Source organism: Conger conger, chromosome 8, assembly GCF_963514075.1.
Source record: "Conger conger chromosome 8, fConCon1.1, whole genome shotgun sequence".
NCBI lineage: Eukaryota > Metazoa > Chordata > Actinopteri > Anguilliformes > Congridae > Conger > Conger conger.
The window spans coordinates 10639285-10907251 of NC_083767.1; the positions used below are offsets into that span (position 1 = coordinate 10639285).

A 267967-nucleotide genomic window follows, 5' to 3' on the forward strand; every position below is an offset into this window, starting at 1 on the left:
TTCTGATGATGTCTAATGGCATTAACAGTCTTATTGGGGCCATTGACTTCCTGCTTTCATTGTAAACTAAAGCTGTCCTTATCAGTGTAAGAAGGAAAGACTATCATCACATTCTCCTCTGATTTGTTTTCCCGTGTAATGCAAGGGAAATATGAAAGCAGTCAACCTGAATGCTCCTTGCATAATGGCATAAATATGTATATAAAATGTATATTGTAGTGGTGCATTTTAAATACCATTTTAAAAATTATATTTGGCAGGGTCTATTTTTCTTTCAAATTATTATTAGTTTTTAAAATAGCATATATTACCAACCTTTCTTGCATAAGTGACAAAACTATAAGACTGTGCAGAAAAAAAGGCAGTTTCACAACTTAAAACTGGGTTAATTAATGCATATACAATTTCTGAGGTTTGAGGGTAACTGGAGGGCAGGCGTTTCATATCTCAAGAATATGTCCTTATTCGAGTACGAGATACTATCTGGGAATATTAATGTTTGTTTCCACATGATTACACACACTGGAGGCCTAACCATTGCGTGGTTCTCAAACATTTCTGTTATCTATGAACAACACTCAGGTAAAGAGTTCAGTGCAATGCCCCAGGCCAGGGCTGTTGTGGGTGTTTGTGGAGATGTGCGTTCAAAAAGGGGGGGAGCGTGTCCAAAAAGGCATGATTACGCGGAACTGCAATAATTAAACTGCGTCGAAGCATTAATTGGATTATGCGGAGGTAGAAAACTTGAGAATAACTAAGGACACTTGATTTGGCTGCACATGCTTTCAAGTGATTCTTATTACAGCGCCATCTCCCAGTGAGAGATAAGTGCCCAGAGTACTCTGGGAGAAGACTGTAATTGCGTTTTGGATCATGAATCACTTATTAAAAATGCATACAAAACAAATAGTATGGGATGAATGTGCCTTTTGTTGATTTTACGCACATCTCAGCATTCCACAGCCTAAAGCAAAGCTCCACAGTGTTAAGTCAACACACTCTTTTTGTACCGTCTTTCCAGTTATTGCATCACTACCAGCTCCGACATTGAGTTACGTTTCTACAATGCTTGACCTCAGCGTCAAATTCTTGCCTTGAACTCTAGATTTTCTGATAATAGGTGTGTCACAATTATTGCATGCATAGAAGGTCACATGATATTGTATTTACTTATGCGTTTATTTGTGATATAGCCTGTTTACATCTGTGCATTGAATCGTAGTAAGACACTGTGTCCACTAGAGTGCGACAAAGATCCACATTCGTGACAGTAAGGTTACACCGGGGTACACTGACATCTACAGGAAATCAACAGCCTGTACTTCACTCTTTTCATGGTCAGGACACATTGTCAATACACACATTTTCTTCGTTAGAAATTAGATATGGTATAAAACAATTGAGAAAAATGTTAGACATTTCTTGCATATTCATTTTTCAAATGCATAACTTATAGTACATATCAGGAATATATTCTAGTCTAAAATTGTCTTGCATCACCCAGGTGGATGTTAATGTGATTAGCATTGTTGAAACAATATGTATGCATGAAAATGATAAAAGGTGAAAGGCAAAGCAATAGGTTTGAACACAGAAGTCAATTTTTTTTCTTTGAGTTGACCCAACCAAGCTTCAGTCTCTTACCTCGTACTTCTTTTTCTGACTATATTTGGAATGTTCAATCGTTTTCATCTTTAGTCATTGTTACTGTGGTTATTGTTGCTTGGAAACCTACACTATCCCGGAGCTAACAGAGCTGAGGTCTGCTGGTTCCATACTGGCAGGCTGAAATAGAGCGCATGGCATCAGACGTAGTATTGGCACAACTGCACAATAACAATACTACAGATACAATCCAATGAAAGGATGAGACATAATTAAACACCTCTTTCTTTGTCTAATATCGACTATATCCTGTCGGCGCTCCAGTGTTCAATGTAATCTAATCGTGCTGTCACAATCTGTCTCCCACATTTTACTTATACGGATATACGGATACGGATTTGGGCGACCGCCAAAAATGCAAACATCGCACATCAGATCACAGAACGTGGAGGAAAAAGTGCGGCAAAAATCTTGCTGCACGCTCTGCTAAAAGGAATTATCGACATAGCGCAGCAGTTAGTTTTTGAAAGAGGATGAAAGCGCTTGAGTTTTTTAAACTTGAGTGGAACATGCGAATCCACAAGCAATTACTCAAAATGCGCACTGTGCTGCCACTTGGGAAAAAAAGAGGCCAAGTACTGTTTTATAGAGCTGCAAGCACATTACTTGATGGTACATTCTGCTGTCTCCCATTATGACAGGCTACAAGGGCTGGGATACTTCTTCAGGAACAACGACTTCAAAAGAAACTAGAGCATTGTTTTTTTCATTTCCATTAAAAATCAATTTCTCGGGGCGAGCAGGGAAAACTGCTCCTATAGCTCTCGTTCTCAATGCATAATCCACAGTCTGAATGGAACAGAGCCAGTGGTTTATATGCTGCCTGCAGTCAGTATATTTCAGCGGTCAGTAAAGAGTACCTCTTCAGCACAGTGGCTCAACAGACTCTACAGAGAAAAGCGCCACCTAGTGGGGGATATGCAGGCAGGCAGGAGTTCTCTCGAGTTGAATTTGGACACTGCAACAATGGTGTTGTCCAACAAATACAGTACGGCAGAAATTCCAGATTTAGATTTAGAATAGAATAGAAGATTTAATGTTTGTATTTAATTGATAGGACTATCAAGTATAATAGTATGGGACTACAGAACACTTCTGTGTTCTATAGTAAACTATTCAATGCAAAAAAAGGGAATTCACAAGGGACTGGTGTGAATATCGAGGCTATAGCTTGAAATAGAAGAAATATTTTGCCTAAAATAGTAATAAAATGACCTACATAGTCAGACAGTCAGAGATGATTCATTATAATATTGTATTGGTGGAATACTGCCAACATTTACAGCTGATAAATTGACTGATGACAACCAGCAAATACACTTAAGTCCATTTTAATCACTGCAGTCTGAGTGAAACTGTCTGGAAAGGTAAGAGGAGTGCTTCCACTTGTCTCTAGTCTTGGCCCCAGCAGAAGTGTTTGGAACTGAATTCTGTGCCAGGACTACAAAGGCTTAGCGTGTTCACTGCTAAGAGTATCGGTCCAACCTCTGAAAGCTGTTTAAAGAGCTAACATCTGGCACAGCCTGTGTCGTTCTTAAGGAAAATGAGGGTGACTTAGTTTATACTGGTGATCTAATGGACGCTTGGCAGCTGTGCATACTGAACCTGCCAACCTCAGCAAAAACAGAGATGAGAATCTCACTAATTATTTTGTCGTAATTGTGTGCCGTTCTACAGGCAGTCAATTAAATATGCGCACCTGATCTTTTGCCTGACTTTGCGCCGAACTTTGGTAAGAACTTTCATAACACTGACAGCAGGGTATCTCAGGGAGGGTGAGTTGGGTCTAGTGTAGGTGTAGCTACCGAAAAGTGCCATGTTTTGACATAATGACATGAAATTCTGTACTTTGGACCCCCAAACGAGTGCAACAGCAAATGCAAATGAAGTTTCTTTTAATAAAAAAAAAAAAAAAAAAAAAAGCCATTGCCATGAGGATGTCCTCCAACCCTGGAGCTTATCCCAGCATGCAGTGGGTGACAGGCAGGAACAAACCGTGGAACTGGTCAGTAAGCCATTGCAAGGCAGACATACCATTCACTCACACATTCAGACCAATGGGCAATTCTGAGTCTCCAATTAGCCTAACCTGCGTGTATTTGTACTGTGGGAAGAAACCGGAGTACCTGGAGGAAATGCTGCAGAGGAAGAGTGGGAACTTTGGGGAAAGGGGAGTGGGAACGTTGGGTTTATTTCTGCGGGAAACCCTTTCCAATGTTTCCCACAGAAATAACTACTGTGGCAGAAGTCCCAGTCCTTATAAGCAGTTAATGTTGTATCATGTGGCTTATTTAAACAGCAATTCAGATTTTATGCAGTCATGAAAAAAGGCCCAAACATGGTAAAAAGGCCTAGAAAATATAAGAATGGGACCCATTTTGTGTGTACATTCTCTACTATCCTCCGTGTATTATCAAGGCAAATCCCATGTAAATCCCATCTCAATGTTTTATTCTAAGCAGCCTGGCTGACTGCAGTGGAGAGGATGATTGGCATATTACTCAGATGTCACATCTACCAAATGTCAGAATTTATAGTTAGAGTTCAGTCTTAAAGCCTCAGTCATCAGCTCCCATCAGTTATGCATGCATATAACGGAGCAGTATCAAACTGAAAGGATCTGTTTAAGCCTCATGCAGGAGTAGGTTTTTTCAGCTGATTAGTAACAGTGAAGATCTGACTCGTCTCACACAGGCAGTTCACTTCCAGCTGACTGAAACAAAATAAAAAATGCTATTTTTAAACCCATTACAAATAAGCAAATAAGGTTGCCTTCCCTCAACAGCATGTATTCCCCTCAGCTTGTGATGCTTCAGACTATCAGTTATCAACAGAAATGACCTGCTTGGAACCACTGCGGGGTGGGGTGGAACTGGGGTGGGAGGAAAAAGAAAATGTCTCGATTTTATGTTCTGGCTGGCGTCACGTTAAAATCATCCTCTGGATTCCTGGCTAAAAACCGCACCACTGGCTCAAGCACAGAGCTTGTTTATTGTATCTGTCCACAGCACATAATTAATCAGGGATTACAGAGTGGCCACTGTGGTCACAGCAATCCTCTTAATTCCTCACATTTCTCAGTTCATCACGTCCGGAGACGCACTGGGAATCACTCTGCACACTGAAAATGAGATTAAAATAAACTAAACTTTTAAACGTATTCCATACCTCACATGTGCGGAGATGTGCAAGGCTCTTTTAGATAAGTTCAAAGTCTCAGAGAATGGCAACTGGGAAAACAATGTTCTCATCTAATAAATGAGTACAGTACTGGCATCTAGAGTAATGGGACAAGTTCATTTTACTGTGTCATCCCTCATACTAAATACATAACAGATGGAGATGAGGTGTCAGCCAAGTCCAAAAAAGACAAATCAACCTGACGTTCATTATGTATGATATATCAAATGACACTTGAGAATTAAATTATGATTAAATGAAAACTGCACATATTATGAAGTTTTAATATAGGCCATATAATTGCTATATAACCAAGAAAAGAAAAAAATGACCTACAAAGGCCACACTGCTTGTTGAACCTATGAAGTTTCAATAAATAGCTCTGTTCAATTTCTTGCTCTATTTGAATCCTCTACCGTTACAAACCTTTACAAACTCTTCATGTTTCTTTTATAATGTATATAAATCCTTTATACAAATTGAGGTGTTATTTGCGGAAAAAGTTAATCCCCTAAAAATGCGGTCACAGGTTATAGCAATCGATATTTGAATAGCATCTATTTTCCTTCCCATAATGATAATCTCAGTGCAGTAAACATTTCAGCGAGCTGAAGATCTATTTCCAGACATCCAGATGCAGTTCTCCCTCTAAGTTTTCCGCCTGGAGAGAAAGCCAGACACTGTTTATACAATGCTAATCATCTGGATATATTTAGAATTTCATGGCATACATTATAAGTATGATAGATACATTGTTTGGAGAGGGATGATAACCCTTTTGTTTGAGGGAGGCAGGAATTTGGCTTGGTCTGTGAAAGTGAAATATTCCCTTCATATGCCTGAATAACCATCCCTATATAATTCCGGACACTAACCTGATTAAATAAGAAAACATGTTCAATTGTGCTGTCATTATTATTTTTCTACAGCAAATGTTTTTCTTAATTTGATCAGAAGAAAATGTATCAACGAATGTGCTGGCAATGTCATTTAGAATTAAAATTCACAACCAAACACACATCAGAATAATTATCACCAGGCATTTCTGATTGGCACAGAAATGTGGCACTTGTTCTTAGTGACTTTGACACTGCAAAAAGGTTTCATAATATCACATAAAACCTCTAAAATAAGTTACATTCTTCTTTATATTTTACATGTAATTAACATTGTATTTAATGTGCTCAGTTACTACAGGCACCATATGACTTATTGGGGGGGTGACATGGCTCAGGCAGTAAGAGCAGTCGTCTGGCAGTCAGAGGGTTGCCGGTTCGATCCCCTGCCTGGGCTGTGTCGAAGTGTCCTTGAGCAAGACACCTAACCCCCAAATGCTCCTGATGAGCTGGTCGGCGCCTTGCATGGCAGCCAATCGCCGTCGGTGTGTGAGTGTGTGTATGAATGGGTGAATGAGAAGCATCAATTGTACAGCACTTTGGATAAAGGTGCTATATAAATGCCAACCATTTACTCACTACATACCTGAGATTATTTCTTGACTAACCCATGGTCATCTTTGTTACCATATTGTACATTGTACACACCAGGGCCTAAATTAATTTTGTTATTGGCACAGAGATTGTTTATTTTATATAATTTTAAAAAATGTGTTTATATTCCCATTTGCTTGTTGTCTTACTTATGTTTAATCTAAATATTTTTACATTTCAAAGCTCTTTAGGGAGTCCCTAACCATTATTCAGAGTTGGCAGCAATGTCTTTAACCAAGTCCATTGATGGCCTTCCACTGGTAGAGATACCGCACGATGAGCAATACATTATCTCCAGATCCTCCTCCAGGCCACTCCACCCACGGCTGTTCGGTTTCCCAGCTATCACGGGCCGATGTTTGGAATAATTTAACCCCGGTGCACCCGTTCCCCTCTGAAACGCTCAGACCAGTAGAAAGTTAGAAGAGAAATAGGCGCTGAAGTTACGTGGTAGTCCAGAGAAGGTTACACAACAGTAACAACAACGTCTCTGTTCAATATGTGACAGACTCCAGCTGTCTTGCCTGGCCCAGACTCATGGAAGGAGATTCCATTTACAAGCAAGACTATCTTAAGATGAAACGCTAACAGGCCAGTTCCACCTCTGTTCTGCTCGGAAACTGAAGAACCGTGTTCAAGTGAGTTGTTCTCAATGCCAACCCTCAAGTCTCTTACCAACCCCCACCCTTTCTGAAATAAAGAGCAAAAAGTGAAAGGGGGGGGAATGTCTTGGCATAGCGATGCCTAGTCTACCGCAGCAGTAAAATTGGAAATGTGTAGCAACTGGCACATGGTTTCCTGAGAAAGGTCTTTCTGGGATTGGAGGGTGATGCAGATCATGGACTGATTAATTGTCCTCTTTAATGATTTGTTAAAACATATTGACACATTCGCATGTCACAAATGAATTACATCTCGGTTTCAGTCAATACCCTTTTCACTGCACAATTTAAACAAGACACGAGCAATATGACCCAATTTTCTATTGCTCAGTATTCGTTATTGTCGATCATAGGGAACTCGACTTCAGACAAGGCATCGTAATTACTTGAGTTACCAACAACACACACAACACACAACATTGTAAATGGTTCACACTCATTGCAAAAACAGTACTCTGTGAGAAGCCATGCTAAACATATGAAACATATTAAACATATGAAACATATGAGATAATTTATGCAGGCCGATATGAGCCCAATCGTGGGAATGCTAAACAAAGATATTTTTTTCGTTGTTTGATCATGTGGCAAAGTGGGAGAATACGTGCACGTGCTCGTCATACTTGTTTCAATACTTTCTGCAACGCATTTATGGTGTTAACAGAAACTAAAAGCGAGACGTGCAACCGAAAACTTTTGAGCGATCAGTTTAGAGGTTACTCACGTCTTGTTTACGAGGTTGGGTGTGTCTCGGACATGTCTGTTAAATAAAAAACAAAAGGGGCGCGCCTGTCGTACGCTCACTTATGTAGACTTATGTGCACCATTCATTATTAGAGGGGGAGATAATTGTTGTTCAGTATGAAGTAAATGTTCTTAGAGGCAATGATATATGTACTTCACAGAGTGCACTTAATAAAATATAATTTAAGTGCGCTTGTAATTAAATTATATTTGTTGTAGTGTTTGCTATTTAGATTGTGGTGGAATTAGTTGTGATTGTAGGGGAGGGGCTGAAGCTCCACTATCGCAGTAAAGAAGAGACGGCATTCTGGACCTTCCCAAGGGTTTTCATGAGGTGGTGCGTTTAGCAACAGTGTGCTCATGTCAGGTGACTAGGTTTCTGTCTTAAATCTAGTGCAGTCATGAAATTCTATCACTGAAATGGATAATTTCCCAGCTATTTCTGTCAGGGTTTGAATCAACATTAGGATAATGTAAAGGATTGAATAAAAAGGTGAATAAAGTAGTTTATTCACTCCATTACTGTAGCTGAATCAGAATGAACTAGTATCAGCATTAATATGGTGGAAAAACAAGCAAAAAAGCTATTATTGTATATCATTTTTGAATTAAATAGTCTTGAAGGGAAGTCCCCCAGGCCAAAACAAAACTAAAATGCTAAAAAACAAAAAACAAAGGCTTTCACATCAACCAAGGGCCTCGCTTTCTTTGAACTTCTCTCTCAAGAGTGATGTAATGTCCACACACAAAGATTTAACTTCAGGCAGCGTGGCTGAAAATGGCCACCCGTCACCAGAAGAATGCGTCACGGTTGTAACATTGCGCACGCAGCTCAAAGAGGACAACAAAGACACGGATGTGCAACAACAACAGCACTGTGAGGAACTCTCTGTAGAAATGCCTCAAAGATAAATCCCATCAGCCCGCAAGGCCAGCTCTCATTGGCTTAATGATTCCTACCACCCTCTGTCCATCACAAAGGACAACCATTTTGTTCTAGCCACCACACAAAATTTTTGCATCTCAACAAACAACACATTCATTTACAAATGACTTTGACTTTTACAAATCAACATCCATCATTTTAAATGTACATTGTGGATATAGGGCGAGTTTCATACAGGCAGTATAACCTAACTTGGGTAGAGCTACCAAATCAAATCATATACTGTATTTGATGCACTGATCTGAGCTAATCATTGTGTTTTGTCAATTGACATCACACAGTGATTGGCATTTTATTGTAGTTCCATCTAATGTACAGTTAATAAAACCTAATAAAATCAACCCCAGTGGCCTCATGGGTTGGGTCAGTGGTCGTGTCTGAGGGTGCGGCATAACAAGGGGGGCGGCGGACGTGGTAGACGCTGAGATCGTGTCTGAGAGGGGGAAGAGAGGGGGCAGAGGCGCCCCCCCTCCAGCTGTGCTTCTGAACTGTCACAGGGCCCGATAAGGGCTGAGTGATGGGAAGAGGAGAGGCTCCTCTGTGACTGCTTCTGCCCGCTTAATCTCTCTGCCGGCAGGACTGTGTGTGTGGGGGTGGGCAGTGACGACGCCCAGGGTTTGGGAAATGGCTCCTAGCCCCTATGCGACTGACATTTGTGCCAGAGTTGCTATGTTGTTGTGGCTGGATTCTCCATTCCTTCACTGTTCCACAGAAGTCTTCCCATCAATCCAAAGGGGACTTCCAGGCCCATGACAGGAATGCTGTGTTTCCATACGATATGCAAGGGATTAAAGAATTAAATCACACTATATTTCTCTGCAGTGCTTTCATAGCCTTTCATGGGTCTGTAAGTGTAAAGAATTGTGGTTGTACCCAGGCTACTGCAATGTACCACTGAAATACAAACATTTCACTTTTTAAATATATAGGCTGTTCTCTTAAATACTGATAATACGATTGCCAAATATTCCTTTAGTCTTCCTTCTGGAGGAGGATGTGTTTATTCTAGATACCAGCATGGTAATGGACTTGAAAAAGCCAGAGCTGGCTGATCACCCGAAAGCTGACAGACTGTTTGCATTTTTAAAAACACATACATCCATTAAAGTAGAAAGAAAAGATTATTCAAGAAGTCTAATCCTTTTTAGAATAAGTATTTGTTATTTTTGTAATGATGTTGAATATGCTTTCATTGGTTTTTCAATTATACACACACTGTACATGATACAAATCACAGTCACAGTGTCAGAATACAGTCCCTCTTTCCACTGCAGGAAAATTTCCAATCGTGTCTATTTCATTTAACTATACTCCACTTTATCAGAGGGGAAAAGTCACAGTTCTACTCTTTATTCTCTTATCCAAAGGGATGTAAATTATTATGCAATGTATCTTAAACTTTAACAGACTTCACAGAATCTGCCATGCACATACTAATAATGTGTTCTTAACTGAACATTCTAGTGCTGATGATCACAACTAGCCATTGAAAGCAGTGGAGTTCTTGAACACTGCCTTAGAATTAAAATAATAATAATTCCAAAAAAAGGGTTAATAGAGATTCCAATCTCATGAGATCTCACCTCTAGTTGTATGATTGTATACAACTAGTGCCATGCAAATAGTTTTGCCAGTTATAATCGTTTAATTAATTTGATTACAATCTGCTGTGTTGTTCAGGTACTCTATTGTATTTTGAAGAATACACTATATTGTCAATAATAATGCATGCTTTAGCTATCTCTTATAATGCAACGCAAATTATGTGGCTTTATATCAATTTGTGCAAGTGATAAGGAACTTGAGGCCACGATTTATCATGAATACAGTCACATTAATGGATTTCAACACCCATTAGACATGAATATAATGATATACACTGAGCTCTTGTGGCTTATTGCTTCACTGGATCATTCTAGAGTATCCTCCTTAATCTCCAGTGTTTCTTGAATGAGTCATTCGCCTGATGAATGCTGATAAAGACCACAGATATTTGTGGATTCAAAACTAGGCAGATATGGGTATATACTGTATGGGTCTCACCAAGACACTCAGTTACAATCTTCACTTCAAAAGCTTCTGTGAAATAAAATGTTCACATGTAACTGTTTGTTGTGCATTCTTTGTGTGAGATTCTGCTTGCAGGCAAGCGTTTCGTCTGAATGCCATAGCTGCTACTCTAAATTAGGTTGAATAAAAGCAATTCTACCTTCTTTTGTTTTTAGTTGGACTGCAGTCCTACACTGCATGACACATTTCTACACAAATAGATGATTACATGTCAATGCTCCCCCTCATTCTCTCTCCTCCTCCCTCCGTCTCCCCACACATCTATGCAGTGAGGGAGGCCACTGTTAGTGTGCCTACTAAAGCTAAACACAGCGGGTATTTCATGAAGCAGGATTATTGAGTTAGCTGGATAATTCTGCTGAATAAAGCCCGGAGCACCTCTTTTCGCACCCATGTTCCAGATTTCACTCAGTGCAGTTATCCAGTTAACTCCTAATCCTGCTTTGTGAACCAGGGCCCAAGCCAGAACTGTAAACTCTCAGTCAAAGCACTAAATAGAAGCCTGAACACAAACTAGCGTTTATTACATTACATTACATTATTGGCATTTGGCAGACGCTCTTATCCAGAGCGACGTACAGTTGATTAGACTAAGCAGGAGACAATCCTCCCCTGGAGCAATGCAGGGTTAAGGGCCTTGCTCAAGGGCCCAATGGCTGTGCGGATCTTATTGTGGCTACACCGGGATTAGAACCACCGACCTTGTGTATCCCAGTCATTTACCTTAACCACTATGCTACAGGCCGCCCTTTATATTTTGAGACAAATTGTACATACAGTATATGTCAATTTCACGGCATAGCTTGAATGATAGTATTTAACCTGATGAAAACGAGTGAAATATGTCACACATTAATTTTTTTCCTGGCTGTGGTTGCTAGATTTCACACTGTACTTCTCTGTAGCCGATGTAGCTTGCTATCACAGTGCTGCAATATTTCTGTGGTGAGGTCTTATATGTATGAGCCTGTCATGGAATTTGGCACAAGATGGCAAAAGGTGGCTTTAATTTGCCTGGTAAAATATGTGTTGTTACTTGTGTTGGTATATTATCGTATATAGCTAACCAACAGTATACTGTAGCTACACAGTTAACTCTGTCTCTTGTGTCTCATTTCCCAGGATTTCTTTTCTTTTATTAATCTCAGAATAAGGATACGCCTTCGGAAGAATCTGCTCCATATTTGGATATCCCCCTTTCTAATGATACAAAAGTCAGTTTGGCTGAAACTGCTTGCTTGTTGGTGGAACAAAAGACATAAAAGTTGGGAAAGAATCTTAAACAGGAACTGTTAATATTATTTAAATAAAGCCATGGCTACCAGTACCCAAAATGGTTTTTGGTCACAGCTTTTATGTGAAGGAAAACTCCAAATGTTAAGGGAAACATTCCACATCAGCATCCAGTGCTTAATAATTATTTCTGTTATCAGGAGTATGCTTGTTTATGAAGTGTGATTATACTCAAACAGAATTTCCATGAGTCAGACAGCCTACACTATTTTCTCACAGAGATGAACCCTATTAACATTGTTTTGCCTAATATCCTGCCCACCCAAATGCTGTACAATATTTGTAGCATATTTCAATTCAATTCAATTTGTACTGTATAGCATTTTAAAAAAATAATTCCAATTGTGCGTGTTCATTTTGTTAATTTCTCAAGACATTCAACAAACTGTTCAACAAATCTGGCACATCAATATTTACACGTAGCACATTCAACAAATCTGCCACTTCAATACTTACACGTAGCACACACAACAAATCTGCCACTTCAATACTTACACGTAGCACATTCAACAAATCTGCCACTTCAATACTTACACGTAGCACACACAACAAATCTGCCACTTCAATACTTACACGTAGCACATTCAACAAATCTGCCACTTCAATACTTACACGTAGCACATTCAACAAATCCGCCACTTCAATACTTACACGTAGCCCACTCAACAAATCTGCCACTTCAATACTTACACATAGCACATTCAACAAATCTGCCACTTCAATACTTACACGTAGCACATTCAACAAATCTGCCACTTCAATACTTACACGTAACACATTCAACAAATCTGCCACTTCAATACTTACACGTAGCACATTCAACAAATCTGCCACTTCAATACTTACACGTAGCCCACTCAACAAATCTGCCACTTCAATACTTACACGTAGCACATTCAACAAATCTGCCACTTCAATACTTACACGTAGCAACATTCAACAAATCTAATAATAATAATAAAGTCTAATAATTGCAATTGCATCATGCCCACTCCATGGGGTTTCGCTACAATCATTACATCAGGAGAGAGTAGCAATAAGTGTGGCATTATGTTCTATGCCCTTGATACTGTATATCATAGAGCAATTACTATGGTTTAAGATTATTATGGGGTTGTTTTGTATTTTTAAGTGCATCTATTTCCTCATCTGAAAGACACTTGCATTGAAAAATGTGTTGTGAAATTGGAGGCCATTGTAAGCAGGGATGTTAAATATTTAAACAAAAGGGTTGCCAAACATTCCCCACACTCATTTCTTCTATCCCAGTGTGAAGGATAGTTCAGCCAAATCTTTCCTAAGACCGGAACATTTGCTGTCATACTTTTGAAAACCACAAGCAATGTACTGGTGTGGATTGGAATTTTTCATGAAACAAGAACATTTCTTCTCATCCAAGACACTTAAGGTGAAATATGTTGGATGTGCTCAGTTTTGTCTATGACTCAATGTCTGTGATATTTCTACATTTCTGATAGATGTGGTTAACAGAATTAGAAAATACATTTCCATCTGCTAGAAAACTGAAGTTTAACATGCAAAAATGTAAAGTATAAACAGAAAATGTTAAATGAACCTGCTAAAACCTCTCATGGCACCTAACTGAAACAAATGTATAATGTCGGAAAAGAAATATCCTCGCATATACAGCATCTGATTTTGGAAATCTAACCAAAACCTGTGGCTAAAAATAGGTAAAGTGATGTGACTCTTAATAAGCTGTATTCAAGGAGACAGACATTTTATTTAAAATTAAATATTTGTTGAGAAATTATGTGGCACCTCTCCAAACATATGAAGTGCTAACTTTGGCACCCTGTGCATTTCCCACAAGTTTATTTTAAGGAATATGCACACAGCATTAATGAATGATAAATTAAAATGTCTCCCTTTAATCCACCATCTTACCTTTTTCAGTAATATTTTCCATGACTGTGTATTAGAAGGGTATACAACAATCATCAAATGTACTGATATCAATGTTCCATGGAGAGCATTGGGTAATATTAAAATGTATTTTGTGCTGGGAGAAGGCACCAGTTCAAGGCTAAGAAAACTACCAATGCAACAAATATAGCTGCATATATCAGCAACAAGTCATAATGACAATGCCCTTTTATTACAATCCAATGCAATGTGAAAAAAAACGGCTTCTTCTTCACAATAATGAACAATAATGAACAACAGTAAAGTTGTAAAGTGTGAGGCATTTGGAAGGAAGGCCTGTGCATGTTTTGATTCACCAATGAGAATAACACGAGGAGCAGAACGGTTCTCACCACAAAGGGCCAGATTTATTGCTTGTTATCGTTTCCCTAAATCTTCTTAGCACTGTTGCATAACAATCTGATGGTAATGTACAGACAAGTGGGGCAGAATGAATAAATCTATCAAGGCACTATAAATGAGTGCACTATCCTTTGAGAGCAAGGATTACCTTATTGTTGATAATGGCCATTAAGTGAAATATGGTGTTTGCTGTAATTCCTCAGTAATATATCAGTCTTGGCCACAAACTAATGCATAATAGGCAGGCAATGAAGTCCTCGGATATGTTACTGTTGACTCCAGTGTGAGTTAATTTCAAGTGAAATACCATGTCATCATATTTCTCTCCTTAAATATGGCCTTTGTGCAATCCTGATAGAGGCTATGCAGTATTACATGTTTATTTGCCTTTGATTTTTCATGCCACTGGTACCTAGGCTGAATATAGCTTGGATGTTTAAAGCTTAAGCTTTAATCAGAGAAACATGTGCGTAACATAAGAAGGTGCTGTTGACTTCTTAATTAGGGGTTTAGCTGCCTCAACCTCATTCAGACTGATTCACACAATACTGATTCAAGTCGGTATTCTAGAACTCCATTGCTTTCAATAACCAGTTGTGATTGTTATATCAGCATTAGAATGTTCAGTTAAGGGCATACTAATCACATACTTGTGATTTTAATCTTTAAAGAGGTAAGCAAGAGCTCCCTCATTATCCTTGTGATATTCTGTTTCAACTTCATTCGAGCAAGTGAGAACCTCACAATTTCACATCTTTGCATTTTTGAAAAGACAAAATTGATTAATATTACTTAAAGGGAATAAAAGTACACTTTAGTGATAGGAAACAGCCAAGACAGGCTATGACTAATGTCACAGTGAATTTAAAAGTTAAATAAAACATTTTAAACTTTTATCACATATAAGAGTATAGATACATATTTTATCGGATGATATTTCTTCAAAATATATAATGCACTTTTTGGTATCTCCAAAACCCCAGAAGATATTTAAATTAAACCCCGCAACGGTTATAAATGCAACATAAAATTATAGGACCTAGAGCCCACTCTATGTCGTTCTCTCTTGCAGCGCTGTATCCATGTAACTTCTGATATGTTGTAATATATTCGAAGGCTGGCTGTCGGGAGTATGAACTGCGTGCTGCCAGATGTTTCTGTAGTTTTATCATCACTCTCTCAGGAGCAGATACCAGAGCGGTCCGGTTTACTGTAAATCTATTTGTGTAGCAATCATAACATCACCATGCACCATACTTAACCTATTATAAATGACAAACATATATTTCAAATGCGCTAAGAGAACACAACACCAGAAGCTGAACGTGTCCGTGATTTGCATGACAGATTTTAATGCAGGAGATAACGAGCCTCTATAATAAAACATCAACAGCCAATGAGGAGCTCGTACATTCGGCTGCAAAACCTATCCCTCCTACTCCATGATCTCATTGGCCAAGGGCAAGTTTTGACGGCACTTAGAAATAGTTTCTTGAGTTAAAAGATTGTAAACTAAGCAGTGGACATTAAATTGGTACAATTAAGGTTGGGAGCTAGACAGATTTCGTCTCGTGGACATTTATTTGTTAAATGCTGCTGTTATCTCAGTACATTAAGTCCAGAATGAATTTCGAATTAATTCAGGGATTGGTGCAAATTGGTGCATGTTCAAGAGCGTCGTTCTAAAGGAGTAGCTTAGAAAATATCACATAATGGTTTTTCCACGTTGGATTTAAATAATGGGAAGGACGTATACAAGTATTTATAGCCTACGTTGGACGATATGTAGCGCTGGTAAAATGCGTGAAAATACGTGCCATATTTATTTTCTTTTTACATGGTGTCAATTAAATGACGGAAGATATGGACAGTAGTCAGAACTTAATTCAGATATCCCGAACTGATCGCTATAAAGCAAAATAGTTTGCCTCACTATGAGTGCGTCTGGTGGATGTCATCACCGTTCAGTGATGCAGTATGAAAACTACTCTTTGACACCCGAAGCAACTGCAAGTCCTTGCCGCGAAGAAAGCGCTCACCTCCATGGTTGGCTTGTGAGACATACAGAAGTGTCTCAAACAAATCATAGCATGGCACCATCGGACATCCCCGAGTATGCGACCGGAGGCCCCGGCCTTGAGTTTTCGCGTTCTATGAACGTTAGGGGGGCTGTTACTACTGCTGTGGGAACAATATTCCGTCCTATGAAACGGAGAGGTAAAGCTCGACGAAAGGAAAGGCGAAGGACTCAAAATATCAATTGCGCCTTTGGCGAGCTCAGGGAATGTATACCCAACGTTCCTGCAGATACAAAATTGTCCAAAATAAAAACACTGCGATTGGCCACTAGCTATATCGCTTACCTCATGGACCTCCTGGAAAAGGATGACCTGAATGGAGAAACAGATGCTTTTAAAGCAGAATTCATAAAGACAGACTGCAAAGAAGACAAAAGGAAGAAAGAACTGGTAAGAAGAAATAATATGGCTTGTAATGGCCTGTGGCTTGAAAGCAATGACTGTTGTATTTCTGTTTCATTGGATAATAAAGTATATGTACAGAATGACAGTGGATGGAAGACAAAACTACTTATAGTGTTACATTATTACTAATGCGACTAAAAGCTTTCAGATTAGTGACCGCAATGAACAAGTTTACTTGACTGAACTTAACACTAGCTATTATTTGCGCTATTGGGCCTATTTGCATGGTCCGTCCATATAATGAATGTATAGTATATAAAATTTTAATCGCTACACATTCATTTCCATAAACGTAGATTGTGCTTCATTCTTGTTGATTACAGAATGAAGTTTTGAAGAATTCAGAAAACAACGTTGACAAGAAAACAAAAGGAAGGACTGGCTGGCCGCAGTATGTTTGGGCTTTGGAGCTCAAGAACTAACTTTACCTCTCCTGGACTTCATTTTAGAGATGTTATTCTTGCCTTCGGTAAAAAAAAATTTTTTTGGGATTATATATGTGTGCAATTCCTCGTCGAGAATATAATAAAACAATTTTATTTTTAGAAGAGGCGACCTATGTGGTAAGGTAGCCTATGTGTGGATTTCTATAGAGTGATTGAGTTCAAATGTAGCCAAAGTCAGAAATATTTTGCACTACTGTCGCCTATGCAAATACGAGTCAAATATTGAAGTAGCATACATAATGCTGAATGTGAAACACACAGTATGGGACTGGCTCAATCTTCCTTTAACTTTGTTCCTAATGTTTTTTCATAATGAATCAATTGATCAGCTTTTAATTTCATGAAATGAAGGCTAGACTAAAATTTGCACAAATGCATTACCCCTCCTATATATGTTAAGCTTTTATGACCACTTTTATGTTTGGGGTCGAATTGAGTTTAAATTAACACACAATTATTGTAATATAAATATTTTCACATGTTGCTTGTCACCTTCTTATTGTTTCCAAAATGAACCTTTTATCAATAAATATTAAGAATCTGTGAGAAACATCTAATTTTTCAGTCTAAGGTACAGTTAGTAAAAGTTTGGCTCCTGTATGGGAAAGTGGCAAAGAAATCTGAGATAAAAATAAAAATTGTTTGTATATTTTCTTACATTTTATACAGTTACAGAGGGTCAGAATAACACTGCACAGCACATTTGTATGCAAAGTTGATACAGGACTTAGCATAGGAATATGTTTACTCCATGTTTACCATTTAATCCCAACCAATTAGAAAATGTGAAAAATCATACAGTATCAATATGAAACAAAGTTAACTGATTTGAAGAGATGTCAAATACTAAATCGAATTGACCCCAACCTTAAGTGGAGGGTTAAACAGACTGATTGCCCATGGTGTTGACTTTTTCTAAGACCTGCAGTGTGTACCCCTGTTATTATGTACCATAGCCTGTACCTGGGTCATTAAACAAGCAACTTACATTCCATAGGGAAGCAAATTATTTTAATTGGTTTAAACGTGACACATCAGAACAGGTAAAAGCCCAACCAAGCCAAAGATCATTCAGACTTTAGACTTTATTTTTGTATATAGTACATTCCCCTGCTTTTGGTATTCATTTAAATTATTTCATTTGACATTGTTTCAGTTAGATTTGATTAGTATAAATTGTAAGTTTGCATACTTTAAATTTGTGACTGCTGAAATCCATAAATAGTGGATGGGCACACAATTCTCACATTAAAATGCAAGAGGACTATTTAAAAGCACAGTCTGGAGTTTCTGTGAAAGTACTCTATGATGTTTCATTATGACAATAAGCAAGAAGGTATATATTGGTAATGCCAAAGTGGGTTTCCCTGGCAGTACGCTGTTGCTCCAAATAGATTTAGGCACACACACACACACACACACACACACACACACACACACACACACACACACACACACACACACACACTATTAATCATGAAAATGTATGAAAATGCAAGCTATTGGCCACAATTAAAAAGCACCTGCTTGCAAGTTTGGGCTTGTTTTCTGGTATTCAGATGGATTTTCAATAACAATGCAGAATATAAGAAAATATTGCCTGTAACATTTTTATCCATAATTCTCATTACATTTCTCATTATCATGACAAAGCAATTTTGTACCCTATATTTACAATAGAAAAGATCAGGCTAGAGTACGTCCCACTATGGTAAAAAATATGGCTTTTGCCACCACCACCACCACTACTACTACTACTACTACTACTACTACTACTACTACTACTTCTACTACTAGTACTAGTACTACTGCTAATACTAATAATAATGTAATACCGTTTGTATTTTAACTACAATGGAATCACATGTATGTGGCATAAAAATCAAGTTGAAGGCAGTTCAACATAACACTTGAGGCTTTTGCATGTTGAGGGGATATTGAACATGCTGTGCATACTATTGTTTCAGGAACAGTGTGTATCTGTGCCTGATTACCTCCCTTGGCGCTCCAGCACTTCTCTTTCCCTTTTTGATGAAAGCCCAAAGACAGTAGCTTTAGAGTGCTGAAGAGGTGAGATGTCATGCTGCTACAGCATTCGCATTCCCAATCCCAAATCAGCTGCAATCCAGGCAGGCTCGGTGTGTGGGGAGACACGTTTCTCAAGAGCACTCCAAATTAAAATGCTTATACTTCCTGGATGGGTCCAATGAAAAACAAGCAATTGCCATCCCAAATCAAGGCACTTTGACTTTTTTTGTGATCCTAGTATTTAGCTGATTTCCCCTGCTGTGAAAAGGGTTGGATGAACTGTGCTGTCATTTGTGACTGTTCCCAGGTGCAAAATAAATAATGTCATGTCATGTGAAAACTTTATCTGTCTGTTAGATATCATTCCATAATGAATGCATTATTATTTTTGGTATATTTTAGCTTAAACATGGGAACTGCTACTATTAGGCCAATGACAGATGCAGTCATTGCTGCCAGGGGTTTGCTGGCATACTACTCTAGTATTCATACTACTCTATCATAATACTGTGTATGTGTGTGTGTGTGTGTGTGTGTGCGTGCATGTGTGTGTGTGTGTGTGTGTGTGTGTGTGTGTGTGTGTGTGCGTGCGTGCGTGTGAGGGAGAGAGAGCACTGATGTATTATGTATTTATTTTTTCACTTCCTGTGTTGCCTTGCCAACAAAGAATTATATATGTATTAATAAGTATATTTTTACAGAAGTATGTTTTGTGTGTGTGTGTGTGTATTGTTGGTTATTAAAAGTTCCATCACTGATTCTACTCATCACTATGATACCCACTAGGGGGAGCCAGTGTTTAGGTAATACTCACTGATGTGGTTTCATTGCAACTGTGGAATGATCAGACCACCCAATGGGAGGAGGGGAGAAGGGGAGGGCAGGTTGACAACATGAATGAAGAGCAAGCAATTGCGTGTACCAAAATGTATTCGTCATTTTTTATTACTTCTTCAATAGACATTTCGTTATTTGGGTTACTCATTTATACTATAATTGAGCACCACAATACATTTGAAAGAATGGTTGCATAATCGTTTCTTAATTTTCATTCCATTTGGTTCTCGATTAGGTCACATCCTATTTAACTTATTGTCTTCAAGTTCACAAAACACATGGGCCTATTTTGAATTATGCACTTCCAAGACATACAGTCAGGTCCATAAATATTTGGACATTGACAAAGTTATTTTTATTTTAGCTGTCTACCACTGGATATTGGCGTTTGAAGTAAATAATGAATATTATAACAGCTTTAATTTGAGGGTATTTGCATCTAAATCGGGTGTATGATGTAGGAATTACAGCCCTTTTTATACATAGTCCCCCAATTTTAGGGGCTCAAACATAATTGGACAAATTAACATAATCATAGATTAAATCTTGGTTGCATATCCTTTGCATGCCATGACTTCCTGATCATCAGAGTCTGGATATCTTATTTTCAGGTTGTCCTACAAGCGATACTAAAACTCTTCGCATTTGAATGGATCTCTATGGGAATTGGGGGGTGGGACTAGATTTAGCTGTAAATTATGCTGATACAATAGAGAACACATTTGTTGGCTGAATGACTTAAAGTCGTAAAGGGTCCAAGGTATCAAATGAGCCTCAAACCATCATGCTATTGTCAGATATCAAGCAGATATGGATGGATCACTTCAAGGGTTGTTTCTCCTGAATAGTTTTTCATTGGGTTCAGTAGGACAATTACTAAGGAGAAACAACCCTTGAAGGGATCCATCCATATGTTAGAGGCTCATTTCATACCTTGGACCCTTGATGAGCATTATGGATCTCACTGTATACAGTATATTTAACAAATTCTGAGAAAACAGTCTAAAAGACTCTGAAGTAAACTTAGTCCTCAGAACAGCATTTTCTCCTCATAAAACACAGCACATTGGTGTAATATGTATAGAGGAAGCAACTGCATTTTCATACCACCAATACTGTATATTCTTGCCAGATCTGTACCATGTTTAGTGATTTTACGGCTAATATAAATACGGCTATTATTAATAGCAGATGCATCAGTGCCGTATTAATAGTTTTAGTCCCAATTCATGTACCGCAAACATACTGTTCTTCAAAAATCACAAATCAGGCAATGGATGAACTGATATTTGATAAATGGATGAAATTGTGAATAATTTGAGACGATGATGTGTGAGCAATTATTAAAGCGGACAGTAAATAAAATGTGCTCATATTCTAATTTCGCCAAATTCATCAGCCGATGCAGAGAGAATCAATTGAGAAGAGGGAGAGGTTACTACTATGAGTGAGCAGTTGAGATAGGAACATTGATGCAAACTTGGCGACTTTGTCGCAGAATTTACCGAGTTTCCTGCGACTATATTTCCCAAAAGCGACAAGAATAACGACTTTTCTAGGCTGTCAGATACACTGTACCATACAGATTTTCTAAAGCATTCAGTGCGTCAGCTAAGAGAGGAGCTACTGACAGCTGTCATCCGCAGCTGCCTTGTAAACAACCGCTGCCTAGCAGTCAGTGTTCGCCCAGTGTCCCACAAGAGAGGCACAATGTGGAAGGGGGAGAGCTGTAGTTGGCCTTAATATATGTTAGACAGCAATTTTCACTCTCTCCTCCTTTCCCTTATCGATATATTTACAAATGTTTACATTTATCTGCAATGGGTTTATCTAAAACGGTCTGAATGCTATATAACTCCATCACACGAGCCGAGCGTGGGAATGTAATTAACCGTAGATGTATATGCAAAGGAATACGTGACGTCATATAGCGACAAATCTGATGCTTGGCATCTACTTCTGAGAAGAAAACAGCTAGAACGAAGCATAGCTACTTCTACAAATTGTGTGGTCGACAGAAGTAAGCAATAATCTTAACTTGTATTATATTATTGTATTCTGAAGGTATGTCGTTTTCCCAGAACGATTTTCCAGTCGTTAAATATGTTTAAACCTGTATTCATACCGTCCAATTCAAATATTAGCTGAACAATGTACCGAGCCTGTCAGCGTACTAGCATCCCTATGTTAACTAGTGAACGTTGATTTGCCAATGTGAGCTCGTCTAGCTAACATAGCTAGCTAACAATAGCGATTCAGCTTCGCTAACTTAACGGCTGAATTGGCTATGCTTAGCTAGCTCACATAGCTTGCTATGTTTCAGTTCTTGTGATTAGCGATTTCACTAGCCATTTCTATATAGCCAACGCTAGCGAATTTCTTTAATGAATAATGAGATTTTAGGCGCGAAACAAAATGGAGAGGCTCGGCTATTGTTCTTGTGATGTTTTTGTCCAGGTGCTATCGTTAGCCAACTGGTTAGCTTGTCTGTGTATAGCCAACGTTAGCTGTTATATCAGCATCGATGTTCGTTTACTCGCATTTAGTTTGCAGGTTTACCATAAGCTCAGTATCCAACTGTGATTGAAAACGATAGTCGGTTAGCCAATATGATTGTATTTAGCTAGCTAGTCGAACGTAGCTAGCTAACGTTTTATTTCACAGAATCTTGGAAACATGGTGAAAGATCTTAATAAACCGAAGGGGAAGACATCTGCGTATGCTTTCTTCGTCAAGACGTGCCGAGAGGAGCATAAGATAAAAAGTCCGGGCACATCTGTGAACTTCGCAGAATTCTCAAAGGAATGCTCGGTGAGGTGGAAGGTAGGTAGCCGAACATAATGGAATTGCTGGGAGGCGTAGCCTGTGTAAGTTAAAGGATAGTGTCCGTTGCCATTCTAATGATAGATGGACATTTAAATGCTGATATCGGCTTTTCACTGTAGGTCGCATAATATTTGACTTTGAATTTAGATAATGCAAGATTTATTTATTTATTTAGATCCTGACTGCAAAGGAAAAAGGCCTGTTTGAAGACAGGGCGAAAGTCGACAAAGCTCGCTACGACCGCGAGATGAGAAGCTACATACCTCCTAAAGGTTCAAAGAAAAGGAAGGTGAAGGACCCCAATGCCCCCAAGCGTCCTCCGTAAGTAGCCAAAAATATGTACAAACGTATGTGTGTGGTTATCAAATTGTATATCTAAAATGTTATTTTGCGTTAATCTTGTACCACACACAGATCTGCATTCTTCGTGTTCTGTTCTGAGCACCGCGCATCCCTGAAAGGCGAGAACCCAGGTATCACTATTGGAGAAATAGCGAAGAAACTGGGAGAGATGTGGGCTAAGCAGTCAGCTTCAGACAAAGCCCCATTTGAGCAGACGGCAGCAAAACTGAGGGAAAAATATGAGAAGGTACCCATGGTTTTGTTTTCTTGAGATTCGGAAGCAATACTAATTGTGCAATATTGCATTGTATTCACCTATATATTCAACTTTAACAGGATGTTGCAGCATATCGTGGAAAGGGCATTGTTGGCCACAAGGGACCACCAGTTCATTCATTGGGATCTGCCAAGGTTGAACCGATGGAGGACGATGACGAGGACGAAGATGATAACGACGACATCGATGACGAAGATGACGATTAGTTCGGAGTGTATTGGTTCTGAAACTTGAGCTGTGTACTATACAGAACAAGGAATCCATGTCAATAGTTGTATCCGAGGTGGTATTTTCAGAATGAACAGAAATGTGTACATACACATGCCGTTTTGTGGAGTATGTAGTACTTATTCTTTAAAGCACTGCGTTTTTATATTTTAGGTAGTGTGGCAATTCTCGAATGCCCTTATACAAATGTAACAAGTTTGTTCAATTGTTATTTTTAACTTTCTTTGAAAATACACTACAGCCTACAGTTGTCTTACTTGTAGGTTACGTTTTTTTTTTTTATAATAAAGTTTTGAATAATAGACTCGTTTCTTTTAACAAATCGCATATCAGTTTGAGTCACGGTTACTGGGATTTTAAACGTATCTTCTTTATAAAGAAGAGAACAAAAGAATCATACTCCAAATACTGGCTTTAGCTTGTACATTTGAAAATTGGCTGTATAGTTATGCAGCAAGTTAAATGTTTTAGTACAACTGCAGTCAAATATGTTTACGAAATAGCGAGAGCCTAAGTTAATTAATCATTAAATATAACAAGTCCAGAAACATTTAATATTCAAGGAACATATTTCCTTGTAAACACCAGCAAAACACATATAATAATAATAATTATAATAATATAATGATAAAATAACAGTTAAAACTTGAGAAAAATATGAAGACAATAAAATTGTATACAAAAATGAAACTAAAATATTATTACCATGGCCAAACACTTTGGATGATGTGGTTATATGTACGGTTAAATCAAAGTGAAATAAAACAAGTTAAATAATTCCATTTATTTTCCATTGAGGACCAGAAAGAATCAATTCTTTAAATAACATATTTACACCTTCACCAAAGACATAATAGAAATCTCAAAAATGACATCTCTATTTTCACAAAAAATTCAATTCAGGCCACATATTTTTTCAGATATGATTTCGGAGACATAACTTTGGATTTCAGTTGCAATGTGTCAATGCAATATTAAAAGTATATGAAAAAAACTCCATATAAATATATTACTGTATTAATATTTGCAATCAGATGTGTAAAGTGTGATTTGGGCCATCTAAAATAGATTCTACAGTGATAAAACTGAGAACAACAAAATGACAAGAACCCAGTATTTTAAATGGTACCTTTCACACTGAAGACAAAACACTTAAAACAGTGCTGCCTTCACTGGCCTTATTCCACAGTGCAGTTACAGTACCAAACCTGGCTGGCCTCTAGTATGAAAATGCTGCTCTGTGACACATGATTAGCACATACCGACTTGATTTTAAGCTTAACTATATAAAAGGAGTGTTTTGGGATTTTATCTGTAAAAATATTGATAAATTGCACCTTGCTTAATGTAAAATGCAATTGGGGAGAGAAGAAAAAAACAAACAAAAAAAACAAGCTTGATAGAACCCTGAGCAAAATCCCCAAAATGTAGCTTCATCATTAGTAAGAAAAGATGTAAACACGATCAATGATCAATCAATTAAAAGAAATAAAAAATATTTGTAAACAGTTCAAAATAAGATCTAGTATCCCATTTTCAGTTCTCCTTCATTTCAATATTTACCTAGTTTCTCATTGCAGCAGTCATGCAAGTGATCAGCATTTCCAGACAATTGAATAGTCTCTTCTAGTTGCTGTAGGAGTGCCTGTTTCAAACTGCTACAAGATTGTTCATTTCCCACTTCTGTGTGGTTTTGTTCTCGTCACACGCGGCGATGAAAACCTTGCGGAGAACATCGGATCGATCCAAGCATTTCGCCGTGGGAACATGCAGGAATCTATGAAGATCCTGCAAATTTAAGGGTTAAAACATAAAAAAAATAGGGATATTTACCTCAAACTGGCACAATGTGAAGAGCTTTTCAATTTCATCAATATCAGTAACATAATTCTAACATTATTTTGGCATTGTTAGTTACAACACTGAACTCCGTAGTGACAGGTGCTATTCTAAGTAACTGAATGGCTTGGGTAATAGCATTATGGATACTTCATGAGTACTGACCTTGAAGTATTTCCACTCTGTGTACTCATTCAGAGTGCAGTGTGTTACGATGACAGCAGAGCCATCCGGTCCTTTGGTCATGCACTGGTCATACTGCATAACCTGGTTGGCATCATTTATTCTGAAAAGCTGAAGAATAGGCAAATGTTGGACTGGAGTATAAAGAAATGCTCTTGCTCTTCACACCTGAACCTTCTGGCTTTCACGGATAATTAACGCATGCTTCCATTTCAATACTGTTATGTGGGTGGTGTCGAGGACCCGGCCCTAGGCCCCCCTGATGAGAGATTGACGGGGGATGGGTTAGAAAGGAATGCATTTTTTTTATTTTTATTTTTTTTATAGTGGCTTCAGTAAGACAGCAATGTAATGGTTTGTCCTGTTAAAACCCTGTTCCTGCTCATGGATAGACCCTGTGGCCCAGTATCCAATCTGGACTGTGGCCAGCAAGGTGACACATAACTGGTGCAAGTCTTGCCTGGGGGAGGTCGGGCATCAGACAGCCAGGATGACAATGAGTCATCACGAGGACCGCAGGGATGAAAACATGCAGTTCAATTGTTGTCCTGCAGATGTCACTGTAGGCACCCAAACGGCACAATCAAGTGACTCAGAACAAGTCACTGATTGTAATGTTGAAAAAACAATTACCTTGGCCTAACAGACAAGATAGGAAGTGAACATAGGACATCAAATGTGCCCACTAGGAAGAGCATGTGTTTGTGTCCATGTAGTGTGCCACTGGAGGATACACACACACACACACACACACACACACACACACACACACACAATCTATATAGCACAACCTGTAATTTAAAAACAAATCATGCAAAGATAATAATATACTAACAAGTAAAACACAGACAGGTCTGATATTAACACTAAAGGGGGATGGCGGGGCATGGAGAAGACAGCCAAGAGCAGGGCCTGATTTGAAACATGCCATATTATCCACTAGAATTAGAAATGACTTCATTTGTAAAAGCATTTTTAAAAACAAGCATATAAATATACAGTGGGACAATTCCATCACCTTGACAGCCTCGTTTGTCCACAGACCGCTGGTTTGCATGAAATCAAAATGCAAAAACTGATCAGAGCAACTGACAGCATATATGTGGTCACAGATGAACATACAGGATAATCAATAGGTATTATCCCAGATTTGTGGTGATGGAGATTGATAGCACACGAAACACCATTGTGCTGACGGACCACAAGGTAAAAAGATGGGGGAAGCATAAAAATACATAAAGAGAAAAAAAAAAAAAAAAATAGAATGAGACTATGAGAACACAGGGGTTAAACGGGCAATACTGTGGGAAAAGGAGAGTATGTCCTCACCTGGTTTCCCCCCATCCTATGGCAAGGCCCTATCTCCACATTGCCTCCATTGGTGTGACCCATGCTGTCGATGCAATAACTTGTTTCAAACCCACGTATCTGAAAGAAGAAAGCCACCAAACATGTAAAAGTTTCCTGTATTCTTTTCAGAAAGGTACCATGAAGAAACCCACAGACCCAGAAATTCATAATATAGAATTACACAGTATTGTATCTTTTTTTTTTTTTTTTCAATCTCAAATTTTACTACAGGAAATGTACACAAATACCTCTCCCCAATCAATATTCTTGGGAGGCAGAGGGTAGTGATTTGGGATGTCATAGGCTATCTCTTCCATGAACCACTTGAAGCTTTTGCACTGATGTTCTTCCCTGAATTTCTTCAGCTCGCTGATGTCTCCATAGGCTAAGTTCTGTGTTTCAGGTCGACTGGCATAGAAGTAGGCCTTGTACTCATCCCACCACACTTCTACCACACGGACATAGTTCTGATGGGTTAAAACAATAGCATATCATGAATACATAGAACAAGATTGCCACATTAACAGATAATTATTCTTAAGAAACCACAAAAGCGCCCTCCATATTTCAGTCAGAGACAGAAGGCTAAATTGCTTGGACATGTAGGAGGCTTTGACAATCTTCTTGAAAGGAGATAAAAAAAAGAAGTTATACAAATTGGCCGCCTGTCTGACCTTCAGTGTGGGAGATGAGCCCACGTGAGCGGGGGGTGGGTTTCCTTGCCAGCCGTGTAAGCGGTAGATGTGCCCAACTCGAGAGCAGGGAACGAAGAGCAACTTCCCACCACACTGCCAGATCTATGGAGAAAAGACTCACACGCTTTCCAGAGCTGTTGGCGGTTTCAAAAATAATTCAGCCATATGCAGGGGTCGATGCCAATGGGAGCCGATAACCTCAAGTCATATTTATTGGCATATTAATAAAAACAGACACTGAAAATGTCTGCTTTTTCAGTATATTCATAATGTTTAAATAAACAGTTACTTAATATGTCCAAATGTTACATAAGACAATGCAGTTTGGTTCATATGTGTTATACAAATGATTTGTGAATACAAGATTTTACCCATTTACAATCAAATTACACTAAACAGTTATTTATATTTGCACTATGAAAGGTTTAATTGCAACACAATACATTTTACTTTGCAGTTCTCCAACTGCCTGATCAGAAATATTTTACTTTACTTCAAAAGTAAATGGCATTATTTTTCCCACTTATTCCCAAGTATTTTCCTAGTGACTTAATGAAAATGTTTTTAAAAGTAATTGCCTATGTTTTAAGCCTGAATGTACTGCAGAGTTTAGCTCATTTTAGGAAAACTGGATAATGTCAAGTGACAATTCAACATTAATTATAAAATATAAACAAAATAAACTATTATTAAACTGAAAGATGTTTTACCTTGTAGGATATCTCAAAATTCTCTGCTCCCCAGATTTGAAGACCAGGGTCATATAGCCCCAGTTCAAAGAAATATTCTCTCTCAATAGCAAAAAGTCCACCAGCCATAGCAGGAGATCTGGGAGAAAGCACAGCTGTCAGAATGAACCAACTTCAGAGAATCACACAACAAAACAACAAGGGTAGACCATAAGCACAAGTCATGGCTTCTCAATTTTGGCAGAATATAGGCAAAAAACAAACAAAAAAAGCTTTAAAAAATAAAATAAAAACATAGTTAAGATTAGTTCATGTGATTACAGGTCCCTACAACCATACTAAATCAACTTCAGTGGAATGGAAAACAAAACTGCCATGTGTAACAACAATCACAAGGCCCTCAATGAGCCTTCTTCATTTTCACTTCGAATCAAGGGAGACATCCAAGAATATATGTACAACAGTGACTTTCATTTTGAAATGATCACTGTGCATGATGACCATACCAAAAGCCAGATAGTATTATCCAGATATTATTATTATTAATATTGGTATACAGTATAATATACTGTATACACTGTTGACATTTAAGAAGCCAACCAAGAAGCACACAGTGTCAGTTTTGTGACCTTCATTATCATTGGACCTGGCTGACATGTTATTCAACAGTGAAATGAAAGGAACTGTGTCACAGCATCAGTAATGGAGTTAACAGAAGGTTAACATAAAATAAACAAAACATTAATGTCTAAAGAGACTATAATCTAATGCAATCTATCACACAATGCAATATGTTCCAATTGTATGTTTTTCTCACCGCCTAAACAACACTGTTAGAGGCGTTAGTTCTGAGTTAATAATAAACCAATAAAACAACAGTATGAGGCTACAGCCAAAAACCAAATACTGTACTGGTATGCTGCAGCAGTAACCAGTGAGTTTCAGTTTCAGTGTGCCAAACTGTCAAAAGGTCCCAGCCCATTTACCGCCATCCCTTATATTAAACAGTCATTTAACACCACGGCCCCTGCAATGCGCTGAACCGCCATGCCAAAGTAAGAGAAATGCCCATCACCAAACAATTTCAAGCACCAGCAAGCTGGGAATCGATACAGTGCATTAAAAGCAGACGGTGAGTTTGTTACTTGTCCGTGTATTACCGATATGGCTCGGTTCTAGTTAATCTCTTCTGCTTCTCCTTGCTAGTCAGAGGGACGCGTTTCCAAAGCATGCTCCAGTCCCAAGCACCTCGGGCGAAGCCGTCTTCATCCCCGCCGCCCTGCGGCTGAATATTATAAGTCTGCCCGTTTATAGCGTCAATCAGGGGCACCGTGCACACAGTTCTGGGGCAGGCAGTTAGTGGATGGAGTGTGACGGGGGTTGGGTTGCAGGGGTCCATGCAGCAAACGCATATCAGGCAAACATGGGGAACAAACCAAAACAAACAAACACACACACAAAAAGAAAATACATAGGTGAATATGCATGAAGTCGAACGGAATGAACCTTTTACCGATAAGGCTCACTCTTATGCTTTCTTTTAGACTTTTCCTTGTCGTTTAATGGCACCCGTTTCCACAACAAACCCCAGTCCCAGGCACCTCTGGCCAAACCGTCTTCATCCCCGCCTTGCTGTGGTTCTAAGGTATAATCATTGCCGTCTATATAATCTATTAATGGAACTGTGCATACGGTTCTGCAATGTCAATGAGAAACAACATTAAAGGATTAGTTGTGTCGTTCCGACTGAGGGAAAACCCCTCTGCATCCCGTGCGTACAGAACTGAAGAGGCCAAGGACAACAGCACAGATTCAGCAAACAAACTTTTCTGTAATCAACCCGTGAATACCAGCTGAATATCAGGATATGTGTTTGGAGTGAGTAGTACCTGTCTTTGGAGATCGGAGCCACCAGTGGGGCGTACCAGTTTACTCCAACTTCACAGTGGGCATCCAGGTAAATCAACACCTGTGGGGAGACGCTACATTGGACACGGCTGTCTCATATTCGTAATAACGAATAAACTCTGCATGTTAGCATGATGTAAGGTGTGTGGCTATGTAAGTCCCTCTGGATAAGGGCATCTGCACATTAGCGTACCTGGCCAAGCTTGGCCTTACGGGCACCTATGCTCCTGGCCTGGATTAATCCCTCCCTCTTCTCATTGCGGAACACCTTCACCAGCCCGTTCCACTGCTTGACATAGTCCTCCAGCCTGCTTTTCAGGTGTTCTGTTGAAAGAGAGCGAGAAACCAAAAGGACTATAAAGAAACTGTGTGCTGTATAATCAATGCTCATTATCATGCTTCAGGTAAAAGCACAGCACAGATGAAGGATGGCAAACTAAAAAATAGGAAGTGCAGTCATATCAAGTGTCTCAATTATATGTATATGTCATCAATTGTATCAAAGCGCATTGCCTTAAGAATGATAAATAAAAACAAGTAGTGTTAAACAGAATATTTCACATTTTCTCACAAAACTATACTTTTTACAGTATGTACAAAAACACTTTTTGTGCAAAAGTATAACAAGATGTATTGGGTTACATAGAATCAACGCTCTAAAAGTAAATGAGTAATATGTGTAAATAAACAACACAAATAAACAAGACATGAATGTCCTTAATGTTTTTTTGAATGCGTGCTGCAATTTTCTTCCTACAAGTCAGAATCATTTAGTGATCGTTAAGAAATCAAATGGAAAGCTCAAGCAGGGAATTTAGAAATCACCTTTTGAAATGTAAACAAATGAATAGAAGAAACCAACTACAATTAGGCTTTGCTAGACCATTTCCCAAATATGGTCTAGCAAACTGCCAAATATGTGATTAGAACTGAAAATTGTAATGCTGATGGAACAGTCATTACTGGTAACTGAAAGCGATTATGAATGACAACACTGACTGAGAATTTTGAGGGGGAAAAAACATTCCAAGAAACCTACTTTTCAAAGAGTTAAATGAGAAAGCTTACATGTACAGTACATCTTCTAATCTGTTACCTTTATTGCTGTGGTCATCAATCATCACTATTTCCGCCAGGTATATGCTGGGCGTCCTCTTGATGACACTGTGCACAGTTCTCATGAGAGTGGACCAGCCTTCATTGTGAAAGACTATGATGATGCTGCAGGTGAGCAGGTTTTCATTGTAATGCCAGTACTTGCACCTAGATGGACAGAAAAATTTAATTCATATCAAAATCAGGGTCTTATTCGCTAAAGTCATTCCTGCAAGAAAATATCCAGATCCTTGCTGAACTCAAGCAAGAAAAAAACCTTAGTTTGGTTATTTAAAACAGTATATGGCACTGCTTTGCTGCACAGTTACTATAATTTAGTAAACCAATATAGGCTAGTTTAGAGACTAAAGAAGTTTAGAGATATGCCCTTTCTCCTGGACATTTCTTTTGTTTGGAACCAAAAATATCAGGACAGGAACAATTCCTACACTCCTAAAATGTCCAGGTGTCTAAATTTGTACAATGGTACATTTTGCTCATTTCATAGACAGGCTATGTAAACAAACTAAGCCTAGTATTATGTTACTAACCCTATACAGTGCTCTTTTATGAAATCCGATACAGGATTAACAAATGTTACTCAAACAGGAGAGTGGCCTAGGGGTATGCAAAGGTGTATGCGCTCAAAGAATAGGCTGCATGCCAAACTGACCTCTACACTACAGCTAGCCGGATATAGCCTAGCTGACTACATAATGTATATGAATGCTTCTCTGAGGGAAAGCTCACGGTTTCTTATCTTAGGCCTGAAATGAGTAGCAGGAATCCTAATGAATTCTCAACGCATTCCAAATGATAAGGTTCAGTTTGATGGCCTTACTAGCTTTGTATCAGTTCTCTCAAGTACACATTAAAAGGCTGAGGAAAAAAATCCTTTCAGTGTTAATCTAGCACACACACACATAATCATCCCTAGGAGACTTCTAAACCAATGTAGTTTAGAATTTATTCACTTATTTTGTTTATGTGCTGTAAGCCATTGTTCCCTAGTGTAAAGCCTGTTTAAAAGAAAAGTGAGCTTGAGGTATTTGTTTCTAGTCCACTAGTTTAAGGATGAAAAAAAAGGAACGTAATAATGTGTCCTACATTATGTAATGTGGGCTTCTGTTAACACACTGGGTTATATTGTTACTGAAAATTAATGTAATACATTAAAATTAATTTCTCAAAGAATGGGTTGAAGTAGCTACATCATTTACACACAAACCATTTAAAATATTCTTGCAGATTTAGTAAAACCTGAATATAATTGATTTTCATGAGCCCTACAAGGTAATGTGTCATCTTTAGCATTTTGGGCTGATCAGAATGAGCATATTTTGCCAATCTAGTTGTGTGGAGAGCCATTATAGAAGTATGCTTCATTAGTTGGTCTAATGAATGTCTCCTTCAGTAACAAATGTAAGGCTATAAAATCCCTCAATGTTTATACTTCTCATTAAGCAAAGGTCATTGCTAACTGATTTAAACATTTTGATAGTGCATATGCTATACAATGACTACATGTTCTCACAGAAGGACTGGCAGACAGTTTCTTTCTGCAGAAAGTAGACATAGGCAGAGTAGGACAAAGCTACACGTGAAATACTTCCCTATGCATATATAATGTAAAACCAGAAAAAACAAATAATACTAGCCTATTTCCATGTATACGGCACATTTTGCCCAGGCTTCGTAATTGGTTTGGCACTGAATGTATACCATCACCTAAAATGGGTCAGTGAATTGCTTAAGACAGGGTTGGGTGGACATTCAAACAAATCTCAAACATCATCTCACCTGTGCAGAGAACTGAAACTGTTAAATACTGAGACAAAGATTTAAGACCCAGGATCACTTAAAGCACAAAGCTGCATCTTGTAATGGAGATATTGCTAAACCATTGATTATGTGTAACTCACCCCATTACTCCACAAATGAGTCAGCTGCACCTGCACGTCACTCAACTAAGCAGTGAGTACACACAGTAGCCCTACAGTGAACTAATAGAATAAAGGTGTCTTTTGTTTCTCGCTTGGCTACAGTCCTGAAGCCTAATAACCCGTTCTAAAATCATGTCAACCAGTTCTGTTCCAGTGTTGTCACTACACTAGCTAGAATACACAACACATTCCAGATAGCAGAATGTATTAATTAGTATTCATCTATAATGCGTTAATGTATGAACTACAACAGATGAGGAGACAGTTTTACATTTTTTATCATTTTTTGTTCCAACGTGCCCATTTTTTGTTTTTTTGTTTTTTTGCAGTACTTAGTTACAACAAAGGAATGCACAAGATATTTAAAAATTCCTGTCAGGAAACCAGACACAGGAACTCACAGTTCCACAGTTCCAGAAACAGAACCATACACAGTGGAAATAGCTGAGCTGGTTAAATTCTCAGCTCCCCTGCTTTTCCTCAAAAGCTCCCTTTATCCATGGTAAACTGGTTTTCTACAATCTGGCCTCATTAAACCCATGCAGTAGGCATTAGGTCGTAGATCTTTCTGCACTGAATTTCTAATCACATTTCTATTCAAAACAGAAACACCTAAAACACCTGCTGCAAACCTGCAGTACCGGACATACCCGCAATAGCACATCAACATCAATGTAAAACACACCTACATTCCAAATATTGTTAGATCATTGAACCTTACTACAGTGCAGTCTGTAAGTATTTGGACAGTGGTACAATTTATCTTCTTTTGTCTCTGTGCTCCAGCACATTGGATTTGAAATGAAACAATGGAAATTAGGTTAAAGTGCAGACTGTCACCTTTAATTGGAGGGTTTCGCACATCCATATCAGGTGATCTGTGTAGGAATTGCATCCCATTTTATACATAGTGGGGGGGGGGGGGGGGGGGGGTAACTTCTTATATAGGTTGCCAGGGCAGTTGATTTAAGTTTGGATTTGTTCATTGTTCATTGCAAGGGAAGGGAAGGGAATGTGAAACCCAGCCCTGGGGCCTCATGCATAAATTGGTTGTATGACCACATTTGGCCGCAATTCGTGCCTGCGCCTGTACCTTTACACCCGCTCCAGACCATCCGTATGAACTATTCCTTGTGGCCTTTCAGCTGCATTGCAGGCTGAGATATTATCTCATGACATTCTACAATGGTAAATAACCATGATATCTGAAGAGAATAAACGTGTAGCCTACGAACTGGGCAGTGCTTAAAAGCGATGGCAATAGGTGAATAAGAGTGAATAATATAGACAAAATTCCAACAGAAATGTTATTAAAAGCCTACATGCACTTAGTGCGGTTTGTATTAACAGATGTACAGATTTTAAAAAACGTGGTTGTGTTAGTGACTACTCCTCACAGAAGACTGCACAGATAGATCTGCATAAAAGGGATGGTCAGATTACAGTTTGATAAGCAGCACCAAAAAAAGAGCCTGCAGAGTTATGGAAAAGGGTCTTGTGGACAGATGAGACCAAGGTTGACTTGTAACAGAGTGATGACAAGAGCAAAGTGTGGAGGCTAAAAGGAACTGCCCAAGAACCAAAGCACACCACCTTATCTGTGAAACACGTGGTGGGGGTGTTATAGTTTGGGCATGCATGCATGGCTGCCACAGGTGCTCACTCTGATATTTTTCTAATTTCTCAGCCCGTTAATGGCTTCCTTGACTTTCACTGGCACAACTCTGCTTCTCATGTTTACAAATGCCAATCACAGGTGCCAGAGGCAATCTAAATCTAAGAATCAAGACTTGAGACTGAAAGGATTGTTATACCTGCACTAAGGAAGTGATTGAATACACCTGACTAATCAGAAACAGCTGAGAAAAGCTGAGAAATCACCTGTCCAATTACATCTAAATTTACTATTTTTAAAAAGGACACAATTCTGACATGGATCACCTGATATGATTGTAAATACCCTACAATTAAAGGTGACAGTCTGCACATTAACCTCATATTAACAACCCCGTACAGAGCCGAAATAATAGAAATTGTATCACTGACCAAATACTTACAGACCTCATTGCATATGGCAAAAAAAGTATAGCCTGGAGGACAAAGCATCAGGTTATTAGTAACAAGAAGGGCAAACCTGCTTATCAAGTCCAATTAACATAAAAGGCTCCGTGCCAAGGTGCAACTTCCAAGTTCAGGTTCTCGGCTTAAGTGATTAAGGTATAACAATTACTCCATAAAAGAGCAGGTATTCGACCTATGCCGTAACAATATACATTTAAAACTGGCAATCCTGATAAGCCCTTAGGCATTAGGCAAATATTTATGAAATATATCTCACAAGTCAGTAGTTATTGTTATTGATGACTCACTCCAGACCATGAGCAAGCAGGATAATGGAAGGGTTCACTCACTCTTCATGGCGCAAGTCGTTAACACTGCGGTCCAGGGATATCATGTCGCTGGCCACCATGTTGAAACCAAATTCTTTGATGCTCGCTTGGACGGACTCCTTGTATTCTGGCCCCAGAACAAAGGCCTTGCCTTCTTCGCCTGGCCCACCTGGGACCCCTGGACGCTCAGATTGCTTTGGCTCCAAGTTTCCCAGCTCAGTATGTTTCAGAATAGGGTCCGAATAGACATGGGTGTGAGGCTTAAAGGTGACGTACTGCTTCTGCATCACCTTCTCTAAGTTCTGTTCCCCGCCATTCAGTTTCTGGTGGACCTCATTTTGTCCTTTGTTCTGCTGCCGTAGAGAGTCCAGATCAACCTCAACTCCCTCCACATGAGGCCATGGCACTACGGGCTTAAATTTGCCCATAACAGGATTCTTGGCTACATGTTTGTCCTCCTACAAAGAACAGGAAAGAATTTCATATTTAAAAAATGTAAATGGCAAAAAAAATAAAAATAAAAATAATAATAATAATGTAATGCAATGAAAATTATTCTGCTTGTAATCTACTCTATTTTCATTTGAATAGTTGACCTAGCGTAATCATTGCTGTGGTGCTTCATAACCATCTAGTAGTTTTTTTATACATAAAAACCATCCCCGGACAGCCAAGGGATTGATAAATACCGGTTTCACAGACACAGATTAACCTTAATCCTTGACTAAATTGAATTTAGGTTTAAAATGCGTCTTGAAACTGTGCAAGCGAAAACCTCTTGAGGCATTTCAGGAGTGTTTGACCCTTCAGACTGAAATACAGTTAACGTCAGCAAACTTACCCTTTCTGTCAGGCATCAAAATGGTTACCCAAGATGCAAAGGGAAAACGTTCAACAGAATACATCCCACAAAATATCTGAAAATAGCCAGTTATGATAATGTTGGCTAAGTTAATTAGCGTTATTGAAAATTACATTTACGTTATCTAGCTAGACACGTACTACGCCCACCCAGATAGCAAGCAAGGACATTCAAAAGTATATCACGAGGTAGCTAGTGTCACTAATGCGTGATTGATAGAATAAATAAAGGTGCAAGTCTCGTTTTTTTTAGTGCCTGTAGAGCGGGCAAAGTTTAGCGTGAGAGAGTGGAGACGTCTTTTACGTGACGTACAGTAGACGGAGGCCACAGTAAGTCGGGCGAAGTAATTTTTGCTTGCAACTTTGGGCGCCGTCTTCCGGTTTACACATTGTCCACGACATTGCAGAATAATTCTAGAATTGGGACATTCAGTACTTCTGAACACAGCGCTGAAGTTACCGGGAAAGTTCGCAGGACATATACACACCTGACGGTACATTGTAATGAAAATGAGAAGTGCAGTGTAAAGTAGTGCAACTTTTAGCAACAAAATACTTCGCTTGCTGCATCTTAAAAGTAGGCTAACCAGCAAGATAAACAGGTAACGTGTCGTTGTCATGGAGATTTTCCTCCCTCGTTGTTAGCACATTATTAGTATAAGTAACAGCACCGAAAAGTCAGATCAGGCCCAAGTAACATTAAGCAGATCTCAAAGAAAGCAAGCCTTGCAGCAATATTAAAAATACGGCTAAACTATAACGATACCCACCACTTGGCTCGATTCCTCGTTTGATTTTGGCAAGAGGGAAGACCAAAGCACAACTAAGCAGAGAAAAGTCCCCGCGACAAATAAACTTCGAATAATAAATCCGACTTTTAACCTCATTTTAAGAATAAATAGTTAATAAATATTAAGCGTTGAGCTGCCCTGGCTCACAGCCTCTGCCCGAGTTCCCGACGAAATTTCTCCTGCTGAAATAGTCCCATCCGAATCTTCCTTTTTTGGCAGTGCTGTACTCCAATTCCAGTTTCTCGCCGGTGCCACTGCTGTACTCCAATTCCAGTTTCTCGCCGGTGCCACAGCTGTCCACTCGGTCACCAGTCCTGGCACATTCAGAAATGGTCGGTACGTGTCCACACAGACCACTCTGGCCAGCAGTTGTGCCGTGGGCTGACAGCCTGACACACAACACGGATGTAAAGCTACGCACCAGGAAGCGTTGCTTTTTGTTGACCTGCCAAACTGTATTTGCTTAGCAAACGATTATAGGCTGCAAAATCACTGAATGCCGCAGAGTGAAAATGAGACATTAAAAAACCCAATACCTACAAAATAATAACGAAAAAGCAAACAATCATTATTTTGATACAGCAACTGACCCATAAGTTTCACAAAGCAGATTGCGCAGTTCAATAGGCTACGGATTTCAGTGATCTTTAGATAAAGCCACGTGTTTTCACAGGGAGCCGAACGCCCAGATAGTAATGAGGATACGATTGAGTAGTTTAATACAATGCAGGCTGTGTATCAGTATGGATTTAAGTGGCAACGTTACGTTAGCAAATATGCCACGTGTTTCACAAGAAATTATCTTAAGTCATACGTGGAGTAAGTAGCCTACAACACATCTGTGGTTGTCAAACATGCTCTAACTGCTCAGTTGACAGAAGGCGTGGACCATTCCCATTCGTTCCCTTGTGGAATTTTTGAAACAGGAAAAACTAGTCAAAATGTGTCTGCACTGCAGGCAGGACATCATTCAATCGAAATATGAACAAAGGTCCTGAAATTAACTTAGAATGCTATTGTGACATATTCGTCACATATGCCGTCACGTCAAAATACAAAGCAACGCACCGACAAAGCAATCCTTTGGTCTGCCTGGGCTGGTATTGGGTGAGGCAGGAAATAGCATATCTTATCAGTCTTCCAAATGCAGCTTCAGAGCGACATTTTTTTGTGCCGCAGACACTGTCTCGTGTGCGGCCTAGTGATGACATTCACACTATGCTGCAAGGTAAATTGGTTGCTATGCGAAACGTCGTGGGTGAACAATGTAGACACACAAGCAAAAATAACCATGTATCATCGACTTCTCTGTATATTAGTGAATTGTCTGGGCTACACCCAAATCATGCATTTTATATATCCCCCGTCTGAGGAAGGGGCCGTTGCTCCCAACGAGCGGTAATAATGTACTGGAATAAAGTGTGCTTGTTGGATTCTCTCTTTAGACAACACACGGATACTCTTATCAGACGAGTGTCTCCTTGTCCACTTGATTAAAGCAATGTTGTGAATACTGTATCCTTGGCCTGTTGAAAACGGACTTGCCCTTCAGATTTTACTCCCCAAAGTGTCACTTTTTACTTTTTGGATAATGAAACTATTTCAACCTAAGTTGGCAAATAATAATATTTTAATACATGACCAATTATATTGGCAATCCATTTGTTTGAATGAAACTCAATTATTATTATTGAAAACAGTATACATATATTATGACATGTATATGTTTTTGTTTTTCAGTTGCATGTCTTCTTTATGTGTACGAACAATTATTTTCCAGAATACAGGTGTATTTCCTTGAAATATATATATAATATTTCCTTGAATATGCTACCATCTAGTGGCCATATTTCAAAGATGCAAAAAAAAAACTCCAGAAAAATGTGTTCCTTGTGTTAAAAATAATGATGACATAAATTGCAGTAATGAACACATTTTTTTATCAAAACCTAGTAACATTTATAGTACAGCTCTAAACCATTAATAATGATATTGTATAGTTTAGCGTGTATGCATTTCAGTATATGAAATCAATATTTTCAATATATTTATATTATATTGTGAAGTGTTGAAATATTTTCACAATAAATTTAATTTAATTTATATATTAAATATCTGCAGAAAATAACTCTTCATCAACATGAGTCAAAAGCACACACACAATAATGCATTATTGGCACACACTGACCTAAATAAATGTCAAAACAATTGTAAAATTATAATATTAATACATTAATAATGAATAAAATTAAAAATTAATAAAAGTTCTCTTTAATGGCAAGTGATGAATAAATTGGCTGCATTTTTTTCCTCAAACCATCTGTGTCTTCAGAACTTTCCAACTTTATTTTCATTGGATCGTCATACAATAACAATACTTACAAAAGGATTCAAGTTTGTACAGTATATCATTACTTATGCTGTAAAAAAAACCGACATAAAGAAATACAAAATAAATACACTGATTGAACAATAATAAAAAATAAATATCAATAAAAAGTGCTAACAAGAGCCATGGGCTGTGAGTCTATTTGTTGAGGAGCCGCCCAAACTGAAGCCGCCTTGCAGTCTCTGTGCTCCTGACACCAACCCACACCAAATCCCAAAGCCAGTCCTTCCTGGGCCCCGAGTCTGACCCCAGGTTTGAAGAGTGCAGTTTATGTCTGCGTATCCTTGACCAGCAAGGTGCTTGTGGAGATCTCATGCATTCACATTGGCCAGACCATCATCTGTCTACAGTGCCTCACTCCCACCTTTCCGGCCATTTACTATTTCTATCTTATTATTTATTTTATGACAATAGATCCTGAGAGAGCACCACCAGCAGAAGCCAAACGCCACTCCCGAAGACCGTCCTGGACGAGGCGCTTTTGGGAGGTACGCTAGATTGGTTATTGTCCGCTGTGGGTCCCGGGTGCTCCTATGAGATGATGGCGCTGTTGAATCTGTCCAGGACGGTTGTGTTGACGTGTTGGAACAGCCACTGCTGAGTCTCAGACTGTGGGTTGCACTTGTTCATGAAAATCTTCTTATCGCCTGGGCTGCAGTCCATGCAGCTGCTGCTCACTAGGTGGTAGAGAGATTTATCCTGCAACCGAGGAAAATAGGCAGAGTAACAATAAGAGCGGTAATGATATAATCCTCTCTTATCTCCCCATCCTTCTGCGATTGCGGCGGAGGAGGGAAATTAGGGAAGTGGAACACTTTTTTAATCAGAAAAGTTGACTTAATTTCATGGTAAGGGATTTAATTTGCAACTCAAACTGACAAGCAAACCACACGTGTAAAAAACATTAACATTGAAAATTCAGGAGTTTATTAACTTCTCAAGAAGATGGGAGTTCACCCGTACAAAACTTCAAGAAAATGATGGGAACCTCAGCAAAATAAAATAACTTTTAATTATAATATAGTATAATATAATATAATGTACTAGACCTGGGAACAGGAAGGAAAGGGCACTTGGCAGAAATCTACTGCTTGTCCATCTGGTTGATGAACGACCCCCTTAGTTGTCTGTTAATGGCTGGCTCTATGGAGTGTTTAGTGCAGTAGGGTTGGCCTGGCCGTCACACGGTGAGATAGTGTGGGATAGTAAACAGAACGGGCTGTGCCAGTTACCTTCCTGTAGCGCCAGTGCTGGTTCCCCTTCATGCCGTGACAGTCGTACAGTGTCACCGGGCTGCTTTGAGAGATGGCGTCAAAGCAGAACTTCCTGGTGTGAAGGGGATCTCCTGGTCTGATATCCTCTCTCCAGCCAAACGTAAAGACCTAAGTGCACAAAGGCAAACATAACGGAGATAAGCTGCTGTCCACATGGTAATCAGACCATCATAAATCAAACATATCATGTAAAGTCCCCCTGCAGAATCTGAACTTGTGCGCCACGTAGAGAGGCACCACCTGTTCAGCATAATGCAAGCGGAAGTACACTTCTATCTGATATAGTCTGATTAGAGGAATGTAGGACATATGAAGACAGGAGGAGACCAAACCATATGTCCAATATCTGCCCCACCAACCTTTTATGGAATGGTATAGTGCCAGGCCAGGGCTAGATGATGTGTGACCTTCAGGCTATGACTTTACAACATTTATTTTACCAGACATTTTTTCCTTCAACACAAAGAGGGTATCAGAATGGATGCAACAGTTGGAACATGGAAGTATGAAGTGGAAAGAGTGGAAAGCATGAAGTCTGAACTGTATATAAAGTGTATAAATCGGTTCATGTCCTGTAAGTGGTGTAAGTCACAGACGTCAGCATGTACCTGCTCGTGTGCCCATGTTCGCTCCGCCCCCTCCTTCAGACAGGCGTCCAGCCGGAGTTCGGTTCCTGTGGCCCCGTGCTTGCTGTCAATACACTGGCCCGACGCAGCGTTACGGATCTGTGGAGACAAGCACAGTGCTACTGCCCCACTGCCACCTCACAGGCTTTAACAGAGCAGAGATTACATGCGTAAAGTCGACGGGATGAATACAAAGCTTCTCACTAATTCACTAATAATTGAGGTGTGGCTAGCTTTCCTTTGTTCATGATTAATACTTTCGAATGTACTTGTACCCTACAAGCTTGTTTGTTTATGGGCAGTTCAGGAACTTTCAGGTAAATATTCACTGTTCCAGTTCTGAATGGAGTGAAGACAAATACTTGTTAGTTGCATTGGAGGTCAACTGTACAACGGTTTAATATTTTAAAGCCCTGCATCATGAAATGGTCTACAGCTTTTTGTTGTCTTCTTGTAAAAAGTTGACTGCAAGAAGAACAAGGTTGATGAGCATGAAATATAGTGACTGAACAATCACTTACCACTGACCACCAGCCAAGCAAGGACTTACATCTTTCCAAGGCATTACGAGATGGAATACATGGCCAAAAAATCTGATTTATACCATACAATGTGCAACCTTCAATTAAAAAAGCAAAATTTTTGGAGGGAGCTCTCGAGTTCTTTATGCATTCAAAAGAGAGGGAGAGAGAGAGAGATAGACAAAGTCAAAGAGACGTGGTGAAAGATGGGATTGAGACAGCCGGCTGACAGCTTGTTTACTTTGTCTGGAATGTAAAGAGCAGTGTCAACAGAAGACTGACCCTGTATCCAGCCAAAGACGGCGAGGAGACCGTGTTTTCCGCCCGCTCTTTCACTGGCACGGTTTGAGGCGCGGGGAGACAGAGACTGAAAGCAACATTGAATACCCAATGAAGGCCTTTTTATTGTTTTCTACACTGGCCGAAGTGACAGGGTGACGGACCCAGATTGGGGGGGCTCGGATATGAAGCTGTCTGCTCGACGGTGAAATTGCAATCGGTTGCTTTTAGAATTGAAGGCTCGGGCACAGCTGGGTCAAGCAGAAGTGGTCATATTGCATCAGCAGTAACACAGAGAGACAGCTAAAGGGACAGAAAAGCGTGTTTCTCAGTTGTAAAAGAACTTGGGAGTTCTTTACATATGTAAAATGATCACAAATTTACAACTATTACTTGTATGCTTATGAATTCATAACAATTATTTTCCTTAAGCAAAATAAGATTCTACTAAACATAAAATCCCAAATAAGAGGAATGTATTAAATACTCTACCTATGCATGCTTTATAAAATACATCAGTTGGCAATTTGTTGTAATACATATCAAAAATATTGAAGAGTAATGAGATATTATGTATAAGCCTATGCAATTGCAGTAATATTGTATGCTGTAATACAGGCCAAAGCATATATTTGAACGCGCGCACACACACACACACACACACACACACACACACACACACACACACACACACACACACTCCTCATGACTGTGATGACTCATGACTCTTCTATCCAATAATAGCAGAGCACTGGAATGACCTCACAGCACAGCGAGGGCCAACCACCTCCTCTCACTAGCAGCCATTACAGGGCTACATAGCGCCATCCTCCATGGAAGCCCATACTCTGGGCTTCTACCTGTCCATTTCCCCCACACACCCTAACATCACTAGCAGGAGGAAGCAGAGAGGAATGGCTGGAACCCCAGTCTGGCACTGCCTGCTCCTGCATACAGAGGGCAGTCACAGCCCCCCCTGACGCCGCCCCACATGCAGGAGGGCGGGGCCTACCTCTCCCCAGGCCGGTCACAGCCCCCCCTGACACCCCACATGCAGGAGGGCGGGGCCTACCTCTCCCCAGGCGGCCGGCAGGGGCTCCACCGGGGGGTAGAACTTGGCCAGGTCCCAGGCCACCGTGCTCATGTACCACTTGAAGTCCTTGCATTTGAGGTGCTTGCGGAGCTCCTTCTGAGAGGTCAGGTCGCCGGTGGAGAGATGGCGGTACTCTGGGCGCCGCTGGTAGATGAACTCGGTGTACTCGTCCATCCACGTCTCTGCCACGCGCTTCAGGTTCTGACAGAGGAACAAGGAGACGCTGTCAGCACCTCCTCACGGCTGCATGTGCTAGGAGTCGCCCCCTGGCGTAGCAGAACTGATGGCGTACTGTCTGCATATTTCACTGACTGAGGCTGGTAGGAGCCAGTGTACACGGTGCCCACCCAGTGGTACATTTCATATTTGATAGTTGAGACATGAGCTCCATTTTAATGCATCATACATCTCAACTGATTGAATGTGCACTGTTTCCCATATCCCATACCTACCATTATTTTTACCCCTAAGTAGTTTTGTCAATCAATCAAACAACCAAGTAAATCAATAAATAAATCAATAAATGTTACAATTGCGTGCATAAGGCACAAGTAATATGAGGGAATTCATCAGAATTTTTCTCCTTGTGCAATGCGCTTGCAGGTAATATCAAACCTAGTTTCATGACCAATATCTTATATCTTACACAAACTATCAAAACCACATACCACGAACAGCCATGTATATATACAAATACATATTATTTACAATAATGGCATGAAAAAGGCTAAGATCTACATTACATTACATTATTGGCATTTGGCAGATGCTCTTATCCAGAGTGACGTACAACAAAGTGCATACCCATAACCAGGGGTAAGTGCGCTGAAAGACCCTAGAGGGAAGTACAATTTCAATTGCTACCCGTACAACAAAGATAAGGACCAGGGCCTATTAAGCACACTCACTCTCGCGAGGCTGGTTCCAGAAGGGACTTTATAGGGGACATATTTCCTGTAGATGTGTCCAACCCTGGAGCAAGGCACGTCATACATGCTGCCTCCACACATCCAGACCTGAGGATCACAGGAACAAAACACACTTTCACGACAAAACACCAGTTGTTGAACTTTTGAAGGGAAGACAGTCCTACGCAGTTGAGGATCACATGAGTGGGGATGAGGCTAGCGGGTTTGGACCTTCTGTTACAAGATAAGTGGACACGTTCTGGTGTGTGAACCCACACTCCTCCATCTCACACCGTAACACATTTACGAGCACACATATGGATTTCATAAGGCAGAGGCTAACATTTCCACAAAGAGCGAGTGCCTCTCTGCAGGAAAAGACACGTACGGAGAGAGAGCAGATGTGAGTGTAGCAGACCATGGGGTCTGATCCTGCCATTAGCTTCGGTTTTCCCATCGATAACGCAGCAGGAAGTCCACTCTCCAGGCTTACATTTGATCTCACTGAACCACTGCTCCTTCTCGCATTCTCAGCTGCTCTGCCAGAATCTCTGCACATTCCCTCAGTCGCCATGTGCAGTGTGTATACAACGTGATACAATAAGTTACTACGTCGTGCTCTTCATGCATACATTCCAGAGTGCTATATAAGAAAATTAAAGTTACAAGCCAGTCAAGAGTCCGAAATAAGAGGAAAAAATGTCTGAGAAAATGTGTTTGCATGATGAGTGTATGTGTGGGAGTGGTCCACATAATCCTTTTTTATCTCAAAGAATATAGGGGAGTGAGCCACAGAGTGGAGAGGTATTCAAGCGTGGGAACCTCTTCCTTCCCACAACATTATTCCAACTCCTCAACATCAGAGAAGTCAAGGCCACTTCACATCCAACTTGTGTGACTGTTGGTCCCTTTCTGACTGAGGGCTCTCCATGCTACATCTGTGTGAAGTGGAATCCAATTCTTCACAAGACCATATTTATCACGGTCATCTGCAAAAGGGTGTCGAGGTGAAACCCACATTTACACATGTTTTACACACAATCCTCACATCCACTATTTTTTACTACTTTACAAATGTAATATTCTGGTTGTTGTATCTGTATCACTGTAACACTTCTGATCCACAAAGATGAGAGCAAAATGAGAAACAGATTAGAAAGAAAAAACACTTCAAAATTGAATTTTAATGTCCTACAATCTATTCAAATAGATACATGTGAATTTACAAAATCCTGATGGATACAATCTATTCATGTCTATGCTTTTATGCAGTTTGGTGCAATTTAATAATGAACTTCGACTCAATGATACAGACGACGTAAAGATGTTCAGAACATGAATATTTTCCATTAGGTTACATAATATTTGAAGTCATCCTTATTTTACATTTGATTTCACTGAAGAGCAAGGACACCGTCATGGGGGTGAGAGCATTACACTGATAGATATGATGCTTGAAAGACACCTGTCCCTCGGTAATGCAAGGTCAATGACAATCTGCGGCAATTTAGCCCGTTTTTGTAACCATGGTTTCTCGCCAGGGAGAAAAGGGCTGAATTAAAAATGTCAGAATGACAGACGGAGACTGTGAATATAATAATACATCAAAGGGAACCGGAGATATGTGGCAAAGAACAAATAAGCCTACTTCCCATTCTAAATAATCATTCCGATTCATTCCCTGCGATAAAGTCAGATGATGAGGAGAGAATATAAACATGTCACACATCTGACAGTCAAATTTGATTAAAGTTCAGCACAAACACTTACAGGCATATTGAACATCATATGGGCAATTATGCAGTGCCCTGTGGGGCAGCCAGACAGCACCAGCATTCCTGCTGTCAGTCTGGATTAACCCTTTGAAAAGCAGGCTTTTTGTATTTATATTTTTCTTTTCAAAATTCTACTGTACATCAGACTACTAGAACTACATTACCAGTCCTGATTTGTACCCTTTATTTAACCATGGGGAGATCAATTGAGAACATGTTCTCTTTTGCGAGGATGCCCTGGGAGAAATGCCAGAGATAACATTTGCCAGTGGGGAGAGAGAGAGAACAGGGGTAAAGCCCCTGAAGCAGTTTTTGGGTTAAGGGCCTTGCCCAAATTAATCTCTAATTAAGGTCAGCAACCCTATACACTGATCGGGGACTCAAACGAGCAACTAAACCAAAACACCCTACTTGTCAGCTAGCCTGCCACCCATGAGCATTAGTGTTCAGTGAAGAACATTATAATCACATATTTGCTATCTCAACCACAGAGGGTATCAGTACACACTGGGGTGGGGGGGCTTACCTTGAAGGAGATTTCATATTGCTCCCCTCCCCAGATCTCCAGTCCTGTGTCATAGCCCCCCAGTTCCCAGAACCACTGTCGATTGACTGCAAAAAGGCCCCCAGCCATCACCGGTGACCTGAGAATGAGAGAGGGGGGGGTTACGTCAAAATTGTACAAACAATTACTACATTTGATGGCAGAATCACCCCACAAATGCTTACATATGGGGTTGGTTGGCACACAGCTGGTCCTTTGAAGGTCAAAAACACAAAAATGTAACATCAAAATATCTGTTTTCTTGAACTGCACTCATATATCATTTTTAATAATCTGAATTTTTTTGTGAGTTAACACATTTCAGTTATGTAGTATCAAAAGTTAAAAAAGTTATGTGATGAGTGATAGCTGGGCAAGTTGAAAATCATATTTTCAAAAAAGTGGGTGCCACTGTAAGGGTTGGTTTTGGGGCTGGTTGGCACACTGACAATGTGATAATCCATGCATTATTCATATATTATTAAAAACCAAAGCAAACTGTTTTTGAAAAAATCTAATTTAATCTGTTCATCTATTATTTATAAACTTTCATGTTTTTCATTATGTCTCTGACCACATCTATTGAAATACTGTCCTTCAACCTGCCTCTTTAGCATTATTTTCATCTTGTGCATACTGTAGATCTCATATCACTAGATATATATACTTTGTTATGGTTGGACATTAGTGGACATTTCGCAAGCAGTAGATCTTCATCCTTGGAAGCCAAAATAAATATATAATTCAATATTTCCTGTGTTCTCTTTCAACACGCTGAGAAAAACTGTACTAATCCCACAGTTAGGGCGAAAATCATTTCCCCATTATGTATCCCACTGTCCCAAGCAAAGTCACAGTCTTTAAACTGAGGCTGGGTGTGAGAACCGGAATTATTACAGTGACAATGGTGTTCATCGTGCTTCGGCTGAAATTGCCTTCGTTCAGAAATGCTAGTGAGGGAGAATGAAAGCAATTCAGTGGGTCCTTTCTACAATACAGGCATTCTGCACAAGAGCTCCACAGACCCATTCCTCAGTCCAATTAGAGTGTCGGGAGACCTGCTCCAGCGACGGAGAATCATTAATTCATTTCATGCTGACAGACCGTACACGTTTGGTATATTTGGGCTTGTGATTCAATACTAAACAGCCCGGAGCACAGCTGTATGCTTTCTTCCTCCGCGCACACACACTGTGAAACTCCAATCATAAATAAAAGAAACAAAGCAAGATGTTGACAGCGTGAATAAAAGAAGCGAGCCTTGTTTGCTCCGTCTGCCGTCGGACACGAGGAAAAGGAAGCAAACAAAGAAGGGAAAAACAAGAACGCACGCTCGAAAACTCCAGCTTTCTCTGAGTCCCTTCATCAGAGCGCATGGAGCCAGGCTCCTACACATCAGGGCCTTAATGCTGGCAGGTAAAGGCGGCCATAATGAATAACACAGCCTGCAGTTTACTCAGCTCTGACAGAGATTAAGCGTGTTGACTAACGCAAGGCAGCGGGGAGAGGAGCAGATGCAGTTTCGCTGCTTCTCTGCGTGTTATGAAAGACTCCGGGAGTTCATCACTGAGTGTCCATCCCCCAGCACAAAAAAACAAAAAACAAAACATGTTAAAATCAGGATGAGCATGAGCGGGGGGGGGGGGGCTAAATCAATGTGTTCTCCAATAATACTGTCTGGCCAGCGTCCTCTCTATTTATTAAAGCAGTGTATTATAGATGCTGACTCAATTAAGGAAGGTAATAGTGAAGCAAGCACTTATCAGTAATTAGATTACTTTTTTTTTTTACCCTTGCCAACAACAGGAAAGACCACTGTTACCCAGAAGCCCTTGAAGCACTTGAACAGCGCTGTCAGCGCTGAAGCTATAGCAGTGGTGGAGTAACCCCTGGAAACAAATCGGCTTCGGATGGCAGATGATGTCAGTAATTAGTCGGTGCTGCAGTGATGGATTTATCACCTGCTAAAAAATTCAGGGAAATTACGGTTTGATTAGAGAACTCTCACACAGCTGGGAACGCTGATTTAGAGAGAGAGAACATCAGGTAACAACATGCAGCTGTCTGTCACAACTAATATTCACAGTCTGATTGGATGAGCATATCGACCAATCTACGGGGATGATACTTTTGGAGCGTGTTATTATAAATTAGGGACAATGCAGGTCATGAACCCCATTAATGTTTTACATTATTTTATTTTTATTTTTTGCAAGTGTATGTTTAATACAATCTTGTCATTGTATTCCCTAAAGGCAAACTTTAAATGTGCCATCACTCAAGATGGATAATTTCTCTTGAGTCTGCAAAGTTTTTTCAATTAAAAATGTATTTAAGGGCCTTAAAAATCCAGTTAACTTGGCAAGATCTCTCAGAATCAAATTAAACACAAACCTTAATTAATCATTTAGAATGAGATGGGGAAGATTAAGTCTAGAGAGAACAAGACAAGAAAGAAGTATCAACAAATGTGGAGTGGGTGGGGGAGGGGGTGACTGCAAGGCAGCGGAATTGAGGGTGATATCCAGTTCACACACAACAACAAAAAGAACAAACTTAATATGGCGGCATGCCACCTCCCAGTGTTTGCCGTATCGATTGCTTGATTACTGTGTGTCGTGCGGGGTCTGCCAAGGTCTCAGGTAGAGATCCAGGTTGGGCAAGCTGCCCTAATGAATCTCTGTGTGTGGAGAGGCCTCAGCCAGGCCTGGAGCACTTCCCCACCCCCATCCCCCACGGAAAGCACGACCCCGTGACCGTGCAGACGTCAACCCCCACCCCCCCACCCCCGGTGCTGCTTTGGCCCCTGGGCTCTCCCTGTGACACACGCTCAGCACAGGAATTAAAGTTTGATCACTGACTGGGTGAGGGCGAGGACCAGCGTTCTGCAAGACTGGACACTGGAGAATTTGTGAGACAGCTGAGGGGGGAAGCGGGTGGAATAAAAAGACGGCAGGACTACAGGCGTTTTTGCAGACAATGGGGTTTGTCTTCTCTCTTAACCCTCCGAAGAGCAGGTCTATTCGGAATGTCTTTTAAGTCAGTGTTCTAGAACACCGTTGCTTTCAATTACCAGTAGTGATTGTTAATGTTCAGTTAATAACATTCTAATTACATTATTTTGTGATTTTACATCACAAAGGTTCTGCGGGACAAGCTAGTTAAATTAAATTAAACACAAAAAAGATGCATATCACCATTGACTGTCATATTTTGGTGAACTGTTTGACTTTTAAAAATTTAAAATTTAAAATTTAATAAGTCTAAATAATCTCTAATAAAACCCTGCAGGTTGTAAACTAGAAAAAAGCCAATACATTTCCCCATTAAAAAGCTATTTAAAAACTGATTTTGTCCTCCTGAAAGCTCTGGCTATAATTAGCAGGATGTTGACAAATACTGCTGGCTGGTTGCCAAAACCTAATTAAGAAATTATTTTACACAAAAGGACAATTGCCTGATGTAATTTGTTAACTGCTGTTAAATGTTATAGAAACTCAGTGAGCACTTTATTAGATAGACCTGTACACCAGCTTGTTAATGCAAATATTTAATCAGCCAATCATGCGGCAGCAACTAAATGCACAAAAGCAGGCATACATGGTCAAGAGGTTCAGCTGTTTTTCAGACCAAATGTCTAGAATGGGAAAGCAATATGATCTAAGTGACTTTGAACGTGGAATGATTGTTGGTGCCAGACAAGGTGGTTTGAATATCTCTGAAACTGCTGATCTCCTGAGATTTTCACAGTCTCTAGATTTTGTAGAGAATGGTGTGAAAAACAAAACATATCCAGTGAGCAGCAGAAGACTTAATAAGTCTAAAAAATTACCTCATAAAGTGCTCGCTGAGTGTATGTATTTGCACATCTGTAGTATATCATGACCGAAGCTGTGATTTATCAGTGGTTAACTTAACAGAGAATGGACCTGAAAATGATGTGTTCTCAAGCACTGGTGCACTGGAACAAGGTCATACAGACTCAGAAGCACATCAGAACACATATACTCAAAGATTTATTATTCTCCAAGTACCTCTGCATAGCATCCTGTCCGTGCCAAGTTCAAAAGAGATACGAGATGTCACAACGCATTTATTCCGGAACGCAAGGATGACTGCAGCCATTCCCCCACCTGCGCTCCCCTTGGTGCAACTGCAATGTTACCAGCAGGTGGCGATGTGAGCTCAGCTATACGACGCCATTGGCTCGCGGTGCAAGGGGGCACAACGCTGAGGACTGTCATTGGTTTAAAGTGATAATCCTTGCTGAAAAGTGCTGCGGGGAAGCATGTTCCAACAAATCATCTCAATTTCTGTAATGCCATGCAAAAGATCCTCGCAAAAGATCCGCTGTCTTTCTCGAGCAGTCATTTCGCAAACAAGCTTTGATCCAAAATGGTCTTTCCCTTTTCATCTGGTAACGAGCATGGAGATCTAAATTACGCCGTCCTTCGCTTCTGCCCTGCACCCTGCGCATAATAAAACACGGCCAGGTACTGTGGCGGCTATTTAAAAATGGATTGGAAGGCCTTTGTTGGATCCTTTCGCATGATTGGCTCTTACGACATGCGGCTCATTAGCCGGTCTTTTGCAGGAGGCATCTGTCACACTCACACAGCCCTGCCACGGAGCAGGGAGCAGGGACCGTATTCAAAAAGAAAGAAAGAAAGAAAAATCAAAGCTGTTCTCGGTTTCCAGTTTTAAGAAAGGAAGAGGCAAATCAGCAAATTGACTGAACACTGTATTTTCCATCATCTGACAACCATGCAGAAACCACTTAAGGCTCCCCGCGGAGAGAGAAAGTGCCATCTTAACTTTTCCCGGCAACTTCTCTCTGGTCTCTCAGCTTGACGGCGGCGGTGGGGAGGGTGGCCTACGGGCTGGCAGGCTTTCCGAGCTCAGCGGTGAAACGGGAGACGGGCGGCGGCTAAGCCCTGTGTCTGAGAGACATTATCTGAAATGGGCGAAAGCCCGAGATAAAGGCCGCTGTTGATGCCTGGCCAGGCATTGTGCTGTCAGGCCACCAAATCCCACAGATGGAGAATGCTAACATGGCGGAGTCCTGCGTCCAGTCAGCCTGGGGATAACGCAGCGCCAACCACTCCCGTTCCTGGACCGCACACCTCCAGCTATGGCGGGGGGGCCGGAGAGCTGGATCGACACAGAATTCCCCCCCGAGAAACGCAGGCGAAACTTGAAACATGGCTCTACCAAGAGAATGGAAGTTCCTCTTGGTTAGGTGTATTGTAAATGTTGCACCACATTAAACCTGGGTCAAACACGTAATTGTTTTGGATTCTAATACTTTTCTGCGCTCAATTGATCTTTCCTGGTGCAACTGAGCCAACCAAGAGGCAGGGTTTGGACTTTTTGAGAGATTTAATAGGATCCCGTACACCAGCCAAGCCCATTAAAGCAAAGATAATTAGTTGAATCCAAAATAATGACATATTTGACCCAGGTCAGTTCCACACATCAATGCAGTTTTGTCTCTGTGTGATCTGGCAGTGTGCAGCACTTGCAGCTGCAAGGACTTTTCAAATTCATTTGTTCCACATACAGCATCTTGAAATGAGACGAAGCGGAGAAATAACTAGTAAATTACATTTCATCTGAAGGACTCAAGAGTTCACAAAAACTAAAAAAACATGAACAAGCTGTCCTTACAAAAAATAATTGAAAGCAAAAGAACATAATAATAAAGAAAATAATGAGGAATCTCTAGTTGAAGGTCACAGACGTCTTTCACATTGTCATTAGTTGATGATCACCATGTTCATTCGCCTGGCTTTTGCATCACACAGCAGAGCAGTCACCATTCATTCCTTCATTCAACTAAGAGACCTTGCTGTAAGACATTCTGCACCGGAACCTGCTTTCTTACAGAAACGATACGGATAGGCTCGGAACCCAACGGCAACATCCAGAGCCTGGCAAAGAGGAGCTCATTTTATCTCTTCTATTCAACAAGAGCCTAACGTCCAATGTCGGGGAGCCATAAAACATTTCTGTCACTTCTGACTTGAATCTAGGTCAATCATATCTACCACCATGATAACCTACAAGGGGGCACAGCAGAGGTTAAGGACCTCTGATGATCATGGACATGACACGCATGTGAATAAGAGGATAACGGCTCTGGAGCAACCAGCCCACCACGTTCAGCTGCGTGCAGTAGCAACTTTGATCCATTAATGGGATACCGTAACTGGCCAGGGTCTGCATTTTGGCAACACTTTTCCCTGTGCATTTTGTGCGATGTCCTGCTCTTTAACGTCGCTGAATGCAGTTCTGCAGTCCTTTGCTTAAGACTGCAGGAGAGCTGCATATAGTTATAATTAGTAGCAGCTATGTATGTAAACAATATTCATTATAATACTTTTTTATAATTACCCACTCAAGTCTTCAACACAGCATTTCATTAGGTATTCCTTTCACATTTTTTATTTATTGGTCTTCTGCTGCTGTAGTAGCCCATCCAAGTTTGATGCACTGCAACAATGCACCGCGTTCAAACTGAAGCATGATCCAGCCATTGACACACACCCACTCAATGCAAGCAGGGGATTAGAGACTTCAGAAGAACCATCTATCTGAACACAGCTAAATCCACAATACCGATATTTCAAAAGGAGCAGCACATGGCCTTTTTTACACTCATAATAATGATGCTGGTGTACTGAGGTCAGACTGTCCAGAAAATACGACTTACCATCACCTACTGTACCCTGTTCCCATTTGCAGTGGATTAATATAACTTATTCACACATGGTATAAATGAGTAACATTTATTTTATACTTAACCCATAGAAGCAAAGTAACCTGTAATTAATAATCAGGAATTAATTAACCTTAAAATGATGGATGAGCATGTAATCCTGCCTTATCAAGGTAATTAATCAACATCTCCATAGAGTATTTGTATATTATATATGAAATATATGACCTACTCTTTTACTTTGCATTATTTCGGTGACATAGTAGATTTTGGTTAGTGTTTTCAGCTATATTGTTAAAGTTAAGGAACATACTCATGTGTTTGCTAAGTAATATACTCTAGTAGCCAACCTGTCTTTGTTTGCTTACAGACACAAACCTCCCCACAGAGCTGTGTTTCCTTCAAGAGTGAGCAGCCCTGGTCTTGGGCAGGACTTAAATTACGTATATCTACCATAATTACAACATACTTACACAATAATCATGTAACACATTTTGATTATTGTGTAAAGTGATTAATACATGTTTATACCAGCATGAATTGAAAAATTGCAACATTCAAAAATATGATTGCTAATTTATTTAGGGTAAATAAGTAGTGAAAATTGTACTCCACGAAGTACAGCAGTCACATTGAAAGATTGTGAGTCATGACATGGTTTTGGATTAGGGGGCACTGCAGCTCCAGTTTGTGAAATACAGGAACCTTGGGACAAAATGAAGAGCAAAAGGCCAGGTTTTCAGAGATGAAACAGGGACCACAGAAATAGTTTCATGTCAGATCTATGATTTACGGGAGAACCATTTCATCAAATGCTTAGGCCATCAATTACGGCTGAACTTCAAATAAGATTATATTTCAGTTACGCTCCCGCAGCAAATGTCTTACATTTATTTTATCAGATGCTACTTTTGAAATAAATGCTAAAAATCTATAAGAAAAACTATATTGTATTTAATTATTAATTATTCAATTACTCAACAATCTTCAAATTAAATTGTTATCTAACAAAAAACAAATGTTCATTATGAAGGTCCACAAACTGAAAATATACATGTATGCCGATGTGCTGGTAAGATACTCGGAGACTATTAAAATATGCAGTCTGATATAGAGATCATGTCCTTCTGTCTGCCTAGATGTGGCACTGGGCAAGTTCACAGCCTTTTGGATGGCCTCTGATTGGCCTGCCCAGCTGACCAATCCAGGCCCGGACAGGCTGAAGGCAGCTATATGGCCCAGAGCACGGCCCTGTGGGCCAGCAGCCTCCGATCGCCCGGAGCTGACGTCTGCCATCTTACACGCTCACGCTGGCAATTTCAAACCTAATTATCTTCCAAGTGACTCCTCTGCTTAATGTGTTGTGTAACTGCCTGGAATTAAGTGTGCTGCACTTAAATTTAGAGCTATTGTCTCTCAGGTGGCGCGTCGAGTTTCTGCCGCAATGAATTATTCTGAGCTTTAATACCGAGCACGGTCTGCCATGTTGCTGATTTTTTCTCCACCATTTCACCCAATTTCGGTGTTCCTCTCAGAACGTGGCCCGCCTCCTCCGCTTCAGCAAATCTCCAACAGAAAGGCAGACTGCCATGTTTCCAGCCCGGAAAATCGTGCCAACCCACTGCGACCGTTCTAAAAGCAAATGCCTTTTAAAAAGTGAAACATTCAAATAGACAGATTTATCCAATCGCACACGTGACACTGCCCTCGCCGTGATTGTGTCCATCCAGATCAATGGACCTACAGCCCATCTCGGGCCCTCATTTCCACAGCTAGAATGCACTCAACCGCCAGGCCACCTGAGCCTCAGGTTCTCCCATCGCAATGAGGAAGCAGTCCTCAGGTGAACTAGAGCTCCCTGAAACTCATAGCATTGGCCGATAGGCAGCCTGTGTTTGACGTGCCTAACCTTAACCTCCTAAGACACTGTGTCCTCAAAACAGGAGATATATTTTTGGCTTAGGTGATATTTCTCTTAACATGGTAAATGGTAAATGGTTGGCATTTATATAGCACCTTTATCCAAAGCGCTGTACAATTGATGCTTCTCGTTCACCCATTCATACACACACTCACACACCGACGGCGATTGGCTGCCATGCAAGGCGCCGACCAGTCGTCAGGAGCATTTGGGGGTTAGGTGTCTTGCTCAGGGACACTTCGACACAGCCCGGGCGGGGGATCGAACCGGCAACCCTCCGACTGCCAGACAACTGCTCTTACTGCCTGAGCCATGTCGCCTCCATAAGGGACATTCAATGAAAATTTAATTAAAATAATATTTTGAAAATATTTTCATTACAACATGTTTTTGCCATCCAAGACACACTGTTATGTGAAAAAATTTAAAATACATTGCCTCCTGGGTCTCAGGAGGTGAACCTGAGAATAGTCCCCGTGGTTGAGACTCCTGACGCGGACAGGTGGGTGGGTAGAGATAGGGTCGTCTGGGGGCACTCACTCATAGGGCTGGCTGGGGTCGGAGCTCTGCAGTTCGGCTGGGATGGGGATGCGCTTGTAGTACATCTCCCAGTCGAAGGCGCCCCTCATGGCGTCCCCAGCCTGGGCCTCGTACCCGAAGTGGTTGTGGTCGATGACGTCGATCATGGGGCACACGATGGTCTTTGGGTTCTGTGCGATACGGTCTGTCGGGCGGGAGGAGAGAGGGGGGCGTCAGAACAGGCGGGCGAGTCGGGGGCCCATCCATCACCCCCGCCGCGCCGGGGCCCCGGGCACGGCGGGGCCCTCTGGGGGCCGTCTCTCCGCACCTCCTCAGGCACACCTGCCACCTGAAATTGGACCTGCTGCAGCTGGTCAGTGATTAGAAACAATTACAGCGCTTCAAAGTAGGTTTGCTCCATCGAGGCCGGCCAAACCTCAGCCATCTATGTCTTTGTCACTCAGCCCACCAAGCTGTCCTAGATCTGTCACCCTATAGCCGGCTCTGTGTGTACGGCACAGAGACCACGGAAAGTATGCTGTGTTAGATATACATTCACACACAAGTATGGGGAAAAGATACGGCTTTAAAGAAAGCAATAACCAACATCTTCACTCATCCCGTTATTAAAACAAACATCTACTGACAATGATATGTACATACCTCACTCATCCAGCAAACTTTACACTTTTATAATGAAGTTAATAGGACTCTCTATGCAGAAAGCACATTCGGCTCAAAGAAACTTTTTCAAAATGGGCCCAGAATGACCTAGGACAGTTTAAAATTGGAAAAAAAGCATCAATCCACAAATATAAATAAAGATGTCCTATTTTTAACGTTTGCCTATCTTTATTATTTCATCAGTAATTGGGAAACATTCAGGACATTTCTTAATACATATATAAATGACCGCTCCTGGTTAATTTGACAACTGCTACAACAGAGAAAGATAAATCTTCTACAGGAGATCACATGATATTTAGTATGCTTTTTGGCTTCATACAGAGCAATCTGTTCCTGCATTGCTGCCTACATGATCTACTGCATCATTGTTCTGGATAAATAAAGCAAATAAAAAGTACAGCTGTCCCAGATCCCAGCAGAGCTGTTCGCAGAGTGTGTTCGGCATTCTACGTGCGAAACACAGCAATGGTGTAGCCTTTCCAATAATACTGAAACTCATCCAAGTGGCATTTAATCAAATCCAATTGGCACAATCATGCAAATCTGGTACAAAATGCAAAACAGCAAGTTCTGTACTGGAAGATTCACAGCGACACATTTGAAATATCAGTTGCCAGTTAAAATAAAATGGAGCAAAAACTGTGCCTTGAACACAAAACAGTATAATAACACGTTTCTAAAGTCGATACAGTATTACTTTAATGCTGTGGATAAAGAAATACATAAATACATAAAAACCAGGTAAAAGTCAGAATAAATCATAGTGAGAGTGTATTTATTTGCTAAGTAATATACTCTAGTATCTATCTGTCTTTGTAGTATGCATACAGGCACAAGCCTCCCCACTGAGCTGTAAACAGTGAGCCAACACTGGGTACGGTCAGGGCTTTTGGTCTGTTTATAACAGCCATATTTATTTCTATCATAATTACAACATTCATATTGCTCACACATAACACATTGTGTAAGGTGATTACTACACATTTACACCAGTATTCATTCAGCAACATTCAGTAAAAATGTGATTGGTGTGTGCCCCCTCCCAGCAAAACCACATGACCAAAACCAAAATTTGACCATCCTCACCTGTATAGATACTGTATGTATGTATGCATGTACAGTATACACTCAGTGAGCACTTCATTAGGTATTTATTAGACTTTTTTAGACCTATTAAGTCGCTGTAGCCTATCCACTTAGAGGTTTGATGCAGTGTGTTCAGAGATGCTCTTCTGCATACCATTGCTGTAATGTGTGGTTATTTGCATTACTGTCAGCTTCCTGTCAGCTTCGACCAGTCTGACCCTTCTCCTCTGACCTCACTCATTAACAATGCGCAGAACTGCTGCTCACTAGATGTTTTTTGTTTTTCGCACCATTCTCTGCAAACTCTAGAGACTATTCTGCATGAAAATCCCAGGAGACCAGCAGTTTCTGAGATACTCAATCCACCCTGTCTGGCACACCAACAATCATTCCACGGTCCAAGTCACTTAGATCGCATTTCTTCACCATTCTGACATTTCGTATAAAAAACAGCTGAACCGCTTGACCACATCTGCATGCTTTTATAAATTTAGTTGCTGCCAGATGATTGGCTGATTAAATATTTGCATTAACAAGCTGGTGTACAGGTCTAGCTTTTAAAGTGATCACTGAGTGTATATGCACACTGTATGTATGTATGTATGTATGTATGTACAGTATATACTATGTATGTATTTAATGTGTCCCCTTTATTAAAACGTACCAAGTAGAGGTGGCAGCCAATTTATATTGGCCTCACAGTGAGAATCCAGGAAGGTCAGGACTTCTCCCTTGGCTGCTGCAGCTCCCAGAAGTCGAGTGCGAATGAGCCCCTCTCTCTTCTTGGTCCTAACAATCCTCACCTTGGGGAACCTGGCCATGTACACCTCCAGACGCGCTTTGAGATGCTCTGCAAATGAGAGGTTAAACAAAGGCATTAAAGCGGCTGTACAATACAACTTAATTCCCGCTGGAGTTGCAGCTGACAAGGAAGATGAAAGGTTTTCTTTTTTCCATCTTTTAGAATTGCAGATTCAAGTCACAGAGCGAATGCACTCCTTTGTTTTCAAGATAGAAAAAAGAATGTGTTTAATTGTTGTGTTAATCTATTTTTCATTAGTATCTCTGGGGCAAATAGCATTAATATTGACCTCCCCTTATCATTCCCCTGTAGTCAATAGTTCACTGAATCGTTAAATTGGCCTCGGTACTTCGTGAATATTAAAGCACACTATTTGGAGGATAGTTACAATTCACACTAGCTGTAATAAGAACACACATTCAAGGTGGACAAGGCCAAGTCAGTGATGAGAAGTACAATGTTTCACAGCAATGGGCCACCAGAACCAGTTAAATAACCATTAGGAAGGATAATTGTTTGTTGTACAAATTGATTGTACAGCTTTCATAACAGGCCTGGGGGACCAAAAAGTTTTCAAATGGGGAACAAACACCAATTAGTGCAGAGTATCATCGTGTGAGAGGCGAGAGGGACAGTTTATCAACACTTCTGCTGGCAATTTCCAGCACATTCTCTGTTGACCTTGTCAATCATTCAATGTGTCTTCGTCCTTAAAGGCAGTGTTGGTAGGCAGCACTGAGAGGACCAGGAATTATGCAGTGACTGAAAAGAGAAAACTAAAAGTTTCCGAACACTGAATGGTCCTGCCACAAACTCAGTGCATACCCTGTTACTGTAACTAACGTGTGGTAAGGACTATGGGTCCACATATTCAGTGGCACACAAAAAGAGGAGCTATTCATGCAATGAAGAAATATTCATTCACCCCAGAGTTTTGTTCTGGCATTTCTGTTTTAAAAGTTGAATTTGTGAAAAGGCTCCCATCCACGCACGTCAGCCATTGACAACAGTGTGGGGCGCAAAAGAAAGACTGGGGTTCATTAAATGCCATATTTATTCATCGGAAAGCCTGCTCTTGACTTACCCCACATCCAAATCCACCCATTAAAATCTACACAGCCCCTGTGACAGACCTGTTTCACATGCGACCGGATTATCTACCGAGCGGCCATACCCCTGCAAGGTGCGCCTAATTCACTGAAAGAGATATATAATGGAGCTAAAATGGGGACAGAATTGGGCTACGGAATCGAGCATATCTGCTTTCAAATGGATTCACGTGTCACGCGGTAGCATTGTGAATAAATGAAGTGTCTTCTGTGTGCCTGCGCATAATTGTAGCTAAAGCATCTACAGCAGAAGCCCAGACAGAAACACTGAGCAATGAGACCCAAAGGAATTTGCTAGAAGGCTTTCTGACAGCACTGCTAGCTGGTCCGAGTATTTGCACAAACGAACAAAAGAAGCGAAGCTCGTGAACCGCGGCTGCATCTTCTTTGCTTGCATCCAGCTACGCCAAATCAGATGTTGCCAAAGGCGCTGCTAATTTGTAGGTCTAGGTATCGAGTCAAAGGTTGGACACTCTCTTTGAAAGCATCTTCAAAGTACTTTACAAGGCTTTTTACTGTATTTTTCACATAAGCACTGTTGTTCAAGCAGCAACAGAACACAATTAAAGAGTGAAAAATCCATTCTCAGCCAATTCCAATTTCCAGCCAGCTCCAAAGTCTGCAGTTATTCATGGTGTGCGGTGCCGACCGCATCGATTTCCTTTAGGGACCATTCCTGAGACAGGACCAAAACAAACCTAACCTCTGCCATCATTACCTTTTCTTTTAATGATCCCGGAAACTGAAGAGCGGCTTGTTACGCTGTGAGGGTGAACCCCACACAGCAGCCAGGTGAGTGGTAACCTGCATGCCCAGCTGTTCTCTCAAATAGTCTGAGACGTTCCTCACTCGCGGCAGATTCCACATACTAATCCATTTCAGAGTGATGGAAAACTGACCTTTATCAACGCTCCCTGAATAAAAATGTTATACAGTGGAGTTCGATCATATGACAGAATCTAAAGGAGCCCAATGCTCTGGCTTCTACACTACCTGACTTAACTATAACCCCGAGGCTGCTTGCTCCACCCCGCGACACAGCGACCCCGCTACCCAAAGTCTGACTGCGTGGATCCACTCTCTCCATTTCCCCCAAACACAGGCCTGTATCTGCACTTCCCACTGTTTTATCTCTGAAAAAAGGACCCAAAGGACAGAATATGACAGAGAACGATAAACACTCACAAACCCCCAAAGCCCCTGTCACCAGAAGCACTGTGGATAACCTGCTTTGAATCATAAGAAAGAAAAGTACAAGTCATCATTCCCTTTGTGTAGTCCAGTCGATTATCGTGTGAGAGACGGAGTCCGGCCAAATATCCAGCACTGCGGTGGAGAGAGAAAGTCAGACAGCAAGAGTATGAAATAATGTGGATATCCAGCCAACTACACACACGATTATCTCCTCAATATACTAAAGAAAATATACAGTAAATAAGATAAATAATAAGATAATTCTGTATTCTTACATAGGTTTTCACATCCACTCTGCTCAGTATCAGGTGCTCTTCATCTGTATATGATGTCTATGATATTCACATGACGTCTAATCTAATCATACAAATTTGAGAAAGAAGAAGAAATAACTGATGATGTACAGACAAGCAGGATCCATCATGACTAACACCACAGCCATACACACATTAATAATGTTTCTTTCACATAGAAATTTATGACTTTCAAAATCCATTCAAGCAGAACTTTGTTGGAGGAAGAAGTAGTATGCAAGCTCTGACTTTGCTTACTAATAGATTAAGATTCATATTTATGAACTTGTATATAAATTATACTTATTCATCCAGCAGTTCAATAATATGCCTCTTTTTTATGTCATTCCAAGAACCGTGCGTCAAGGCAAGGAGGGGAAAGGCTTTGACGTGAAGACATGATGCAGTCAAAATCAACCAGATTGTTATGTGATGCGCATTTAATAATATATCCCTCTTCTGATCTGTGAGTTGAGAACATTTTAATCAAAACTTTGTTCCCCACCCCACCCCACTGACCGGAAAGCAGAATGTACCCCTTTGAAGGCCCAAATACCTTCTGACAAACTGCATCTGTGCCAGGTTTGAAATTAACTGCTGGTTTGATGTTTCTCATTGAACCTTTGGCTTTTGATGGATTAGACAGAAAGGGAAAGCCAGGCCATTTTGCTTTGATGGAAAGAGCAACACTATTTAACGAGAGGCTAAACGCAATTTTTCTTGTGCAATTTCAGTTTGAAGATTTCATTTTCATTTTGCTAGCTTTACAGGCACTGCGGTACATGTGTAATATCTTGGCTCAGTGACACCTCAAGACCATCCTCATATACCACACCACACCACTGTCATTTGCCCAATAATCAAGCTACTCCTGGCCATAAACCTGTAACCCCTCATGACAAAATTTCACAGTACAGGAGTTTTCATTTTTGTGTTGACAGTCAGAGCATATTTTCCCATCCCTCTCTATCCCAAAGCTAAGTTTAGTAATCAGTCTCTTTGTAGGCTCTGTGCTCTGTGCTGCGATGTGCGCTTTGGACATCTTCTGAAGCACAATGACTCATCCTAACTCTACATCAGAGACTGCCCTTTCTTCATTCATTTTACCTGGGCAGAGTACACATTTGCATGGATTTTAGTAAATTACTCAGCACAAATATTGGACAACTAAGCAACACCTTCAGTCAGAGGAGAAGGGCCAGACTGGTTAAAGCTGACCACACATTACAACTGTGGTATGCAGAAGAGCATCTCTGAAAACACACAACACGTCAAACCTTTCAGCGATTAGGCTGCAGCAGCTATATGTTTAATAAATACCTAATAAAGTGCTCACTGCGGGTACTTGGTTCAGGTTGTGCACTCGACATCCTTCACTCAAAATGACTTTGACATCCCTCATGAAATTAATATTCACCACTAAATGCGGCCCCAGGCCAGGCCTCTTATATTCAAATGCAAAAAGCATCCATCATTTTTTATTACGCATGCATCTGAGATGCCTTCCCCTGCAATATATCCCTCATTCTATCAAAGTCTGAGAAAAGCAGAAAAGAAAAAGGTTGGATCACTGCTTGGTGAAACAGGTCAAAAACAAAATCTTAGCACTTAGGCCTGGGTTCAATCATTTTTTTCCACTCGGCCTGTTGAATTCACTACGAAATGTCTACTGAGACTTAATAACAAAAAATAAGGCACAATAAACTAAGTGAGCACATTATTAGGTATTTATTAAACACATTTTTAAGACTTATTAAGTCTTCTGTTACTGTAGCCTATCCACTGGACACTTGTAATATCCCGCCTTATAACTTAAAATTCCAAGCTGATTGGTGAATAGTTTTAATGGATTTTGATAATACACATATCAGGCTCCAATCATGCAAATGATTTGTGAAATCGTGTGAAATAACAATACCGAATACGGAAGTGCCTGTGTGCCCTACGCAAAACCAGTCGTGCACCGGCTTAACTTAGCTTCAACCAACAAATATTAGCTTCCCCTTATCTTGAACTCAAGGTCCTGTAGTTAAGGTGCTGCAAAATGCAACTGATCAAGGGAGGACATTCCAAGCATTTCCATGGAAAATATAACACATATGACAAAGTGCATACATTTTACATGCATTTTCATCATTTTCATTTGGCATTTATATGACACTTTTATCCAAAGTGATTTACATTTTACAAAGTGATTAGACTAGGCAAGTGACAAATTCCCCCTGGAGCAATGCAGGTTTAAAGCCCTTGCACACGGGCCCAAAAAGAAAAGAAAATGTTTAAAAAAAGCTAATTTTTAAAGGAACACACTCTCATTGGCCGAAACAGCGGACGCTTGCGGAGGATGTTGGGCAGAGGTGGCCGCAGAAAAACAACAGCAGCAGGATCATCGCTGGGTGAGAGGTGCTGCGAAACACCGGCCCACTCATTCTCAGATCAAGCTCCAACAGCATGTTTCCAGAGTGGTGTGAGGCCAGGCACTCTGTGGGGGAATTCTGGGATGCAGGAGGCTGGGCTGGGGGGCAGACAGCCAGGAGGGGGGGATCACGGAGAGGACCAGCTCCATCCTGACAGTACAGTGGCAGCTGCCACGCAGGGGCTGGGAGAAACGGGTGCACCACATCCACGAGCCACGGCAGCCAGGCGACATGGCGGTCCTGAGTCCCCATTATCGCTTCTGCACACAGAGCCCGTGGCTACTCCTCCAGAGAGTTCAGCTCGCACAGCGGTGGTGCGAGGCACGGGTATTCTTCAGAGATTATACTGAACCTGCTACAGTGTCAATGAGCAGGGTGTCATTTCCTCACAAACTCTGTAACATCACGCTTTATTTTTAAAAACGGGGGAGGGGGGACTTGCAAATTTGCAAAGACTGCAAGTGGGAGGGGGAACAGCAGCATACTTTAACAATGAAGCTTTTTAATAGCAGAATCTGTGGTAGTCTGTCTGCATATGGTATTTAATGACATTAAAAAAGGACAGCAAGGGAATAATGCCAAATTCTATTATTTTTTCCCAATACGCAAGAAGTTACCAAATAAAAACCTTGTTTAAATGCTAATTTCCAATGGAAACAAATGAAAAGGTTAAATGTAGAACAGGACAACACATGCATGACACAGCTGCATGACAACACTGACTTAAACACAAAACAGCATAACATAAGTCACCATGGGTAGCCCAATACACCCTGTATTTATTAAAATTAAAATGGGAAATAAATAACAGTACAGTGGCAAGAAAAAGTATGTGAACCCTTTGGAATTACTTGGTTTTCTGCATTAATTGGTCATAAAATGTGATCTGATCTACATCTAAGTCCCAAGTATAGACAAACTCAATGTGCTTAACCTAATACCACACAAACAATTATAATATTTCATGTCTTTATTGGACACATCCATTAAACATTCGCAGTGCTGGTGGAAAAAGTAAGTGAACCCTTATGCTAATGACTTCAACAAAAGCTAATTAGAGTCAGGAGTTAGCAAACCTGTATGAAACAAGATTGGAGCGAGGTGTAGACCTACTTTGACTTATAAAAAACACTCAAACCTTTTGAGTTTGCTATTCACAAGAAGCATCTGCTGATGTGAACCATGCCTCGCAAAAAAGAGATCTCCGAAGACCTACGATCAAAAATGGTTGACTTGCATAAAACTGGAAAGGGTTACAAAGTAATCTCCAAGACTTTAGGTATTCACCAGTCCACAGTTAGACAAATTGTCTACAAATGGAGGCAATTTAGTACTGTTGCTACTCTCCCTAGAAGTGGGTGCCCCGCCAAGTTGACTCCAAAGGCACAAGGCAGAATGCTCAGTGAGGTAAAAAAGAAGCCTAGAGTAACAGCTAAAGGCTTGAGGGTATCATTGGAACTGGTTAACATCTCTGTTCTACCATGTCTACCATACGCAAATCATTGAACGGGCATGGTGTCCATGGCAGGACACCACGGAGGAAGCCGCTGCTTTCCAAAAAAAACATCACTGCATGCCTGAAGTTTGCCAAAGAGTACCTTGACACTCCATAACGCTACTGGGAAAATGTTTTGTGGACTGATGAAACAAGGTTGAATTGTTCGGGAAGAACATGCAGCGCTACGTATGGCGTAAAAAGGGCACTGCATACCAACATGAAAACATCATCCCAACGGTGAAGTACGGTGGAGGGAGCATCATGATTTGGGGCTGCTTTGCTGCTTCGGGACCTGGACCGCTTGCCATCATCGAGGGGAAAATGAATTATCAAGTTTATCAAGGTATCTTACAGAATAATGTCAGGGTGGCTGTCCGCCAGCTGAAGCTCAGTAGAAGTTGGATGATGCAGCAGGACAATGACCCTAAACATCGAAGTAAATCTACTACAGAATGGCTTCAAAAAAAGAAAATCCGCCTTTTGGAGTGGCCCAGTCAGAGTCCAGACCTGAATCCAATAGAGATGCTGTGGAATGACCTCAAGAGAGCTGTTCACACCAGACATCCTAAGAATATGGCTAAGCTGAAGCAGTTCTGTAAGGAAGAATGGTCCAAAATTCCTCCTGAACGTTGTGCAGGTCTGATCAGCAGCTACCGGAAACGCTTGTTGGAGGTTATTGCTGCCAAAAGGAGGTTCGACCAGTTATTAAATCCAAGGGTTCACTTACTTTTTCCACCAGCACTGTGAATGTTCAATGGATGTGTCCAATAAAGACATGAAATATTGTAATTGTTTGTGTGGTAGGTTAAGCACATTGAGTTTGTCTATACTTGGGACTTAGATGTACATCAGATCACATTTTATGACCAATTAATGCAGAAAACCAAGTAATTACAAAGGGTTCACATACTTTTTCTTGCCACTGTATGTTTGCACCTCTAACACTCAAACACAATTGTGTTCTTGAGCACCATGTTAATCCACAAGGTGGACATTCTCTCAAATTGCCCTAGTGTCCATGTGATTATTGTCAAAATAAGAGAGGTTTAAACTGAGTTCAATACATCGGTGCACAGTACAGCAACATTCTTCAGAAGCACGCTTATGCTTTCTGTGAGTAAACACTACAGTTCCCTTGCACACTTTTGAATCAGGAAAATAAGGGAAGTTTACACTGTGAAAAAGTGGGAGATAAATAAAAAAAAGATGAATTATACTTGTACAATTGCTTGTAGAATTATGTAATTGATATCTTATTTTTTACTTTATATCAAATGCACTGTGGACAGATCTTACCTCTATTGATACAATATAAACATTTAAAAATCATATCCATGGGATTTACTCATGGCCTTGGTGAGATTGATGGTCTTAAGTCCAGCACTAAGAACCTTTCAGTGGGCTGAGTGGAAATTGATCTGGAAATTTTTTTTATAAAATACAAGAAAAATGGTGCCCATACCAATACTGCATTGGCCTATGAAAAAGACCAAATTTTCCACAGAGCTCCAGGGAAATCCATACTGCTTTCCTACATAGGCCAAGGGCTGTCAGTCAATCATCTCTCCTTCCAGCACAATGCTACTATCCTGTTTGGATTACTGTGCCATGGACCTGTAAATCCGTTTGTCACAGACACAGAGATTTCTAAAGTTTGCATGTATGCATTCATAGAAGAAAATCAAGGTCAACAAGTGACAAAACCAACTTACACGGTCATGAAATAATATAATGCTCTCTGCAGAATGCAGAAAATAAATCCTTTGCTGGGTGAATTTAAGAGGGCCTCTGAAATACTGCAAGCCATTACATTTTTATAAACGCACAATGTTGTATATGGAGTTCGAACATGCAATTCAGTATGACAATGTCAAACTTATTTCAGAAATACGAATGAAAAAACTCTAACCACCACCATCATAACAAGCACAAAGCACTAACTACCTACCTACTAACTGCCAGCACTACTACAACTCCTACTACCAGTACAGCTTGTTCTCCTCCAAGATGAGACTTCTTGGAAAAAGAAGGAACTATATTTTAACGGTATAACGGTTGCATAGTTACAGTGCTTTGAGAACGTAACCACGCCCTTACATATTCTATTCACCTTAAATATTTTTATTGAAACATATTTGACCAATCATGAAAGACATTTCTCATTCACAAAAGTATTAACCACCTCCCATCCATTTTTGTCCATTCCCCCATGCAAAATTGCTCCATCTCTTAGATGGAGACCATTGGTGAACAGCGATCTTCAGGCCATGTCACTGGGACTGAAGTCTGGGCCATTCCCCAATACTGAACCGGTTGCATTTAATCCATTCATCTGCAGTTTACCTTGAGTGCTTTGGGTCACTGTCGCGTTGGAACATTAATCTTTGCCCTAAACACAGGTCTCCTGTGGACTGGAACAGGTTCCCCTTAAGGATTTGCCTGCATTTGGCCTCATCCATCTTGCTTTTGATGAAACAGGCTTCCCAGTCCCTTGTGGAGAAAAGCAACCCCATAGCTTGATGCTGCCACCAACATGGACAGTATTTGGTTCGCGGGAAATACACAGTAGCACTTTGTTTATAGTCACAACTTTAGTCTCATCACTCCACAAATCTTCTTCCAAAAGGTCTCAGGTCCTGTCGCATGGCTTCTGGAATAATAATTAATGGTGGGCGAAAACTTTCTTGAAGGTAATATATATGCAAATTGAGCTTTAAGTAAAAATAACCAGATAGAACCCACTAAATACAAACTCTCCAGTTTGGTAATATTTAGAAATTATTCATTTTTTTGCCAGCGGCATTTTCTGCAATATTTTTCAGACATAGGTTGCATGCAATACACATAACTTCCAAAATGTATCCAGGTCTTATTTATAGAAAAAATAAAATAAAATAGAAAAATAAATAAAAACCATATCTACAGAAAACAGATCTAGAGTTGCTTTAAGATGCTCACAGCATCAGCGCTTCCAGGGTCAGAAGACTCCCAGAATCCCCCTGGCTTATACTGAAGTGATTTTTACTTTAGAACATCATCTTTTTTTTTGCTTTTGGATTCCGTGGAGGGGACCTGTTTCTCAGAATGCAAAAAAACTCTGCTGCTTTTGAAGTGACTGCTCTGTGCCCCTTCAATACGACCACAAAGGGATTCATATCCGACTGCGGTCAGATCACACGGTCGCCATCTTACACTGCACGCCACTCCTGTCAACAGGGAAAGAAGCGCTAAAACAGAAATCTGCGGGCTAATAAATTGATAATCTCATATATTTGCATCTGTGTTCTTTTAAATTCAATAGGATTTCAAGTAAGCGGATTAGCATTCAGCGCAAGCCTGTTCCACAGAGGATCTGCAGATCAGAGAGAAAACAGGATTGTCAGTTGCAGTGCCTCCCCACCTGCTAATCTTGTGTGGCACAACAGCGGATAAATAAAATAACTCACGGAGGGGGAATGGAAGCCTCTGAGACCTGTAAACACACGTGTAGCAGGGCAACCTCGCCAACGCGGGACCGCAGGGGAAAGCAGGGTGTATGCGGGAACACAACGCGCTCATATTTCCAATTTTGCTCATTTACGCATTTTCCATTAAGGATCCAAGCCTACAAATCCTGTATTAAAGCAATCAAAGCAAAGTTCAATAAAACAAAGACTCTCTGGATGCAGATGTGTGTAACTTCCAGAGGGCATTCGTGGCTCTAGCTGAAGCCGAGGTTTGTTCATGTTTGGGCAAATATTTGTCTGAGATTTTCTGGAAGAATTCAGTTTCTGCCTGGGAAAAGAAGGTGAGATGGGCTTGCAGGATCCAGTCCCTTCATGATAAGCTGCTAAAGGATTGCTTATCGGTGTTTTTCATGCAATGTTTGCATAATCACCCTCTGTTTACATTGTATTCAAAGCAAAAATGCTTTGATTTGCATATGATGTTGGGTAGAATGCAATATTTAACGCATGGGAAACGCTGCAGTGACCAGCTATTACCTTCAGAAGATGAACGAGTCCAGTGGCTCCTTTGATATTTCTATATTCCATATGCAACATAAAGAGCCCGGACTATACAGGCTCTGATACCTGAGCCAGGAGAAATGGCCTTCATATGTTGCACAAGAAAGGGACCATTCTTCACCTGTTGTGCCATTTTGGCCCAGAAATTCTCCACTTATAATGTTCCCTTTGTGTGATTACTGATGCTTTCAAGCTTTCATAAAGGCTCCATAAGTGATCGTTCACATTCTATGTAAAGGTATATATTATTTATATTTTGGTTTATTCATTTGACACAATCCGTTTTTTTTTGTGCAATAAAAAAAAACATTTTAGAAGACATTTCTGTCAACCTGCCAACTTTACAGTGGGTTTTATGGGGTATTGAAAGGTTTGTGGATTCAAAAATGGAATACAATACAATTACACTACTGCAAGTACACTATAACTCCACAGTAGCCTGTACTACTTACTTAGCATCTAAAATACCCTTTAGTGCACAGCAAGTACTGTCTTGCAACCACTCTTCTGACTTGACAGATAAAAAAATAACATGCATTACATTGCTCAATAGTGCACAATGCACAGCAACACACACACACACACACACACACACACGCAAACTGTAGGACCGCAATAAAAGGCATTCATCATTTGCACCATTGCCTCAATTAACATTGTGCTCAGGCACAATTAGGTGAAAGGTACAGTATGTGGTAAATATCAGGAATGCCCTTGAACTGTGGTATTTGTTCATTAATACAGAATAATCCACTAGAATATATGCATGCTGTGAACCATGACACCTCCTCCCAGTCAGGATTCCCTGGTGCTGCACAGTTAAAAAAGTCATAACTTATTTTAAGCAGAGAATTTCAGATAATATCACAACACTCCATATTGAGCAAGTGCACAACATGAGCAGTGTGCAATATTTATCTCAGTAAATGTACAGTCATACAGCAATACAAGCTGCCTGAAGATAATAGTAATACTACTACTACTACTACTACTACTAATAATAATAATAATAATAATAATAAAGAATTGACTATGATCAAAATGTGCTATGAATGTAAAAACGATGCATCAGATAAGAGGTGGGTGCCATTCACAAAATCTTTTAAGATGAAAAGGCCTTCTTGTGCTGAAAGAAAAGCATTGGAGAGATAGACTCAGGATTTGTCTGATAAAATACTATCTTTGAGTTCTGTTTACAAGCACGAATGAGCATGCAGGGATCTTCTTTGACTTTTCTTCCTTGAGCTCCATGAACACTCTAAATAATTCAAATGCACCGCGTAATGAAATCTAATGACTACTCAACAGAAAGAGATCCTCAAAGATACAAAGGTCACCAGGTAAGGGAACTGGTCTCCATTATTCCTTAGCACTTGCGGGATCTGTTATGCTACGACTGGTAAATTATCTATCTGCATCATAATATTCTGAAGGTGATTCAAACCACTACTTGTTGAAAAGATTAATAATGTATTGCCGAAATATATGAATAAACTGATAATGTTCTAATGACATATACAGTATATTCTGTATATATAGACACACACACACACACACACACACACACACACACACATTCTTTGAATGATTAAGCGCTAGGTGCAGGATGGACATCAACCACTTAAATTGCTAATAGAGAAACAAACATAAGAGTGAAGATGGCAGTAAGCAGCATCTCAAGGAGTCAACCTGAGGGGGCACAGCCAAGTCATGGAGCAGCAAGTGACTGCACTTTGGCCTGTAAGTGCAGGATCTCTACGCTCACTATAACAACAAGGCCTGAAGGACATCTATATTTGAGATGATCTTGTGTCTGAGACAGGCTATTACATTACATCTCACTTATTTATCTGACGTTCTTATCCAAAGCGACTTACAGTTGATTAGACTGAGCAGGGGAGAATCCCCCTTGGAGCAATGTGGCGTTACGGGCCTTGCTCAAAGGTCCAAGAGCTGTACTGATCTTACTGTGGCTACACTGGGGCTTGAACCACAAATCTTCTGGGCACCAATCATGAACCTTAGCCACTAGGCTACACGTGCCTCCGGCTATCCTCAGAGTTTGCGCCTATTCTTCAGAACAATGTCTCGGCCACCTCCGACCACTAATGCCATGCGCCTTCCCTTCATAACTCAGCATTACTCCTTGTTGAAGGGGGGAGGTGGGGTTCCCATAGGGTGAGGTTAAAACATGATTTCCTCAGCATGTTGGATCTCTCTTCGGGCACACAGCAGCCTGGAGACAGTGAGGATACGAGACTGCATGTGTTTCTGCTTCCCCATGCATCTTTCTTAAAGATTCCTGCCCTTTCAGCTCCCCGGGAACAAAGTATCTGATACCCACGGTATCGGCAGGAACATCAATGTTTGCTAATAACTCGATGGCACCAAGAGGGAGCGAGAGCTGGCTCGTGTGAAGTGCTGCAAAAATATTCACACGTAGTTCTGCTGCTTTGCAAACATATGCAGTCTGAATATACATTTGCATACATTGTAGAAGCATGACTGAGAAACTGCAGTGAAATTAATGCATTTTATAGACCAGGACAGGGATTCGGTGGATAGGCAAACACACCATTTTCAAAGGAATGCATTATCTTCAATGAGCGAGATTATGCGCAGAAACGGGTACCCCCATAAAAATGTAATACTTCAGAAGGCCTGCTACCCATTCAGCATGACTGAGACAAAATAAGACTGTTTCTACAGAGAAGAGAGACAGAGTTTAAAAAAAGAAAAAGAGTGAGAGAGAGAAAGAGGGGGGAAGAAGAAGAAAGAGAGAAAAATTTAAAAGAAAAGCTAAGCAAAATCAACTCCCAACTGAATCACAGTTGGACACCGCTGCCCAGAAGCCAAGGTAAACAAAGCAATAAAACAGATCTCCCAGAGTGAGACCTTTTATCATTTATCAAATGATGAAAGAGAAAAAAAAGTGTTACAATGGTATAACATTCATCTAAGTGCAGTTATATTCCTGTTTTGATTTTCACAATATCTATAAGATGTAATTCTGCAAATGACATCTAATCTTAATGTTCCTGTAAATGAACATATGTAAATCTATAACTGGCACACATTGGTATTTACATGAGTAAAGACCCCACCTATTGAATCTAGCTTCATGTGTTAAATATAACAGAACTATTCTCAAAACATAGGAAAACTAATCCCCAGAGTACACTATGCACATGAGCTCACATATATCACCCTGGCAGTTCAACAGAGTACATCCATAACCAAATGAGGTCAAAACTGCTACCTGAGCTAATCAAAGGATGTTAATTATATAATTACACATGAATCATGGACAGCATAACCGCAATGATTTTGGAAGTCAATGGTGTTAATGAAATGATAGCTTGTTTCATCCTCCGTGAGACATGTCTTCAGTACAGAAAATGCCATTTTTACACTCATTGCTGCAATTCTGCCCATTGATTTGGGAGAGTGCACACAAACATGCTCTACTCTGAGGCCTGTGATGGCTGCTGACCCACGGCAGTTTCCCAGTCAGGCTTACACGGACACGAGTCGGAGGAAGACCCTCCAACCGGCCTCTCAAAAAAAGAAACATGGGTCAATAGCCCACAATAGGATTCTGGGTTCATTCCAATTGCTTATTTTATCCTTCCTTGTCTCCTAGGTCCTCGACTGACCCGGCAACTGACACCAAAGTCTGCCATCTTTAAAGACATTCCAACCCATTAATGCTCCTTGAAGGAGCTAGAAGTGAGTAGCTAGGAGGCTCCCGAAGGATGCTTGAGCATGAGTGCATCCTTTGTTTAAGTTTTTTGGGGGAAACGTGACGTATAAAAGATTGATGTTTGCATCCACGTCTGCCATGTCTGTACTTGATGTGGCTTCAAACTGACACTTGAAAGAGCAAGTCCATTTCAATGTCCTAATGCATGTTTCTTCCTCACGTCCTTCCTTCACATCCTTTCCTTGCGTCCTCCGCTAAGGAGCAAGGAAAATATGCAAGGAGGTAAAAGTAAGCGATTGGAGTGAGCCTTCCGTTTTCCCGGCCAACTGAAAACTATCCCTCCCTGGGTGAAGCTTGCACTAATTGTGCGTTACCTGACAGAGCTGCCAGCCGCAGTAGGCACAGCCACAGTTCACCTCTGACGCTTGTGGAGGACTGTGGCTGTGGTGTTTTGGGACTTACTTTCTCACGATTCAAAGTGAGTGTTCTAGAACTCCTCTGCCTTCAAATGCCAGTCGTGATTGTAACTTCAGTATGAGCATGTTTAGTTAAGAACATGAACTGTCTAAAAATAAAATGATATTCACTTTGCAACAGACTGAAATCATAATTATTATGATTAACCATTCATCAGAACAAAAAAAAGAAGATTTTACGGTGCATTGAAGTGCCTTTAAATCTACGCCTTACAATTAATGAAGGTGTAGAGAAGTTGAATTACCAATATACAATACTTTAAAGGTCAAATTCCAGCCTATTCAATCTTTTTCAGGGCCATTCTTCATACATTGTGAATTACGCAGCTAATAAGAAACATTGTTTTTCTACTTTCACACAGAATACAAAATACATTCACACATATCATAAACAATGCGTTGAAATGCGGGAATCCATAAATGGTCAAAGCATGGTCAAAATATTGAACAGACCCTGCCATATCCATGAATAAGACATCGCTCTGTTAGTAAACCATAAAATAACAGTATAGCCTGGTCGCTTTCCTAACTATTCTAACTGAAACATAATTATCTGAAGCATAATATGCTTACTTGGAATGTAAAAAAAAAAAAAAACGATCTATGAGAACAGTGAAATTATGGGCTTTAATCCAGTAGCTGGACTGTGTGAATGCTTCCTTTCAAAGCTACAATATGAGAGCCGAAGAGGACAGAAAGTAACAACGACCCTTTTTTCACACCCCATTGCCCTGTAATACTGTCAGCTGCACCTACAACATATGTCATGTACAATTTCTGTCACATGCAATTACTGTCCTTTTCTTTAATAGCATACCATCTCTGCTATGATGTGCTGGCATTAACTGAAGCTTCTTTAAGAAGCAGAATGGCAAGGGCTTTTATGAAAAAGCTGTCACATATACATGGCCCCTTTTCATTTAAGCAATGAGAGCATGCTTAATTACACTTGACGTACTTTTCTGAAAGAAAAAGAATGCTCACACAAGTCTATTAAAGCAAGTCTATCTGGAAGAGTTATATTTATTATCACTTATATTTTTGTGGCCGCACACACACACACGCACACATGCACGCACATACACACAGACACACTTATAATGCACTTACTTGGTACTTGACAATAATATTGTTGTTTTCAGTACACAGATTACTATCCCATGGGGCAAATGGTCTCTCTGATGCATAAACAGAACACAGTCTGTTATGTCTTTGCTTTGGAATGACACATTTAGAGTGCCACTTGTAATATAAAGTACAATTATATTTCAAAGAAAGGTACTTACCAAGAAAAGTTCAAAATGTGTGAAAGACAATAGTGCACATACAATTTTTCACTGAAGAGAACTTCATCACACTTAATTAAGCAAAATGTATTACATAATAAAATGTGATTCTGGAGAGTGAATCACTTGTGCTCAAGAGAACAGTACTCTCTTGCCCTTCACATCGTATGCAAGTCCAATTTTGGTAAATGTTGAACTCACCAAACTTTGAGAGGAAAGAAACACATACTTTTAATAGCGAGTTAAAATTAAGGATGAAAGTTAACAAAACTTTGACCCCATTAAAAAAAAATATATTTTGCAGCAGACACACTTTGCAGTGTGTTATGAGTAAGTAGTTAAGTAATGAGTATACTGCATTTCTAATATAATAGTATTATCTATTTTCCTAAAACTGCCATATTCCACAGATACTTAATATTATCAGAAGATCCTTGCCTTGGCGTTTACTTAAAATTAGATTATTTAAGAAACATTCAAGAAGGAAGACCAGAACTGTTGCTAATGTGATCAAAAACACCCTCGAGTTCTGCAGGGGCGGAGGTTGAAGATTATAAACTCCCACTTGCAGCACATTGTGCCCAGTTTTAATATTATTACTGCTGCACTCATTGAGTCCCTTCAGTTTTGCTTTTGAAGATTACTGTACGTATCAGCAAATGGTTGGCATGGTTAGCATTTCATCAACCTGTTGGAGATGACATCAATATCAGTGACTGTAGCAATGGTTTCCTCTCCATGGACACAATCAATGTTGTGAATCAGAAAACTTATTCCCACCCAATAATTCCGCAACAGAAAAGTCTCCTCTTTGACTTTACACAATATTACTGTTCATTTATGGTAGTGTATCCTCAAACTAACCAGCAGGATGCTTTCAGCTGGAGTTTCCTGGACCCAACAAGCTAAAGTTAACACTATCTTCTTTTCTTTCTTTTGTTTAAGTTGATAAAATACTGTGAAGCACATTTGGATTTCTACAGATGCTCTGGGCAACTGAACCAATAATAATGCTTTTCACTGAGCACAAACAATGTTTTTCTGTCAACTTCCATCCAAAAATGTGTGTTCATCATACTGTAACTATGAATTCTGAGAAAATGAACCCAGTGTCAAAGTCTGATGAGCATGCCTGGCTGGATGTAATTGCTCTGAAAATAGTTATGAACAATGTACAACGAGTATGCCTTTGCTATTAGTCACATTGTAATTTTTCCCCTATGAAAAGCCATATGTATTGAGCAGCCTATTGAAACCTTTCGCATTGTTGAGCTGTACCATACGCCTGCCTTTTTGTCTTCCTGAATGACAGTTTTATGACCTCAGGGAGGAGTATGGCAGTCTCTGTGGGAATAAATTTTCCCTGCTTCCTCGTTCAAAAGTGGTCGTTCACAGTCGGCTGTTCACAGCAATGACTGGCCGAACAGATTGGACCACAGAGCTTCAGTAATGACATCTGAAGCATGTCTGTCCAAGGCTACACAATTATTGTTATGGATGACTCTTGCTGCCTGAAAGTTGGTGTCTCGCAGACCAGTATGAAAATCTATGTGCATTGCATGAAATTATAGTGACCTTACGTGATCAAAAAGGGGCTGGATTATAATTGAATTATCTGCTCTCATCCAGAAAATGGGACAATCACAGAATTCAGAGAAATGGCCAAAAAAGAAAAAATACTACTACCCGGGAAGGAAACTAAAACTAATAACAATAGAACAGATGGCAGACTGTAGCTGCTGGCAAAAAGACGGTTGTTGGGCAATCATTTGCAATGTGGGTCAAATTGTCTATTTCATCTTGTGCATCTCAGGTGTTTTCCTGAAAATAAGAAATAAAGTAGCTGGCTGTTTGACACAGCTGCAAGGTTTCAATCAAAATGTTTGACACTACTACTTGGCATTCAGTGATACAGACTGCCATAGTCTGCTTCGCATGGGGAAGAAGAATGATTATGTGCTTGTACTTTTCATAATGTGACTGACTGCTATTCATATTCATATTTACGTATATGACAGCGACTCACAATAGCTTTCATATAAATACGACCAAATATGTGCAATTATCAGTGCTCACAATGTGAGCTTGTGGGATCTCATCAGCCTCCAATTAGTCTGCACGAAATGATTGTTATAAACTAATGAATTTAATTTCTTGATGTATGATTTGCATGCATAGGCTGGAAAACTTGCCATCATTCAATGTTCCTGATTTTTTTTTTGTGCATTCAATGACAAAATGGCAGTGTTTGCGCAATAGCAAAATAAAGGTAATGAAGCCACATATTACAGTTATATGAGATTGGCAGCATATAACCAACATTTATGACTGGAAATACATTTTCAAATACTTATTTTGGATGCTCAAGCATTGTATTCAAATTGTAATCAAACAATGCACATGGGGTTAAAGCTTTAATATCTATGAAAGAGTATTTTTTTACAGGCTACATTTCGGTTTTCAGAACCGAGTGTACGGATTAGACTACAACCGAGAGTAGACTAAGATTTTTCTTTTTTTTCACCTCCCTCCATAGTGTTTGACCATTTGCGTTATGATTCTGAAGCCTATTTCAGTCTGATTACCCTAGCTATAATCATGGCAGGTTGCTTGTTTTGTTTTCAAGTGGCAGGTATCCATTTTTGATGTGCATCCAATGGCAGTACAAAATGGCAGTGTTTGCACAATAGCAAGATAAAGGTAATATATGCCACATATTACAGTTATATGATATAACCAACATTTATGACTGAAAATAAATTATTTTGGATGCTCAAGTATCACTATTCATTACAAAAGTATATAAGTTATTGCTAATACATTATACTTATAATATGAAACATAAATAAATAAACATCATAGTAAAATTGGGGCTGAAATGGGCTTAATGTTGTTTCCTTTAAGCTGAGAAAAGTGACAGTCCCTAAAGCTGTTGTCTCATCCATTATCCAGGAACTTAAAGAAATTCTGAACTATCTGAGTGCAGGCAAATGTATTATTGGAAATTTATAATAAAAAGTGAAAAATTGAGCTGCATTTCAATAATAAAAAAACATGGATGTAATAGTCATATGACCTAGATAATGGAGGAGGTGGCAAGTCTATTCATTCTGTTCACTTACAAAGCTGAGTGCAAATGGAGGCTTTTGTGTGGTTACCTCTCAGGACTGACTTGGATGCATCAGCCCAAACCACACAGGCACTTTGATCCAATAAAATTGATTCCTATTCTTTATTCTTTAAATACTGTTCTGCAGGTGAAAGCTGTGCAGAGTAAATATTTAATGGTCACAGACACGCACAAGAAGAATATTTAAATTCTATTTGAGTGCAATTCTCCCGTGGATACCAAGGGCTGGCAGTGGTGTTTTCATCCTTTTTTCTTTGCAGCAGATCAGTACTGTGAAAGAAAAAAACAACACAACTATGCCAGACATTCACATTCTCATGGGTCAGTTGTTTTTGCTCTTTAACATCAAGAGTAAGTTGTGGCTTCAACATTTCACATTAAATCATTGCTGTGTTTTTGTACAATGCACTTAGTTGCATTCCTACTCTATTTTTTGCCACCCCCCGATAATATGTATTAAAACCATGAAATTGCATTCACTGCATTCATAAACAATAGCGACCCATAACTGCTAAAATATGTGGATGCACCAAACAAGGATAAATATATAGCCTGCAGTAAATGTCTATTCACATAACATAGTTTATTGGTGATGTGAGGCAGTGTCTAGAAGCTGCAGCAGTTGAATCCAAACCCTAGTTAACTGTAAGTAGCCTATGTGTGCCCACCCCCACTCTGAAAAGCAGCTTCACTAAGTACTGAATCCAAGTACTGTGAGTCAATAGCCATAGCCAATCTTTAAGAGTGAATCAATTTAATAAGGACCCAGAGCCTTAAGGCTTTGCTTCAAAACAATGCCTGTCAACTCCACTGGCCATATGTGAAAAAGGTGAGGTCACTTCACCATAGCGCTCATTGAGAATCCTTCAATCATCCCTGAAACACACTCTCACAAGTCATTTTCCATTTCCAAAGTTCCTGCTTTGACGGTGATCATTAATTATCTGTGGACAAATGTAGAATTCACCACCAGCACTCTGCTGTATCAGTGTAATTGCTTTCCGTAATCAATGGCAGATGCTTGTCATAAGGACGACATGTGTCATTCAGAGGAACACTCCATAAAATGGCTGGAGTGGAGACAATTAGAGCCTGTTTGCGGACGACACGGCGCTTTCCACGCTCGGAGAGGCTGGAAGAGAGGCCCCAGACGTGCTCACACACTCAAAGAGCTCAACAGTAATGAGTGTCGCACTGCATCTGCGATTCCCTCTCTCCTGGAACAAAAGCGGGCTCACAACTGTCACTTTTACTGGAAATGGAAGAACACCGTGATAGGGGGACGTGGAATCCATCGCCTTAAATTGGTATTTGAAAAGAATCACTTGCAAGTTACAGCAAGACCATATGTCCATGGCGATAAAGCCTTTAATGCGCGAGAGATTCTGCAAGCAGTGTGACCCAATTCGACAAATCTCTTTGCTGGGAACCGAGTACTGTCTTCCATAACCAGGGGAGGACATTCAAACCTGAAACTTTTACAACTTTCAGCTTTGAGTCTAAAATACATTTTGATACTTCAAACAATTCCCAACACTTTGAAAATCATTTTTGTTTGATTATTTCCTGTTTATTCTTTCTAACAGACCATTAGATCACTGGAGGAAAACAACAACCGTGTAGATAAAAGAGGAATCAACCGCCAATCAGATATAATACATTCAATTGGTTCTCTGGCACCAGTTTCCAAAATGGCACTTCTCCTTGTATATACCCACTAATGAATCCATCTTATACGATGTTTTCTCTGCCAAAACATACCCGTAGCCTTGCAAGAAGATTTTCTCTAGTCATTCAATATAAAATTATTGTAATTATTCATGATTAAATGTACCTGTTTTATTATCACATTTTTACTTGATACTTTTTTTTTTTTTTTTTTACTTGAAGTGAACAGCTTATGGTTTATACCTTGTATATATGTACACCTTGTATGTGTATACCTTGTGTATACAATAAAAAACATTAAACTCACAGCATGCTTCACAGTTATAAGCTCACTATTATCTCCTTATAACAAAAAAAAAAGAAAGAAAACTTGCTATAAAGCCAATCATCAACGACGAAGATCTATTATATTTTGTTTGTAATAGTTGTTTTCAAGAAATTCTATCGGGAGTGTGCCACAACCCCTCATGTGTCAGAGCACCCTCTCTCTCCTTTACGAGAAAATCATTTTTTGATAAAAAGTACTCTCACACTGTACGGATGAAATGTGTATCAATCTGTCTGAAAGGCCTGCTCGATTCATCATGGCCAATCTTTAAATTGCATTCAGGACAATGAAAGCACAGAATTATTATCACAACAGCAAACGTAAAGACCTTGTGATTCATGAAATGAAGACAAGCGCTTGATACGCCTCTTAACAGAAAGCTTTCGCAAAATGTGTTTTAACTATGATTGTTATTATCATTATATATATATATATATATATATATATATATATATATATAAGCGTATTTCGGGTCTGCCAAGCCGACTGTAATTGAATCACAACGAGATCCACCTGCCAGCTGCTCTAACAGACAAAAGATGAGATTTGCACCTTTTTTCATAATTCTGCTGCGTGCCTGACCTCGTCTCCTCTCTCTCAGCCATAACCATTAATCAGGAGGCTCGCCGAGAACGTTAATGATATACCCGATACTCCGTAATGGCAGGGAGTCAAGGACGGCACAAATTGATCCCGGGTCCACACTCCATTGGGTTTACGATGCACAGTCCGCTCTGCTAAGTACTGCTGGCCGCGATGCCTCCCACACCCGGCCCTATAGGGTCCCGGGGCCCGTCGCAGAAGATGATGGAGCGTTAATCATCGCAGCATAATTAATAATGATAAATAAGTCCTGTTAATTAACCGCGATTGGGAGAGAGGCCATTCCTCCAGGGAGCACCCCCCCCTCCTGCTTCTCCTTCTGTGGTCACACTGTCTTCTTCTTTTTCTCCTTCTTGTAAAATAAACAAGCCCACAGCACCTGGGCATTAATTATTCCGAGCTTGTACACTTACAGCAGAAGATGAGCTCTAATCACTTCCAGATAACAGAGCCTCTCAGCAATATCTTTCTCTGGCAAAAACAAACGAAAATAAACAAAGAAAAGGAAATTACAAATTTGAAAAGTCATCAAAGAGTGTAGCAGCTTCCCAAGATTATCGGAGCTAATGCTGAAATGAAGTTGTCATGGCCCGTGACAGGACTTCCTGTTTTGTACAATGACCCGGAAGGGTTATTCTAGACAGAGCACTGTCTGTGAGGGCGGGGAGGACACAGACATGTGAAGCAATCTCAAGATGAATTTGACTCTTTCCTCATTCATATTCATTTCATCTTAACAAGGTTTTATTTCTCTATGCAAAAATGTCTACTTGACTATGTGAGATGCAGATTTCATTAAGATGTGTTTGTGCATTTCGAGCACAGAATAGATTACCTCACAACAAGAGTTTCTAAAGCACTTGCTTACCCTGCTTAGTATTCATTAATTTATTTAATGGCAGCACTGTTCATTAAGTAACTGAAAACATTGGAAAAACAAGAAAGAAGGGGGTAAAAACATTAGGTATTTACACTAAACCTCATCACTTGAAATAGATATAATGGAAATAGTTGAGCTAAGAGCTAAGTGAAAGTGATTGGGCTTGTACCTTGATACACAGTACAGAGTGCATGCATATTTGCGTGTGTGAATGCATGCGTGTGTGTGTGTGTGTGTGTGTGTGTGCACGCATGCATGCATGTGTGCTTGTGTATGAACCCTATAAATATTCTGTTTTCACAGACAGATTGGTGATGTATAGCACAGGGAATGGATTGTAGTACACACCTAAACTTCAAAGAAAGTAATGTAAAACATAATTTGTTACCACATGTATGTCAAATGTACATGGCAATATTGTGGGCAGAAAAAAAACCTGACCACAAAACATGTAATGCTGTTACAGCTCCACACCAGAGCTAAGGACATTGTCACAAAAATACAAAAATTGCTTCTGCAATTATTCAGCACAGATAAACTAAGTAGGACAGTGATACTGGTGTTTTCTTTTGGAGAGCATGCTAATAGAGTTGTCGCCCTGGGATATCAAAATCAATGGGCAGAAGAACAGACATTGGCCAACAAAATAATGAAAATGAAAAATGTAGTGTGTTATTTGAATGGCAAGGTAAACTCAAGGTTTTATACAATGGAAATAAGCCCTTCCCAAGAGATGACTGCAACATCTCAATGAAAGCAGGTACTGTAGCTTTCTACCAAATAAATCTATTTCAACTCTGTCGCACAGCTGTCCTTCTAAATTGATAAAAACCCAACTCTACACTCCAACAGACTGAACTAAACCTGAAACACTGCATTCAACATACATACGTACTGTATGTACATACATAGAGTACATACAAACATACATGCCTGTGTACGTACACACACACACACACACACATACATACAAGTACAGGCACAATATTCTCTACATTTTGGCGATTTGAAATGACATGATTTCACATCACTGCATAGCTTTTACTGTAGATTTATTTATCTTCTAGAAGGACTGCATGCTATATGCATACAAGTCCACTCCTTTGCATTTAATCAATCAGGAAGTTAAAGGCTAAAGCTATAATGTGATACAGAACACAGGCTTCAGCTGTCACATTTTCTCACCAATTAGTGGTGTTGGTACCACTTTTAATGCCGCCATGCTATCCTTGACAGCAGTTAAACGTGTTAACCTGCGGTTGATATGGATGTAGAAATGCGCTGTGCTGAAGACGATGACAAGCTTTGACTCAGGTAACGCAGCTGACCTTTCACCTCTGCGGCACAGTCAGGGGAGACCGGAGGGCCTGTTTATTGTAACCAAACTAATTACAGAGGGCTGCATCAACAGGGCGACAGGCTTCTTCGATTGGCTCATTCTTTTGTTGCCGTGGTGAATTCTGATGCTTTTTCCCCACAGGTTTATAAGATACAACAAGAGTAATGATGTGCATTAACCCATGTATAAAGATAACAAGAGTTTTAATTAGCGGCAGAATGATATCAGAGGCAGTACTACAGTCATTTTCCATAATGAAATTTGTGCAGGGGAATGAAAAGTAATCAACTTACAACAATAGAAATTGAACGGGAATGTGCAGACAAGTGAAGCGGTGTCACACCCAATTAATGTCCCCACTGTGGCAAATCCATTAGTTTGTGACTGCGGTCCTTAAGGAGGTGAAGTAATGGGGAAACTACCTGGGCGTATTAATTACCAGCGACTATATTTACACTGCTAACATATTCACAGTAAAATATTCCTGTGCAGAGCTGTGATAGAGCTGCGTTTCCAAACGCAAACAAAGCTGCCGCACTGCTGCTGGAATAACCCGTGATTCAAAACACACTGACCTCCCTCCTGTTCCCAGAAAAGAAAATGTGTTTGCGCAATATGCTCTCCTCGTATGCTCATTTCACAGAACCTTTTTGTTTTCAAAATGGAGACTGAAGCTCTTTTGAAAAAACTCACTGATCATTTCACTAAATAAGTCTGTCATTGTAATGTTCTGTAAAGTCACAGTCACTTATTTGACTTATGTTTCCTTTGTCAGAGATGCAGTGTGTGTTGTGTGTCGTCAGCTCACTCACACTCACATAGCATAGTTTCTGCAGTCCACTTTACAGAATAATTTAGTATATCATATTTCCTCATAGGCCAAATGTGAATATCTATCACATGCTATTGCTAGGGAAACTACAGTCTGCAAGAAAAAGATTTATACTTCTGGGTTACAAGCAGAAATGATGGTGCAATTAACAAGAACAACCCAGCTCTCAGCATGAAACTGGTTAGCTGCAGCCATTGGCTGTATGAAGGCAATTTATTCAGCATTAGCATGTCGATGCCAGCTAGCTGCACCACTGCTGCAGTAAGTCTTCCAGTGTCTGTGGAAACCTCACACCACATAAATACATTAGATACTTACTACTGCACTCGGCTGTACAATGCTGCTACTGTTCAAATTCGTCTCGCTACATGTAAACAAAAAAGGTTGCTCTCCATTAAAGGGGAGAAAGGAGAACCATTGGTACTGTGCTTCACCACGATAATGTACAGTACACATTTTAATGATGTTTTCCTATGTAAAAATAGGCCAAGCGCTGCCATTGGAGACAGCTCTCTATGGTTCTGTGCATTCACGCAGTGAACTAGAGCAGGATCTGTGGAGCAGTGTTGCGTGGGCGATTTGGGGGACGGCACAACAGTTACCTGGGCAACTGTGCACGAAGGTAGCTGTTGCAAAGGTGTCTGAAGCAAAACGATGATGCTAACGCTGGTTAGCATCTTTTCCACCTGAAGGAAAGTTATCAAAGCAGCATTTTGAAAATGCACATTAGAATGACTCAAATATGATAATAGTTGTAATAGATGCGTGAACAGTACATTCAACCTGCATGTGAAAGAGTCTGAAATAATGTATTCTATTATAGTCATACTTGAAGAAGCATAATTATATTGTACTTCTATGCACACACATGCATGAACACACACATGGTCGTCCCACACACACACACACACACACACACACACACACACACACACACACACACACACACACAAACGCATATGTCTCTCCCAGCATTTTCAAAACCTTAAGCATGCAAAAGCAATTTATCAGTGCTTTCGGAAAGAACCATCATCTGATTAGATTCTAACGCACTGGCTGTCACTCACCTCTTGCCTTATAAGTACTGATTTCTCATGCAGAAAAGCATCTCATTGTCCCTCTGCTGAATCTCACAGACTTACTTTCTCAAGCTTGTGTAAATAACTAGCAAGACTTTAAATATTAAAACCTCATTTGGTATGACCGACTGGATGCAGGTCTCCACTTCTGCCTATTACAGACCCTCAAGGTGTGAAATTAAAAACCAAATAATAACAGCAACTGACAGACCGCACATTTCCATACACTTTGTCTCTGTTAGTCATTTCTCATACTGTGGATAAGAGGAATCCGTAAGGAGATAGCAGCCCTCTGTATTTGAATAGACATGGGCGCATCTGGAAACAAAATGGGGGGATGTGTGTAACTGTTCACTTCATGCAACAGCTTTCAGGATGAACCTTCGCATGAACCATAAGATTCAGCCTACAGCACACAGTACGTGCTGCACTTCAGTGAACGTTCAATGTCTCGTAATTATTCTGAGAAAATTACATAAGCAAAAAAACATGAATCTGTTATTACTTCTGAGGCACAAGGCAAAGGCAAACAATGGACTGTGTGCAATTAAAGCAGGCTAATCTGGGAGGAAGGCTGAGCGCAGACAAAAGCGCCTCCTGGCACCGCAGTCGAGTGAGTCTGCAATCAGCAGGCATGCCTGCACTGACAGCTTCAAACAGGAAGTGAAAGTCACAGTCCTTCCCCCCCGCTCACACCTCCACCTGTTGGCGCCCGACACTCCTGACGTATGTGGGAGACTGTGAGGGTGAGAATATCAACTTTCTCCATCCAGACAGACAACTTTCAAAAGCCTGAGATATTTGCCGACAAGATGGTTTCAACAGAAATAAATAGGTTTTAAAACTACAGACTACAGACCAAAAAATCAAACACATCAATAAATAAATACCTCAAGATATCTTATTCCCACTCTCCCCAATTTTGAAATGGTCTGTTACATCTGCTGCAGTTGAGTCAGTGCTGTGCCTTCCACGTGCAAACAGAAAACGCTCACTAAGACGTCTGCACTTTGCTCATGCATTCGCTTGCGGTGCCAACCCGTATGTGATGCCAGGAGTGGTGTGGGAGGAGCGGAGCGGGTCATCCTTCCTCTCTGGCCCGTTTCAGCTGTTACTGTGAGGCTTGCAGAACCCTGCTGACTAAGACCCTCTCTCCCAAGGCAACGCTCTGGCCAGCAGTCCACCTTCCTGTTCACAGTCCGTGCAGGCACAGTTAAGATTCAATTCTGGACCATGAGCCGCAACCGAGTCACTGCTCCACAGAGGGACGTTTCAGCTGCCCACATTACCCACAATGCCTCAGAACCAACCCATGTAAACATGCCACTCAGGTATTAAGAGGTCCACATTCCTTAAAATAAATGTGATGTAAGTTTGCTGCACCTGCCTCCCACTCCAGTTCAAACAAAAGAAAAAAATATTCAAGATAGTTTGAAGTGTTTTGTGAACCAAAGTAAAAAAATAAAAACCCCTGTGTGCCATTATCCATTTTCAGTAGCCTTATTTACTCATCATGAGTTTCAACCGTACAGTTTTAGGGAGAATACTGCAGCACTTTCTTTTGGATGTTGATAAATTCATTATTTAAACAAATCCGTCCAAACATTTTCTCAACTGGAACGCACATCTTTTTGAAAATATTGTAGTACCATAGCCCATTATGCTATATTTAACCATATTAAAAAAAGAGAAAAAAGTCGAATTTACATATCTGCGGATGGATTTGAAAGTTGTTGTTGTATTTTCCAGTCATCACAAGGGAATTAAAATATAAAATGCATGAAAATGAAAATGCCTTTGCAAGAAGAGGAAAAAAAAGCATGCTCCAGAAAATGGGCATTTGTACAGGCTAAAACATACTGTGCAACTGAAAATTAAACACTGTTTTATTTTGTTATTTTTATAAATTTGTCCCCCACATGGGGCTGAGCATGACCGATTCCCAACCACCGGCACGCAGCATTCCCGCATACTGTCTGTATGGGAGAGGGTTGCCATCCGCAGTTCCCCTCCGAAACACAGGGTGTCACCATTCTGCTTGTTCTTACACCGCAGATTCACATAGAGTGGAGTCAGAGGAAGACCATGTGTGCCTGTAGTCTGTTTCTCTCTGCACCGCACTACAGCTAAGCCATACAGAGTGGAATCAGAGGAAGACCATGTGAGGCTTAGCTGTAGTCTGCTTCTCTTTGCACCGGACTACAGCTAAGCCATACAGAGTGGAGTCAGAGGAAGACCACTCATATGTGGCTTTAACTTGATGAGCAGTGGGGGTTGCCAGAAACACAGACCCCTAACCGACTGATCCGTCCCTCACCCTGGGTGACTGGGTGTCTTTCACTTCTCCTGATCTGAGAGCGTGGGGCTCAGCCATGCGCCACAGCATGGCGCCTTAACCAAGAGAATTTGAATTTGAAATTTCTCATTTGAATTAGAAAGTAGTTTTAGATAAATTACACTCACTGAGCACTTTATTAGGTAGACCTGTCCACCAGCTTGCAGATGTGAACAATGGTATGCAGAAGAGCATCTCTGAACACACAATGCATCATGCTTAAGTAGATAGGCCACAGCAGCAGAAGACCAATAAGTCAAAAAAACAAGTCTAATAAATACCTAATAAAGTGCTCACTGAGTGTATACTGAATATGTTATCAGAATTTTCAACCTCATTCAGCAAGGTCACTCATATTGTAATATTCAATTTGCTTTCAAATTAGCATTTTATATTGTTAATGTGCTCCAAGTTTAAAAGCAATAACAAGCTCAGCAGGAAAGAGAAGGAGCGTTTATGTGAAAACAACAACAATAATAATAAAAATCCTTGATAACTTTTTATTCTCGGAGGCTTTATATTTATTGCACTGAGCACATAAAGGTCTGCTCCCGGGCACAGAGTATTTGAGCAGACTGATGCTGATGATTCAAAAATCCTGCTCAACTCTCTTCACTTTTATTTGTTGCTTTGCTTGTGAAAATCACTCAGTTTCTCACATTTTAACTCAGGTTTTCTCATTTATGTAATCCCACATTGAGCTGAAGGAGAAGGCCAGATAAGGCTCTGTTCTGGGGATACATAAACCCCCTTGCTTACACAAACTTAGACAGATATCTGCTGTTCTGGAGTGGCTGAACGATGTGCATGGAAGGCTGTTGGGGATGCCATTTTCTTTCTTCCCCGTAATGCTGTCTGGGTGGGAAGAAGGCAGTGCTGGGACAGTTCAGAATTTTGAGACAGTGGTTGTCTGAGGAATAAGTAAGAAAATGTTTCGGGGTTTTATTCATGAAATGATAATGATTGTTTTGATTACTCTCTTGAAGTCATTAGTGAGTCCTTATTCACTAATGAAGTGATATGAAGCTTTTGTAACCACCGTCTCATTTTAAATACATCTCAGGATGAGATTTGAAATCTCTCACAATGTACGTATGTAGTTGTTTATTATGATCACTGTGTACTTTCCTATTTGATGCCTCAATGAATAAAATTTGTATCACACACAAAAAATATTCATGTTTGTGGAGATATTATGAGATTAATGATATTAACCATTCATACCATTTTGAAGATTTGGACAAATACAGCATTCAGTGAGCACTTTATTAGGTATTTATTAGACTTATTCTTTAGAATTCTACTGCTATAACCTATCCACTTAGACTTATGATGCGTTGTGTGTACAGAGATGCTCTACTGCAAACCAAAGTTGTGATGTGTGGTTATTAGCCTTACTGTCACCTTCCTGTCAGCTTTGACCAGTCTGGCCATTCTCCTCTGACGTCTCTCATTAACAAGGCGTTTCTGTCCGCAGAACTGCTGCTCACTGGATTTCATTTTGTTTTTTGCACCACTGATGCAACTCTAGAGACTAGTGTGTGTGAGATCAGCAGTTTCTGAGATACTCAAACCACCCTGTCTGCCACCAACAATCATTCCACAGTCAAACTCACTTAGATCACATACACTCCCCCCCCCCCCATTCTGATGGTTGATGTGATCATTAACTAAAGCTCGTATCTGACCCGTATCTACATGATTGTATGCATTGCACTGCTGCCACACAATACTACACACACACATATTGTGGCACCCCTGCTCCTGCATGTTGTGCCACGTGGGTGGAGAACCCTGGAGGGGCCCGTGCAGGTCAACCGCGCAGACGTCACGCATTGGGAGAGGTGTGCGAAGGAGTATATCTGCCTAGAGAGGTGATGGGGAGATCAGCACCTTGGAGAGAGATCCCTCTACCTGCGGTCCAGGACCCCGGACAGCACACGTGAGTGAGCAGTGGGAAATCACTGACTCAGCTGCAGCCTCTTTTCCTAATGAGCAGGGAATGGGATTTAAGGCGCGGTCGAGGCTGCAGCCAGGCTCAGTTGGTGCCATTCCTGAGCGTGTGAGAGTGTGGAAGGCAGAGAGAGGAAGGACCTGCAACGCCCGGCCATACTGAAACTGAGGAAGACCCCACCTTCACGGACGGCAACACCGAAGACCTGGAAACGGACACCGGTCACGTGAGCCAGATAAAATCCCGTCCTATTCACCCCCTGTCTTTGTGTTTCCCGCCAGCCCTGACGCGGCCGAAGAGGGGAGGAGGGAGGAAGCCCTGGAAAATACCCCGGTCTGGGAAGAACCTTCGTTTATTTTTTGCCTAAACAGCCCCTTTGATTTCTCCAGTTTTCCCCTACCCTTGCCCTGAGGGGGGGGGGGGGGCGCTATCACTGATACCCCGGAAAAAAAACACAGAAAAAATTAAAAGAAGTATTTTTTCTGACATCTGCTATCTCCTGTGTTGTGGGGCAAAAAAGTATTTAGTCAACCACCAATTGTGCAAGTTCTCCCACTTAAAAAGATGAGAGGCCTGTAATTTTCATCATAGGTATACCTCAACTATGAGAGACAAAATGAGAAAAAAAAAAAATCCAGAAAATCACATTGTCTGATTTTTAAAGAATTTATTTGCTAATTATGGTGGAAAATAAGTATTTGGTCAATAACAAAAGTTCATATCAATACTTTGTTATATACCCTTTGTTGGCAATGACAGAGGTCAAACGTTTTCTGTAAGTCTTCACAAGGTTTTCACACACTGTTGCTGGTATTTTGGCCCATTCCTCCATGCAGATCTCCTCTAGAGCAGTGATGTTTTGGGGCTGTCGCTGGGCAACACAGACTTTCAACTCCCTCCAAAGATTTTCTATGGGGTTGAGATCTGGAGACTGGCTAGGCCACTCCAGGACCTTGAAATGCTTCTTACGAAGCCACTCCTTCGTTGCCCGGGCGGTGTGTTTGGGATCATTGTCATGCTGAAAGACCCAGCCACGTTTCATCTTCAATGCCCTTGCTGATGGAAGGAGGTTTTCACTCAAAATCTCACGATACATGGCCCCATTCATTCTTTCCTTTACACGGATCAGTCGTCCTGGTCCCTTTGCAGAAAAACAGCCCCAAAGCATGATGTTTCCACCCCCATGCTTCACAGTAGGTATGGTGTTCTTTGGATGCAACTCAGCATTCTTTCTCCTCCAAACACGACAAGTTGAGTTTTTACCAAAAAGTTCTATTTTGGTTTCATCTGACCATATGACATTCTCCCAATCCTCTTCTGGATCATCCAAATGCTCTCTAGCAAACTTCAGACGGGCCTGGACATGTACTGGCTTAAGCAGAGGGACACGTCTGGCACTGCAGGATTTGAGTCCCTGGCGGCGTTGTGTGTTACTGATGGTAGCCTTTGTTACTTTGGTCCCAGCTCTCTGCAGGTCATTCACTAGGTCCCCCCATGTGGTTCTGGGATTTTTGCTCACCGTTCTTGTGATCATTTTGACCCCACGGGGTGAGATCTTGCGTGGAGCCCCAGATCGAGGGAGATTATCAGTGGTCTTGTATGTCTTCCATTTTCTAATAATTGCTCCGACAGTTGATTTCTTCACACCAAGCTGCTTACCTATTGCAGATTCAGGCTTCCCAGCCTGGTGCAGGTCTACAATTTTGTTTCTGGTGTCCTTTGACAGCTCTTTTGTATTTCATTAAAAAAAGTAATGTATTACTGTAAGCAATTGACTGCTTTTTATATAAAAACTTGATCAAGGCTGCCTGAGATCAGAAGCAAGGAGCCAACGAAAGTCTGCAGAAGAACTGTGGCAAGTTCTCCAACATGCTTGGAACAACCTCCCTGCTGATTGTCTTATAGAACTGCAGGACAGCGTTGGCTATCTCAGAGAAGTGAGGCAGTTTGAACGCCGAAGAGTGGTCACCAAAAATATTGATTTGATTCAGTTTTTAACTGTTCTGCCAAATTACTAAAATGTAATGTAAAATGTATAGTACATATATTTAGGACCTTTCATTGAATTATTTTTGAAAGAATGTTATACAGGTGCCTAAGACTTTTGCACAGTACTATATATATATATATATATATATATAATTTTATTTTTCATATTTGACTGAAGTAGCGATCATTAAAAACCCACCTGTGCTGAAGCTTTTAGTCCACAGTTCAGGTCTGCCGGACTTCCGTATCAGATCCCATTTTATAAAATCCTTCAGTTGGATTGTTCTGATTTTCCGAAACACTGCTGTTCCATTACAGTTTGTCATATAATGGTTTTACTGGCGCTGGCTCATCTGTTTCACGAGTCAGTGAATGGAGACTGCTTCTGTGGCACTAACACCAGGGTCACAGCAGCTCTCCATGCCTTCCCTGCTACATTACACACACTCTCAGATCGCCAGCTTCTGTGAAATTAAAGTTGGACCAATACAGACGTCCTGGTTCCCTCAACCTGCCCGTTCCACATGCACGTTTGTGGAGGGAAACTAGCCCAGGAGTTCCACCTTGTATGCTGGTTTACATTCCAGCTGACATCTTAATGAATTTGGTTTGATTGATCTGTCAGTTGGATGCCAATATGTATTTTACCTCACTTAACAATTACTGGCTGTTTCCTCTCTGCTACAGATAGGGGGTGAGCTTTTTCCAACTGAAAAACATGAGTACGTACAGCCATTCCTATAATTAATGCTAGACCCCCATCAGTCTGGCTTCAGATCGGGCCACTCGACAGAGACTGCACTCCTCTCCGTCAGTGAGTCACTTCATGCCGCACGAGCAGCCTCCCTCTCCTCTGTCCTCATTCTTCTAGATCTCTCTGCTGCCTTCGACACTGTGGATCACTCCATCCTCCTGTCTGCCCTGTCAGCAACGGGCATCTGTGGCACAGCCCTGGACTGGATTGAGTCCTACCTCTCTGGTCGCTCCTTCCAGGTTGCCTGGGCTGGTTCGGTATCGACACCTCGGCCCCTCGCCACAGGAGTTCCCCAGGGCTCAGTCCTTGGCCCGCTTCTTTTTTCTCTCTACACTCGCTCCCTTGGCCCTGTGATCACTGCACATGGGCTATCCTACCACTGCTATGCGGACGATACCCAACTCTTCGTCTCGTTCCCGCCGTCTGATACGCAGGTTTCAGCCCGTATCTCTGCTTGCCTGAGGGACATCCAGAGCTGGATGGACAACCACCATCTAAAGCTCAACCCAGGTAAAACTGAAATGATATTCATCCCTGCTAATACCTCTCCCCATCTGGATCTCTCCATTTCCCTCGGGGATACCACACTCACGCCGTCACCCAGTGCAAGGAACCTCGGCGTGGTGATGGACAGCAGACTGTCCCTTTCCGAGAACATTGCGGCGGTGACCCGGTCTTGCAGGTTCTTCCTATACAACATACGGAGAATCCGCCCCTTTCTCACCCCCTATTCGACCCAGCTCCTGGTCCAAGCGATGGTTCTGTCCCGCCTGGACTACTGCAATTCCCTCTTGGCTGGCCTCCCAGCGTCTGCCATCAGACCCCTCCAACTCATCCAGAATGCAGCAGCTCGTCTGGTCTTCAACCTTCCCAAATACTCACACGTCACCCCCCTGCTTACTTCCCTCCACTGGCTGCCTGTCATGGCTCGCATCAAATTCAAAACATTGGTGCTAGCCTTCCAAGCAGTTAAAGGGTCTTCCCCAGCTTATCTGCAAAAAATCATCAGACCCTACACCCCTGCCAGACCTCTTCGTTCAGCCTCCACAGGCCGCTTGGCACCTCCCCCTCTCAGAACCTCCACCTCACGCTCACGACTACTGTCTGTTCTGGCTCCACGGTGGTGGAACGAACTCCCCGTTGAGGTCAGAACTATAGAATCCCTCCCCACCTTCAAGCGCAAGCTGAAGACACACCTCTTCAAACAGCACCTCTCCCCATCCCTCCCTACCTCCCTGTGAACCTTAATTGTTGTCTCTGTGACTTGTGTATCAGTATTTTAGTTGGCTAGGTAAGTAGTGTTTGGATAGTTAACTTTGGTGACTTTTGCTCTGTTTGTTTGTTTGTTCAAAAAAAAAAAAAAAAAAAAAAAAAAAGGCCCTTGTCCTTATCTTTGTTGTACAGGTAGCAGTTGAAATTGTACTTACCTCTAGGGTCTTTCAGCGAACTTATCCCTGGTTATGGGTATGCACTTTGTTGTACGTCGCTCTGGATAAGAGCGTCTGCCAAATGCCAATAATGTAATGTAATGTAATGTAATTGTCATATTTTAAAAAGCTATTCAGACAGGAATCCAAATGTATTGGGTCCATAATTCGTTGTTAAAAGGGGTCATGAACAAGTAAACACACATCTAGTGCTAATTACCTGAGTGGAACTGGGATAACATACAAACAAATGGAAAATCAAAAGGTTTATTTTGACATTAGCACAAACATTCCTCTAACAGCACAATCCTTTAACATTTTTAACAAAATAAACGCATAGTATTTGAACGATGAGTCAGGATCCAGTCAGATTATTCAAACTGAATTAATTAACTGACACTTCAGCTGGAATGAAACCCTGTACAGTGCACAGAGGATGGCGGAGACAAGGAGAGAGAAACAGGAGCTCACTGTAGCACTGTAGCTCACTGCGTTTCACTGTGTGACGTGTGTGGCAGGGACCCCACCCTCCTTCAACACTGCAATACCGATTAAGCTGTAAAAACGGAGCGCTGAATGTATACGGACTGATAACATACAACACTGCGAGAATTGATCCCCAACTCACTCTGTCTAAAAATGCAGTGTGTTAAATAAATAATATAATCTGGCCACTAATCCTAGGTTGCCAAGCCTGCACACTCACACACCCTGCCCTTGTACCTGCAGCATCTTTCCTCTGAAACTCCCCCGTTATCTGGAATACAAATTCTGCCAAATCAATAAGTAAACACAGCTTCAAACAAACTTCAATTTTTACTGAGCCGTTGCTGACTTTATTTGGCAGCATAGCGGGAGGCTGAATACATTTCCTCCTTTACGTCGAATGGGAAGTCTTCATCAGTGGGTTCAAGCTAAGATATGTATATTTCCCTTTGATTTTGAAGTATTGTAGCCACCGAGAGTCTGCAGAGCCCAGTAGGAAATTAGATTAGTGGATCGGGCTTTCTTCAAGTTCACAAGAAGCAAAGATTCGTCTTATTCTTTGGAGGTTCTCAGAGGGTCTATCAGGGCTTTCCTCTTCTTCCCTCATCCCTGTTCTTGGCTTTGATTCAGGCTATTTTCATCTCAATGTACTTGAATCTACAGCAACAATAGACGGTTATATAATTGTGTTATTTGCTAAAGCTGCGAGTTAAACCCATGCTGGTTTGAGGTGGATCATTACGTTTATGTGCGCCTCGCCGTTTAAAAGGATATTTCTGCCCCTTAGCTACTGAGTTATGGTCCTGAATTTGAATATGGGTAACAATGGTATCCCTTATTAAAAGGTTAACCACAGGAGTTTGTCTTGGGAAGGAACATCTGCTACTATCCTTCATACTTGGAGGTACAGTTCTAGGCATTAGCAGACGGCCTCTAAAATGGTTGAACGCTTAGTGCTAATTGGGCATCTGCATGCCCATTTATCTCAGCTAAGTAAGTGGGACTCTTTTCTTGGTAATGTGCAGATTCTTTTCCTCTCCAAGGAGCTACAGCGAAACATCACCCTGAAGATGCAGGGAGGGCTCCATTATGTAGCCACACAACATAAAGCACATCAGTCTATAAAGCAGGGCCAATCGCCCCCGTACCTTACATTACAGTCATGGGCATGGGTAAATTTGAAATGACGAATGCCTCCTCCTTTCTGATTCCAGCAGGTTTAGCAGAGGTTTATGACGTAGCGAACGCCATGCAATAAAACAGCCGGGAGCAGGTAGCCATACAGCCGGTTACAGTCAAAATTAACCGTTTGGTTTAGTTTTTTTGGAATGTTTTCTGTCTGTATTCAGGGTTCTAGAACCCCATTGCTCTCAGTTACCAGTAGTGATTGTAACATCAGCTTTAGCACGTTCAGTTAAGAATATTCAAATCTCACACCTTAAAGGGTAATTACACAGCAGAGCACAACTTCAGCTGTAAATTTAGTTCTTTAGCCTTACTTTATAATTAAACATTTTAATTCATGCCATTATTTCAACACTGCCCTATAAAGTTTGAAAAATCCTTTCTGCAGTCCACTCTGGCCCTGCACCAATCGTGATGTCATCAACAAAAGCGGAAAATAGTTGATGCCCACAAATTTGTCCGTTCATTGTTAACGGATCTTTTCAAATTCGGAAGGCCAGCTGTTATGCACGAATACTACACAGAACACTGAAGGCACCTGATTGGTTGGATACTATCTTATGCAAATGGCATGGACACACCCACTCTATCTACCCTAGAATGCATTTTTTCAAAACTGTGTAGACGGCGGCAGGCTGAAACAATGAGACCGATTCCTCTTAAGGGCACCGACAGTACAAAGGGGAAAGCAGCACAGAGAGACAGGAGAGGCACAATCCAGACAACAGAGCGACAGAAACTACAGCACTGAGAATAGCAGCACTCATTACGAGCGTGGAGAGGCGAGACAGAGAGAACCAGTGAGCGTCTGGGAGAGCTGGCAGAGGGAGGCGTTGAGTGTGGACAAACAGAGCCAGGCAGGAGGAATGGGGCAGGCATGAACAATGTCACAGGACAAACATATCGATGCAACTCCAGAGGCGCCCTTCCACGTCTCAAAATATCGACGAGGCCTTTTAAATGTCATTATTATTTTCATTGCGAAGACCAAAATAGTTTGTTTGTCGACACACAGAGCGGGCAAATGGCAAAATTTCCATTAGACCCGGGGCGGCCGACCACGGTAGCCAATCGAGTGGGGCGAGGAGGAACAGGAAGAAGGGAGTGACGAGGACAGGGGGTGGGATAACGGGGCGGCTCAGAGCAAGCCAACGCAAAGCCTGACAGGGCAGCCATCATGGAGGGGGCAGAGGGGTCAGGGGAAACTAATCGCTTCTGCACCGACTCCCGTTGCAAAAATAAAAGAATAGAAAAAAATATCCCCTGTTGATATTTCCCCCGAGGCGGCACGGATGGTGCAGTGGGTAGCACTGCCGCCTCACAGCAAGGAGGTCCTGGGTTCGAATCCCCGTCGGCCGGGGCCTCTCTGTGCGGAGTTTGCATGTTCTCCCCGTGTCTGCGTGGGTTTCCTCCAGGTTCTCCGGTTTCCTCCCACAGTCCAAAGACATGCAGGTTAGGCTGATTGGCGAGTCTAAATTGCCCATAGGTATGAGCGTGTGAGTGAATGGTGTGTGTGCCCTGCGATGGACTGGCGACCTGTCCAGGGTGTATTCCTGCCTTTCGCCCAATGTATGCTGGGATATGCTCCAGCCCCCCTGCGACCTTGTTCAGGATAAGCGGGTTAAGATAATGGATGGATGGATGGATATTTCCCCCCGTGCCATCAGTGTTATGCCTGGTGACTGATCACATTCTGTGTCCAAAACTGCTCTGTTGTAACGGCAATAAGGACAGTGGTAAGTGCCATAAAATTGGCAAAAATGTTTCATACAGTTAATATTAATCATATTAATAATAGATGAATATCGGTTTTCACACACTGGTCTGGATTCAATTAAGAAACTATAGGCTATCCTGCTGTAATAAAATAGACGATAAGTCATAACATACTGTAACATGGATTATATACACTCAGTCTATGCCTGAAAGGCCTTTTATGCCTTTAGTTGCTGCCACATCATTGGCTGATTAAATATTTCCAGTGTTCAACCTATAAAGCATTATGCTGAAAATTAACATATGTATATATAATAAAACCCTATAAGTAAAAAAAGATTTTTCAAGCATAAGATTAACATTGCTACTGTATATAGACCTATTTGTAATATGTTTTTTTTTTAGCAATGATTTGTCAGAATCAAGCAGGAATCTAACCGGAATGCTGTCCAGTGCTCTTATGATGCTCTGCCTTTGAGGGGATTATCCTCGTGCAGCTCATTCCATCGAGCTGGAGTGGAGATCAGAAGAACAAAGAAAACTGGACAACGAGACTGGACTATCAGTGGGAATTGGCACTGGGGATGACATGGGTGGAGGCGGAGCAAGGACAGGAAAGTGAGAATCACTTCTCTTTAAAGTGTGAGGTCACAAACAAGTGATTCAAATATTCTTAACTGAACATTCTACATTCTAATGCTGACATAACAATAACTACTGCTAATTAAAAGCAATGGAGTTCTAGAACACCTCATTCCAAAAAAAGCTACTCTTTTAATTAAGGATTAATACAGCAGTAGGCAAGAATGGGAATTCTAAATCTACACAGTATTGTGAATTGCGAGGATCAAACAACTACTCCGTTGTTCTTTCCTTTTTCACACAGCCGCATACAAAACTACAGCTAAAGTTCAGATGTCCAGAGGAGAAAGGCACAATAGGACTGCGCTCAATAAAACACGTCAACGCAGAGAAAATCATTCATGCCTCTTATAAAAAATAAAAAAAGATCACCAAGGCAATGTCAATGTCATCTGATGACGTGCAGTAACAAATCATTAACCAGCCAAGCAGGAAGACTCCAGCTTAATGGCGGCTTTAATGGACTCCACAGCGTACTTACCTGTAATATTAAACGAAAAACCTGACATCATAAATAACATAAATTCCTCATCTTGAGTATATAATGTCATACCTGCAGCACACCAATCGGAATACTCACATTAGACAACAAGCACTGAAATTCCATTAAGAGTTAAAGTGCTTTCGGAAGCCAAGCCAATTGCCAATATTGCAGCCATAGTGATATAAAGGGATAGAAAACAAACATTTTACTGCGCAGTATAAAAGCATGCGCAAATCCACACAGCGGTTTTGGACATGGCATTAATTTGGCTAAAGTGTTATCCCCCACTACAGCCATATCTGATCATTACTCACATTTGCCTTTTCAGTGCCTTCGCATCAATGTGCCTGAAGCCTTTTCTCAGCACGACTACCCGAGACATGCGTCACACATCCACACACACACGCAGCTATAGGAGTCCGCTATAGGCACTGAATGAAATACGTTTTAAACTAATTGCTGTCAGTCACAAGCCCACATTGAGCTTCCCAGGGCCTGATGGGCAAGGACTGAATCCTGAATTCAATATGAGAGCGGGATTCAGGAAGTCACTGGCATTTTAATAATTTATCATATCAGGAGGAATAGAATAGGACATGATTTGAAGTGGGAATGAAGATTGAGCTGCTATACGTTTCCCTCCCGTTTCTCTCTCCTGAAGGTCCATTTCTGGGCTTGTCAATCCAAAACATGTTGTCTGTCTCACATATAAAGAATGTATAAGGCGCGAGCGATTCAATATTTTAAGAAGAATGAAAGAATAGAAAATAATGCGCCAGCAATATATAAAATAGGCCCCGCAATATGTCAGACTTTGAAATGGCATAAATATTTATCAGTTGCGAGATGCCTTTCAGACCGGCAATGCGATGCGTTGGGTTTGTCTATAACAATCAAACACAATGTCCCTATCACGCCAGGGATATTAACAACACTTCTTCCCCTCATGAGGCGATCCAGAAAATTGGGTGAATGGGTTATATTTTTCTCTATTTTTTATCTCATACGTACAACTACCAACCCAACGCCTACTGACTGAAAACATTATTCCTGGCACAGTAATGGGTCTCATAATCCATTAATTGCTCTTAAAACTACAGAGGCTACAAAACAACAATAATACACCGCCCCCCCCCCTCCCCCAGCCTAAAAAACGACCTTATAATTGTAGGGGGATTTAATGAGGGGATTTGAATCAAAAACAAGAGCTGAAACAAAAACAAACACAAGAAAAAGATACAAAAGAGGCACCAATGTGTACATACATTGCGCACACTTCAATAATTACACTGTAACTACGCAGGCATTAATTAGGGGGCCACTTAATATAAGGGGAAGCCATTACTGCACAGTCTTTAGTACTTGCAAGAGCAATGATAGTACCTGATAGTTGCTCACAGCTCTTAATGTTCTTATCAAGCTGTTGGGTGATATGGAGTTGGTGCATGGCAGTCCTGTTGGGTGATATGGAGTTGGGGTATGGCAGTCCTGTTGGGTGATATGGAGTTGGTGCATGGCAGTCCTGTTGGGTGATATGGAGTTGGTGCATGGCAGTCCTGTTGGGTGATATGGAGTTGGGGTATGGCAGTCCTGTTGGGTGATATGGAGTTGGTGCATGGCAGTCCTGTTGGGTGATATGGAGTTGGTGCATGGCAGTCCTGTTGGGTGATATGGAGTTGGGGCATGGCAGTCCTGTTGGGTGATATGCAGTTGGTGCATGGCAGTCCTGTTGGGTGATATGGAGTTGGTGCATGGCAGTCCTGTTGGGTGATATGGAGTTGGTGCATGGCAGTCCTGTTGGGTGATATGGAGTTGGGGCATGGCAGTCCTGTTGGGTGATATGGAGTTGGGGCATGGCAGTCCTGTTGGGTGATATGGAGTTGGGGCATGGCAGTCCTGTTGGGTGATATGCAGTTGGTGCATGGCAGTCCTGTTGGGTGATATGGAGTTGGTGCATGGCAGTCCTGTTGGGTGATATGGTGGGGTGTATGGCAGTCCTGGGTGTGGGGGAACATTGGTAACAAGGCCAGGGAGACAATCGGACCCTTGGACTGTCACGGTCGCGGCCAGCACCCAGCTGTCAAACTGACATCGGTGTCTGACTCCACACCACGGGAGGGACAGGTAAGAAACGCGGCGGACTGACTGTCAGTCAGCGCCTCAAACACAGGCACTGTAACCCAGCTGTAATACCATATTTGATGCCAAAATCAATTGCAACAGTAAATCCCCGTGAAACATCTTTCCTGTAACTAGCCTGTAGTGTTTTACTCACCTTTTCACCTGTTTCACAGCTGGGAAAGACACGTAGATACATGAATAACACTGACAGTATGATTTTAACACAATCCTTTTTCCCCTTTTAGTTGAACCACTGTCTAATTGTATTCTTTTCGCATGGACTGACAATGTCTCTATTCTATATTTTTGACTGATTATTCCACCGGCCTCTGAATTATTAGCTACAAGTGCACCTCCAGTAGCTACATATTGTGCGACCTTAAGGAACACACTCCAATAAATTGTGAACAAGATGGAAAATACTAAAGTTCTATTCAGTAAACGTTGAACCTCGGTACTTCTTATCCACTCAAAACACTTCCAGTGCACTTGCTGTGCATAAGTTCCAGAATGAGGTCTGAGAGAAAAAAAAAGCATTTTTATATTCTAAATTTACAAAATAAAAAAATGTGGAAAATGCTCTCCACACGGTTGGAAAAAAGGTGACTTTTTAAACTTTTGCATTTGGAACTTTTTGAGAAATTTTCGATAAGTACACAGTCTCAGGCAAGGACACGTCTTTAAGCAAGAGTGCTTGATCGTTACTGCTTTTATGCAATTCCTACCTGCGATGCAAATCATCCCTCGCCGTCCTGTTCATAGCGAATGATTAACACACTCTTCAAAGACAGAGTCCAATTAAATGAGGAATCTTCTATAATTTAAAGCTACGGGTGAAACCTTGCAAAACAAAACCAGCAGATTTTGTATCACTGCTATATTGTACTCCCATGCTTCAGAAGAAATGTGAGTGCAATGCTTATTCATTTTTTCACACACATTTTGAGTTCATTCTGATTGCTGAGCACACAAAATACAACCACTACTTAGTGAGACCCATTTTGATTGGTATTGATTTGATTGGTATTGATCAGATATTGTCCTGAAATGCCAGGATCAAGCATAGACACAGAAACGAGGGGTATTGCAGGTGCCAATGTAGTGGAAAAGTACGTTTGGGGGTACTTGGGGAACAAAGACAACTACCCCAAACTAAAATACGTCTGATCTGATTCAGACATTAGGAAGTAATTTTTCCACACGGAGAGTGGTCACTGTACGGAATAGCTTGCCAGGACATGTAGTGGAGGCAGAAGTTCAGCTGGGAAGTTCTGGTAAATATCTGCCTACTCTGTACGAGCTTGAGTTTGAGAATTGAAACCCCCCCACCCCACACACGCCACAAAAAACCCCGGCCATGTGACTGCCCCCAGCACACCTACTGGGAGAAAAAAAAAACATCTTAGCATGTGGACTTGGATCAAGTCATTATAATTGCATTTTTAACCAGAGGCCATTTTCCAGTCCTCTCTAATGAAACCTGTCCTTGAAGCAGGCCCGCTAAGGTCACAAGCCTGTTTGTTTAGATCCGGTGGGGGTTAAACCCAATTAGAAAATGTGGAGCCCACAAACGCATATCTGGCCACACAGAGCCCAAGCTGAAATCGCACTCACAGGAAATCAATGATATCACAGATCAACACCATGCTATCAGGCAGGTGAGAGGCCTGTCAGCTTTGCACAGGATTATGGGAGCAGGCAACAGCAAGCAGAATCACTGCTGCAGCCCCTCCGGCCAGTACATATTGGGCAGACTCTCTTCTGGAGGTACATCACACACCTATCGTATACAAATAAGTTTCCTGTCCCAGCCCGTAATATCAACCTTGTACATGAACAGAACATTAAATGCATTGACTGATTTGGCTTTATTAATGCATTATAATTGCATTGCCTTGTTTTGTTTGCTGCTCACAAACAATGACAGCCTCAGATTCTCTCATAGTTATTGTAAGCAGTATATAGTACAACTATGAGATAAAAATATTTGGTAATTTATAAAGTTAACCACAGATTAAGTCCCTGTGGAACATGTGATGAACAGTAGGAGGGCTGTTTTTTTTTTTTGGAATCAATGGCACACGGGCACACGGGCAAGTCCACTTGGGCGCACTGGGCGTGACTAGTTTCTTATCAGCCAATCAAATCATCTCCTTTCACTTTGTGCACTGGTGTACTGATGATCTCTGTGATTTACCACTGCAATGGAAGCAGAAGATCTACACATAAAACTATGAATTCGAATGGATATTATTTATGACATAATGAACAGTATACTGTAGTTATTATGGGCTTGTGTTCATTTCCCATTAAACCTGTAGCTAAATAGCTTAACTTACTGGTGCAACATCCTGTACAACGAGTCCCAGAATGTCCAAATGAGCTCAAGCAGGTGAAAATCCAAAATGGCACTTAGGCAGTGGGACAGCTTGCCACACGCCACGCACCGACCGGAAAACAGATCCGTGAATGGCATTCGACTGGAAACGGAAAGGTTGGACAAGCCCAGGCGTGCAGAACCTTTCAGAAACAGATAATGCACATTGCACCCTTTGTGTCTCTCTTCGCAAAATAGCGTCAGAACAACAGTGCCAAGATGGTTTTTTATTTCACGACCATTATCGGGGTGGTATTTCAGCTCGTTCATGCACAACACATGGACAAGGACTCAGTGCTTTTATCAGAGAATCAACCTGCAGATAATTTTAGCCATTTTAGTGTTCATTACATTAATGTATGTACAAATGGCCATATTGTACATTTAATGTAGGGACACACTGTAATAGCATATTGAATATTGATCTTATATGTATTTACTACTAATGTTGCAATCTATAGGCCAATAGATTCATTCATTAAGAACGAAATCAAGAAAACTGTACGACGTTCTAAAAAATGCAACTATTTAGAGAGATTAGAGAGTGATTACAGACTTTTTCCATTCACATTGCTTGTACAGACATTATGGTAAATGGTATATGGCTGGCATTTATATAGCGCCTTTATCCAAAGCGCTGTACAATTGATGCTTCTCATTCTCCCATTCATACACACACTCACACACCAACGGTGACTGGCTGCCATGCAAGGCGCCGACCAGCTCGTCAGGAGTATTTGGTTGTTGGTGTCTCGCTCAGGGACACTTCGACACAGCCTGGCGGGGGATCGAACCGGCAACCCTCCGACTGCCAGACGACTGCTCTTACTGCCTGAGCCATGTCATAATATATGAGAGTTATGCTGTATATTATGTTATGAAATGTTTTTTATATATATGTACCTTTGTCATGAGCTTTGACTAACAAGATACCTTATAAAGTGCTCAGTGAGTGTATTTATTAGACTTATTTTTTTTTACTTATTGGTCTTCTGCTGCTGTGGCAGTATCACACATTGTGTGTTCAGAGATGCTCTTCTGCATACCACTGTGGTAATATGTGGTTATTTGTGTTACTGTCACCTTCCTGTCAGCTTTGACCAGTCTGACCCTTCTCCTCTGACCTCTTTCATTAACAACGTGTTTTTGCCCGCAGAACTACTACTCACTGGATGCTTTTGGTTTTTTGCACCATTCTCTGCAAACTCTAGAGACTGTTGTGTGTGAAAATCCCAGGAGATCAGCAGTTTCTGATATACTCAACCCACCCTGTCTGGCGCCAACAATCATTCCATCGTCAAAGTCACTTAGATCACATTTCTTCCCCAGTCAGACATTTGGTCTGAATTCGAATGGATATTATTTATGACATAATGAACAGTATACTGTAGTTATTATGGGCTTGTGTTCATTTCCCATTAAACCTGTAGCTAAATAGCTTAACTTACTGGTGCAACATCCTGTACAACGAGTCCCAGAATGTCCAAATGAGCTCAAGCAGGTGAAAATCCAAAATGGCACTTAGGCAGTGGGACAGCTTGCCACACGCCACGCACCGACCGGAAAACAGATCCGTGAATGGCATTCGACTGGAAACGGAAAGGTTGGACAAGCCCAGGCGTGCAGAACCTTTCAGAAACAGATAATGCACATTGCACCCTTTGTGTCTCTCTTCGCAAAATAGCGTCAGAACAACAGTGCCAAGATGGTTTTTTATTTCACGACCATTATCGGGGTGGTATTTCAGCTCGTTCATGCACAACACATGGACAAGGACTCAGTGCTTTTATCAGAGAATCAACCTGCAGATAATTTTAGCCATTTTAGTGTTCATTACATTAATGATTATCTCCCTCCCAATCACAGGTTACACAGACACTATTTATCCTTCTCTTATAAGATGGATGGACAAAAATGAGCAAAGATGAGCTTTTCTGAAAGGCTGACATTTACACAATGGCATTATGTGAGACAGTAATAAAATACTTTTAAATCAATGCAAACAAATTATTCCTATCCATACAATAACTCTGAATTACAAGTCAGATGGGTTCCTGTAAAGACTGGCTTCTCAGTACAGTAACCTTTTGCAAATATGAAAAAAAAAAACTCACTTGTAATAATACTTATTTTAATAATGTCTGGGACTGCTATAATGGTAGTCTTTCTTATGGCTTATTCACTACTTTATGATAACTGGACCAATAAAAAAGCCCTCCCCCACTCTGTCTAGAGTCTGGCTCTGAACTATTTCTGTATGAAAATGTACTGTAATGCATATTTATTTTCTTTCCATCCCTGCTCACATTCTGCTTGTCAGATCAAGCCAGACTAATATTGTCTTTCATGTGAAGGGAGAAGAATTGTCTTTGATCAACAAAGAAAGCGTTCTTCGGATATACACTGCGACCGGATAAACGCATCAAATAAGCATCCTTACGTTGAATGAATCATGATTTGTGACGGGCACAGCAGAAATCAGTGCTGAAAATAAGATACCGTTAGCATCAGAGTGAAAATAATTCTAATTTATTCCTGATGTCTTTTAAAGTATTCTTTAAAGACAGTCTAAGATGTATATTTTAATTCCACTTATCAGTACATAACTGTGCAGATGTTTTTTATTTGTGATGAAAACGTATCGCATCAACAAAAAAAAGAGCAACACAAAAAAACACTACTTTTTATATAGCATTACTGAATCTGACTGGATGTGTTTAATACTGGGAGTCATATTTACGAACAGAATAACAGGGATATGTAGAAACAGTACTCTACGTGCTCCTTCATGAGATGTCTTTTCCAGCATCATGGTGACTTCAGCTGTAAAAACTGAAGGATTTAACCTACAAAACACAAAACGCTGGCTCCATTTTCCACACCCGCTAAAATCTATTGTCATTTCCGCCCCATATTGACTACACAAAATAATCCATGCAAAGTGTCTACGAATCTATATGTCATTTACAAATTCTAATTAACATTCACGAACCAGCCCCAAACGTTTATTTACCGGGCCTATTAAAACGCCTATCGATGGCTATAGTGCAGACTGCATGGGCTGAGAGGTGTGCAGAGGAAGAATCTGAGGAGGAAGTAGTCATTTGTAAAGAACATGAATATTCATGCGGTGCAAAAAAAGATAAGTGTAGCCTAACTCGTGTAGGACTGTGAGGAGGAGCTGGTTTCCCGCGGTTTCCGCTGGAACCCTTTCAGCATAACTCCTGCTGGCCCCAGCAGGACCTCCTGGAAGCCATCTATTATTCACTCTCACACAGCCCCCAGAGTCTGCCCCACTGAGGCCTTCCGTAAATTGGTCTCTTGATGCTACAGATGTTACATGCTCTTAAAGTCCTTAAACAAGATGACATCAGTGCTTTTCGTCAACAGTTCAAAATCAACCCAGATGAGCTAAGACTTGGGAGATTTCTCTCTAGTGTACTGTGAGTGCAGGTGACCCCTAACTAAAAAAATGTTCTTAAAAACCACATGTGAGCATCCAACATGTGAAGAGTACACATGACCTAAAAATAATTCCACCTTTATCTATATCTATTGCTAGTATTTGAACATTATTTGTATGCCATGCGAAAATTGAAAGTAGAAATGTCTTGAAAAACATTCATAACTACCATTCATTTTGGAGAAATCATTAGCAGTTATACTGTAATACTGTACGCCACACCATTATGAAACCTCCCATTAATCTACAAGGCCCAAGTCCTTCTCTTTGTTCTCTTAGCACTTGAAACTGCACTTCCCTCTTGGGTCTTTCAGCACACTTGTCCCTGGTTATGGTTAGGCACTTTGTTGCATGTAAGTGTGTATGTACAAATGGCCATATTGTACATTTAATGTAGGGACACACTGTAATAGCATATTGAATATTGATCTTATATGTATTTACTACTGATGTTGCAATCTATAGGCCAATAGATTCATTCATTAAGAACGAAATCAAGAAAACTGTACGACGTTCTAAACAATGCAACTATTTAGAGAGATTAGAGAGTGATTACAGACTTTTTCCATTCCCATCGCTTGTACAGACATTATGGTAAATGGTAAATGGCTGGCATTTATATAGCGCCTTTATCCAAAGCGCTGTACAATTGATGCTTCTCATTCTCCCATTCATACACACACGCACACACCAACGGCGATTGGCTGCCATGCAAGGCGCCGACCAGCTCGTCAGGAGTATTTGGTTGTTAGGTGTCTCGCTCAGGGACACTTCAATCGAACCGGCAACCCTCCGACTGCCAGACGACTGCTCTTACTGCCTGAGCCATGTCATAATATATGAGAGTTATGCTGTATATTATGTTATGAAATGTTTTTTATATATATGTACCTTTGTCATGAGCTTTGACTAACAAGATACACTCACTGAGCACTTTATAAGGTATTTATTAGACTTATTTTTTTAAACTTAACTTTTTAACTTCTGCTGCTGTGGCAGTATCACGCATTGTGTGTTCAGAGATGCTCTTCTGCATACCACTGTGGTAATATGTGGTTATTTGTGTTACTGTCACCTTCCTGTCAGCTTTGACCAGTCTGACCCTTCTCCTCTGACCTCTCTCATTAACAACGTGTTTTTGCCCGCAGAACTACTACTCACTGGATGCTTTTGGTTTTTTGCACCATTCTCTGCAAACTCTAGAGACTGTTGTGTGTGAAAATCCCAGTATATCAGCAGTTTCTGATATACTCAACCCACCCTGTCTGCCGCCAACAATCATTCCATTGTCAAAGTCACTTAGATCACATTTCTTCCCCAGTCAGACATTTGGTCTGAAAAACAGCTGAACCTCTTCACCATGTCTGAATGCTTTTATGCATTGAGTTGCTGCCACATGATTGGCTGATTAAATATAAGCACTAACAAGCTGGTGTACAGGTCTACCTAATAAAGTGCTCACTGAGTGTATATATATTTATATATTTTTTACCCAAACACAATTGAACAAGTGCAGCAATTACTATGAATAACTCACCAAACAAACTCGCCTCCGTAAGTCCAGGCTTATACATGACTTGTAATTAATGTAACACTATAGATATTCTTTGGGACATGGTGTACTTCTTTGGCTTAATGAGGTTGTGTGGGGCCTATGAACACTTCATAGTGTGAGAGTTATTTCGGTCTCACATGCGGTCAATAAAGAAGACACAGTGGCTGGTCTCCTGAGGAGGTATCTCCTGTCACTAACACCAAACCGTGTTCCTTTTAAAGAATGTCCACTTTCATGCTACCTAAACCACTCTGCATCTGGATAAGACCTGAAATGCCCTCATCTGAGAAGTACATAACCATTTCTGAATCACGGCATATGTCACAAACATGTGAGAACTGGACAGACACAGAGATTTTTTCCAGGAAAATGTAGAATTTTCATTATTCGTGGTTCAGTAATGTACACTATAATCATAAAATGATAAGAACCATGGCTCACTGAACATGCACGCCAATGAAGTCCATGAGCAGGTGAAATCATGAAGTATCCAGTATAGGTCCAGTGCTCCATTTCTATTATATTATAAAATGCTGACTGATCTAAAATCAGAATTTGTTCTATTATAACAAAGATTATGATGAGAATCCTCTGGAAGCCGTTGGTGCATGTTTGTCTCTACAGTACGTTTTCGCACATTTTTCATTTTGTTACTGATATTTTACTTTGAGTGCTAACCTCCAAGTTCAAAGAAGAGCTCAGCTCACTGCAAACAAAATGATGCGAACAACAGCAACACCGGAAGAAAGCCAAACAATACCTTTGTTCTCAAATGGAAAAAGCTACCTTTGACTCTTTCTTTGAGGGCCGAAGACGGAATGAATATCCAAGGAAGTAAACCGATTCATCTTCGGCTTAATACTGTAATCCTCAAACCCCATCTTCAGGTTTTACTGCATAGAAGGAAGGAGACTAGCCTCACACACTGGCATGGCGCTGTTTCAAATAGACAGAGTAAAAATACCATACAATGAAGAAAGCATTTTCAAGCGCTGCCATGAGTCTATGAAGCAATTCCCTTCCATTTTAAAATCCCATTATTTGAATAACGCTCTTTCAAGGCAGCAAACATTAATTACATTAACTTATTTGCTAATATTCCACATTGAACATGGGATTAATATGAGACCCCTCCGAGGAATCGCCACCTTAACGTGGTGGAGGGGTTTGTGTGTCCCGGTGATCCTGGGAGCTAGGTTGTCGGGGGCACTGTTAGCCCCCAGTAGGGTCTCTCAAGGCAAATTGGTCCCGGGGGAGGGGCCGGACTAAGAGCATTTCAAAGACTCCCATGATACGGCCACGCAACGACCCAGTTACCTCGCCCGGAAAAGGGAAACCGGGGCCCCCTGCTGGAGCCAGACCCGGGAGGGGAGCTCGTCGGCGAGCGTCTGGTGGCCGGGCCTTATCCCATGGGGCCCGGCCGGGCACAGCCCGAACTGGTCACGTGGGGTCGCCGCCCTGTGGGCTCACCACCTGCAGGGGTCGGCATCGGAGTCGGGTGCTTTGTCCAACGGGCAGTAGGCAAAGGCGGGGATCCGGGCGTGCTGATCCTTGGCGTCGCAGACTGGTTCTGGGGACGTGGAACGTCACCTCTCTGGTGGGGAAGGAACCGGAGCTAGTGCGGGAGGCGGAGCGGTACCAACTAGATATAGTTGGGCTCACCTCCACTCCTGGAGAGGGGCTGGACTCTGTTCTTTTCTGGAGTTGCTCAAGGTGAGAGGCGCCGGGCGGTTGTGGGGATACTCACAAGCCACCGGCTGAGCGCCACTGTGTTGGAGTTCCACCCGGGGAACGAGAGGGTCGCCTCTCTGCGACTACGTGTCGCTGGGGGGAAGGCTCTGACTGTCATTTTTGCTTATGCACCAAATGGCAGTTCAGAGTATCCGGCCTTCTTGGAGTCACTGGGCGGCATCCTGGAAAGGGTGCCACCCGGAGACTCCATAGTTCTGCTGGGCGACTTCAACGCTCACGTAGGCAATGACGGAGAAACCTGGAGGGGGGTGATTGGGAGGAACGGCCTGCCTGATCTGAACCCAAGCGGTGTTTTGTTATTGGACTTCTGCGCTGGTCATGGATTGCCGATAACAAACACCATGTTCGAGCATAGGGTAGCTCATAAGTGTACTTGGTACCAGAGCACCTTAGGCCAAAGATCGATGATCGACTTCGTGGTCGTATGTCTTGGACACTCGGGTGAAGAGAGGAGCAGAGCTGTCAACTGATCACCACCTGGTGGTGAGTTGGATCAAGTGGCCGGGGAGGCTGCCGGACAGACCCGGTAAACCCAAACGTGTAGTGAGGGTGAACTGGGAACGTCTGGCGGAGGCCCCTGTCGCGTGGAGGTCGGGGACAGTACCTGTAGAGTGGCAGACCGGGGTGGTGGTCCCCATTTTCAAGAAGGGGGACCAGAGGGTGTGCTCCAATTACCGGGGTATCACACTCCTCAGCCTCCCTGGGAAAGCTTACTCTAGGGTACTGGAAAGGAGGCTCCAACCGACGGTCGAACCTCGGATTCAGGAGGAGCAATGTGGCTTCCGTCCTGGCCGTGGAACGGTGGACCAGCTCTTTACCTTGGCAGGGTTGCTGGCGGGGTCATGGGAGTTTGCCCATCCAGTCCACATGTGCTTTGTGGACTTGGAGAAGGCTTTCGACCGTGTCCCCCGGGGAACCCTGTGGGGTGTACTACGGGAGTATGGGGTACCGGGGCCGTTGTTACGAGCCATCAGGTCCCTGTATAACCAAAGCGAGAGCTGTGTCCGCATTCTCGGCACAAAGTCAAGCACGTTTCCGGTGGGTGTTGGACTCCGCCAAGGTTGCCCCTTGTCACCGGTCCTGTTTGTGGTATTCATGGACAGGATCTCAAGGCGCAGCCGAGGTCAGGAGAGTGTCCGGTTTGGTGACCTCAGAATCGCATCTCTGCTTTTTGCGGATGATGTGGTTCTGCTGGCTTCATCGGACCGTGACCTTCAGCACGCACTGGAGCGGTTTGCAGCCGAGTGTGAAGCGGCCGGGATGAGAGTCAGCACCTCCAAGTCCGAGGCCATGGTTCTCTGCCGGAAAACGATGGATTGCTCCCTCCGGGTTGGGAACGAGTCTTTGCCCCAAGTGAAGGAGTTCAAGTATCTCGGGGTCTTGTTCACGAGTGAGGGCAGAAGGGAGCGTGAGATCGACAGGCGGATCGGTGCAGCGTCAGCAGTAATGCGGGCGTTGCACCGGACCGTTGTGGTGAAGAGGGAGCTGAGCCGGAAGGCGAAGCTCTAGATTTACTGGTCGATCTACGTCCCAACCCTCACCTATGGTCACGAGCTTTGGGTAGTGCCCGAAAGAACGAGATCGCGTATACAAGCGGCCGAAATGAGCTTCCTCCGTAGGGTGGCCGGGCTCAGCCTTAGAGATAGGGTGAGGAGCTCGGACATCCGGAGGGAGCTCGGAGTAGAGCCGCTGCTCCTTCGCGTCGAAAGGAGCCAATTGAGGTGGTTCGGGCATCTGATCAGGATGCCCCCCGGGCGCCTCCCTTTGGAGGTTTTCCGGGCTCGTCCAACTGGGCGGAGACCCCGAGGGAGACCCAGAGCCCGCTGGAGAGATTATATATCTCTCCTGGCCAGGGAACGCCTCGGGATCCCCCAGGAGGAGCTAGAATGCGTTGCTGGGGAGAGGGACGCCTGGAATACCCGGCTTTGCCTACTGCCCCCGCGACCCGACTCCGGATAAGTGGGTGATGATGGATGGATGGATGGATGGATGGATTAATATGAGAATAATACAGAAATGATGGTGAACTATGACACCTAGACTGTCCCTCTCTTTTAAACCATCATGGGCGATACAGGAGCTGAAGCTGTCAGGGAGCATGCCTACATGCCCTTACAGCCCTGTGCAGAAGCAGCCATGTTGTCAGGCTAATTTGGAATAAATTAACCTCTAAACTCAAAATTCTATTCTACTGGGCCTACTCAAGTGTGGCCCTCAAGAGCCACAATCAAGGAAAGTATCCAGCTCTCTGTACACACCAGACACAGGAGAGGGAGATCAGCTCAGTTACAGAAATAATCAACCAATCAGGTAGCATTAATGCTTTCAGTCACATCTGCCTCTCGCTGCCTTAATTAATCAACTGTTTACACATGAACAGTTTCTCACTGAAAATTAATAAGATACAGAAATTAATGTTAAAGCGCGCTATTATGTGATACCAGTGGTTTACAACCCAGTGTCACGGCGGGGAGGACAGAGGAACCAGAAGCAGACACAGGGGTGTGTAAAATGGCAGGTTTACTGGCAGATGAAGGGGCAGACAGACCGTAATCACAAACAGGCCAAGATCAAAAAACCAGGGGGGCAGTCCACACAGGCAGAGGTGCAGATGTCCACAAAAACCAAAGATTAGTCCAGGGAAGTAGGCAGGGGTCATCATACAAGAATAAACAAGGCTCGGGAAAACAAGGCTCAGGAATAAGGGGGCTAGAATCAGTGATAGAATAGGGAGGCGGAGTTACAGAACAGAATTGAAACTGGAGATGCATTAGTAAGTTAGTTTTAAATTTAAATTACAAATACCCAAAACTAGTGAATATTAGTTTGTTAGTTTGATGAACATATTAGTGTGTTAGTATATTTAGTACTGTACAAATTCTATGTTAGTTGGGATTAGTATATTAGTGCTATATACAAACATGAAATGGAGAGAAAGCAGGAAGTAAAGAATGCAAAATTGGAAGGAAGGTTGAACCCCAGAACTACCGTACACACCCGAATAGTGGGGTACGCAGACGGGAGTGACTGGGCTCGTAAACATTCAGACTCAGACATCACAGGGGAAGACGAGTGCAAAGACTAATGAATATAAACAGAACACCAGACATGAATATGAAAAAGAATAAATTACAAGAATAACGATAATAAACAATGATAAACTAACAGACAGAAAACAAGAACGTAACACCCAGCTCCTGTTGGAGTGAAAACCGTCCTGTAGGTTTTCACTCCAACCATAATTTCACATACCTGCTTCTACTAATTACCAGCTCAGCAAGATCTCTAACTGTTTAATGTGTGCTTTGTTAGGGTTGGAGTGGAAACATACAAGGCGATAGATCTCCTAGGAAACAAGGTTGGGAAAAACTGCACTATACTATTAACCAGATAGCATGAGTCTAGAGAGCCATAGCATGAGTCTCCGTACAGCTTTGCCTGTGAGATTGGCTGGTGGAAATGCGAAGAGGTTCAGATGAGTATGATTAAGATACTATTTGTACATTCTGTTATTTAATCACCTCTCTAGCATGTGCAGGTAGCGCTGTGATATTTTAGACATAATCTCATTGGTCCAATACTTATAAACCTCAGGGAGGAAGGTTTTCAGTCAGGGGGGTAATCTCTGGCTTATCACAGAGCAGCAGTTGCTCTGGTAGAGCGCTCATGTGCGACTGCGGTATATGGAGCTCAGCCAACAGACTGCAGAGTTAAAAGCACATGCTCTAATGTGTGCCCAAATGTGAGCCCTCCTTCATTTAAAGTTCACCACGGTGATGGAGATGGCCGACAAACAGGAGCTGCCATTCTAACCGCAGGAAGAAATGCAAAAAGTAAAATATAGTAGTAAGAATATAGAACAAAGATTTGGGCGACATTGGCTCAGGCGGTAAGAGCGGTCGTCTGGTTGCCTGTTCGATCCCACCCTGGGTGTGTCGAAGTGTCCCTGAGCAAGACACCTAACCTGCATATGCTCCTGACAAACTGATTGGTGCCTTGGTGTGTGAGTGGCTGAATGAGAAGCATCAATTGTACAGTGCTTTGGAGAAAGGCGCTATATAAATGCCAACCATGTACCTTTTAAGAACTAAGAATATATTACAATTAAATATTTTAATTGCACTGGGAAATAACCGTGAACATGTTTCCCTTTTGTATTTCGCAGTAAGGTGCTGAGGTGCAAATAAAAAACAAGAAGATACACACTGCACTGGGAAATAATCCTGCACATGTTCTACTTTTTATTTTGCAGAAAGGTGCTGCTGTACAAATAAAAACAATTACCTGTGATGGGATCCGATTTCACTACACAAATCACCACGCACTAAGTGGGCTGTGTGCACAGCAGCAGGTGAACTCAGTCTAAGTGGCTTTTTACAAAATGACAGCTTTACTATCTCTTCGCCTATTTACAGCTGGAGTCGTCTCAGACTGAGCTGAGCGTCGATGGGTGGAACGGCGCTCTCCGTTTTACTGCTTCTCGAGGACTCGGGTTCTCGTCTGAGTTATTGGCGCAAAGACAAACTGCTACTGATGAAGGGGGGGGGGGGGGGGGGGGGGGGTGGCGACGTCTCCTAGAACCCTTGGATCATTTGCACGGCAAAGTGTTACAGATTCCATTTGGTGTTTTTCTTTAATGGAAAAGCGTAGATACACGACCGGGGGGGATATGACAAGGTTCCCCACTCCCATAGCCTTTCTTCGGCAGACTGCAGTCATTTGAGTCAATAAATTAATCTATCTGTCGTGTTTGCCATTTGATCTTTCCTGCTGCAATAAAAAAGGAACAATCCCAGTTCCCCCCGTGGCTTTTGAACGCCCCAGCCACTCTCTCTCTCAATGTTAAAATATCAATTTGCTCTCTATTAGTGCGGGACGTGTAGGCAAATGCGTCCCAAGATTAAACGATGTGGGGAAAAAGGATTCAAAGACTATTACTCAGCAAGGCGGCGGGTTACTCACAAAATGAGAGCAATCTATCAAAGGATAAATATTTACAAAGAAGGGGAGGACTTGCTTATTTTGTAAACAAGATTCATTGGTAACCAAGTTATGTTCCATCATGACGGTTTTAGCCATTCAGAAGCAGAACCTACAGCCTGAGTGAAAAACCGTGTAATCTGAACTGAACAGTTTAAGGAAGAATACAGATATGAGAATTTGTTTTACCAGTGTATTGCTTGGGGACACATTTAAAAACAGAGATGCAACACAGCATACGGTACAGCACACATTCCTGCCTCCCAGGGATGTACAGATAGAATCAAATACTATTCCACTTATAGCTTCTGTGATTGATTACGGCACATACAGTATAAGACAAAGCAACACGAAAAACATCTGTATTCATATTCTTTACTTCTTTTTAGCTAGCAACATATCCAGCCCTGATAAAACGTCTGTGAAAAAAAAGGGGGAAAATAACAAATAACACTTAAAAGAATACGGCCTACAAACACACATGATGGATTATCAGCCTCATCTCCCATTAGCGTAGATGCTCCATATTAGCAGCTTTTTACGGCGAGGCATTCTGTGCCACTTATTATGACAGTAGTTCTTACGATAGTTTATTATTGTGACATATTGAAATATATTTGAGTCCTGGGACTGAAAATCAGCCAGTTACAGATGAACACTTAGAGACGAACACTCGTAGTATTTATGCGGGGATCTCAGGGACTGGCACGCAGTCCTCCCTTGGATTCTGAATTAGGACCGTAAATCAGGTCGTAATGGGAGGGGAAGGAGAAGCAGACATCTTTAATACCTTCTCCCTCTGTGAGGCCCATTGAAAAACTGTTTGTTAAAGCAAAAATCCCAGAGGTTTTTTTTTTTTTGCTGAAGTGTCGAAACGCTTCCGTCATTTCTGTGGTGGCAGCTAAAAAGAATCGACAAGGACGCGTGGATGTTTACCGTGCTTCGAAATGAGAGTGAGGAGCCTAATTACAATCAGCAAGTGGCTGTTATGGAACCACAGCCTTCCCAGAGACGCGTCTGGCCTGATTTACTTCCTCCCGCGTTAGCCGTGGTGATTCGCCCGTGTGCGGCCCCCCTCGCTCTCCGGCGATGTTGTCTCAAGCTCGAGAGCCCAAAACCAAGCAGGGAGAGGTGATCACCAATTCGCCAGGAAAATAAAATCAGACGCAAAAGAGAACTTGTAATTATTTGTGTGCAGTGGACAGCAAATACAGACAGACAGACAGACAGATGAGTAAGTGCATACATAAATAAAATAGTGTTGATGCACAATTCTCTCCTGGGACTCTCAAACTCCAGTAAATGGCATCCGGTTATTCTCAGTTACACAACACTGCTTCTCCATACGGCACTGAGTGTTTTTTACAAAGCCCCCAGGCAGAGCTCACATTGGATTCACCTTCATTCTGCAGATCCTCTTTACTCTTTCTCCTGGACGAGAGAGAGAGTGAGAGAGAGAGAGAGGGGGGGAGGCGGGGGAGAGGGGGGAGAGAGAGAGAGAGAGGGAGAGATAGAGAGAGAGGGGGAGAGAGATAGAGAGAGAGAGGGAGAGAGAAAGAGAGAGAGAGAGAGAGGCAGAGGGGGTGGGGGGGCTGGGTTTAGCGACCCCCAGTCCACACGTGAGCCCTGCATAGTAAACACAACTTCTCAAACAAACAGCTAGTCAGAGCCACAGCCCAGCTCCCGCATCTGCACAAATAACGGCCGTCTAGCCCCAGCGCTGCTGCAGAACTGGGCCTACGGTGGGCCCACCACCCCCTGTCTCCTATTACCAGCTCTGCATTCCCTTTATACACACGCACAATATCGACTCGCATTAATATGTACACGTACAAATCCCGGACATGTGCTGGAAATATTCGCTAGTGGACGGACTGCTGACAGCACAATCTATTCGTCAGGACCCGCGAGGGTGAGGTTTAGCGTAGCATTTGCATTGCCATTAAAAAGCTATTACGGCTTTACGTTTGGAAAGGAGTACCGTCATCTCTGCAGACCTAGCCTAGTTACTGGCGTGTATTACTTTCCGGAACAGTTGCTTTAAAAACCCTAGATTTGGCAAAGTTGAACGCTTTCATTACTTTTAACCTTCCAAAAGGGATTTGGCTTATAGGCGCTCAACATTGTGTTAAAAAAAGTAGTAAGATAATCAGAAATGTAAATATCAACTTTCTCCAGCCAGTCATGAATATTTACTAAATCTGGTGAAGCAAATCAGAACTGTACTCAAAAGTCCCTATTGCCCAGAATAATGCTACAACACGCAATGTTATCATAAGTCTTGCAGGTTATACAACCTCCCCCCCCTCCCCCCAACAGTTATATAAAAGAGAACACAAGTATCCAATAACAAATTGCAAAATGAAAGAAAACAATGTTTATCTGCTCTAAGGAGAATGATGAAATTGCTCCAGTATTGATGTGCATGCCTGCAGACACAAAGCATGAGACCTGTACAGATTATCGGCAGATCATGAGCGAATAGGTATATAATGCCCGTAGCTAAAATACTTTCTTAAGGTTAATCAATAACTATTTAGTATTTCAAATTACAAACACATCATATTGTGAAAAACATTTCGATATATTAAATGGCACTTGGAAATCTACCCCTTTCATACAGTGATACTACATAAGGGTACGGAGAACAATGAGACTATGTCATAACTGTGTATCGTAAAAAAATTAAGTGATTGATCTGTGATTGGTAGAGTAAATTAGTAGCATACTGTTACAGTGTTAATCCAAGTAAAATTATGTGTTTTAGGAAGATATCAGTCGTGTACAATGCCTGATATGAATTTACATAACCTTGGTCTCGTTGTGGCCTTTATTGAAGCTGAAAAAACACATTTCTTCTTGACTGATATGACAATATACTGCCAGCCAGTCACAGGACCTCTGAATCCTCTCTCAAACTCTCAAACAGGGCAAGCACTACAGCCCCTAAGGACTGAAACAAGATTTGCAGATGATAATCTGCAACAAAAACAGCTAAAAAGTTGATATTTGGGATTGTGCGGTTCACCTGTAGATAGTATATGTAGGTGCCTGCTAATGCTGTCAGCTGGCACGTACCTGGATGTGCCATGGACTGTAGGCTGGGTGAAGGAGTGCTCAGGAATCCCACGCCTGATGGCTCTGCTGGAACAATTTAATTACGGCAAGGCAAGAGCCCGCTTCCATAGTCACTGTAAGTGGCAGGTAGTTTGCCAGTTGCTTTTAACGCGGTATAAATGAGGATGAATTCTAACTGACGCGGCCCCTCGTCTGACAACGCATGCCAGGTAATCGCACGTTCCTTGTCATCCCGCGCCTTGAGGTGTGTGACGAGTGCGCTGGCGTAATCTACTGACACCAGAGGACGCGGTGTGCTGTGAAATTATTTAAACACCAGAGTCTGAGGCAGCTGCTTGGAACACGGGGCTCTGCCTCTGAGCCAGAATGGAAGACATGGGGAGTCTTACATATTCAGCACAGAATCAGGGGCTGGGTGTCACTTAGATGATGAAGCTCAGTTAGATGACAGGCACAGAGCACAAGTCCATATGGCGAGTGAAAGTGTGTGTGTGCTTGTGTGTGTATGTCTGCACTCGTCTACCTATCTAACAGGGGACCATGGTGTCTTTACACATCCACCAAGAGTGGACATAGAAACCATGAAGGTTTTCTAGGTCCCCACTTGGCAAATGCTTTAAATGATGTTAAAATGATAAGTTTGATAAAAATGACCAAGAGGGGACTGGATGCGTGTTACGTGTGAAACTTCCGTACTCTGTGCTGCCCCTATAGACTGGATTAGAAAAATTGTGTGTGTGTGCGTGCGTGTGTGTGTGTATGCCTGTGCGTGTGTGCGTGTATGGGTGTGTGTGGGTGCGTGTGTCTGTGCCCGTGTATCGGTGTGTGTGTGTGTGTGTGAGTGTGCCTGTGTGTGTGTGTGTGTGCGTGTGTGTGCGTGCGTGCGTGTGTGTGTGTGTATGGGTGGATTCGTACATGTGTGTATTTGCATTTCCCCAAAGATGGGCAGCACAGCTGTAAGGTATTAAATATTCATTCTTAAATTAAATAAACATTCTGTTGGTTATATTTCAGGGCATTCAAAGTAAAACATACAGTACTCGAATAAGGGGTGTTTTAGGTCAGCCTGTGGGATTTCAGTAGCACTGTAGAAAAAGTCACAGATAACATAAATAAGATTTATGAGCATATCAATCTTCCATTTCATTTTCCCCTTTCTCCCGTAAAGATTTCTATCTTTTCAAATGCCACCTTATTTCCTGTCCGAAACAAATCAATTCTATAGTTCCTGTGCATTCCACCTGATTGCCAAATCTGAAGCAGTAGCATACTAGAAGTGCCCTGGCTCAAACCAATTAGGTCTACAGCAGGAATGACTTTTTGACCTTGGAGTTAAGAAAAAGAAACTACAAGGAAAAGATAGAACATTGAACAGTTGGCCAAAGACAAAGTTAATGTCTCAGCGATGTATGCAATTACAATGAACAAGAAAATGGCTACTGGGAATCTTCACATGCTCGGAATGACCGTAGTTCAGTATGCTGGCTCTTAGACTTCATCCATGTGCCAAATGTACTATTAGGGTCTGTTTTACGGGGTGAGGCTCAAGTCCATATGTTCTACAAGACTAATTAATTCCATCGGCGTCACTGATGTCAGTGGAAATTTAAACAGCATAACATTACTGTAAAGTGAAATCATCCTGGCCTTGTTTATTTTTTAATGTTTTCATCATTTTGAAATTTCTAAGGCATAGATAACCACCTCTGGCTTCTGCTGTGTAACTACATTACTCAGGGCACTAAACCCAATGCATACTAAACCCAATGCACTTTCTTTCAGAAAAGTAACAGCAAAGCAATACTAGAATTATATACGTATTTGCCACCCCTGATCCTAATTTGAGAGAGGTTACTTGCATTGTCAAAGGTTAGTCGTGGAACTATAAGTAACTGCTACAGCCAAGCACAACCATGACCTTGGTAAACAGCTTTGGTAAAAAGCTTTAGAAGAGGACCCAGTGGTTCAGCAGTGCACAGTAAAATGTGTTAAATCAACTCTTACAGAGAATGTATGATTCCTATTGGATTTGTATGTGCTCTATTACTGTTGACTTACAATTTTTGCATTTTTTAAGGCAACCTGATGGATAATGTACATAGCATACCCACAATTAATTTAAGTGTACTATATACACACGAAAACAAGACCCTTTTTGCGAATCTTGCACCAGCTTGATAAATAATAGCTCATTTTTCATGTTACTAGATGTCTGTGCCCGTTTTGTTTTCATTCTGGCAGAACATGTTATATGAATGTGAACCTATCATGTGAATCTTTCCATGTACATCTCGTATGATAGCATGTTTTAAATAAATGAAAATGAGTAACATAATCATTAAAAAAACAAAAAAACAAAAAAACAGATTACTGCCTATTTAGACACACTAAATTCTGTACATGCATCCCAGGAATTTCAGTAAAGACAAACTTGGATTATTCTTCGGATAAACTATAATCTACTGATATTTCCCCTTCCGGAAGAGCGGTGTTTTTAAACTGTTGGAAGTGACTCCTTCCCTAAATCTTTTTTTTTTTTAAGCACTGCCAGATTTGGGAGGTTTTATGGCTTTCCATTCAAGATGAAACAAGGCTCTAAGTACTGACATAAAAGCCCAAAGACTGAAACATCTTAAAGATCATAGCGTTTTCCACACATCCTTGAACCTGGTCTTTCCATTGTGACACCCTTGATGTCTGTGAAAGAGGGAACAGAATGTTCACATCCTGCCAATTTGAAATAAGCATAACCAAGCACACACACACAGGTACACACACACACTCACACACACTCATAAAGAGAGAGTAAGAGAGAGACAACATGTACTATAGCTGCAAATGACCGAATGATATCAGCGGCAACACCAAAACAAAGGTTATCGACAATCTCAAGCAGAACAAAAAAGGGTTGTATGATAATATCGATGCTATCGAATAGCATCCTAAGCATCTCAAAATACACTATTAGCAGATAAACTGAGATTATGGTCAATTTCATGGTTGATATAATGCAACATGCATATTAAGGATTGTTTGGATTTCTCCAATGTAGAGAGGGTTGCATTTATATATTTAGGTATTGGCATTGGTATTGTTCAGTTGGTCAATTAAGCCAGTAGAATATTAGACCTAAGATTTAGTCAGCCTTTACCTTCACCATAAAGCCATGATACAGTCTCAGCTACAAGAAAAAAACACAAAAAAGTTGTTTTATTGTACTGTGTGAGTGTAAACTGCAATGAAAGAATAGCACAGTGGTCGATCTATGTTGAACCCCACCAATATTTGAATGCATAAAGGACTGGTTCAATGAGAATCTAAGCTTTTAAAAGCATTTATGGATCAAAAATGTGTTAAACAATGGTTTTATCATCCAGGCGTAGTGGGTTAACATCAGACCCTTAATTATAAACCTCTAGAACAAAGGCTTTCCTGACTATGAGGTCTTTTATAAAATCAATGCCTGCTCTGTTGTGAAGTGCAATGTTGCCTGTACCTTACTAGATGCACAGGAGAAATACATTTCTTGAAACAGAGCAACTTCATAGGCACATAAATACCAGATTTCCTGTTCAGTGCTGTACAATTACCAAACCAATACTTTTACTTCTACTCAGCCGTGCTGGAAAATATGAGTGATGGTGGAAAGTTGTGTGCAGCGATGTCCATAATAATCAATTTCACAAATAAGCCATTTTCAGCACAATGCCAATATGTTCAAATGTTCAAAACCAAACAGGAGCAGTAAAAAGCTAACCGAAGCGTGCTGTCTGTGCTAAATCATACATGACTGATGAGCAAAAAAAACAAAAACAAAAAAAAACCAGATGCTGCAGGTAGCCTTAAAAGCTCAGTTCACAATATTGCGACTTATAGCAGGAGAAACCAAGCTGAAAATCAACAGCAGGCGACCTGCTTCCAACAAAGACGTCCACCTCGGCTCAATGCTTGGTCTCATTGTAATTCCTGTGACTCAGTCCATTAGCCTGCCCAGATATTCACAGTGCAACTGAATGCAATAATACAATTTTCATTGCCAGATTGGACGATTGAACACAAAAGTTGACGAAACACGAACTATACCATAAACTTTTATCCACTGAGACTAGACAACAGTAGTCACTCTTTGCATTTTCGAATGGTATTCCACCTTGACTTGGGGATGAAACATCACACATAAACTGTTCTGTCCCACAGAATACTGTAGCTAAATAAATAATCTAAATAAATAAATCCGTAAATTAATATCGCTTTCAGCTTTTATAGGGGAAATGTACTGTCTGCCTGATCAACTAACAGCCTGGGAACACAGCAGAGGTGGGAGCGCTGACTAAATTGGTTTTTGCACCTTATGCTTCCAGAGAGATACCAGGCAGTAAGCACTGTGCAGTGTAATCCTCTTCCAAATTTTACATTTTTTTGCCCTTTAATTCAGCTCCTACTGGCCATTTCCAAGCAACTGTTACCATGACAAACAATCACTCCCCTGGAATATCGCAGTAACATTCCCATATTGTGCAGTTTCCCATACGCACAGTACGCCACAAATATTTTCCACCCGATAGAAACAAAAGCTTCCACACAAACTGCAGTGAAAACATTACTTTCAACAACACTTACACATTCTTTAGTCTTCACTTGATTTCATTTATTTATTTTATTACCAGTGGTTATCCACTGCTTTCTTTTACTCAGTTGAATAGGATAGAAACTAATAACGTTTTCAAACTCATCCATATAGATGCCCAAACAGGTGGACTGGTACCACAGGTGTCAGTAGACACTGGTGCCCGTTATATCGGCAGGGTCAAGTCCAATTTTGTAGTGGAATACAGAGTATTCCTGAAGGATTGAGAAAAGCATCTGCAAGCTACATGAGCAATGTGAGTCTCCCACTTAGCATGGTCAGAATTCATCACGTCTGCTGTGATTATCCCTGGAATCCCATTGCAGATGATTCAGAACCATTGCTGACTGCCAGACATTTGTTCCAACAAAGACCTCAATGTACCAATTTAACAATATCGTCTGCGATGGGTAAATAACACAAAGGTTGCTTTTGTTCAATGCAGCGATTAAAAAGAATGCATCTCTACAATCACAAAATAAATATCTGGCTAATTATTTAGCTGCTTCTTCTCGTGTATGTATGGCTGAGGATTAGGGATCTCCATTAACCTCACTTTATGCATATTATGTCACCCATTGCTAATCCTAAAATTACAAACTTGAGGGCAAAGAAAATCAATTAGTCTTCATTCAAGCAGCTTAAAGGCCAGAGTGAATTCAAATGTCTGGATGAGAAGGAGGAAAAACAGAGAAAATGTTCTTTAAATAGTTCTAGTTCTTAGACAAAGATATCTGTTGAGAATAAGAGAGAATAAAAGGTCACCACGTAGGCCACAGTGCGAAATAACACAATTAAGTTAACAGCGTATGTAAATCCTGGAAATGTAGTACAGTACATGTCACAGTATGCACAAGTCAAGTTGGAAAATGAATTGATAAATGTATTTTGTATGAAAGGAGATATTCATTCCAATACATGTACAACATAATAGACAAAATAAATATACATGATATGTTTCCATTTTGTTTTTATCTGACTCAACACTGTAAATGTATCTATGCACAGTGTCAGGGTTGAATTATTTCTTCACAAACAATTGTACAGTATGTTCCTTGAAACTATAACATACAGGAGAGTGTACTCAAATTAAACTACTGGTTTCGGTAATGGGGTCAGATCGTACTGTGTTTCACTCGTGGCTGAAATGAATTTTTCAGTGGGGACTGAAACTTAAGTGAATTTATCCTTTCCCTAATCAGCTCTCTTAATGAGAGCTTCCACAGGGCCGGGTCACTGGCTCCCTAGCGGTGTGACACTGGGACCTGCAGATCCCTTATCTCTGAGAGCAAGCAGCTCCACAGTGCCACAGAGACACACACAGAGAGAGACAGACAGAGAGAACTCAGAGAGAGACAGAGAGAGAGAGAGAAAGGAAAGATTACAAGGACCGTGTAACCATTGTGATCTGCATGGGGTAGAGACGGAGACACATTTTCTGCTATCCTGTCCAAAATATCTGAAAATTTATTTCCACAAATTTAATAAAATAATCCCAAATTTTTGCTTGATCCCTCAAGGACAAAAACTATTATTTGTTCTTGGAGAGCATGAACAATCCTTGCTAGTAGTGGCAAATTTTGTGTTAGAATGTCACAATCTCAGAGAGAAAAACCAGAACAAATTTATACTGTATATTACTTTGTATGTTACTAATGAATTGTTATATATAACTGTCAATATACTCTTTGGATTCAATTATTCTATGAATTATTATTATATCATTATATTCTAACTGTTTATATTAACATATTATTATATATTTCCTGATTATTTGTCAATGTTAATTATATTTATTGTATTGCTTTAGCAACATTGGTATGTTTTCCTTTAATGCCAATAAAGCAAATTTGAATTTGAATTTGAGAGAGGGAGAGAGAGAGACGGAGAGAGAGACACAGAGAGACAGAGAGAGGGAGAGAGAGACAGAGACAGACAGAGAGAGAGGGAGATAGAGACAGAGACAAACAGAGAGAGAGAGGGAGAGAGAGAGAGACAGACAGAGAGAGAGGGAGAGAGACAGATGGACAGAGAGAGAGGGAGAGAGAGACACAGAGACAGACAGACAGAGAGGGGGAGAGAGAAACAGAGAGACAGAGACAGACAGATAGAGGGAGAGAGAGACAGAGACAGACAGAGATAGAGGGAGAGAGAGACAGAGACAGACAGAGGGAGAGAAGGCTGACAGACAGAGTACTTGGATGACGTAATAAACAATAACTTGGGGGTGGAATTAAACCTCAGGACCTCAAAAACTTTCCTCAGAAACCTCAGAAACATTCAAAAATGATACCTGATTTAGACTCATTAAGCAACACAGATAAACTGACTATAATACTGGGAGAGGGGCAAACAGCTCCTCTGGCGGCCCAGTTTGTCAAAGCCTGCCATGATGCAAGGGATAGTGTGTAGTTCCAAATCTACTGGATCTCCACCCTATGTGTGTTCATATTTGTCTGTTCCTATAACCAGCACCGTTGTTGATTGTTGTCTGCTGGTTGTTATTGTTTTGTCTTCACTGTCATTATTATTATTTTTTTATTATCACTACTGTTGTTATTATATTTTTTATTTTAATACAACAATGCTTTGGCAACACTGTAAAAGGAATAGTCATGCCAATAAAGCCACTTGAATTGAATTGAAAAAATTGAGAGAGGGAGAGAGACAGACAGACAGAGAGAGAGGGAGAGAGAGACACAGAGAGACAGAGACAGACAGAGAGAGAGAGGGAGATAGAGACAGAGAGGGAGAGAGACAGAGACAGACAGAGAGAGAGAAGGCTGACAGACAGAGTACTTGGATGACGTAATAAACAATAACTCGGGGGTGGAATTAAACCTCAGGACCTCACACTGGGCAAATACACAGCACGGCTCCAAAACATGCATGCTGCATTCTGTTATGATGAAAGAAATGATGCATACACATCTGCATACCCTGAAAATGATGTACTTTAATATCAACAATTGTTGAGTGGGAGCAACCGTTTTAGTTTAAAGGAAAACGATTTCGCAATCTTTATTTGTAAATAATTACCGCATCTGTCGATGAAGAATACTAAAAACTAATCTTAAAGGCACAACTTGGCTAATTAAAGAAATCTTTGGAGCAGGGAAGGGAAGAAAAATCCATTCCTTTCTGAGTGAATGACAAAGAGCAGCTTTCTTATATTTCTGAGCAGACCTGCAAGGCGGCCATTTCAGCACGCAGCTGTCTGGACGCCTCATTTTACTGAATTGTTTGCGCACAACGGGGAGGCGAACACACAATGCCACAGCGCCGCCGCTAAATTACAGCAACTAATTCTCGGCGCTTCTTCTCCCTGCACTCCAGTGTGACTCAATTAAAAATAAATTCACTGGACTTGTTGGGGAATGAAATTAGCCATTCATATAAAGGCCGGCGTCCTGGCCGAAGGCACGCGCCGAGAATTCTCGAACAATCAAGGCAGAGCACTCAGTGCAGCAGCCTGTTGTAAAATACTTGTTTATCTGTCTCAGTCTCTCTCTCTCTCGTCTCGTGTTTTTAACGTGGCAGACCCTATAGGCGTGACATAAGAGCAGACCAGAGCACTGCGGCCCGCTCGCACTAAATCATAAATAAATGACGACGGCAAACTGAACGCAAAAGGCTACAGGAAGCCTTGAAAGCGCGGTTCAGAACAGTGGCTCTCGGCAGGACAAACCGAGCTGAAAATCAACAGCAGGTGACCGCCATGCTTGTGGAGGTGTCTATCTGAGCAGATGCTGCTGTAATAACACTCCCACTGAGACAAGGGTAAATCGCGCCTTTTTCCCCCGATCGCACTCATCAATTAAATAGCAAGGATGTCTTCTGAACACAATAATTATTTCATGTTTACAAATAAGAAGAGAAATACAGGATTACAGTGAAATTAATGAGCGAGACATAATATGAATAATTGAGGGGCTATGTTGTACAATGTTCATCTCCTGTAATACAAGGGTTCTCAGCTTGTTCGCTGCCTTCTGCATTCATCTTAAAAACACAAACTGATTCATACCCAAGAAACCAGGTGTAACTGTGTAATGGATTGCTGTAATTGCTAAATTAAGTTTTGAGTAACAGGGAAAGCCAGTTGACTTTGCAAGGTTTGATAATGTCTGACCTAATAAATAAATGTCCTGTGAAATTCTAGGCCTGTGCTTTTCAGGAGTACACTAAACAAGCCAGGCATTGTTGTGGGAAAGGGAAGTACTACAGTATTTAAAGGTCCCATATTGTGGAAAAAGACATTTCCCTTGCTATGTGGGTTTATGTGATTATAAAGGAGTTGAAGATGTTATAAAAACACTGTGAAAGAATCAGTCTCCAAATAAATCCACATGAAGAAAATATGGTTTTAAACAAGCCATTTGAATGTCTGTGAAGTTACAGTATGACATCACTACAATACACTAGTTTGCTTCAGCGTGGCCCACCCTGTAGCCGGATCAAATCCAAGCACTCGGCACAGACGGCAATCAGCTCATTGCAGCTAACCAGCCAATCAGGAAACATGTTTATTAATATCCACGAGCCTTAAAGACACAGTCACTAAAACAGCCTGAAAGCTCATGAGAGGTGCTGGCGAATGGAGAATTTTGGTACTTAAAACCAAACCCTTCCTATGGATATCAGGACCTAAAATAAAACAATGGAAAGGTGTACATTAAGGTATATAAGCTCTGCTACACATATCCAAGTCCAGTAGAGCTGTGTAGATGTAGTACCAGATGTTTATTTAATAAAGGGGTACATACAGAGACCCTGCCATCTATTTTTCCTTTTAAGATCAAGCATGTTTCGGTCAGCTGGGTTAACACGGCGTTTTCACCGTGTGTTGAAAGGGCGCTATTACTTAAATTCCAGGGGAGCCACAGAAACGATTCTATAGATTTCTTTAATCAGGCACACTTTGTTGGGCTGATGTAAATTACAGACTCCATTATCTCTGGTGGGCATACCTCAGCGTGAGGCGGAGACAGACTGCCTTCGTGGTGTGAACCCCGCTTGTTGAAAATGATTGAGCACAGACTCAGCCAAGGCGATTTCCCACTGTGTTCGCCTTAATAGCTATTGTTCTCAAAACACTTTGGAATTAGACTTTGCAGCACAGTGATTTTTCATTAGCCCTGAAGTGTGGCTGAACAGTAACGAGGGAAAATGAACAGGCCTGTGAGCACGTGGAAAGCCATTCCGCGGCGCTTCCATTACCGCCATTGTTTTCCTATGATTTTGCATTTAGAGCACTGTTGCCAATGCCTCATGCTGTCTCTCCAGCACCTGGGGAGAACTTCAACAGCTCCCAACAATTGCCCTGGTGTCACGTTGCCTAACAAACATCTGCATTAGCCGAACCAAGTGATGACATTTTCTTAAAGGTTCCCAAATAGTTCCCCTTTCCAGTATTTTGTTTTAGATCATGATATCCATAAGCAGACACCTTTGAGGTTTTAAGTACAAAAAACTATCTCTATCCAGTTTTACATGTCCACTCTCCAGCAACTGATGGGCTGGCTGGCTCCAACCAATTGCACACTGTCAGTGCTGAGCAATGAGCATATCGTTGTGATGTCACAAATTCATGCAAGGCCAAACGGCTCATTTAAATGCACATTTTCTTCATACGGATTGTGTAAATCTTGATACTTTCAGTCTTTTTATAGCACCTTCAATTCCATTATAATCCACATAGCAAGGGGAATTTAATCTTACACAACATGGGACCTTTAATTATTTGAGGCGGGGGGGCCCACTGAATTACTGTTGAAAACTGATAGCAAAGTACAACTGGGGCAGCTTCAGTGACCAGTGTGCCTCCAGGTAAACCGTTGACAATTTGGTGCTCATACGAGTCATTTGGTAGAAACATGAGATTAATCTAAGGAAACAATATGATCATCTGCAATCTCTCTCTGATGGTGAGATGCATGAACCATCACCCACTGTTCCATAAACAGGCTTACATTTTTTAAAAAGTCAGCTGCAACATTTATAACTGAAATGTTCATTGAGTGTGTTCATTGGGTTTGAAGGAAAGAGTGATTGAGGTCACCGGGTTCAAAATTAAGTGCATTTAAATGATGCACCAGAAGTACTTGCCTAGAGGAACATTTTCATTTTGAGCCTGGATTTTTGCTAACCCTGATAACTCTGCAAATGAATATTAAGGGAGGGAAGCATACCCATCAAATGCTAATAACTTTCTTTTTAAGTTTGTAATGATCGGGTAAAAATACGTTCTTTGGAAGCCCTTGGTGCCTGCGGTACGTACTGTCTTCAAGCTATAAAGATTCCTTTAGATGGCCGTGCCCTCATTTTCTGCTAAATTCTGCTGATGGTAATCCATACAAACCTAACAAGAGAAGAGTCTCTATAAAACCTTTAGAACCCCAGGCAACTAATATGAAGTGTCAAAAGCCTTTTCTACTGCTGAACACTATGGACCTTTCAGTAGTTCAGCCAGTTTAATGATATCTGGCCTTATAGTATACTGCATTAGTGATGCCATGTTAAAGCAGGTATGACATGCATTTTGAAAAAGAAAGAAGCTTCGGCAATCCAGCAATATTGATTCGATTTATTATTATATCTGAATTTGTGTTACAAACAACATGAGTGCAAATATTTTTACTGACTGAAGTTCCGGAATGATGGCCTCGTAACAGTGAACCGTATATCACGTGAACCTACACGATGAAATAAAGCTCACTGTCATGGAAACATTATGGTATTTCAAGCGCTGATATACTATTATATTCTGCCAGCAAATATGTGGTGACAAAATTAACAACCGTGATTGCAGTCCCGTTATTAATGGTCACACAGAAGCATATATTCAAGGCTGAATAACAATGCTTGATATGCTTGCTAAGTGATTTATTTTGGGCTGATTAGCTCAACACATTCAGTAATGTTTCTGAAAATAAATGTAGTATCATCCATGCTAAAATCTCAAAGTTGGCATGAAAGTTAGCTTGAAACTTTGAACATTGGAAGACATTTCTCTCTTTTAAGGCAGTACATAAACACACTGACAGATTCTGCTTTGCAGAAGATTTTTTACACGTGTAGCCAACGCTTTGAAGCATTTTTAAACACCTCTTTTGAATTCAGAGACTTAAGCATCCACTAAAAAAAGCAGATGCCAAATTATTCAATCAATCTGTCTCTCCTTTGGGAACATGGAACAAAGTCAACCAAGCCATTATCCTGCATATCTCTCTCTCTCTCTCTCTCTCTCTCTCTCTCGCTCTCCCTCTAAAATACCGTTCAAAAACATTTTTCAACGTTATCTTTTTTTAGAAGTTAAAAAGTGGGAGGTGATAATGAACACTATTAAAAAACAAAACAAATAAGTACACCATTCTGCCCGGTTTGTGCCACCTCCACAAGTGATGAAGTCCTAATTAAATCACAGCCAAATTGGGAGTTTTATGGCCGCGGGTCTGACATCCAGCTGCTTCCCTCCCATCCGGTGCTCTCTTTTCTGCCAGATGTCACCGAACGGCAGCTGCAACACCTATCGTCTGAAAACCTGTTTGATCATTAAGCTGTGTGCTCCTCGCGGTGGCCGGAGCTCAAATAGACATTGGCAGGATAATCCCGCTGCTGACCTGCCTGGATGAATTATACATCGCGCCGCCAGACAAGTGTTAAACAAAGCAAGAGCAGACCGGCCGCCTCACGCGAGGGTCAAGAGACTACCCCGCCAGCCAGCGCCAGCGCAAACACTCTCATTCCGCCCAGTAAGACCGCGTTGGTACACAATCACGGATTGCGGCCTTCTTGAAAGGGTATTGCTTATTTCAAACTAGTGACACCATGACACCACGGACTGGCTGGATTCCATCAGACTGTGTCCTTAACTCTAATTTACAATCAATGTAATTAATAAATGCTGCTTTTGTTATGGTCCGGCAAGTTATTTGGAGAACTTGTTTCCAAATGTAACTAAAAATGACATCAGATTTATTCAAGGTTAAGGATAAATGTTGGATAAATAAAGGATACATGTTAAATGCTAAACAAAGGATAAATGTTGTTTGAAACCAAGCTAAAATCATGATTATCATAACGTCAGTCAGCAGTGAATTGTGAAAACATAAATTACCAATACCTGACACCAGACAGTCTCCCAATTTTAGCATTCTGTGGACTTCCAGTCATGCCTTATATTATTGTCATTAGTGTCGCATCAAATTGTGAAATGTAAACTATTGAACAACCCTATTCTGTTATGAGACCAGACTTAAACCAGCTCAGTAACGTACTTAACAGATGGAAAACTACAGCATCTTTTGACATATTAAAAAATAAGATTTAGAATAAGTGTTCATTATTTACATAGAAACATTTCTTGCATAAGCATCCGATACGTGAAAATATGAAACCGACTTGATAGAGATGCGCAATGAATTTCAGAGGGTACCTGATTTTTGTGCTGCCAGGCCTTACAAGACCCCATTTTCCCAGAGCCCAATCTGTTCCTTTTAGACATAGTAATTTGTTTGTGACCAGGGCTTCAGAAGTGCACCCATAATGACAAGCCTTTGCAATAGTCAACAAGGCTTCTTCTTTTAACATAATATCTGAATATCACCATCCAGTGCAAAAACAGGCACCGAGGAGCCTTTTTTTTTTGAGGAGCCGTTTTCTGGCAGCAATCTTTCATTGTATGAAGAGTGTCTACAGTGTGTGACTTTACTATGGAAGCATTTCTCCTGGCTAATGGGATCTAACACATTAACCCCACTCACGCACACCTAAAAAATGTAATAATACATTAAATCCATACATCGAGGAATGCACGCGGCTAAAAAAAAACCCCGATCTAATTCGGCAACGACAGTAATTCCCATAAAGGAAATGTCACATTTGCACATGTTGGGCATTAGAATTATCTATGACTTTGTTGTGCAGGGGTAGCCAAGTGCCCCGAACAGCCCCGCATCCCGGGGCATTGATTTGTCATCGTGGGGCGCTCAGGCGAGCTGTCCCGCCAGGGAAACAAATGGCCCTCGCCTCGCGTATGCGGCGCATTCATCAGTCTCCGCGCATCACTCTCCCGCTTCTTTACTAAAGTGATATTGATTTTGTGGAGTTCTCACCAGATGTAATCACAGGCACGGAAATTGGAATGCAGATATGCATTGAGATGCCACCTGTCTCAATGTCGCTCCCTGGCAGAACGTCCCGGGTAGAAACGCGAGCCGAGGAAAAAAGCGGAGTTGCGTTCCCTATTTTCTGTAATGGCGGTTTCATCGGGGCTTAAAAAAAGGGAGAGGCGCTGAGGCATGAATCTGAGGAATGATTGGATCCTGAACGTACGGCGGTCTAGGCCGCACATTTCTGCCACCGGCCCCGTAGGTAAATTCAGCGTATGAGAGAGCTGTGTCCTCAGGGCAAAGCCAGCCATTTACTCACAGCGTTCCTATTACATAGAAGATTGCCTTCCCTTTCCCGTCCCATCTTCTCCCAGTGTAAGGAAGGGCCACGCTGAAATCGCACTCGGAAAACAATATCATTTAACTTCTGTTTGTATTCGTCTGCACCGATCTCCACCCAGCCTAATTAATCTTACCACCTGGAGCAGGGATATACTACAGCTGTTAGTCTCCTCTGGTAAACCGGGAATGCTCTGAAACGTATGGGTTTCACTGTGGAAGGGAGATACAGTACTGTATTGACTGAGGCCTGTACAGGTCTGTATGACATGCTGTGAAGGGTTTGATGAGATGAGATGTCTCTGAAGGGTTCCGCAGCTGCACCGTGCATTGTGACCATTATCATTGTCATCGCAACCATCATCATCTCCATCACCGAAATCATCATCATCATCATCATCATCGTTACACGATCCTTACTGAAAGTGCCGACAGGACGCAGCATGCCTCCTCCCCTACTGTTGTGACATTGGGGGGCGGGGGGCTCTTTCCTGTCTTGGGTGGGAATAGGCTGCTAGGCAACAACACAAAGGGTCTCCATGCTACAGAATCGTGTGTATCGACAGCCCATAGGGGCCACCGACCCGCTATCAGTCTTATTTAGCGGCCGCATCGCTCTCGAGCGGAAAGCGAGTTCTGACCTGTCCGCAGACGCGGGCTTGTGTCAGAGCCCCCCAGGACCCTGTTACATTGTCGAACGATTTTAATGTCCCAACCTTCTCCATCTCTCTTGCAATCATCTCCTTTTTCTTCTAACCCCTTGCTGTTTTCAATAAATTAAGCAAAGCCAAAAAGATTTCCCGTTTGAAAAAAAAAAGCTTTCTTTAAATATATTTTTTCTTCACATTTTTTCACCACAGTCTTCGTATTGCATTTCTTACCCTACATGACTTGACTTTTCTGTGCATGACAAGATCAGCATCGACTGAAAATGGAGACATTGGTCTTCACAGGCTGGGCACATTCATTGTGGCATCAGAAGACAGTATTTCACCCAGGTGAGCACTGATTCCCTTTCTGATGGGTTTGAGAGGCTGCCAGTTTCCCCCATATCTCGATAATTCATGACACAGCCAGGTGACATGTACCCTGTTGGGCATCCCACCTTTTTACAACATCTCTGTGTGCCTTCAAACAATATGATATATTGGCCATGACAGCAGCCCACATATTATTAAAGCTCAACTTGTTCCAATGTCAGTCTTGCTTCCGAGAAGTCAAGTTTGCCAAAAAAATAATATCTATTGGTCTTCATAGCAAAATGGATGCAAAATTACTGTATTGCACAAGGGAGTTATCATGTTTACATGTTGCATATATTCATAGGATGTATTATTTATTCAGCAAACGCAAGGCAGTTTTTATACGCTATATTATATTTTAAATTATTTATTTTTCATATTATCATGATAATTACTGAGAATTATTGACACAGTTACAGGTTATAGGCAGACTAACAGTGCTATTACTGTGACAATCACAAAATAATGAATCAGCCAAACACAATTAAATGATTCGTTTGTCCTCTGAATTCAGTTGAGCATAGCAAAATAAACAGTGAAGATTACCGAGTTGCCAAGGGCAATGCCCTCAGAAATACTTAAAACCGCTGTTTGGCATCTGTCAAACTGAGGCTGCCTGTACATTTCCCACACTCAGCCACCAGAGGTTTTGCTAAATGGAGAAAAATTACAATAAATATAACTTGTTAATGGACAGCATGTTGAGTTTCTTTTGTATAATTTTAACCATCTGGTCATGATTAAGTGACAGAATGTGGAGATTACAGTAATTACAGTAAAGTGTATTGTCCTCTAATTATCTTTCTCTGCAAGTTAGGCTCAGCCCTCCCCCGCTTCCCCTTGTTAACATTGTTGGTTAATGGAAAGAAAAAAGCTCTCATCTTTCTCTCCAAACTGAGGACGGACACTGGGTGTACTTGAACGCTCACTCCTAGCCTAGCGCTGCCCTTTTAGCCTTGTAATATGCACTTCCTTTGAACTCACTCAGGATAAAAGCATTTTCCTAAGTCTCATACTGTGAATGTCATCTGCCCAGCAAGCAGCACTGTTACGGCGCAACACACCACAGCAAGAGGAGTGCCACAGGCAAAATCCAAAAAGCCACTTGTGCTGTATTAGATGAGACCTGAGTATCAATGACTTTATTATCATTAAAAACAGAAGAGCAGGATAGGTGATATATGTGACTCTATGTTGTTATTTATTCTTTTCCTGCCAGCGGGTGTACGGCCGAGACAAAGCAGGGCGTTTTTGAACAGAAGCTCCGTGGAAGCAGCAATCTCCACGAATACAGAGAACGGATAAGACTGGGGGAGAGGCCCAAGATGCGGGTCTTTACACGAGCCCACTGACGAGCCAATAGACAGCGGCGATGGCCGTGATTAATGACAAACCGCCTGGGAGCACGGTCGACGCTGTCACGTTCCCGCACAGCTCAGCCTGCGACACGTATGGTGGATGGGATGCATGATTATACAACAGCTCAATTAAGTGACACTTACTGTCCAGAAGAGAAGAGCCAGGCCCCCATGGGGTTCAGATACAGTAAACACAGCAATTCTAGTTGCCGCCATTTTATTTTTTAGCCTTGTTTATTTCGCTTGTTTCCTCCGTAGGATACAGTAAAGGGAAACATCTTCATCAGTAACTATGCACATGATCAGTCTTAACTAGAACATGGCTCTGTATGAGCACTGACATTGAATTGTTCTGCCATTTCAGTGAGAAAGAGCCTACCATTTGATCACAGTGTCATCCAACACATGCACACACATACGTGCACAGACACACACACATATGCACACACACACACCTTTCTTTATGAAGCTTCTCTGTTGGCCATTCTGCTAGAAGAGGGAAGCCACATATGAGCAAAATCAATCAAAAAATCACATAACTTATAAAAATATCAGAGACTTTAAAGTACAAAAGCACAAACCAATGTTGCTTTATTATAACTTAACAGTCACACTAAAAAGGGTTATAAAACAAGGCAGACATTTTATACAGATCAGTTTCTTGTAAGTTCAGAGAGAATTAAAAAATATAGTCTTTCCTTTTTGCATGTGTCACATATTGTATGAATTATTCATGTGAGTCTTTTGAATGTCACCTCAAATTTTACGATGGCATATCTTTTGCAGAAGCAGCACAAATTAATTATAAACTAGTCCTATACTGCATATCCATCAGCCTGTATAAAAAATGTTTTCCAAATGTGACAAAAATTGTTTTGCTCATATTTGTGTCATTAAACAGCAAACAAATACGATGCTAATGGAATGAGCTATGCTGAAACTGCATACAAAAGACCAAAAACCACTGTATTCATGAAGGACTGGGTAAAATAATGAATATATATTCAAAGAAAGTATGTATTAAGCCACTCAGAAAACAGCATGGTGCAATAGCAAAATATGTACAGACTCACAGAACATTACATGTGTCTAAACATGGGAATTAAGATGACTTACCGCAACTTCATTACTGTACTGCAAATTCAACACACGAGCCGTGCTTACAGTACATGTCATATTAATACAGCATACAGTATAATCATTTACTTGCATCTGCCACTGTAGTTAAATTGTAAAATAAATGAATAGTCTCATATATTACTAATTTATGTCGCTCATATCGGGAAGTTTACTAATGTACAGAATCTAATTTTGACTTTAGATTAGAAGGACACAGACACAGATGCAGACACCTGCACCAAGATGATAGACAGCATTTTACTGTTAAACTCCAGACAGAAGAGGATAAGAAGAAAACACACTGCATGAATTAATAATAAAATAAGATCTGAAGCTCTTCCGTCTTGAATGTAAACGAAGACACCGCCCCGGGTTTATTTATAATGTTATATCCCTTTACACCATTGTACAACAGAACAAAAAGAGTACATCAAAAGCCCTCAATCCCGCTTCGGTTCACACAAAGGGAATCATCGCGCTGTACAAACATTCGCTCTCTCAACAATTTGGATCGTGGAACGTGAAACGGGAGAGCCAGCAGTTAAGCCAGAAACTTGTGTTTTCTTTGAGGGACGTGATTAGCGCTTTTGTGCCGAGCTCCAGCTGGACAGCGTCGCCGTTTTGGGTGCTGCGCGCTCCCTGCATTGTTCCAGTAATGCCTTTGTCTCCATTCTAATGAGACGCTCGCGCGCCTCGGCTGCCAGCCTGGCATTAGCGTCTGGGCTGGATTTACTACGAGAGTGCCGCCGTTAGCAATTAGCTCTCCATTACACAATCAGCCTGATTTAGAGCCGTTCGCACATGATTTGCTTAACAAATGAGGCATTAGACTGCGATGTTGCCGGAGTCAACAAATGTGAACGTACCGACGGTCCAAAGTTTTCGTCACGTGTGACCTTCACCCTTTATGAAGGTGGTGGAGGATGCACTGTACGATTCATTCAGCTAAAAATGAGCAACACATCAATCATCACTGATCTCGCTTTGAAAAGCTTGAGAAGCCAAACTTATGTATGGACAATAAATAGTTTTTTTTTCAATATGTGCCTTGGTGTTTACTGTGAAACAAATGCAAAAGTGTAAAAACATCATTTTCAGTCTAGCATGGTAATGTTAAGCGTTGCAATAAAGCGTGGCACATTTTTCAAAGGAATAACAATGGCTTTGTATTGGCATGCTGTGCCATTATTCTATAAAGAAAATGAATACCACTTCTCTCTTTCCAAAAAACAATACAGTGACAAATTTAAAGGGGGTGCTTTAGACATTCCGTGGAGTTTCAGTGGAGAGGAAATCCATACAAAGATATGTTATAATAACTGGAGACGGCCTTTTTCTTGTTTGCGGTTCCTTTGGATAATTGATCCTAATTTGGAAGGTGAAAAAAGGATTCTTTTGACCTTTGGCTCAGGAAGTTATTCTGTTTGTGAGTCACAGTGCACAGGCAATCTCTCACTGTGCATTATCACTGGGAGGAATATAGCCATGCGATGTCGCTGCCTTGTGCTATCAGTCACAGATTCCCATTAGGAATGTGCCAGTGATCTGATCTAAATTGATCAGGTATCCAGCCTTGGAGACGCTTTTCTATGGGGCCTGGTGTAGTGGTAGAACCCTGAAATGCATATTGAGCTAATGCTTGCATAAGCGCCAACACTGGGCTGCGAAAATCTACAGTGTGAATCAACCATTCTCGGCTTTCTGTGAATGAATTCAAGTGTACTTTGTGTTTGTTTTCAGACATGCATACAAATGAGTTGTTGGCATTGTGCACAGACAGAGGTGGCACCCCGCAGATGTTGAAATTAAAGCCTAGCTTCAGTGAATGCCCACAGCCACTTTCAGTCGCACCTCCAGTAAGCAGAGACAGCTCCGTTTTGGCAGCTCAGCAACTGTGGGCTAAAGCAGCTTATAGAGGAGGATGCTGCACCTCACCGATCAAGGCACGGTCTCAAAATAGTGCCACAGTCCAGTGTCAAACAGATTCCCTTTTATTAGTGTAGAGAAGCATTTACACTAACATTTTCAGGCATCTAGCAGACATTCTTATCCAGAGAAACTTACATAGTTTGCAGTTCTACACACTATCCAATTATACAGCTGGATATGTACTGAGGTAAAGCAGGTTTAGTACCCGTCACAAGGGTACAACAGCAGTGCCCTTCCTAGGAATCCAGGCTGCTGGGACCTCTCAGTTGGAAGTCCAGCTCCCTCCATTTTATTACACTCCTGCCCTATGCTCAAAATTTCAATTATCACCCATTGTGATGTATTATGCAGAAAACATAAATATACATGCCATTGCCTTTGTGTAGTCCGCCAGAATCAGCTTCACGGCTTTGCCCTCCCACCTAACATGAGCCTGACATTTTCAGAGTCTGACCAATTAACCAAGCGTTGTTGAAATGATGATTAATTCTTACCAAGTAAGGGATGATTAGTTGATATCATTAATTATGACTGATTCAGGCGGCACGGATGGTGCAGTGGGTAGCACTGCCGCCTCACAGCAAGGAGGTCCTGGGTTTGAATCCCCGTCGGCCGGGGCCTCTCTGTGCGGAGTTTGTATGTTCTCCCTGTGTCTGCGTGGGTTTCCTCCGGGTACTTCAGTTTCCTCCCACAGTCCAGAGATTGGAGAGTCTAAATTGCCTGAAGGTATGAGTGTGTGAGTGAATGGTGTGTGTGCCCTGCGATGGACTGGCGACCTGTCCAGGGTGTATTCCTGCCTTTCGCCCAATGTATGCTGGGATAGGCTCCAGCCCCCCTGCGACCTTGTTCAGGATAAGCGGGCTAAGATAATGGATGGATGGATGGATGACTGATTCATATTTATTACTCACTATCTGTGTTATGCCTGTTCTACAAACACTGTTTTGTATATGAAGCCTGTAACCTGCCTTTGAATAACCGTGATTTATCATAAAATACCTTTCTGAAATTTCAAAACAGCTCCCAATACGGTGCTATATACTCTAATCTACTGTACACTCTACAGGAGTTACACAGTGAACGAAAGGTAGGTAGGTTCCAAAAAGCAGCGCCACAGAGAATACATTAGTAAACTTCAATTTAATACAAGTGTACCCAGCACACAATTGAGCTAAAAGCATGTTCAGTGGGGAAAGGTGTAAGAGCTTTGCTGACTGGTAGAATATGTCTTAGCCGAAGAACTGATGTGTTGTTCTCTCACTCCGCACAGGAGCTGCTGGTTCAGAAAGTGAAAGAACATGACAAGTCAGAAAGAGAAACATCGATCAGCTGTCACGGGTCTCGAGGCTGAGTGATTACGCATCATCAATACCCCTGACAATGAATACCATCCCGCTCTACCTCCAGGTAATTATATTACAAACACGCAGCACATATAGCGTGTGCATCCGGCTATGACACGACACCCAAATCAGATAAGTATTTAATTATGATTGAGAACGGGAGTGGTTCTACTTGGACAGAGCCAGACATGGGATCTGTCGCTCCGGCAGAAAAACACCAGGTTTCTGTCACACCCCGCTGTGAACACAGACACATCCCTGGAACTTTGCCTGTGAGTGGAAAGCGCTGAATTGTGAACAATCAGTCCTGCGCCATGTGGCCATAGTAGAATTGAGATTTATCCTTGTCCTCAGAAAGCAGCCAAACAATGAACGCTGCTTTAGATCCCAGCAAAATGCATGATAAGCAATGTCGCTGAATCGTAAGTGATGCTGAGCCATGGAAATATTGGTTATCTTTAAAAAAACACATAAACCACATAAAACAGCACAGTGGGTATAACCCTTTAATGTCAAGGACCTCAAAGAACTGCACTTCTCCTCGACAAAAATACCGCACTATACGCACTATACCTGTACTATGCCCAAGTGTCTCATTCAGTAGAGAGCATCTTTGGAGAAAAAATACACATGGGGAAGGAGTTTCACTGAGACACCCTGTATTGCTACATGTATTGCATTTCATCCTGGGATTGAAGTCCAAGAACCTGGCCTTTGGACAAGGTTGTTGAGCCCCCTTTTGGACACCGATGATGAGGGGGGAGAAGACTCAAACACAGAATAAACGTGGAATACGCCATATTCGGAATAAGGCCTTATTCTGGGTATTTAATTAGAACATGCTGTATACATGACCCATATCTTATTCAGGGTATTGTCTTATTCTGAATAATTTGAGCGGCCGTATAAATGTACCCAATGATGATGAATGAAGAGAGGACAAAATAACAGACAGACTTAAAAGTATAAAATAGGGAAAGGGCAATGGTGTCAGATGCACATGACATCCAGGAGAGGAGGTCCGTAGTTATTTATGCCTGACAGAACCCAGGGCTGCGGGTTAAGCTACGGTAATTGCTTAGAGGACTGGGACGGCATCGCATCTGCCCATTGGATGACATCTTTGACCCCACAAATGTGTGTACAGGTGGGGTACAGAGAGGGCCCAAAGAACTGCCTGTTAAAAGCTGCCTGAAAGGGTTTTGGAGAGGTGACCCATGGACCAGCCAGGCGTGAAAGGAGAAAACTCACCTATTATTGGGCGAACAGCAGATGCCATCACACGCAGGTGGGCAGATGATATTGGGGGCGGTCGGCAGGTGTGGGGAATGTATCGTGTGTGCTAAGCTGCAGGCCAGGTGTGCCAGACACCGACGGAGAGAGATCAGGGCCGAGAAAGACCAGAGGCGGTCAGTGTTCAACCGCACGGGACCGGCGTGGATGATGAGACTGAACTGGGAAACTGGCAAGGAGCAAGGACCTGGACAGGCCTGGTCACCGGGGAAACGGTCATCAATGGCACGGAGCAGAAAAGCCAAATACAATTTCTGGAAGCAGCTGACACAAGTTATATGGTTATATGGAGGAATACGGTTATTCATATGTTAACTGCAGGATAAATCAGCATAACAGGTGAAGGGAACCATGTGAAGGGCTGTCTGAAAAGGCATCTGCAAATCAATAACTCAGCATCAACTTTGAGGTCAGAAAATATTTTGGGATTAAACACCATTTGTCACTGCTTTTATAAAAAAATGTGTTTGCACGCAGGTTTCAAACTATTACTGTTCAGAACACTTCAGTGCATGCGAAATGACTACTACTGCGAGATTATGCCATCAAAAGCTTCAAGTTGCTTTTTACCTATGTGAATGGCAGTGATTTTAATTAATTCAGGTGCAAAAAGGGCTTTCAAGGTTTTTGAGCATTGTTGCTTTACCTCTCCCAAAAGAACTTCAGAGTTGGCCAAATAATAAATTAGCCTCTTCGTTGGGGCATCAAAAAAAGTCTAAATGTTCCCTGAACTCACTCCCTTACATCTAGTCCGTCTGCATTGCAGAAGAGTGATTGTCAGGGTCACATCTGCAGAGGTTTTAGACTGATAATATATGGCTAATATTGCACACACATCCTGCAGTAATGAATATAAAAGCAGGAATGTGACATTGGCAGCTAAAGAACCGATATAAGAGCTCCAGTGACTGTGGTTTATTATTGCTACATTAAGAGGGAATGAATAGGGGGTACTCTGCTTCCGTCCTTGATCTCAAGAGTACTGATATCTGAATTATAAACTGCAGAATTGAGCAGAATTTAATCAGGAATAATTATATCTGTATTTCCCATGGTATATTGTAAATCGCCCACCCACAGAGCCTACAGACAGCTCACTTTAAGCCCATGGGAAACTACATATACAACTCATAATAAGGAATAAAATGAGTATTTTACAAATGCTATCATTGTTGACTATCATAAGATTAGCTGCAGTAATAATTATTATTTTGCTTGCTCCATTATTGTTCAGCAAGCCAGCTACTAATGTAATTGATGGGGGCCATTCATGTTCTTGTAAACACTTCTGTTTATTACTTTGAGAGTGGATGTATTTCTTCTAAATGATTATACAAAATATAGGTTTGAGCATAAAATCATCTGATTATTTGCCGGCAATCTGATCTGCTGAACATCCCCAATGCTTTGGAGTTATTATGTCCTACCCCGGGGCACAACTAGGACTTATGAGGTCAAGAGACTGGGGTGGGTCAGGTTTGTCTTTTTTTATTTTATTTTGTCATTTCATTGAGGATGTATTTCAAATGCTGTACATATGCCCATAAATTACCAAAAACATTACAGGCCATTCATTCCCCCCTAAATTAATTACAACTGATTTTCTTACCAAAGAGCAAAATAAAAAAAAAAAAAAAAAAAATATATATATATATATATATATATATATATATATATATATATATATACGCTTTTATTTTGAAAAGGTACAGAAAAAAATAGAGAGGATATGACCTCTGTGTTCTCTATGGTAGTAATGGCCCTGGTTCAACCACTTCGCTTTCTGAAGAGCAGCTGAAATGAGTCACTACTCATTAATGGAAAGGTCGGGCACTTTTTCCTATTGACAGGATGTGTAACGTGTGAAGGATTGATTTTGCTTTAACTTCCGCGGTGAAGGCGACAGGTCACAAGGTGAGGGAGGTGACAAAGCCAGCATCAGTCGCTCTTTTACATCCCGTAATCAATCCAATCTCCATCCATTCGCCGGAACACGTGCCGTTCTCCTTTGCAAAGGCAGCAGAAACACAAGGATGTCTTATCTCACTCTCCCTCTCTATCCCCCCCAACCCCCCCCCCCCCCCCCCCACCCCACCCCTCACACACTCTCTTTCTTTCAGATGCTGGTGATTTTAACAGGGGCCAATTTAAATTCAATATTTTAATTAACAGGTCACAGTAACTTTAACATGGGAAGCCAGCGTTCATCAAGGAGGAAAATGAGTGAATACTGGGTAAAAGACCATGGCTACTACACTACATGTTATACTTCATTATACTATACTATACAATGTATATTGCACTATACTATTTCACAGAGAAATCAGGGCTATGTAGAGCAATGGCATGGGTGCCTGACTGTCATTTTATTTTGAGTATTACTGCAACCGATGCCGTTTATGAGGTATGACTTCACAACTTAGTCCTGAGATGTTTCAAAATTTGTGTACATCTGCGTACAGGTTTCAAACTCTCACTGCTGAGGACACCGCTCTGCTTGTGAAATTACTAGATGTGTCTTTAAGTCTTCTGCTTGGTATATCAAGCACACCAATGAAAACCTAGTTTGTGTACATGCTGTAGTGTTAGCACATTAAGCAGGTAAACGCCTTATGAATATGCATGTATACATGCACATGCAGTGCACATGGACCCACACTCACACACACACAGACACACACACACACACACACACACACAATCTGCTTACGGGACAATTTGTGTTGTGCACTGGCAGCAGAATATCACCCCCTCCTAATCTCCATTACATTGCCCATTTGAACTATATCACATTATATTTGCATGGATTCACATCAGATTCATACAGTGTACCCATCATAAACCTCCCCATGCTGCAGCTGTATGCCATATGATTAGAAATGCATACTACTCCAAATGCCGCTGAAATATGCAACAGCATTGCAGGATGTAGATACTGTAATGTTTTAGTTTTCCCTCCCTGAAGCCTGAAGTATGTGGCAATTAGGATGTGTTCATATGTTTATAACAGCTTCTGTAGTCAAAACAAACTATTAGCAGAAACAAGCTTGAAGCACTATAACAGCAAAAACTAATTACCTAAACAAACTCAGTCAACATTTATTACTTGGGAATAGAAAATGCTAAATTTTCTTACCATATGCCTAACCATAAGAACCCAGCTAAGTAAGTCTATAAGGGCCAGTAACTGCATACTTGCTATAAGCATGAGCTGAGAAGCTTGGAACATCAATGTGTACATATTTGAGCGGTGAAAGCTTGGGCAACTATGTCCTAGGTGCTTTTGATCAATCTGATAGGCTATGATTAGTGCAACACACTACATTGAAGATGAGATCATCATATTTTATTCTGTTATTACATTTTGTGGCTATATTTATTTTCCTTTAACTATTCTGAGAGGGCACTCCTTTATTACTGTAAATTTGATTGAGCACTGTATGGTTATATTTGAATTCTACAGTAGCTTTTAATATGGCCTGTGGCTCATAAATAGCTCATGGACAGAAGGTTGATCCGAACACAGTTCACATAATCAGCCAAGAAGCGGCACAGCTGTTACAGTACAAGCATAAAACTCTGACGATAAAAGTAAAAAATGCTGTAATTAACCTGTGTTCATATGCTAATGGGACTCCTGGACAGGGGATAGATTCAATTGACCTGCTAAAACAGGAGTAATTACAATCTTCCAATCTTAGACACGTAATGAATGAGGAATTAGTGTATGAGGAGTATACTGGTTTTATTGAATCAATGTTCTGATATGTGTATATAACCATATTTTATTATATTAATAAATAATTAAGTGGACACTAGTTTACACAGCAAGTTTACTGAATGTCATAAATGAACACAAAAATGCTCATTTCAGGTGCACACGTACATATACATAAGTACATATCTGTTTATTTAACTCATATCGAGAAAATGTAGAACGACTTTGAGTCTGGAGCATAAAAAATTGATAGTAAATTCTGAAATCTTATCTTCAGTCCGGCATGCTCTGGTTAAATTAGATGCCTTAAGGAATGCTCGAGCCGTTATATTATGGATTTTTCAGTCACCTTGATTTTACTCTGTGCTTAGATGATAGGACTATTTCAGACAAATTTAGTTCACTGCATGGAAATTGCAGAGTAATTCACGATAAACAAGATTTGAAAGTGGGTTTTAAGTAAACAAGTTGGTCAAGTTATTGCAAGAGGTAGTATTGAGGATGTCAATTTGGCACTGCAGTAATAACTAAAGTCCTGGCACATGCTGTAGCCATGCTGAATGCTACCACAATTCATACAGGAAAAAATAAAGACTAAATCGATACAGTATTAGCATGCTTGTAGACATCAACATTATTCTTTATCTTCTTCAAAACCAAGAACCAAGAGCTCTAGCACTGTAGGAACATGCTTTCACTATTGGAGATGTCCTGCCATGGACAGATTCAGGGAAGTGAGCGTGGGGAACATTGATACTTGTGTGGAGCACATTCATAATTGTGTGGAGAACATTGGTACTTGTGTGGGTAATTGAGTAACACCACCACTGCCTCTCTCCCTCTACTTACATCCAAAACCTGCTTATTGCATTAATGAATCCCTAAGTCTTTTTTTACAGTCAATCACATTCATTTCAAATTGAATGAAATTGAATGTCTCGAGAGGTTCTAAAAACCAACCCGCCAACTGTCAAATCCGTCGGCCCTATGTCTGTAAACCGCGAGAATGAAAAAGGCATCCCCCGCATCCGGAGAAAAAATAAACCGGGCCGACTCATCCTCTAAAAGGCCGGTTTGCCCTCCCCGTGGCGGTAAGGCGGAGCGGGGGAAGCGCAAACGCTGTGGCAGCAGTTTCTCTCCTCCTCCCGCCTCCTGGAGAGGTCACCTTCCGCGGAGGCCCCCTGAGGGCAGAGGACGTCTTCCTGCCTCCGCCAGTCGTTGCGGGACCCAACCTTTCTGTCTCTTCTTCGCGGCTAATAAATGCGACGGGGCCCCCGCCTTGCTTTAGCGGGCTCCTTGGCGTCCCTTAAAATGTCACAGTGAAGGAGAGCCGAAAGTAGAATTCTTAGGGTTGGCGTAAGGGCTTTCTTAATGCTACGGGGAGCGAGCCGAAGTGGGCAGCAGGACAGTGCGGAGTAATGGCTTGTCACAGTGGCTGAGTGCAAACTACTGCTCGCCGGGCTGTATACAGGCGGCGCAGGAGGCTGCGGTGTAATTGCAAATCTGACATGATCCTCGGGCAGGCCGCACCCGGGGAAAATCAGCGCCGTGACGACATCCTTTCTCTCTGGGTTCCGCGCGCGGAAGCTGCTGGAGCTCTAGTGTCTGTATCACAACGCCGTTATTTTACAGACGGCAGCAGGCCGTTATAATGAATCCCAAGGAATACCCAAACGTTTCTCAAATGTGACCATGTATTCCGTTCTGAATGGTAGGTGCTCACAGTGAAAAATCCTTCTTGCTATCAAGGTGTTATTTCCCTTTAGCAGGTCATTTTATTTTCATTTCATCTCCAAAAAAAGTGTGATGTGTCACTTAAAAGCAATACCCATTGGCTGCTAATCACAATCATTTCTCAATTTGAACCAATTTTACGGTGTGAAAACCCTAAATAAATTATAATTTACACTTCAGCACAACTGATATTAAAACATCAGTGCATTTTGAGAGGAAAATGCAAAAACCTAGTTGCCTTCCATGAAAGCTTGCCAAAATAACAGCTCTGGTTTCAATGAAGCCGTAATTCTCCAGAGACGGATACAGATATATTTCATGCAAGTTCCAGAAAAAAAAAAAAAGTAATCCTCGTGAAAAATCTCCGTCACCTAACTGCACATCTCTAACTAATGATGCTTTGACTCCGGAGCCTCCTTTGTATATCATTCACTCCTGTCCACACGCTTACGGAAGTTTGGTGTAATCATGGCCCGTCAGTCAGCTTGGTGCAGAGGCATTGCGAGGCATTATGCATATTCCACACTTGGCATGTGAGCGATAGATCTGGATCCGTCTGCAAGCAGCCCACCTGTCTCTGACGTGAGCTATTGCCGACCCCAGAACTCCATTTGACTTCCATGATCGTTGCTGCCTGAAGCTGGTGCTCCGGAAAGTAATGAGGTTATTCCAGGGTGCCGTTCGGCATTTCGGAGCCGTCTTTTCCTTAATGTCACGGCTTTGCTTCCCGGAGAATGATGCTCATCTTCGGAAGACCTTCGCTCCCCGCAGAACTAAACACACAACTTCTTTAAACCGCTCTCAATGGAAGCCCGTTCAGAGTTCATCACAGGCCACGCACTGACGGACAGTTTTTGGGAGTAACTAGCGAATTCAGTGACAAAAGTAAATACTGATATCAGGCCTGGATTCAAATAGTATTTGTTTTGGATTCAAATACTTTTCGGATCGATCTTGCCTGGTGCATTTGAGCCTGCAGGGAGGAGCAGGTGGGTGGGGGTTACACTTTTGGGATCAATACAAATTTGGGATCAAGGGAAATTTGTTCCAATACACAAGGGAAGGATAGCAAATGCAGAAATGTATTTGAATGCAAAACAAATACTATTAGAAAGCAGGTCTGACCGATATACAGTATATGGTATATTCCAGTCGAATATGCATGTATGGGAACCGGAATCATACATGCTTTGACAGATGTATCGTAAAGACGTATCGTTTTTTTGGCGGCCATGTTAACCACCCTCCACTACTCGGCTTTCAGACACTTCATCTTCACACTGCATTGTTTTTAATTCCATTCAACCGCCTCAGCACATCGGTTGTCAGAAATAATCTGAAAGATATATGAAACCGGTAATTATCTAAAAATGTGTTTTTAACATTTTATGGTTACCTCTTTCAGAAGAGCAAGACTCTGTGACATCAATTATTTTCCCTGTGTTGAGGAGAAACCGAGTTGTTAATTACAGCGACGTAGGCACTTTCGTAATGCATTATGAATATCGCTTCAGATCTGGTGAGGTCTGGCAGTACTAAAGAGGTGGACTGTCAATTACTCAGTGTATTGGCCAACTTGTTTTACTGAAGAAAACCCTTTCCCACCCACCATTTCCATCTTTTTCAGTGGGCTGGCAAGGTTAGAAAAAGGTGGCAAACCAAATCCTATAAAAAAACAACCCCGCTGTCCTCGTTATGAAGACAACTACTGGCACGAACACAAACAGGGCCCTGTCATGAGGCCTGATGCATTGGGCAGCACACTCAGCCGTGTGCTACGCAGCACCAGCTGTGACCATCTGGTGGTCCACATCGTCCGCCCACCGTGTGGACACACATCACAAAGTGTTCACCTCACTCATACGCTGCCAGAGCCGACTCTGCTCCCATAACAAACACGTCTTCGTCCAAATTGGCCGTCTATTCACTAAAACCACGTCCCTGTAGCACCCGACTGTGTGAACGCGGACACGCGTTTCTCTTTTCCACCTTAGCTCAAAGCCGTTGTGTAGCCTCTCGCTGCGAGACTGCTGTGCGTTGGCCCGATATTTACTGTTACGTGCGACAAATTACGCGTTGTGCCTCTTCTAAGAAAGAAAATCGAATTGCCTTTTGATGAGAGCTTTTCTTTCATTCAGCAAACGTAGTGACCCAGTTTTAACACAATACTCTTTACATTTCGTCAGTTCCCTTTTGTAAATATTAAATACTGTTTTCTAAGAATACTCCCTTTTGAGAGAATGGCAGTAGCAGCTAAGGTGTAGTGCTAAATCAATTGATCAATGTACACTCACTAAGCACTTCATTAGGTATTTATTAGACTTTTTAAATTCATTTTAGCCTATCCACATTGTGTGTTCACAGATGTTCTTCTGCATACCACTGTTGCAATGTGAGGTTATTTGCATTACTGTCACCTTCCTGTCAGCTTTGACCAGTCTGGCCCTTCTCCTTTGACCTCTCTCATTAATTTATTTTTGCCTGCAGAACTGCTGCTCACTGGATGTTTATTTTTTCCACCATTCTCTGCAAATTCTAGAGATTGTTGCGTGTGAAAATCCCAGGGGATCAGTAGTTTCTAAGATACTCAAACCACCCAGTCTGGCAACAATAATCATTCCATGGTCAAAGTAAATTAAATCACATTTCTTCCCCATTTGGTCTGAAAAACAAACTCTTCACCATGTCTGCATGCTTTTATGCATTTAGTTACTGCCACATGGTTGGCTCATTAAATATTTGCATTAATAGGCTGGTGTACAGGTCTACCTAATAAAGTGCTCACTGAGTGTATATACTGTATGCATCCTCTTATGACCTGAGAGACAGGCCACATAGCTCATCATCTAATTCTAAAGAAAGCGAAAGAATGATAGCTAGCTCAAGAAGTTCCAGAAACACTCTTATGCCATGCTCCAAAAACCGAAAACGTAATCAGCTGCCGGAAGAAGTTGAATCATTTAAGTAGAAGCCAGTTAACAGGGGACACCGGCGGCTCAAACTTTGTTGGGCTGTGACTTATATTAGATTAAGTTCTGCGAGGGGAGAGAATTGTGAAAGCAATCACTGATTGACTGATGCCATAGGCAAGGAAATAAATACGCACAGTACAGCCAGCAGCCATTTTGAGCTCCCTCGGGTCGGGAGGGACAGGCAGCCCAAAGTGAAGCAAAGGCGGAGGCCGGCGGAGAAACGAGCAGCCATGTCGTAGTCAATAACACAAGGACACAGAGGAGAGTGAAGAGGCTGAGACATCGCTGGACAGAGCTGAGACCGGAGCTGAACACCCCAGCATGGGCACCCCAGCCTCGTAAGCACCGGACGAAAAACCACGTCTAACCTCTGTCGCTGAAGTCGTCGACGAGGACGATCTCGGCAATCAGGTGATCGGGCGTGCGGTTGACGATGCTGTGTATCGTCCTCAGGAGAGATGACCAGCCCTCGTTGTGGAACGGAATGATGATACTAGTGTTGGGCAGGTTTTCCAAATAGCGCTTCTGTTTGCAGCTGTGTAAGAAAGAAATGCCATTCAATTAGCACTTTTTGTAACCAGCTATATGAATCTGATTAGCCATGACGTACCGTAAGACTGCGGATCATAGAATCTAACCACCATCACACTATGATTAATTCTGGGACACAAAATTGACAATATACCAGTCATGTGATACCCTGTTAAAATTACAATAATATGATTGTGTAAGAACTTAGAAAAGGTTTAATACGTTTAATAAGTAGCAATGTGAATGCCTCATCCAATTGATCTTATTTTAATCATCCCACACACGAGCTCTTCATGTTTAACATGTCCTGTAAGTTACTCTTGCATTGCTGGATCAAAAGTGAAAAAATCTCCAGAGAGTTATATCCTTCAAGCAAGGCATGTAATGTCCTATATTAGCAGCCTTACTTACAGTGACAGAATAACAGATTCTACTTGAAAGTTGAATGTACTAATCAGTTAAATATCTGTGCTGTGCTGTCTTTTGAGGCTTTTGGGAAATGTAGGCATTTCAAATAAAGCATCTCTGCCTTTCTGTGACTAATAATATATCGCTCTGACCCTCAAGACAATCAAGAATAACGTTCAATGATTCTTAATATAGACATACAGAAACATCTCCTATTTTTTAATACCTTACAATTCTGCAAAATATCATTTTTATATTATGATTTATATATTATTTAAGAGAACACTCTAGATGTTATAAATTGACTAGATACAAAATGTGTTTTTTTATCTACTTTTCTTTATAGTGTCTACTTATTCAAGCTTTTCAAGTGTCAAATTGTCGCCTCACAATCATCAGAAAAAAGATTTTCTCCATGTCCTGTATGCATTTTGCTCTGTTTTTAGGAGTACATGCAGTCAAATTTCCCCCTTTTGCCCTGAAAATATTTTAGGAAACATACAAAAGTAAATATTGCGGCTGATGCTCCTGAATTCTGATTACCCGTTAAAACAGGCAGACAAATTAAAAGGGTCTTTCAGCAAGAACTCATTGCTGAACCTCTGATGAGTCACTTCTCTACAGATGTGTGCTGAAGGTAATGGCTCACTAAATTCATTGTACTTGTGAGGACACACAATAATGTTACGTCAAACAAAGGTTTAAACCACCGTGCTTACCTTTCTACCTTTCTACCAGAATTTTACTTTCCTGCATTAGCTGTTCGTCATCCCTTTCTGCTGGCTGTGAAGCCTCATGGGATTTTGGCCTATGACTATTTTTGTCTTGCTTTGACAGTAATCCATCACATTGGATTTCTTTAAACATATATACCATACGACTACTGTACATTCGTATTCTGTGATGAAGACCAATTGAACAGTAAATGATTTCACTCGAAAAATCTGAATTACATATTTAATGAAAACAAAAGACAACAGTACGACAAATAATACCTCCCTGTAATGTGTCCAGAAGCAATACCCTACTCTTTTTTTCCTGCACTCTCGTCATCACAACTTTTTGAAGTATACATTGAAATATTGAAATGTATGTCTGAGGGCTAACTCATATATACGTTTATATGATTGCCTTTCCTTTCTCAGACAGCATTTGACTAATCAGCTGCCACATTGTGACTTCAAACTGCCGGGCTGGTTCGTGCTGAGACAACGATTCAGACAGTCCCTACGAGCAGCATTCCTGAACAGGCACGCGATACCTGGAGCTTTTATAAAGCATTAGAACAAAGCTGCCTGGTATTAAATCTGATGTGTTTAGTAAGAAGGAAGGAAACGCAGTGTGGGTAAGTCATAATAGGCATAAGTACATTCCAGCAGGGGAACAGCAGCCTGCAGCATTGGGATAAACAATCACACGGCAAACTGCTTTCCTCTTTTTTTTTTTTATAAGTGTCATGACAATAGCAATCACGTTACATTGTGTGAGTGTGTGTGTGAGTGTGTGTGTGTGTGTGTGTGTATTGTGTGTGTGTATGTGTGTGTGTATTGTGTGTGAGTGAGTGTGTGTGTGTGTGAGTGTGTGTGTGTGTATTGTGTGTGTGTTTGTATTGTGTGTGTGTATGTGTATTGGAGAGACCCATACAGACACTCTAGACCAGGGATAGGCAAGACGGGCTATATCCGTTTCTGGATTTCAGACCAACTTCTGCTCTTAATTATTTAATTAGCCCAATAATTTATGTGATCTGTCCTTTTCAGCTACATTCTGTGATATAACCAGCAGCTGATAAATGTTTTTGTCTTGTAACATTTTATCGTGGTCTAATTAGTGAATCAGTCATGGTTCATATGGCTAATTCGCTGATTGAACCTGGGTAACTGGTGGCAGCAAAATCTTGCATACACACCGGCCCTCCAGGACTGGAGTTAATCCTGCATACACACCGGCCCTCCAGGACTGAAGGTAAACCTGCATACACACCGGCCCTCCAGGACTGGAGGTAAACCTGCTTACACACCGGCCCTCCAGGACTGGAGGTAAACCTGCATAAACACCGGCCCTCCAGGACTGGAGGTAAACCTGCATACACACTGGCCCTCCAGGACTGGAGTTGCCCCTGCTCTAAACAGAACACATTGTGGATTACTACCAGTACCTTGCAAAGAGTATCTTATTATATATGTCATATTTGCTTATTTGAAAATCATTATTCTGTAGCAGTAATTGCAGTGTTTCGCCTTTATAATGACCACCTGAGTCCGCTACATAAGCTAGAGTGGATGTGCTCAGTAATAATTATACATGTGGCAAACAATGTCAAGAACCCTACAGTATGTAAAGGTGAATAAGATATGGATTTAAAAGCAGATCCAAGCAGATCCTCTCTCCCCCCCCTCCCTATCCCCCCTCTCTCTCCCTCCCTCAGTCCATCCTGCTTCTCATCCATTTGTGATGCACGTGAAATTGTTTTCTGTTTCAGCTTCTGTAAGTAGCACACCAGACCACATTTGGTCTCGACTGTAACATTGAATGATTTTAAACTCATTGAAAATGTATTCAAGGAACCTAAAAAGAAGGTATTCAAGGAATTTTAAAAGAAAAAGAAAAAACCCCTGAAATAAATAGCTTTTGTGTGAAAAGCTAATGGCATGGCTCAGGAGAGTTCCCGGAAACAATCAATGTGTGCTCTGAAGCCTCATGTGAGAATAATTTGGTGTCAATCTATGAAATACCTCATCAAGAAATCCCATGCAACATTCATAATTGCTTTAATGCAGCGGTACAAGTAGTGCTGCCAATTAGAACCAGCACCTTTGATCTGGAGCGTGGATGTGTGTGGGACAGTGCTGCTGGCATGCAGGCCCGCTATCCCAGGTGTATAAATCAACAGAGGCATGCTAAGATTTACGCTGGACATTTCATTTCCATTATTGTCATTATTCATTACAGGTACGGGTCTCTGGTCACATTCGTCACAGGCAACAACACAGCTGTCCGGCGGCCATTAAAAACAGAGGCAGGAGAGAACCGGAGACCCAGGAGCAGACTAATGAGCTTACTTTGGGTGCCGTATATCTGGCAGAGAGCGGTCCAGGGCGATGTTGTTACTGACGTAGATGTTGAATCCGTTTTCCTTGTACGCAGAGTCGTCACACTCATCTTCAGCAAGAGGGTAAGGTTTTCCCTGTTCGCCTTTACCTGAAAACAGACAAACAGGAGTACAATTATCACCTTTACCTGAAAACAGACAAACAGGAGTACAATTATCACCTTTACCTGGAAACAGACAAACAGGTGTAAAATTATCACCTATACCTTAAAACAGACAAACAGGCATAAAAGCATTTTTGGTGGAATGCATTATACTGTACAGTGTGACAAAGAACTGAAGCAATCACAGAATTTCTTGAAAAAAGGTACAGTCTTTCCTTTCTGAAGTATGAGACATGCCTTGAGAGAAATTAAAAGACAAAATCAGCACTTGACAACGGACAATGAATCACTGCAACTGCATCAGGAATCTGCAAACTAATGAATGTAATTTTGTTATGCCCAAGTCTGGCATTCGGAACTTGAATGAAATTTTAGCTCATACTGCGTAACAGTCACCCTTAACTTTGATTTACAAATACAGTTTGTTGAGTTTTTGTTTTACATCAGCACGGACTCAGCCTGAAATAACAAGGGGTATAATTATGGACTGGCTTCAATCAATATTTCAAAACTAAGGGCAAAAGTAATAGCTGAATCCAGGCCTATAGCTTATGCATAACATATTATTATCATCTTGATCTTGATTATCATCTTATTATCATCTTGATCTTCTATTCAATGAAGCTGATTGCTGTTAATTGGAAAATCATGCTGTATTGTACAACATCCATACAAGTGATGGACAAAGGTTCACAATGAGCACTGAATACACAAACATTTAAAGTATATTTTCAAATGCTCACATTACAAAAGTACAGGTAAAAATCCCCCTCTGACCTTCATCTCTGGATAAAGGAGTAAATAGCCCTGGGTTAAATCCAAGGCCCTGATTTGGACTTGAAATCCTGCGTCAGGGACTGAGTTATTGACAGACATTAGGCACCACACATTACTGCCACTCAGCTGAGATACTGCCCACTGTAAATCAAAGCCTCCGCACGGCGGCGGAGAAAAAGACATTCCGTGTCACTGGAGCTGCCAGTCAGACACGGCGAAGACTGGCAGCGGCTTTTCAGCCATTCGCAACAGCTGCATGCAGGACGCAAAAATCATCCATTTTGATCCAGGACACTGAGGGAGAGAAGTGTACGCATTAATGCAAGCATCTGTATAATAGTTATTTGAGTACACCTATGACTATTCAGAAATGCAAAACCAGCCGTGCGTTTCAGCGGGAAAAATGCATGGCCATTTTTTCATGATTTAGCAGTAAAGACATGAATTCTGTGATATATGCATACATTCTTCAGTGGAACATTAATTTCAGGGGAGGAGGGCCAAATTATCAGCAGGCGATTTAGGTATTGGAAACCAAGTCTCTGGACCGTTTAGCCAATCAATGACATACAGTATTAAGGGCTTAAGTGATGAAACGCTTAGCACTTGACACAACACGAAAGCCAGTGTACTTCACAAGTACAGTTTGTTGACTTCACCAAATCTAACTTTCCAAAGAGTATTTGTGAAGAAAAACAGTGTTTCATTGTGATGCATGGTTAAGGACAAATGCTGTATGAATTAAATCCTTCTCCCTGGATTCAAACAAGCAACACTTTTTCTTGACTCACAATTAAAACCAAGTGTCCCCCCTTGGCAAACTCTAAAAACACACTGGCCCTCCAGGACTGGCGTTGTGCACCCGTTTTATAAAAACTACATCCTGTGAATTGCTGATGTGGGAGAGACAGTAGGGGTTGTATATTTGAGACAGAAATCTGGCCACAATCTGATGCTATTCTATTTGTTGTTTTATTAACAAGCCCTTCAAAGAATTTAGCATGTCCGTTTCCTCTGAAGCACTGATGCCAAACCGCAAACAAGAGAGAGAGGTGGAAAAAAACTGCTCTAGCCCTACACCAGAAAAACAGATACAAAGTAAAGGCTGTATACACACAAAAAATGGCTTCTTTTCAGGAGCTGCTCAGGAAAACAGTACAGAGAGACATTTTATTATTTTGGCAGGCCATGGAAGTGAAAGTAGCCATGGGCAGTCCTGTCCCATGAGGCTGTGTGGAATATGGAGTTGGACAGGGGAGTTGGGTGGTTGGTTCCTTGTTTGTTTTTTCTTGTTCTGCTTGGACAGGTATGCGTATTCACTCCTGCATTGGTCGAGGGACAGCGTTAAAATGTCTTATCATTGTGCCACAATGCTGCGTATTGGCAAAAGGTGTCGGTGTGTGCGTGTGTGCGTGTGGACAGTAAATGGGTGAATGAGAGACATTAACCGTAGAGTGCATTGTGAAAAGCTCGACATAAATACAGGCCATTTCATAGCAAGAGAAGTGGGAAGATATATACATGTATAAATAAATAAATACATATAAATAAATAAACCAGGGTGAAAGGGTGAAAGCTAGAGAGCATAAACTTTATTTTAATCATATTCAATCCAGTTACATCAGATAAAAATATAGCAGTGATGCAATTTAACAAGCTCCAGGCATCAAAGAGAACTGATCTGTGGAGCACAGCATGTATATTAAAAAGCCATAATGTTAGAAATTCTGCTGATGTATTAATTATTTACAGTTTTTAGGGAAAAGGCACTGCATGTTAAATGTGCATTCCCAATAAAATAACTGTAAACAATCTACATAAATGATTATCCTGTGCGCAAAAAAAATGTTGCTTGCTTGAGGCTTTAAGCTTTTCTTCTCAAAAAACATATTTGCAACAATGTCTCTGTAAAAAGCCCCATACAAATGCAGTTAAATTGAACTGAAGTTGGTGATGTCAATATAGATGTCAATATAGCTGTAAGTGGCATATCACAGAAATAAATGTATCTCAATAACCCGATTAAAATGCCACTAGTTAGCAAGTCAAGTTTAGCTTGAAGCTTTTTGAGGTTAGCAGACTCATATTTATATTCATTTTCATTTCATGAATATTTTAGCTGACAGTAAATAGTAAATAGCGTCCAGTTTCAGAATAAAACAATGTGATGTTCTCCATGTGTGCATGTTGATCTATCATTCCTAATGATGCGAGCTTAGACTGCTTTAGGTAAGGTAAACTGCTGGCACAGCAACATTTAGCTGTCTTCAATACTGAGATTTCATTCAACAGATGCATGTTGCTTGAAATAACAGGGTTTAAAATAAACTGGGCATGACCACAAATTGCTTGTTGCCTGGAGTTGAGAAAAATAATGAAAAAAAGATTTGTTCTGTTCTATGTGATTGATATGTGGCATTAAAATTAACGAGCAGAACTCTGTCACCGTACACAATGCCACAAACTGCAACAAATACCCTATTTATTCACCACTGCTCTTGCAAACGTGTATATACAAATCATTAGCTAAAATACAAGACTCCATGTCCTGAGGGAGTGATACAAACAGCCATCACCCTGCCCCATCACACCACAGAGCTGCTGTTCCCTGGTTTAATATACAAAAAAAAGTTTTATTTAAACACAAATAATGAAATATTCCAGCCCATCTACAATTAGTGAAATAAATGAATGATCAATTTAAGTACAGTAACTGACAAGGGGACTTCTTTACAACACAGTTCTTGACAGTTAGAAAAATTATCTGACAATTTTAACGACTGTTCTGAATGATTATTTTCTTATTTAAAAGACTATTAATTTATCATGATATAATGTCTTTGTAATTCTATATATATGGCTGTCAGAATAAACCTACGCATGTACTAGTGAGATTAAAAAGTAATCCCAGTACTGAAAGTGCTAATATACATTGAACATAAAATGATGATAATGCCTTGGATTCATCAGAGTCATTCATCAGAGTCATTCCCACAAGGACTCAAGCAGAGATGAATCAGCCAGATTCAGGGACACACAACTACTTGAAGTCTCCAAGGGTCAAGGCTGTGTCTCTTTGCCTATTAATGTGAATAATTACTTCATTCATAATTTAACTTGGTATACTAATGAGTCACAAAATTAATTTAATTCCAAAAGCCGTTCTCTGAGAATGTTCCAGAGAACATATATTCCAGCATTATTTTCTTCATATGAGATAAGCAATTCCAAAAATTACCCATTTAGGTGAAAAGGAATAGCTGCTACAATGTGAATCTCTGAAACATAGATTTATAAAAGCATCATTTATGTTTTGCTAAAGTGACGTTTGAAAGATGCGTTATTGTATCAGATCTTCCAGAGCATGTGCTACATAAAGAAAGGGGGTAAAGGTGACTTGGTGCAATCACTCATCTACAGCAAATGTGGAATGTCTTTGTGATCTGTGAAAGCATTTAACTTTGCCTTTGTACACAATTTAATTGAATCTAATAATACAAATAAAATAAAAAAACCAGATATTGAAGATGTCCATTATTATATACAGTGTATTGACCATCAGCTCATACACTACAACTTTCTTTACAGAACACACATAACACCTTAAAAACGTCACAACATGATGCATGTTCATTCTGCGATCTGTGAGTCCTGCCCTAAGGGGTCCGTCTTCCTGCATATTTTTTGGGATTGACCCGCTGCGAATCAGTTTTGGAACCGAGTGGCCGCAACCTTATCCAATATTCCTGGCAGAGATATTCCACGCTGTCCCAGAGTCATTTTGAATGAAACTTGATTTATCTAAATTTTATCAACTTCAAACTCAATCGCTCAGATTCACGGGGCTAGCCATAGGAGATTGGATGCCTGGCATTCAGCAGCTGCAGATGTTAGGTCTTTGTTTTGATTTTGGGTGTTTTGTCTGGGTTATGTGGTTGTTGTGTTCCTTGGGAGGGGGGAGGGATGGGAGTCTTCCTGGGTGGGGGAAAGTGGGTGTTTTTGTTTCCTATATTGACAAATCAAAAAAAGAAAAAGTTGATTGGCAAAAAAAAATATATATATACACAGTACAATACGTTCATGGAAATAAGCGTAATAGTATTATTCCGCAGGTGTTCCAATGTCCCTGGGCCTTTTACATGAAGTCATTACTGTCCATTGAGGCAACGATCCATTGCAAAGCCCAGCAGAGGAGCAGGCACTGTTCAGAGTTGTGAAAAGAGGGTGAATAAGGTGAAATAGTTCAGCCATGGCAGTGCAGCCATCTATCAGGCCCTGGAACCACGAGGACGAAGGACCAGTGGCCTGTGTCACTTACAGAAAATCTTACATATCTGGCAGATCCTAAATTAAACGATTAGCTTCAACAAGTATGTTTCAGCAGCCGCAGTAATAAATTAGATCAATACATGCAATACACATTTTAATATAGCCGACTAAATATATTACAATATACGTGAAATGTGCAGCGAACGACCCTGTAAATTCTCAAACTACTCTCCTCTTTCTAACTGATTTAATGTTTTAGCAACTTCTTCCTGTAAATGCCTCAGGCAACCACCAATCACAGAAAGGTCGTAAGCGGCTGGATGGTTTGTAGTGTAACCAGAAGGGCAAGCTATTGTCTGTGCACTATGCTGGTGCACTGTAAATTCAAAACGTGCCCGCTCATTATTCTCCCACACTGAGGTCAGCAAGAGCGCGAGTACCACCTGTCTGGACTCCAAACAAATTATATCAGAGTCCTTAGAGCCTGCCTTTAGTGTGGCGATAGAAGGCAGCAAAATATGTAGACAGAGGACATGCACTATATGTAGTATAGCTGTCTAGCCCCGGGAACTGTTACTTATGCGTCTACCTCACTTACGATATTACATATTTTATGTTCAAGATGCCACTGTACATCACTTGTACCGCACACGTTATTACAGTACGAAGGCTAATTCATTTTCAGCCAATTTCGAACTGGATTTTAGCCAACTACGGAACATATGTCATTCAAGTCTCTCCACACTGTCTTACCAGCTATTAAGCTAGCAAGGAAGCTAATTCCATTAACATACAGAATATGCATTTACAGTGCATTGAAAAATAGAATAGTCTTTCTTTTAAAATTGTGCAGAAAATGACCAGATGTGTATGATGCACTAAATATCAGCTAGTAAAACTACAGTACAGGGGAAGGCTTCAGTCCACAGGACTCTCTCTGCCTCCACACACAGGACTCACTCACTGATTGGCCACTAGCGGCCAGCCTGGGCCAGCTCTGCAGGAAGTGAAAAAGAGCCTGAATGTGGGGACACACTCTGGAGGAGTCACTCACTGATATACTGGACCAGCGCCCTCCCCAATTCATGGAGGGGGCCGCAGCGCTGACGAGGGCTTGCTAGCATGACGAGCCACTTCCAAATGGGGAGGGGAAGTGTGGCGGAAAAGGGCTGAAAAAGAGAAAGGCCCGCTATCTGTGGAGGATGTGCTTTACATACCCACACGCATTTCGTCCCGTCTGATGCTCTCGCTGTCGTGCCAGTCCCTCCGCCGCAGGCCGTCCGTCCAGACGGATACGTGTCCTTCGCTGGGGCCAAATACAAATCCCTGAGGAGGGGGAAAATGTTGTTTATCATTACTGGTTCTCTAAAGATGAATTGCTGCTCGTCAATGTAAAATCCCCATTGGGGCGACATTGGCTCAGGCGGTAAGAGCAGTCGTCCGGCAGTCGCTGGTTCGATTGCGCCCTGTCGAAGTGTCCCTGAGTAAGACACCTAACCCCTAAGTGCTCCTGACAAGCTGGCTGGTACCTTGCATGGCAGTCAATCACCATTGGTGTGAGTATTAATGGGTGAATAAGAAGCTTTGGATAAAGGAACTATATAAATGCCAAGCTTTTACCATTTACCCAAAGCTATGATATAAAGGGAAACTAATGACATCTACATCGTTGAAGAGTTGAAGCAACTATCATCGGGATCTTATTGCAATGCTAGCAGAATGCACAAACACACAATGTAAAGCAAGGCTTCCTTTACACAGTATTTACCACATTGTGACCCGATACCACTGTGACATTTCCACCATTAGATGAACGCGACAGACATTTCCATGGCACAGACTGTCCCAATATCATTTAAAGTGAGTGCAGTCTTATTGCTCTGAGAGCCCTTTCACCCACAGCAGCCTGTTTGCACACAGAATGCCGATAATGGAAGTTAAATGGGACCGGAGTGAATCAGAGACGTTTGATTGATGGCTTCCTCCTGCTGAGGCAGATTTGCAAACTAATGCCGTAGCAAAAAAAAAGAAAAGAAGAAGAAGAAAACATTGTGGCCAGGTCGTATGGGAATCTGCCTCGCCCTAGCTGACAAGCACAGGTGGACTTCTTCCAATGTAATTACTCTAATTATTCTGGAAAGAAATGCATTAAAGAAATCTATTATTATTTATATAATGGTCAAACCTTTACTTATTTATTGGTTTGTTTACTTGTTCATCCATTTTGGCATCAGTTCCATTATATTTGAAACACATATCCCAAGATGGGTTCTGACTTCAGCCGCAGGTTCATTACACATGCAAGCTATCTGGGGTGTTACCATAAAACAGGGAGCATGGTGCACATTAATATCTCTCCAGCCCTGGGGGAAATAACATTCAGTGTGAATCGTGTGGCTCCCCTCACACCACAGCAGACCTGGGTCCTTGCAACTGGAAGAATAGTGGATATGTAATTCTTCTTGGCATACGACAGACTATCTATGTACTATTATCTGCATGCTGAAAATCCATTTCACTTCTGAAACAATTTCCACATCAATATGCATTACCACCCTAGTCACGTGTGTATAAAATTGTGGTTTATTCCCACACACACAGAGGCACATGCGCACGCACACACAGACACACACATAAATAAAGATCCAATATTCGAATCCTCCTTAGACAAATAACTGAAATAAAAACACAGAAAGGTGATATCCTAAGCTCAAGCAGGTAGTTCTAACACCAGCAGTGCTGGATCTTTGGACCGTTTTGTAGTTTTGTAATGGACATAAAGCTTTTCCTGGCACAAAACAATAATAAACATTCAATCATCGGAAATCTTAAGTAAATACTGAAACACACTTTGGCCTCTTCTCACCAAGCCCATGGGCCCAGATTAGCCAGGGAAAGAGATTCATGGGGAAATATCACAGCAGCACTTCTTGCAAAATGAGACATGGCAGACAGCACACATATTTCCCTTCCCAAATCTGCACCCAGTCTGTCCAGGGACTTAAAAAAAACTGTCTGAAAACCAGCAAATCAGCTTTTTCGCTCTCCACTTTACCCTGAGAAAATGACAAGTTGCACGAAAATTGTCCGTTCACGCTTGGCGAGCAAAAGATGCAAGGAAGATGGTAAGGAAGGCAGAGAACTGTGCTGGATATCTTTTCAAATTTACCTCACACAGATGTTGCTTTAAGCATATAATTTAAATCTGGGTTTTAACCTTGGATAAACTGGAATAGCTGCATCCAGTGGTATCTGCAATTCTTCCCTTCTGAGTTTTCTACCTTCTGAGGTGGAATCAAAGGTTTTCAGCTGTCAGTGGGTTCATTTATAGTAATAATGATAACAATAATAATGATAATAATTATTATACTATTTGCTTGTATTAATATTATCCATATTCTTATTATTATTGTTGTTGCTTAATGTAGAGATCAATACTATAGCTTTTCAGAGAGGCTAGTGGAGAAAAGAGAACTTGTGGACTGGCTAAAACTGCAGGCATGTTAACAAAAGCAGAGTGCTTGGATGGTGAGATGGGCCATACTTGGCACTCAGGGAAGCAGCGCAGAGTCTCACAGCCTGCAGTCCTGGGAGCAAATGAAAGACTCAATTCTGCTTCTCAGGTGCCACTGCATTGAGCAAATGCACTCAAGCATAATGGGGAGGTGTGTGAAATGGCTTTGCAAGGGCTAAAGATTATCCATCGCAGAAGGGGTGGTCTATTTCATGTCACGAGGACTTCAGTCAATGCAAAGTCCCTGGTCCCCTCCTGGGCAAAATGAGCAGACTGGACTCAGGGCCACGTGCCAACAGAACCAAAATGGAGCCAGTCAAAAACATCAAGTGGCTTTTCAAAAGGCGCTATGCTTGCTAATGTACAATTTGGCTACTGTCGATGCTCATCTCAGCACTGGCCTAAAAGCAATGTGATTTTGGCATAAGTTATTAACAGAGTCCATTAAATAATAATAATCTGGTAATTCAAGGACTGAAGGAGGGAAGGTGAAGGTCTTACAGGCAGCACAGTGAGGACACAGTAGCTAGCATCAGTATTGCATTATTTATTTTTATTCACAGAATGCACACATACAATCAAGCAAGCTACCCTGGGGGCCCATTCTGTGATTGCCCCATACTGGTTGTTGAGTTGGAATTAAGAAACTAAATGTACACTCAGTGAGCATTCCATTTGGTATGTATGAGATTTATTCAACTTCTGCTGCTGCAGCCTATCCACTTAGAGGTTTGACGGGGTTGTGTGTTCAGAGATGCTCTTCTGCATACCACTGTTGTAATGGGCGGTTATTTGAGTTACTGTCACCTTCCTGTCAGCTTTGACCAGTTTGGCCATTCTCCTCTGACTTCTCTCATTTACTTGACCACAGAACTGCTTCTCATTGGATGTATTTTGTTTTTCGCACCCTTCTCTGCAAACTCTAGAGACTGTTGTGTGTGAAAATTTCTGAAAATAAGACGTTTGTGGTGATACTCAAACCACCCTGCCTGGCATCATTCCGCGGTCACTTAGGTAACATTTTTTCCACATTCTGATGGTTGATGTGAATATTGCCTGAAGCTCCTGGCCTGTATCTGCATGATTTTATGCATTGCACTGCAGCCACACGATTGGCTGATTAGATAATCGCATGAATAAGTAGGTATACAAGCTCCTCATAAAGTGCTCAGTGAGCACTTTCCATGTATGTATAACTTCAGGGGCACATCACCCCTACTTCAAAGTACCATAATACAAGGTTTCATACACATTCTGTTGGGAGGATTTTTATCAATCTGTTGTATTACTCAAATAACCATATGGGCATACAGCGTATAACTACAAACTGAAAATGACCTGGAGCACCTGGTCTTTGTTCTCTTTCTAACAGTAACAATACTATTGACACGACATAGCCGTATCTGCAGGTCGACTATTCCCGAGGCAAGCCAGGGGCACATTTCTCCAGGATATTAACCGGGGCTGACAGTTTGTTGGCTAACTCATGATACAGTAGCAGGTTCACCCCAGGCCCAGGAAAGCCAAAGGAGAGGAGGGTGTGTTTATCTTCTGTAATAGATACGGCCAGAAAGTCTCCTGATCAATACTCATTCCTGCCTCGGTAGCACAGTATGGTTGGCAGAACATTCAACATTTACCCCCCATGCTGGACATCAGATCTGCACATAATAAGCATCTTTTAACTCTTGTTGGTAGGCCAAAAAACTCTACATTACAGGCAAGCAGGTTACTTAATCACCAATCATAAGTGAGCAAGCAGACCAAAAAAACAACCTTACAAGTTTATCTGGGTGATTTTCAAGGTTAAGTTCTGAAGGTTAAAAGTATGCAAATTTGTGCTGATAAGAACGCTTTAATTCTCAGGTAAGTTATTTTTACACTTTATAGGTGTGAAATCTGTCTATGTAACCACAGGCAAAAAAATTGCAGCATAGCAGCACATAAAGAAGTGTGAATATTTAAATATTAATAATGGTACGAGTTGACAAATCAACTGATAGGAGAGCTGTCACTATAGCGTGGATCCGCACATACTTGAGAAACATATTTATTTTCTGGGGAACACTCATGGCAAATAATATACGTACAGAAATGACAGGATTTGTTTTCACTACAGAATAAGGAAATAAATTCACACAAGGAATTGTATCCCTTAGATCTTTCCCAGCTTGCTTCAGGAAGAGGATTTCTCTTCCTGCCAGTAATGCAATGCTTTCTGGGAGATCGCATCCTGTCATCTTTGTGGGTGGTTCACAGCGTTTATGACGCATGAAATTGAGTCTCATCTGTTTTGATAGTGTACAGTAAGCTGGCAAGTGAACTCTCAGACCCATAAAAAACAACTTTCTTAGTGCGAATGTCCACTAACTGCCTCTACTGTAAGGCCCAAAGCATTGCAAGCGTAATTATACGTGTAAATGTGTTTATGCACATATACTCAGTCAGCACTTTATTAGGTAGACCTAATATTTAATCAGCCAACCATGTGACAGCAACTAAATGCATAAAAGCATGCAGATGTGGTCAAGACATTCAGCTGTTTTTCAGACCGAATGTCAGAATGGGGAAGAAATGTGATCTAAGAGACTTTGACCATGGAATGATTGTTGGTCCCAGACAGGGTGGTTTGACTATTTTAGAATTTACTGATCTCCTGACATTTTTACAGAACAGTCTCTAGAGTCCAGTGAGCAGCAGTTCTGTGGGCATAAACCTGTTGTTAATGAGAGAGGTCAGAGGAGAAGGGTCGAAGCTGACAGGAAGGTGACAGCAACACAAATAACCACACATTACAACAGAGGTATGCAGAGGAGCATCTCAGAACACACAACATGTCAAACCTCGACGTGGATAGGCTACAGCAGCAGAAGACAATTAAGTCTAAAAAATAATTCTAATAAATACCTAATAAAGAGCTCAGTGAGTGTATAATAGTCTATAAAGGTCTTATCTTTGCTTGATTAATCCCAAGGAGGGGGGGGGGGTGAGAATTTAATTAATGAATGACTCCACATTTTAGACAAAACACTGCTCTGCAAGACAACATTGCAGCATGATGCTGTGATACGATAGAAGAGCACATGGGGGCTGAATGCGTTCGAGAAGTTCCCGTATACAGGGAACAATGAGTGACCTTGTGCGTGGGCTGTGGACAGTGGCAGTCACACAGCCTAATTTTTATCAAATGAGTCTGGGTACGGGAGACGTATTAGGAGCCCATAGGGGGATCAGTCCTAATGAAGTGGAATTTATACCAGTCACCCTCTGCCTCAGCTTTAAGTGGAATCCAAAGCACATCAAGGCTGTTTTTCTCTGATTGATTCTGGTTAATTTAGCAATTAGGCTGCTGGCTCAGCAGAGACAGCGCCTGGGATATTAAATTGCAAAATGTACAAAATGTGCTACCAGCATTTCCCAAAGTTCATTAAGGTAGGCGATGACTCTGACTGTTTGCTCTGCGCTAATATAAACACGCAAACACGCAAGTACAAATGTGCTAATGTAATTACACACATTCGTTGCATCACTGCAAAAATGCATTATTTCTACCATTTTGTAAAAATTACTTTGTGTGCCACTATGGATGCATTCATAAGTACCGTTTCGAAGATGGATGATGAATTACGCAGAATGCTTTTATTTGAATACAAAGAAAATAGATGGCAATGCCTTTCACCGATTGATTTTTTTTTTCAGGAAAGGTTGTCTTTATGCCTGTGTTAGGGTTTGAAGTACATACACAGACCTCTATGTCAAACGAGAGTCTGAGTCACAGGCTCAAAGCAGAATCTCATTCTGATTCACGGAAAAGGTTTGGCAGCCAATTTTAGCTAAGACTCCAGAAAAAGCCAAATCCACTCACTCAGATCAGATACCCTTGGCCCATCCATAAGGGACCATCATACCAATCATATATCTGCCAGTACAGAAACCCATGAATCCACATGAAGATTTCAATCTCCCCACAGAAATATTTATCAAAGTGCAGCAAGGCTTCTGATTCAGGCCTTTGCTATGAATGCAATAAAAACCTGGGATGCACAGCGAAGGCTCTTTTTTTCTGCCCAACATGCCCTGCCATTGGATTCACGTGATTTGGTTATCATTTACTTGAGGGTACACTTTTTAATTCTGTCACATCAAACAAGCAATTTTACAATTCTGCATCTGCTCTTAAATGATTCTCACAATTTAGCTATTTAAATTGAGCAATTTAACATAATTCTCCCCCTCATCCTCATCACACAATAATAATGAAAAACCCACACTATCTTTGTGTTGGTCACTACAGAAACCCCCATGGCTTATTATTAGACTTTTAGAGGGCAGCAAGGCCCTTAACTCCACATTGCTGCATACACCAATGAGTCCTGTAGAAACAGCACTTAGCCTGCTCAGAGGCATTACACTTTGTCTTTCAAAAGGAAAAAAGACTAAATCCTAAATTGCCTGTGATAAACCAATAAGCCACTTTCAGCCGTGTGTCAGGTTTTGTCATTGCAAAGTGATATATTTTCCCAGTGAAGATCAAAATCTCAACAACTTCTACTTAACAGATCTATCTGTTTCAAGATGAAGAAGAATGAGACGCATTTAGAGGAAGGTCATGAACGTAGGTAAAATGAGGTAAAGAGTGCTGGAAAGACTGCTTTAAAAGCACAATTCTTTTGCCACAATTCCATTTTCATAAAGAACTGCAGAACCCCCAAAATTAAATATAGCTTTTGTAGGCCAGTACAGGTCCCTAGAAAGAAGCAACCTCCAGCTCTACTAATGAAAGCTGTTTGAAGAGTGCGTCCAGCAGTACCCTGGAGCTTAGCTGACCTGTATTTTGACCACAACAAACTCACGAGGGTTGACCAACAACAGAAGCAGAGACCTGGGACAGCTCTACGCAGTGGTGCCAAAATCCGCACTCACCCAGGCGGGCTAAGCACGGAAGACAGCCAACTCAAAGGGCCTGTCCCTCTGGTCTATCTGATGCGATGACAATAAAAACTCCTGTCTTCTCCACTCCAGATGCCGCATTCAGCTGTAAAACGGGTTCTCTTGTGCCTGAGTCAAACTTCCTACATTTGTCTTACACTGACCACAATGCCTGACTGTTCGATGACAACATCCCAGTCATTGTGTTAACCTCTCAGAAAGCAAAACTGTCCAAGTAGTAATGTCGTTTGCCATTTCAAGTGTCTATTAGGTGCAGCAAAATGCTCAGCTTATTTTGGTGATTGGTTTATTTTGGAAATAGATTGTAATAACAGTTTTTATCTCAACTGTTTATACAGATTTCGTTTTTAGTGTTAAAAGCAGGTAGCACACAAATTACATATTACAATACATTTAATAAAAAGTTCATCAGCTTATATTATAAGCTTCCCAGAAATAGTTGTAGTCTTTTGTTGTCTGCCTCCCCGGTATATTAATCAGCACCCTCTAAATGGTGCACTTGAGTCATACAGGAGGAAGCAAGCACATGTTCTTAGTCCTTCCTCAAGGATGAATAATCGCTTGAATGCTAATACCAACTGTCAGCAACTTATGTTCCTCTACAGTGTGGCTCCTTAACACAGCAAAGTCACAATGGAAAATGTGCACAATGTCACAAAGTACATCAAACGTGCGCTGTATCACAAAATAAGTACATCAAATGTGCATTGTCATGAAAAGTACATTAAATCTGCACTGTATCACAAAAAGTGAATAAAATGTGTGCTGCCCCATAAAAAGTACATGAAATGTGCACGGTGACACAAAATGTAAATCAACCGAAGTTTAAAACAGTGAGATACGCAATGGTCCGACACGTCTTTATTTATAGTTTATTCTCTCCTGTAAGGCCATAAACAGGAAATGTTATGAACATCAAAGGAGTAACAAACACCAAAACAGTGGAGATTATCTGCTTACGCAGTCAGACTGAATGCTTATACCGCCATCCAGGCTGTTTGCGCCCCAACAGTACGGCGTAAATGCATTCACAGCACTTTCATGCCACGCTTCATAGAGAGACGCTTCACGTGTGCACGCTGAAAACACACAAACACACACTTTTCTACACGCACATCGGCATGAATAAATTAGCATACCTCCTGCCTACGTCCGAGTGTGAGGTGTGACACATTTTTCTGCTCGGGCGGAGGTGGGGGGGAAAGATGAGTGAGATTACATCTCCGTCCTGGGATGGGAGCGTGAGTGATTGCAGTCGCCGGGAACAGCTGGCTGGCACCTGCGCCTGGAATGCGTAAAACCGGGGTGGCCCGGGGGGGGTGGGGGGAGGGGGGGAGCGCCAAGGTACAGCAGCATTACATGCGGAGCGTGCTGCAGTGTTTGATTTTTACATTAACCTCCAGCCCTGGGGAACAGAGCCTGATAAAGTACAACACACTCGCTCCGGATTCACCTCCCCCAGGGAGAGATTAAACATCTGCTCAAATTACAGCCGGCACGCCACACAAGTGTAATTATTACACCGAGCAGGGCTGCACTCCTCACTTCCCAAATATTCCATAAGGTCACACTGCGCATGTAATGCGATTCATTCTTAGGCTTTTAAGCCACCTTTCTCCAGCCAATTTATTACACCAGTTGGCATTTAGCAAAGAGACATTTCCAAGAAATTAGAAATTCAATTTCTTTTCAATGGTTCTTTTGTGTGGGTCTTAGGTGGTATTCTGTTCAGTGCTAGTATCTCACAGAATGGTTTCTCATTTCACAGTTCTTTGTTGAAAGGGAAAACCTTTCAGATAAAAAAGCATGATTATGAATTAAAAGGGATTATTTTTATTGAAATTATTCTGTGAATAAATTCAGTTCTCAGATATATCACAGAAATAAGGTTCATAACATTTATCCACAGTTAATGAAGAGTGAAATTTAACTATGCTCATTTGTATGTATGGGGTGTCTCCATCCAGCACATGCCATTTTGCTTCAGTTGTCACACATTTTAGCAGCTGACCAACCTAATAGTAGTTAAAAACAGAACATAAAATCCAATAAGGAATCTCCCAATGAAATGTGCATGTATGTAGTAACAACAAATGCATATACTGCAGTAAATGGTTCAATAATTGAAATTCAGACGACAACATAAAATACAATGCTGTTGTATTCTTTGTCTCATAAAACTCGGAATTTAGCTTAATTCGCAACATTTTATGGGATTTCATTAATATAAATGCCAATGAATACTGTTTTACAAGCGGTTAACCACCTCATTTTCTACTCTATGTATTAAATGCTATCTTCTTGCAGAGTAATTCTCGGGTATTAAACTCTATTAAATCTCACACTGGAAATCTGTATTATTTGGCGTCATATTGGTTTTCTAACAGTCCATATACCTGCGGTAATCAGCTATAATATTTTTAAGAGCCTGAAGATATTCTTAGTTTCTGTTGAAAGTCCTGTGTGATTATTCAGTAATGTCAGTGGGTGAATCGCACTTAGACAGTAGAGCATAAGACAGCTGGGTATGTTATTGGATAATTGACTCATTAGTTATGCCATCTACATGGCAACAGGGAAGCATCACAAGTAGATATTTTTGTTCCCTCCCACGTAAAACATAACACCGTTTCAATTAACATTGAGCGGAACCACTGTTGGAGTTCTCAGCTAGACCAGGACTTGAAGATATCTGAAAACAACATTCATATCCTGCCAGGTTTTGGTAGACAAGAGCTCAAACTGCGATTGCTCTCATTGTTAATTGACGCGTTGTGATGTTTTATGTGGGAGGCAGGTGAAGTGTTTCCTTATAGATGAATTAGAATTAAACACGTATCCAATAATCATTAGCTTATGACATAGCCAGCTGTCTAACTCCCTGTGGTCTAAGTGTACAATTCACATCTAAGTAAAACTTATGGTAACCATCTGTTAAAATAGTCAGGTATATTCAGACATGTTGTGGTTCCAGAATGAGTTGCATGTGCACCTTGCAAAACATTATGTAGCGTACTATTGACATATGGTTTGTTTTTAAATACCTTAATATACACCAATTGCTCACTTGACCTGACTTGAAAATATTTAGTAAGTATGTACCTTAAGTATAGTGTAGAGAATGGGCACCAAACCAGAACTAATTTCGCTTTTAAATGATAAATATAAAATGAAATAGGAAATATATATATTTTAAAAAAACATCAATCAGGATGTATCGCAGCCTCTCAAGGTCGATTTTTTGAATGTGTTTGTTTTAAATCCCACATTAAATTAAAATGGGTTCTCCTCAGTTTGGTTGCAAATTAAGAGTCTATTATGTGTTCAGCGAAAGAAACATTGAGTTGTAATTGAGATTATGTGAGAGAGAAAGAAAGTGAGAGAGAGAGCAAGAAAGAGGGAGAGCGAAGGAGAGAGATGGGTGAATGGAACAATTTCTGTGGAACAAGCAGTCTTAAATCTCAATTAACATGTCCAGAAAATCCACCATGCACACTTTCAGATGCTTTGTTTTAGTTTTATATGCAAGCAGTTCTCATGGACTGAACTAAGCGAATCACTTAAAGACAAATATGGGACGACATTGGCTCAGGCAGTAAGAGCAGTCGTCTGGCAGTCGGAGGGTTGCCAGTTCGATCCCGCCCTGGCTGCGTCAAAGTGTCCCTGAGCAAGACACCTAACCCCCAGTTGCACCTGATGAGCTGGTTGGTGCCTTGCATGGCGGCCAATTGCCATTGGTGTGTGGGTGCGTGTGTGAATTGGTGAATGAGAAGCATCAGTTGTACAGCACTTTGGACAAAAGTGCTATATTAATGCCAACCAGTTACATGCCAAGGACCTAACTGAGAAGTTCACCAGTCATCCATCCCTGCTGAAGGACTAAACATGGGAGCAAGAGAAGAGCCAGAAGCACGTCCTGCATCGACACGGTTAACCTCTATGCTGCTGGTGAGTTGCTTAGGAATGCTTGTGCACAAACATAATCACTATGGAAAGGCAACAGTGGCCAGTGGCCACAGTTATAGCAAAAAGAAGCTAATGTATTCTATTCTCAAAGAAATTATACAGAGAATAAATAGACAGAGATTGAATTAAAATTAGACAGTAATGCATAAAATGTGATGCTTACCCACATTATGTGGTGACAATCAGTATACAGTACCAGCCCCAATAAGGCATGTACCATAAACTATACACTTCCATAGTGACAGATTAAGAAATGCACAAGCAATAACCATGACAAATGTACAAGCCACTGACAGGACATTTTGTCGCTTGTCTTCCGAATATTATTGCAGGCTAAAATTTTATTTTGCTGATCAACGACTTTGGGAGAAAATGTTTAATTAATTGAGGTTTTGAGAAGAATTAATCAGCAGCCCAGACAGACTCGAAGCCAAGTTCGCCATCTGGACAACTGCAAGGATATCATCATAATTAGCAACAGTTAGAAGACAAGGATTTCCTGTGTGAACAAACGATCTGGAACACAGAAATGACTGCACATCTATATTCAATCACAGGACTTTGTGCAATGGGATGCATCAGAGACAGACTGCATATAATACTCAGCGTGCTTACTGATGTAGAAGCACAGTTCAAACTCCATATTCATAAACATACTGCTCCTGAAGTAAAGAATGCTTATCCTACACTCCCATTTTGTGGTTACAGTACTTAAATTTAAATAGCTTCTGTATTCCAGTGCTGTTGATACAGTAGACCTTGACACTGTGGCCTTTTTGCATTCACTTCACTTTTGTTTAAAAATAATAAAAACCAAAAGAAAGTATACACAACATATTCACAAATGTGTCCTCACAAATTTATCCTATAAATTGCTCATGAGGTAAAGAAAATGAAACATTAATTTCAATTGTTTTGGTGTTAATTACCTATAACTAATTAGGCGTCAGGGGAGAGATACAGAAATGGATGGATAGCAGCTGCATTCTACTGAAAATTCATATTTACTGAAGATAAAATGTGATGTGATGTGACGTAATTCTCTGTTATGTTATGAAGAAAGTGAAACCTTTGTCTTTAAAATGCAAGCCAGGCCTCAAAGAAAATGTTTTCACCAACAAATGTGTGTCATTTATTACCTCTTAACTTACAATTAGGCTTGTATAGTTCTCATACCGTATATACGTTTAATTATACACGCTGACTTTCATGCTTTTAATTAACCTTCACTTTACTGTAATTGACTGTAAAATTAAAATAAAACTAATAGAATACCTGCCCGCAGCTCTTGCAGTGGTATTTAGTGTTCACAATACAAGAGTACTGTATGTATCACTAGGGATTATTCAATACTTATATTTACAGGAATACAGCCTGTGTGCTGCAGGCTACAGTGTAGGCAGACAGAGGTCGGGCTGTAGGAAGCAATTCACATAAGGCCAGAGGCTACTGTAGTTGAAAGTAAAAACAACACTGTAAAGGTCTGAGGGGAGCACTAAGAAAGAATATAGTGCATTTTTGAAAAAAACATTTTGATCATGCATTTAGATTAAAGTGAAACAAAACAATAAAAAACGAAAACTCAGCCCAGAAAACGGGGAAGAACCTGTCTATGTTGGCACTATTGGGGCTGGTCTTCTCTTGATCCTCTCTCTCATGCGGTGTGTGGATTAAATGGTAAATGGTAAATGGTTGGCATTTATATAGCGCCTTTATCCAAAGCGCTGTACAATTGATGCTTCTCATTCACCCATTCATACACTCACTCAAAATAGCATGTCCCGTACTGTCTAGGATGTAGAATGGTTCTTTAATCTGTTATTGTGTGTGATCACATACATTTGATTTCTTACCTGGACATTGCACTGCTGGTGTACTGTAAAGCCCAGTCTATATCAAACAGCCTCCTTCAGACAAGTCGAGATGATACGAGATGGCTTTTGAATGTTTTTTGAAGAAACTCTTAGCGGTGTGTAATGTCCAGTTTTAGAATGTCAGCACAGTGGACTGGAAAAAATGGTGGAATTTCGGATGCCGGAGCGAGAGGAGTCTCTCATCAAACTGTTTGCTAATGTTATGTTGCTAAAAAAACCACAGTAGCAAACAATAAATATGCAGTAGAAAATACAATGTTAATTGTACAATACAAGATACAATACAAGATACACATATAACGGTCACTAGAAGAAACATGAACAGGCGGAGTTGTCGCTATGGAAACATTAGTACTTGCGGCTTTGGTGTGGACGGCCTAGTTCTCACTCAGACGTTCTGAGATTTTAATTTGGATGTTCTGAGCCTTCTCACGCCTCGTCGTGTCTTGTGTCGTCTCAAGTCAGCGGTTTGATGTAGACTGGGCTTAATAATCACTACTCTAATTGAAAGCAATGGAACACTGAACACTGGCTTTTGAATTTTGAAAAAAAATGTAATGTTCTAGAAAATCTACTTTTCAAAAAGTTACACTGGAACTTTCAACCTTGCTCTCTGAACAAAGGATCCTCCAGACAGACAGCCAGTCAGTCAGTCAGTCAGTAAATAAGTAAGCAAGTAACTGAAAAAAGTTGCTTCAGGTCTACATGAAAAAAATATTATTCTACAGAAACTGGGCTTGTGTTCAAGGCTCTCTCTTTGCTGAAAAGCAAGAGCTAAAGTAAAAATACCTTTATTACTGTGGCACAAATCACATGAAAAATGAATAGACAAAAAACAACAACACGGTTAAGTATTCATCAGGGTGTCTTGTGTTTTCTTTTTAACTTGAGTCCTATCAAGCAGTACGCCTTGAGCGCTGGATAATCTCACTTTCTCATAATAATAATTTTAACACACAACTGAGACTACTTTATCTCTTTTGTTTCCAGCCTTTAGCTAAATTAGAAAAAATAATCATAAAGAATCATCTTTAAAATACCACTGGGGGCCATCAAAAACACCTGTTACTGAGACTGTGTCCATAAATGTCTCTGCATGCTTGTGAACAGCGCTAAAGCACATTGTCCAGTAGCAAAGGCTAACGGTGAAACCGGAAAATGGTTTAAGAGCTGCACTGAACGCCACGTGTGCAGCAAACTCTCATTTTGGTTCATCCTTCTGATGCGCATTAACCTGAACACCAGGATCATTTTGTTGACTTGTAATTTCAGCAGTTTCCTTTCAAAGAAAACTCTCCATAACTCTCTCTCTGTTGTTCAGAGTCTGCCTTCTTGTCGTCTCATACATAGAGTAGAAATAAGTTGACAATACCAAACACGGCAGTCATCCACATGCACACAGCCCATATTGGGTGATATGAGCTTGAAACTTGGGGGTCTTAGCTTGCACATACCTCAGCCCTCCACAACCAAGGGATCAAAATAGCTATTCAAGCCACATGTCAAACAATCCATTAAAATAGTTATTCCAGTACAATAAATCATCCAATTACTACTTAATCAGACACATGATAAGAACGACAGTGCAATTGACATGAGGACATTCAGTATAGTAGTGTATTGGACAAAGCAGCAATGAAAGCACCCAACAAGAACATGGAAAAAAGGGTGGCGACAATTCCTGAAAAGTGATGAATACATTAAGAACTGGAATTACAAGGAGATTGGAAACAATGGGATTTGGTTGTAAATGAACCTAACTGGCTTTACAAAGTATAACTGTATAAAACAAAAAGGCTGAACCCTGAGTAAATCAGTATCATAGCCATACTTAAACCAGCTGTTTTATATGAGTATTCATAAGCATGGCTAGGTTCGATGTGCTTATCGGTTTGCATATATATATATATATATATATATATATATATATATATATATATATATATATATAACAGAATCCATTTAAATGTAGTCAATATCAAAAATATACATCACAGCAGTCTTTGCCTTATTTGAAGTGTCAAATTCCTGACAAACTTCAAGCAGAAACTGTCAGTCACTGGCGTGATCCTTCGCTAATCTGCTATCACTGCTGACCTTTACCACACAATGGGCCCAAGCATCAACACACTGGGCCAGATCTCCGGTTCCACTTTTACAAGAGAGCAGGATTACCAGGTAATACATTGGTCAAAAAATTCTGAAGGATTGCAATTATTGAAATATCTCCCCAGAGGGTGATAATTGTTATACACAAACAAAGACTACATTACACCCAAGAAGCTGAACAGAAACTAATAACATTTTAAGCCGTAGTCTCATATAGTGTCACCATATTATCACACAATGAGCCTTCCCCACAAAGAAACAATTAGGAAATGAATTAGTAAGTTAATATAATACAATGTGTGTGTGTGTGGGGAGGGGGGGGGGGGGGGGGGCTGTGCTGAAACCTCGAGCTGTGCATCTGCCAAGTGGAATGAAACCAGGATACCACCTGATTTATGTTTTTCTTATTTCTGCTGATGGCTGAAAAATGGTTATTATGAATGATTATGATTTAAACAGACCAGCTGTTCTTATTTTACTTTGGATTCTAGAGTCCGGACACCCTTTGCCTAGCACCTACCGGGACATACACGATACCCAGTAGGCCACTAAACTATTATAAGTGAAGCAGCTGCCCCAAAATCCACAATCTGTCTGAAAAGCAGTCCCCAAATCCGTAAGATTAAGAAGAGCCATTTCTAACCCAGTTTGTTGCCTAGTGGTCTCAACACCTGCAAGAAATGTTTCACTGGCATTTGAGCCATATGTTTAAGCGATGATGTCTGTCTGCCCGTGGTGTTTCAAACTGATTAACTGATTATTGCTATAACACCATTTTAGTTACACAAGCAATATTTTTGTCAGTGACCGTCTACTCCTCATTTAAATTACATTATTTGTTTCCTCGATTAAGATAATTGGGCAATAAACTATTGTTTACGATTTCAAAAAAGAAAATAAAAGAAAAATCACAGCCTTTGTTCACAGTGCAACTCCTGAACACTTTGTGATCTCATTTTTCTATGGCCTCTATCTGCAATGTTTTACTCAATATTACTTTCTCCTATAAACGCTAGAAGGAAAAAGCCAGGGGAAATGCAACTAATGTATCATTCTGACACATTTATTGTTTAGCTAGTGTTGTGCAGTCTGCTATTTCTGATATAATAAATGTTTACTGTATTTCTGCTTTAATCAACGCCTGTGGCGGGTACACTTGTTAATATAGTGGAGTGAGGGAAGGCGGACCGAGGTAGAAGGTTAATCTTAGATGGTTGAACAAACCGAACAATTAGATTTAAATACAGCCTGAAGAATGAATGTCACTTTGCTGAAGGAAGGCCTATAGGATTAACTGCAGTATTATAGCAATGCAGTAAGCAATGCAGGGCCCAGAGCTAGCATATCAGCCCACACAGGTGAAAATGTGTAATACTGACCTAATAATGATTTTCCTAGGAACAAAAGCACTGGTGTAGACAAGGGCCGCAATTCATTTAGTTAACTTTTGGAGAGTACTATAGTGCTTTCTAAACAAGCATAGATGCAAACAAATGAACTCTACTTTTCATTGCTAATGACAGACAATAAATGCATGTACACCAGTTTGAATGTTCACAGAACTTTAGCTTTTTGGAGTTGTGAAAAGTAAAAAAATTCTGCTATTGTAGTGAGTGAAAGGTTCTCCCCTACATGCGTTTCACGTCAACTCAGACCAAAACGGAATGTTTAGTAACACATTGTACAGTTCAGAGCTTGTGTTTACATTAATAAGTCAGTATAACACCAATGCCATGAATGTTTCAGCAATGCCCCTGATCTGTACGGGCGAAAAAAGGCCTTGAATAAATCCCCTTCACTCAGTGTTATCTCCTTGTAACTCATGCTGGAAAACTAACAATGCTTGGAGGCTTGTCTCCATTATGATTAATGACACCTTGCTTGGCCTATGTGCGTGGACGCCTCTCCAGCACTTTCCAAGTTTCCAAGGTTATTATTCCTTGCAAAGTAACCCAATAACAATGAGATACCCTTTACAAGTCCCGCGTTTAAAAGTAAGGTTACAGTCGGGAAGTGTGTTGCCAGAAGCCCGCTGCTTGCTCTGCTCAAGGACAATAAGAGCCATTCAAGCTATTAGCTTTGGACTAAAGCTTTCAGCGCTTCAAGCATATGTGCTAGGCCATCATGTGTCTTGAGTGATATCGTCAGGTCAATAGGTAGGTTTGAACACATGGACTTAACACGTCTTTTACTTAGACTTACGAATGAATTTGTTGAAAAAATCTGGTTCATTAAGGGCAAATATTCCTAAAATGTACAAATGGGTCCAAGCCTTAATATGGCCAAACAAATATAAAGAGTCAACCTGTATTTGTTGTTCACTGAATTTGGCAGACATTTTCACACTCCATTTACAATTCCATTTAATTTCATATTTTGACTTTCTGAATGAGTTTTCACATTCATTTGCATGCAGAACATGTTTGCCATTGTATTTCCAATTTATGTCCTGACATGAATGCATTATGTTTATTGCAATTGCTTCATATATATAGTCGAATGACAGGCTTGACTGGGATAAGTTCACCCAAATTAATGACGTAACACTTATTACTTCATTGACATGTGAATGCAAAGTATGTCATGTAGTGACTTTGATCAGATGTTTCAAATTTTTTACTTTAATGTATATTTGACTGTTTATTTGGTTTTGCTCAATGGAGTGGTAAATTAAACAGGATGCTACAAGAAGCGTACGCTAAATATGTGTGTTGAATTTGGATTTGAATGAATATCAAAGCACTTGCATCTGTGTTCAATAATTTATTTTAAGGAGGAAAGACTTAAAACTGTATATAAATGACACCTTGGGTCTATACTCATTTCTGTAGCCAGCTTAAATACCTGAACCCCTGACTGAGTTCACCACTGACTCAGGTGAATTTACATATTGCAAGATGTATTTAAGTGCAATTAAAACCATTTCAGTGACTTAATTGTATTTTGAGTGCAGTGGACAATGCTGTTGGAGGGAGAATGCTCATCCCCCATCTATCTATCATCTACCCATCTATCCATCCATTCATCCATCTAAACCACCAAAACTGATTTGACCAGGGGTTCTAAATGAAAACTAACTGGCTCAGAAAAGTTGCTAATGAACTGAGGCTTAATGGGAATCTAATCTACTGGTTGGCAACGATCCAGATGTAAACCTTAAAAAAATACATTTAATTAAAAGCTAATACTGTAGGGAAATAAACTACAGAGAACTCACACATTAACAGCTAAATGGGGCTGCCACCCTTTCAAGTATGAATTACAGTTGTGTTTTTCTTTATCTTGCTCTCAACAAAACTACTTAAATAACCATATTTTAGCACCACATCTGCTGATGTTGTATCTTTATAAGAGTTTATGAGCTTCTATTCCACTAGATTTATCATAGTTGTTAGTGTACCTACAGACTGTTTATGTTTCAAATGGCCTGTGCTAAAGATTTTTAATTTGTCCTGACTTTGGCTCGTACATCCAATGGTGAAAGCTATTAAGTAAATTGAATGTGTTTTGCTTATTTGACCCCGAGTTATAAAGCCTACAGAACACCACTAACAGCCAAACTAATTAAAAGGATGGGATATTTCATTCTAAAGAGCTGTTCAGTAGTCATCTAATTCAACGGATAAATAAATACCAAAAGGCGTTCTAATTGCATAATGAGTAGATGCACAATTACAGCGGGTTTGGCCAGATTCGTAATATGAGTTAAAGCTATAGACTGTATGTATAATGTATAATTTTACTTCATTATATTTGGGGTTTTTTGTCATAGTAAATGTCATAGTTGTCTCGGAACAAGCTATAAAGTCACCGCAGGTCTTAATTGGCTACTATAAATTACTTATCATTGGGTTTAGGACTTTAAAAAAGAAAAATAATGGCCCTATTTTCTAAAGGTTTGTAAAATAAAGGGAATGAGCACATTTAGTAAGCTGGTGCATACCTGGCATAGCAATGCTAAAGGTGAAAAAGCAGGGCGCTCATACAGGTATGCATTCTCAATAGTTAATATATTAAGCTATAAAATATTGTAACAAGTTTACTTTCATAATTTCATGAGAAAAGCACAATTAAATTAGTCAAGGCTGACAACAATTGCAAGAGACATCCTTTCACACAGTCCTTTCTCACCTGCAGGAGAAAGGTGTTAATGCTATTCTGGGCTAGGGAAATTACTCTGAAAGCATAGTTAGTCCAAACTACCAATTACGAGTAGCTGAACTACAGCAAGCAGCACTAAAGAGAAAAGCAGTTCAATCTACTTTGTACATTTATCATGTTTCCCAGAGATGATGCGCATGTGACCAATGTCTCTGTTTGGACATGATGATAACAGCTCAGTGTGGAGACCGAGACATTTGTAGTTGACCGTTGTAAACTATAATGGAGCAGCTAATCTCAAACCAGCATTAGATGAGAAAAGAGAGAGATGAGGTAGTATTTGGTCAAAGTGGGTTTTGAAAAAAAAAAAAAACATTTGGACCTAAGGTTGTTGGTAGTTCCGGTAGTTAATTACACCTCAAAGCTATTTACTAAAACCACTACACAAATTTGAATGTAGATGAACTCCCAGCAGAGAAAGCTACTGCAAAATGCAATTAAAGTCCTCTCCAACCCTGATACGAGTTTCAGGCACTGAAGCAGTGCCGTGGCTGCTTGTAATCATGCTGTTCGAGAGAAACCACGCATATATTTTCCTGTGCGCTGCCTCTTGTACCAAAATGCAATTCCACAGCAAGTGCGCTGATTCGCCCTCTTCCAGAAGCCATTGGAAGCACAGCGCTCTAAAAACTGTAATTTGCACCATTTCTAACTTCCCAAATGTGCCCTGCGGAATCGGCAGTCCCACTGTTCCTCTGATAGAGACTCTGGAGGAGGCTAGCTGTGAGGCAAGTGGCAGAACGAAATAAATGTCGAGCCGCCATTATGATCGTAAAACAAATGGCATGGCTATCCCTACCGTTTTCAGAGCAAAACTTGTTAACACTCCCCGTACTGCTGTTCGCTTTATTAAAGGTGACCGCGCCTGCCCCTCAAGAAACTCTTACATCAAGCTGACAGGCTAAAGCAGTAGGGTCGCTGAAAGGGAATGGGAGACAACTTAATCTGTTTTGTCAAGACTCTACACATAGAATCCTAACACACGGAGCTGGTACACAGGGCACTGGTTCTGTGATTAGAGGAGCTCCAAACCCGATAAGAAATTGGCCTCAATACACAAGCAGTTATCGAGACATTATTACGATTATTAACAGTATTATTTATTACTATAACAATTACAATAGTAGGGTTGCAGAGTCGTGCAGAGGGTACACAACAAGAAGGTTCCGGGGCCTTTTGGTGTACAGCTTGCATGAGCATAAGTCTGCGTAGGTTTTCTCCAGGTACTCCAGCTTCCTCCCGCAGTCCATGCAGGTTAGCGTAATTGGCAATTCTAAATTGCCCGTAGGGATGAGTGTGTGAGTGACTGGTGTGTGTGCCCTGCGATGGATTGGCAACCTGCCCAAGGTGTATTCTTGCCTCTCACCCAGTGCATGCTGGGATAGGCTGCAGCACCTCCTGACACAAAATAAGTGGATCAGACAGTGGATGGATGGATTATAGCAGTAACACTATTATTAACTACTACTGACTTTTTATGACATCTTTACCACCAAAAATAGATTTGCAAAGAAGTTCCATTGTCTGTGAGAAAGGGTGATAAATACTGAAAAAAGCTCTATTTATATTAAGTCTCCCAAAATATTATATCAGAAAGAGTCAATGCATGATACTATTCCCAACACATTGTGCCACTGATTAAGCCATCGACTTCCTTTCTAAACAAGTTTACATTCCGCCCATACACTCAATGTAAGCACATAAAAACCAGGAAAACAAAATCCGCATTGTATTCACAAGGTGAGGGAATTATACTGCAAGCATCCACAAATCATTTGTTTGTTCATGCCATCTGCAACTGGGGAGATACAAGAATGTCATCACTATAATTACATTTCTAATCCCTGCACAACACAGATAAATACTAGCACAGTTCACATTAGTGTAACTGTAGGGACGCCTCATTCACAAGAGTGCTACAAGCAAATTGCAGGTCATTTGTAACACTGACAGACACAGAAACAAAGCCTGCGGTGCACTTCTGGGCACCTCCATTATAACTGTGACCTGGAAGAGGTGGCGTGTACATAAATAACATAAACGGGCAGAAACTTCCATTATGACGCTGACCTAAAACATGTGATATACAGAGACAACCTACATTCGTGGTTAAGTTCATCGGGCAGCATTCCAAAGCATAGTGGAACCATCTGCATTCATCCACATACCGCACAAAGTCAATGACAATGGAGCAGGAGCTCGTCCGCACTGTCGGGTGTGGTGAGCGAACAGACTACAGCCTGGGCACTGGCCTGCAGCTGGGTGGCCCGACACAGGGCCTGGCACCTGCCAATCACCCCACAGTGCCATGGCGACGGCAGCCCCGTCACTGACTGATGCCTGCTGTCAGATCCCTGCGTGCGAGGCGCAGTCCTCATTCCTCTGCGAACACTGATTACGAATTCCGCGTAACTGCAGGATAGGTCAGATGGCGAGCGGCTTAAATGTCATCTACTGCGCGGGAGTTTTTCAGATAAGCTTCATATTTTGATAACGAATTTGGTATTCAGATGAAAATAATCATTTTCGCTGCATAGATTTTTGTGTCACCATTTATCCACATTGGTTCCTATGCCAATAAAAAGAGGCATTAGGTGGTAAAGGCCGTTAATATGCTGCAGCTATTTTATAGAAATGATTTGCCTCTTGTTTAACACTTAAATAGCTTAATTAGGGATACAATACATGTTGCTGTTGTTTGTTAGAACCATTTAAAAATACCATATAAGGAATTCATTTTTATGTTATCGTATATAGCAAATTATTTTACATGTTATATAGCAATTTAAGTTATTGCTCAGCAGCACATACCACATTAGACGGCTGATGTGAGTGACAGGCTTCAGGGTTTTGCGTAACTCGTATTTCTGATGAATGAAAATAAGAAGACGCTATTCAAACCAGAATCAAGAATACCAGATCTTCAATGCTACTCCCCACATGAAATCATGAAAGAAAGACAGAGAATCACCCTTCTGAAACAATTTAACATGTCAAGTCACCTGAAGAATTACATTTTGCACACCTTTGAAAAACTACTGAAAAAGTACATCACATACCAAACTCACCAAGGTTTGCATACCGTATTTACTCATTCATTCAATTCAATTCATGGATGACTCCAGACGTCCCAAACACTTTTACCATGTCACTGTGTCATACTGTAACATGTCCACAGTATAGAAAGCACTTCTCTTTTTAAAGTCCTGAATAACAATGTGAAGGGAGAGGCCCTAGAAACCAGCGTTTGTTTCCCGCACCCCGTTATGCCAGCTCAATATTATTCAGGGAATAACAATGCTCCGGGAATCTGTAAAACCAAAGTGGAACACTTGAAAAGCAGGAGGAGGTGTGAATCAAATATATATGAACATATAAACAGAAGTATTCTATATAAATACTGTATATATATTTACACTTCTGAAAAAGACCAATATCTACCACCCCCTTCCTGCACTGCTCCGCAGCTGGAACTTCTCAGTGCAGAGTCTTTTATGTTCAGAGTCTGGTAAGTTCAGAGTCTTTTGTGATCTTGTGAGATCTGATGTTCCGGGGTCTAAGACTAAGGATAGAGATTCCCATGAAGGATCAGTATTCTTTTAACAGGCCAATCGAAACAAATTCATTGACAGCTCATCTGGAATGGAAACCTGAACATGAATCTGCCATTCAAATACATTTAGAAGACATCCTAGTTTCCTGTGTAGTCATAAAAAATGGCTACGGCAGCTTTTCTCGACACAAAGCTTAAGAGTTACAGACGAATAGACACTGGAGCAGGGCTGAGAGGGTGGGGCGGGGGGACAGCCAAAACTGAGAGGTGGTGAAGCTGAACTCTAGAGAGTGTCCTCCCCAAATTAAGCAGCAAGCTCTCCCTGTTTCTAGCATTGGAGTTATGCCAAATTGGTGCGGACCACAGATTGTATTCATGCATAACAAATTTAGCGAAAACAGCAAGTTGCATCAAGCTCAGGGAAACTCTAGGGGGTTATGTGTGAGAGCAGCCGGAGATCATTCTGGAAGAGTCATTCCAACTCACAAGGGACATGTGTTTTCTGTGCTACTGCACAGAGTCGGCCAAACTATTTCAGTTTGTTTTCCAAATTACCGCCTCATACAACTGCACACAGAGAGCAGCATAAGAAGATAGCCACCCCATATTGTGAGCAATTCCATGAAGTGACATGAGGATTGAGGTGACGCAACGAAAGTGAAAGATTTTCTTTTGTCCCAGTGGCACAATTGTGCTCTAGCAGCAATTATACCACCGGGGCACTGCCAAAGTGCGACAAAACTGCATTCAATTGCTAATACAGTACATTTAATGGGGATGATCTCACTAAAACACTGGGGAAATAATGGATTTCTGATGTAAAACAAGGCTTTGCTGTACAAGGCAACTCCATGGGTATGTTCCAGCATTAGCACGCTGTCGGAATAGACCCGTAGATGTGGCTTGCTCAGGGCGATGAGGTCAAAATAACCACTGTCTGTGATTTAACTTTTCCCATTAACGACTATGTTATTTCGCTCTTAAATGCCAAGTAAGTATAAAAGTGGGTGTTGCGGGAAAGGGAGGCTTGTGAGAGCTTTATTGTACATCGCTCTGGATAAGAGCGTGTGTTAAATGACTGTAATGTAACAGTAAGAGTCAACAGTTGCAGGAGAGAATGTGAGAGAGAGAGCGAGAGAGAGAAGGGAGATAGAAAGGGAGATGAGAAGATGGAAGCACGAGGTTCAGTACAGAGGGAGAGGTTCTCACGAATTGGGAGCTGAAGTGTAAGTATAGGACACACTGGATATGTAATAGATTTAGAAATTCCTCCCCTGCATCATTTTGATGTGCTATACCCCTGTGGCAAAGCCAAAGTGAAGCTGTTGTTCCCAGTCCTGCGGCTGATCAATCTTCAGCCGGTTTCCGGGGGGAATCCGACAAACCTTCCCCCAGCTCGCCATCCATCAGACAGCCAAAACAAAGGTAAACTTGGCAGATGCAGCCAGCTGAGGCTCACCATTAATCTTAATAGCTAACTGTAATTAGGAGCAAGAGGTATGAATGGACATGACACCATAAATAACTCCAAACCAGAAGGTGATAAGATTGAGAATAAAGGAGCTTGTCTTTTAATGGCCTATATAGTAGGTGCAAAGAGGCACCTTTCAAAAAAAAAAAAAGCGGGATGATTCATTTATTTGTTTCACATCTTTTCAATGAAGGGGCGATTTGCATTTTTCCATATCAAGGTTAAAGCAATAATGTGACAATCAGGTGCGATTTCTTATATAAAAATGAATTTAATTTCGACTTCGAAGTCTGAATGAAAAGACGAATAAATAGGCCTAATCAATTTGAGTTAAAGTCCAGCCTATTGTAAAGTTCTCGAAAGGCATCTCTGCAGTTTAGAATGATATGAATTTTCCACCGCGTTTCACCTTCAATTTTAGAACAGTACAGTACACAGCGAAATCATAAACCGTCATCCATTCGCCAGTTCCATAAATCTCTGTAAGTAGTGAGAACGCTCAGGGGATAATCAAACAGAAGCCTGCACGCTGTCAGACTGAAATAAACAGTTATAACCCCCCTGGTAAGACAACTGAAGAGCCATGCAGAAAAGCTCTGGAGTGTCTGGAGCAAATTTCATTTGAATTGATTGGCGCCACTCATAAATGTAAGCACCGTGACTGATGGTGTTGCCATTCCGTCTCTGCTCTGTGTCCTTGGTACCTCGTGTACTCAGAGACTGTGTACTGCGTTTTCATGCGACTGAGCAATTTAAACACAGCGCTGTCTTGGGAAAATGTGTCAGGTGAAACAAGTCAACCCTTCAGGTAATACAAGCCATGCTCATTTCTGGAACAAGCACGCCTTTATACAACAAGTAAGCAATGGCTGAATTTTGTCTGAAATTAACAAATTTCATTAAATGTGTACAGTCACATAAAGCGACAGTTAACAACAGCAGTACTGAACCGCACCCGTTGCTCAATGCAAATACTTTCCAATATCTGTAGACTCAAGGATACAGCAAATTAAATATTATCCATAATAATTAGGGCCTGAGAGACCATTGTTATAGACCTTTAATAGTTATTCAGGCTTTATATATATATGCTTTATAATTTATATAATTCATTTTCATTTCTAATGAAAAATTACAAATATGTAAATGATAATGACTCCATTATATTACGATAATAGAATAACTACAAGATTTATGAGCAGATTCAGAGGTTCAAGCCCTTTCCAAGCAGATGTATTTTTATATATACAGTACATATGCACTAAAACAACTTGTACCCATCAGAAAATTCACATTCTATTGCTTGTTGTATGCATTTGTATGTGCTAAATACTAACCAGCTTTTAGGTAAACTAAGCATTAGGCACACTTTAGTGGAAGGGAAAGGCGAGCATTGTTGGACTGAATGGCCTGTTCTCATCATTATGTAATGTTATGTCAGCACAGCCAGGACGCTGTGTGAAGAGATGATTCTCTCTCTCTTCCTCTCTCTGTGTGTTAGCGCAACCAGGACACTGTGTGAGAGATGTCCTGACTGTGCTAACAGAGAGAGAGTGTATCATTTCTTTACACAATGTCCTGAGTGATAACACAGACAGTACCATCTCTCACACAGCACCCTGAATGTGCTAACAGGGAGTGTCATCTCTCACACAGCATCCTGACTGTGCTAACAGAGAGTGTCTTTGTGTGAGAGATGGTACTCTCTGTTAGCACAGTCAGGATGCTGTGTGAAGCGATGATACTCTCTCTCTCTCTCTCTCTCTCTCTGTCTGTCTCTCTCTCTCTGCGTTAGCACAGGCAGGTCGCTGTGTGGACACCAGTGCTCAGGCAGCTGTGAGGGGCCCCTGCGTTAAGACAGCGGAGACTCAGTAAATCTTGGCGTCTGGGGCTCGCGCCAGGCTGATCGTGCCCCGGGAACAAAGAGCGCGCCTGTTATAATCGGCCCGGAGCGGCGCAGGAAGTGTGACAGAGCGCGTTTTACTGTTCAAACGCGCCCCGGTCCTGAGAGCTGGCATGCCCGTGAGTGGCCCTCCTCCCCGGATGAGCCGGCGCAGCGTAGCGCCCCAGCCGTGCGTGCTCTTCTGAGACACCTCCCTGGCCTTCCCCTGGAGCTCGCTGTGAGGGACTGTCAGTCCTGCCTCTGTGGGGGTTTTTCTCCCCGTCTCTTATCACGAGCCCATGCATAACCATCACTCTGGAGCAAGATAAATTGGTTCTCGCAATGACTCGGTGTGCTGTGCAATTCAGAGCAGCCTCTGATTCCCCCCTTCCACCGCCGGCCGGTTCGCACTTTTCTACTCTCACTACTTGTACCAAATAGCAAGGACAAAATACTGCTCTTGCAGAAATGGCTACTGCTGGTAATACTACCAACTGTAGCTTTGTTATTGCGACGATCTACGGTGCCGTCAAATCCATCCATTTCTGTGGATTCAGTCAACACTTAAATGGTAAATGGTAAATGGTTTGCATTTATATAGTGCCTTTATCTAAAGCGCTGTACAATTGATGCTTCTCATTCACCCATTCATACACACACTCACACACCAACGGCGATTGGCTGCCATGCAAGGCGCCGACCAGCTCGTCAGGAGCATTTGGGGGTTAGGTAAGTAAGTAAGTAAGTAAATTTTATATCAGCACCTTTCAAGCATAAGAGCACAAGGTGCTTCACAAACAGCACACAAAAAGAAAACAAGAATTAGACAAGACAGCAACAATAAGTCTTGCTCAGGGACACTTCGACACAGCCTGGGCGGGGGATCGAACCGGCAACCCTCCGACAGCCAGAAGACTGCTCTTACTGCCTGAGCCATGTCGCCCTGATTAAGTGTTGCTTAACTGTGACTATCAACAATGCAAGAGCTGTTTCTCTTTTCAGTATTTCAGAAGTTTTGTCACCAAAATGAATTGTTAAAACTGGATGGACTTGGATGATAGTAAAACCACCAGCATTACTACTACTACTGCTACCAACAACAACAACAACAACAATTAAGCAACAAAATAGTTTTTAATGATCAAAATGAGACAGCCTTTCCTAAAGAATGTAACTATCTTACGAAATAAAGGACAAATTTGAACCTAGAGGAGATCCTCAATCCATTTCATCAGGTTATTGGATTGTCTTATGCCTTGAACCTTGAATCTCATTACCTTCCCCCGGCAGGCTATAAACAGCGTATCCATCAGCAGCTAAGTTGACGGATTTCCTTGCAGAAAAATGCATTTCCTGTGTTTTCCCAGGTTTGTTTAAGGAATGAGGGGCGCTAATAAAGATCTATTGACACGACCGGTGAGCATTAATCTCCGTCAGAATCTCACTTTCTCTCATTAGCGAATCAGAATGATCAGCAGGATACTAATTGAATGAGATAATATAATAGAATGGCTAACAAAAATAATAAGCATCAAGGACTTTCTTTATGAATTTCAAGGAGGCTTATCCGCCTTAACCATTCACAGGCCTTTATAAATCAGAGAGCATCGTAGGATATCGTGGTCTTTGCCACCCAAAGTCCACCTGATAGAGCCAAAGCAGGCTGTGTATCTGAAATGCATTTAAATTGGACTGCCTTAGGTTTTTAACAAATTCAAGATTTTAATTCTACATTTATTTAACCACACAGGTGAACATAATACTCCATCTTCATTTGTTGTGACATCCCATGGTCTCAAGTTGGAGGGGGGAACCAATCCAACATAGGCTGATGTCTGGGTGGCCTGATTTAGAAAGCAAAATTTATGGGAATTTTCCCAAGACACCAGGGTTAACAACCCTACTCTTTTGTGAAGTGCCATGGGAGCTGTAGTAACCACAGTGAATCAGGACACTGTTTTAAAGCCTCATCTCAAAGATAACACTTTCTACAGCACAACACCCCCCTCACTTTGGTGGGGGGGGGGGGGGGGGTTGATTTGGTCCAGATGGAATAATAAAGGCTACAAGATGTTATGGCAGCAGGCAAAGCTAAACAGGTAATATAATAACAACATTTTGACTCCTGAAGATGTCTGTGTTTTTATTTCATTGCTTCCTGGATGTCATAGAATACTCAGAGATACTGACTGCCTTTTCAATGCCAGATTATACCAAAAATACTCCAACTAACCTGGGTTTACAAAAAAACTTGTGTATACGGTATTGTAGGGCACAATACACACAGCCCAGTTGTAATAAAATGTGATTTTCTTTGCTATATTTGATACATGATTGATAGTCAATATGTGAGACACTTCTACAAACAACACGGTTCGCAAAAACACTTGTCTACAATGTCTACTTTTACTGGTGTTATTTTTAGTCAATGACAAGTTTCACCTTGTACAATAGGTCTTACTGCACTAAATAAAGATGTGGAGCCAAAGACTAATGCCATCAAAGAGGTTTAGAGCACCAGGAGCCAGCTACAGTATGATAACATGACAAATAAACATCTCGGTATAGTCACATAGGATATATCCTGAGACTGGGTGACACTGCAAGTAGAGCATGTTTCTGAAACCAGAAATTAATATTCTAAGCAAGATACAGCAACTCACGCATGTACTAGATAAGGAATTTCGAATTAATCACACAGACAGATACCCTTCATGGCTTAATATCAACCAATTAAATACTCATTGCAATCCAATGATTAACAAAAATGAATTTTGAAGCTTATTGCTTTGGTGATTGCAAAGCTATCTGTCTTCATTTCATTATGGTAGTATAGTTCATACCCATTAACTAACAGAGGTACCGGATCGGTCTCATGTTGAGACTCCCTTAGTAGGTTAGTACTGTACACCTCTGGAATCTATAGACTATTCTGGTATTTGAAATTCACTCCTGTTCCCATAACAATGAACAAATGTATAAATACATTTACACGCAAATCCAGCCGTGATTTTCTTTTCCCCTGGGTAATCAACTGAACAATTAGTGCTACAAATTGGCAAGACTGTCTTCACACCTGACTCCCAGGTAAAGGGAGGGTGGAAAGCCTCATTTGATTTGATGATCCCTGTAATAAATAATTAATGTTCAAGGTAAAAGCAGAGATGCGCAGACATTTTCAAATGGCTTCACAGGTGCTGTAAGCACTAAAAAAAGAAAAAGATGACTGATGTCAGTAAACCGTTATTTAAGAACACATTTCCCTGTTTCCATCATTTGAATGTGTCAGTACTTCAGAGTCCAAGGCGTCCACTCTGCCCAGAATTGTACGGAAGTGATTGTGATAGTTCATGTGATTCACAGATGTTAGTCATTATGCAACGGTCACAACGGCTCGAAATGAAAGTCAGACACACAAAGAGAAGCTGAACCAAATAATTGGAAAATATCTCCATTAGATACCCTCCAGTCTTCAAATCAAGCTGAAAGCTTGTGTGTGATGTCTCTATTGTAAGGCCTCAACAGTAACCAGGATCCTGAAAAAAAAAGAACTGCTTTGCATGTGAAAGGAGAATTCCATTCCAGTGTAGAAGCGGGACAATTCGGTAAAATACTCATTCTGTTAGCAGATGACACAGCCACAAACCGATTGCTACGTGCACACAACCTATTACTGCTCAAAATTGAAGTCTACCCCGGTGTCAAACCAAATCCTGCCTCACAGCACTGGTCTTTTATGTCTTATGACAAGAACTACAAGACTAATCTGGAAAATGGCTTTTGTTCCTTTCTTCCCTTCCTGGTCCAGCTGACAGCGAAATCCTTCCGCCGCCTTTGTGAAGGCAGCTCCATTTTATTTTCCGACAGCGATTCAACTCACAATAATTTGGCGCATGTCTCATGTATTCCAATATTGTCACTTACTATACAGGATTTCATAAATGACGGAAATCCATATAGAGTATAATCCGTCATTTAATCCGTTTTGTAATAAATTAATCTGTCAAACCGGCAATTCATTCAAAAAAGGGGATTGTTCATTGGCTGAGGAAAAGCTCCACCCGGAATGACATATACATTATCTCCTGATTCCCCAAACTCCTTTCGCCTCAATTAGCACTACAATGCCTGCTGTATTATCCTGTCCAGAAAATGAATTTGTGGCTTGCTAAACTAGCGGTGGCCTGAAATCCACACAGAGAATGTAGCTGTGTGAAGTCTCTGTACCCCAGAGGGCCTTCTACACAACTGAAGGGCTTCTACACAGTGGCAAAGTGTTTTATTTCAGCTCCACAATCAATCACGGCACACAATTTCTCAGACAAGCTGCGGCCCCTCTTGCCACTAGCACAATATATACAAAATAATGTGTGACAAAATATGACATGTTATTTTATGTACCATCCTGGTCTCCTGCCCTTCACATCAGTACGGTCAAATGTCAGCCTTCTGACATGCAGGGTGTGAGACCAAGTAGCTTTCCCCAGTTTTTGTAACTGCCGGTATTCACGTTCTGTAAAGAGGATGGGGTACCTGCATTATGAACACGGTTATTCTACTTATGCAATATAAAGGCATGAGGTCAGGTTGTGTGTATGTGTGCATATCTGTTTGTGTGTGTGTGTGTGTGTGTGCTTAATATGAACAAGTAAAAGATAAAAGTATCATAGAAATATGTCATCAAATTTCACTTGTAACTCTCTATAAACCCAACAGGTGAATAGTTTTCAATAAACTTTAAGCATTTAAAATGTTGGTTTAAATACACCTTGATAGCTAACAATTTTGTGGTACTGTAACTTATCTCTTCGCATTCCATAGCTATCAGTAAAAACCCAATAATCAGCTTCTTAGTCTTATAGCGCACTTGTTGATGCTGAATGATAGTACATTACATTAATCTCATCTGGAGGTGTTGTATGGTTGAAATAGTACATCTGAAATTCCAAAACAAAAATATGGTTCTATTCTTGTACATTACATTTTTTTTCTAATCTCTTCTAAACAGATCCCCTGTTACACCAATTTAGTTTCTTAATAAACTCTGCTTTAATAAAACTGCTGACATTGTGAACAGCACAACATACGCATATGTTAGACTGGGATAATAATAAGTAATAGAAGCAAACCATGACAAGCTATGTGGCTGTCATAATGCATACATACATCCTGGGTCTGTTTCAAAGTGAGTGGGATTGTTACCAAGTAGTATACATGATATACACACATTCTTATGAGCCAATCAGTATCAAGTATCCAATTGAGACTTGGTAATAAATAAATATACTGTATATTACAATCATAATATTATAGACAGTGCGATTGCAGCAAGCAGCACTGTAGGAAAATTGAAGAATTCTGTCGTGGAAATGGGCCAGGAACCCAGAGTAGAGGAAGGACATTAAACTCAAGGCCAGCACAGGTTCAAAACACCTTATTTGTACAAGTTTACCAGCATTATGAGGCCCTGGAGACAGTCCTATAGAAATCTGGTGTGCTCTGGGTCCCCTCCTAATTGCATAAATATAGTATGTGTGTGATGCCTTGTGCTTCTGCTGGTGATTCTCAACACCTCTGTCCTTATGGTTTTTCCCAGTTGCTTACTGGCGTTTGCTTTTATTTTCCACTGTAACTGTTCTTGGTATGTTTAGCCACATGAAACCCTTTAAAAAGGTTTACGTTCAAGAGGATGAAACCGGAAAAAAATGCTTGTGAACTCTGGACATCCATTCCACCTCACATCAGTGAAAAGGTAGTTTGAGAAAACAGGCTAGTCCTTATTTTAATAGTACACACGGGTGCAAAACAAGTTAATCATCCTTACGCAAGAACAGCAATTAAGATGAAAAATGTGTCAGCCACGCAATGTCCCACACTATCTATCTCCTAAAGTGTCCCACTGCTCTGGCCTATACGGATAAAACAAAGTAATGACTTTTTGTAACACAGAAGATAAATCCTTGATTTCAAGAAAATGTCCACATTCTCCAGTAAATGGTCACTTTTTAGAGCATAATCACAAATCATTATGCTGAAGTTCACTGAAATTGCAAGTGTTCACGAACGCTGTAAAGTTACAAAATAAATAGGCTGCCCCTTAGAGCCAGGCGAGATTGATCATCTTCATACAGTCTAGAGGTCTAAGATCTTGGCTCTTTTTGTTCAAAAAAACTGAAATAGTATCCGCTTTCTTTCTTTTTTTTTAATGCATTGTGCTTTTGGACTCGTAGACAGGATATTAACTACAGAAATCCAGCCTGATTGAAATGCCAATTCATGTTGCTTAAAAAAATAATATGATTTAAGTTAGCATCCCCCTGACAAAATTTGATATACCCTTTGTGTATCTGGCTCATGAAACAGAATTTATTTTTCCATTTTCAATTACCACGTGAATCATATGCCTGGGAAGATGGAGATCTTCATGTAATACATATGGTGCAACTTTAGGCACAGAAATGTCATGTAAGGTATGAAGGTTATTGCTCCTTTTAATGGCCAGTAGCAACAGAACGAGTCACTTCTTCCATCTTTCACTGGTTGAGAATATAAATACAATATATGACTGCAATGCATGCAATTTACTTTTCTTAAAAGGTACAATAGGTAACATTTTTGTATTAAAACATTGTTACAAGACCTGCCTATCATTGAAAAAGGCTCACTGACATGTTGACCCACCCTCTGCCTGTGTTTATAGTCCTTAAATTCTGGTTTCAATATATACAGTTGACGGACCAACACTCTGTACCAAAACATTAAGTCAAGCTCATTGGTTGAAAATGTATTCAAATTGCCACGTCCAATGGTGTGTCTGTGGGGGGGTTCACAGAGAAGAGGGAGGGATAAACCGTGTTGTGGTTTGAGGGTGTTTGTTGCTGCTATTCATCTCTTGACTGTTAGAAGTTTGAAATTACCTATTGTACCTTTAAGTAATGCATTTATGCAGGTTAATGTTAGAAAAATCCCAGCATAAAACGATAGGAGAATCTTGGTGATTAAAATGGCTCTTGCACTGATAGGAATTGATATTTCAGTTCATGGAACAAAGTAAACAGCTTGCCAGGAGTCGATTGCTTGCTTTACTCTCAATGGGCCTCATTCAAGAACCACTCGTATGAGCAATTTAAGAACAAATCTGTTCATACAAGTGATTTAAAATAACTTGGCACATTCACTGTATTTAGAATTTGTTCTGAGTTAGAAACAAATTTCGGTCCCGAACTGTCGTATGAATCATGTAAACAACATGTCAGCGGTGCAGGTAAGCTCAGATCAAGCTTTCAAACCAGGCGTTGCAGATCAAATATGAAAAAAAGATTCAGGAACTGCACTGCTTATTTTTCACCTCAACGGTTTTAAGAAATGTATTTGAGTGGACTGTTTAGGTGGAATAAGAGAAAGTTGATCAACAGTCTGCCATATTATTATGCTTTGCTAAAACCAACAGTCTGCAGCCCTTGTTCTTGTTAGTCCCATTGGCCTTCTATCCACATACATTGTTTTATAACGGCCATTTTAATTTAGGATAGTTTTCTGAAGTTAGTGTTTTTTGAATCCGACAAAGCACTCATACAAGCCCTGTATATGAAAGATGAAGTGAAATGTGAGATACGAATACAAACATGTACTTGCATGAGGCCCAATGTCTCTAGACTGAAGCAGCGAGAAGCGCTAACTTTCCAATTTCCCACCAGAACCTCCCCCACCCCTCCCATCCCATCCCTCTTCGGCACATCAATGAAACACAGGCCACTGACACAAGCATTACTGTATCATATTCAGTGATGAAACAAGGATACTTCCAAAAAAGTGACAATTTTTTATACACTCCTGGGCTGTTTCCGTGCAAATAAATTCAAATCGGAAACATTTACCCACGTTCTGGCATTTCAACCATTAGCATGTGGTTTCTACAGCTCCCCAGACAGTTTCTGCCTGATCGCTTCACATTGTGTTTAACTACCAGTCAGATAAAAGAGCCTTACAGTTAGCTGTTGGGCAAAAAGGGAAACCTCACTGCTTCGGGTTTTTTTAAGCAAGTGATAGAGAAGATTTAGCAATTTGCTAGCATAAAGCAATCAAGGACTTATCCAAACAATTACTGAGGCTTCTCTTGCCTATGATTTGTTCATTCATAGTTAAAAGGAATTCCTGCAATGAAGAAAAAAAACCTCATTCATTCTCTATATTTTCTAAGACTGCATTGGCTTTCCTGGACGAGTTTTACTGTACAGTACATTCCAGGACAGGTGCAATACTTGTCAAGGAATTCATTGCCTACTCTACGATGCTGCATAAACGGTCACAATCTTGCCCACTGAAGTAAAGCAAATCTCCTAAGCCTGCTTCCATTTTCCTTCCCTGGGCCTTGGCTCTGCCCCTGAAATCAGCATCCCTCAGCTCGTCTCTCGCAGTGGTCTGTGCGCCCGTTCCTCATTCCCGACCCAGGTGTACCCACCGTGACCTGTGAGTATCTGCATTACCAGCAGGCAGCCAGGCACATTATTAGCCGGTTGTGGCAGTTGTGTATTATGGTAATAACCAATAAAGCTTTGAGAGAAGACAGTGAGCCAAATGCATTGCTTCGCCGTGCTTATATTATGAGGGCAGACCCTTCATTTTACAATTCTTGAAGTCAATTCATATGTTTACCCTCTAATGGAGGCAAAAACTAATTCCGGCAGAACTGAATGATTCAATTTCTCTGGACCTTTGTTTCTTTTGAGACATATTAAACCCCGATTTACATTTTCCTTGGCTTTTCAAAGTAAGTTATGCATAACAGTTAACAATCCATATCTTCTTGCCAATACGGCCTTGTTAGTTTGTCAAAACCTTTTGCCACCAACAAGCCAAGATCACTTCTATAACGATAAACGCAATAGAACAGTTGGTTACAAAGACGCCATACATTGACAAAGATTAGTGCACTATTCAGTGAAATGCAAACACTTTAAATCATGACCTTTAGGAACTCTTTAAGATCACTCTCCTCACATGCACTGCCAGGTACACTGTAAGTCTGTATCTCCCTCAGCTCCAATTGGAGAACATTTTCAAGCAATTTGCTCAGGCAGTATCTGTCAATCAGAGGACCATGGTTGCCCTGCTGACTGTAATGTTCACTATCCTAGAAGGGCATTTTATATACACGGGTTAGACACTATGGGTCCCCCCTCAAAACCACATTACAAGACGAAATACTATATGCGGCAGCTCCAGTAACTCCAAGCCAAAAGAGCAGACCAGTGCCAGAGCCACTCATAAATTTGATGGAACAATACAAGATAGACAATACTACAAGGCCATGGAGGGCCTGCCATAGCACGTAGGAGTCAGCAGACCAGCCAAGTACTTCAGCACCTTCTCCAAAAGAGCCTCCAGCATCCCCTGCTTAGGGTCCCTCGAGTTGAACTCTGCAAGGACATCCACCGTTATAACATCACAAAGAGGGGAGAGCAATACCTCACCGACACATTTGATTAAATTCCATTTAACCCCTTAAGGATCACCCCTTTTCTTGACACAAGCTTGAAAATTACATACCAAATATACAACAGTTACTATTCTTGAACCGTTTTGACTACAGGCATAACCCTGGTAGCCCTTTGGGGTTTGTTTTCCAAGACTCAGAATAACTAAGTATTACTAATTATTGATATATTAGAAATCCAATGGAGCAACAGCCGAAATACTGGACAAATCCCCTTCCAAATTTGATGACAAAAATGAGTATTCATATTTAAACATACTTAGTTTAGCCAGTTTTCCAAAAAAGACATTTGAAGACTCCAAAGGGACACATGGAAACTAAATGATATTCACTGGTGATATACATCTCTTAAGACATGTAAAATACTGTATTTTGCTGAATAAACTAAAGAACCCTTTTTATAATGAAATGAAGTGATTGACTTCGCCCCACCTGTCACCCTGCCCTACCTCTCCCTCTTTGTGTGCTTTCCTCAGACAGCAACAGGTTGAGAAGATTGTAAAAGATAAGTGCAATAATCACAATAATAATATCTTGTATACTATATTGATTGAGGACCATTGATTGAAGTTCTTGTCAAATATGCAACCTCCATCAACAAGTCAAACACAGTCCACAATATCACATTTATTATTCAAAAGCAGGCTTGTTCCTTATTTATAAGCATACTGAATAAAAATAAAATATTTTGAGAATGTATTTAGATGCTCACTGATATCGTCACGTGAATGAAAATGCCCTCTATATTGGAGACAAAGGTGTTTTCACGGTCTTCCTCAGAAATATTCACTTGAGAATACTCGAAAGGCTAGAGAGGCGAGAGGTTTCCTGGACGTAGGCATCGCAAAATACATTTGTTGTAAAACATCCACCTTTTGGCCATAAAATCTCAAGAACTGTGTTTGTGCATTGTGCATTGCATTGAAAGTGCTACAGTTTAGTTACACAGACAATACAATGCCGTGTTGTTTTATTTAAGCCTAACAAATTGTTGGAAACGTAATTTTATGTAATTACCTAAAATGCTTCTCAGTCGTTATTTCAATACCATACCACTAGCCAGGTCTAGGTGGGGCTGAATTTATACCGTATTTTCTGCTCACGGATGGGGAGCATGCCTTTACTGTGCAGTAGGATTACCGATACTAGTCAGATAAGCTTATCCTGTTCGAGAGAGCCTATACAAAACATACATAATTGCATTCCTATGTACAAGTACTTGTAGAAGTATGCAATGGCGAAATGGAAAAACAATGAAAATTCATTGTTATCCGTTCATGAACAATGGATATTCTATCGACGTTTGTCAGAGTTAGGACGTTTCTGGTGGCTTGCCATGGAAGGGACACTGACATTACCTTATTTTGTGTAATATATGGATTTCCACAATGCAGAGAAGGTGAGGTCTCCCCATGCTTGATTTGCTACCCATATGTTACAAAAGAAGGAAGTTGAGCTAAAACAATGACATCTTAATAAAGGTTATACAGATCAAACTGTGAGTTTTAACGCTTTCAAATTATATATCCTGTAACATAGTGATTGGAAATTGCACTGCAAAAGGAATTAATACAACAAAAAAACACATTTAAGAGGTTAAAGGCAACCTATATATTGATGCTGTACTGAAAAAGCTGGAGATGAAATACTCCATCCCAAACGCATTTCTGCTTGATTCCTTTGACCAAACTGAAAATAGTCTCCATTTTAGGACCAAATAGTACCATCTTTCCCCGAGTTTGGGTCATATGGCAAATTATTTATACATTTTATTTTTACGAGTGCAAATGAAGTATTTAATTAGAATATTAGAGTGAAATCAATGCTTTAATTTCACGCTGATACGAGTTAGAGTAGGATAAGAACATCCAAAGGAAATTCAATACAATGGAAGGAATTAGTGTAAGTTTAAAAAACGTGTCCAGCAAGTGTGAAATGGGGGGAAAACAAGTCCACATTTTTTGGCAAATACAAGATAACATTCTTAATTCTGAAGAAAACAAGACTCACAGTCCTACTGGTTTTGGCCCCATTTCCAGTAGGGGAAAATTCCTTGCAGATGGACTGGATGCCAACCACCTCTGCTATGATGTTCTGCCCTTTAGCGACACTACTGAAATGTAGGTAAGCACAAGCCCATTGTCAAAGTTCACAGACCACTTTGGGAAGCCATAGAGAACACACACCTTAATGGACAGCTGCAACAGGGTTATGTTGCCATTGGCAGACTAGTATGACACGTCCTTGAGTAAAGCGCCCAATCTTTAGCCTAATTTCTTTGAAGTGGACAGGTTCAACCTGAATTCAACATGGATCCCTGATTGCCTTTCTATCTAGGGCGACATTGTACAGCGCTGTGGATAAAGGCGCAATGTAAATGCCAACCATTTAGCATTTATATCAGGCATTCCATTCCACCCAAGCAGGGAGGCATCGAAGTAGCTGGCCATGAACTGATCAGAAACAGGTTATGATGCTGGATGTCAGGAGACAGTCTGCCTAGTATTAGAGTGATATTTTAAATTACTTATGACATCTAACTTCTGAAACATGGAAACACAAGTTAAGGGGTTTGTTGATGTCGTTTCCATAAAGCTTAGTCTGTGGATCAGTAGACATTTGGTTTGGATCCAAAAGCATCATTGCAAGGGGAACTGACAGCACACTCTGCCAGCGAATTAATCTTCAAAATGGCCACAGTTCTGACCAGTGACATTTTTTGGCTTGGGCTAAGGTCCAAAAAAAGCATACTTACATCTGTAAATGTACAGCTGCACATAAAGTTCGACTTCGTGACCACCATATTAAGGGGGTTCAAACTTGAGGTATCTGGACATCATAATATAATCTGCATCCAGATTTGTTGTTCCTGCCAAGTTATGTGAACCTAAAATCAGTGACACTATTCGTACTGTAACTGCAGCTGTATACATTAATCAAGCAAACAGGCTGAAGTCAATTAAATCGAGAATTTTAACAAATAAAAACATTGCTGCAAATAATCAAATAATAGGACTGAGCAAGATTAATGTAAATCAACATGTTCCACTATCTACCAGATTGATTACTATTAATTTATAATTCATACATACTTTGCAAGGTTTTTGTTTACTGACCTTACACACTAATAAACACAATCTCATACAATGAAAGCTGGAACTAAATGTATTTAAATTCAATTATGCAACCTGTGTGAATAATTGCCATATTGATTTGTTTTTCTCTGCATCAGAGGACACAAAAAATCCCCTTAAATGCATGAAATTCCACAGCTTTTATGACCCCTGTTCAAGAGTAAATGCAACTGGTATTGAGATACAGGACCTGGTTGTTTTATTGTGATATGATTCTGTAGAGCTTTTGGACAGTATGGATAACATTAATATACCATACCATAACATAATATAGCATAACATAGCCAACATAACATAACATAATACACCATAACATATAAAACATAACGTCATGACAAGAACAGGCCATGCAGTCCAGCAATGCTCGCCTTTTCATATGACTAAAGTGTACACTGCTTAGTTTGCCTAAAGCTAAATAGTACAGTATATAGCACCTCATCAAGCCTAGTCTTGAAAACCTCCAGTGTTTCTGCCTCCAGTAGATGTGCTGGGAAGCTATTCAACACAGTGACCACTCTATGTGTGAAAAACAACTTCCTAACGTCTGTGCAGAATATATCCTTTGCTAATTTCCATTTATGCCCCCTCGTTCTGCTAACCGAGCTGACCCTGAAGAAATTCCTTAAGTTCACTTTGTTAATTCCTTTAATGAATGTAAAAGCCTCAAGTCACTAAGTCTCCTTTTAATAAGGTTGAAGAGATTAAGCAAAACCAAAATATGTGTCTAAATAAATTCATTTATTTGTTTATTTATTTTGGCGGCACGGATGGTGCAGTGGGTAGCACTGCCGCCTCACAGCAAGGAGGTCCTGGGTTCGAATCCCCGTCGGCCAGGGCCTCTCTGTGCGGAGTTTGCATGTTCTCCCCGTGTCTGCGTGGGTTTCCTCCGGGTACTCCGGTTTCCGCCCACAGTCCAAAGACATGCACGTTAGGCTGATTGGAGAGTCTAAATTGCCTGTAGGTATGAGTGTGTGAGTGAATGGTGTGTGTGCCCTGTGATAGACTGGTGACCTGTCCAGGGTGTATTCCTGCCTTTCCCCCAATGTATGCTGGGATAGGCTCCAGCGACCCTGATCAGGATAAGCGGGTTCAGATAATGGATGGATGGATGGATGTTTATTTATTTTGCAAATACATAGAAAATAAATCAAATTCATGAACTTGTCCACACCCAATTTCTTTCTAATCCTTTTTTGTATGAGAATGAATCAGTTGTTGTTAAACTCGGTGTGTCTGCATGTCATGTTCAATCGAAGGGATATTTAACTTTGGTATAACAAAAGTAATTGATCTATTATCCTCCATACTTAATTTGTGCTTTTATCAACGATTAATTTTGAATTGGGAGCCTGACAACAGGGAGGAACACCAATGCCATTAACGGTCAGCAGGGCCAGCTGAAGTTGTGAATACTACGCAAATACAACGGGGTTGGCACCACAAACGTACTTGTGTTATGGATCGTTCTCAATACGGTCATAAACCATGTGACATCTCATCTGCTATGCTGATCTGCTATGCTATGCAAGCTGCCCAGATAACTCTATTTACATTTATTACATTTAAATATTATTTTATTACATGGTGTTACCGAGTGTTGGTATAGGCTATAGGACTGTTAGCTATTCATGTTGTTAGCTTATTTCCAATGTGTCACTGTTAGTAATGCATAAATCAAGAGTTTTAGTAGGATTTAAAGTTCTAGCTAACTAGGCTACGTTTGAACTGAAGAGGGCACGTAGAGGGTTGCTGCAGCAGTCCCCCCCCCCTTATATCTTTGTTTTCTTCTGTTACAGGTCAACCATCCAACCTTTATATGAAAACTAATAATGAGTGCGTACCATCATATTTTTTAATGGATGGCTTGTCATCTAGGCCTAGTTTAACCCCTGTGTTTTACCACAAACGTTAATGGGTTGCTATGTGTTGCTAGGGCCGCCATGACGTCATTGCCAAGGAAATTGTCACGTGATTAAGAATGACCCATACCAAAGTGAAATATTGTGTCCCTGTAAGCAACAGTAACCGTGATTCTGAATGAAGAGGGGCGGGGGGGGGGGGGGGACTTTTCCCCCAACCCCCAATGACTGGACTGGTTACATTCTTAAACACTTTTTTTTAAGTTCTTAACTTTTGTCAGTTAATTTGTGGAATTGACACCATGGTTGAATTCCGGAATAGAGGTCACAAGTTTTGCTTATGGGTTGCAAAGAAACGTGGCTAAGGTTTTAACTATGCTTGCCAGCTAGCTAGTTGGCCAGAGCAGAATATTTTTATGGTGGTTCTCTTGTAACTGAGCCAGCGAGCCTGCTGTTAGCAGTAGAAGTGGTGCTCTCTCAGGTCACTGTTCATTCAGCCGTTTAAAGAGTCTTCCTCACTTGCCCAAATGTTACTTATTGTGTGTGGTTTATGATAGCAAATCATATAACTGTAGAATACACCCACAATGTTGATGCCAACTTGGAGCCTACGGTCACAAGTATCAGCAGCACAAAGTTCAATAATGCAGCTGAATTGCTGAGAAAATAAGTAAAACCATTTCTGTAAACAACTGTTCATGCTGAAATATTCTAATCCAAAACAAGTTGACTCATTCCAAATTTATCAGATTGGTCATATGCACAGTATATAAAACAGTCTGTGAGCAAGAGTGGTGAATCTGACCAAGTGAGAGCCAGTTCAGTAACACCAGGATATGGTTTGAGATATGAGAGTCTCTGTGGACTCAACTAGCGCCTACACTATAACCATGTTGTTTTGTGAAGGCAGACACTTTTCAGATTTTCAAAGCTGATGCCATATCAATAACAACCTGCTGAATATTAACAGAGCTATTGCAGCATACAATAATAGTAACTCTAATTATACCCTAAGGGATCATTTAGAAGTGATCTAACAGTAATGACAAATTCAGTCTGCTATTAGTTTTGAATTGTAAGTTAGCCACGATTGCTAATAATTAGCAAGGCATTATGGCTGCTCAACAGTCATTCAGTTTCTAGGTGACAAAGATATCAAGCAGTAGTAAGTAAATGATGCATGTTATGATACATATTTTCGAGAAACCATGTCAGACAAATTTGCATCCTATGCCAGCGAGTAAACCAGATCACTAATTGTTTAATTGTAATTGCAGCTTTTCTAAAACCACAGGTCAGGACTGAAAATAAGTCACGGGGAGTATGAAGCGGGAGCCGGAATCAGTTTGTCATCCACTGGGCTAAGGATGTGTATTCGATAGGTACTAAATTTGTGTCCTGATATTACACATTTTAACAGTCGGTGGTTTAAAACACTGTCTGATAAAGGCACAATATGTGTTAAGACGAGAGCACACTCATATTATCAGTATTCAATCTGCTTAAGCACTTTCAGGAAGCCAAAATGAAAATAGAAATTCGAAGACACATTGCACAGTCAGAATGCAATTGCTTTCCATTTTGAAGTATTGAGACTTTCACTTTAGCACCCATACTATTTAACTGCAAATGTGCTGACAGCACACAAAAGCTTCCTCATAAATATCCTTATTAGCTGTCCACTCTGCCAAAGAATGCGGATCTTCCAAACAAAGCAACACTTATTTTTTAATAGTGTTTTAGTCCTCCTCACAATATGCAATCATATTGATCTGGAAGTGCGTAAAGAGCAGTCCATTTCATTTTCAGAACAGTGCTAGGTCAGTATTTTCAAGAGACACTTGGAAGGAAGTACCACTATTCCACTACCCATAAAAGTGAAATATGGAACAATCAACCAAGCACAACAATAACATAATGGCACAAAATAAAAATAAAAACTTGTACAACATATGTATTTTTCTGTGAAGGTAAATAATACTTTTAGAGACATCCTAGCTCCTCTTTGAACATGTGGGAGTAATGCAACAACTGTTTCTTTTTCAGTTTCAAAAACTACACATCAAGCCATATTTGTATAATGCACCTGCCACCAGCTTGTAATTGGATTCTGCAAAAATAACAATACCTTAAACTACACTTTATAAATGTCTTAACTATGGGCAATATTTTGCAGCTGTTCATTTCAATAGTTTTACATTTCCAGAAACTAAATTCCAAATTGCAGAAACTAAACTCATATTATAAAGCGGCAATCTTGGCTGAACGGGCATAAAATCAGATGGGCTGGACCACCATGACGCTCCTGAGCAGTTGCACGAAGCTGTCAATCTAACGTTGCCATCTCCTTCACCCACGGAATCAGAAGATATTATTTTAACGTTCAGGTAACAGGAAGTGCATTTTACTGCAATAAACCCACTGAGTTGGACAATGTGAAAATAAAATATGATACAGCTACAATGTATGCTGAATATAATTGCATTTTATTTATGTTTATTCTGGGGTCAACGTACTGCAGCTTCACAAACGGAAATGTATATCCCCACAGGGCAGTCAACAACTAATTTTACAGGCAATATAGTTTGTCTCATGGCTGTGCTTAAGCCAGCCCTCTCATTTCTCATAAGCAGCTGTGCAGGGACTCTTAAGGACCATTAATAGTGAGACTCTGAGACTCTAGACATCAGTTATTCATTTTAAATCATTTAACTTGAAAGACTGCATTCCCTCCAATTTAGAATAAACCCCAACTGCGTTTATTGCCCATGAAATGCAAACAATGGCGTCCTACACAGTGAACTACAAATCTGATAAACTACTGTATTGTCTGGAAAAACTTCAGTCAGGAAAATGTATACATACAGCGTGTAGTGGTGGAATTTGCTGAAACATACATTATTGGTAATGCACAGCAAAAGTCTGCTCTAATAGTGGTAAATTGTTCTTGGGTGTGTTCTAGAAGACACTCAGTTAAAAGAATTTGACTATTTTACATCGAAAATATTTGTGTGTGCAAAACATTATGCACATTTAAATTTAGGATACACCTGAATTATACTTTGAAATACCATAATGTAATCATGTTTTTTTCATTAAAATCATTGTTTTATTGTTTACCTGTAACACATAGCCTATCCTATATACTTTTTGAAAAGTAGCCCACATCACAGGAAAATCAATAATTGCTTCTGATTTGCAAATATAGAAACAGGATGTAGGCTACTTGACCTGCTCTGCAGGGATTTTAAGAAATACAACGTTCCCATGGCTACTAACTTATGTTACACAGATATATAGGTAACGAAACGGGATAATTGCATCAATGACAGAAGCCTACCATGCATGCAATGTAGCTTGTCTACTCCGCTTAGTTTGGCAAATCAAAGAACACGTGCACAGATCATGTCGTTATAGGTTTTAACAGTAATAGCTACATGAGACTAGCTAAACGTAACGTCATCAAAACACCAGATAGCTACGTGTCTCAGGTGATTCATGCCGTGTTTGTAAAGTGTGGGCATTTTTCCTTTCATCATACCTGCTCACCCGTCTCCGGTGACTTGATTTGCCGCTTGTCTTTGTATAAGGACCACAGACCAATGTTTGGCAAGAAAATCAATGCCACCATGAATAAAAAGGTAAATTGTAGCACTCGCTTCTGCCTCCTCTTCATTGTGAATGCACGTCGTAGAGATAAAATCCCCGCTTTAAATACGGTTCCCGTCTTTACAATGTGATGTCCTCTCTGAATTCTTAGATCGGTTATTTGAGCGCAGTCCCCAGGAACAGTTGGCAAACTTTCACCTGGAAGCACAGTAAGCAAAGTCAAAGAGGTATTTTAATTTGTTCCCACATCAGTGCCAAACAGAAATTATGTTGAAGGTATTACGGAACATACATATAACAAATTAACAGTAGGCTACTGTTTGCGTGGCGAGCAATGCATCTAAACTGAGTTGCCTGTTAATAGCAAGTATTTTGGCGTTTAAATTGAATAGCCTGCACAGAGAATATTCCAGTTTTAGTGTCGTCGATAGTTTGAAGCGTCAAACCGAATGATCAAGCCATTGAATGTTACGGAAGCATGAATCAACAAATAAACACGCAGTTATAAACAAATGCAATATTTCGTAATATAGCCTAACATTAAAATGACTTACCGAGGAACCTGATTTGCATGTTGTGGCATCAGCGCCGGTTGTTAGATTATAATTTCTTCATCATTCATGCTGGCAAACGTCAATTTCGCTTTGCACGAGGCTATCGCAGGACAAACCCTTATTTACACACATCGAGGAAACTGAGTTCGATCTATGCTCCAAATTAACCACACAGGCGAATGCTTTATGCTCTGCATTTCTCGCACACAAAGACGGAGCACGACTCCCGTTCGCACTTTCCCTTCCATACAACCTCGCAGTTCACATATTGTAGCTGTGGACCACGTGTATAACGCATTAGCATGAAAACATTCTGAAACCTCACTGATCTATTAAAAGCTAGTGGAGTCTTGTGGGGAGCGCGCAAACAATCTTAACGGCAGTTATTCTCGTTGTCATCAGGACCAACAGCAACGAAATTGAGGCGAATAAAATAAGGGACGGCTATATTTTGTAATGGTTTAAGAGTGATGTACGAGTAGGATGAGAGAGAGAGATAAACCAGTCTGTGTGACACGTAAGGAGGTTTTTCCTAAATTCCGAAATTTTGCAAACGGTACATTCATATGGTGTAGTAAAGTGCCTGTATTGTTCAGCCTACTTTTAGACACGAATTCATGAGGCAGAACCCCAGAAAAATTGCGCGAAGAAGGCCTATATACCATAAAAAATAACCATTGTGTTCCCTTTACAGCAGTGTTTTTGAATCGACCCGTGCACAACGCGTTGATCTGTAAAAATCAGACAGTGCGTTCATTAGCAATGCGCTCAACACATGGAACACCTTTTGTAAAGTTGAGACTGCAGACCGTGCAGACAATTAACGCTCTTTCTTATTAAGCCTCTGCTAATGTATTCATCCAAAACACATTTAGAAACCGCACCCAGAGCGTCTGTTGTTGGGTGTAGCGACACTACGACAGCTGTATTTATCTTAAATCAGTTTCTATAATGGGCATGTTTACAGTACAAATGTACAGTATGTTACTTTCTTTTTCATTTTACGTGAATTTTACATTTGTCAAGGGTAAATGAGTACAGCAGATTAAGTCACTTCAGGCGTGAACTAATTCACTCACTCCTGAAGTGATTTAACTGTAATACTACTGAACAATATCACGGCTACTTTACCCTGATGAAGGAGCTGATCTGGCATTGTGTATGGGGACATTGTTGTAGGCATTACACCAACTTTTAACACATTTCTATTTTTTTCTAAATGTTGTGACAGTAATCAAATACAAGTTTTAATGATATCATTTATAACAGCTGTATAAAGTGGTATGTGTTAATATCATAACCGTTGCCCATGTATTTTACACCTGATAGATTTATGAGAGCTGGGTATTCTTAAGGTGGTATAGAAAGGGATGGGGAAGATGGGCTGACTGGCCTGTTCTTGTCACCAAACAATAGCTTCTTGCTCTTCATTTGAAAATTGATTGATGAGTTGTAAAAATACCAAAAATGAAGTAACATCGGTTGTTGTTTTAAAAGGACAAAGGGCTGCAGGCCAGCTAATCTTGATAAGGCCGTGCTTGAGTGTGTATGGTCCCCCCCCTGGTATCACATCTGGGCCTCACAGCAAGGATGAATATTTGTCCCACTCACTTATCCTTGTCATGGGTGGCAGACCCACAGAACAGGACATACTTTTCTGGTAGTATGGATCAGGGGGAGGATGTTTTTCATACAATGCCACCCCCTCTGTTGTCCTATACCCCGTGATTTTCTGGGGTACTGCTTTCAACCAAAAATGGGGAAGACCTGTATTGTGCCTGATGTCAGAGAAGGGTGAAGTGAGAAGGTCAACCAATATGCCAGTGCAATGAAAATAAGAAAAGGCATATTTTCATTTGCATTCACTCTACAATATTAAGAAAATGTAGTACCTATTTCAAAAGCAGTTGTTATTCATAGAATACTGCGTTTTCTATGTTTTACTTATCAAACCTGTCACACATTCACATTTCATAATAGTACATTAAATGGACCATTCAGACCCATACATAAAAAGTAATTGCAGGGAATTTTCCAACATTGTTATATTATGAGTCTGTGAACAGCACATTCAGCTTTCTACAGCTTCTTCAGTACCTCTAATGGTAACTAGTCGTCTTTTATTATGACTCCAGGCAAAATCTCAAATCCATTATGAAATTTTTGTTAAGAACCGAGATTTAATCTGTCCAATTTGCTTGTGAGTTTAACTCCTTGTAGACTGATACATTTTTTAATAACTGGCAATATTAGCAGTGTTTTTTCCAAAGAAGGCAAGCATTGAGGCATTCATGACTATAATGAATGTATACTGTATTCATTTCTTGACTTTAAAAAATTCAGAAACGCTGCTAAAATGAGTGTTTTTATTATTGGAAGATGTAAAGTTTCATTAAAATGGAAGGACAATGTTGAGGAGGTGAGCATCATTTTTGATAATGATCTGTTTAGTTGTGAGAGGGCTGTGTGTGGTTAATCTTAGGCCCTGCTCATGCTGGAACATCCTTCAAACTCCACAGATCAGCCCCTGCATCTAGGGCCTCACCTTCTCACCACCCAGTCACAGATCCATTACAAAACACAATCTCAGTGTGACTTCCTGTTTTAGAGGGCCCCCCCAAAAAATTATTGTGGCCCCCAAAAGCCTAGGAGATGGCTCTGAAGCCATGTGCCAAATGTAGCCAATCCCCTGTTAGCAAAACTGATTTCCACTGAATATGTAAACACTCCCCCAAAAACTCTTTACTGGGCAGAATGCTATTTGAATGTGTGAAATGGTTATAGTAGTTCTTCGCAAGATGACAACAACAGATTTCCGTACAGAAACAGAAGGCACAACTCACTTCCATGGGCACACGGATACGTGTGTTTTTAGGTTTCCCTCACAGGTAAATAGTGACATTTCTCAGGGTTCATTTCAGAGGATAGGTTGAGAGTAAGTCAGGAGTTTTAAAATGAGGTATGGTGATACAGTCTGGAAATTTCTTTTGGAAATCTATTGAAGACTGGGTTTAAAAAATATATATATATTTTTGGGAGAATGTTCAAAAGCAAAGCTATTTCTCCTTCATGCAACTTTTTTTTTACATCTGATCTTTTTATTTATTTGCTTAGAGTTTCCTTTTTTACTGAGAATATAGCTCTTTGTCAGTTTTGTCTGTGAACAATTTTTTTCTTGAAGCTTTGTACTTTCTGGTTCTTAAATCCAATTTTAGGTTCAATGAATAATTCAGTTGCTACTTGTTTTGGCTGTGTGAAATTCTCACCTTCGGATTTCACAATATAACCATTGTCTTTGTGAATACTGCACAGTTAAAGTTTCATTTAAATCAGGTACTGTAGTTCGTGCAGTACCACACATCAGCCATTTCTTTCCCTTGTTGTGTCTGGCTGGTGTGAAAGTATGCTGCAGTTCCTTTCATCAAAAGTGAGCCGAATTATGTTATTTGAAAGTAGGGAAACAAGGAGATACAGCATCCGTGCATGATTGCATTATATTTTTCCTTTTGTTTTCTTTTTAAAAGCATTCTTGTTTTTCTCATTTCTAATTTTCAGAGTGCTTCTCTTGCTAAATTGCTGATTCTTTGTGCAATGGGCGCATTCTAATCACAGCAATCAGTGGTATTTAGTCAAAGGACTGCAGCCAATTATACAATTAAGTAGTTGTTGGCACCCAGGGGTATCCATTCTTATTCAAAAAATCTGAGATTGGTGCAGATTCTTGTTCTTCTAATTCAGCACCTTATTCAACTGAAAGGTTTCATGAATGAAGACAGGTGTACCAGTGCTGGCTAATCAGTGGTCCTCCCTGCCTCAGAGTGGACACCTGTGTGCTTATTCAGTGATTCATTGAGATGATTAAGGGACTGTGATGTGTTGTTTGCAGTGGCTTCAGGAAGTCTCTGCAACATCTTGGTTTTGGAGGACAGAAACGTTTTTTTTGTTAAGTTTAAAAAGATGTCAGAACCAATTCAAGGCCCCAGTAATCGTGATTATCACACAAACTACAGGCAAATATCTCAGGACTAAATCGATGAGCATCACAAATAAATGTACACACCGTAATATGAACTAGAAGCTATCTCTAATATTAATTATAATTTAACATTGAAAACATTTAAATTAATCTATCAATTTTGTGGATTATTGCTTTCAGGTAAATCGATATATTTGTAGAAGAGTGAAGGCATGTGCAATACAGCCATGAAAATGATCAGTAATGATTTCAATATTGGGATCAGCAATGAAAAGAGGGGCAATATTCATTCTGAACCTGGTGAGAGCCAATTTCATTTACTATGTATAAATTGTTTATGTTTTGCATATTTTCAACCATGAAGTCTAAACGCTGGTTTATATTTCTGTTCCTGTGTTGTTTGTGGAAGCCAATTTCAGTTCTTCAGTGGCAGCCAAATCTAATGAGACAGGAAATTATAACTTGATGTCTGTAAGAAATGAGAATTGATTTTGTTTGATGGAATCTGGGACGTCTCCAAAAATGTCAAATTAGTTCCAACTCTTGGTCAATCATTGTAATTAAATAAACACTGCTATGGGTGATTGTCAAGCACTTGCTTTGTGTACTGAAAACAGCCAACAATGAGCTTTTTGTTGTCCTTATTCAGAGGCAACCATGGAGTCATGTTGATCAAAAATGATTAATGTTTAACTGAAGGATAATAAAATGACAGCTACTTGGAAAGGCTCACTAAATGCATGTAAAATTCTGCAAAATCACAAAACAGTGAGCAAATCTTGAAGGCTTTTAATTTGTCATCTCATTTTAGAAAACGAAAGTTGTTCAAATGATTTCTGATTTCAAAATGTCCATGCTGTACGGCCATTTTCAGGAATGGAAAGTTTCAAAGCAGAATCTTGAGCTTACTAGTGCTTCAGTTACACATGTCTCATGAGCAATAATGCTCAACAAAACCCCACTGTGTGTATTCTTTAATCCTAGATCTGTGATACATTCCAAACGTGCCATTGTGAAAAACACTCATGGCCATTGCCTCCTGTAAACTTGCTCAAATGGCCAATGTCAATTCAGCATGGAAATCATTTAAAAAGACAGCCTAAGGTGACTGATTAAGTGCTTTCAGAAAATGGGATAAAATATTTACAAAGGATAAGAGAAAAATCGAACCTTCAGCAAAAGAAAATTGCTTTTGCCAATGTCTCTGTAAATGGAAAGATACAACGTGCACTTTGCCTCAGTGCTGTGTTTCTGTACAATGATTTGTTCAATCCTCTCTGACCCTTATTTCCCTCTGATATCATTTCAGCATGCGCTGCCTACACTCCTTTCATACCTGACCCTTCTTCACCCCAGCAGTTATTAGTGTTGTTATTATTATTGTTATTATTATTATTATTAGTCATATAATAATAATAATAATAATTATTATTATTATTATTAGTATTATTATTTAGCTCTGCAGTTACAATTCAGAAAATTAAAAATCACATATGGGTAGCTAATAAAGAGAATGTACAGAAGGTGACCTTTGAATTAATGTGCTTTGAAATATGTGTTCTAAAGACGTTCTGAAATTGCTTCAATAAAGATAAAACCTCTAAAGTATAAGGACAGTTTCAGCATAGCATAGCACAATTAGCTGCTGCAATGCCAGAAGCTTGCTGTTGGACTCTTGCTACAGTATATCTATACATGGCATTACTCATGAAATATCTCCACAGTTCTATAGTAATGTGATATACCTGTACCTCTGACTGAGCATCTTTTATCATAGGTTCCACTGAGGGCTGACGGGTTGGATGAGCTTGGAGTGAGATGCTTCGCTGCCTCTGACACTTAACTCACACATGTCCTCTGCCCCTTCTGTACTCCGTGCACAATAACGCGCAGGATGCTACAAAGACCACCGCCGCGTCAGAGATGAAAGATCTCATACAGACGGTGAGCAAACGCCATTACTGTATGTGGTTTAAAGTGTAATCATATTCTGTTTGATTGCATTTCCCGCACTAGCACATAGCAGGAGTTTTTTCTTTCTGCAGTCTTATTCAGGCTTGAGTCTCTTCCCCGCCAAACTGCATAAAATATGCCTAAATAAATAATTAGGTGTGTTAGAAAACTGGGAAATCAACATCTGTGTGCCCAGAATCACATGCAACCAACGGCATTGGCTATCTCCCAACTATACTTCCATGTCCCAAAAAACATTCACCATGGATTCCAGTGCAATGTGATTTCCTCAACATCCACATGCAGAAAAGTATGCAATTAGATGCTCTAAATGAAGTGCATGAATAATCTCATGTCTCTATGAAAAATAAAGGTTCCACTTTGCAAAAGATGCTTATATGCAGCAAGTGATGCCGTTGTCAGACTATTTCTCATCATTTGATTGCGTTTCTAATGATATCCATATTGCAGAAATAGGTTTGCATTCGGTTCCTTGATGGACACAAGTGACTTGGAATGCTTCAGTCAGTTCCGTCTGAGCCTGCAGTCACTGCAGGTGGCTCATCCCAAGGGCCGGGCAGAATTAGTCAGATGCCATCTCATCATTTTTTAGCCTTTGGAACTCAACAGGTTTTCAAATGAGATCACCATCTGTGCTTGTCTTTTTTTCAAAATAACTCTCATCTGCTCATTGACCGGTAACTCGTTGAACTCCAACATCTGAAAATGTGTAAAATAATGAGTTTTAAACGAGTTTTAATCTAGTGCTTGCTAATTGCAATTCTGTGCCCTTCTGTAATTAGCAAGGGGCTATAGTTCCATACAATTTACAACAAGGGAGCCCATTCGATAGAAGCTTTATTGTTCATTTTTTGTAGATGCATTAAAAAAAATTGATTCGATTGTGTAGAGTTATCTGATTCCTAAGAACACAATGCGTTAGAGGGAGAGATGGCATTTCCCAGCATGTACTTAAAAAAGAAAGCCATATTTGAAGTGATAAATATGCAACACATTTTTATAGAAATCTCACTGTGATGCTCTGGAAAACATGAACAGTGACAACTACAAAAAGGAACAAAGGCTTTTCCTTGAAGCCACATGAAGGAGATACAAGATCATCCTCCTTACTCACACATTCCCCGAGTAAGTAGTCCTGCATGAAGCTGTGTGTTTTCACTGCTCTAGTCCCTGAATACTAAACTGTGTTCCACTTACAGCTCTGCCAAACCTGAGTTTCTTTATCTACTGTATTTTGACATTTTCATTGTGTTCGGAAATTCAGTTTTAACAATGAGCAAACTGTTAAAAAATCTACAAATCTAGTGTTATGTGTGATGCCATTATAAAAATAAATGTTGTGACAACCATCAGCCCAAGTGTTTAGTGATCATAACAGTCTAATTTGCTCCAGAGAAGCTGTGATTATACTCAGGACTGTGATACTGTAATTTGCATTATCATTGAAAAGTGGTGTGCACCATCGATTCAAGGTGGAAAGTCCAGGGGGCAGAAAGTGAAACTCCTGATGCTGTTTTCGTTATTACTCTCCACTTAAGTAATCAATTAGAGCAGGTGACTTAACTCACCTCACCTGGTTACCTGGGTCTCAACTGGGTGAAAACAAAACAAAAACCAGCAGACCCAGTAGCTCTCGAGGACCAGGGTTGGAGACCACTGGAGTAAAGTGAGCCAAATTACAGCACAGCGGTCAGGTCTGTGTTTTCATTTCTCTAACCTGACCTGAGACTCCGAGCTCAGGTTTCTGGGACATCCTCCTGTTTTCTGATACTCAATATGTGTCTTCTATGTGTGAGTTCACTCTCTTTTGAAATTATTTTGTTATTGTAGTCCAGTGGTATAACCCTGCTCCTGGAGAGCTTCGGGGTCTGCTGGTTTTTGTGGTTCCTCTGCACTTAATTAATCGATAAGGGCAGCTGAGTACAGTTAACTCACTTCACCTGAGTACTTGGGTCTCAACTGGGTGCCAAGGTGAAAACAAAAACCAGCAGAACATTTGGCTCTTCGGGACCAGTGCTAAAGACTGCTGCTTTAAATCCGATGCTATACTACAGACCAGTGGTTTCTCGGCCCTGGGGACCCATAACTCCAATCCCATAGTTTTAAGGTTTTTAACTTTTAAGTTGTTTTGAGGGATTATTCACCCTCTTTAGTCACATTGTCAGAAAAAGTAATGCGTGCCATAAATAATGACAGTCCAATATTCATAGTGCTAGATTGCAAATGATTATGGTGTTTTTTTGTTTGTTTGCTTGTTTTTTTTTGGGGTTTTTTTCATGAATTTGCTCCCAATTGCTTTGCAAATGATAACTGGCCAAACCTGCATTGTAATAACACAATGCAGGTTTGGCTTGTTATGATTTCCGTTGCCTTTGAATTCTTAAATTCTTCATTATTAACCAGATGGGTAGCTGTAGTGGCCTTGTGTCTTTTGAAAATAGAAACCTGTTGGAGGCCACGGCTGGAGAACAGACTGTGCTCCACAAGCTGTACACGAACCTCTGAAAGCAGGGCTGCCCAGCCCTGTTCCTGGAGATCTAACACCCTTTTGACTCTAACGAAGGGCACCTCATTCAACAGCTCGAGATCTCAGTGTGCTGCTAATTATTAGAATCAGGTGTGCCAAATTAGGTTTGAAATGAAAACCTACAGGATGGCAGCTCTCCAGGAACAGGAGCTGAACATTTTGAAGGCGAAGATACAGATTTTCACAAAGTCGGGCTAAACAGTAAACATGTTTAAAAGACCTAAGGTAATGGCTGGCTTTGTCTAAACATAAGGCAGGCTTGCTGCTTGTTCAGATGATTTGTGAATGTGTTTGTGCTGCTGAACACAATAAAATATGGTCTTTAGAAAGAGATGATTGAGTTTTTTTTCTGCCATAAGCAGTCATGCTTGACTTTCGCTTCATAAAAAAGGGGCTAATCAATTTCCCACTGGCAGCTGTGTTCATGCTAAACTGGGAGGGGGGGAGGGGGTAATTTTGTTTTGAAGCTTCACATCTATGCCATTTTTCTAGCATAATGGGCTACACATAAAATGGACTATTTTGATTAAGAGGTGCCGAGGTGTTTTAGCAGGGTATCTTGCAATAGCAAGGCACCATTAACCGCTAATTCAGATTCTGTGTAAAAGCCTATCTAAAGAAATATATTTTTATGGTGACTTCTTCAGAGTCTCCATAGTTCTTCAACTGTGAATGGTATTTACAGTGGGGCTGATCATTTTCTATTTGAGAAGATATACCATGCACCACGAGGCATGGCGATATGTAAAGATTTAGGTAAATTCATAACATACTGTATGAACGTGGGACTTCTTCCACCTTCTGGTATCTGCTCTGTTGGTGGAAGAGTTTCCGTATAGGCTCAATGAAATCACTTTGTTACCCTTCCATTCAACAAATAAATCAATGAAATCTCTTTACTAGACCTGCATTTCTGTTTCAATACTGATCACTGAGAATGGCAGTTCAGCTACTTTTATGCACTTTATAAAATATGTTCTGGCTCCTGCTACTGTACGTGCTCCTGTAAAGCTTGTAAAATTGTCTTCCAAATAACATTATATATCGACACTATATTGTGTGCGCAGTAATAATATTGAAATATACAGTATATAACCGCAAGGAAAGGCACTATCTGGCACACTGTTTTTAATCTATTATTTAATTTTAATTGAACTGGAACTCCATGATTTGCAGTTTCAGAAAATAGTTCTGTAAATGCCAGTGCCATAATTAATAAAATGATATTAAGGTATGAATCTGAAGCAACAGCAGAATGCATCGTTCACATTTTTCATGTCAGCCGACTAAGCCATTCATGCAATCCGGCCAGTTTCACAGACTCATATTAAGTGTAGTCCTGGAATGAACTGAGTTTTCTATGGATAATCTTCATTCAAATCAATCAATCAGACTAATTTAGGTCAATCTGTGTCTGTGAAACTGGCACTTGATGTTTAATTATTTCATTCTGAGTGTATAATTTTCCAAATAGCCGCTAATATAGTCGGCTTGTATAAAAAAAAAAAGAATGATAATGAAAATGAAGTTATATTAAGTTAAAGTTATCATCTGGAAAACAATGGTTTCTTTCATGTTAAAACAATACGATACAATGATAGTTAGTGGGTGACAGAAAAACATAAATTTTCATCATAAAGTGGTAAACAATGTGCCTAAACATAGTAATAGAGGTGTAATAACATTTGAATGCAGGCTAGGTGAATTTAAGCCACATTGATGGACTGCATGAACAGGAATAAAAGCCGCTCACATTCCAAAGTGAATGTAAGTGACTTATCTATGGAGGCCTGCAAAACATTTGACTCATCCTATTTGTATTTTATTTTCAAGTACTTGAAAAAAAATATGTATCACAGAAGATTTAAAGAGATCCAGCTCATTTAAAAGAGGAATAACTATTCTTGAAGCCCTTTGAACATGCGAGGAAGGCAGTGGAAAAAAACAGCTGTTGCTGTTGGAATCGATAGTGCGGGAGTCTGTGTGCGCTGCGATAAGAAGAGCACACTGGGTTCCTCAGCGAAATAACTCACACTTTCAGCTGTAATCAAAAAAATATCCCCCCACTTGTTCTTCGCTAAGATTAGGCTTCAATCAATGCCTTCAAAATTGACTGGCTAACCTTAAAATTGTCTATCCAACAGCAAGGCCTGTCTTATGTCTGCTGGTCTAATCAAATATAGACAGGAGAGATTCTCAGAGTGATAAGATTAGATTTAAAGCATGAAATTGTGGCATTTTATAAGAGCTATAATCCAGTTATTAAAAGATTATGGAGTCCAAGATGTGAGATATGACGCTGTATCAAATTCCTCTCTCAGTTGAAAATATTACCAACTCTGGTAGAGACAAAACATTTCAATCCCCTCACCGAAAACAATTCAGCGCAGCCTTAAAGACACAGGTATAACTTGGGTCTAGACCTTTTTCTGAGGATTCTCTCCTCCTAGCAAACCCAGAAGCTAGGCTGAGGCATGTCCCAAAGCAGTTATAAAGCAGACAACCAAAACCCTGCATCAGCAAATCAACAAAGTTCCACTCTTCCACTACAACTACACAAGAGCTATAAATACAGTCCGATATATTAAAAGCAAATACCGATCAGTAGTAACAGCACTTTTATGTGCTACTGTATATAGGACACTCCTACAGTTGGTAAACACATACTAAAATAAATAAATAAATGTTGTTTGCTGCTTTTATACCGCTGTAAAATGGGTAGGATTTGCTACAGAAATCCTTTGAACACAGACATATGGTTGCACGAATGAATGTTTGACCACTTTATGTTTGTGCTGCTGTGTCACACTGACCTACACATGGAGTATCACAGCACAGTATGCACACACTACTGGTCTCAGAGTAGTGTTGGAGCATAGTGGTATTAGGGAACTCCACTGGCCCTGGCCAACAACAACAACAACTGTCCCTACCCCTCAGAGGAGCTACCAGTGATTTTCAGGGGGGTGAAACAGCTCACAAGGACACACACACACACACACACACACACACAGACACACACATGTATACTTACAGTACCCCTGCACATATGCAGGCACACACGTACACACACTTTTTGTCTCATTTTGGGTAAGTGTTGCAAATGCAATGCCAAAGCAGGTATTTCCTATCCACAATGGCCTAAAGAGCATGACCATTCCTTGAGGAGTTTTGGGGAATGGGGCTTGGTGAGAGAAGAGCTTGTGGTCTAGTGGTGTTGTGTTTGAGTTTTCAGAGGATTTCAGTTTGACTGCATTTGACTGAAGCCTGGCTTAATCCTGGCTTTTATTGTGCAGCAAAAGAGGGACAACTTGTTTTCCATGAGGTCACAGAGCAGCATCATTTTAATCAAACTGGTTTTTAGATGCTGAAATCTGTCGTGGAAGACAAATAGTATGTTGTTAAACGCTGACCAGCTTCCCTTTCTTTTTGTTTTTATCCTGTTGAAGCATTGAGTCAAAACAATATTTTGGTTTGCTTTTAAGTTTGTGTCCCTTGAAATAAATAGTCAAACTACTCAATCATAAAGGGTAAAATAAAGTCAGTACTAGGCCCTATATGACACTACAAGTACCATAACTGGGGCCAGATCGTGAATGCTGTAAAGTATAGCATGAGCTTGACGGTGTTGCACATAGAGCTATAGACACCATAAATAATCAGCTCTGCATTCATTGAGCCAGGTTTCAGTGTAAACTGTAAACAGGTGGTTTCCATCTGTGACAGAAGGTGACTCAGACTTGTCTGTCCTCGCAGTTGTGGGCAGATTATCCCACCTGCGGGATACCAGAGGAGAAAAGGCCATAACTAAAAGGAGGCACCTGTTAGTGACGAGACGGCAAAGCAACCGTAGGATACAGAGTGGAGTGGTCTGGCACACAGCAAAACCGCCTACTGTTAATTCAACTCTAACAGTGCATACTATGAGTCCAACAGGGGTCATACTGTATGCATCTGTTAAGGCTGGTTTATACTCCGTCGGGCGACCGTCGCTGCAATGAGCAACATCGCTGGTCACAGTGACATTCAGTTTATACTTCATGCTTGAAATATATTTCGAATAAATCAACGACCATTGTCAATGTCGGGTGACGTTAGAACGTTCATGAACATTCTGCAATTTCTGTTGAGCGATGGAGTATAAATTTAATTCGACATTGATGCAGGAGTGTAATGTTTGACAGTCGATTATGGGAAAAAGAATACAATGGCCACAGTGCTGAACCACAGGCTAGAACTACTGGAGATCATTTGTGTTTAATTCAGGCCACAACGGGTGACCGGTGAAGGGAGATGATGCGGTGTGTGATATGCATGTACTTTTCCTGATCTTACGTACTGTAAGCAGCAGGTGCAGTGGCACAGGCAGAGAAGTGCAGTAGTAGCCCAGTTGATACTGCAAGGCAGTGAGCTGGGTAGCATATGAACTCAGTTTGTGGATTTTATAGGGAAATAATCAGCAGCTGTGGGTAGCTGTTACAGTCTTCTCAGTAAAAAAGCAGCCTGTTCTCCAGGACTGAGATTCTTGGCAGTCAGGGATACGGACAACATCACATTCCCAAAAGCGTAACTAAGAGCTTGAGGTGGGAGGATGTACTGTGGATGTTTGGAAGAGTAACTCAGTTTTTGTGGGATTCCGATGTGGCTGCCGGGTAACAGCAGAACTTTGTAGATTTGAACCTGTATTGTTTTGGCTATGAACCTGCCTTAATGGAATAAACAAACTAGACTCCTGTTTAACCAAACTTTCTAAAGTTTACTTGACACCAACAATGTAGAATTTAAAAAAGTCCCTTGGTTATAAACAATAATTGGATTAGGAATAAACTTGACCTCGTAGCGACTCTTCCATGAAAGGATATACACTGCCATTAGAAATGTAGGTACTTATCAATTCAGAATGATCTCATTCGCTATAATGGCACTGCATTAAAAGGGCAGGGCAGACACAGAATTGCAGTGCAGCGGTGGATGTATTTATACTCAAATGTATTTACGAAACAGCCATGACCTTTCCTGGGGACAAGACATATTCTGAATTATTTACACATGAAGACAATGCCTTGAAAATAACACACGTCACTTTTCTCAAAACCTTAAATCGCTCAACTCAAACTAAACCACAGTAGTAAATCTTGGCTACTGGTATCCATTTTAAATTAAGTTAATACAGAAAAGGGAATAGTTTCTGCATCTGGATCTCCTACATGTCGTTCCACTAGACAAATAAGCATAAATGAGATATAATGTACATAAGTGTGTTTACTTTACTGCTGATTTCCTTCTCCCTTTTATCTCCACTGTCACTTAAGCCTCTTCTCCTGCTTTTTATGGCTACTAATATTGTGTGAGCCGAATTGCCAGAATTATGCTTTGACAGAGTGGGTTTAATGTTCACTCTGGGGTCATATGAAGTACATTACAACCCAAAGGCAAATTCATCTTTGCAGCCCTATAAAAATCTATGCTAGAAATCCATAAACTTGGAATAAATTCATTATAAATGACCAATGTCCCCCTGCCCCAAGGGTTTAGTAAAAATTTGTCTAAGGCCATGAAACACCTTTCAATATTGCTACATTGTGACTTTTTATGCTATAATTGCTGTCAAAACTTCCCATATGAAATATTACTATACCTCCTGTTATGTCAGCATGTTTTTCTATTGAAGTTTCTTATAGTCAAACAGTAACATGAAGGTACATGGGCTGCCCCACAGAGTAATAAAGTTGCTGTAGTTGCTGAATAACAAGGTACTTCTCTAGACTAACCGCAAAACCAGGCCTAACACAACTTGTGTGTTTTGTCCTTGTTTTTAAAAAAGTGCTATACTTTCTACATGGTGAAACCAAAGTCTATAAAAAATGAGAATGTGCACTTTAATCAATAGCAAATTGTTTCATTGAAAATCTGAAGTTGTGGAGTACAGAGACCAATCAAGAAAAAATATGAATTTGTCCCAAACATTATGGAGCTCAGTAAATATAGTATATTTATTTTGTATTGAATACAATAATGGAATGCTTCTTTCCAGGGTTGTTCTCGGGGTTTGTCATGTGCAGGGTACTAAGTGGACAGGGTGTGCTATTAATGATTCTCACTCCTACTGAGTACAAGCAATTCACTCAGTTGTTGTGAGGAGCTTTTTATGCTTTCAACAGTTTTGCCATGTTTCTTCATATGCATTTTTTTATTTCTCCATCCAGAACAGGCACATAATCTGTGGCATTTCTCACTCAGGAATACCCATGAAGCATCGCATTTCAAATCAACTTTTGAGGCTTTGCTTACAGCATGCTTTCAGCAGAGCTGAGACTTACTTCAAGTAAGAAAGATCCGCTGTGATGTCTTAACATACAGATAATTGCTTCATAAAAGCTTCATGCCCAAGTGCCTTCAAACTGGTGTACTTTTGAGATATGGCAGGCTTTACTCTCATCTCAAAAGAACGAGTCCATGTATGCTGCATTGGTAGAATTTCACACCTTTTTGCACTTAAGGCCTGACTTTCTTGATAAGGGCAAGGTAATTGCGAATTAAGTTATAAAGAGAACAGACTGGATATGCAGAGAGGCTACTCTCTCAGAAATAAAGTGACAGCGGAGGTACATTTGTGCTCTTCACGGATCAAATTTCCCAAATGCACCCTGAAAGTACACTAATGTTCTCTTCGGGTGCAAATGAGTACATTTTCCTAGCAAAAAAGGTACAAATGAATTATATATTGTTGGCTAGGGGAATAACTTTATATACCTACAGGATACAGCCCCAGTGAAAGGCATTTTTCCGTACGTTTATTTCTGGGAATGTATGACACCCACCATGGTTTTGCCTTAGATGTTTTAGGCTGGTCCAGGCTATTACTGTAGCTGGCTATGACAGGGGCACAAAACTGACTTTGTCTCGCCAGGGATAAGGTGAGTTAGACCCGCAATTGTTTCTCTGGTTACTGCTCCATTGAGTCCTCCCAAAAATGTTCCAAATGCTCACAGGTTATCAACTGCTGTCATCGGTGAGAAATTGGCCCCTATACTTCTTCCCCATTGGGCTGTAGCTCTGCTACCTCTAGCGTGCCACTGGGTTGTGGCTAACACACGGAGAAGTGATTGCATGCACCTCTGCGGTTCACCTCCATTCAGGTTTGGTACTTCAAAGGTCACTTGAGAGTCACAATTCCAAAATTGGATAAAAAAATTAAAGTAAAAGTAGCTTATTCATATGCATCCACATAACCTCAGGTTATTGTACAGATTCAAATACTCAATTACAACACACGGAAAATGCTGGGAGAACTAACTGATGGAATTATACTATTGTCCAATGCCATTGTGCATCACCGTATTGCAATACATCTGGTTTAACCCTTTGAAGAGTGGGTTTTGGGGATTTTTTGATTGCTTTCAATTACCAGTAATGATTGATATATTGGCAGTAGAACATTTTAATCACATATTTATAATCTTGTAACTTAACGGGTTAAATTGTTATTAGGATCGTCCAATTTCTTGACACAAGCTTAAAAATGACATACCCAAAATAAAATAGTTACTTTGTAGCAATAATTAATAGTTAAATAGTTTTTCTTGAACTCTGGCATAACCCTGGTGTCTTCTGAAAGGTAACACTTTTGGGTTTGTTTTCCAAGAGTCAGAATTGCTCCAGATATCACTGAAACAAAGTTACAGAAGCTGAAACACAGTGAAAGGGCTTTTTAACTGAAAACTTTTCTGTTTTTAATTATTGTAGCTGTGGCCTGTGCGCTTCAAATTCAAAATTCAGGACCATAATTGTTCTTTTATAATCTATGTCTTGGCAGTTTTTGCAGACTCCAAAAGGAAACATAGAGTCCTCTATTTAGACTGCAACTAAATTACAAATACGGGTCAGAGATGATTGTACTTGGCCTCATCGCTTTCGAGAGAGCCAATACAAAATGTTGATAATAGCATTTCCATATACAAGTACTTTTCTAGAAGTATAGTATATAAACGGTGTAACAGACAACAATGATGGTTCCTCCAGAGAAATTCTAAGTAAACAACAGACATTCTATCAATGTTTCTCAGACTTAGCACATTTTTAGAATTTGGCACATTTAGCATTTGGCACGCTGGACCCTGACATTACCTTATTTCTTGTTGTATGTGGATTTCCAAAATACAGAGAAATCCACATACAAGTGGGTGGTTGTTTTACCACCCACTTGTTACAAAATAAGGAACTGTTGTCACAAAAGCAAAGGTATGTTAAAATAGCTTATACAGATAGTTTTCAAAGGGTATATCCTGTTACCATAGTGACTGAAAATTGCGGGCTGAAAATGCAAAAGAACCCTCATCGGCCCAGCCTTGGTGGGGGGGGGGGGGGGGGGGAGGTTAAGGGGTTAATGATAATGCAATTACTGTAAAAAAACATATATTTGTATTGCATGGTGTTATCTATGTATGTAGTGTATGCTTTGATAGCATGGCAAAGCAAGCTACTTTATGAATAAATTTCACTTCCTATTATAACTATACAGATTATTTTCTGAATAATCAGGGTTTCTCCACAAAGGAACTGTCTGCTTGTATCAGACAGAGTTCACATCATTCTCTTTTTCAAGATTACATTTTGCCCCCAGATCAAAGAACCCATTATTAATATACTGTAACAAGACAGACACAAACACAACGACCAAATAACAATAGCACTGTCTACCTTGAAAAAGTACAAAGACATGAGGACATGTACAATAACTCGATTGGAATCACGACTGCTTGTAAATTGACCACTGAAATAAAGCTCTTAGTGAAATGAAGTTTCTGAAATAAGAACTACTTACTACATTTGAGTTGAGGTAAAGCTCTGAAATATTATGTGTAGGAAGACTCATAATCTAAAATGTGTCTGTAGATCATTTGGATCACCTCACATGAAACTTAGAGTGCTTTGAAATTAAGCCTGAGCCCCTTTGAAAAAATATTAAAATCTATGAAATATTTATTTGTGGAGGTTATGTGCCCCATCGAATATCATCTACAATGATATGTATTTTGTCTGTCTTTGTAAATGCAGACTCTTTCCTGCTCATGCAAGTTAATTGATATTGTAAACACATACTAGAAGATATGGTGTATATTTGTATGAATATTAATGCCACTATCAGACAATGCAAATGATTTGCAGTAAATTCAGTTTTAAGAACAGCAGGTTACCAACAAACATAACATGCTCCCAGTCACAAGAGATGGATCTTGCTTGGCACTGGCTTTCTAATTTTGTGAATAAAAATATGCTCTGTTGTAAAAATGAATAACTAAATGACTGGCCTCATCTCTCTTTCAGTGACAGCAGTACCCCTGGGCATTTTTAGTGTTATATGTTCGGTTGAAGCTTTTTTGAGGTGGCGAGCTATTGAATTTCAATTGCCTGTACTTCTTTGGGGAAGAATGCCCAGAGGTAGAATATATTAGACAAGTACATCCCTGGAATAAAATGATATCTATATTAGGATCTGTAATGTCAGGCAAGGGCAGGAGTGAATTCACACCACTCTGTAATATATCCTGCACATTTTCTGAAGATAGACCATAATGTGTCAGAAATCAAAACTTATGAAGATGAATGCACACTGCACACAAACAGATAAAGTATACCTTTAAGCTGCAAATGTCACATTGAGGTAACTGCCGAGGTTAGCCGGCAGCTGGCTCTTTTCTGTCACTTTCTAACATGACAAGGCTGTAGCCTCAGTTGTACAACTACACCATTCCCTGTCCCTTTATTCCCCGCAGTGGAAAAACTGATTCACCAGTGGAAATTGAAAGAGTATGTTTGTGTGTGTGTGTATGATTATTACTCTTAGCATTAGTTGCAGTATGCCGTAGGGAAATGGATGTAACGACATACAGTAGCACCTATGCAGAAAACACTGACATGCTATTATAACCTGTTTCTGTTCATGTTCATATTTAATTGTTTTTGTCAAATGCTGTTTGAAAGGGAGATTTCTTTAATGAGGACATTGGGTTAGTTGTTTGCTTCCTGAGCCAAACTATCTGGAACATACATACTGCCTTTTCAAATTCTGTTCACTTATTATCTTTTTTTCATTCCACATTAATAATTTCTAATGAATTACCATGTTCAAAGGTAAAACATTTGATTTGAATAAAACGTAAAACGGTTTGGTATGAATCCAAACACACGCCACACTCCTGCTCTGCAATAGGATATTATTATTGGGCAGTATTCAGACATGCCAGTGTTGTGAATATTACTGGATATGCAGCGTTTCTAGTTCAAAGTTCAAGGCTGCATCTGTGCTTTGAATTCTACCAGTTCTGAAAAGAAATCAGTTCTATTTCAGTAAGGACACCCTGCTTTTGTACTGTGTGCATGTTTTTCTTTCACTACCAGCTTGTTATCTGCCTGGCAATGGATAACACTATAACATTCACGCATGTGTATCTATGTGTGTGTGTGTCTCTCTCTCTCTCTCTCTCTCTCTCTCTCTCTCTCTCAAACACACACACACACCCACACACACACTCACACACACTCCCAGATCGATTTCCACTGGTGTGCTAGCTGACTGAAGCTCAAAAGCACAGATAAAACAGAGGGTCCATGATTTCCTGTGAGAAACGCAGGTGAAGTCGAGTCAATGCACTCATTATTCTTTATTATGGCTGCCTCCTTCCCCCAGTGGAGCCAGGCTGCAGAGAGGGAATCATGGGAGCTGTGGTCCTAATTAGCTCCAGAAATACCCCACTAACCGCAGTAATGAGCCCATCAAATAGACCTGTTGAGACTAGGGTGGGGTCACTACCATCATCTACCTGTGTCACGAGGGTTAACTTTCGTATGCTAAATACCACCAAGGGGGTAAGGTATACTTACTTATCAGAACAGATGTCAGCTCAAAGCACCATGGCTCTTCTTTCCTGGGACTAATTTGACATTTCTATCTGCAAAGTCTTTCTGCGTGTTCTGCGGGGCAGGGCACCCAAGTCGTTTGTCTCAGTCAAGAAAGTGAAAGTTAATCATACATTTCCTTCGCTGAGCTCTACACCCTGTCTTTAATTTTGCACTTAAAACCCTTCGCACAAGTATGGCTTCTGGAATTTAATTAAATGTGTGATAATTCATCTTGATTTGTGTTTGAACAGCGTAGACGTTAACTTAAAAAACAGATGAATATATAATTGTAATCTGTGAGTAAACGGCTATTTTCAGTTTTCTTTTAAAAGCATCTATACAATAGTTACAGAACACATTTGTTATGTTCCTGTGTTCTGTGTGTTAGTATGTTTCATGTTTGTACATAGCACTAATATACTAATCCCAACTAACATATAATTTGTACAGTACTAATTATACTAACACACTAATATGTTTGTCAAACTAACAAACTAACATTCAGTAGTTTTGGGTATTTGTAATTTAAATCACTTAACTAACTTACTAACGCATCTCCAGTTTCAATTCTGTTCTGTAACTCCGCCTCCCTATTCTATCACTGATTACTTGCTTAGTTTCAGCGAAGTATTCGCACCTGTCTCTCCTTATCTCTCCATCTCCTGATTCTCTGCAATTGTCTACTCTCTAGTCCAGAGCCGTTTGTATTACATGTGTGTCTTTGTGAATCCAGTCCGCGTTTTCGTTTCACCCTCGTTATTGTCCTATTACCCTTTCATGTGTCTCACCTGATGTTTATTTGTTAGACCGCCCTCACTCCCTACGAGGACAGTGCTAAACAAATAACATGCGTTATTATCATTACAATTCACATTGTGTTCATTTTTCATTTCATGAAAGCTTAAAAAAAGAAAAATTAAAAAGTTAAAATCCTTTCAGGTGCATATCTCAACCTGCCATCTACTAATATTATTATTATTATTATTATTATTATTATTATTATTATTATTATTACTTATTATTAATTATTATTATTTTATTATTATTATATAATAATATATATTTTTTATGTTGTTGTTATTTATCTGTTTGTTTGCTCACCAACTGAAGACGGTTTGTTTTATTTTTGGTGGTAAAAGCAGAGTGGAGAGGTCTGTGCGGAACACACGCTGTAATCACTGTCTGAAGATAGGACACCGTTTACAGCTCACTGTTGGATGCTATTTCAAAACATACAAAATGGAGTTAAAAACTATTTTTCAATGGGGAGAATTCAGGTAATTTGGGACACTTTAGTTTCTGAGTCTGCCTGAGACTTCCTGAGTGAGGACAGCCTCAGAATCGTGTCTCAAATGACCTGAATTCATCTGATTGAATAATGGTGCTAGATAACGTTCCAGGAAATCCAATTGTCCAAATAATGGAACATGGAACTGGGGAGTGCTTTTGGGTATTAGGATTTCACCCATCTGAGGTATCTGCCTAGAGTGTGGGATCTGTCATTAAGCACCAGTTCATTAATTAGTATTAATAATTAATGACACTCCCAGAGGTGATCATCAATGCGTTTTAAACAGTTTAAAACATTTTTTCACATAAAACATAAAACAGAAAATAATTACTGGAATTGTTTTGGATTTGGATACTTTTCTGCATTTGATTGATCCTGCCTGGTGGAACTGAGTCAACCATGGGGACCAGGAGGCAGGATTTTCACTTCTCCTCTTGTTCTTCATTTCATCGGTTCCAGGTTCCATACAGTCAAGCTCAGTTTAGTTATTTGAATTTTGTAGGCCCATAAAAGTATTTGAATCAAAAACAGTTATGTATTCCACCCAGGTCTGATATGTAAAGACCTGTCTGGTCTTTCATCATGGGCCAGACAAAGACCACCTGCTGTTTTTTTTTTCCCACTGAAACCAATGTGTGGACCTGAGCCTTCTAGAACAGAATAGGCTGGACATTCCTTTAGGTTTTTTTCTCCTTCCCCTTGGAGAAGTCAAGCTGTCTAAATTTGGCAGTTAGTTCATACTGAGTGATTCATCTAAGAGTATCGGGGGTGTTCAGAAGTTCCCCTGGGAGGATATGAGAAGTATTTGGGGTCAGTTTCCAAAAGTACAATCCTCCCACTAGCACTCCCCAGAACAGATGGTCCTGAGCAGTGTCTACATCCATGGGCACTGGCCTTCATCTCATACAAATACATTTCTCTTCAAACTTTTTTCTCAGAAGTTTATAAACACTGATAGCTCTAGAAAACCAATGAGGCAGGGCCTGTATGACACTTTTCAGTACAGATCATGTTGTACTGTTTGGCCATTTCATTCAAACTGATTTATGTGCCCATTATATGCCTTATATAATTAAATATGCATTGTGAAATCAATGAAAATGCCCCCCCCCCCACTTTATGGTTGAGGTTAGATTCAGAGTTTGAGTGAGCTGAAGATGGCCTTGCTGAAGGCGGCCTTGCACAACAAGAAGCCCCCAGGACATGAAGTTATGATATGGGCAAAACATAATCCAACACATTTAGAAAAGAATGTTCTATATTCCCTGTTAAAAAAAGTTGAGTTAATATTTCTAGTGAACATTGTTGTCCGAGGGGGAAGTGGATTTGAATGGATGATGACATTTGTGGATGTTTTTATCAGGTGTTCTTGATTCAATAAATTGTTATACATATACTGTAATAGCTGTAGCCAGTCAGACATAATTATGTTTTACTCCCAATCCTAGACAAGAAGTGTATCATTGTCCATAGTCTTTGGCCAGACTGTACAGCAAACAACATAGAAATGCCATAGATCCAGTTGGCGACACGGCCAAAAATACGTCATAGCCTCTCCGAGCTCAACCACCATAGGAAATTAACAAAGCGTTCAGATAAAAGTCTTTAAATGAGAACAAAATTTTGTAATATATAGAAATCATAATAGTGATTTTATAAATACCAGAAAGCTGCTGTGTGGCTTGCCACACAGAAAACTAGTTTAAATGCTGGATTTGCACCTTTATTTCATTGCCAATAAGCTGGTGGCTAACAACAGCTAGCACTATTAGCCTATGAAAGGAAATTGTGAACATAGCTTCTGCAGAATGATGTTAAAAGCGGAATCGAACTATAGTGATCAACTAGGTAGTCTGGTTAGTTAGTATGTAAAAGACATCATGGAGTGATACCCTCAGGAGATTCAGTTGTATCATCTGTTCACTCTAACTGCATAAGCAGAGCAGTCGAGTCCTGTTCGGTTAATCTTTGGCCAAAATACCTCCGCTGGTCTTTAAATATAACGATATATTTCAATTTGCTGACATCACTATTAATTAAAATACTAAAATAGCAATTCTCTCTGATGACTCCCTATTCAGAACAATGGCTGATGCAGGTTTGCTTTCCCCCTCGGAAGGCTCCGCCTCCATGCCTATGACGCATCTGGTGTTACCGACTGGATCTACTGTATGAGGGCAAAAAACTCCTTCAATCCAAAGTCTGGGGTGTCTTAACTAGCCTCCTCATAGCGATTATGCTAAAACCACAGGTGACAATTATGTAAGAGCGGTCTGTAATATCTTATAATGTATGTCATTTTCTAAATTTGAATCTTGAATACAATGAGCTCAAACAGCAACGGAAGTCCCAATTCATTTTTAAGGAATGGATATGCAATACATGTAAAATATAACTGAATATTATTGCAACACATCAGCAGATGTTAATTATACAGTAGATGTAACTACCTTGAATAAAAGTGCCCACTGTGGTAATACAATAAACCATTTATGACTCGCTACAGCAATTCACAATGGCAGCTAACAGGAAAGTGAGTTACAGGGGTTGATATCCAATTAACGGAGCCTTTACACGTTTAATGAGTGGTGATAAATTTCAGATCCATCTCTTTGGCACATTTTAATTAGTTGTAATTACAAGTGGAATGACCTTTGGAGTTAGCTGTCCCTAGTGATTTACAAGTAAAGGTTTGCAATTTATTTGTATTGGAATAAGGAAAGTATCTGCTGAATAGTCAGGCAGAGGTTATTCATACAACTGAAACTGTCATAATAGCACATATCATAACAATGTAATCTTACGTAGTGGAGCACCAATTTACTGGACCCAGTGACTGCAGCAATAATTCAATTTTCAGTGCCCCCAAATAAAGCCTTGATCTTATCCAACAGTATGAGGATCATTTTATGTTTTATCCTTATGATTCTTAGCAGAGCATAAGAAACCCAGTCAGTGATTTGAGTTGCTTATGCGAGAGAGAGAGAGAGAGAGAGAGTTGTATATATGGGTATTAGTGTTTATAATTAATGACTTAATTCATGTCAGACGGCAGACAGGCTAGTTGGGAGAGTTAGAGAAATGGCGGAGCTCAAGTTAGTGGCTCATTGTACCGTGTCATTGACAGCTTGTCAATAAACCGCTTACAAACTGAGAGGAACCCAATGGATTGAAGTATGAATTATGGCTTTGCTACATTACACCGTTATTCACAGGCAGACAACATGTAGCATAGCCAGGTGTCTTGAGACTGAAAACGATGTGTACGACCCAGGCCCACCATGCCATGGTGAACCCCTCATACCCTGACTTTTACGGGCCTGCAGAATGTCAGCACGTCTCTGACATAACATAACACAGTAGACCCTCTGAGAAAGCACCAGGCCCCTACCAAACACAGTCGTGAATTGCATCAACATATACATCTTTTTTTGTTCTTGTATGTTTTAGTTTATTTAAAAATTATATTTTGATGGGTTTTTAATGCAGCATAAAATGAAAGCTCTCATGCATTCTACTATTCATTGCATTTGTATGTACAGTACAGTGATGTTCTTGATTAAACCACACTGGATAGGCACCCCTGCCAAACAAATGAAAATAATACCGTAATAATGATTACTCATCTAGAATCCGAATCATAGCCCACTGATATGTGCTAATGAGGCACTTTGGATGCATAGAGCAATGTAGGCTTACAATGACCCAGATCATTAAATGTGGGAGTACTTAATTTATCTAAGGCTACGGAATGATGTGCTTCCCATTGTATGATATATGACCTTTAAGAACCTGTATATAGTAGCCCTTGTGATGTAATTAATTTCGATCAATGAAGCACACTTTGAAGAATGTCCATTAACCAATAGTAAATAGGACGGCGATTGTGCAGCATTTTGATTGGACACTGCCTGAGAATGGCAGGAAGGTGATGTGGTGCCAGTAAGACTGCAGGGTCTCATCACTGGACCAAGCAGTTCAAAGGGACAGTTCACTCAGAAATCAAACATGGTATATTTAAACTTACCCGGAGTGCTGTCTACCCATGATATTTCACAAGTTTTCTAGATATCTGCTGCAGCTCACACTGATACAACCCAGCATCACCATGCCAACGTCTGTGCCACTCAAAGAGCCAAAAATAACATATTCCAAAAACTAAACGACAAGATCTCTTTTCAAGCATAATGACACGGATACTCACAAACACCCACATACCTTACTGGCCATGGTTTCTTTGAAAATTGCTTTCCCCTGAAATATGTCAACTGTGTATATCTGCACAAAGTCTCAACCAAAGCACACCTGTTGGGTGTTTCGGGGTGCGTTGTTTTAAAGCACTGTAGCCACGTCACCACACTACTGCTCCAATAACAAAAGGTGTTTTTATCCTATACCCCTGTTCCCCAGACAGATGGTAAATGGTTGGCATTTATATAGCACCTTTATCCAAAGCGCTGTACAATTGATGCTTCTCATTCACCCATTCATACACACACACACCAACGGTGATTGGCAGCCATGCAAGGCACCAACCCACTCGTCAGGAGCATTTGGGGGGTTAGGTGTCTTGCTCAGGGACACTTCGACACAGCCCGGGCGGGGGATTGAACCAGCAACCCTCCGAATGCCAGACGACTGCTCTTACTGCCTGAGCCATGTCGCCCCAGATGTCTCACCAACTGAAATACATTCCTGACATTCCAAACTTTCTGACCCCACAGTACTTTTTTGAAAGTAAAGAATACTAAGAGGCTTTAGTTTGGACAGTAAAGGGATATGATTTTAGGAATAACCAGTGAACTATTATCTATTTAATATTCATCATTGTGATGAAACGGGCTCAGGAGGAGAATATTGATTTTTAATTGCTGGTGTGTTAGGGGATTGGGTTTTATTGGTTCTGTACAAATAATTAAACAAAGCTTAATCACCATCATGTCAGCTCATCTGCCTCCATATTCCATGCCAGGGATCGGCTGAAAATTATTGTTGATTTTCGTAATGTTCTGAATTAAATCATTATTTTTCTTTGTAGAGTTTACTGTCAATAAAAAATACCCATATCATTTAAAGCAGTGAGTCTGGTGACCCACTGTGTGTGTACACTGATTTTTATCTTTTTTTCACACTTTGATTACAATTGCCATTCTCTCATTGAACCCTTAATTTTTCACAAATAGTTTAATTCCATAAAGTGACCAGTTAACCACACTTCCAGCAATTAGACCCTCAATTTTGTCACCTGTCAATCTATGAATTAATAAATTGCAACCTCTTTTAAAAGAAAATTCTATAAATTACGTAACCTCTATCTAAAGAACATGTAATAAATGATGCAACCTCTTTCTTAGGAAATCATCACAGCACAAGAATTTGTTGATCTGGCTGATTAAAAGTCCTGAAATGCTAATCTGGAATATGTATTCTTGGTGAAATAAATACTTTTGCTATTTCTGACGTAATGCGACCTTCAGAAGGCATTAAGTACCTGATTAAGAGCAATTAATGACTCGTTCTTATTCAGATGCTGCAATTATAAGAAGAACTAGAGCCAGCTTGCACAGAGCCCCACATTCAGCATTGAAAGCTTATGATTAAAGGAATGGTTCTCTATGTTCATTTTTTAATTTTCATTAAATAATTAGCCGGATGTTGGAATGTACGTTTCAGTGACTTAAGGAAATTTGAAAAGGTTGTACAATTCTTTGAAAAGAAAAATATGTCCAGACTTCTGTACTATGTGGTGCGGTTTAGACAGTTAATTTTCTGCCTGAATGCACTGCTATTGCATTAAATCGCAACAAGACACTTCATACAATCAGTTAGTGTGCATAACCCTAGGAACCAATATGCAAAAGTGTTTTTGAAGGTAACTAAAGTACTTTCATCAAGCTTTCCCAATTAGCCTGAGAAAACAGTGTCACAGTCAGATATTCCATAGACTTTTAGATTCCAAAACACACACACACACACATACACACACAGGCTATTTCATCAACAATGAGACATACTATAGAAGCTGGAGGGAATGCATTAGCTCTTCTAGAAAAACTTGGATCCTCAATTTCAGAAAAAAAGGTGTACATCCTAGGCTCATTAACTTCCTTTGACATGGTCCATTTTTTAATGAGAAGGTCTCAGTGTTGCCCCAAATAAACACAGACCCAATTCACAGACAAAAAATGCACAGGAGATGCCCCTGTGAGATTAAGAGAGTGGGGAAGGAGAAATGTTACATTGCACACACTTTAATTTCATCACATATTTACTCAAGAAAACTTCAGCAACGATTGGTCAAACCAAACAGAGCCATTCCCTGCAGTCTTAGGGGACTCAGGGGAAGGCGATCAATTCCACCTTCTTGAAACTGACACATGCAACAAGCGCTACTGAACAGCTGTTTATGAGACATGCCCAACTAGTCCCCAACCAGAGACTAGTAAATAATTTACGCTTGATATGATTTAAGGCACTCCACGATTCTGTGCATAAGCAAATGCAGAGATGTGTTCTTCTAATAGAGGCCATGGGAAAAGCTAAGTTCAGATCGATTGGTTGGGTTAAGAACAAACTGTGGTCCTCTAAACAGTTCCCGTGTTGCCTTTTTCACCCTGGGTAGATCATCTCGGGAGCAGGATAAGTATGTATCTCCAGCATAGGCAGGGAACACTTTCCGAAGATCAGCACATCGCAGAGGCGGATACAGGCTGGAAAAAAAAAAGTCTTTGTTGCATGTCTCCGAAAGCGCATTTCTATCATGTTATGCATTTATGTCTCTGTGATCCCGGAAAATAACTGGCTTCAAAAATAAGTGCAGGATTAACGTTATCCGTATCTATCCGTTTCAGTATTTTGACAAATGCAATTAAAGCTCCCCTCAGGTGTCATCTGCTCAGGCAGAACAGATTTAGTTTTCATCAATCTGTCACCCAAGCTTTCTTCGCTGTCAGGCAGTGACAGTAGTTATCCACCTGTCAAACTTCTCCAAGGCAAATGCCCCCTCAATGTGATTCTCCAGAAAGCGCCTTGCCGTTTCATCAACATATTGACAGTTTACCTGCCATGACTCCCGTGTTCTTCTGTTCTTTTCTTGCACATGCTACACTATACTGTTCAGCTTGCTTTGCTGTGTAAAGATTATTATTACAATTTTTATCGGAAATGTCGACCTAGTTGCAATCTCACGCAGAACACCTCTTTACAATTAATACAAAAAATGATGTCCAATTAACTGAGAAGCCACCACAAATGTTCTGTGGGCAGATGCATGATAAGCTTCTTGAATTTCTTAGATACCATCAAAGAGCTGCCAGAGTTGTACAGAACAAAATACATTGTACAAATAATCTTCCAATATTTCCTGTTCCTTCAATATCTTCTTTTACAACCATTTTTCTTGTAATCGTGTACATTATCTTTCAATGGTATCATGATAAAGTAATGTATGGCAGCCATTTTTCATCTTAAAACCAACTTTCGCCCATCTGCAGGCCCATCTGCAGGCAGATACATGCCCTTATAGCTTCATTTTGTCCAGGTTTTGGGGGTGGGGCCGTCCCCCGTGTCACAGGGACCCCAGTGAGACGGCCCGGCTCGTTAATAAGGCCTTTTTACACAGGCCTGGGCTTTTATTGTGCTGCTGATCAATGCTGTACTCCTCACAGGAGAAGGAGTGAGTTAAATACCAGAAGTGGCTGATAAATCATGTCCTTTTACACCAACGCCGTCAGCTCTGTCTGTGTTCGTCTCAACCCCTCCGAGCAGATGCTGTCTATTATTATTTTCTTATTATGTGAGTGTGTACGGGGGTGGGAGTGGGAGTGGGGGGGGGTTCAGGTGATTATACTGGAGGGTCTATCTGCACTTTGCAGTGCGATGCTACAGCAAACAGAGTTCTCACCCTGTCTTAGCCTCCCTTAAGTATTTCCCCTGAGGAAGAAATGAATGCATGCATATTCCTCTCATCTTTTCACTCCCTGCGCTTTGAATCAAATGAGTTAAATATTCCGATGTCCTGGGATCTGATCCAGTGCTTGTACGGTATTATATTATCTTTCTTTATGGCAATATAGCAAAGTGGGTACATTTTCAGACATGGCTCGCTGCATGAAATGATGTGAAATTGGAGATGTATGGGGTCTACGTGTCTACGGTAAAGCGGAATAGCTGAAATGAATCACTCAAATGAGGCGTTTCTATGCAACATTATGTTAAACACAGCTTGCCAGGTTTCTCAATGTTTCAGCCAGATGTCTGGAGACAGAGGCTCCCTTCAGGATGTTTGAAGCAAAAATAATAATAAAAAGAAACCTTAACATAATTAATAAGTACACAATACTGAAATGGAACCAATATATTATTACCATCAACACTGATATTACTCAGACACAAACGTGCTGTTGAAGAATGTGTTCTATATACATACAGTATAGGCACATAGCCTCCTTCATGTATTCACATAGTTGTTTTCTGTCATAAACACGCCATTTTTTATACAGTGCATTGCGGAGGAGGATCAATATATACTAACTCCCCGTGTTGTGCTGGAGGGAAATTTCTTGGTATTCATCAAGAAGATGGATAACTTATCTGAATCAATCAATCATCCTTGCAAAATTGATATCATGTAACAGCACATAAAACGGATTAGCATCTATAGTAGAGTGTGAAGAGGGTTATTTATAAAAGTCATAATTCTCACCAGGTAACACTGAGCTTTGCTGCAAGGAAAGGAATATGAGGAAAATAATGAAGTTTGTTGCCTTTTACAGGAAATATCTGTCCATAGAGCCACTTTTGATCCAATGATTGATTCTGTGTACCAACCAATGGGAATTCAGTTCCATAACAATAAGAATTTTTTATCCTCTTTATCCCCTTTGCTTCAACCTCTGGATTTTATTGCATACATATGGCTTTATGGAAACACATTTAGAGCTAGCAAAGTGGAAAATATGTGTGTCTGACAAAATTATGAAGGTTATCTCATTGACATTGTGCAGGTGGATGGCTTGTTAAGTTGTGAAAATTCCACTGAAAAAAGTTGAGAATAATATATTCTCAACTTTTTATAATACATTCTATAAAACTAGAAATTTACATTTTGTGCTGCTCTGCTCATATTACAAGTTATTTTATATTTACCATTTTATTTCCTGAATGACTGATGTAATTAAAGTCCTTGTGAGTCAAAATGATATAAAAGTACCAAAATAATCTCTTTTCAGCCACAAGTGTAAACAGACCATGTATAATTATATGCAATTAAAGTCATCAGCATGCTGATCTATTACAACTGAATAGCTTTATTAAACAGGGAATGTAAAATCAGTGCAAACATAATCAAGGTGTGTGTGTGTGTGTGTGTGTGTGTGTGTACGCGCACGTGTGTGTGTTTTTGTGTCTGTGTGCTGCAGGGTGGCTGGATCCTTGCTGCAGGTGCAAGCACGAATGCTTTGAACATCTAACGCCACACTGTCACACACCCATCCTTCAGTAACTGCCGTTGTTAATGTAGTCAGTTGCAAAATGGTCTTCTGGAAACTCGTTTTAAATATGTGCACTGTTGTGGCAATAAAATCTGGGAAAGACATCAGGATGCAACTGAAATATATCCGGGCCCTTATAATAATGTATTTTATGAATGTGGAGCTAAATAAATAATTAAAATGTGTGTAGACAGAATCTGAGAGTGATACTTCTCCTGTGTATTTTTCACACAGAGCAACACAGCTGATGCCTACCAGGTTGCATGTCTGTCTGAGTTTGGCTCTTAGTAACCAACATTGAGACATCTGGCCTTCATCCACCTCTCATGCTGCAGTCCAGGCGACAGACAGCACATCTTCTCCTTCTGTCAGTCCTGAGAGTAACTGCCATGTTGAGAAAAGCCAGCGTTCCAATGTCTTTGTGCTGATACCTTGCATGGAGAGCAGGCTGATGTTAGCGTTATGGATGATCAATTCAATTTTCAGGCTTTCGTTGGCTTTTCATTTAGAACATAGTTTTTGTGTGATTAATAACACATTAGCCTTGGGTAAAATCAAATATTGAATATACAAGAAAATTATAATAAATAAATAAATACTGTCCACACCCTCCCTGCGACCCTGTTCAGGATAAGCGGGTTAGGATAATGAATGAATGAATGAATGAATGAATGTCCACACCCTTCTACTGTAACACAATTTTTTCCAAATTGAATATACTGTATATACTTGTATTAGTCTCCTATCCTTCTCTGATAAGCTGCACCTGCACATTGTGCATTAAAAAGCAACACCAGGCCGGGGAATGCTCCTGAATGCTGGAGGCGTCCAGCCGTGCAGCCGTGGGGGGCTCTGCCTTCAGTCAGAGGTGCCGGGTTCCTGTTTCCTCTGTGGCTGAACAAACCGCGCAGTAAGCGGGACTCTCCCTCCTCCAGGAGCCCGAATGGCGGCCGAGTACAAAGGTGCGTATGTAAACCGCTCCCGGCAAGGTGAGCGAATACACCTCCTGAAAGCCTCATTGTCATTCGGTGACAGTTTGCGGAAAGAGGAGTGCAGTTGAGCCCCTTGCATGAAAGCGCTCGGCACCCGGAAGCTTCTACCCAACCTTTCGGCACAATTGAGCAACACTGACGTATCCATTTTGCTGTGCTGGTTGATCTCAGGATAAGGTGTGATTCAGAGGATATAGAAAATGGTGGAGGATGTTTGATTGCACACGTCGCATTTTCTCAACCTGAATGTTGCAATGTAAATATGATAGATTTTTGCAAGGTTATTCCCTTGACTTCCACTAAAACATGCCCAAGTCTTAATTGATGTTCTTTTCAACAATAACATAGCATACATAATATTCTATGCAAAAGGAAAGTGACTTCTTGACATCTATATATTTCCATTTCTATAATTGCATTTTATTAATAGATTGTGCTAGACTTCACCACATAATCAGACATATTAAGTTATTTCTAGACTTCTCTGTAGATTTCTCTGTTCATGTTGTCGGCACAAGGCAAACTTAGATTGTAGCAGTGCACCACTATTCCAGTGAAGCTTGAATCAAGTTTGTTTTCAGGTACATAATGCCTTATGAATCGCCTTATGCTATTTTTCAAAGACCATACATTAGCCTTTAACCCCATAACTGTAATTTTCCATTGTAAAATGTCAATATGGTCATAGTATGTGCAGTTTGAAAGCATTAAAACTCACAGTTCTAGCTGTATAAACTATTTTATGATTCCTTCGCTTTGGCAACAATGGTTTCTTGTTTTGTAACATAAGGGGTGACAAAGCAACCATGGTGGAACCTCTCCTTCTCTGAATTTTGGGAATCCACAGACAATACAATCGGGGTAAATTCACTATTCTTTTCAGGGTCCAGCAAACCAAATCCATAATAGTTTCTAATTCTAAAAATGTGCTAGGAGAAACATCAGTATAATGTCCATTGTTGAGGAATTATAATTTCTTTCTGTTTCAATGCTGCATAATACTAGTAAAAAAGTACAAGTCAGAATGCTAGGCTCTCTGGAACACGATCAGCCCAACTACTAGGTTCTCTCACCAGTATCAGTGAGGCAGTTGCATCGAATAGGCAATGCCCCTCTCCCGTATAATATCTGCTCAGCATACAACCAACGAGGAGCATGGTATTGTGATGACCGATTAGCATTTTAACTAATTAAATTACATTTCCGATGATGTACAGCTTGTTAAGCTTGCGTAAAACATCTGTGTGAGACCATATGTTTTTCAGGACATGAGACTGTTGCACAGTTCTTGGGACTTTATGCCTAAAAAGGTTGAGGTTTTTCAGCAAAAGATTTTGTGAAGACTCTGCCTTTGGAGGCCTTGCACAAAATCACACCTCAGAGTTAATATGTGTTCTGTTTCTCAAGCATCACAAGTATCCACTCAAACGCAAGCAATATTTTTTGTCAGAAAAAACATTTTCCACTTCCACTTTGAGCTCCTTGGTTTTTGTAATATTTAGAGTAATTCTGACTCTTGGAAAACAAACCCCCAGGGGTTTCCATTCAGAAGAGACCAGTCCATTCCTGTAGTCAAAAGGGTTAGTAACTCAACCTTTATAATAGAAGGTTGAGTGAACCACAATCTCATTCATTTTGCAAATCTGAGCTGCTTTGCAAGTAATTTATATTTCATCCCAGTCTTTGTTTTTGAATTGTTTCCCTTGGCTTCACAGACAAAGCAACTTGGCAAAGTATGTATTTACTTTTAACCTCATTGTTTTTGCTGTCAACAAAACACACTCCATTACTTGAAGACATTTGTAGTAATGGCTAGCAGACACAAACATTTTATTCAGGCAGCAAACAAACAAATATGCAAGCTTTTTAAGATTTGCTCTAAAATACCAGGGCTACAGGTCCGGAACTTTTTTCCAGACAGACGCTTTTAAAGTCTGTATGTCAATCTGTCAAATCTCCAAATATGCAAAGGTCAAGTGATATTTCCTCGTCAATTGTATTAGCTTGACTCATTTCTTCTCCTTCTGTCTTCTTCTTGGCTTTCCGAGAAACAATTTATAAACTACACAGAGTGCTGAGCATACATCTGAGTGGCTGAAGGCAGTCAGATCCATCTCAGCCTATCTGCTGATGTATTGAGACCTTCAGGGAATGGATGTCAGTTTCAAGTTTATAGACTGCTTCTCTGGGACTCAAGCTCCAAGGGGTGCTGTAATTCCTATGTAGACTTCGGATAACCAAATTTACTGTCACAATTTTCATCTACAGGGATGCTATACTGTAGATACTGAGTTGTATATAAACTAGTATGGTACTATATCCCAGATGACTCAGCAATTCTGCATGTCAAGCTAATTGTTGTACTACAGAGTATGAAGTAGTTGCATAGTTGACTAAGTATGTCTATAAGTTCAAATTAAATTTATAGTAGCTAGTTACGATATGTTCAATATGAATCTTGAATCTTAAATACACGTAGTTAAATAATTTAACACACAGCAAATTCTTTGATCGGATTTTGTCCCACTCATTTACCATTGATTGTTGTAAATGACAAAATGTTTTATTACCCTTTAACATAGACACCACTAATACAAATAACTTTGTCTTCGGAACTTGCACTGATAGATTTGAAGGTCATTTATGGAATTGTATCAATACCAACTTTGGCAGATGTTATGACAATGCTGACAATTCAGTAGTAACTAAATTAACATATTACTTGTCTTTTCAATGGTGCTGTGCTTTCCACTGTACCTGCTACATAGAAGTTGTACTAGAGGTGAGTCTCCCTCCTTCACCGGCTGACCCAATAGCCAATTATAAGTCACCCCTGGGATTCCTGGTCGTAGTGAGCAGAGGAATAGTTAGGATTTGATATGAACTCTGGGATATATCACTCTGTGATGAATCCTCCAAGGAATCCCCTCATTTAAAGTTGCATGCATGGTTCCAGATAGAAAAGGTATTTCTCTGACATATTTTTGCTCCTGTACGTTTTCGTTCTGTGCCCGAAGCATATGTTTGACTAATTAATCATGTTATGCGCACTCACGTTGTATGTGTAACTCATGTCATGTTACGTGCACTCATGTTATGTGTGTAACTCATGTCATGTTACGTGCACTCATGTTATGTGTGTAACTCATGTCATGTTACGTGCACTCATGTTATGTGTGTAACTCATGTCATGTTACGTGCACTCATAATTTCATTACAGGTTTCCTTCTATAGCTAATACATTACAAGTTTGTATAGGATTTTTTCTTTATCTAACCAGGATAACCTTGTTATGGGTTCTTTATGGCTATCCTGTTGTAACTGTGGATAATAATATGGATATATGAATATATAAAACAATAATATGCAGTCATATTTTTGCATTGGCAATAGAAGAAGATGATAAAACCCTAGCAGAATAAACCCACCGAAGTGAACTGGAGTCAGCAGTATGAGCAAGCAGCAGTATGCCCCTCATGGTTTCCCTCTGAATTCACCATGAGAAATGAAGGAAAAATCTAACTTTGAGCTCCATCAGTAGAACACGTCCCGTTTCTTTGAGCTCTGAGGAACTTCTTACTCTGTACAAGCAAAATAAGCCCCAAGCTACAAAGGTATCAAGCACCTTAGCATGGATATCTCTCCCTAGAGTGTATGTTTTTATGTTAAACTATTGTTTTCTTCAAACCTAGCGATTGCCACTTGCCACACCACCGGTCCACCACCTAAAGTACACCCCCAGACCCTCAGTCACTTCACTGGAGTAATATACTTCATGTGCTTTGGGGAAGGCGGTTTGTCAGGCCAGCTAAATGATGTGCTCCCCTCACGCTGTGCTGCCAGCCACTGTAGGCACTGTCTGACATGTCCAGTGTTTAATACCAGACCATGGAGCATTGTAAAACCCCCGTTTTAAAACCAGTATATTTACAAAATGATCCACCCACCCACTGTGTTTGGCCCAATGAAAAGGTAGCTCTTTTTCTGTGGCAAAATTTTGATGGCATCTAATGAATTATCACATGGATTGACATAGCAGGTTTGCACAAAGTTGTCTATTTATGCAAGACCATTGTTAATGTTTAATATTAATGTTTTTGAACAATTTCCAGAAAATTAGTATAGCCAGTATAAACCAATAACACAGAATGTGGACCCTAGCAAATCAAAATTATTGTCAATTTAAAGTTCCCAAATTGATATGTTATGGGGAAATGGATTACTGGAATAAATGAAATTGTTTTTCACGAAACAAGGAACAATTTTTCATAGGCTGTCACATGGCAAGTATGGTCTGCGTGACTGGGGAGCGTGAGTGAGGGCAAGAGGATGAGCAGAACACCAGTAGTCTGGTGAATAACTGATGTATTTCATTTATTTCATTAAAAAAACATCTTTCATTGCATTGCATTTTACTTGGCATATATTTTTTTATCCAAAGTGACAAGGTCACTGGAACAAATACAAACACAGATCAGATAAAGTACAATTCTAGCATAAAGTAGTAGGGATCCATAGCCATGGATATCAAGCGTAGTACTCAAGCATGAATATCTATGTAGTGCTTTTTCTACTCATTTGATATTCAAGGTATTCATTAATTATCTTGTTTAAAATCATATTTGTTTTTCCTTTCTTAGGTTTTCTATAAAAATTTTTAATTGATGAATGAGTTAAAAAGAGGTAACAAAGAGACCCTCAGAAAAGCATGAAATTCCATAGGAAATTAATGCTGTCCGGTTCTGTATTTCCCTGTCTAAGCGTTTCTTTATTTTCCATGTATTTCGTCCCCGTTCTTTTTCCGTAGTCCTGTCATCTTGTTATTCGTTTCACCTGAGTCTCGTTACCTGTTCCCTGCTTTCACACCTGTTCGCCATTTCAGTCATCACTTCTGTGTGTTTATACCTCCCTGTTTCCCTTTGTTCCCCGCCAGATTGTTATGTGTCTTGTACCATTCATGCCTGTATGCTCTGTTCGACCTGTTTCGTGTTCCCCTACCACAACCTTTTCCATCACCCTTCTGCTCGCGTTTGACCCGCTATTACCTGACTTTGATTGGACATTTGTTTACTGGAGTTTTGGATTACGTTTTGTACCTCTGCCTGTTCTGATTGCTTTCTGTGTGTAAACTTTTGCCTGTGACCTCGACCACCCTCTGGATTATCCCTGCTGTGTCCGGTAGCCCCGTGAACTTTTGCCTGAACCTTTGGCCAAGAACTTTCTGATCTCTGATATTCCCATCTACCTGTGGATGACCGTCGTCTGCTTGACCTCCCTCCTACTGAATAAAAACCTGCTTTCAGTGTAATGTTTCTGTATTTGTTCTGTATGTTTTCATGTTTATTCTTGTTTATCATTCAGTTCTCATAATACCTGGTTTATGTTTTCCCATTACAGTTCTCTATTGCCCTGCCCTGTTATGTCTACGTCTGAATGTTTATCAGTCTAGTCACTCCCCTGTCTGCGTGCCCCACTATTCGGGTGGTTACGGTAGTTTTCGGGGTTCAACATTTTTTCTAAACTCGCGATTCTTACTTCCTGCTTTTTCTTGATAGTTAAATGTACTTATCCGATTAATACACTTACTGTCTGTCTAACTAACTAACTAACTAACAATAACTTTTATTGGGTAGTTTAGAAATATTCACGTAACTAACTCACTAACGCTATCTCTTAGTATTTCTGCACTGTTCTATAACTCCGCCTCCCTATGCTATCCCTGATTACTCGTTTAGTTTCAGCGAAGTGTTCGCACCTGTCTCTAACTATCACTACGTCTTCTAACTATGCAAATGTCTACTCCCTAATCCGGAGCCGTATGTTTTACATGTTTTGTTTCGTGCATCCAGTCCGCGTTTTCGTCTCCCTCCCGTTATTATGTTATTACCCTATTGTGTTTCCCCACCTGTTGTCCATTTGTTTAGCCCACCTTTTCCTCTGCCCCGCCTAGATTGTCACCTTCCCTCTTGTATTTAAACCTCAGTCTCAGTATGCTTTGTTGTCAGAACGTTGATCTTGATAAGTGCCGATTGTTTGTAAGCCTTGTTATAGAGATTCTTGAAAGACACCCCTTTGCCTTGACTTCGACTTTGCTTTTGCCCTGCTGTACCTTCGCCCTGTGATTTTCTGGATTTTGACCTCTCGCTTGTTTTTTCGACCATTCTTTTGCTTTTCGTTTTTGGCTGTGTATTGGATCTCTTGGCTTGTGACTACTGGACATTAAAACTACTCTTTTGGATTATCCTGTGGTCTGCGTCTGGGTTCCCTGCACCGTACATAACATTCAGTCTACTTTCTGGCTGCTCTTGGTTCCTTTGTTCTGAAACCTGACAGAATACAGGTGCATTTGGACCAATTTTGTGCGTTCAAGGTATGATCAAATACCATTAACTAAATAATGGTATTTGATCATACAAAAAAAATATTTTATTAAAAAAAATACAGCAAAAAGAAACTAGCCTGGATCCATTATGACTCATCTTGTACATTCTCAGATGAAGTGCCATTATATATTGCAAAAATTTTACCCAAGTTTCATTCTCTAACAGTGTGAGGTCAGTGCCATGACCCAGTCCATCAGACAGTAATGACAGTAGTTATCTTCATCTAGGTTGCAGCCTCATCTGAGCGCGGTATCCTTCGTACGCCTCCGATTCTGTGTGGGAGAGAGAGCGAAACAGAGAGGCAGACGCAGCCTTCAGCAGGGCAAGGAGAGAACAAGCCGATCTCACCCGAAGGTCTAACGTCCCCCTTTATACGCACACCTGTGACTCGTAAACAGGACACAGATGTGCTTTTGAGTGATTTTTCAGCACCGGGCTGTGGGATGGCCGTGCTGCTTCAGAGCAGGAGTGCTCCTGCGCTCGACTGGGCCGTCCGCCCCCACACCACATGGGCAAACACACACCCACAGAAGAACCCTCAGCTCTCACGTGTAGAAATTTCTGGACGAGCACCAGCTTCGAGCAGAACGTTTGTAGGAGTTTTATTTTCAGATGTAACCAAAATATGTATGCAGCAGACCTCTTGAAGCGAGAGTTTCTTTTTTAAGACTAACAACATCCAGCATGATGAATTCAAAATAATCTGGGTAATTGCTTCTCAGATGGTAATGTGCGATCTTACTTGAAGATAAAATATGCACAAACATTCAGTCACATAAGCAATAGCATGGGGGTGTTTTGGAAGAGAGTTCATAACAGGTTTAGATGATGTTGTTTAGCCTAAAGGTGCATGAAGTATTATGTGCATACCAGTTAAGGTATGAAGCTATTAAATCACATATTCTGTGATGAGCAATGAAGCAAGGTAGGAATGACAATGCTTCAGCTAATGTTAACCCAGTCTCATCCCTTTCTATCACTACACAGCAACGCTAATTCAACTGTAATGGAGTTATATGGGTCCACCTTTGTGCAAATGTACTCTATTGGAGTAAAATTTACTCAATAAGAATTGATTTAATGCTGAACATTTGACTGCATATGGCTCGATAACAACCTATCAATGCCAAGAGCTTGACATCAGTTTTACAATAGAGGTGATAAGTAAGCTTCAAAAGTGACGCTTTTGTGCCTCCACAGCCAATTTTCCTGTTTATTTTTTTTTGGAGTTTGATATATTCTGGAAAGGGAACTTCCCAGTCCTTTATATTCATGTCAGCGCTTAGACAATCTGTGAAACCTGATAAAGAAGACTGGCACCATGCCCTTCACACTGATGGGCTGACATTTGACTATGGGGAGAAGAAACCAAGCCAAATTCAAAGGATATCTGAACAGGTGACATTGGGAATAGTGCTTAATCTAGATCTCAAAATGAGTTACAATTCACAATTGCAAAAAAACCCCCAAAATAAAAACGTCTCTTGAACCCTGGTTATGAGAAAGACAAGTTAAAACACAAAATGTGTGTCGTATGGAATATTATTTTTTAGCTACAAACCTGAGTCAACGTCAAGAACAACTCCGATACAGGATTTTTCTTTGGACCTAACCGTGCTGGAAACCAACCAAAGAAAAGAGCACTTTTCGAATAATTTTTCAAAGTGTTTTTCTTTTCAGCTAAGCTTTGCGGTAATAAATACTTCCATCAATGTCAGAGAATATGTGTTGACTATGTGCTTCAAGCAGAAATAGGCAGCAACACCTAAACCAAAATGGATGCCTTATAATCACTGCAAATCATCAAAATATATTCTATTTAGTTTTCAAAACTGGGTTGGACAGTGAATTGAATACAAATGAATAGGTTGACAGCTATGTGGCTATTCAAGAAATAGTGTGCAGAGACACTTTTCTACAGATGGTAAAATGGCAAGGTTATCTGACAGCTGTGAACAAGAATATTTGAGTAACAAAAATCCCACTAGACTTGCAAACTGTGCAGTATGTACCACCCAAAAAAGTCACTCATCAATCCACCGGGGTTACCAGTAATGATAGCTTCACAGAAAGTGAACTTTAAAAAACTTTCTCTTAAAGAAACAGAACAGTCAAACATGGATCCACGTTAGAAGGTGTGACTTTATATGCTACAGTATGTTTGCATTTCTAAGGTGTATTCATGCTTTTATTGACCAAGTCAAGAACCAAACTATTGTTCACTATCAAGGTAGTTTGCTCACAATACAATATAGTATGTAACATACCATTAGTATGTTACAGCTGGGTGAATATACTGTACACTGTAGAACATACGATGAATGACCTCATTGCAATATCTTTAAATAGCATCGATACAGTATCTTCTGCATACAAACCATATTAGTTGATTGATTGTCCATCATTTCCTATTTTCTCAAAGGGTAATGCACAAGGGAAATGGATAGAGCTTACAGTACCATGCTCAGGCTTTTCAGTGCTCTGGGCATTTTACTATATGCATAGTGTATATGATAAAGACGTGAATGCATTCCCTAGTAGACATTATATTAACCATCCAATGCATATTGCAAATTTCCATTAATGAGTGTGTCTGACACACAACTGATGTGAAGCTACATCACAGGGATTTTTTGGAAAGCACAACATCAACTTACAGTACATGTAGCTGCCATTGATAAAATAATTCAGACTCTGAGATAGTTAACAGTAAATAAATAAATAATATTTTTGACTGAATGAGGCTTACATTCAAGGAATTTCCTCTTAGCCTTGAACAGGGTTTTTAGGTTGTCATGATGTCTTTAAATATGCTAATTTAACAGCAGTTGGCTTCAAAGGGCAATACAGCTTATCTAAATTTGTGCCCTTTTCTATTCTATGGTGTCTATTCCAAATCTCTGTTCTCTGTGCTATTGAACCAGATCAAATCAAATGATTCTTTCAGTATAATCTTCATTATCTATTGATCAACTTGTCCAATAGGATCCATGCTTTCGTACTCTGTGGCAGAACTGACAGCAGCTGCGGCTGGCTGTAGAACTCGCTGTGCGTGTTCAGTCTATCCACAGAGTGTCCTCTGACTCCCAGTGACCCTGACATTTTGCTTTTTATAAGCCTGACCTGAAACCTCCATGAATTACTGAGGTCTCACCGAGCCACCTGCTCATTAAATTTGAATGAAATAATTGGCAGACTGATGATCTAGATGTTGTCTGAAAAAAGAAAAGGAAAAGGGCTCCTGAAGATCAATACTGGGTAAAATAATAATCAACTTAATCGCTTGGTACTGACTCTGAAATGTCAGAGACAAAAAAAGCTTTCAGAATTAATGTACAGTCAGGAGGTAACCTTTAGCTTAGAAGGAAATGCACATACACAAGATATCAAGTGCCTAACAGGTACAATGCTTTTTATCCAGTAATAATTCAAATCTAACAGTCTACATGAGTCCAAGTAGGAAATATTTACTCAAAAAGTTGAATTAACTCTGAGCATTTTACTCTGAATTTTACAATCTACAAACAGTATGATTGAACCCCTAGCCATAGGTTTAATAATTCATGTATACCTTTTTTTCTCGTGAAACCTATTTATTGGTAACCAAAAAAGTTTGCAAACATCATTGTACTGTACCTTTCTGGGCACATTGGGAAATGTGTTCTTTATAGAAGGACATTCATTTCTGAGAGTGTGTGTTCAGTACATGCAGTATCAGGTATCCCAGCTGCCCTGAAAAAACACAAGGACTACAGTAATGCAGCACAATCCATGCAATCTAAAACCGTTAACAGTACATTTCAAAACAAAACCACTTCTTTTTTTTCAAGCCGGACAAAACCTAATTTCACACCTGTGTGCCTCACATTTGCCACAGTACGTGCTGTGCTTGCCTCTCTCTGTAAGCCAACCTCACCTGCAAATGAGTCTATATGTCAGGTCTTACGCCTGAGTCCCAGTCTATGCTCCAGTTCATGGGAGTGAAGAAGGGCTTTTCATCCTTGATGATACAGTGAAGAGATTAGCTGGAAATGGGACCAGCGTGTCTGGTTCTTTGTCCAGTGGACATTCTGTCCCTGAAACAACCTCATCTGTCTTCAGGATCACCTGTGACCTTGATATCAGCCCTTTCCCACCCATTCCAGTGCTGAGCTCGGGTAGGCCTGAGGAAAATAGTGTTTGTTTACAGCTGGAGCCCTCGTAGCCGTTTACATGTCATCGTATACATGGATGTGTGTCTGTCTATGTGCAGTAAAGAAAGAATTTACTGACTTTACCTTTAGTCCACCTCGTTACCTCGTTCTTTAAGATTTCACTGTATGAAAATGATTTCATTCCGATCAACAGCCGATGCTTTGCTGATGATGTGTCATGCCGTGCATTGTCCAGTGTATTCGACAGTCTGTCATTTTTAAGCAGGTCCCTCTCCCATCACATTGATGTTGTGATTTAAATGAGTTCATTTCAATGTTTCTGAATGCTTTTAAAAAGACAGTTCAAAAACCTCTCGAATCTCCATTTTCTAATAGAGGGAACCTGTGCAGGTTTTGGCGGTATCCGAGAGGCTTGAGGTTGCAATCTTTGAGTGCTTTTATTTATTTTGAAGGGCTGAAGAGATGACTCATGCTGCATGAATTATTGTAAAAGCTCAACCGGTCCAAAATACCAGCTGAAACATCTTCCAAAATTCTGTCTTAAAATAGCTTAAAAAGTAAATGAGAAAAACAAGTAAGGCTAAAAGTAAAAAGATAAAGAAAATACAAATTTAACTGACTTTTTAAAATAAAGAGAATCAAATGCCTCTTTAAATGTAAATGAATTATATGTTTTATTTAGAGTGCTCAAAACAATTTACAAGTTACCTGAAACTGCAACACACTCGGGACAAAACAGCATAAAAATAAACACATAAAGCTACAAAAAAAGCTGAATAAAACAGCGCTGCAGAATACTGAATTGGCCAAAAGTTTTAAAGAGAGAAAAGAACAACAAAGCCAAGTTTTACATGGCAAAGCAAAAAAAGCGATAACAGCCAGATAAAAGAAAAACGCAGAAACTGCAGATTCAAAATGAGATCTACAAATCTGAAAAGGTGTTTTGATAAAAAGCTTTGAAGTGTTTTACTGACATGGATGTTTCTCGCGGTGGCAGAGAAGATACAATCACCGTAGGCAGCACTTAGCTAAAGCGGACTGATTAAGCAAATTGCATTGAAGAGAATCACGGCTTATGTTGACACTGCTGATCATAATGTTCAATTGCTGAAAAGAGCAGATGCAGCTTATAACGTGCAGCTCACCAGTGTGTGCAAGCAGCCCGTCCCTGAATACCTTTTTTATTGCCACTTCAAACACCCACCCCGTTTACTAATTGTAAATTAGGGCCCAGTGCTAGACGATGATTTATGTTAATAGGCCCGGGAAGAAACCCTTTCCAAGCTGTCCTAAAAATGCCTGGATAAACGTTAATGGATATCAGCCGCACAATCTGCACACACTGGGTATTTATTTAAGAGCGATGCTAATGAACTCAAAGATTTACATAGTTTAAGGCAGCGAATGGAATCACGTAGGGAATAACTGTCAGTCGGAATACGGGAAAAGTAGAAACATGTAAGCTATTTTCATAATTAAGTTACAGTCCTGTGCTTTTTTGAGTTTCTCCTCCGATGGGAAGTCAGTGGGGAGCAAAAGTGATGTGTGGCGAAAGAAGAAAAAACAGAATTATGAATATCTGGAAGGCTCAATGCCAGCCTCTAGTGAGAATTTAGACCAATCTGTTGTAATGAACTCTCTAATAAACATTCTGTGTTCCCTAATGACACAGAGAAAAAGGCAGCTCATCCATTTCTGAGGTCACCGTATATCTTCGCAAGGTTTTAACGTGATAACTATCTTGAGTGCAGAGTCGTTAATGCATGGTATGAAACTACATGAAATGAGCATCGACTGCCTGTGAAATACTCCTGAGCTGTAAATGGCCATTTCAGCTGAATCGGGGGATTTCGGTGAGAAGCGACTTTAAAATAGACCTAACTGATTGCCTATGCAAGGGTGCTGATTGGTGGAATTCTGCAGCTAGACGGGGGCTTTGAGTGAACTGAACTGGCAAGGCTGTGAACAATGACACGACTGGGAAGAGGATGGTTTGAAGTAAACACATTTGTTGTTATTGGCAATGGAAAAGGGGGGCTGGCTAGACTGAGTTATATACCGAGGGCTCTGTGCTAACGTCTTTTTCCCAAGGAACACACAGGCTTCTAAGTTGAACCATTTAGGAGCGCACCAATGCATCCCAATTAGCAGGTGTGCTACTGCATTATTCTTCGAGCACACATCCATTTTGAGAAGCAAATGCTCCTAAAATGGGAGCACTGCAGAGCCCTGTATATACAGTACCTCAAGTCCGGTTGGAAAGAATCGGAGCTACCAACTTCTGCCAGCTACCAATCAATGCTTGTGTGATGGCGAAACAGACCTGGTCCAGTGTTTTACAGGCTCTGAATGTCCTCCTGTTTGAAGTCATCAGGTTAATTCATACTGGGGGAATGGTAGCCAAGCACTTTAAGCCAGCAGAGTCCACCTAAAGCTCTATTCCAAACGCTTCTTCCAACATTGTCTGCCGCCATTTTATACTGTACACCAAGCACAGCTACATTAAATGCTCAATATGCAGGCAAGGTATAAAACAATTCAAAAGGCATGTTAGATGAATGTTTATGAATTTAAAATGATTACTTGGAATTTTGGTGCCATCCTTCCTTTTGAAATATATGAAATTACTTTTCTTTGTTTAGTTTTTTTTTCCACAACAAATTAACAATTTCACAGAATGGACTTTTTTCTGCAGTGATACACCTGGCTTGTTTTTGACTCTTTAGGCTTTCTTTAAAAAAGGTTATAAAAGCTGCTCCTTTCATTTGAATCAACACAGTCAGGGAACGTGTGTGTTTGTGCACTCATTAGTCGTGCTGCTATTATTGGGCTCAGCCGTACTTATCCAGACAGCAGAACTGAAAGCGCAGCAGTCTGTGGCACATCACTGCCCTGTACACTGTCCAGTAGGGACTGTAGGTACACTGTAAGAGTTTATTAAACACTGAGTATTTTACTGTATCCACAGCAGGTTAAGCCTTCTCGGTGATGCAGTCTGGTCATAATCCTCCACTGTAATTCCATTTTTTTATTATTGAGGGAGAGCACATGCTATAAAAGAAAATAGTGTCTCATCTCACGGCAGAACTTCCTCTGGCTGACTTGAGTTTGCAAATGTGCAAATTGCACTGAGGCAGTCATCTAGGTAAAGAAAAAAAAAAGTCATATAGGTAAACAAAAGAGGTCACAGATTCATTCCTAGACCGCACATTAATCCAGTTGATTTCCCATCCTTTGAAGTTGCCATGTTTTCAAAAATGGCTGAAAAAGTGCTGGTACAGTACAAGATGTCTGCAGGGGGCAGTGTTTTCCCCTCCCACTAGTTTACTCTCAGATGCACGACGTGATGAATGCCCCCCGAATAAATTTAGCTATTAGTCAGCTCGGGACTGAAAGAAAGCCACGCCGTCACACGATTGTTTCCTCATTCGCCACCGAATGGCATATCATTTTTCATCTTTTCATTCCTTCCGTGCATGATTCAGAGGAGCCCTGGTCTCCGGGGAAACACCCCCCCACGCAGACCCCCACCGCAACCGCCACTCAGCACGGTGTAACAAAATTAATGAATCCCCAGTCCACTTAATAACATATTCATATTTCACAAGGCTTTTAAAATATATATATATATATATATATAAATAAATAATAATACGTAAGTCAACATGAGCCCAAGGTGAAATCTTTATCAGATTCTGCAGTTAGCAAAAACAAATGTGAGCTCTTATGTGTGGCAGACTTGGGAAAAGCTGCTGAAAATAATCGTGATGGAAAGTGACATATTACTTTATCAGTTACCATCAGGGAGTGGGTAAAGGTCTCCACAAGATAATGGCTTTAGAAATGTTACAAGAGTCCTTGCAGGGATTCTTACAAAACTAATTAAAATTAAGATGTAAACTGTCCACATATCTAGAGTAAAATATATAAAAACAATACACTATAACTTCAGGAAGATGTACTTATTTATAGCATTCTGCCAATAGTTACTAGCAAGTGTTAATTTAAAATGTACAGTAGTAATTACTAGTAAGCTGCTGGTAAATAAAGCATTGCCATGAGGATCTGCCTTATAAATAAACAACTTAAAAACATACTGTACATTTGGCCACAGTTACAATTTGAGAGATCTCACAAAAGTTAATAAGGTCCACCTGCACTGAATTCTAACACAACCTGTGTTGAACTGTTTGACTGCAGAATAATTTTCAACGACATTGTGAGGATCCTACATCACATTAGTCACACTGTTATTAACACTAAGAAACTGCCTGTGGAACTTTGAGATGATGTTAGGAGTGAAAAAGCTGGAGAAGATTATAAAGAGATTCTCAAAGCTATGAATCTTCTCCGGAACACCGGCAAGACCACGGTAACGAAATCTGGAAAACACGGCACAACCCAGGCAAGATCTGGCTGTCAGGAAGTACAGTACTGCCAGCTACAATATGTGCAGCGGGAGACCTTTGCAACACTTGAATCAACAGACGTAAATGTTGGATGATTTAATGGACTGCTTTACCTTGCCCAGTCTGTCTGTGTACCATTTTATTAAGCCCATAAATCCACCTCGTCTATTGTTAAAGTGAATTAGCAATTGGTGTAGATTTAACACTTTATATCACTTGGTTACATTATCGATCACTTCTACATCGATTTTGTAAAACTTATAAAGAAAATAGAAAATACTCATTTGTCAAATTGCAAAGGTATGACTAGCCTGTGACTGGGACAGCTGTTCATATAAACCCGACACAAAATCATTAGACTTGTTTTGTAAAGCACACAAACTGCTTCAGATTTCTGCTCTGGAGTTATTCTTCCTGAGGAAGTTCCTCCTCATTAAGTTATTTTTTTATGTCAACAACTCAAAATGGATGCCAACAACCCAAAATCCCCACACTTCAGTTCTGGTCTGCACACTTATCCACTACAGTTGAGTACATGATAATAACAGGTAATGGTAGCCATTATGTTTTGTCCATAATCATGTAGCAAAATTGTATAAAGTAAATAGTACAGACTTATCCACAAAGTATCCTTGTACCCAAATACCAAACCAAAGGTCATTGAGAACTTAATAAGCCCGATAATAAAATGTAAATATTAACAAAGAAATGATAATGAAATATCATGATATATGAAAAGGATAATCTGGAAAAATGGAGGAGAACATTTTTTTTTATCATGCACTTTATAAAGTATGACATTCAGTCAAGCCTTATACGAGCTTGTAAATGAAACACAGGCCTAAAAGCATCTGTGTTCGCATTCAATAACATCATGTTGAGAAGTTCCCAGATGCAGTCAATTTTTTTGAGCAATGCAATTTTAATAATCAGATGTGAGATGCAAGCCTGCTGTCTTCCTTGTTTAAAGTGAGTGAACGATCGATTCACCAACCTAATGAAGAGGCTGCTTTTCTGCCATCCTAAGTATATTAAATTATTACAATCAAACTCATTTTAAATGAATGTACATTACAAAATGGGCTCTGGGAACCCAACAAACATCTTCCTTTTTTTGTATTTTAGACCTTATAAATGTTTAGCTATACAGCTCTTGTCTGTACCTGTGTTTGTTTATTTATTTATCATTGTGTGTTTATTTTCATTTTTTCATTCTTGTCGTCTGGCTACCACTGAAGGCTACAGTGCTTTGGGGGTTCCAGTGCATCAGTACCTGTTCATCGGACCAAAATGGCGGACACATTTGGCTGGAACAGCAGAATCGAATTGAGGAACATAAGGCTTGTAATTGAGAAATGTTCCAAGCTAATAAGAGGGTTGGCACAGCAGAGCTGCATATGTATCAGTGGAAACTGATGTCGGTTGAACATGATACCCCACAGAAAAAGCTGTTTGATTACATTACATTTTAATTTGGGTTTACTCTTATTTCAGCAATCCTTAAAAACATGTGTTCCCTAAATAACATGCCAGACAGAATCTGTGGTTGATTGGTAACGATTGCAGGGAAACATAACTATCGAATTGTTACTTTCCTCAAGCTGAATGCATTACTGGTGATAGTGACAGTTATGTCAGAATATTCTGACACATTTCCGGCAAACACATCAATCTGAGACCATTGCTTATCATATCGGTTTGCATGATGTGAACACATTGGGCCAGATTCTGCATTCGAACAGCATTACCTGCTTCATGTGGGGTAGGAATAAGGATATTTCCACTTTAAGAATTACTCACGTAATTTAGCTGCTGTGCATTCAGCATTGATTTCCCTCAGTGTCCAGTGATTGGTGGACTGCACTTCAACTGTAGGATAATAAAACAATGATAGAACAGAGGACAGGCCTGTGACCACTGTGAGCTCAGGGTTAGCTGATTCTGAATGCCCATTACTGCAGCAGCGAGTATGTCTCTGTGCATTGTTTTTTATTGAGGCATGGGGATGGTCATTTGAATTCAGGAGGGGGTGGGGCGGATGGGATTTTATACAGCTAACACTGAACAAACACCTAAGAGACTGATGATACAAAGCAAGGCTAGATAGTCCACCATATGATTGATTCATGAAAAGATAATGGACATACATAAATCCAATATATCTAGTTATCTCAGTTACAATGACCTATGAAACAGTACTCAAGCACAATGGGCGTAATACATTGTATTAATATTCATAATAATTACCATGTAATATCAGATGAGACCAACAGTGAAATTAAAATGTAAAGTATGTGGGTAGAGGAAGGGGCAGTGCGTAATTCAACATGTATTATGACCTGTTGTTTGCACAAGTGAATTGTGTTGCCATAATCTTGCAATCTCATGTGATTGATGGTGTATTGATTTCTTTCATCAATGTCCCTGTTAGAAACACATTTTCTAAAAGCTATTTGCAAATTAGCTGGATTTAGTAGCCCTGCACATGTAAGCAGGTTTGTCTTGGCTGAAGCTGTGTTTAGCATTCCACTGCTATACATCTCCTATCTATGCAGTTCTGTTTCTTACTTTTTTATGTTTATAAGGGTTAGTTTAAATTGATAGATTCCCCTCTCAAGGAGCTTGCTTGCAGACCTCTAATTTACAATGAATTCAAAGCCTTACCGACCATGTGTTTATTCTGTGGTCAAGTCCTGAACTGTAGATTTAAAGAAATAATGTGTGGCAAGTCATCTAAGTGTAGTCTAAAGTCATTCTCAGTGTAGACAAAAATGCAGGGGGAAATTATTATTGTTAAGTAAAAAAATGTTTCATTTAAATTTCATTCATAATGCATATCAGCCACAGGTCCAATAGTGGGGGTGGGTGGGTGGGTGGTTCTGGTAGAATTGAATTGAATTCAGATTTAGCAAGAGATTCTGACAAATGAGTAATTGAGGATATATTATTCCATCCTTTTCCCATTTACTCTGGAACCTAAACACAATTTTAAATTGTTTCGCTTGTCCTTGCTTATATTAGTATGTCTTGCCAGTTGAACCGGAGAAAAACATTACTTATGGAGGCAGCATCCATGCCCTAGTCATGATTAATGTTCCCATGGATTACTTCTCAGACAGGAACAAATTGCCAGCTTTACCCTAAAAACAATATTCAAACAATATTTCTCCCCTCTTGAAATCAAATTACAACCAGTGAAGAAGAAAGTTATTGGGAGTTATATGTCTCGAGGGGTAGAGGAACGGCAGGAAAATGCCATAAACATAAAGGATATATACCCAGTAGAACCATCCCAAACACGTCCTGAGCTCTTGAGCCAGATGTTAATTTGATGATGTACTGTAAATATTTACCAATTTAACGGTTCTCAGGTTTGTGTAAATGAATGTAAATCATCAAGTGTGCTCTTGAGAGCACAAACATGAACGCACATTTTCAAAGATTCTCATCTTGTGTTCAGATTAGCATAGATTTTGCAAGAAGGTTTACTGTACTAACACATGAGGATTACACAGCCGTCTTCCTACAATCAACTCATCCTTGCAAATGAGGTTCAAATTATAATTAAAAAAGGTTCCACTACAAGTTTCCGGTGTTGCTCAGAGGAAGGGTGTATATGTCACTTTTGGCAACTTTTGGTTGACTGTGGAGTGTGGACTCTTAGAATTCTGTCAGAAGGAACTCTACGGAAGCATCAGTTTAAACGCACCCTACCTATTTAAAAGTTCTTGATTCATGTGAAGAAAAATGTTTTGGCCAATATATACGATTGGCTGCATGGAGCTTGATGTCCTGTAGGTACACTTCTGTCCCAATGGCAAAAACCATAGTAACAAGAAAAGGACCCAAAGTTCAGACAAGGGCCCAAAATATCCTTTTCCTTGTAATAAATAAATAAATAAATAATGGTAACACAGCAAAAATGGGTCTACTCATCACTGTGTAGGTCCTTCATATTGCAACAAAATCCTATTAATGACTTGGTTACATTCCATTATGTCTTTTAAAACCTGGTTTAAAATAGCTTTCTGGCTACACTAATTATTCTCACCTTGGCCCCAGTAGAATTTAAAATTTTCTTTCCTATAATACGTTGCAATTTCGCTGAGCTCCTCTCTACTTCTATTAATATACTTCTATTATTACAAAGTAATAACTTAATCCCCAAAAGTAAGATTATGTTGTTATGTATGTACTTGGACAGAGTTCTCTTTCATTAGAAAGGAAAATTGAAATCCCTGCTGAAGTCTCTCAGATATCTCCTGGTGAAATGACACAGGAAATTGAAATACTCAATTTAATTGAACTCTATGGCATTCAACTTCATAAGACACTATTGCATAATCCCTTCAATGACAAAATGTGAGCGGACACCTACCAGTACACCGTATCTGAACACTACACAATAGGAATGAATTAACTTACACCTTTTATTAAATGCAAAGGCCTGCAACAGTGCAGGGCTGGATATTGATAGTCATATTATTTTAACATTTCAATGAATGAGGCACAGTTTTAGTGCTCAATTGAAGGAATATATTCAAAACATAGGTAAGTGGCAATTAATGATTAACAAAAATATCACACAACAAAAGAATGTAGTCATTAAATGTGGACTGAAGCTCCATAAGTCCTCAGAAATGGTTAAATGGTACAGCACTCAAACAGAATTACTGTTAATATTACTGGAAATTTAGTGTTAATCACAGACAATAAGAGCACGTTTAGAGCAGAACACTACATGAAACAGACTGGCATAGTGGTCAGCACATACTTGAAAATCATTAATTAATGATTAACTACTTCCTGTACATTAAAAATACTACATATACATTAAATATGTAAGGTGACATGTGTAGTGAACTCAGTATTAAAGTTATCTGTTAGAATATATCACCATAAGCTTAGTCACCTTGGTTTAAAACAATGGCGTTCGCGAGGGTGTGAAAGAGAACGGAGTGAAGAACAGATGCCTACCTCAGGACTGTTGATCATTGCTCATTTCCATCACTCCTAATGTATTGCCTGGGTCTATAAGGACCATAAATTCAAAGATGGAAAATCCTAAATTTATGATTAAATCATGGACGGAATTTTTATGGGGTCATTTTTGTTTTGTCACCTCAGAACAGAAAAGAGCTGACTGAGGGTTTATCACACATAAAACCTCTGAGACGTCTAGAGGAATGAAACACAGGTCTTAGCGCCAGCCACTTACACTCAAATGTATTCATTTTTCAATAGATAAGCCCTTCCCCCTCCCTACCATCATAACTAGGCTGTGGTTTGACCTACAAAACACCTCCTTTCTTATTCTATTAGAAAAGCAAATCCTCATGTTAAATGAAAACAATATGCAATTTATCTGAAGGGAGGGGAGCACTGAATTTGAAAAAAATGATTGTGTAATGCAAATCCACGGCATTACGTTTCCTGGAGAGGCGCTTTCTGTCTCCGTCAGGTTTGTTTATTCTGGTATGTCATGGGTTCCTGATTCTTTTTGAGCTCATTTGTCAAAGAGACAACTTTCTATCTCTTGATCACAGTCTTCAGACATGGGCCTCTTGGTGAGTAATGAGAGGCATCAGGAGTGTTGAGCTGAACTGCAAACTGAAAATAACAATCTAGCCAAAGAGCAAACGCACGCTTAAATATGAAAGTCTTTGGGATACGCACCAGGAGTCTCGGATTTAGAGTTGGTGCATTTGAACACAATCTGAGAGATCTGTGTTAGCCTGACATTTTCTGTTGAAATTTACGATCTAATAGTCAGTTTCAGGCAGGTTTATACTTTTAGATCTAGAGATCTGGGTCCATGAGTTCTGAACCATGTTTGTCAACATCTTGAAAATGGCAAGACATGACTTTTCAGCAGATATGAAATATGAAATAAACTTGGCATAAAACTTTGTGAGAGGGTATGACTTGTTCTATTATAATTTAAGAAGTTTATCTCCGGCAATCTGTGAGTCACAACAAATATGAACTCACCTCAAAGAATAACACATTCTGTGTGCCTTTCCTCAATTTTAATTCCCTTAAGTTTTCTTCTTCGACAAAAAAGCTCAATATGTTACTTTTTTCTTTACTTAAATAGTAGACTGCGAGACAGTACAATGATTTTCTGATCCAGGACAGCAAAGTTAAAAGATCAGACTTTAATGATCTATTAAATCTATCTGGGTGATGTCCATGAATCATCACTGAAAAGTTGCATTTAATTATGTTCATTTTATGTACAGTATAAACCACCTTGTGATAAGAGATTTTACAGGAGATTCAGAGTCAATACGGCTATTACAATACATGAGGAATTGAAAAATGACGATATAAAGCGAAATACATTAATAAATTCATCCCAGAACAGAAGTTTGCAACATGAATAGTTTAGGGTTAGTTGTGTTTTTCTCAAACAATGCATTGTCTTTTCATGGACGTGATCTTAAATATTTCATGAAAGTTGGTCACAAATTTATCAACTTGTATTTTCTTTTGTACTTTTTGCCAATTATTTAAATGTATACCTTTTGTCAATCCAATGAGCTGGAACCAATAAGTTACTTAAATTAGTAATTTTGGTGAATTATTGCTCTATCCAAAGCTCACACACAGTAGCATTCCTATGAAGTAAACATGATCCTTCTGGGGATAAAAGTGACATTTGGAATAATGTTCTCTTTCTCAAAAATATATGCTTCATTTCTCACTGAGCTATTTTCAACAAATATCAAATTGTCATATTTTCTGTATCTAGAAAATGGCTATTGGTTTAATTTTAAAAGGCTTTAAGCTCTTGACATAAAGATAGATTGCTGGGGACACAAAATCCTAATATGAACCACTCAAAGAAAAATCGTTCAGTTTTAATCAAGCCTCATTACTGCATAGTAAGCAAGTGGTTTTCAAAAGGCAACTAAAAGCTTGATTTAAATATTAAAGTTCAGATTCATCACATTCACAATTAGGGCTTTGCAACACACCTTAAAAGTTGAGAAAAGTAAATCTAAGTAACTTAACATTGGTGTGAAGGCTCTGTTATACGATCTCTGAAAACATGACTCCAGCCAGAAACAGTTGCCAACAAAGAAAGAGGCATTCTGGCACATTTCTTCTTCATCATTCAGTGAGATGTGAGGTCACAAGTTTAGAGAGGAGCAGATACTTCAGAAAAGTCAAAAGCAAAGAAAAATATTGGCCAGGTCTTCCTGAAATGCTGAATGGATTTTATGATGGTTTCGGGGCATGGGAACTGAACCAGCTGATAGCATACAGGTACAAACATTCCCTGCATACACATTAACAAAAGTAAACATACAGTACACACTGATATAAGCTGCAGTCAAAGCTTTGACCTTGCACTTTAATTCAACATACATAATTGTAGTCATATTTGACAGCGAAAATGTGGTGTGAATGTTGCATTAAATATGTGTTTTTCAAAGAGTACACTGCACTCAGTGCTTATGCGTTCTCTTCCGGTTATCCTCAGAACCCCATCTGCCTACAAATCTCATTATTTTTCTGACAACAATGTCAAGACCAGCACAGGGCACCTCTATGGTGACATATTAATTACTGTACTTTGTTTATTTATTTTTTCAGGTCAACACAGAACTCTAGACCATTGGATTTAAGTAGCTTGTCAGATTAAATATACTGTATAAATAGGGAAGCATACAGTGCAGTCAAAGTATTTGGATAGTGATACAATTTCTGTTCTTTGGGCTCTGTACTCCAGCGTATTGGATTTGAAACAATAAATATGAGGTTAAAATTCAGACTGTCACTTTTAATTTGAGGGTATTAGATTGGGTGATCAATCTAGGAATTATATCAGTCTGTATACATTGTCCCCCTATGCTAGGGGACCAAAAGTAATTGGACAGTTAGCTTTGCAGCCTTTTCTGATTACTGAGGTGTATTCAATTGAGTGCAGGTATAGGAAAGTTTTCAGTATCTAGTATTGATTCTTGGCTTTTGATTGCCTCTGCAGTCTGTTATTGGTGTTTGTCAACATGAGGCCCAGAGTAGTGCCAAGGAAAGTCAGGGAAGCCATTATGAGGCTGAGAAATAGATAGAACATTCGGAGACATAGGCCAAACAATACGCTTACAGAAACTGTTCGGTACATCATGAAATACTTACCGAGTGTACTGCATGTGCCAATTGTAACAGAATGCATCATTTATAAAACCATTCATATAAAAAAGAGAGCATTGTGTATTGTAAAGCAAAATAAATTGAAAATAAAAAATAACAATATGTTTGCATTGCCCTGTTATAACTGTCATTGAAAAAAATATGAATTAAACAAGTAACTATTTCGAGCATTCACACATACCAACCGAGGCAGTACACCAGAGAAAAGCAAGGCTGCCCTGTTGTGTGCCTTTATTTATTTATTTCATGCATTATTAAGGCTGAAAAATGTAACGGTAAGGGAATCATTTGCCTGGGAGACTCATTTAAATTCTGCAAGTCAGATGGCTTGCTCTAGGCCTCACTCTACTGCGGGCAGTTAATTGTGGCTTTGCACTTTATTTCCAATCTGTATCACTGTATTAGAGGGAGCAAGGGCCTGGAGGGGGAACTGACTTTGTTGGTCAGGCTGTTTTGGAGGGAGGGGTTGTGGATTTACTTTCCAGCACTGAATTAGGTATTGATTACCCAGACACTTCCTCAGCATATTTATTTATTTATTTATTTATTTATTTACTTACTTACTTAAATGGAGGGGTCACCTCAATTTGGGCCGATCTTATTAACAGCTAGCCATGGGGCCTACACAGACCATAGATGGCAGATAGAGGGCACATGTAAATTTTACGTTCAAGGTCGGGATGTGTATTTTGGCAGCGTTCAGAAAGAGGAAGTCATTTTGGAAAGATAATGAATGTTTAGCTGACCAAGAAAGAAAGTGAATGAGAAAAGGACTGTCAGCTACCCGCAATGCAATGGCAATGGGTTTATCACATTTAAATGCTGTATGCCGAGGATTATTTACCCCATTTCACTTCAAAAATACATTGCATTTAAAAATGATTTGCTTGACTTAAGAGTGCCTTTGATTTTGATGTTGTTGCTATTATTTCTTCTTGTTGCTTTGTGTGTGTGTATGTGTGTGTGTGGTAGTTGTTGGTTTCTGGTGAGCAAAAATAGGACAATAAATTGATGAGAAAACAACAGGGGCCAATAGCATTGTGCTTGCCTGAGGTCTATAACAAAAGCAGGATTATTGAGTTAAATAGATAACTGCACTGAGTTAAACCTGAAGCGCTCCCAAATCTGGAATGTAGACTGGTTTTCTGGGTTTTGCTCAGCACAGTTATCCAGCTCAGTAATCCTGCTTTGTGATACAGGTTTTAACCTCGGATATAAACCCCTAGACCACAGAACTTCATTGCAACTGGAACAGATTACATCCGTATTCCACAGATTCACATATAGCTGTTTCATCTGTAATACAGTTCTGTGGTATAGAGCCTGATGTTTAAACTCCATCTAGCACATTTAAATTGACCCCAGATATCCTTATAAAAGCAGCTGTACTAACCCACGTTGAGCAAATCATGGATATTTCAAATATAATTTAATAAGTGTTTTCACAGCATTGTTTGACTCCAGATAGAGTATTATGTCAATGCTAGTTTGTTTTGACAAAGCTACCGAATGAATGCTGAAATGTCTTTAAGTGTTGTCAGAACATACCGTCCCTAAGTATTTAGTCTGTGACAGTTTTTATTGTTTTTCCCCTATACTGGATTTGAAATAAAACTATAATATTTACTTCCTTATTGGATGGACCCTACAGGAATGGGACTGGTTAAAACCTGGACAAGCACAATAGAAGGTTTTCTATGTCATAGCAGTACTATGGCTTTCATAAGGGGTAAGAACAACTTCTCCACTGATCTAAGGTGGACAAAGTGGGATTTTTTTCCAGATTTATCCTTGTGATAGGAGTGGTGCTTTTTTTACCCTACAAACCAATCAAAGCTTGTTTGTTCTGAAGCAATATTTGTAACAACCATTTGTTTCCTTTTAGAGAATAGTAGTCGCACTCCCAGCAGATGCTGTGCTGTTAGCTAGGACCTTCTACTATCTCTGAAAACATGACTCCAGCCAGAAACAGTTGCCAACAAAGAAAGAGGCATTTTGGCACATTTCTTCTTCATCATTCAGTGAGATGTGGGGTCACAAGTTTAGAGAAGAGCAGATACTTCAGAAAAGTCAAAAGCAAAGAAAAATATTGGCCAGGGCTACCTGAAATGCTGAATGGATTTTATAATGGTTTCTGGGCATGGGATCTGAACCAGCTGATAGCATACAGGTACAAATCTCTCTCTCTCTCTCTCTCTCTCTCTCTCTCTCTCTCTCTCCCCCCCTCCTTTCTCTCTCTCTCTCTTTCTCTCTCTTCCTACCCCCCCTCTCTCTCCTCCTCCTGGGTGTGTGCAGCGATTAAACACACACAAAGTAAAGTAAACATACAGTGCACACTGATATAAGCTGCAGTCAAAGCTTTGACCTCGCACTTTAATTCAACATATATAATTGTAGTCATAGTTGACAGAAGAATGTGGTGTGAATGTTGCATTAAATAACTTTCTTCTTGTCTTTCATAGAGTACACTGTGCTCAGGGCTTATGCGCTCTCTTCCTGTTGCCCATAGCGCCCCATCTGCCCGCAAATCCCATTATTTTTCTGACAGCAATGTCAAGACCAGCGCAGGGCACCTCTATGGCGACATATTAATTACTGTACTTTCAATCATGAACAAAATAATCTGGAACAACTACTCTCTAATTTACTTGAGAGACCTAGTTATACCCCGTGCAACTCAATTTAAGCGAGATGGCATATTCTGAATGCCAGGTTTATGTGTTTAACATTGATTCCAGCTCTGTGACACAAATAATTCATTGATCCAACTGACTATGCCAGCTGGGCGCCAGCAATCAAGGCTTAAATATAATTGTCATGTTACGATTAGAGCAAGACGGAAACTAATGGAAGAAATGTATTATATACTGTGCTGTGTATTTTTTTACAAAGATATTTCATTGTTTTTATGTCAGTCAGAGTTCAATTTTTATCACTGATGGTCAGCATGCAGTGTGTGTGTATGTGTGTGTATGTCGGCCTGTGGGTGTGTGTGCACGCGGGTGTGTGTGTGTCTGTCTGCTTGTGTGGGAGTGTGCGGAAGTGTGTGTGCGTGTGTGTGCATGTGTGTATGTGTCTCTGTGTGTGTGAGTGTGTGTCTCTGTGTGAGTGTGTGTGCCTCTGTGTGTGTGTGTGCTTCTGTGTGTGTGTGCGTCTGTGTGTGTGTGTGCGTCTGTGTGTGTGTGTGTGTCTCTGTGTGTCTGTGTGTGTGTGTGTGTGTGTGTGTGCATGCATTGGCTGTGGGGGCGAGTAGTGGCACAGGATTTCATTACATAAAGTACACTTTATAGGATTTGTCTTCATCTTTTTAAATGCTTGGAATCTTGAAAGTGATATTTAATCCACTTGTACGTCAAAAATCAGCCTAAAACAAAAGATTTTCATTTGAAACGATCCTCTGTGAGGGTCCACTTCATTCCCTCTGGCAGGCGATAGGTCAGCGGATCACAGATGTCCTCCAATCCGATTTATTTCAGACCTTAGATACCATGGTCATTTACAGCAGCATGGCTCTACACAACCTGATTGGAGTGTCTCTGCTCGTCGAGAAAACAGGTTTCAATTGAATTAGCTGTTATTACGATATCCTTTAAAACTGATGCAGGAGCGTCCGCGGTAAGCATGTCTCCTGATGTTGGCAGTAATGACAGGGAAGATCCAATGACATGGGCACAAATCCATTCCTGATTTTTGTCATAGCACTGTTTAATTATAGATTTATGCATGCATTTATTACTCACATTTACAAATGGCAGAAATTATACTACTGCTGAAAATTAATTTGAAGCAAAATGCAATAACCGTAAAAGCTTTACGTGAATCTGATACGAGCTGATGTCAGAGTATACTGGTTATTTCTTTATATTACCTCCCTTTGTCTTGTAATGTACAATAAATACAATCATAAATTGATTGGCTTAATCGCTGTGAATAGTGAATGCAATACAGCAATACATTGCCTTACAACTGAGACATCAAAAGTGAATCTGTCTTAAAATCAGTCTTGTATCTTTTTGCACCATTTTATGGTATAGATTATCCCAAACTTTAAATGCATTTAGTGGAAGGCAAAACAGTGGTATAAAATAACTCCTTTGGCATAATGGATGGCCTGGAACAAATGAAAAGCTTGACTCTGTCATTATAGCTCATTGCTAATTAACAGTTTGATGAGTTCAGCATTAAGTGATTCATCACTAAAATGAATGCACCATGCTGTCATTTTTTGTAAAGAATAACTTGATTTTAATTTAGTCACAAAGAATGATGAGAACAACGTTAAAACATTTGATTGCAATGTCTCGATTAAAAAATGTCCTTACACTGCAAAGTAATGTGTTATAGGTAGATTTCCCAAAGGACACACAGTATTGCTCAGTACTTTCAGCTCTATCAAACTATTCTAGGCTTTGTTAAAAGCAGTGCAAAAGTTTGACGGCATTTATGCTAATTTGTGTGAACCTAAACTATTGATTTCCCCATTCACGACTGACCTCTGCTGCTTAATTCAAGGCATACATCCAAATAATATGCATAATAAAAAGTATGACACGTTGTATATGGAAAATAATAACCTGTCATAATGTCAGCTTGCACTTTGCATCTTGTTAAAAGTTTCCTGAACAAGTACTGCAGTAGTGTTTGACTGGTAAAAGATTGGAGAAGAGCTGGAATAATATTGATTATTATTTAAGCATGGGATGAATCAGAATCTACAGCAGGGTGCGAGCAGAAGCAGAAGACCTCCATGTGCATGCTATGTGTAGCCCCCAGCAGGCCCAGTGAGTAGAACATCCTGGGGCTTCAGATAACTAGCTCAGACTTAGGCACGGGAGCCAGACTTAGCCTACAACAACCTCAAACGAGCAGAGAGGTTTTTTTAGAACTTCAGCTAAGATCCCCAAAAAATTATACTTTTCTGCAATTTTCACATCTCAGAACCATAAAAAAAACAGCTGACCTTGGAAAAATGAGAAGCAGTGATAATTGGGATTCATCCCAGCCCTCCTGCCATATTCCTGCTTTGCTTGCCAAGTCAATAGAAAGCTAATTGAAGTCAGTGATTCACTGTGGTAAGATTATTTTATTTTTTTACTGTATCGTGCTTCAATAAATATACAAATGCATGTGAGGTGTTATGATCACGGCCAAATCCATCTAGTCATGCAAGAATGTTTATTTTTTATGTCAGTGTAAAATAATTCCTGCCAAAGGATTGGATTGGATTTTTCCACCTAAATTTCATTCAAAGTGCTTGTAATGGTGTCTGTTCTATTGTGTAAATTCCCTTGGGTTAAATATCAGGCCTAATAAAACAGAAAAAGAGAGAATGCAGGATGAATAAATCACAAAAACCATAAAGATGAAAACAGAGGCAGTCCAAACACATGCATTAAAGGACACCACAGATATCACAGATATACCAGATGTCCTTGCTTGACTAAAGAATAGAATTTAAAGCACTGAGTACTCTTTAGGAAAGGGCATACTGTGCAATGTAGAGAGGAACTACAAGACACTCATCTTAGAGACGGTATGTCTTGAAATCTTTTGTTGAATTGGCAAATCCATACAGAGCAGCAGCTCTGTATAGTGGTTTGGGAACTGGATCTGTAACTCAAAGGTTCAGAGTAAAATATTTTCTGTTAATTCAACTCAATTCAATGAGTGCATACAATATGAGTCAAATAGGTACCATGTGTACCCTGGAAGATACTGTAATTCATGAGTTATAGCATGCAACATGCATTTTTGTAAATCTCTTTGACTAAAATGTCAGCTAAATTACATTTGAAGTATAATTGGGTAAATTACAGTGGGTTTGATTCCCGCCTGGGGCACCACTATGGGGTAGGTACCATGCCTGTATACAGTTTAACCTGAATTGCTTCAGTAAAAATGACTGGCTGCTTAATCAGATTGCATGTAAATGTAATCAGTGTTAATAACTCTGAATTAGTGCATCGCATAATGTTGCAATATAATGTAAGAGCATAAGCCTCTAGCTGATATTTATCAGCAAGCAGAGAAATCCTCAGGGCCTATACAATATTTCAGTATGCAGACCTCATAGTGAATATTCTTGAAATTACTTTTGAGAAAACGGGTGGAAGGTACAAGCTTACCATATCTGGTATATGGCTAAATTAAGTAACAGAAGAAAAAAAAAATTCAACTACCGTATGTCAAAACTCTTTCATAATAGTATTTAGATTGAATCACATGGGCAGCCAGAGGATTTGACATTTTCCAGAAGAATACAATATTCTGGCAGGATCCAGGGCTGTCTGTGAGGCACAGTATGCCCCTTGGATCAATATCCAAACTCATAAAGAAGTGTCTGTTTTATAATTACACCCGGGAGTTGTGGCTAGTGACAGATGTGGAAAAGTTCTGAGAGTTATACAACTCAGACATGAAATATCTTGCCTTTCAAATATTTTATTGGAACACAGACCCATTTTCAGAAAAGGCAAATTGTTGTTTAGCTAAAAAAGCAGACCAGGTTTAATTTCAATTTCAGCCTTTTTCAGGCATTATTACATTAACAAGTCCATTTGTATTTTACAGTAAATAATAAAATACTTTAGTCCCAGGTCAATTGAAATGAAATTAGTATTTAAGCTTACTCTTATTCCATTGTCACTGTCAAAAAAGCACTCGTTTTTTCAGTTTTTGCTTAACAGACTGAATTTTCATTTTTATTATTTAAACCATTTTTATTATTGCTATTCATAGCTGCTGAGTTCTGTTAAATTCTGAAATGCATTAACTTCTTTTTTGAATTTTTGATGAAGAGGACTGAGATTAAGGTAATGACCCTGATGAATGTTCAGCCTTTGTCCTGTGTTCATGAATAGAAATATATAAGGTATAAGTCTGAGAAAGCTGAATTATGAAAAAAGAATGGACACATTATATGAGAGCCATCCATGCATGTGCCATTATTTCAAACATTAAGAATGTACTGTGGAAATTACACCAAAAATATGGCCACATGATGTATTCCTTGTTAATTACAATCCTTAGCCTATATAATTTGAGCCTTTGAAGTGTAGATTGTTTTAAGCGTTTTTTTCCCCCCCTAATTCCCTGTTCGAGAACTCCATTGTTTGCTATTACAAGTAGTGATTATCACATCAGCATTAGAATGTTAAAGGGTTAATGGAAATTATACATGCGTATTCACATATATTGGTTGTTTATGGCTGGGAAAACAAATATAATCTCAAATCTCAGTTTCTGCAAACATGAAGCTCCACCTTGCCCTGCTGCTATTTCATGTTTGATCGTGACGCTGATAGCTTATCTGATTTTGGCAGTAAATGTACCGGAAAGCTTGCGATATAGTGACTGTACGCATTCGTTAGCACGGCCCTTCCATCCTCATTTATGATTATTTATTATCCTGTCTTCCTCGCTGATAAAAAGAGGAATGTGAACGTTAGAAGTGGATAAAAAATGCAGTCTCTCTCATTGTCCCTTGCCTCTCATACCAGTATTTGATTAAAGGCGGGAAGAAAAAAAAACTTTGATTCCAACTAGACTGTTTAAAACATGATAGTGCCTTATTTATTTATTTTTTAGGCTCGGACAGAAACATTACAGTGCTGTTTGAAGATGAATCAACGGCGAGGTTAGAGACAGAAATGAAAGCATGTCTGTGCAGTAAAAACGCAGATTTTGAGCACTAATTAAATGCACAGACGAGAGAGACGTCAGGCATTCTGCACTTCCCTCCAGCCCTCCACTAAATGGCTGCCATCGATGGTGAATGTAATCAGCAGTGAAATATCTGTGTCCTCACTATATGTTATTGGCTCTGAGGAGTGCCATTCATACCAGTACAGAGTGGGTACACAGCCCTTCAAATGTCAGATTTTATTTAGTATATGTCATCGTACTCATACTCATATTTTATTTATGACCCGCAATGACAAGTCGTATGACATAAGACCTTGCAAACTAAAGTGGAGGGTTTTGTTGAAACCCGAAACACTGATGTAATTTATGACAGTCATCATTGCACAAATGACACACATTTAAAGAAACATATAGCACAGAGAGGCATATACCACTGAGTTTTAAAACAAACAATTCAGTAACGCAGCATTATTGTGATATATTAAAATAATGCAGGGTGGTTTTGGCTCATTAGTTGAACCGCAAGTGACGTGTGTTCTAGCACGGTAGGTGCTAGCGGGGAGCTAACTCGTCTCTACTTCTGCAGTAAACCCCAGTGGCCTTCACTTGGGTTTCAGGAGCATTGTATTCATTTCCAGCATTTCCAGTTCCGTAGTTTTTGCGGTTTTCTGCGCAAAACAAATAGTGATTTATGCTCCTCACTTGGCCTTCATACGGTCCAAAGCGTCGGATTTAAATATCTGTCTGTATTGCTTAATGATATTTTCTTGGCTTTCAAGGTTTTTGTTTCGTTCAGATGTAACTGGAAAGGCAAAGCAATTTAAATACTGGTACAGCCTTCACTTGAATAGCAAGATGATGAGGTTTAACATTTAGTAACACGCCATATTAAAACAACACATCACATATTGTAATGTAATTGTTTGTAAAAAACAAAAAAAAACAAAAAAAAAACAGCCCCTATCAGGCACGACCTACAAATTACTCTGAACAAATGCTATTTGACGCCCGGCGCGATGATATATTCAATTTCATGTTGATTTTCCATGTTGGTTTGGCTCCCTAAATGTGTTCATTTGTTGGACAAACATGAACATCTCAGGGAGCCCTAGTGTGTGTGAGAGAGTGTGTGTGTGTGTGTGTCCGTGCATGTGTGTGTGTGTGTGTGTGTGTGTGTGTCTCAGGGAGCCCTTATTGTGTGTGAGTGTGTGTGTGTTAGTGTAAGTGTATGAAGGTCAGGTGTTTAGACATCTTTGTCGCTCCAGGCAGAAGTCCTGTGGATCAATAGCACAATTCTCCACTTCTTTTCTGTTTCATTTCATCACCTTGTCTTATCTCCTTCTTCAAAATACCTAATACCACTGTGAAAAGTGTAATGCCCTATTTATGTGACTACATGCTCACCCCCCCCCCCTCCCACACACACAAGCACACACACACACGCACACACATGCACACACACATGCAGACACACACACATGCGCACAGGCACCTACGCACGTTCGTACGCACACACACACACACACACACACACACACACACACATACAGACACAATGACAGTGACTGCGGACTTATTGCAGTGCAGTTCTACCCATTATTATCTTGAAATCTTTGCTGCTCACTTCCCTAATATATCCATCCTTGTGACCTTTTGCTATATCGAATGTAGACTTGGTTCAGACTGTTATGTAACTCTTCTGTTGTTATATTCAGGAATCAGTAGTTATTGATTCAGACAATTTTCCCTCCTTCATAAGAGTTCTCTGAGCTGGACAGTGTTAGCGGCTGAAGGTCCAGCGGGTCTTCTGCTCTTCTGAGATCATACCTACAGCAGCTGTCTTTGTGGCTGAGATCCAATCAACGTTATTCCTTCAATTGGTTTTATAGAAGCAACATTTTTGACTGAAACCAGGTGACACATATACAATCATATATATGGGGCAACTTGGTCTGGTGACAATATTAAGGCACACAGTCTATTTGTTTAGTTAAGTGTCTATACATTCCTCCTTTCTGTACATGAAAGAAGAAGAAAGGTTACCAACTCAATGTAAAATCGATGCTCAGACTACTACCTTCAAAAGTTACTTCAGTAAACTTTGGTCTGCTTTCTCAACTCCAACCCTTTCAATTGCTTCACATGCGTCATTGAGCTTTTAGTGCATTATTTCAGCCAATTTAAAATGGCAGAGCCCTGCTGTCCTGTACTGTTCACAATGAATAGGAAAATAGGGAATTTTACTCAAATAAGAAACTAACCAGTCATGGCAGAAAAATGCGTTAAAGGGGCAGTTCATACAAAAATTAAATGAAGGTGTACATTTGAAAATATTCTACAGCAACAGCAACATCTCTCACCAAATATAATCCTGAGCTTAGTCACATCCAGGATTTTGTGACTACAGAGCTTAATTTGAGCACGGATTAATCGAGAACTACTTTTATGAGTTAAAAAGAAATGGTTAAAATACCAGGCTTCACAAAAAAAAAAAGTGTAGAATGAGTTTGTATATATGTATGTATGATACATATGTGATTATTGAAGGTAGACCAAGTACTATATGTACTAAGTGAGAAGAATGTGATTGGTTTTTTAATGAAATATGAATTTGATCGTTTCTGTTTGGAGAATGATCTACAGGGGGCTCACACAAAGCAGGAATACTTAAGACAAATGTGAACAGCTTGTAGAGTTTTTTTTCAGAATGTTTTTGTTCATTTTACCAGGGTTCTCAGAGGCAATAGGCAATCGTTCTCTCCAGATAAAGGATATGGGGTAACTGTAAAAAAAAAAGAATACCAACCCTTGAAGCTAATTTCGAGAAGCAAGCAACTGACAAATCAGAGTTGACAAACTCATCTGTCTTTAAGGCTTAACCATCAGGGACACAATGATCAACCCACAGATTGGAGGAAGACCCACTGTCCTTCATCATTTCAGCTCCCCTGGTCTCCGTGGTGAAGAAAGAAATCTCTGCCCTGATTCTGTCCTGCAGTCATCCGTCAGTACACGGCTTTGCCCCTCTTTTCAACAAGGCATTGTGAGGAGCCACCTTTTCATTTGCAATTCCCCTTTAATGTGTCCAAGTCACCTCATTCCATGTGTGGGACCTTCATGAATGTGATGGCAACGTGTTAGGACACACACACGTGCACACACACACATATGCACAAGCACACACACACACATACACACACAGGCGCACACGCACACACATATCCACACAAACATATAAACAATAGATCAGTAGGAAACAACCAAAACCTGTTACTCTTAATAGCTATAATTTCATTGTGAAGCTCAAGTTTGGTGCACACTGTATTCAGTGA

General features: G+C 40.4%; 4 protein-coding genes across 5 annotated transcripts; 2 read left to right on the forward strand and 2 right to left on the reverse strand.

Moving 5' to 3' along the window:
- Window positions 1-15901: 15901 nt before the first annotated feature.
- Window positions 15902-17329, forward strand: LOC133135861 (heart- and neural crest derivatives-expressed protein 2-like). The gene is made up of 2 exons (XM_061253180.1): window positions 15902-16807; window positions 17146-17329. Exons 1-2 carry the CDS (start codon window positions 16274-16276, stop codon window positions 17242-17244), a joined length of 633 nt encoding a protein of 210 aa, XP_061109164.1. The 5' UTR covers window positions 15902-16273; the 3' UTR covers window positions 17245-17329.
- Window positions 17330-22027: 4698 nt separating this feature from the next.
- Window positions 22028-24108, forward strand: LOC133134713 (high mobility group protein B2-like). The gene is made up of 5 exons (XM_061251038.1): window positions 22028-22153; window positions 22798-22956; window positions 23135-23280; window positions 23374-23548; window positions 23638-24108. The coding sequence occupies exons 2-5, from the start codon at window positions 22810-22812 to the stop codon at window positions 23782-23784; spliced, it is 615 nt and encodes a 204-aa protein (XP_061107022.1). The 5' UTR covers window positions 22028-22153; window positions 22798-22809; the 3' UTR covers window positions 23785-24108.
- A 467-nt stretch (window positions 24109-24575) lies between these two features.
- LOC133134714 (N-acetylgalactosaminyltransferase 7-like) lies at window positions 24576-38114 on the reverse strand. Of its 2 annotated transcripts, none has more exons than XM_061251040.1 (13): window positions 37533-38114; window positions 36611-36622; window positions 35920-36356; window positions 31567-31733; window positions 30664-30794; window positions 30452-30531; window positions 30076-30258; window positions 28584-28701; window positions 27853-27975; window positions 27427-27645; window positions 27158-27256; window positions 25811-25939; window positions 24576-25594 (listed from the first exon to the last, which is right to left on the reverse strand). In XM_061251040.1, exons 1-13 carry the CDS (start codon window positions 37644-37646, stop codon window positions 25457-25459), a joined length of 1950 nt encoding a protein of 649 aa, XP_061107024.1. In that variant the 5' UTR covers window positions 37647-38114; the 3' UTR covers window positions 24576-25456. The 2 variants fall into 2 exon arrangements, with proteins under 2 accessions (XP_061107024.1, XP_061107023.1); XM_061251039.1 differs by lacking the exon at window positions 30076-30258 and adding an exon at window positions 29723-29905 and having other exon boundaries at window positions 37533-38103.
- A 1759-nt stretch (window positions 38115-39873) lies between these two features.
- LOC133135509 (polypeptide N-acetylgalactosaminyltransferase-like 6) lies at window positions 39874-203008 on the reverse strand. The gene is made up of 13 exons (XM_061252557.1): window positions 202733-203008; window positions 202111-202376; window positions 157818-157926; window positions 151401-151539; window positions 147768-147934; window positions 58555-58740; window positions 56139-56322; window positions 46942-47059; window positions 44641-44748; window positions 43712-43933; window positions 41822-41938; window positions 41172-41321; window positions 39874-40638 (listed from the first exon to the last, which is right to left on the reverse strand). Exons 1-13 carry the CDS (start codon window positions 202749-202751, stop codon window positions 40471-40473), a joined length of 1953 nt encoding a protein of 650 aa, XP_061108541.1. The 5' UTR covers window positions 202752-203008; the 3' UTR covers window positions 39874-40470.
- Window positions 203009-267967: the final 64959 nt, after the last annotated feature.

What these genes read in the sequence shown, in the direction of transcription:
- LOC133135861 (XM_061253180.1), top strand. Translation starts at nt 16,274, where the DNA reads ATGAGTGCGTCTGGTGGATGTCATCACCGTTCAGTGATGCAGTATGAA. An exon ending in ACAAAAGGAAGAAAGAACTG is followed by an intron (nt 16,808 to 17,145) that starts GTAAGAAGAAAT and finishes TGTTGATTACAG; the next exon opens with AATGAAGTTTTGAAGAATTC.
- LOC133134713 (XM_061251038.1), top strand. Translation starts at nt 22,810, where the DNA reads ATGGTGAAAGATCTTAATAAACCGAAGGGGAAGACATCTGCGTATGCT. An exon ending in AATGCCCCCAAGCGTCCTCC is followed by an intron (nt 23,281 to 23,373) that starts GTAAGTAGCCAA and finishes TACCACACACAG; the next exon opens with ATCTGCATTCTTCGTGTTCT. An exon ending in TGAGGGAAAAATATGAGAAG is followed by an intron (nt 23,549 to 23,637) that starts GTACCCATGGTT and finishes CAACTTTAACAG; the next exon opens with GATGTTGCAGCATATCGTGG.
- LOC133134714 (XM_061251040.1), bottom strand. Translation starts at nt 37,646, where the DNA reads ATGAGGTTAAAAGTCGGATTTATTATTCGAAGTTTATTTGTCGCGGGG. An exon ending in GCTCATCTCCCACACTGAAG is followed by an intron (nt 27,646 to 27,852) that starts GTCAGACAGGCG and finishes TTAACCCATCAG; the next exon opens with AACTATGTCCGTGTGGTAGA. An exon ending in AGAATATTGATTGGGGAGAG is followed by an intron (nt 27,257 to 27,426) that starts GTATTTGTGTAC and finishes TTCTTCTTTCAG; the next exon opens with ATACGTGGGTTTGAAACAAG.
- LOC133135509 (XM_061252557.1), bottom strand. An exon ending in CGACGACTTCAGCGACAGAG is followed by an intron (nt 58,741 to 147,767) that starts GTTAGACGTGGT and finishes TCTCATTTGCAG; the next exon opens with AGCATCTCAAAGCGCGTCTG. An exon ending in TGCCGGCCGCCTGGGGAGAG is followed by an intron (nt 41,939 to 43,711) that starts GTAGGCCCCGCC and finishes TTGTCTCCACAG; the next exon opens with ATCCGTAACGCTGCGTCGGG.